The sequence below is a fragment of the Choloepus didactylus genome, chromosome 9 (assembly GCF_015220235.1).
Source record: "Choloepus didactylus isolate mChoDid1 chromosome 9, mChoDid1.pri, whole genome shotgun sequence".
NCBI lineage: Eukaryota > Metazoa > Chordata > Mammalia > Pilosa > Megalonychidae > Choloepus > Choloepus didactylus.
In genome coordinates this window covers 30,996,033-31,284,390 of record NC_051315.1, presented here as the reverse complement: position 1 = coordinate 31,284,390, position 288,358 = coordinate 30,996,033, and the positions used below count along the sequence as shown (strand labels likewise).

At 36.8% G+C, this 288,358-nt stretch overlaps 2 protein-coding genes across 6 annotated transcripts in view; both read right to left on the bottom strand.

Annotated features, from left to right (window-relative positions):
* Positions 1-57,398, bottom strand: part of ARHGAP15 (Rho GTPase activating protein 15) — a 653,013-nt gene extending 595,615 nt beyond the window's left edge. The window contains exons 1-2 of one of the 2 annotated variants that reach the window (XM_037850077.1): positions 57,270-57,398; positions 14,428-14,606 (exon numbers count right to left, since the gene is read on the bottom strand). In XM_037850077.1, coding sequence (XP_037706005.1) covers positions 14,428-14,592 — 165 coding nt within the window. In that variant the 5' untranslated portion in view covers positions 14,593-14,606; positions 57,270-57,398. Of the gene's footprint in view, positions 1-14,427; positions 14,607-57,146; positions 57,165-57,269 lie in introns of those variants that run through there. The other variant, XM_037850078.1, reaches the window with a different exon arrangement.
* Positions 57,399-128,984: 71,586 nt separating this feature from the next.
* KYNU (kynureninase) lies at positions 128,985-265,554 on the bottom strand. Of its 4 annotated transcripts, none has more exons than XM_037849628.1 (14): positions 265,347-265,548; positions 257,944-258,125; positions 239,421-239,541; positions 233,442-233,524; positions 221,547-221,608; positions 219,908-219,979; positions 218,665-218,739; positions 215,618-215,764; positions 189,154-189,252; positions 187,861-187,934; positions 149,319-149,371; positions 146,718-146,803; positions 131,063-131,293; positions 128,985-129,697 (listed from the first exon to the last, which is right to left on the bottom strand). In XM_037849628.1, the coding sequence occupies exons 2-14, from the start codon at positions 258,110-258,112 to the stop codon at positions 129,572-129,574; spliced, it is 1,398 nt and encodes a 465-aa protein (XP_037705556.1). In that variant the 5' UTR covers positions 258,113-258,125; positions 265,347-265,548; the 3' UTR covers positions 128,985-129,571. The 4 variants fall into 4 exon arrangements, with proteins under 4 accessions (XP_037705556.1, XP_037705557.1, XP_037705559.1 ...); XM_037849629.1 differs by lacking the exon at positions 265,347-265,548 and adding an exon at positions 250,607-250,677 and having other exon boundaries at positions 257,944-258,076; XM_037849630.1 differs by lacking the exons at positions 128,985-129,697; positions 131,063-131,293 and adding an exon at positions 138,893-139,635 and having other exon boundaries at positions 265,347-265,554.
* Positions 265,555-288,358: the final 22,804 nt, after the last annotated feature.

Sequence of the window (288,358 nt, the reverse complement as noted above, 5' to 3'; positions counted from 1 at the left end):
GGCAACATGGGAAAGTGGAAGGCATGATATAAAAGAAGGCATGAGTTTCACAGTAAGCTGAATGGTAACTAAGCTTCTTATGGTCCTCATTAGACATGTAAAGTTGGTTGGACTAGATATCCTAAAGCAGGTTTGCCAACTCAAATGTCAGTCAGGCAGGTAACATGAACCGACAAAGTGGAACTGGTGGGGTCTGTTGAGGGCACCTGCCCCATCTACACAGGACAACAGCTACTTAGCTTCAGCTGGTTACTGGGGTAGCCTGCCTGTGTTGCCAGAATTTTTTATTTTTGGAGAAATGTCACAAATACAAATTTTAAATGTAAAAGCTCTGAATTTAAAAATGTCAGCTATCTTTAAAAAGAAGAAAGAAAATACACTCTCCAGGCCAAGTGAAACATACCTGTAGGTCGAATTCAACATGCAAGGAACAAATCTAAAGATCCCTGAGAGCCTTTTACTCTTTGTTTTGAAGGAGGTTTTTCCTCCCCATGTGAATCTATCTTCTGGTTTGGTAAAGAACATATAAAGAAATTTTGGCTATGAGGAGCTGAGATGAGGCTCTACTTACAGGGTTCATTTTCTGTGTGTTTCATTTCTCATGGGTTGTACATGTCAGTGAAAAAGGAAATAAAAATTCTAATGAAGTTTAAAAGTCTTCAAATTAAGTTTAATTAGCAAGAATGTAAAGTAAATGATAAGTAATTAGGTGACTAGTTAAATCTAACTTGATTTAGGTTTTGTATAATATTGTGAATTGTTAGATAGCATCACTTCTTTTTAATAGTCTGGCCTGATTATTTTTCATGAGATTTAGAAACATACTCTGTCACTGAAATAAAAAAGAAGGTCTCATCAAGTTTTCAGAGCTATTTAACAAAACCCACAGAAGTTATATCACAGATACCCTTGAATAAACAGAATAATATTTATAACTTGGCGACAAGAGAATGCCATTTCCATAGACAATTACAGTTATTTTTTAGTGGTGTCTAAAAGGCAGCAAAACATTTGTTAATTTATAATAACGTAAGAATCTAAAATTAAAATTAAACTCAAATGAGAGACTCTGAACAAGAAAATTCATATTTAGCTACATAACAAAATCTGTTTTGACATTATCAGTAAAATGTGGTAGAGACTACATTTCTGAATTTATAACCAACAATTGTCCTCTTCTGACCTGCCACATAATGCCCTCACTTCTGAACAGTGAGTCAAGGGAAAAACTTTAAAAGAGCACAAGCTCAAGTGCCTTCATGGACAAGCAGGTGAAATATTGATGAAAACATTACCCAAAGAAAAACAGGGGGTGTTAGGGCCTGTGGAAAACCCGACATATGCATGCTCCAATAAAAAGCTTTACAATTCGAAATTTTAAAAACAGCATGTCAGCCAAAACATAAAAAATAAAAAAAATAAAATGTCTGGGGCCAAACTGGGTCAGTGGCTCAGCCACTTGTGGGTAGCTCCCGCTTTAGAATCCACTCGCCTCACTCTAAAATGTAAAGAGTATACATGAAGTCAGTGCTGTCCTTAACGGGGAAATGTTTCTAAACAGGCCCATGAAGCATATGTGAACAAAGAATAGCAAAGCTCTGGGTTCATGTTTGTTATCTTGGGAAGCATTGATCTTCCAAGAATGGTTTGAGTCAAGCAGTCAGGCTGTAGAGGGAGAATTCAGAGATGGAAAGGGCAGCATGAGCAGAGAGAAACTCAGATTTTTAGTCAAAAAGCAAAAAACAAGACTCTTTGGTGCATCCTGAATCTGATCCCAGTTTTCTGTCCAATCATCCACACATGAGAGAAATAAAAATAGTGAGGTCTATTGGGAGCTTATTTGTGCAGGATCAAGTAAACAGAGATCTAAGAAGCACCTTGCCTTATGTAAAGCTAAATCTTTAAACCTGTTAGCTAACTAGTTAATGTTAATGCCTGGCTGTTACTGTATTTGGGTCCTAGTAAGTTATGTAATTCCAATAAATTACTGTCTAAAAAGTTTTTTTTTCCCCCAAATGGAATAAATCTCCAGGTAGCTCCTATTGCCAATTAAGACTCTGCTCTCTGATCTTTGCTTCATGGTTAGTACTATCACCTTTGTTTTAGTGAAAGTGCACATGAGTGCCATGAGCCAACAATGCATTTTAAGGCCAGTGCTGGCACGCTCCTCTTGGACAAGGATGGCACTGACGATAGGGACTGCTTTGGCAGGTTTGTAAATTAGGTTATTCCCCCCCACCATTCAATTGTACAAAATTTCACAAATCGTAGGTATTTGGAGGACAATGCCCAGTCAGACACCAGTAGCAAGATTCCAAGTAAATTTTGTTTCAAGAAAAAAGAACAAATTCTGTTTCAAGAACCTGATGAAAATTCAAATGCTCTTTAAAGGCCTAAATTGGGTCTGTATGCAATATTCACATTGAAAGCAAGAACAGTCATAGACCTCAAGTAAGGTTTTATTCATAAAAAAGTGTTTCAATTTCAATTAAAAGTTTACCATAAATTCAATAAAGACTTAGCAAGGGGGCACAAGAATTACTGATGACTAATACAAAAGATTAATGTGGAAAACTCTGTGTATGTGTGTGGGGGGGTATATGAGAACTGTGTACTATCTGCATGATTTTTCTGTAAACTTATAATTTCTCTAATAAAAAAATTGAAAAGAATGTGTGATTAATACAAGATGTATTATTAATTTAAGCAGATAATACCAGCACTTTGTTTTGTTACCAAAAAAGTACCTCAGTCACTTGTAAATGTCAAAGAAGGCAAGGCATAGAAAATAGGTGAATGAGTGCAGAAGAAGGTTCAAAATAGGTTAAAATTGGATGAGATTTGCATATTATTTCAAATTAAAAGCCAATAACTTGTCATTTGAGATTCACAAACCATAGAAGTGCATGCTACAGGAATAGAAGAGAGAGTTAAGCTCCCATTTCTCCTTTGAAAACATAGTGTATAATATTTGTGACAAAGTGAAAGATACACAATGCTAGTACTAGTGGTGATAGTGTGGAGATGGTGGCAGTGGTGATGGCAACGACAACGATGAAAATGATGATGATGATGATGATGATGATGATGATGACGATGATATCTAGCAAGCCATCAGGCAGGGCCTGGGCTATACGAGGCAAAAGAGTCTACCTCACTTGTATGTAACCTCCTCGAGGTATATCCACCTCTCAAAGCAGTCTTTGATATATAGTGTCAATAAATATCTGTTGAGGGAAAGAAAGGAAAGGAAGGAAGGGAGGGAGGGAAGAAGGGAAGGAGGGAGGGAGGGAGGAAGTTAATTAGTTAGTTAGTTGACTTGTATTATGGATTAAATCATGTTCCCCACAAAGATATGTTCAAGCCCTAACCTCTGGTGTGGTGGATGTGAACTCACTTGTAAATAGGATATTGAAGCTCCTAATAAGATAAGGCCAAACTGAACCAGGCTGGACCTTAATGCACTATGACTGGAGCCCCTATAGGCAGAGGAAGTTTGGACACTGTAGGATACAGGAGGAGACAGATGGTCATGTGACGGACGCAGAGACTGAGTTATGGATTGCTGGTAAGCCACCGCCAGAACGCTCCAGACTTCAGAGAAAGCAAGACCCTGCCAACATCTGGATTTTGGGCTTCTAGCCTCCAAAACTCTGAGACAATAAATCCCTGTGGTTTAAGCCAACCAGCCTGCGGTACTTTGTTACAGCAGCCCTGACAAACCAAGACAACCTGCTCCCCCAGTTTCCACTTTGGAACTCTTAGAGGGACACATGCAGAGGCAGGGTTAAGAAGGCTCTAAGTGGTTACTGGGAGAACTGAGGGTCATTAATGCAGGGACTTCAGGGCACGCCGTCAGAGTAATATTTCCTAGATCTATAAACTAATAGGCCTAGAGGACACTAGGGTGAAAGTAACAATAATGATGTCCCCTGAAATATGAGGCCTTATATACCACTTGGTGTTGCAGAATTAGAAGGATGTCGGGTTAATAATCTGAGGGAAAGTGAAAGTGAACTGATTAGCATTTTCAAGATAAGAAAGAAGATATTTTCATTCTTTCTTTTCTTTAACTATGATATTAAAAGCAAGTAGGTTAAGGACTGCACATCCAGGAATGCAAACTTCTTTCCTGCCTATTTTATCATGCATTATTGGCATTAGCTCTGTCAATAATTCACGGTAAAAGAGGAAGTTGCCATGAAAGGTTACCAACTGTCAGGCTGTGATCAATAGGTAAGGCCAGAGTGTGTGATGTATTATCAAGTATCAGCCAGATTTACTTTCTTGTGGATTCTAAAAACAGGGGTAGTTATACTCGGTTTGCCCAAATTGAGTTAAGCGTATTTGTTCATTAAAGTTTTGCTTCTGATTATAGAGTATGCCTTGAATACATATGGTTAAAGTACACAATATCAGCTATTGCTATTTAATTTGCGTGACCCGGTAGTAGGCTCTAAGATTTGCCCCTCTGTTTTGAGGCTGGAATTTATATTAGAGCAAACAAAACTGTCACTTTGTTTTCCTGTCTTCCTATGCTGGGTCACTGTGTGCTACACGATATGATATAAGACAATTCAATGCAAGGAGACACATGTCCCTTCTCATTGGAAATCTGAAGAGTGCAGCTTTCCTTTACCCTGTGGGAAAGAAGGCAGGTCAGGTGCCCAAAAGTAGTGGAGAGAAGTTTAGTGCCATCACTGCTGCTCCTCCTTCATTGAGATAACATAAGAGCACAAGGGAAGAGCAGCACTGCTTTCTTCATAAATGGATAAAAAGAGAAATTACCCCATGTTTCATTTACTTTTATTTATTGTAATGTGGAAGGGTACTTACATAAAGACAAGACTATTCTGAACAATTTCAAACACACTCAATCTAACATCATGGTGAAAGTCCAAAGAAAAATTCATTTATTAAAAGAACATCCTATGTTCTTATTTTAATTTTTATTCTTATTTTTTTTTTTGAGTAATGAAAATGTTGGAAAATTGATTGTGATGAATGCACATCTAAAGGATGATACTGTGAACAATTGATTGTACACTTTGGAGGATTGTATGGCATGTGAATATATCAATAAAATTGCATAGAAAAAGAATTAAAAAAAAAAAAGAACATCCTAAGGGATAAACAAAAATGAACCATTGGTAGCTATTTACCTTCTTTGCATTAGGAAGTAAAAATACTTCATTTACTTCCTTTCGATTTTCAGAGTCCCTTGTCAAATCTCTAAAACATTTTGATATATAAACACTCAAATTTGGTTTTGTTTATTTTTATGTTATTGCCCACACACTGGTATATAAAATAATTTGGACATAAACTGATGAGTGAGTGTAATTTTTGTTATCAAAGGTATTTGTATGCGGAAACATGCACCAAATATAGTGGTGACAATAGTGGCCAATGGAAACAGGCTGGGGTGCCTCCAGAAAAAAAAATATATAATATAATAAAGATCAAGTAAGAAAAAAAAATTGAGGAGAAAGAGGAGGAAGAAAGAAACTCTGAACTTACTCTGGGTTTTTCCATCTTCCTCCCAAAATTCTGTCCTTATTTTTGAGTATATGACGTCTCTTTAAACTTTAGCACATCCTTAAACCTGCTGGACATATGACATCCATACACCCTGCTATAAGACAAATCCCATATCTCTCCCCCAATAAACTTTTGGCCACTGCATTGAAAGAGAATGGGACTCATAAGAATTCATCACCTCAAAGGAGAAGTATATGATATGGCATCTAAGGGGGTGGCATTTATTCTGGGAGAGTGCCACACCTCTGAACATTTGTTAATTACTTGCAACATGCATTAATAGTGAAAAATAATGCCTTTTCTTTACATGTTACTGTTTGGAGATGATTCTGCTTACTGGTTTTTAATACACTCTTTGAACACTGACATGTACTTTACCCACATCTCTTTAGGAACACAGGGATTCAAAGGCTGGGTGAAATACTTTCATGCTTCCCAACATAAATCTGAGAGGGTAATTAAACAGATGGTAACAATAAACCAAATCTGAACACATCAGGAACTGGAGTCCCTTGTTAAAAGCCTTATACACTGAAGGGAGGGAGGGCAAAAAAAATTCTCTGGGGAAGTGTTTTAGCAGCAACACCTTTATGTCTGCCTTGACCTCAGAAACAGAGGCTAATCAACCATTTAGAGATGGGCTTCCTACTCCCTAGCAGAGGGCAAGCTAGAGGTCTTCTGTACGCTTTGAGGAGCAGTAACGCAAAGTAGACTGTGTGACTACAAAGGAATGCAACTGTTCCCCATATTGCCTTCAAGTGCATCATTTTTAGACATACAGTTTTTGTAACTGCAAATCTACCACAGCCCATGCCTCACACACCCCTGCCAAATCCTTCTAAGTTAGAGGACTCATGCTTCAAGCAAGAAGTTGTTTTCTTCTACCTGAAGCCAAAAACTGGGTATCTTAGATTTCTGTGATGATAAAGGTATTCTGAATCTTTTCAGCCATATTCTTGGCAACAGAATGGTTTCAGTCTATCCCATCCTTGGAACATATTGGAATTCTACTTATTTCTCACATCTTAACATTGTCAATTGATCCTGAATTAAATCTACAAGAGTACTGAGGCTATCTTGATAATTTAGGTTGTAAATATATATGTAATTTGAAAATGTCTGTGTGTGTGTATGAGAGAGAAAGAGAGAGAGAGAGAGAGAGAGAGAGAGAGAGAGAGAGAGAGAGAGAGAGAGAGAGAATCCACTACATGCATGCAAGAAAGGAGCTGGTTACTGTGAAAGTTGCAAAAATGATATTAGATGCCATCATACATGCAAAGATGCTGTTGTGCTGTCATACAATAATTAGGCACTTGCAACCTAGGGGATAATTGAGACAGTGTTTCATCTTCTGTTTCTCAACCTGCTTCAGTTCCCTGCTTCACTTGGCAGGTTCCTTGAGTGTGGACAGAGTGCCAGTTAGAAGAAACATTCAGCATCAGGACAACAATGAATTTAGCTTAACTGAGTCCTAGAAAGCAAAGGGCAATGTTCAACATACTGTGTTTCAGAATAATCATGATTATAATGATGATGCATTAAAGGACATGGTTGAAAATTGAGAAGAGTATTAAAATGAGAAAATGTATAAAGTATAGACAAATATGAATCAAAGATCAAATGCTATTTTCTGGCACACATTTTATGTATTTATAAGTGCACATAAATAGATAACATTCTCCAATTGTAATATTTATTTTTTTATATATACTTAATAAGTATAAAAAGAATGCTCTAACCTTCTGATCCCTTCTGATACAATTGTTCATAAAAGGACACATATTACCTTGGGAGTTTGTCTCAAAACTCTCTTAATAATGACCAACTATGTTTCCAAAGTTATTTTAAGAGTGATGAGTAGTATATGAATTAAATAAGAGATACTGCAAATAATTTAGTGGAAAAGCATAGTTGTTGCCACGGAGAGTATTAGGTAACCTTTTTAAATTAGAATGTATACTTTTAGATTACTGATTATGAACATCAGGGGACCTGAGATGTTGATTCATCAGTAATTCTTCTTTATGTCTACAATAAGATGTAAAAATGAGACCTCTGGCTCCGACTCAGTATTTTAGTCTTTACATGCTGGCGTAGAATCTATTTTACCTGTAATCTCTAGTACCGCTCTGCCCCCTTGTGCTGCTATAGTGAACGCAACAGAAGAACAGTTTGCCTTAATCTTTGTACATGAACTACAGAAAAACCCCACTGTTGGCAAGTTCAAGGTCAGTGTCTAGCTATTTTCAGCTCATCTTTTCCTGATCCATGCAGAGAAATGACAAGGTAACGTGATTTGGGGTCAGCTGCATTACAGGAATCGTTACATAAACGGAGAAAGTGAAAATCAATCCTAGCTGACAGTGACTTGGGGATAATCGGCGCCCACTGGATGCTTCTGTCAGCTCGCCTGCACCAAACCCCGTGTGACTTCTGTCAGATCTTTTTAATAAAACTATATTCTCACTTTCAGCAGCCTAAATAAATGTTTCACTTGCAATGAAGTTTTTAGAATGTTTTAGCACTCTACATTTGTCAACTATCCATTATGTGCTTGGAAAAAAAAAATTATGGGAGATACCCATTACCCGGCGGTTTCCTTTTGACTTGAGATGGAAAGTATTCCTGTAAAACATGCCGTTCTCGGTGCGGTCTCTGGGAACTTTCCCTACAGACTCGGATCTTCTGACTTGAACTCAACACCACTCAATACCACAATATTTCCCTAATCTTCCTCATCTCTAACTCTTCTTCTTTTCTTAACAGAACACTCTAATCAATCATTTATTGTTGGAGGATTAGGCTTCTTCCTTCTTTTAGTTGTGTGTCCTTTTCTATTTATCTCTGTAGTTTTATTAAGGCATTTTCCCCTCCCACAGAATTCAAAACAGTGTTTAACAAGACATTCCACGTTAGCGGTGTTCCCACTGCCAGCACCTGATATGTCAGTTTACTGAAAGAGCTATTTTATCCCACCCACCTAGTGCTCCCTCGAAACTGTGAGGCAGGCAGTACTCCATTGAAGTACAATTTACCATAATATTAGTTGTCAGTAAATTCAAAGACGGAACTCCTAACGCTATAAAATGGATTAGAAGCAATTTAAAAAAGAATTAACAAACTAGAGTAAGAGTATACTGTCAACAAACAAATGCTCCATCATAGGACTGTAATTTGGAATTTTAATTACCCCTCTGCTTCTGTAACAAAACAATGTCTGAACTGGCAGCGATTTGAATCTCTCACAGGTCATTGAGCATTCTAGTTAATTACTCTATGAATAGCCTGTTTTTCTCCCCTCTGGAAACACGTTTCTAATGGCAGTCAAGGTCTGACAAATGTGTCATCTACATAATTAGCTAGGAAGCAACACAAAACATTAAACATGCTTTGTGCCGACAACTATCAAAACATTTCATTTGTTGTCAATTATTCATTACTTTGTAGGTTCTGAAGGGGTTGTTATTATGGAAATAAGTCCAGATGCTAACAAGGTTAGAGTTTTGGATTCAAATTAGAAATCAGAGGACTAACTTTAAAAAAAAAATGTACCTCATGTACATTCAGCACCATGTTCAATCAGTAGGAGATTATAAACAAATTTAGCTATGCTCAAGTTAAAATGGAAACTGCACAGCCACTTTCGAGAATTTGAGAGCCCTGGTTCATTATTTGAAGTGCAGAGTCGACAATGACATCGTAAACTTTCTGAACCTTTGGGCAAGTCCAATGTGTGCTTGGTAAACAGAGTTAGAGATTTTCACAGCATGAGATGACAGAAGATGGCAAGAACAATGAAAGAAATCTCTGATGGTTTTTGAACTGTTTTTGCACCACCCCCCCGCCCCGGTACATTTGATGTAAAAGTCAGAATTGCAGCTAATAAACTTTTTTGCCTGCTCTACAGCGTGATTGCAAACTACCTCAGACTAGTTACCTTAGGTAACCCCTGAATTTCACATATATTTTTTTTCTGTTTCTGAAGTCTTGTTTATCATTTTAATATTGTATATAAAGCCAAGTGCTGTCTTGAAAATAGTACTCCTAATGTATATAGAGGATATAAAAAGATTTCTCAACAAAATTGACCTCTCAGTGGCAAAGAAAATTGCAGTGGAAGACGCATTATTGCGTACTCATATCTGAGGCTTGGATCTATGGAGAGTCTCATTCCACTGTCCTCCAGCTTTTCCTTATAAACCAAAATGGCTCACAAATGTCATCCACAATAGTCCAATAAAGATTAGGAACAAAACACTGTCCTTACACTGATGAGATAAGAAAGATATAACGGCAGAAGGCAGTGTATAAGAACAGTTCATAAGTCTTGTTCTCAAATCAGAAAAATAGAATTCAAATTATATTTGTGTGTGTCTAGAATTTAATTGAGATGATCAGTTTATTTTCTACATGATGTTTGATTAGATGCCTGCACTACAGAGCAAATAATAAGGAAAGAAAGAAAACCAATTCTATCAGGGAAATCAAGAAGACCTGTTATCTACAGGGTGTACAAAATATGTCAGGAAATAATTCTACATTGAGCGCTGAGAATGCCCGGTTAATAAAAAAAAAAAAAAAAAAAAGATCAGCAACTCTCTAAAAGAAAATAATTGTCTGTATCTACATTTTTCAAAGCAAAAAGGCAGCCATATCTTACACTAAATAGGACACATTAAAATAAGCTTTAATAATCTTTATGCAGAAGGAAACTAATCCATTTTCAGATCATCCGATCCACAGCAATAAAAGGAAATCATCAAACTAAAAACAATTTTAGAAATGGCTGCAGACTCTCATTTAATTAACATGCAACAGATCATATATTTATGAGGAAGTCAAAATATTTAGGAAGTCTATAATCCTGTAAGCCTTAATGTGGTATAAAAACAACAAATAAATGCAAAGTGTTACTGTTACACATGCCTGCCTGATCAATGGTTTCACATATTGATCTATAAATGGAGTTGACAGTCTGTGTTGGCTGCACATTTTCCAAGCAGTGCTATTTTTGTACAAAACCAATACGGGCAATTACCTTTGTTTGAGATGCCAAGTCTTATCAATTCAATGTGATTTAGTGTCATTTTAATTAAATATCAGGATCCACTTCAGGACAATTTATACAAACAAAGCCTCCAACCTAACTATGAGCTTGATTTGAAGTAAACATGGACAAGCCCTTCAATCTCACAATATTTCTCAAAAACTCTGCTAAACAGAAGGCTTATATTTTTAGTAGCAATTTTTAAGTCTGCCTTTTTGGCTAGCCACAACTTTGGCAAGTATCCTATAATCACAGAAGTAAGAAACAAAAGAAAATTATTTTCTCCTTTTTTCTGATAATGTATTAAAAAGAGAAATGAACCAGCACAGACTGTTAATGCAAGCAAAAAGAGTCTTCTATGTTAATGGTAATGTTTAGGAATGGCTAGAACTAAGTCTTTTTCTGAGTACCACTGTAAAGATATTTCCCTATTCACGATGGCCACTAATGAAGTCAGGCACTTCAGTGGGGTTTACAAGATGAAAATGGTAAATATTCATACATAGTGCTGCTTAAGAAACCAGCACTAAATGCCAAAACGGCTCTCGCCTGCTAAACCCTATGTCTGCTGTTTCCAGATTTAGGCTATTTAAACTCTTCATTAATATCTATTCTAAACTGTCTAGTATGCTGGAGCATCCCTGTTATAAATAACATCAAAGCAAACATTAAACCTTTGTCATTAACTCTTTCATGGATTTTTCATTAGCCCTTAAAGAGGCACACCTCACTTGCCCCATTTACACTCACTGAGCCTTCTGCTTCTCCGCCTAGCACACCCGGATAAAAAAAAAGCAGTCCACCTTTAAGAGGGCCCATTCTAGTGCTCCAGATCTCTCTGACAGAAAGGTGATCTTGCTAACCACATGGCCCCATGTCCAAACGTCCCACCTCTCCAAAATTTCCCATGTAGCAAAGTAGCCTCTTTGAAACTTGAAAAGATATTGATATTATTAACCAAATAAAAATGATTATTTAGTGGCTAAAGAAAATGGTGCATACCACCAATAAAATACTAATGGAGTATCAATACCTGTTTTACTGCATAATATCCCTGCAGCCTCTAGGTAATCAAAATTGTTAATTTAACAAGTAAATTCACCTTTGTTTGTATAGCTAAGGGACAAATAAATGTTTATATTGGTATTTCAACTTGCTTCTTTATTCATGATACCAATAATGTGACATGTATACAGGAACATTTTAAATTATGTTCTGAGTTACAGTCATATCAAAAATATTTTTAATTGAACAAAGTAAAAAAGAGGAGTTAAGAATTAATGGCAAAATTATATAATTGATTTGACCCCAGAACATGTTATCACTTTTGTAATGAATCAATTCATTATTACTGTAATTATCAGATTCTACTGTAAGTCCATATTATATTCACATAATTGTTGAATTAGTGAACAAGTACTATTATATGCAATACATATTAAATAGGATGTATCACATATATATAATCTCTAAGTACTCTTAATTTTTTTCTGCACAGATTAAATATGTGTCTCTATGACAACAAATCATACTACACGTGAACGTATGTAAACATTCTTAACATACATCTCCTCCCACTTCTCATAAATTCAATCTCCCCCCCCCCTGCTTGACCTCACCCCACCCCCCAGCTTCTGAAAAATCAAGTTCTTAGTTTAGCTTGAGCAGATAACTTTAACAGGCTTGTTTGAATAAATATGCCAAAATACTTTACATTCTGTCAGTATCTAGTCAGAAAATTGTGCATGGAAAAAAGAGATGAAAAGAACTGAGACAGAAAGAAAATTAGTGCCATGGCAAGCTTTCAATACAGCATCTCTGAGCCAAGTTTTCTCGGTGAAATGACATATCCTTACTAAAATATCCCTTTTTTATAATTATGCACTGAGCACACATAACCAAAAGTAACTTTTATTTTTGTTCCTTGTCAAGGAATACATATTGCCCAGGCTAAGAATGCGGAAACAAAAGCTGGGATAATTATAGCTAATTTAACTTTGGAAAACTCTTATTCTCTAACAGTCCAGCATACAACCCCCCAAACTAAAGTTATGTAACAAGGTAATATCAACAATGAGAAACTGCATGATAAAATCCTGCCCAAAAGTGAAAAATGCTAATTTTGTCTCATTTAGCAGCTGGATACAGAAATGCTCATTAGTTTTAAGAGGGTTAATCCTTTTAACTTTTGCATATTGATATGCCAATTATGCCTAATTGTACAAGAGGCATCAGTCAAGGTAATAGTGCATAAACACATGAAAGTTATTAAGTACATCCCAACATGTAATAAAGTAGGTGTTAATTGGTAGCTGAGTTCTGCGGGCTATTGAGGTGGATAATTCATTGAGAGATGGATCACTTGTAATTTCTCTCCATAATTCCTTTTGCAGTCTCATGCTGTGATGTTTTCATGCTTGTCAAAAACAACTGCGGCATAGTGCCTTTTGTTAAACACAGCCAATAAAATATGTTAGGCATCATTAAATATACTTAACTTTTAAACTTTTTCAAAGGTACAGTTCTTTCTGTTAATACATTATAGAAATTCCAATAATTTACTCTAACCACTTTCTCAAGTTCAGAGTTGAGGAACATTTTAGCTGTTTTAAAAGCAAAGTGAGGCGAGCACTGTTGTGCCTCCTAACAGACAATACTTTTGAATGAAAAAGTAAATAAAGGAAAATGAATCTCTCATTAGTTACCTTATCTAAGGATGGTTTTCTCCCTCCCAAAATATAATCACTAGCTTCCTAACACTCAATTTGCCTATGACACCTGAAGAAAGAATGATTAAAATAATAAATTTCTCAAGCTCCTGAGATTGCTGTGGGTTAATTTTGCAGTTGAAATTCGAGTGAAAAATGGGGAATAAATATAATCAGTAACATGCTACTCAGCAAGTTTATCTCATTTAATAACTCGGTTAGGGAGCTGAATATTTCATAGGCTCCTACGATATTAACAGAACACTCAATTAATAGCTCACATGTTTCTGCAGGGTGACTGGGACTCACAGCCTGTCCCAGTGAATCTATTACTTGCTCTTGCTCTCACTGCGAGAAACAAAATAGATCTGGGGTCCAAAAGAGTGGCTAACATTGCATAAATAATTTTGTAACATCCTATGGCCTCAGCTGCAAGTTACCACCATTATGGAAGAAAATTAACCAGAGGAGACTCATCGCAATCAGTGCATTTAGTGGCTCAGGATGCGAACAGGGGCAGGGACACAATTGGCAGTAGAGTTCATCTCTAACTATTGTATTTCAAATCTTCCTAATGACACATTATCCTGACAAAATGGCTTCCTCTCCAAACCTTAAATAGCCACACCACTCCCATCGTTTAAGCCCATTCCAAATCAAATCTTAATCTCCAATATCATAAATCATTGGGAGATTTTAAAGAAGAGATTTACTTCTTCTTTTTTTTTTTTTTTTTAAGATTTTTTTCCCCAGTTCATTCTTAGCTAATTTTAGCCTCTGGCTTTTCAAAGTGATGTACTGTATTTGGAAGTACAAACACCACATGGTAGCATAACCTCATTATTTTTATGACACTGAAGCATGATAGTAGAAGCCCTTAAAATGAGTCAAAGGTGCTCTTCAGTCTAGCTCCAAATCCACTTTATCACTCTGGATTAAGCCCAGCTCTTCTCACACAACTGGGGATATTATTATAACTATAAGTAGGCAAGAGAAAATGCATTACAAAAACAGTTTTCTCCTGCACATTAGGAAAACAAATAAAACAAGGCTAATTAGCTCTTTGGTTTGTTGTTGTTTAGCAAAATGCTATATGATAAGGAACTGGGGGTATTTGGGTATTTGACTTACGGGTTCAGTGACCTTCCCAGCATCGGTGAGGATCATGGATTTACTTTGGCTCAGCCTGTCATGGTGGCTGCTGGCATTTTTGATTCTCATTTGCACAGCTCCCGTGCTTTGGCGGGTGGAATTCAGTGTCTCCACAGAGGTACCAGAATTTGTAGGTTTCTGCATATTAAAGTGCTACCCTGATAAAATACAAAAGCACTATATTATTCGAAATATATACTTTTCCATGAAAAACTCTTGGTGGAGTAAACATGCCTATTAATCATTAGGACATAAACATTAAATAAATAAAAGAATGCCCTCCTCTCTGAGCAGTGAAGAATAAGGTAATTACTTGGTAGTTATTTTTATCAGTCAGAGTCCCTATATGTGGACAGTACATACAGGGCAGAGGACTTCAAAAATCGATAGGCAGCACACCCATGGTCTGTGCAGTTCCTAATACCCTTAGGGAACTCCAAATGGCAATAATATGATACAGACTTTCTTGTGTAGAAATGGTGTGGCCAACTGATCATCTTTGGATGTATGTTTATTTTAGTCACAACTCCACTGAACTGTTCCTTGCTCCCCAACCCCTACCAACACTCACACTACCACCAGCCACCTCTTGAGGTGACCAAAACTTATGTGAATAAGGTCAAATTTACTTGAGTAGAATTGTCACCAGAGCAAAAGATACAGGTACCGTTGTTTATCAAACATGACATCTTGGCTTCACTAGCAATGGGCTCAATCCTATGCCCCACTCCCACTCACAATATCCACAGGAGGAAATTTAAAATTCCTTTGTCCACTGCCACATGCCAACAGACCTAGAGTTAACAGCTTGGTTGGACATAATATTTATAAAGAATATGAAGAATGAGAAAACCAACACAGTTTATTTATTTATTTGTTTTACTAGAAGGAGTCGGATTTAAGTAGAAAAGTTCAGGTGTGCAAGATTTTAAAGGAACAGTGGTGAGGAAGAAATAATTTGGGGAAAAATAAAAAACAAAGAGAACTAAACTATGGGAGCATCAGTGGGTGGACTGGGAGGGCTTTAGCTCCTCCCCAAATCCAAAATCATTTCAAATGCCCCTTCTACCACCCCTCAAATGAACATATCATCTCATTAAAGATAGTACATTTGTGATGCATACATGGCTTCTAACCCTCTAGAAGCAGAAAAGCTTTTAGCCCAGTGGTTGTCTCCAAGCCTTGCCATGCAGCCATGCTGTACCTGGCATTGGGCGTGTGTGTATAAAATCGCACAAAATTGAAACCAGTTAGTTATAGGGGCCAATGTAATAAAAAACAAGGATTTTATTTTAAGGAGGAAATTGTATTATTAGCACCATGTTGTTGGTCATAAAATGGGACTGCAATCATTGTAATGGCCAATCCAGGTGGATACTAACATGGTTAGAAGAGAAAAAAAGCATTTTAATATTTAAAAGAAAACATTCCTTATAATTGATGCCAGTAAGGCAAATCAATGACAATTTAGGAAGAAATTTAATTTTTATTGAGTATTTACTATGTGCCAGGCAATGTGTCCAGCAGTTTAATCCTTATGAATCCTAGAAGATTAAGCCCATCTTTTTTATAGAGGAGAAAAATAAGGATCAGAGAGATTAATTAATTTGCTCAAGGACATTGGGCAAAAAAAAAAAGTTGGAGGAGCATATATTTTATTCTAAAAAGGAAACCCAGATATCCATCAATAAGCAAATACATAAACAAATTCTAGTTTATCTACACAGTGAAATACCACTCAACAATATAAAGGAATGGACCATTGGTACATGAAACAACACAGATGTATCTCAAATTTATTATGCTGAGTTAAATAAGCTAAGCAATAAAAGTGCATATTGTATGATTTCACTTACATAAAATTGTAGAAAATCACACTAACTTATAATTCCAGAAAGTTGATCAGTGATGGACTAGGGACAAGGTGGAGGAGAGAAGGAGTACACCAAGCAGAAAGGATGAGGGTGATGGATATGTTTGTTATTTTGATTGCGGTGATGGTTTCACAAATGTATATATATATAAATGCCAAAAATGATCAAACTGTATCCTTTAAATATTTTGAATTTATTTCTACTTCAGCTATCCTTCATAAAATTGTTTAGGAATTCCTTAATCAATTTATTTCACTTATATTTTCCTTTTTATGGAACTACATAAGTGATGTATTATAAAACGCAAGCCTAATTAAGAATTAAAGAGCTCTTTAAGTATGAAATAAGAATTTGAGGAAAAAAAAAAAGATAATGCATTCTCTTTTATCCCACAGAATTAAAACAGATACTCTAATGAGAAGGATTTAAAATGTGTTTCATCTAGTCACTAACATAAGCATGAGGGATCCTATCTCTGTATCTAACTAGAATAAGTTCTAGATTATTATAAAACTGTCCAAAATGCAAAAGCAATCACATGCAGAAAACGGAAGTGGTAATTTTGCCACATATCCCTGGTCCAGTAAAGGATAACATATTCATTTTTGTTTGTATGCTATATACTTACTACTTATTATTGAGCTGACTAATTTTCCTTAGCCTACTGAAAGTTAACTACTTGACAATAGCAAAATGAATCTATGAATCTTTGTCATTTATGAAAACTTCTACTACTAAAGGTATGGGTTTACTCAAGGTATTTCTCAGTGAATGATGTATGGATGAATGAAGGAAGGACAATTTAGGGATTTTCATATCATAATGGAGTACCTGGATTGTAGTACACAATTAGCCTAATGTAGTGAAAAGAGTGCAAGATGGCTTCTATTGCTAGCACTGTTTCTAACAGTCACCTTTGTGAACTCATCCAAGTCAATGGACCTCAGTGTCATCGTTGGAAAAAAAATGACAGTGAGAGGCAGGAGTGAGTGGCCAAGAGAATTCCTATGACCTGCAGGGTCCTTTTCAACTGAAAGTCCAGGAGCCTGAGAAGTACTACAGGATACTTAAGGAAATAAGCAACAATGAAATGTTTTGGTTTGTATGGATGTCCAAGAAATTTGGAGCTGTCTACGATCAAACATTTAAATTTTTTCTAGGAAAATCTGAATTTTTCCTTCAAGTGCTTTCAAGACTTTTCTCTTCCATGTCATTCATTAGATTCAAACTCTAAGGGCGGTGCTGCTTACGATAGTGGTAAGGGAGGTCAGTCTGGCTGAAGCCACTGTCTTTTTACCAAGTGCATCAAGCCACAGTTTTTAAATAGCCCAGTCAGATGGCATTTATAGGACATGTTACTTCCTCAGAGACTGCACAAATTTCAGTGCAAAATCAAAATTTGCATTCGTGTATTGATTTCACAATCAACCCATAATTTGCCTAGGGAAGTGTTACTGTCGAAAGATTGGATTATTAAAAGGATTCTTATCTGCCTTCTCTGTCTCTCTTTTCTCTGGGGCAGGCTGCAGAATGCACTTCAAAATCTTTCTTCTTCATATCTCTCCTTTAGGCTCATCTTTCCCCTACCACAGTGTTAATGTTATTTCCCTTAATTTCCTCTTTCTCTTCTATAGCCATCACTTGCTTTCTTATCTGAACCTGTGCTCACATTTTGTTGATCCCTGCCCCTCCCCTCTGCCTCTTCCATTTCTTCCTTTTGCTTTGTACATTCTTCAACAACGCCATTCACTTGAAACCATTCCATAACTGTTCACATGTTTGCAAGTATTTGGGGAGGTTCTAATTTTGCAGGGCCCTATATTGCTCTTGAGGGAAAAGCACAAAAGAGGTCCCCTTCCCCAAGGAAAAATAAAACCTCTTTAAGATTTCTACTAGCAGAAATAAATTCATGCAGCATTTATTGAGACTCTCCTAAGTTCCAGGGACTATATTAAGGGCTGGAGATTGTCTTTTTTTAACCAAGCATCTTAAAGTGAGGGTGATAGAGAAACAAACCAATAACTACATCAGAGTAGAGGGGTACACAGATGGGGAGAAGGGCCATGGCATCAACCTCAGATGGAACTGATGGATTTCATGAAGGAGGTGGCAGTTGACCTCTGTGTGATGATGAGTCTGATCATCTTGCTTGCCTCATCTGGTGGGATGACTGACTGAGAGCCCATCCCTTTTAACCTACCCAGTGCTGGTAAGGGCTGGCATTTCAGACACTGTCATGGAAAGAATGTGGGAGGCAGGCTTTTCTTGGCACAATGAATAAACCTCCTCTATGCATGAATTGAATGCAAGACGGAAGGTACCAGGACACACCTACAGGACAGAGGGAGGTATAGGAGGAAGCAGGGAGGACAGAGCGGGAAGGAAATCTGACAGGACTGAAATGATAGCTGTAGTTGTAACCGCAGTATTTGTAACTGCTGTACTTGTGGGTCCAGAGATGATTTATGCTTACTGATCCTGATAAGAACTTTTTGTGGTGGATAGAGCAGCTTCTAGGCGAAATTTTACAAGTTATTTTTGAATCCCATCTATAGCTCTTTCTTTATCCACTTCCAACTGCCCATTTTCCCCTTGCCTACATCCTAACACTCTTTTTGCTCTTTGTATCCCCAGGCACCTGTGATCCTTTCCATATTTTGGCTGCCAGGGCTCCCTGCTGGGAACCCTGCTCAGGCGTCATCTCGACAGAGTTAGAAGTTCTGAACATTTGTTCATCCACTCTCCTTATCCTATCTCCTTCAAAACATCCATGCTCTCAGTGGCTTTCTTAGATGTATATGAAAAGGGGGATGGAAGTGATGATTAACCTAATTAACACAATGTTGTAAATGATTAATCAGACTTCTCTTTAACTCTCAGGGAAACATTTACCTGAATCTCAAACTGGAAATGCTTCTTACCGTGTGGGGATATATCTTGAAGCAGAAGGACTCTGATTACCCCACTCCATTTATGTCCTTAAGTAAATCTGTGGAGAGGTAGCATTTGTGACTGGGGATAGGATATCAGCATGCATTCTAGCAACTGGTGCCCCTGGAGCTGTGCAATGTGATGGCCCTGCTATGGTGGTCTTATTTTTGAGTCTTTATGAAACAATATCCTAAAGGAGCAATCTCATCGCAAAGCCTGCCCAACCTAAAGCCAGATGAAACCCTCACACCCCAGTTCCCATCATGACTTGTCTCCCAGCATCTGGTTGTAGCTGTGCTTCCAGGAACATATGTATGAATTTCAGGATGTCCTCAGAAAGGGAATGTAGGCTTCTGATGTTTTGAGTCTTTCTGTATTATTGTTTCAGGAATATTTGGAGGGATTTTAAATCATAATCTGTTGTTTTCATTCTTCAAAGACCCTCACCATTATAGATTTGTAGAGTAGAATGTAAAATTTGTTTATGCTTATTTCTATGCAACTTAGTGCATCAGGCATTTTTGTTAAATACAAGTCATATTAACTTTAAGTTTTATTTTATCTCAGTACTGCATGCCTATCCAGTGTTCCCTTGTTCTTCCTATAGTATATCATCCATTTATTATTATTATTACTATTATTAATTTTATTAGGAAAGAATATTGAAGACTTGTGCATTTAGATGCTTCCAGGAGACTTGCTAATTGACTACTGAAAATATTGAAGACATCAGTTCATTTTGCATGTGTCTAAGAATATCCATTGATTTTACAAAACTCATCCCTGAGTTAGAAATTGGAATGTAAATCACTTAACATTGGCTTTTCAATTTCTCTAGACTTCCTGATTTTATATGTACCAAGAGAAGAGCAAGAATAGTTTGTGATATTGCACTGGTTCCACTTTCAATACTGTTTTAAAAACAGGAAGCAGTGATGAGAATGCACTTCATAAAAATCTCACAGACTTTGGATCTCCTCAGCAGACTTGGTTCAGAGATATTCTGGGCCAAGTTTCCCCACTCATGCTGTACATACCCAAATAGACGTGAACATAATAGTTTATCTAATCACAAACTTCATAGCTGTTCCATCATTTATTTGTTGCATTCTGTTCATTACACGAAGGCTCAGCAGATTGCCTTTTTCAGTTAGAAAGTATTTTTGACTTCTCTTTCCCATCAGCAACCTTAAAAATAAAAGTATTGAGTTTGTGTGCCAGGAAAAACTAAATAGGAATTATGATATAATTGTCATGTTGCAGAGCAGAGAAAATCGAATTGAGATTGAATGTCTTCTCCAAGGTGCCACAGCCTATCCAAGGTAGGGCTGGTCAGAGACCCAAATCCGAGTAGAAACTATGGATGGAAAAAATAGGTATCAAGAAAGCCAAGGAAAGCTGACAGAGATCAGGGAGACAAAATGATAATAGTGTAGCCATATCAGTATAAATACTGTGAGTCTTTCTACTTAGGTGTCTAAAAATGTTCCTGTGCTTCCTGACACAACAAGAGATGCCCAATAAAAGGATAAATGGAAAACAAATATTAATTTAGTTAATGCATTACCAATAGGGAAATGTCTGACCAATTTTATTCCATATTAAAAAAATATTTATAACGCACTCTGGCCACTGTTTCTAAGGGCTGATGAACTATGAATATGTCATAACAAATTAGACACCAAAAGAAGCAATACTTTTAATGCCTTCCCAGGCCAACATTAAAGTATGCTTGGAAATCCATAGTTACATATGAATATTCAAAAATGTGAAGAATACCACATTTCCCTTTCTTAGTAACCCCTATCTTTCTTTTTTATTAAAAAATGACCACCTTCATCACCATCTGAGAATTCAGCAGAATTATTTGCTCTAAGAATAGAGAAAGTCTCCTTCTGGTTACAACTTCCTTTAGGTGCTTGATATTCTTTCTGCCAGCTGAAGGACTCTCTTGCTTGACATGGGTTACCACTCAGACTTTTGTTAGGAAAACCATCTGAGAGGCAAGCATTGAATGCACTCCAGTGAATTTGTATTCTATGGGTACTAGCTTAAGTTCTCACTGCATAGCCAATGAACCCTAATGGTTACCCCAAATGCGAAGGAACACAGTCCCCTCCTCCAAAACATGCAGGAGTAACCTTACAGACAGCATAACGCTGTTCCCTTCTGTGTGTTTGGGAAGAACTGTTTCTCCAGGTCTGCTAGGAGCACATGGCAACTCTGCAGACAAACATTATTTCTTAGAGAAATTCATTTCTATCCCCTGGAAAGATCTTATGTTGATCTGTGGTAGCACAAGTTCTTTTTTTTTTCCCCTGTGGAAATGACTTGTGGCCATCGTAGCTCTAGTAATGTGTGGCACAACCTTTGTGTTACACTTTCATGACAGGTCAGTAATTAACTTGCATTACACTTGTTTGTCGTCTCCACCGCAGCAGCCATTTACCAAAATAACATTTTAATTTCAGTTTCCTTCCAGTTCACTTTCCTTCTCTTTTTCTCCCTGTGGCTTCTACATCTCTATTAAGTCTAATTTCCCCAGACCACTTCCATAAGCTGAGAGAGTGCAATAAAATTCAGTTTCAAAAATGTCAACTATAATGAGAAAGGAAGATCAAAGTAAAGGAATTCGACCATTGCCACTCCATTGGGTACCATTGTCTCAGGCTGGGCAGGTGTTATATATAGGAAATGCAACAATAAGCTTTTGCATTTATTTAATTTATATCAAGGAATCTGGGGGATATGTTGTATTTACTGTTAAAGTCTGACAAATCCGCTGCATGGGTAAATTGTAATACAGTTTATTTCCATTGCATGTGGGCATCCTAAGTGGTGAAAATGAGAAGTCAAATATACTTTCTAAGTAGAATAAGTCTCAGATAAAATTGTGTGGTAGGCAACCTTTATTTTGTAGCTCTCGGTGTCGCATTGTCATCCCTCATCGCCTAAGCTCCCAAGCCTGCTAGACTCTCTCCTGTCGGGAGCAAAGCAGCTGATTTCACATTTCAATTATTTATTGAGCACCTACACTGAGAAATCAACCTGTGAGTTCCCACCAGTTCTACAAAAATTATTTTAAGACCTCTGGGGTCGCCACACTCCTTTGACAAATTAGAAGCACGTTTGCCTACCATGGAAGTATGAAGTCTGATAAGAATGCAATGGAGGACAGAACTGGGGACAATTTCAAAGTGAAGCTCACGTTAGGCCTGGCTGTTTTTAAGTAGAACTCCAGAAGTGATGTCAAAAGCAATATGGGCTAAAAGCACAAGAGAAAGAGGAGTGAAAATCCACAGCAAAAGGTAGAGTGTGGGAGGCTATGCGGTAAAGATAGCAAGAGATGGTTGATTAGGGCTGAATTAGGGAAAGTCTGCAGTTCCCATTAAAGAATTTGGGTTTCATTTTGTAGGTTCTGGGAAACTAATTTGATGCTTTGTTGAAGGCATAATCCTCTCCCACAAGATTTGGTGAAAACAAGCCCTCAGGAAGGGATCCCCAGTCCCAAGACTCTAAAAATGAATTCTTGTGCATTTTCATGGGATACTTCTTAATTACCATTAAATTAGAATTAATATCACAGCATCCATTTGTAAAAACTATTTTTATGATAAGAGCATTCAGTGGTCTGACAAAAAAAAAATACTCCAGAATTTTAGGAATCTTGCTTCTATCACACTTTTAACTCACTTCTAGGTATATACTCAATCCTAGCCACCAATCACATGTAGAGAAACATAAGAAATCTAACAGGAGTGAAAAAATAAAGTACTCAAGGAAAAGAGTAACAAGGGCACAATTACATGTAATTAAGAAGATAGAAGAAAAATAAAGTTAAGATTAGTGGAAGTGCTTCTGCATTTCCCTCTGGTGATCAAGTAGTACTAAAAAAAAAGTTAAAAACCAAATAGGAAAAAAATGCCTGTGCCAATGCAATTAAGTTTAGGGAGCACAAGAAATTTTATGAAATAGCAATCCCCTTAGATACAGAGGAGAACCACATGGGGCATAAGTAATGCAATCTTTTCTCTGTTTCCTCTGTCAGTTTCGACCTAATTTAGCAAGAAATGCTGAGCCATTTTCTTCCTTTTGCATACAGGTATCAACTAAGGGAAAAAGGATGACTATCTTAGGGCACTGATGATGAAAAGTCATTTATGAAGAAAACATCAGCCATGGAACAAGTTGCTCAGTAGCCACAATAATAGAAAACACTGACAAAGCAAGTAGGGTCCCAGATACTCTCTGGGACGGGACTGATTCTCTGATCTTTGCTAAAAGATCACCAAGTGCAAAAAGTACCTTGCAACCTGTGCCTGTTTCAGTATCCCGGGGTTTCTTGTTCTTCTACAATGTTTTTTAACTAAAGGGATTAACTAGGTTGCAAAGCAATTTTATCAAACAGATTAAATCTAATCACCATGCTCCCTCTGTCTCTATCTTGGACTGCCCAGGTTAAAATATGGGGAAGCTGCATATTGCATAATTAGTGCTTAACAGTAATTAACAGGAGTCAATAATTGACAGTAGTCAAATATAGCTGATATTTGTTTTATTTAACAAATTTGTTATCCAATTAGTCTTTCCCTAATTCTCATGTCTCCAAACTGAGTTAATTGGATTGGATATTAATGCCAAAAGGGCATATCTGAGGATGGGACAGTAATGTAGTGCATTGTTGGGAAAAACAATGCCTACACAATTAAAATAAAATGATTCAGAACATCTTCTTTAATGCATATAAAATTCAGTTTCCTCAGGTGAGACCTCATTTATTTACGAGTAAAATACATTAAAATAGTCTCTGCGTGTATATATCTCTGTTGGTGTATAAAGTTCAGCGAAGTGTCAAAACTGAACACACCAGTGTAACCATACCCAGACCAAGAAAAACCACACTATCAACACTTCAGTCTCCTCCTGATATTCTATTCTAGCCACTGTCTTCTCCCCACCCAAAGGTAACCATTATTCTGTCTTCTAAATGTCACCTATTTTTTAAACTTTATTTAAATATAAACCTAGAATATGTATATTTTCTTGCTGGGCTTCTTTCACTCAAACTTCTGTTTGTGTAGCTTTGGATTAGTTATTCTTATTGCTATTTAGTATTCTTTCATGAAGAACCTGTTCAAGGATTGTGCATCATTTTTATTATATTGTCTGATCTTTTCTTACTGATTTGTAGGAGTCATTTATATATTCTTGATAGACTTTCTATGTTCTAGTAATTACCATTTTCCATTTCTTGGTTGCTTTTTTGCAATTTTAATGGTATCTTTCATGAATAGAAGTTCTTAATTTTAATATTGTCCAATTTATCATTTGTTTTCTTTGGCAACTGGTGCTTTTCTTTTGTCTTCTGAAGGAGTCCTGGCCTAGTACATGGCCACAAAAACTACTGACTATTCTTATGTATGTCTCTAACAGCTTTGTTGATTCACTTTTTCATATTTTTAAAACTGTGATTCATTTGGAAATATTTTTTGTATTTGTTGTGAGGTAGGGATAACTTTCTTTCCTATGGATAATTCCAAATTTTTAGTTGGAGGGGCCCATCATCTCCCATCATTTATAGAGGTGAGAAAGGACCAGGATGTGCACTAATCTCTCCACTGCAAGTAGAACAAACACTGGAGAACTCTCCTAGGCACAAGTGTTGAGAAGAAGTGCAATTTGTAAGACAATTGCAGTGTTCAATAATTATATGGACTGCTGGTCACCGTCTGGGTAAACTGGTGACCCATGTTGGAGTAGGAAGATTTATCCAACAGGTAGGAAGAAAACAACCAACAACATATGCAAAAGGCAATACTCGGTTACATTTTGGTGGCTTAGATTTTCCTACCCCAGAAAAACATGTTCTTAATCTTAATCTGTTCCTGGGAACCCAGTGTAAACTGGACCTTTGATGATGTCCAACTGAACCATGACAGGACTTAATCCTATTCCTGGAGGCCTTACAGAGAAGGCCACAGAGACAGAAGTCACAGGGAGGAGCCAGAGGCTGGACATCAATGGAATTTGGAAGACAAGGGAGAAGACACTGCCATTGTGCATTGCCACATGACTGAAAAGCCAAGGACCAAAGATCACGGGCAGCCCCGGAATGTCACAGCTTTCCGGGAAAAAGTATTGCCTGACCGATGTCTCAGTTTTGAAAGTCTCCCAGCTTCAAAACCATGAGCCAATGAATCCCCATTGTTTAAGAAAGCCCACTGCATGCCATTTGTTTTAGCAGCCAGGAAACTAAAACACCTGGTCCCCTCAATAGAGGTGTGTAATTCAGGGGTGAACATGAGGAGGCATGACTGTGAAGAAGAAACTAGGGACTTTTAAACTCGTTTTTATGAAATGTTTATATCCACCAGAATCTTTTCTAAAAAAAAAAAAAAAAAAAATTGCATGAAAAAATAAAGGCAATACTCAGAAATTCAGATGTCCATTTTGATAGGACCTCAATCCTGGCAAGGGAATGAGGAAATGAATGAACAGGTTCACAACAGAGGAGGAAACTGTGGTCACTGACAAAGCAAAAGCCTAGTGGGGGAGAGGTGACCTGATATGTAGTAGGACTTGAAAACATGGTGTGAGTGCACTTGTATGCAGCATCACAAGTGAAGACTAAAGCCCAGGATAACTTGTTATTGTTTACTGTTGGACTCACAGAACCCATTCTACTGGAATGAGTTTAAAAGATCACCTGCATTAAGTTAAGATTTCTCCTGGGAATTGGGAACAGAAATAACTGAAGTTCAGTTGAAAATGAACAAATAGCTCTAGTAGTAAGAAGGAAGGAAGCTATAGAGCAGTGACTCTCAAGGGTTAATGTGAGGAGTTCATTAAATATGCAGATTTCAGTACACTTTCCAAAGATATTCCAATTCAGTACTACTGGGGGAGGCCCGTGCAACTGCATATTTGGCCAATGTCCTTAGTGATTCAGCTGCATACTGAACTTTGAAAAACTGAATCTATAATATTATATATTATTTTTCATTTTATATCTTCTTCATTCTAAAATTGTTAATAATTACTATATTCTATTATTATTTTAAAAGCTCATTTTTCTAGGTTTATAATTTGTCTCTGTTGTTGCTCCAATTAACTTTTCTGGAAATAAAGTTTCACTTTAGAACACATTGGTGGTGTTGGGGGGAAGTGATAAGTTCATAGTTGAGAATAACCAGAAATAAAAAGGAGGTAGCTAAGTGGAGAAGTATACAGATAGATACCTAGACACATGGTACATAAATTAATACTGCAAATATCCCACTTGAATGTAATTAAACTATGACATTTAGCCACACAGAACACACACCTAGCTCCAAATACTGCTACAAAATGAATCACTTCACGTAAAAGAAAATCCCAAAGGGATCATACCGCAAGTGATTTAGGTCTATTGGGCAACTTTCACAGTAAGGTGTTTTTTTTGTTGTTGTTTTTAATTTTATGTATTTATTATGAACTTGGTAATTGTGAGTACAATAACATTTTTGATTTAAACACTTGGAAAACAGTTCTCCTCCTTGTTAAAGACCGGAGGAAATTTGATTTGAGTACAAAACAAATTCCACAAAATATTGTTGTTTTCACTCAAACTTAATCTAAAATTTGGGGGTTCAGAGGCTTTCCTTTATGAATTCAAGAATATCAAAATATTGAAAACATATTTACCACTCCATGTTACTTGAATTGAAAGTTTTTGACAGGGATTTTTTTTTTTTCCTTGTATTTGAAGATCCTTTAATATACTAGGTTTATTTAAATCTTTAAAACATCCTTTTCTTTTTTGAATATAACTGGATGTTCTTTTGATGCCTTGACCTCTTGCGTACCTTCAGATGCATCATTGGAAAACTCCATCCTAGAGCTGTTTTGGGGGGTAGATTTCCTATTTAAACAGGGTTTAGTTTTTTTTTCTTCTCTTTCCTTAAATTATAATTCCTGGGCATCTGTCCAGGAAGTGGTGAGTAGAGGAGGAGAGGAAGAGAGATCTCTGCCTAACTAGATTCCAGGTAATTGCATTTCATTGCAATTTTAACCAGTTTAGCCAAATTTCTATTTTAATTGAGGCACCTCACAAGCAAAATACAGGATTTTGGCCTGGGCACCTTGAAGTTAAAAGAGCATGCATAAACATTTTGGGCCTTAATATGGCTATCAGGATTATCTATTTAATTTAAAAATTATTGAACAGTGTTGTTTTTCTCTCTGTTTGTGCTACCTTTATTCACTTATATCTTTTGTCACTGACTACTTCTGTGACTTAGAGAATCTGATCTATTAATAGATAAATGTGTGTGATGAAATGAGTTATGCAACCACACCCCTCATGTTGTGCATTAGTGGATTTCATGTGTGTGCACACTTTAAACCATTGAAATTATTTTTATCATCACCCAAGGTATAAAACTCTCTCTTTTATTTTTATCTATCCTACAACAGTACATCTATACCAGTGTACCTAGTCTGGTGCGTTTCCTGTATCATGAGAGTTCTAGCCAAGCAAAGCCAGGATACTAGGTTCACTATTACTTATCAAAGTTCAATTTTTGGAGACATCTTTTAATGGTTAAAAAATGTTTTTGAGAAAGTTGGCAACAGAAGAAAGTTTGTTCTTTCAAGTTATGGAAATGAATTCAGTCATGAAAGCTAGACAAACAAAACAAAGACCTAAACTGAAAAGCTATACCTAAATGAATTTTTTAATAGAATAATCTAATGCCACTGTCAGCCTCTAAACACTTATTAGGATTCATTATGTATACAGCAGCTATTTGGAAGACTCCAGTTCTCTCTAATTACTATCCTTTACTTCTGCTTTCTTAGGAACAGCTATAACAAAGAAGAGGTGGAAAACTGGCAGACTGCCAACCGAATTCAACCCACAGACATATGTTGTTGGGCCTGAACAATGTTTTGGAATTTTTTGAATCAGTTTCCAGTTGAAAAATGAGAGTTTTTACTTTTAAAAATGTATATATATATACACACACACACATTATGAAAAATCATAAGATGTGGAAAACTGGACTAGGCTTTGCACAGTGTGATGGATAAGTTTATCTGTCAAATTGGCCAGGTTTTGGTGACAAGTGGTTTGGTCAGGCAAGCACTGGCCTGACTGTTACTGAGAGGACATTTCATGGACTTCAACCACCAGTAAGATGATTGCCTGTATGGTTGATTACATCTACAATAAACAGGAGATTGCCTTCAACAATGAGAGAAGTCTCATCCAATCAACTGAAGGCTTTAAAAGTAAAAGAGATGATTTCAGGAGTCAGAAGAGAGAATTTCCATCTCTATTTCAGGCAGCCAGCTTCTCCTGGGGAATTCATTGCAAATCTTCATCAGAGTTCCTGCTTGCTGCCTGCCCTATGGAATTTAGACTTGTGCATCCCCACAGTTGTGTGAGACATTTTTATAAAAATCTCATCATATTTACATATATCTCCACTGGTTCTGTTTCCCTAGGGAACTGTGACTAATATGCACGCTCACAGTCAGCTGGAGGTGGGCAGCTTCTATATCCTTTAGATAGGGCAAATTTTCTCTGGACCCCTCCTTACCCACTCTATGTGCATGGATGTCCTACCTGGTCTGGAGGCAATTGTGAATGTGACCCCTGTTGTCAATCACCTATAGAGGCATTGCTTCTCTGGTGCATGGGTTGATCATAATTTATGCTGCATACTAAATCAATATCATTTTCAGTATTTTGTTATTTTTTATTCCAAGCTGGTGGTGTTGGAAATGGAGATCGAAACCAAAATACTGTGCTTACACCACTGCTTTAGAAAGTGGTTCATCTGACATTAACATTATTTCATTTATTCTTACAATTTTCTCAACATGATCTTACAAAGAGTAAGATATTGTGCTGTGTTCTTTGCTATTGCTAAGGTCCAAAAATCAATTATTGTCTACAATTTTTTGAACTGGAATATATATTGAATATTAATTCTTCAAAATTAAAAGATATTTTTGTTGAGGACACATCTTGAGCTACTTGGAGGAAAATTTCCATATCAACCAAAACTAGGTAAACAAACAAGAAAAGAGGTTGTTCCCTCTCTCCCACACAGCTCTACGGTAGGGTTGTCTGTAGGAAATGAAACTGATAGCAAGAAAGTGCTTTTGATGAGTTTCATAAACTTATCTTAATACTTAGAACTGAAATAAACCAAAATTTTCCTGGCAGAATTTTCATGTCATAGTAAAGGAAAAAAAAAAAAAAGATTATCTTTTGATTCAAGACAATCTGATATAACAACTACTGCTACTCTTACTACTACATTTAACCTTCATAAAGCAATTATTATGTGCCAGGCAGCTGACAACGTTCTTTATATGCATTATTTTCATTTTCTTTTCTTGTTAGGAAACATCTAATACCTGGCAAGTAGTGGAGACTGGTACTGCACTTAGGTTTTTCTGACTCTTAAGCCTGTGCTCTAATATCTTTACCATCTCTATACGGAACAAAAGAATTCTGGACTAGAATTTTTGATAAATATCTTCTAACCTTGTGCCTAAAATATATTCTAATCCTTTTGTGTTCTCCAACAATTCAATAACAATGTGATTCATTGTCTCCTTCTATTAAATCTATTAAAAGGTGCTGCTTTCTCACTGGGTTGCTGGAGTGACCAAGTGAAATAAAGTATGCAAAACTACTTTTGAAACTCTAAGTTGAATATAAATAGATGACAGGAATTCTTACTTTTACTAATTAACTTGAACCTAACCATCATCCTGAAGACGGAAAATAAATCTGGAATGGGCAAAATAAGGGGTAGGAGAAATAGGAGACACAAATGCAAGTAAAACTCCTTTGCCATAGTCTAGATAAGACTTAATGAGTGATCAGATTATTGACTCTGACAATCAGTGATGGAGAGAACAGAACTAATGCCACTAAATCAGGGCAGTGGATTGATGTATAGAATAAGTGATACAGAGGAGTCCATGGGAATTCCAAGATTTCTTGTTTAGGTAATTTGAGGAATAAGAGTCATTACAACAGAGATGAGAAGGAATCTGTGGGGAGATCATGGGTTCAACTTAGGAAATATTCGGTCTGAGCTACTGATGGGACACCATGGAAATGCTATCAGTGGCAATTAGAAATGAGGAACAATGTTGAGAAAGTTACCAAAGCTTGAGATAGAAATTTATGGACCATATTTGAGAGATTAAATTTAAATCATAAGAATGGATAAGAAAGTCAAAGTAGTCTTGTGAGAAGAGAAGAAGGTCTAGAGCCATGCTGCCTAATAGAAATATAATATGAGCCACAAATGTAATTGAAATTATTTCTGGTACCAAAATTAAATGTGCAAAATAAAACAGATGAAATTAATTGTAATAATATTTAACACAATTTATCAAAATTTTATTATTTAAGAATGTAATCAATGTAAAAATATTGAGATAACTTACATTTTTTTTATTTGTATTAAGTCTTCAAAATCTGGTGTTTATTTTATACTACGTTCAGACTAGTCATGTTTCAAGTGCTCAATAGCCACTTGGGGCTATTGGCTACCATACTGAACAGAATGGGTTTAAGAAAAAATCTTTGGGGATATACAGGCTGAGGTAAGCATGGGGTCCAGGGGAGACAGAAAAAGAAAAGTACAAAGATACATACAGTATGAAAAACTAAGGCAAAAGAGTATTTTCTTCTTCACATATTTTATACCATCTGTATATGTCAATATATGTAGGGAACAAGCAACAGGTTTTCTTTAGCTGACGTTTCAGGACATCAAAAGTAGCAGTATCAGACTGTGGGGAGGAATTGTGGGAAGAAGGCAGAAAAGGGAACCCTAGGACTCAGCCTTTCTGTGAGAACGGCTATTAAACAGGCAGGAACTGTCTGAAATAACTATTTTGAAACTCCAGAGGCCAGAAGAACACCATGCAGCATCCAAGGAAGAGCAGGAGGAAGAGGTCAATAAATTATGGTAAAGACCAGTAAACTGCTCTCTCCATGTGACAGATACTAGTGCCCAACCCCCATTCTTGCAGCAGCCACCATGGGATCCAGCCCATGGCTTACTTGCCAGTAGCAGAAAGAGATGCAAAAATCCTCTTCCACAAGACCGGGGGTGGGGCACAGCCAGTCATTGATCACAGCTTTTGATTAGGGACTTTGAATCACTGGGGGCCCAGCTGTGGGGGCAAGCTATTGTTTCAACCCAGCCCAGACAAAAGCTGTGGTGGAGGGGACTTAAAGATGCTACATTTCCTCAGGGTTGCAGGGGACAGTTAGTTGAAGGGCTGCATTTGTTGGGCAGGCGAAGAAAGCTCAGCTTTTTTGAGTCATGGAAGAAGTTCTTGGCACCCTTCCTGAATCTATCCCCAGGGCACTTTGAAACCAGTCTGTGTCTCCTCCATGGATCTTTGGCCCTGTTTTGGCTCAGAAAGACTAACTTCGGAAAGTCTTCTCTGGCATTCCCATCCTCCCAGAATTTGACCACAAGGCAAAAGCAGCATAAGGTGATGAGAGGAGAGTAAGAAACTACTGAGATGGACAATCTGGGGCAAAGGCTAACCAGCTTCAAACACCAAGGAGAGGGAGTTCTGTCTCCTGGGAAACAGAGAGGACAACCAAACTCCTGTAAGCATGTGAACTCCAAAACAACTAATGAGCAAAAACCTAGGACAAGACAGAAGCACAGAAAGACAGGGAATACTCTGCATGTTCACCTTGGGCAGACCTTCCTCATAAAAGGGCTGAAAGCGCAAGAAAATCTGTCTCATCACCTAGTTACAAAATCAAGAAACAGACATCTTAGGGAGAAATCCCAGGGTTAGCATTTTTAAATATTAAATTGTACAGTGTGAGGGGGGCGGGGCAAGATGGCAGACTGGTGAGCTGTATGTTTTAGTTACTCCTCCAGGAAAGTAGGTAAAAAGCCAGGAACTGCGTGGACTGGACACCACAGAGCAATCTGTCTTTGGGCATACTTCATACAACACTCATGAAAACGTGGAACTGCTGAGATCAGCGAAATCTGTAAGTTTTTGCGGCCAGGGGACCCGCGCCCCTCCCTGCCAGGCTCAGTCCCGGGGGAGGAGGGGCTGTCAGCTCCGGGAAGGAGAAGGGAGAATTGCAGTGGCTGCTCTTATCGGAAACTCATTCTACTGATTCAAACTCCAACCATAGATAGACTGAGACCAGACACCAGAGACTCTGAGAGCAGCCAGCCCAGCAGAGAGGAGACAGACATAGAAAAAAAACAACACGAAAAACTCCAAAATAAAAGCAGAGGATTTTTCGAGTTCTGGTGAACACAGAAAGGGGAAGGGCGGAGATCAGGCCTTGAGGCGCATATGCAAATCCCGAAGCAAGGCTGATCTCTCTGCCCTGTGAACCTTTCCTTAATGGCCCTGGTTGCTTTGTCTATTAGCATTTCAATAACCCATTAGATCTCTGAGGAGGGCCGTTGTTTTTTTTTTTTTTTTTTTTTTTTTTTTTTTAAATCCTTTTTGCTTTTTCTAAAACAATTACTCTAAGAAGCTCAATACAGAAAGCTTCAAAGAATTGAAATTTGGGCACGTCAAGTCAAGAGCAGAACTAAGAGAGCTCTGAGACAAAAGGCAATAATCCAGTGGCTGAGAAAATTCACTAAACAACACAACTTCCCAAGAAAAGGGGGGTGTCCGCTCACAGCCACCATCCTGGTGGACAGGAAACACTCCTGCCCATCGCCAGCCCCATAGCCCAGAGCTGCCCCAGACAACCCAGTGTGACGGAAGTGCTTCAAATAACAGGCACACACCACAAAACTGGGCGTGGACATCAGCCTTCCCTGCAACCTCAGCTGAATGTCCCAGAGCTGGGAAGGGGGAGCAGTGTGAATTAACAGAGCCCCATTCAGCCATCATTTGAGCAGACTGGGAGCCTCCCAACACAGCCCAGCAGCCCAGAACTGCCCTGGGGGGACGGCACTCACCTGTGACATAGCACAGTCATCCCTCAACAGAGGACCCGGGGTGCACAGCCTGGAAGAGGGGCCCACTTGCAAGTCTCAGGAGCCATACGCCAATACCAAAGACTTGTGGGTCAGTGGCAGAGACAAACTGTGGCAGGACTGAACTGAAGGATTAGACTATTGCAGCAGCTTTAAAACTCTAGGATCATCAGGGAGATTTCATTGTTAGGGCCACCCCCCCTCCCCGACTGCCCAGAAACACGCCCCACATACAGGGCAGGCAACACCAACTACACACGCAAGCTTGGTACACCAATTGGGCCCCACAAGACTCACTCCCCCACTCACCAAAAAGGCTAAGCAGGGGAGATCTGGCTTGTGGAGAACAGGTGGCTCGTGGACGCCACCTGCTGGTTAGTTAGAGAAAGTGTACTCCACGAAGCTGTAGATCTGATAAATTAGAGATAAGGACTTCAACTGGTCTACAAACCCTAAAAGAACCCTATCAAGTTCAGCAAATGCCACGAAGCCAAAAACAACAGAAAATTATAAAGCATATGAAAAAACCAGACGATATGGATAACCCAAGCCCAAGCACCCAAATCAAAAGACCAGAAGAGACACACCACCTAGAGCAGCTACTCAAAGAACTAAAGATGAACAATGAGACCCTAGTACGGGATATGAAGGAAATCAAGAAGACCCTAGAAGAGCATAAAGAAGACATTGCAAGACTTAATAAAAAAATGGATGATCTTATGGAAATTAAAGAAACTGTTGACCAAATTAAAAAGATTCTGGACACTCATAGTACAAGACTAGAGGAAGTTGAACAACGAATCAGTGACCTGGAAGATGACAGAATGGAAAATGAAAGCATAAAAGAAAGAATGGGGAAAAAAATTGAAAAACTCGAAATGGACCTCAGGGATATGATAGATAATATGAAACGTCCGAATATAAGACTCATTGGTGTCCCAGAAGGGGAAGAAAAGGGTAAAGGTCTAGGAAGAGTATTCAAGGAAATTGTTGGGGAAAACTTCCCAAATCTTCTAAACAACATAAATACACAAATCATAAATGCTCAGCGAACTCCAAATAGAATAAATCCAAAAAAACCCACTCCGAGACATATACTGATCACACTGTCAAACATAGAAGAGAAGGAGCAAGTTCTGAAAGCAGCAAGAGAAAAGCAATTCACCACATACAAAGGAAACAGCATAAGACTAAGTAGTGACTACTCAGCAGCCACCATGGAGGCAAGAAGGCAGTGGCACGATATATTTAAAATTCTGAGTGAGAGGAATTTCCAGCCAAGAATACTTTATCCAGCAAAGCTCTCCTTCAAATTTGAGGGAGAGCTTAAATTTTTCACAGACAAAGAAATGCTGAGAGAATTTGCTAACAAGAGACCTGCCCTACTGGAGATACTAAAGGGAGCCCTACAGACAGAGAAACAAAGACAGGACAGAGAGACCTGGAGAAAGGTTCAGTACTAAAGAGATTCGGTATGGGTACAATAAAGGATATTAATAGAGAGAGGGAAAAATATGGCAAACATAATCCAAAGGATAAGATGGCCGATTCAAGAAATGCCTTCACGGTTTTAACGTTGAATGTAAATGGATTAAACTCCCCAATTAAAAGATATAGATTCACAGAATGGATCAAAAAAAATGAACCATCAATATGTTGCATACAAGAGACTCATCTTAGACACAGGGACACAAAGAAACTGAAAGTGAAAGGATGGAAAAAAATATTTCATGCAAGCTACAGCCAAAAGAAAGCAGGTGTAGCAATATTAATCTCAGATAAAATAGACTTCAAATGCAGGGATGTTTTGAGAGACAAAGAAGGCCACTACATACTAATAAAAGGGGCAATTCAGCAAGAAGAAATAACAATCGTAAATGTCTATGCACCCAATCAAGGTGCCACAAAATACATGAGAGAAACATTGGCAAAACTAAAGGAAGCAATTGATGTTTCCACAATAATTGTGGGAGACTTCAACACATCACTCTCTCCTATAGATAGATCAACCAGACAGAAGACCAATAAGGAAATTGAAAACCTAAACAATCTGATAAATGAATTAGATTTAACAGACATCTACAGGACATTACATCCCAAATCACCAGGATACACATACTTTTCTAGTGCTCACGGAACTTTCTCCAGAATAGATCATATGCTGGGACATAAAACAAGCCTCAATAAATTTAAAAAGATTGAAATTATTCAAAGCACATTCTCTGACCACAATGGAATACAATTAGAAGTCAATAACCATCAGAGACTTAGAAAATTCACAAATACCTGGAGGTTAAACAACACACTCCTAAACAATCAGTGGGTTAAAGAAGAAATAGCAAGAGAAATTGCTAAATATATAGAGACGAATGAAAATGAGAACACAACATACCAAAACCTATGGGATGCAGCAAAAGCAGTGCTAAGGGGGAAATTTATAGCACTAAACGCATATATTAAAAAGGAAGAAAGAGCCAAAATCAAAGAACTAACGGATCAACTGAAGAAGCTAGAAAATGAACAGCAAACCAATCCTAAACCAAGTACAAGAAAAGAAATAACAAGGATTAAAGCAGAAATAAATGACATAGAGAACAAAAAAACAATAGAAAGGATAAATATCACCAAAAGTTGGTTCTTTGAGAAGATCAACAAGATTGACAAGCCCCTAGCTAGACTGACAAAATCAAAAGGAGAGAAGACCCATATAAACAAAATAATGAATGAAAAAGGTAACATAACTGCAGATCCTGAAGAAATTAAAAAAATTATAAGAGGATATTATGAACAACTGTATGGCAACAAACTGGATAATGTAGAAGAAATGGACAATTTCCTGGAAACATATGAACAACCTAGACTGACCAGAGAAGAAATAGAAGACCTCAACCAACCCATCACAAGCAAAGAGATCCAATCAGTCATCAAAAATCTTCCCACAAATAAATGCCCAGGGCCAGATGGCTTCACAGGGGAATTCTACCAAACTTTCCAGAAAGAACTGACACCAATCTTACTCAAACTCTTTCAAAACATTGAAAAAAATGGAACACTACCTAACTCATTTTATGAAGCTAACATCAATCTAATACCAAAACCAGGCAAAGATGCTACAAAAAAGGAAAACTACCGGCCAATCTCCCTAATGAATATAGATGCAAAAATCCTCAACAAAATACTTGCAAATCGAATCCAAAGACACATTAAAAAAATCATACACCATGACCAAGTGGGGTTCATTCCAGGCATGCAAGGATGGTTCAACATAAGAAAAACAATCAATGTATTACGACACATTAAAAACTCGAAAGGGAAAAATCAATTGATCATCTCAATAGATGCTGAAAAAGCATTTGACAAAATCCAACATCCCTTTTTGATAAAAACACTTCAAAAGGTAGGAATTGAAGGAAACTTCCTCAACATGATAAAGAGCATATATGAAAAACCCACAGCCAGCATAGTACTCAATGGTGAGAGACTGAAAGCCTTCCCTCTAAGATCAGGAACAAGACAAGGATGCCCGCTGTCACCACTGTTATTCAACATTGTTCTGGAAGTGCTAGCCAGGGCAATCCGGCAAGACAAAGAAATAAAAGGCATCCAAATTGGAAAAGAAGAAGTAAAACTGTCATTGTTTGCAGATGATATGATCTTATATCTAGAAAACCCTGAGAAATCGACGATACACCTACTAGAGCTAATAAACAAATTTAGCAAAGTAGCAGGATACAAGATTAATGCACATAAGTCAGTAATGTTTATATATGCTAGAAATGAACAAACTGAAGAGACACTCAAGAAAAAGATACCATTTTCAATAGCAACTAAAAAAATCAAGTACCTAGGAATAAACTTAACCAAAGATGTAAAAGACCTATACAAAGAAAACTACATAACTCTACTAAAAGAAATAGAAGGGGACCTTAAAAGATGGAAAAATATTCCATGTTCATGGATAGGAAGGCTAAATGTCATTAAGATGTCAATTCTACCCAAACTCATCTACAGATTCAATGCAATCCCAATCAAAATTCCAACAACCTACTTTGCAGACTTGGAAAAGCTAGTTATCAAATTTATTTGGAAAGGGAAGATGCCTTGAATTGCTAAAGACACTCTAAAAAAGAAAAACGAAGTGGGAGGACTTACACTCCCTGACTTTGAAGCTTATTATAAAGCCACAGTTGCCAAAACAGCATGGTACTGGCACAAAGATAGACATATAGATCAATGGAATCGAATTGAGAATTCAGAGATAGACCCTCAGATCTATGGCCGACTGATCTTTGATAAGGCCCCCAAAGTCACCGAACTGAGCCATAATGGTCTTTTCAACAAATGGGGCTGGGAGAGTTGGATATCCATATCCAAAAGAATGAAAGAGGACCCCTACCTCACCCCCTACACAAAAATTAACTCAAAATGGACCAAAGATCTCAATATAAAAGAAAGTACCATAAAACTCCTAGAAGATAATGTAGGAAAACATCTTCAAGACCTTGTATTAGGAGGCCACTTCCTAGACTTTACACCCAAAGCACAAGCAACAAAAGAGAAAATAGATAAATGGGAACTCCTCAAGCTTAGAAGTTTCTGCACCTCAAAGGAATTTCTCAAAAAGGTAAAGAGGCAGCCAACTCAATGGGAAAAAATTTTTGGAAACCATGTATCTGACAAAAGACTGATATCTTGCATATACAAAGAAATCCTACAACTCAATGACAATAGTACAGACAGCCCAATTATAAAATGGGCAAAAGATATGAAAAGACAGTTCTCTGAAGAGGAAATACAAATGGCCAAGAAACACATGAAAAAATGTTCAGCTTCACTAGCTGTTAGAGAGATGCAAATTAAGACCACAATGAGATACCATCTAACACCGGTTAGAATGGCTGCCATTAAACAAACAGGAAACTACAAATGCTGGAGGGGATGTGGAGAAATTGGAACTCTTATTCATTGTTGGTGGGACTGTATAATGGTTCAGCCACTCTGGAAGTCAGTCTGGCAGTTCCTTAGAAAACTAGAGATAGAGCTACCATTCGATCCAGCGATTGCACTTCTCGGTATATACCCGGAAGATCGGAAAGCAGTGACACGAACAGATATCTGCACGCCAATGTTCATAGCAGCATTATTCACAATTGCCAAGAGATGGAAACAACCCAAATGTCCTTCAACAGATGAGTGGATAAATAAAATGTGGTATATACACACGATGGAATACTACGCGGCAGTAAGAAGGAACGATCTGGTGAAACATATGACAACATGGATGAACCTTGAAGACATAATGCTGAGCGAAATAAGCCAGGCACAAAAAGAGAAATATTATATGCTACCACTAATGTGAACTTTGAAAAATGTAAAACAAATGGTTTATAATGTAGAATGTAGGGGAACTAGCAGTAGAGAGCAATTAAGGAAGGGGGAACAATAATCCAAGAAGAACAGATAAGCTATTTAATGTTCTGGGGATGCCCAGAAATGACTATGGTCTGTTAATTTCTGATGGATGTAGTAGGAACAAGTTCACTGAAATGTTGCTATATTATGTAACTTTCTTGGGGCAAAGTAGGAACATGTTGGAAGTTAAGCAGTTATCTTAGGTTAGTTGTCTTTTTCTTACTCCCTTGTTATGGTCTCTTTGAAATGTTCTTTTATTGTATGTTTGTTTTCTTTTTAACTTTTTTTTTCATACAGTTGATTTAAAAAAGAAGGGAAAGTTAAAAAAAAAAAAAAAAGAAAAAAGACAAACAAGGAAAAAAAAAAAAGATGTAGTGCCCCCTTGAGGAGCCTGTGGAGAATGCGGGGGTATTCGCCTACCCCACCTCCATGGTTGCTGGCATGACCACAGACATAGGGGACTGGTGGTTTGATGGGTTGAGCCCTCTACCATAAGTTTTACCCTTGGGAAGACGGTTGCTGCAAAGGAGAGGCTAGGCCTCCCTGTATTTGTGCCTAAGAGTCTCCTCCTGAATGCCTCTTTGTTGCTCAGATGTGGCCCTCTCTCTCTGGCTAAGCCAACTTGAAAGGTGAAATCACTGCCCTCCCCCCTACGTGGGATCAGACACCCAGGGAAGTGAATCTCCCTGGCAACGTGGAATATGACTCCCGGGGAGGAATGTAGACCCGGCATCGTGGGACGGAGAACATCTTCTTGACCAAAAGGGGGATGTGAAAGGAAATGAAATAAGCTTCAGTGGCAGAGAGATTCCAAAACGAGCCGAGAGATCACTCTGGTGGGCACTCTTACGCACACTTTAGACAACCTTTTTTAGGTTCTAAAGAATTGGGGTAGCTGGTGGTGGATACCTGAAACTATTAAACTACAACCCAGAACCCATGAATCTCGAAGACAGTTGTATAAAAATGTAGCTTATGAGGGGTGAGAGTGGGATTGGGAATGCCATAAGGACCAAACTCCACTTTGTCTAGTTTATGGATGGATGTGTAGAAAAGTAGGGGAAGCAAACAAACAGACAAAGGTACCCAGTGTTCTTTTTTACTTCAATTGCTCTTTTTCACTCTAATTATTATTCTTGTTATTTTTGTGTGTGTGCTAATGAAGGTGTCAGGGATTGATTTAGGTGATGAATGTACAACTATGTAATGGTACTGTAAACAATCGAAAGTACAATTTGTTTTATATGACTGCGTGGTATGTGAATATATCTCAATAAAATGATGATTAAAAAAAAAAAAATTGTACAGTGTGAAAGAAAAGAGTACAAGACTAACCAAGAAACAGGAAATGATGGTCCAGCCAAAGGAAGAGGATAAAAATCCAGAAAACACCAATGAAGAGGAGAATGTGGACATACCAAACAAAGCCTTTTAAAAAGGATCTTAAAAATGCTCAAGGAGATGAACAAAAATACAGAGAAAGAACTAAGCAATATCAGGAAAACAACAAATGAGTAATATAAGAATCTTAGTAAAGAGACAGAAATTTTAAAAAGGAACCAAACAGAACTATGGAGTAGAAGACCACAATAACTGAAATGAAAAAAAATCTCAGGAGGATTTCAAGAGAAGATTGGAGCTTGCAGAAGAAAATGTCAATGAATTTGGAGACAAGACACTTGAAATGAGTGGAGCAGAAAGAAGAAAGAAAGTAAAAAAAAAAGCTAAAATAGCCTAAGACACCTCTGGGATACCATCAAGCATACCAAAATACATATTATAAGAGTTCTAGAAGAGAAGAGAGAGAGAAAGGGACAGAAGGGACTATTCAAAGAACTAATGACAGAGAACTTACCAAACTTAGCAATAGACATGAATATGCACACCCAACAACCCACAGAGCATAAACAGGATAAACATGAAGAAAAATATACCCTGTCATATATTGATCACACTATCAAATTAAAGGACATGGAGAGAGTTCTGAAATCTGCAAGAGAAAAGTGACGTGTTATGTACAAGGAAGTCCCAACTAGACTGAGTGCTAATTTCTCATTAGAAAACATGAAGGCAAGAAGACAGCGGGTTGAAATATTTGTAGTGCTGACAGAAAACAACTGCCTACTAAATATTTTATATTGAGTGGGATTTTCTTTCAAAGATGAGGGCAATATTAAGACATTCCCAGATAAACAAAAGCTACAATAGCCCATCACCACTAGACATGCCTACAAACAATGCTAAAGGGAGTTCTTCAGACTGAAAGGAAAGGACATTAGAGAGCATAAATAAACGAAAGCTTCTGGTAAAGGTAACTGTGCCGGTTTGAATGTATTATGTCCCCCAGAAAAAGCCATATTCTTTGATGCAATGTTGTGGGGCAGACATAATAGTGGGGATTAAGTTGGAACGTTTGGATTAGGCTTTTTGCATGGAGATGTGCCCCACCCAACTGTAGATGATAACTGACGGGATATTTCCATGGAGGTGTGGCCCCACCCATTCAGGGTGGGACTTGATCAGTGGAGACATATAAATGAGCTGACTCAAAGAGAAGAAACTCAGTGCAGCTGTGAGTGACGTTTTGAAGAGGAGCAAGCTTGCTAGAGAGGAACGTCCTGGGAGAAAGCCATTTTGACATCAGAACTTTGGAGCAGACGCCAGCCATGTGCCTTCCCAACTAACAGAAGTTTTCAGACACCATTGGCCATCCTCCAGTGAAGGTACCCAATTATTGATGTGTTACCTTGGACACTTTATGGCCTTAAGACTGTAACTGTGTAGCCAGATAAACCCCTTTTTTATAAAAGCCAATCCATCTCTGGTGTTTTGCATTCCGCAGCACTAGCAAACTAGAACAGTAACCAATTGGTTAATTATAAATGCCAGTATCACTATAGTGTATTGTTTGGTATGTAATTCTACTTCTTAATTTCTACAGGTGCTAAAACGCAAATGCATAAGAAGTAATAATAAATCAATGGTTTTGAATATACAATGTACAAAGATATAAGTGGTAACAAAAACAAAAAAAGGTAAGAGGACAGAAGGATATAGGAAAAGCATATATGTATGCTATTGAAGTTAAGTTGGTGTCAAATCAAATATGACTATTATATAATTAATATGTTGTAGTTTTACCCAATAGCAACCAAAAAGAAAAGAGATGACATGTATATCCATATAGAAAAGAGAAGGCATTCAGTATGGTACAACACAAAAAGTCAAATAAATATGAAAGTAGTCATTAATGGAAGAAGAGAAGAGCAAAGAAGAAATAAGATGTGCAAAGACTAAATTACAAAATTGCAGAAGAAAGTCCTGTATTATCAGTAGTGACTTTAAATGTAAATGGATTAAATTCTCCAGTAAAAAGGCAGAGATTTTCAGAATGGACAAAAATCATGACCCAACCTATATGCTGTTTACAATTAGTCAACCTAGATAAAATGGACAAACACACGAACACACGAACTTTGTACATCGATTAAAGAAGAAATAGAAGATCCCAACAAACCAATTACTAGTACAGAAATTGAATCAGTCATCAAAAACCTCCCCAAAATGAAAATCCCAGGATAAGATGGTTTCACAGAGGAATTCTACGAAATATTCCAGAAGACTTAACTCCAATTATGCTCAAACTCTTCCAAAAAAAATTGAAGAGGAGGAAACACACCCTAATCATTCTATGAGGCCAACATCACACTCATACCAAAGCCATAAAAGATATCACAAGAAGAAAAAAATAGACCAATATCTCTTATGAATATAAATGCAAAAAAATCTTAAACAATATACTAGCAAACTGAACCCAAAAGTATATTAAAAGAATTACACACCATAATAAAGTGGGATTTATCATGGCATACAAGGTTTGTTCAACATAAGAAAAATGATTAATGTAATAAACCACATTAACAGAAGGAAGGATAAAAACCACATGGTCACCTCAAGGATGCAGAAAAGGTATATGACAAAATACAACACCTTTTCTTGATAGAAATGCTTAGAACACTAGGAATAGAAGGAAACTTCCTGAACATGATAAGGGCAGCTATGAAAAAACCACAGCAAACATCCAACTTAATGATGAAAGAGAGAAAGCTTTCTGTCTAAGATCAGGAATAAGGCAAGGATGCCCATTCTCACCAGTTATTCAACATTGTACTGGAAGTTCTTGCCAGAGCAATTAGGCAAGAAAAAGAAATAAAAGGCACCACAATTGGAATGGGAGAGGTAAAACTTTCCCTATTTGCAGATGGCATGATTCCATATGCAGAAAATCCTGGAAAATCCACAACAAAACTTCTAAAGACAATAAATGAATTCAGCAAAGTAGCAGCATAGACCAACATCCCCAAATCAGTAGGGTTTATATACACAAGCAATGAAAAATCAGAAGAAGAAATCAAGAAAAAATTCCATTCACAATAGCAATTAAAAGAATGAAATATCTAGGAATAAATCTACCAAGGATGTAAACGACTTGTACACAGAAAACTAAAAAACATTGCTAAAAGAAATAACAGAAGATCATTATGATGTCAATACTACCCATAACAATTTATAGAATCAATGCAAGCTGAATCAGAATTCCAACAACCTTCTATGTACCGATGGAAAATCCAATCATCAAATTTATATGGAAGGGTAAGGGGCCCAAATAGCTAAAGCCACCTTGGAAAAGAAGAATGAAATTGGAGGACTCACACTTTCCAATCTTAAAACTTATTACAGAGGACTTCTGGAAGACAGTGGTTTATGAGAAACAGAGCAAATTCTCCTCTGTGAAAAACACTAGATAAAGGACAGAAAGCACTCCAGAACAGCAGTTCCAGGGTGCCACCAGCCGAGCAGGGACTTCTACACCACATAATGAGTACTTAGCTGGAGAACCCAAGAAACTGCAGTTAGGATGGGTGAGTGTTGAGCCCAGAATGCTATCAGGGAATAGGCAGTTGGAGATGGCTAATGAGCATGGAGGGAAGCAGCCTTCCATCCCCCATGCACCCACCTCAGCAGCTGGCTGGGGTGATAACCCTTCACAGCCCCATGGCCAAGAACCCCGGTGCCAGGGACTGGCAGTTGAAGTAGGCAGACAAGTGCAGAAGGGGGCAGCTTTCCACACCCCATGCAGCCATCTCAGCAGTTGGCTGGGGAGATATCCCTTCACAGCCCCACAGCCAAGAGCTGCCAAGCTGGGGACTGGCCACTGAGCATGGAGAGAGCAGCTTTCCAAACCCCATCTGAGCAGCTGGCTGGAGAGATAACCCTTCACAGCCCCACAGCTGAGAGCTCCCATGAAGGAACTCAGGATTCGGTGGACTTGTAACAGCATCCACTATTCCTCCAGGGAGGCCCATGGTGTGCACAGCTGAGAGGCAAGGGCACCACACAGAGGTGACAGGAGGCCCTTCCCGACCACAGAGTCTCATGGGCACATGGCAGACAGGGACTGTGGGGCATTTGAGCTGGAAGGTGAGACACACAGCTCTGCAGCCCCAGAGTACTCCACCCACAGCCCCAGGAACTGCTAGGACCACTGCGTCCTGGGCTGGACTCCCTGCCAAACTGCACAGGGCATGCCCTCCCTCCCACCCACAGGGCTGGCAGTCCCTGGTGCACCTGGAAAATTGGTGCACTGATTGGGTTTCCACCTGGTTTGGACCCCACTCAGTGCATAGACGAAGTTGGGGGAGAATTAGCTTGATGGTAAGAGGTGGCTCAAGAGTGCCATCTGCTAGTAGGACAGGGAAGGTGCACTCCACCAAGCTTTAGCTCTGCAAATTACAGATAAATGTTCAAATAATCCTGCATATCCTAAAAGAACCCCATCAAGATAAGCAAATGCCAAGAGGCCAAAAAAAAAAAAAAAAAAATACAAACTCAGAAAATTATAAAGCATATGAAGAAATGAGACAATATGAACAACCCAAACGTCCAAACTAATAAGCCAGAGGAGACACAGAACTTGGAGCAATTAATCAAAGAAGAGTACACAAATCTCCAGAACAACTTCAATGTGATGACTAAGGATATAAAGGACATGAAGAAGACCCTAGAAGACCATAAAGAAAAATTTGAAAGAGTAAATAAAAAACAAAATAGCAGATCTTAGGGAAACAAAATATACTGTTGATCAAATTAAAAAAGATTCTTGAGACCCACAACAGCAGATTTGAAGAGGCAGAGAAAAGAAGTAGCTAACTAGAGGATAGGATGATGGAATGTGAAAGCACAAAAGAACGAATGATGAAAAAATCAAAAAATTTGAAATGGATCTCAGGGAAATGATGGGAAACATGAAATGCACAAATATAAGAATCTTGGTGTCCCAGAAGATGAAGAGTAAAGGGCTAGGAAGAGTATTTGAAGACATTGTTGGGGAAAACTTCCTGACCATCTAAACAACATAAATACACAAATCAAATATGCCCAACAAACTCCAAATAGAATTAATCCAAATAAACCCACAATGAAACATATTCTGATAAGATTATCAAATGCTGAAGAGAAGGAGAAAGTTCTCGAAGCAGCAAGAGAGAAACGATTCACCACATCAAGGGAAACAACATAAGATGAAGTACTGACTACTCAGCGGCCACCATGGAGGCAAGAAGGCAGTGGTATGACATATTTAAATTTCTGAAAGAGAAAAATTTCCAGCCAAGAATTCTTTATCCAGCAAAGCTCTCCTCCAAAATTGAGGGAGAGCTTAAAATTTTCACAGACAAATAAATGCTGAGAATTCATTAACAAGAAATCTGCCCTGCAAGAAATACTAAAGGGAGCTCTCCTGGCTGAGAAAAGAGACAGGAGAGAGGGACCTGGAGAAGGGCACAGAACTGAAGAGTATTAGTAAGGGTAACTTAAAGGAAAAAGAGAGAGAGAGGGGAAATATAGATCTGACAACTAAAAACCAAAGGATAAGATGGCTGATTCAAGGACTGCCTTCTCAGTAATAACATTGAATGTGAATGGATTAAATTCCTCAATTAAAAGATATAGATTGGCAGAATGGATTAAAAAATATGAACCATCAATATGTTTTTTACAAAAGACTCATCTTAAACCCAGCTACACAAAGAGATTGAAAGTGAAAGGATGGAAAACAATATTCCACACAAGCTACAGCCAAAAGAGAACAGGGGTAGCAATACTAATTTTCAGATAAAATAGACTTTAAATGCAAGGATGTCATAAGAGACAAAGAAGGATACTTTAAACTTATAAAAGGGACAATTCACCAAGAAGAAATAACAATCATAAATGTTTATACACTCTATCAAGGTGCTCCAAAATACATGAGACAAATATTGGCAAAACCGAAGGAAGCAACAGATGTTTCCACAATAATCATGGGAGACTTCAATACACCACTCTCTCCTATAGATAGAACAACCAGACAGAGGACCAATAAGGAAATTGAGAACCTAAACAATGTGGTAAATGAATTAGACTTAATAGACATATATAGAGCATTACATCCCAAATTATCAGGATATACATTCTCCTGCAGTGCTCACAGAATATTCTCCAGGATACATCATATGCTGGCATATAAAACAAGGCTCAATAAATTTAAAAAGATTGAAATTATTCAAAGCACATCCTCTGACCACAATGGAATGCAACTAGAAGTCAATAACCATCAAAGATCCAGAACATTCACAAATATGTGGAGGTTAAACAACACACTCCTGAACAATCAGTGGGTAAAAGAAGAAATTGCAAGAAAAATTGCTGAATATTTAGATATAAATGAAAATGAGAACAAAACATATCAAAATCTATGGGATGCAGTGAAGGCAGTGTTGAAATGCAAATTTATAGCTCTAAAAGCATACATGAAAAAGGAAGAAAGAGATAAAATCAAGCAACTAATGGAACAACTGAAGAAGCTAGAGAATGATCAGCAAACTAACCCTGAAGCAAGTAGAAGAAAAGAAAAACAAGGAGTAAAGCAGAAATACATGATATGGAGAATGAAAAAATAAAATAAATAAAACCAAAAGTTGGTTCTTTGAGAAGATCAACAAGATTGACAAGCCCTTAGCTAGACTAACAAAGTCAAAAAGAGAGAAGTCTCAAATAAAATCATAAATGAGAGGGGGGACATTACTGTGGCTCTTGAAGAAATTAAAAAAAAATCATAAGAGGATACTATGAACAACTGTATACCAACAAACAAGACAATTGAGAGGAAATGGATAATTTCCTAGAAAACACATGAACAACCTAGATTGACTCAAGAAGAAATAGAAGACCTCAACAAACCAATCACAAGAAATCCAATGTCATTAAAAAAGCTTCATACAGATAAAACTTATTTCAAAGCCACAGTAATCAAAACAGCATGGTACTGGCACAAGGACAGACATATAGAACAATTGCATAGAAATGAGAGCTCAGAGATCAACCCTCATATTTACAGCCAACTGATTTTTGACAAGGTGGCAAAGACCACTCAAATGGGAAAGAATAGTCTCTTCAACAAATGGTGCTGGAAAAAAACAGATCTGCATTTGCATATCTCCATAGAAACACATCAATTCAAAATGGATCAAAAACCTTAATGTAAGACCTAGAACTATTAAACTCAGGAAGAAAACATAAGGAAGCATCTTCAGAAATTTGCATTAGGAATGGTTTCTTAGACTTTACACGCAAAGCACAAGCAACAACAAAAAATAGATAAATGGGACCTCATCAAAATTCAAAGGTTTGGGTCCTCAAAGGATTTTATCATGAAAGCAAAATGACAACCTACGCAATTGGAAAAAATATTTGGAAACCACATATCTGATAAGGGTTTAATATCCAGAATATATAAAGGAATCCTTCAACTTAACCACCAAAGACAACAAACCCAATTTAAAAATGGGCAAAAGACTTGAATAGACATCTCTCCACAGATAAAAAAAATGGCTAGAAAGCACATGAAAAGATGCTCAACATCATTAGCCATTAGGGAACTGCAAATCAAAACCACAGTGTAATACAATTTCACACCCTTTAGAAAGGCTACTATTTTAAAAATGGAAAAATAACAAATGCTGGAGAGGATGCAGAGAAATAGGAACACTTATTTATGGTGGCAGTGTGAATTGGTGCAACTGCTGTGGAAGACAGTTTAGCAGTTCCTCAGAAAGCTAAGTACAGAACTACCAATATAACCTGGTAATCCCACTACTAGGTTTATACCCAAAGGAATTGAAAGCAGACTCAAACAGATGCTTTCAGATTTATGTTCATATTGGCATTATCACAACTGCCAAAAGATTGAAGCAACCCAAGTGTCCATCAACCAATGAACAGAAAATACAATGTGGTATATATACACAATGGAGTATTTTTCAGCCATAAAATAGAATGAAGTCCTGATACATGCAGCAACATGGATGAACCTTGAGGACATCATGTTGAGTGAAATAAGCCAGACACAAACGGACCAATATTGTATGGTCTCATTGATTTGAAACAATTAGAATAAGCAAAATCATGGAGTCAGAAACTAGAATATAGGGATTCAGGGGAGAGTGTGAGGAAAGTGAATGGGAAGTTAAAGCTTAAAATGTACAGCTTCCTATTTGGAATGATGGAAATGTTTTGGTAATGGATGGTGGTGATGGTAGCACGTTGTGAAAGTTATTAACAGCACTGAAATGTATATCTGAATATGGTTAAAGGGGGAAATGTTAGATTGTATGTATGGTAACAGGAAAAAAAATCCATGGAACTGCACTACACAATGAACCCTAATTTATACCAGGGACCATAGTTAATAGTACAATTATAAAAATGTGCTTTCTTCAATTGTAGTAAACATAGCATGCCAATCAAGGTGTTTAAAAGAAAAAGCAGTATCTTTTTAGGTCCTTCCAGACTATAGAGTCTCATGAATGAAGTCCAGCATTGCTTAACTGCTGACAATTAACAAGCTTAAAAATGTAGCGTGGCATAGTGAAGGACATGGATTTTGCATTACTCAGATCTGCCTAAAAGTTATAACCCAGCCTACCTAATAGCTCTGTGAATTTGGTCACTTAACCTCTTGACCTTTGCTTCTTTATCTTTAAAATGAGAATACTAATTCCTTAATAATGTATTTCACGGATACCAAATGCTGTTAGGTATGAAAAATACCTAGCTAACAGTAAGCATTGAGGAAATCACATCCATGATGATTATTAACAATCTCACTCTAATAATGTGTTGATGCATGTCCTCTGCTACTGTAAGCATCTTGAGAATGAGGGAATACTGTCTATTTCTGGTAACATCATGATACCTACTTCAGTGTTGGAGATACCACTGGGGTCATCAACTCTCATTTTCTGCTTCCTACATTTCACTTCCTTTGGGAGAGCCATCAAGTTATGAATTGATGATACTATATGATGGCTTCAAATTACTTGGTTTCTATGGTGCATTAAACTGAAAGCTCAGTTTCTGTTTCTAGATATTAACATTCTAATATCAAATTAAGTAAAAGAGTAAAAAAATAACAGAAACACAAGTTTCCCTCTACTCAGCACCCAATTTCCTGTGATTCTACCTTTCATGGCTGTTTCTTGTTTTGACTATAAGTTTGGTATTACAGCAGTAGTGCCTAGAACAAAAAGTGATCTAAGTTATTAGGAAACCACTCTACCACAAACATAGAATTATTCAATCTTAATCCCATGGTTTCAGTAAAATAGCTAAATATTTAAATGCTTAGTGGTAGCTGGTGTTTTCCACCAGTATGTTTTCAGGCAGTGGGTTATTTGTTCTGAGTTTCAGAAAATATACAAAAAGAATATAATGGGTTGAGAATTCTAATCCAACCTCTTACCACTGCCTGGTTACTGCAAATGTAACCATATTGTATCATCTGTTTAGAATATATTTTGTAGCTTATCTTCTCTTAAATTTATCCCCATTATTTTGACCTATGAGAAGTCATGAATCTCCAGTAAGCCTTCCCTGATCCTGCAGTCCTTGTTCTTTCACTAAGAAAATATTTATTGTCTATTAATGCCTATCACTGTTCTAAGTTCAGGGTATTCAGTAGTAAAAAGACAAGCACAGTTCTCCTATGGACCATGTATTCTAAGCTGTGTATGGTCACTAAGCGAGTTAACAAATAATTTAATTCCCACATCAATACAAATGCTAGAAATCTCTAATGAGTTAGAGGTCTTGCAGATCATGAAGGCAGTTTGAGTTTAATTTGAAGTGTGATAAAAAGTCATTTGGAACCTTTTAATAGAGAGTTGTATGGAATAAGTTCTTTATAAGATGACTTTTGCAACTCCATGGAGAGTATCTATCAAGGGAAATGTAGAACAGGGAGATAAGTCAGGAACATTCTGCAATAATAGAAGTGAAGGTGATGAAAAGTGATCAAATTCAGAATATATTGATATACATCTACCCCTGCCTTAATGTCTAATTCATTCCTGATAAATGAACAGCTGTTAAATAAAAATGAAATATTTTCATCTTAAATTTAATGGCACAATTATGGTGCTTCCTCTCCCAACCCCGGATAGCCACTCAACATTTACAAATATAAAAATATATCAATAGAACAATAAAAATGGATCCATATAAAAAATAGCAACAATTTGAAAGAAAATAATTTGCACATAAAATGTAATGTAAAAAAGGTTTCCTTTAGTTTTTAATTTTACATTTTTCTGCATCTTTTTCTTCATCGATGTTTTCAACCTTTGGATAACTTGTGGTTTTCTTGCTCTCAAACTGTACTCAATAATAAATTACAACACATAGAGATAGCTTTAGGACCAAAAAAAAAAGCCTGACTGGAAGGTTGTAGAAGTTGTTACCTCTTCATCTTTCTTAAGTTCATTTAAACACAGTATGCAAATCAACCTTGCTCCATGTGATTTTCTCAAACTAGAAACTAGAAAGTGTACTGTGAATATGATTTGTCCAAAATGGAAGAGTAATCAAAATCCAACATATTGTAATGTATTATAGGAAGTTTTTGTGTAAAAAGTCGTTATACCAACAAATCAAAAAAAATTTGACAAAAAAATAGTGTTATTAGTCTGAAAAAGGATACTTCTCAAGAGCATTTACTGAAAAAGTTAAGTAAGCAGAATAATGGAAAGTAAGTATATTGGGGGGGTATCAATTTATTGCCGATGAGTTGGATTTGGTTTGCGGTGGGGAGGTAATGGAAAGAGAGGAACTGTGTACAATTCTTAAATTATTGTCCTGAACAGATAGATGTATCGTGGTGCCATTAAGTGAGATGGACAAAATTAGGGAAGAAGCAGGCTAGGTTGGGTGTACATGGAGAGTATTTGAGAGTTTTGTTTCAAACATACTCATTATTCTATCTTTATGAGACATTCAAGGGGAATTGATAAGTAGGCAACTGCATTTATGATAAAGGAACTGAGAAGAAAGGTTGAGTCTTGAGTTCTTATGAGCACACTTAGTATTTAAATCGATGGAACTAAATAAGGACTTAGAAGACAAAGGCTGAGACAAGAAAAGTAAAAATTTGAAGACTGAGCTCAGAACATGTCAACATTTAGAGGGCTGGATGACAAGGAAGTAGTTAGCAGAGGAGATAAAGAAGGAGCATCTAGTTAAGTTTGGAGGAAAACCGGGAGAATGAAACATCCCGGAAGTCAAGTGAAAAGAGAATTTCAAGAAGGAAAGAGTGTTTGATTGTATCAAATGTAGCTCAGACCATCAGTAATATGAAGACAAATAAATGGCCATCAGATTGGCAAAACGAAGACTTGAAAAATTCTTACAATTGCAAGTTCTGTAATATTTCTAAGGCATTGGATTTATATTTATATGGGTTTTATATAATTTTTATATATTTATATTTTATATTTATATCTTATGTTGGTTTTATATTTAAACTCTTGCATTTGTGCAATGATTATCTGCCTAATACATTTTTAATTGACTAGAGCTCATTTCTATTTCTTTATACATGGTTCTACCATAACTGGTACTTAGTTAGGGTTCAAAATTATTTATGGAATCAAATGGAATTGAGCTGATATCCACCAAAAGAGAAAAATCAATTTTAAAATCCATGATTGTATTTGTGGGTTACTGACAGGACCAATTTTTAAAATATGATATTCTGCCTAATCTTTGGCATCCAGGAAATGCTCACACTCAACAGTTGAGCTTTTCTACTATTTCAGATGAAAAAGAAGATATGAAACACATATTCCCTCAACAACTTCTCCCCATGTCATCTTATCTACATCCAACTTATCTACCTCTACCCTCATTAAAGTGTTCTACCGCTGTTAAAGTTTAATTTATCCACTTGAGCTAGTAATTACACCCAACTGTTTCAGTCTTCTCTGAAACCTCATTTGATTTCTAAATATATTTTCTTTGTTTTCTATATTTTCATTCCTTTTCTACTCTCCTTTACTTGCACATCATATTTCATCCTCTTTTTGCTACTAATTATTTCAAGCCTTGGAAAAAAAGCATTCTACATATGTTATCCCTAATTCCTAATTTCCTTTGACATCTCAAGCCAAGGCTTGTACTTCACTAATACTTTTGTTCCTTAATTATACAGTTGTGAAAGGATATATTCTCTTTTTGAGAAAAAAAGATCTTTAATATTTTTAAAACATACTCAACCTAAGCCATAATAAAATAATTATAAAACTATAATGAGATAGAATTTCCTACACATTGACAAATCCTGAAAAGTCTGCCTACCCAATCTGTTAGAGAAGCCATGCCCACCAGACTTCTCACTACATGCTAGTGGAAGTGAAAAAGGTACAGCTAACATGAAGAGGAATTTGGCAAATATAAAGAATATTTCATCATCTGTCTCCTAAATAGTAATTCTGGGAATTTATTCTATAGATATATTTTCAAATCCACACAATTACATTAAAATAGTCATTTTATTAGTAAAAACCCATGAGTCTATCAATAGGAAACTGATTAAATTAAATATGATACATCCATATAGTGGGATACCATTCAGTTTTAAAGAAGAGAGCTGGACAATTTCTTATTTTTGTTATAGAAATATCTCCAAGATACATTGCTCAAAGACAAAACAAAGAGGAGAGGTGTTTGTAATAAGCTACTATTAAAATAAAGGAGGACACACGCACGCACACATAAAGAAACTGTGAAGGGTTAAAAAAAGCTACAAAAATTGTGCCTGTTGGGTTACAATGGGGTGAATGAGGTAGATAGAAATAGGAACGTGAGAAAGAGTTTCTCTAAAGATTTTATATTTAGATTTTTGAACCATATCACTGTTTCACCGATTCTCAAATCCTAAATAAACAAATAAAGAAGACTTTCAGAAGACAAAAAAAAAAAAAAAGATCATTATAACATTATAACCACCTCGGTATGAGAAACTCAAGGCACCTGAGTAGATAAGTGAGTGCCTGTCCTTCCAGTAACACCTCCCTGCACTAACAGCAATCATTTCTGAAAATCACTCTGAAAAGTATGTCACTTAACAGTGTGGTAAATGGACAAAGCAAATAAATCCTGACACTGGGAAATCCATTGAGAAGTAAGTGTGGACATTCAATTATGTATTTCCTATGCTCAAAAGCCATGTTCTTGTTTATAAACCCAAGTCAGTTATAATCTGCTCAGCAGATCATTTAAAGTCCACTCTCTTATAATATCAAACTATCTTTCTGGCCTTACCTCCCTCTACTATACTTTTGGCTAACAAATCTAGACGACTCACTCTTAGAAATTCTCTGATAACGCCATGCTTTTGTGCCTTGACACGTTCCCCTCCTGCCTCTTGGAATATTTTACATCTCCTCATTGCTAACTTTCTCTCAACACCAACCTGAAACATTTCCTCCAAAACTATCCTGCTTTCTCTGACAGTATATGATCAAATGATGTATAACGAAACCTCAAAAATGTTCAGCGAACATCTGAAACCTAATAGAACATTCTTTTCATGACAAATTTTGTTTGCATTATAATTAGTAACAGACTAGTCCTTCTAGGTAGTAAATTTTTTGAAGACAAGCACTGTGGCTTTTTCTCTTTTCATTTTAGTATACCTTGCTCCAACATGGAGTAGCTGTTGAAAAATATTTCTTTCATTCAGTTTCGTTGACACCTTTGTTTCTTTCACAGCTAGCCTTAAACTGATAACTATGGTTATGTCTGATTGCAGAGCTTGAAGAACTTGAGTAAGTTATGCTTTTAAATATGGTCATTATGTGGCTGTGTAATGGATTTCTGTGACTTTTGCCTTTGAGAAATCCAGACACCTTTCTTCTGGGGAAAGCATTTTAGTTTCTGCTTGAGGATACTCCCTCTTTCCATTAATCATCCATCTGCTTCAGGAGAAGGTGACTCTTCAACCCAAGCCTTTGCCCTAGGCCTGGTCAGTCAGGGTATCTGTGCCCCAGATTCAATAACTGGTTCATCTATGATCATGTGACCCAATGCAGTCATCAGATTTAAATCCTAGCACTTTGCCTTGGAGACTGGGGAAAAGCACTTTTTTGCCAGGGAGTTTGATGAAAGGATCAGACATAAATAATGAAGCTTTCTTGTGAACTCAGTAGAAGCTTCTGCCAGAGACTACATATAGCCCAGTGAAAAGAGGAGCTTAAGAAACAGAGAAAAATGATACCTGATCCTGATAACTCTGTATGCGTTCCTAGGTCCATCGATGCCTGACTTTGCTACCCCTGAACTTTCCAATGACACAAATGAACAAGTATCTCTCTTTAGCTTGTTTTGTATCATTTGCAAACAAACGAGTTTAGATTACTATAAACTGAAATTTGGAATACTTAGAAATGCATTTTAAAGTCTAGCTATGTAACATTTATTTTAGTATTAAAAAATACGTTTCTGGTATCCAAAGAGTTACATTCACCATATTCAATGAATTTTAAAATACCAATATAAAACAATTGAATATTTTAAATATCTTTCAGGTATATGAAGATATCAAAATAATCTGAAAATACAATTAGGTTTCATACACTAAAAGAAAGATACAGTTCCTCAGGAATATCTTAAGAAATGGCTACATTTCTGATGGGCCCTTTATAGCAGACACACAGAAGTGCTACATTTAGATACCACATGTAGGGCCAGTTTCATAAAGGCTACAGGCCAGCACCAACAGATAAAAAGAAACATTCTTTCTGACCCCCAATATTTCACCAACTGTATGCCATGGCAACAGTCTCCCCTTGGCTCAGACTAAAGTCTACAACATAATGCAATTTTTAGATCCTGTCTGCAGAAGGATCCTATTAAAATTCCACTGGGAAGAGAAAGGGAGTCCTAGGTAAGAGTTAAAAGAAGCAAAATTCTGGAAACTTCTTCTGTGAGCATGGAATATTTTCGTCATATTTTCTAAGTGCTGTGAAATAGGATACAATCTGATGGCAGTGGAAGTGGGATTAAAAGAGCATGCTGGTGTCTATCCCTCTAGGTATCTAGGCTGTGGGACCCTACGCTAGGGACAGAGTCGGTCACTCTAAAAGAGATCACTGAAAGGGAATAGGAGGGGGAAATCAGGGGAAAATTTCTCCTTTCTGAATTTTGCTGAATTCTGACCCCAAGTGGAAAAGCATGATATACTTTTAATAAGTCAGTTTTGAAATGTCCTTCCAAATGAGATTCTCTTCATTATTTTTATTTCACCAAAATTTATCTATGTAAAAAGTCATAAATGTATAGTAACCTAGGAGTCTATCACATTTTACTCATTTCTGACAGGCTCTCTTAAGATCTGATCTGCACATTCAAGAGATAATACATTACTGGTTTTTACAAACAATTCTGAGTATCTTATTGCACATATCCATCCTTTCTGTTTATTGCTCTTTCTAAATCCATACTGTTAAGTTTAATTAATTCTGAATTTTACACTTACTTCACAAAATATTTACACAATAATTTCAATAGCTTCTGCAAGATACATTCATTTACAAAAATGGTTCTGTAAAATATTGAACTCTTGAAAAACTTCAGTGGATTTTTCTTCAATGCCAGATGCTTATCTGGATATTCATTCTTGCTAATGTGTAAGTGCTAGATATGTTTATTCATGTGATGCTCTTTTATAATAAAATGAAATAAAGCAATAACATATCAAGTGAAATTATCTTAATTATACAGCTTCTATAGATGCAGGGGTTCAGAACCACAATATTGAAGACAGATTTAAATAATGCTTTCCATTGTGTGGAAATGTAACAAATTGAAAAGCTAATCAGAATATCAAAGCAAATACATATTACCAGGGTCTTCTTGCACTCTAACAATAAAAATGTATTGAACACCAAGTCCTATCTCTATTTTTTTGTGATCATTTTAATAGTCAACAAGTAGCTAGCTTCATTATTCTCACAATTGAAGAGGTCTTAAAATGGAGTGTGCTGGTATGCCTAATAATTTCCTACTAAATTGATTGTGTAAAAATATTTATATGTGTCTCTCAATAGAGGACAATAAAAGACAAGAATATTGTTGCTACTTACCAACCCTGTAAGCATTTTTTTAATAACTCAAAAAAAATAGGTGCTGTGGGGGCCATCACTTATCCTATCGAACAGCACAATAAAAATAATATTAGGGAAGAATGGGGGTAGGATATCTTCGATTTTTATTAAAATTCTCTTGAAAATCTACAGACAGATGTATTTTATGTATTTGTCTCTGAGGTTAGTGATATTTTTATGTTTTCTGCACAAAGACACACTGCAAAAGCAAGAAAATATAAAAGAAAAGGTCTTGTCAGTTTATGATTAAAACAAATTCCTTTTTGTATCTAAGGTTTTTGATTTTGGAAAATCTCAAAATCAAATTGTTTAATTACATAAATAATAAAAGTATATCTCTAATTTGCCTCATCACCAAAATAACCTTCAGTCAAGCTGCTATGACTTCTCTTGTAAGCATAGAGTTTTGCTTCTGAAATAGAAACTTGCCTTCATTTCATCCTGAACCTTAAATAAAAATTAGGAAAAAGTATTCAAATGTCAAGATAGAAAGCATTCTTCCACATTTTGAAACTTTACAGCTTTTTAATGGCTGTTTAATAAGCCACATATTTGAAAAACTTTTTAAGGGTTTCTAATTCTAACTCTAATACAATGCTTTAAAGTGGGTATGTTTCACACAGCAATTCAGTCAGATGTTATTTCTTATTGCTACAAAACACCTTTTTCTCTGCCATTACTGGATCTTCAATAGTGCATATTTTTATACAGCAACCAGTTAAAGACGCAAAGTCCCACATTTTCTCTATTAGTTATTTTAAAAAGCACTTTAAAACTAAAACTATAGTTTATTCTGTGTTTACTGTTTTAGTATAGGATCTTAGCAAATGATTCTAGCATGATACCTCCATAAAGGATTTTAGAATTTGACAGCTGTGAATATGAAAAGTATATTCTTTTCTACACCAAAGGAAACAAGTTGCTGTTTCAATCATAGGTTAAAGCATCACCTTTTGTAGCAACGTTTATATGTTCACACCAAAATGTAGGGTAATCTGCCAAGCATCTTCAAGCTTGAATGTAGAGAACAAAGGTAAAACCTCATGTATAATACAAAGGTAAAACCTACTTACTTTTTTCTCAGCTATGTCTTGTTACTGAAACTGCCATCAACTTCTGACTGTTAATAACTCTTTCAACAAAAACGGAAAACAGTAAAGTCACATGTCGTAAGAGTAGGCCTATATTGGATACAGCTTAACTTCAGTACTGGACAAAAAAAAAACAGGCAGGGGGCGGGGGTGAGCACACAAACTCTTAGATAAAACCACTTCCTGGGTAAGTACAGTTAACCACACATATCATTATTCGATTTGAGCAAATTGTCTTGAGTAATCAACAATATCATTATTTTTCAATGTGATTATCAATTTTCAAACACTACAAAATTATATAGGTTTCTCCAATTCTGATTTAATGGGGAAAATGTGTGGTTAGAAAATTAGTAGGGGGAGGAGCAGGCTGCTAAGCCCTGAGGAAACTTCCCCTTTCTCAGCCTTTTAGCAAGTGCTTAAGATATACATTAAGTTTTAACTCTCCAGGGTAAGCTGGAGCTTGCCATCAGGTGGTTCTGCATGTTGACATGGGAAGCCGAGAAACCACCTCTGATTGACAGAGTTGGTGCTTCTGTCTCACTCATGGATGGCCCCAGGAGATGCTGCTCCAGCTAATAAGTTCCCAGGGCCTTGGACAGGTTGCATTAAAGGACACTGCCCAGAGTGCTTTGCAGCAGGACCTCTGGGGATAAGAAAAGTGCTCCCCACGCTGGCTCGGCACTTGCTCTGGCTATGGCACTCACCCTGGGTGTGTCCTTTCTTGCAGCTTCCTAAGCATTTCTAAAATCTGCTGTTACTCTAGCTGAATGGTTCTTTGTATGTCCTAACTTAGGAAGAAAAATAAAATTAAAGGTACAAAGGGTATCATTTGGATATTCTGCTGTGTGATGTCCTACGGCAAAAGTCAACCAATCCAAGAAATACTTTTGGGAGGATCTCAGCAATCACTACAGGCTGTGTATCTTTATGGAGCCATAGAATTCAACAAATAAGCATCTGGATTTCCAGGCTTGGCAGGTTTTGTAAGATTTGCAGGATATTCACAAAAGGGAAAGCTCCCCTTCCAAATATGTGAGAAAGCTAAATCACAACTCTTGGCATACAAACCAAAAAGATTAGATATCTGTGTCCTAACTCTCAGCAGTGCGGTGTGTTTGGAACAAATAAAGACATCCTTTAAAAATACATTTGGTATATATGGCCCAAGTTAAGGGTGACATATCCCTGCCAGTTAATCTATGTTCTCTAGTATGTTCTTTTTTTTAAATCATATTTCGACTGGTCCTGGAATTCACTGACATTTGTCATTCTAGAATGGACCTTTCTAGAATGGCCCTGAAGATTTGTATTCAAAGTTTCTCCTTAATACAGAGGAGAAAGTGGAAAAGCATGATATTGAAAATGAGGAAACCAGAATTCAGGCCTCACTTCTGACACTTGCTATTTATTTGGCCTTGGTCAAGTCACTTAAGTCATAATCTCTGAAATTCAGGTTATTTAACTATATAATGAAAACATCTGTCTCAGGGAATAAAATATGTAAATAGATTTAAATATTTTGTAAATCATGATAACTATAGACATATTATACATTAGCATGGCAAAGAAAGAAGGATCAGAAAGCCTCCAAAGAAACATCAGAAAAATATAGTTTATCTATTCGATTTAGGCCTTTGTAAATACAAGTTAATTTCATTAATCTAGGGCAAGAAAAATAAATTAGGCCTTCCCTTTTTATTAGTACTAGCATCAGATATCTGAATAGGAAAACAAATAAAACACCTATATACCATATGGATTATAAATAAATATAAATACCTGCTTGAAAAGCAATGTGAAGCATATTTTTGATCATGAATAACTAGACATTAAATGGAGACAAAAATACATTTTCTCTCTATAAGGTGAGAGGTGGGCAACTTAGGCAGTGACATAACTGGGTTTGGCTTCTAGAGAGAGATGTACTTACTGTGATTGAACTCTAGCTTAGTGCTTTAAGACATGTGGCTTAATATTTTCACTCTTACTAGAAGCTAATATTTATTGGATGCTTACTATAAGCTAAGCACTGTAGCAAACTCTTTCAATTCACTTTTTCTTTTAATCCTCACCCAACCTTATGAGTTAGCTCTTTTTATCTATGAGGAAATGGAGATTAAGTGGTTACCCAAATTAGCAAGGAATAGATCCAAAATTTAAATCCAGGGACTCTGACCTCAGCGCCCTTGTTCTAAATTGCCACACTATCTTTTAACCACTTGTTATGCAGCATGAGTCTAAGTGAATAATGCTGAGGAAAAGTGCCTTCCTGGTATTCCTTTTTGCCTCTTCTTGGTTACAGCACCAAAGTCTTCAAAGGCTGGATTAACAGGTAGGATCATACTATGATCAGATCCCCCAAAAGCTCTCCAGATTTTAAATCCGTAACAAAGAAATTAAAAGAAGGTCAGAATAAGTGGAAATATACTATGTTCATAGACAAGAAAATTAACATTGGTAATGTGCCAATCTGCCCAATTAAATCTACAGGTAGATTCAATGAAATCCCATTACAGATAGGCTGGAACTTTTGAGGAATGCAATAAGCTCTTTCCAAAATTCCCGTGGAAGAGCAAATGTCCAAAAATATCTAGTTCCATTTTGAAACAGAAGAGCAAAGACTTGAAACTTGCCCTTTCAGATACTGACATAGTCTAAAACCAGTCATAAAAACATTTCAATGCTGGCCCACGAGCAGCTCAGAAAAAGAATGTATTTATTTGGGAACTTGATATATGACAAAGATGGCATCACAAGGTAAACAAAAAAAGAACAGATTGTTTAGTAGATGGTGTTGGCAAGACACACTCACTAAATAGAGGAAAATAGAGCTGGGCCCCTATTTTAAACCACATGCAAAAATGAACCCCAGATGGATTTAAAAACCACATTTGAAAGGTAAAATCATAATGCTGATAAAATAAAATGAAGGAAAATATTTTTGCTACATAGAACATTCGTAAACAATACCCCTAAATTCCAAAGTAAAAGACAAAAAAAAAAAAATATGGATTTAACAACACAATAAATAAGGATGTCTGTTAAGCATATAAACTATAGACAAAACTTACGGAAAAATAACTGACTAGTAGAAAATACCTAGTATTTACAAAAGATCTATGCAAATCTATAAGAAAATGATGAGCAGCCCAGTGGGAAAATAAGCCATAGGTTGAGTAACCAATATTTGAAGAAATGCATAAATTCACCAGTAATCACAGTAAAAAGAAGTTAAATTGGCTCCCATTAAAATGGCAAAATTCTGGATGAGAATGTTTGGAGAGACGAACTCTCTTACATTGCTGGTGGGTCTGTAAACTGAAGCCATTCTGACAGACAATCTGGAAATATTTAGCAAAAGAAAATATATGCATGCACTATGTTCTAGCAACCCCACTCTGGTCGAAATATATGGTCCAGAAAATTCCTCACATGGAGTTGTTTTTCCTCTTTTGTCACAAGCAAGGAAGGAGTTAACAACAGGTGAATTTGGTGTCCTGAAAACAGAGTGAAAAATTTTTTTGAGGATAAGAGATTGACAAATCACCAAATGTTGCTGATATCTCAAGTAAAATGAAAGCTGCAAAATGACCATAAGATACAGCAACATTGTGGTCATCGTGACTTTTGAAAAAGCAGTTTCAGTGGAATACGGGTGAGTAAACCTTATTTTAATAAATTGAAGACAGAGGTATAGACAACTCTTTAATAACGGAGTTTTACTCTGCAGGAAAGGATAGAAGTAATAGAAAAACGGTGAGCCCTTGAGGGGAAATGGAGTCATCAAGTTTTGTTTCTGTTTTTGTTTTTGTTTTTGTTTGGATAGGAGTGTAGCATTGTGTGTGTCTGCCTTTGGGGGATGATCCTATGGAGTGATAAATTGAGGATGCTAGAGAGAAAGGGAATAATTGTGGGGGCACTGTCCCCCAGTAGAGTAGGATGCAGGGCACGGGTAAAGGTGCTGGCCTTGATCTTGGTTCAAATCATGATGACAGCTCATTCACTGGAGCAGGAATGAAGCTAGAGTACATGGGCAAGATGTAGGTAAGTAGAAAGATGTGGTATTTGAAATTGGAGGAACTTCTCTTAATGATTGCAACAATGCAACAATTTTGTCAATAAAGTAGGAAGATGGGAATGAGAATTAGGCAAATGTGGTAACTTGTTAGCGATTTTAGGAGAGAGCAGAAAATGTGAAAAGGTCCCTCAATGTGAGGGTTCTGGTGGAGGGCAGACATATCTCCATACCCCACATTTCGCATCTGAACTTGGACTGTTTCAGAGACATGAATAACAGCCGGAGGAATTTTCCTGAGGAGCATGGAAGCCCTTGGGTATCATGTAGGCCTCCAAGTCCTGAAGGTTGTAGATAGAGATTGGAGCAAAGTGTGATGGAAATTTCATTTTTCACCAAGGAAATTAGTTTAGGACAAGACCAAATTTAGATTATTTACAAGAAAAAGATTGACATTTCTGCCAATGAGTATTATATTATTATAGAAAAGAAAACTATATTCATTCAGTCATTCTGTCACTCATTCATTCACACAAATATATACAGAACACTGACTTTGTTGTAGACACAACACCAAGCTCCAAGCGTACAATTTCACAGAAATTACTAATAGCATTGGATGGGATGAGACAGACACTAAAAAGTAAGAAAAAAATTAATAAAGAATATGCCATAGGTTACCAAGAGCTAAGAAGAAAAGTAAGTGAGATCAAGAGATAGCAAGAGTACCCAACTTTTTCAAGAGATCATGGTCTAAAGGGAATTGGATATGGGTCAGATACATAGTGACTTAAGGGGAAGAGGTGTCAGGAGAAGTTTGTTTTGTTTATTTTATATTGAGATTAATATCTTGATTCTATGCTGGATGGCACATCGTGGTAGACAGAGAAGAGTTACTGATGTAACACAGAAAAGGGAAATTTGCCAGAGCGATGACCACGAATAGGTAGAGGAGAGGTATTTATCTTTGAGAATAGACAGATTCATGGTAACAGGAGATAAAGGAGAGTATCCAGACACAGATGAAAGTGGGTGACTATGGGTTTTCAATAGTGATATCTAATCAGAGGATAAGGTGACATTTGATGCACTATCTGAGAAAAGTCATGCAGGGAACATGGTGTATTCTGGAGAAGAGGGTTCCAGGCAGAGGAAACAGCAAATGCAAAGTTAGAGCGTGCTTGACAAATTGAAGAAGAGCAAAGATATGCATGTGGCTGGAAAACAGGGAACGAAGGGGAGAATACATAGGATGTCAAGGTTGGAACCATGTTGTGCAATTTGCTGTGCCAGGTAGTGATAATTTGGAGATAAAAGTCTTCACCTTCCTTCTGCCCCTTCACTTTTACCGAAGCACCATCATTATATCTTGGCTTGTTCATTTCATCTCATAGGGTTGAATTTTGCAATAGGGATAAGGACTATCTTCTTTTCATTGACAAATGTCCACAAGGAGATGTCTCAAGGACTTGTCCCTGGCTCAGGAATGTACTTCTGGGGCCACTGAGGCTCTGGGTATCTGCAACGGCCCAGGTCCCAGGAACACGGGCTCCTGGACTCCAGCCCCATTTTGGCAACCTCTGAGTATATCACTGTTTAATGAGAGAAGGAAACGTTGAAACAAGCTATTTACAGTACAGGCAGTTCATACCATGTTTAATATGTGGAAATTGTAAAGAAAACTTCCTGAACTAGCAACATAGCATAACAAGCTGATGTGGAACTGCCTCTTACCACAAACACATAGAACGGCAAAGAAATATATGAATTAAAAACACTAACAACATAGCTAATGTTCCCAGGAAAGAAAGCAAAATTGTTATTTGTACAAATATAGAGAGAGATAGGATTAAAAATGAAATTTAAAGCCAAAGGGGTACATGTGCATGCTGCTGGCATGGCAGATCAAAGGGCTGTATTCTTTGGGTCATAAAAAGATGCAAAATATTAAAGAATGAATAAGAAACACAGAAGACAGTATGAATATCAAAGCAGGCAGAGCAAAGTTTAAAAAGATAAAGCCTGAGAAATTTCCTAAATTGAAACAAAGATTTAAAGACATTATGGGATTACAGAGAATAGAAGAAGATGGATTGTGATAAAGGTGAGTTCTGGTTTGACTTTCATGAACCGAGATTTTTCATGCTGAGTTTTGCAGAAGCATTCCAATGAGTCATCAGGGTGTGCCCCATACTCTGGCAAATATCATAATTTATGAAGCCACCAGTAAGAGAGGACCACAATTATTCTCTTTTTGGTCACCTGGCTCTCATCATACCTGGGTATAAATTTTGGCACCTACACCCCAAATTAAAGCCTTCCTATTTTTCAGTGAGCCTATATTACAAAAGGAAATCATAAGTAATTGCTAAAGCCACCCAGTAGTGTGTTGAGCAGGCTCAAACCAGCTTGCAAGATTCAAGTTTGCACATATATTACAAAGTCTGTGTTCAGTGATGTCATGCTTAAAATTGACTATGGAGGGAGAATATTCAAACCTCAGAAATTTGAAAATCTTACACTTTGGGGCTTTGGGTTTCAGAGAATCAGCTATAAAACATTTTTCAGATACCACCAAAGCTGTCTTCTATTGGTGGAATGAAGTCACACAATACCTCAAGAAATTAAGAAGTTTATTTCCAACTTATTTTCTTAGTTTAAAAAACTCTATAGGTTACATAGCTTATCAGAAATAGGGTTTAGGTTATTATTTCAAGATTTTAGATTACAATTTATTATTAATTTGACTCATGACTAAAACACAATAGAGGCATTTGTATTTTGCTAGGTTCAAACATAATAGCATGGCCTCTGTGAAACAATACAAAACAAATGCAAAGAATACAGAACGAATGCAAAGCCTCGTTTTTGTTCACCACCAATAATGAGAATGATTAGGACATGGAGAAAATATAAATAACAGCCTAAACCTTCTAGACTTCACAAACACCACATGATTTATTTTCCTCTAAAACAATAAAAATAAACAAAAAATAATGGGAATCCTTTAAATTCCCTTTTAATACATGTATAGTGAAAACCACTGAAAATTTTTCCCCTAAAGCTGTCTTTACACTTTTGTAATGGGCTTCATATACTTGAGTGTCTTATAAACTGGCCAAGATACATCCCTTGCTTTGTTCAGGAATGACTCAAGAATTGAGAGTGGCAAAACCCATAGCTGAGCAGAGTTTTAAAAAGATCATGTGGAAGAATGATTCTTACCAATAATATTTTGGTCTCCTGGAAAGGCCTATTAAGATATAAGTGGCACAATGTTGTAAGAATGTTATTTGCAACAGATGTACTTTCTGCATCCAGTTGGGAGACAAATCTCCATGGACCTCTTTCATTTCTATCCATCTTATGAGCAAGAGGCACTGACAGCTTTGTTCTGGGGTGTACAGCCAACAGTCTTGGAAGATAGAGATAGTATCCTCCTCTGAAGCAAAAGGCAGGTTTGTTTACTGTTCAGGATAATAAAGATGATGCTTTCCTTTAGAGCAAAAGTTGGTTGGGGCCAGTTGCCCTTATAATGATGGATTTTCCTAATCTCAAGATTCCTCAGGTGTAACAAAATGCACCTGAACCCACCTCTACATCACCTCCAGGGGACTTGGGAGGGGAGGGCCAGAAGGGTCAAGAGAAACTGATGTGAGCATGAAGCTCATGCTGCCTGCTGTGCTGTGTGTAAATGTCCTTTGTCTCTGATCCAAGAGTCTAATGTCTTTTGGAAGAATCTAAAAAACTGTGACAGGCTAACTTGATAGCTTATAAATGGAGCAAAACCTTGGACTCTTCACAGTTCATGGCATAGCCAATCTTTTGAAATTGACTTTTCTTCCTTGCATTCATCATTATTTCAATTGCTGGTCATTTCACTCTTTCTTCCTTGTTTCTACTTGTCATCACCTTATTTCTCACTTTTGTTTTTGACTCAACCTAACCTCACCCTCTGTAGATAGACACAGCACCTAGTACAGGGCTTGGCATATAATGTATATTTGTTGAATGAAAAAACACATTTAAAAGTTTCTATCTCTAAAGAGCATTTCTCTCTCAGTTTATCATTGACAACTTGAATTAGATGTGCATAATGTTAGTTAAATCAGTTTGGGGCTTGAATTGTTAGTTAATTTCCTTTCAAATTGTAGGATATAGAATTGATTATAGCAATTTTATGAACTATATTTTTCAAGGGTTTGCTACACCATTTCTTTCTTTCCAGGGGATTTTTTTTTTCCTCTCTTCCTTTTGATGTGCAGGGCTATTTAAGTCCTCCATGCATTTCTGGAAAGCTAAAACCCCAAATCTAAGCCTGTTGAACCTCTTGTCACACAAGTATTGAAAGAATGATACTTAAGGGAAATAGAAAATGACACTTTTTCCCTCATCTTTTGAAGACGAAATGATCCACCCCCCTCAATTCCAGCAAAAGAGATTCCCAGCTCATTTTCCTTAGCAAGAGCTTTAAAGTGTAAAAAACTCATCAGACATCTTTTCCTCTGAGACAATGTCATCTGAGTTCAAAGGATATACACAGCTCTGCAAAACTGCTGTCTTGTTTCAGTGATAAGGCCTTGGCTTTCATTTTATGTTTGATTCTAAGAAAATCAAATCTGTTTTTATGTACACTATGACTATAACTAAATCAGGAAATTAGGAGAAATAATCTATTTTGCAGACAGCTCAGGGGACAAGTTTCCGCTCTAAAAAAAAAATCCTGTAATAACTCCAGCTAGGTTACATTTTCACTCTCTAAGACATGCTTGATTATGAAAACTGAAAACATGTATTTATCCTTCTATACAATGGAGAAAATCTATATTGCTGCACCTGGGAAACAATTCTGCCATCTCCTATGGTTAACCCTTTGAAAGACCTTTATTGGTTACCTGGAAGATCAAGAACTAGGTTTGTTTTCTTATTTTTCCCAAAATGCAGTCAAATCTCCTGCACCATAATGACTAGGACTGTTTTTTTTTTAAAAATAAAGATTTCAATGTCCAGTTGATGACCTACTGTATCAGAATTTCTGTACATGGGACACAGACAATCTGCATTTTTATCTCGGCATGTAATTTTATCTCAGCAGATTTTCATCTCTGGAATATATTAAAACCTATTATAATGCTTGAGCTATAATGTATTAATTTTATTGCACATTCAAAATAATCACACATTTTTATGAAATAAACTATGTCTCAACAACACTCAAAAGATGAAAAGGTAACAACACTTCCTCACTAAAATTTGGTTATAGTCATTCAGCTGTGGAAATTGGGCAGATTATTCTACTTCCTCTACAGTAAATATGTAGTCATAGATATTTTTTTCTTCAAATTCATATCATATTAGGAATACCTTTATTTCATTTTAAATGAAAGATTTGGGTCATTTTTACTGCAAATATCATATTATAAATTAGAAAAATTTACTTTATATATGTCTTGATCAAATACAAATAGATACTTTTAGAATAAAGTAGTCTAACTCTTTGACTTCTCAAGAAAATTCCCCCACTCTCTTCAATAAACTTTACTGGAACTCTTTCAGTATCTGATGGGGCATGTAGCTCAATTCTTTAATCTGTAACTTACGGTTTTCTGACAATACTCTCATTATTAACTAAAATATAATTAACTAGATAACAATAGCAGAGCTCATTGACAACACTGATTTTTTCAGAGTTAAATTCACCTAAATATTTTTAATATTAATTCATTTATTAGAGTGTTCATAAAACTTATCAGAATCTATAAATGAGATTGAAAGATAGCCCTCAAAATTTTTTGAAATCTGAAATCTTGTTTTATATTGCTATCAATTTGAGGAGACTTTTTTCAATAGGTGGTTATTTGGCTTTGAGACTTCAGTAGCTGTAAGGGACTATAAGTAATTTAAGTTACTCAGGATGCTACAAAGAACTTGAACCTAATTTTGTATTCTCCTGAACTGATACACTTTCTACCACAGTAAATGTTTTTTTCTACATACCATATTATTAATGTACCTTAAATAGGTCCTCTTCTTCCTCCTGTCCCCTGAATATACCTTTATTATATATACATCTCCATATATCCCCTGCTGGACAACTTCATTGTCTTCTAACTGGTCTTCTCTCTTCCATCTTTGTCCCCATCCCAATACATCTGTCACAAATATTATTTTAAAATGTCAATTTAGTCACTTCATTTCCATGCTCAAATTCCCTTCATTGCCTCCTATTGCACTTAAATTAATACTGTCCCAGGTTGGGTTTCCCACAAGTGGACCCTGACATGAAGATTTATGTGAAAGTAACTTATTATGAAATGGTTCCAGAAAAAGCTGGTAGAGAAGTAGGATAGGGAAGGGAAGGAAGCCAAGCAAATTTCCAAGAATAACTTTGGCTCAGTCTTGCATGGGGCTCTAGAGTAAGGTCAGGTCTCTCCTCAGAGTTGTCTCATTCCATTGGGGGCCTCCGGTTCATTGGTTAAAGGCCACAGGTCTGAGGGTAACACGCTTTCAAAGAAACGGGTGCTGGCTGTTGGGAGTAAAAGCAATTGACTGGCCGGTGAGCGGAAAATTGATCAAAGGGTTCTGTTACTTAGAAAGGAGGGGAAATTATACATTGGATAAGATATTGTTCTGGTTCCCAAAATCAGTGTTTAGATAGAGTATTTTAAACAATTAATATAGTTGGTTTTATTTTTGTATTCACAGATCACAAATTTTAGCAAGATACATATCTCCATGTATAAGCAATTAAGTAAATCCTGCATAATTCACGGGAGAAAAATAGGTCTGTGTTGCTAGAATCACATGTATGTATACCAAGAAGTAAAAAGGAGGTGAGGTCTTGTGATTAAGCCAGGTTCTTTTGAGATTTCACTATCCTAGGTACTTCTCATTCATTCTTAAACCATAGGTGAGCCATCAAAAATCAGTTAAACAACTTGTATTTAGCTAATATTATTCTGGTGGATTGATTGTTGCTAATTTTATTATTCCACTTAATTCTGGGAAATTATTCTTGAGATATTGATTGACACAAGGCAACATGACATAGGATAAGAAAATGCTGCCAATATAGGAAGTCATAACTGAGGATTCCACTTTGTAGAATTGTCTACTGGAGTCCTTCACAGTTGGTAGACATCTGCTGTCCAAACTCACCCTTACCATGTGTACTATGTCTCTCTCATCTTTTATTATGTAAAGCTTCCCTATTTGGCTCAACAGATTGGTTGGTGTCTTTAGTTCCTCTCCCTTTTACTTGATTTGTTTGGAAAGTTCCTCCAAATGAGATAATGGTATCTGGGGAAAAAAAAATCCTGCAAAACCCAGGGTTGTGTTATTACAGGGTTAATGAACTGACGGGGCTATCGCATCCATCTAGCTAGCTGGGAGTTCCGGGACATCCATTTACCTACAGAATCCAAATTGGTGCCAGTTTCCTTTGTGGTTTGGTGCCACCTGGTGGCACCTATTTACTTCAGTTTAAACATAGATGGGGACCATTCTGGATTTTGTGGCTGCCTGGGACTTCCAATACAGGGGAAGTAAATTCAGACATTTCACAGCTAGTTGGCTCTGTGGTCAGTTGGACCCTTGGTTAGTTCCATCAGACAAATCTGGGGAGACCAGGGCAGGAATAATACTGGGAACGCAGAACACACCCTGTCTCCCAAGTCAGGGCTGCTGTGCTTGCCCCCTGCCCGCCATCCCAACAGACATAAGAAATTTAGCCCACTTTATAATAAGAGGCTGGGTGCTGAAAATTTCAGTATCACTTTTTAAAGTATCTGAATCTGCACTACTGCAAGATTTTACAATATTTAAACCATGTTACTTTCTGGCATAGAGCGTGTTGTAGATTACTTTTCAGGTAATTCAGACTTCTCTTGTTTGCCCCAAGAGCAATGAACATATCCAATAAATAAGGATGATATTCAAAATATTTAAATACCTGTAAGGTTTTAAAATTGGCTAGTCTTTAGAGATATTGTCCATAAATAGCACAGTGCCAACTCTGTCCACAGATTATGCTCCAGGTTCAAACTGACAGAGCAAAACAGGGCAAAAGCTTCATTCTTCAATCTCTGTTTTTCAATTACACAGGTTCTTGATTTAAGGAGACTCTAATCCAAGTGGTTGCTGTGTATTTAGTGATTATGGTCATGATGAAAAGTTAATACTGAGAGATTTCAAATTTTAAGAGTAACAGGAAGCTAAAAGGCTTCTGGGTTTATCTTTCCTTGCCTGATGTATTTATATGTAGTCTAATTAACAAGTGTTGCAAGATTAGTGTCATATTTCATTTTCTTTGCAATTGTATTTCGACTATATTGTAAACCAAGCAGGTTTAGGTTGACCAATCTGACACCATAATTACCACTCTTCACACTCCAAGTTCCAAACAACCTTATTACAAATGGATCTTTAAAATACAATGATGTTGGTCTTATTTATTTCAGAAGTTGGGGGTCTTTTCAACCCTATGAAAGGATTAGTATCTGTTCTGGTTTGTTAATGCCGCCATTATGCAAAATGCCAGAAACGGATTGGCTTTTATAAAGGGAATTTATTTGGTTACAAAATTACTGTCCTAATGCCATAAAACTGGCCAAACTAAGGCATCAACAATAGAGCACCTTCACTGAAGAGCAGCCAATGGTGTCCAGAAAATCTCTGTCAGCTGGGAAGGCACATGGCTGGTGTCTGCTCTGGGGATCCGGTTTCAAAGTGGCTTTCTCCAAGGACATTTCTCTCTAAGCATCTGGGGGTGTTCTCTTAGTTTCTCCCAGGAAAACCTTGAGCTAGCAAAAGTCTGCTTTCCATGGCCATCTCCAAAACGTCTCTCTCAGCTGCGGCAGTCTGGGCCTGGGATGGCTCTTTATAAAGGATTCCAGTAAACTAATCAAGGCTGATGCTGAATGGGTGGGACCACACCTCCATGGAAATAATCTAATCAAAAGTATCACTTACAGTTGGGTGAGTCACATCTCCATGGAACAAAACTAATCCAAATATCCCACAAGATTGGATCAAAAGATCATGGCTTTGTGGAGGACATAAAATATCCACACCAGCACAGTATCATTGGTCATTCACACCTTAATATAAATCACCTTAGCTTGTTTCTCTGACACGTAGCTGAGACAAGAGGAGCTCTGCCTTGTGAGACACATTTTAGAAGTCCTCACTATGGTTCTCTTCCAGCATTTCTCCTCCCCACCAGGTGAGAAGTCCACAGGGCCAGGAGCACATAGCCACTTGGAGTTCATGCCTCTGTCCCCTAAAAATCTCCAGGTACTGAGTTGAGGATTTCGGGATTTGCAGCCTAAAGAGCCCTGAGCCTGCTTCCAGGCCATATTAGATCTCCTTCTCTGCATCCATCTTTCCAAATAAAGGACACACAGATGTGTGTGCCCCTGGTCTCAGAGTTGGCTAAGGGGCAGCTATTTTGTGGGAAGGATTTGGATGAAGCTTCAACATGCATACCAAAAAGGCCCCCAAACTGTGGGACGGAGCCCGGGATGGGAAGAGAGATTGCGGGACAAAATGAGGAGTCCCTTCCCCTGCATTTTCATTTCAAGATGACACCAAAGAGCATAAGAATTCTAAATTTGACTCAAGTTTTCCAGGTCATTATGAAGGAATACTTGTCAAGGTAGGAAAATAGAAATATTTTTTATTTACTATTTTATTAACAATTTGATTTATAATTTCTATATATTTAATAATATGGTATGTAGGTTTCTATTTTTACTTCTGCCCCAAGCCCTGCAAATGTTAGAGGCAGATGTAGGAGGGGAGTGGGCAAAAGTAGCATTGAGATTCAGGAGGTATTTAAAGTGGAGGGCTTTGGGACAAATGCATGCCTATACACCACAATTAAAAGACAAGGAAGAAAAAGTCCAGAATGTAGGGGTTGGGATAAGAGAGTAAGATGTGAGCATGGCATGGGAATAGTATTCTGAATAATATTTTCTGAGGCCTGTGATACCAGATATCATCTTGTTCATTCAAGTATAGAAAGTCAAACCAGCTTTGATATGGATCCATACAGTTCTTCATCTTTCTTCTTGTCTGTCTCTATACTCATCAATTGCTACCAACTCCTAAGTGCCTGATCTTTTTTCAAAAGAAAGATGCTCAAGCGGGACAAGTTAACAATTGTATATTTGCATCACAGTAAATTGAAACAATCTGTAACTAATCAATTACTTTGATGAATCTTGACCAAATTATTTTCAAAGATAAAGCATATCAAACAAAGATCTTCTCAACTTAGATAGGAAACTAAAGCCATTGAAGATGGACAGGATGGGAAAGTATAAAACAAAAACACAAAAATATTTTCTGAAAAGGAGTAGTCAATTAAGTTTATATGCATATTGGTTTTGTCATAGAATGTTATAACTTTTTTTCCTTAAATTATACTCATCCTCAGCATACAAAAGACCTAAATGATTTCTTATACAGTCTGCAATATTTGGAGAAGTTGGCTAGGTATGTAAATTGAACATTCAAATAATCTCACTTATCCACTAGGGTCCAAATGATATAGGACATCTTAAGAGTTAAACAGCATTAAGATGTAAACAAGCAAGGTTTTAGAGTTTGAACAGATTCCACTAGTATAGACAATATGCAATTAAAGAAATGTCAGTTGCTTTGCCTGACTACAGAGTAGTTCAATCATAATCCACTATAATCCATTATAGAAGAAATATATAATGGCATTCTTCCCAGTGGACTGAAAACTGATATTTGCTGGTTTTTCTAATTTCAGAAAATTTTGAATTATTATAAAATATAATTCTTGTAACTCATATAATTAATCTCATTCCATATAATTTCATGCAAAGAAACTTATCTACCCATTTAACATATCAATTTTCCTTGATAAATGACTGGAGAAAATACCCATTAAAAGAGGTTCTTCTTTAATTTCTATAATGGGGGCTATTTTTATGTTCATGTTATTCATTGTGGTCCTTTATAATTATTCCCTTTTATGTATATAATTTTTATGATTCAAATTATGCTAAGTATCTTTCCATGTTTTCATTTTTTCTGTTTACTTGGCATCTCATCTACTATGCATCAAGGTCTTGAAAATCATTTGATGCCACATTGGTAGAAATACCATATCTTAATCAAAAAATGAAACTGTTTTTATAAAACTATATCAGCCATCTTTTCATGAAATTTTAAATGCAGGATCTGTTTTTCACTTTTAGCCTTTGCGTATTGTTTGATTAATTACTTAAAACTGAATACAGAGATAAAGAAAACTTTGAAATGCATACCTTGGAGTATTAACAAACTGAGTAGCTCTTGATGCAAATATCAGGAAAAAAAAAAAGAATCTGATGAACTCTCTATTAATGAAATACTGAATTGTTACTGAATAGAATTATAAGTGCCACTGAAATAATGTTTCAACTAGAAGCAAAATAACCATATTTTCATTTGTTTGCTATATGAGTTTTGACTCAATAGTTACAAAATATTGCTCTAGAGGTAATTTAGGAAGGTGAGACCAAACGTAACTGTCCAGTTCACTCTCATGTAGTAACATCTTAGGCTAGAAATTGTCCAGGAAATAATATGTTTTAACCATTGAAGTCTTTTTTTCCAGCAAATTATAGCATCATAAATTTTCATTTTCCCCAATGTCTTTTTGGCTATAATAATGGCTTGAGGATTTAAATCCTGTGCTGTTATTGTGACTTCAAAGCCTTAAAACTGCAATTGAATGAGGCAGTTCATCTGTCATTATTCAAATATGAAGCAATTATGATGAAATAAAGATAAAATCCCATTGAGAAATACTCCGATCAATTTTCACTTATATTTAACTGGAAACATAAAACGATGCTTAGAAGAGTAAGTTTAGGTCATAAAATTGAAGAATAAAAAAGCATGAATAACTGATCTATAACTGAGTCATTTGTGAAGGTTATAGGGCATATAAATAAAATGTCATCAATACTGAGTAAAAGTTTGGTGCATGATAAAAACAAAACAAAAAATTAAAAAATTAAACCTATTACTTAACTGGTCAAAACTTCATCTTTATTATTCAATAAAGGTCAATAGTGAAGTATACTTTTTTTGTTAATTTTATTTATACACACTATTTTTTTACACTCACATCCCAACCAATCAATATCAAATTCAATGAATTTATGTGATTTTTGGTTCTTTAGAAAAGATAAGTGCAATGACAAGCACGCCACAATATCAAGCAAATGAATTTTTATTCCAACTGAGCATTTTAGCTTTCCTCACTGGCAACAACTGCACTGTTTTATGGCTCTTTCTTTGTTATTTTTAACTTTAATATTCCCCTTGTTTTTAATATAAATGTCAGTATCCCAATTGCTTAAATTAATCAAACTGACCCAAAGAGCCATCCAACAGAATGCTCAGCTGTATTCTAAAAGGAGCTAGAAATAGAAGAAAGGTAAAATATAGAGCATTATGTTGTATAAGAATATTATGCATATGTTTTCCATTAACTAATCCTCCATTCATTAAGCATGATTTTATTAAAAATATCTCTATATTACTCTTATTAAATGATCCTTTGGTTCAAACAGATAAAAATATAGTGTTCTACTTTTAGTTGGCATAATTTATTATTTTCTCTTATTTTACTTAATGTATGGAATTTCTAATTTGGGAAGGACCTATTAAGATTTTACATTTCCACTATCTGAAGTTTCCTACATTAAATGAGTAATAAATACAATTAGTGAGTCAAGTAAACAAACATTCTATGAGACCCTACCACATCTGAGATCTCTGTCCAATATTTAGTATAACTCAGTGGGTGGGGATGGAAACAGAGAAGTCCAAAACTGCAGTGGAAACACAAATAAAGATCTTAATTTTGCCATGAAAATATTTGGAAAGCTCCTGTGGGAGCTAGGGATGGTCCTATCAGCAAGGATTTCTTTAATTTTTGACACTTAGCTAAGCCTTTATGGATGAGTACAATGTAACCGGGGAATGAGGCATGAGAAATGTCTTCTAGGCAGAGCAGGACAAAGGCCGTAAAACAAGAAAAAAGTAAGGTTCATTCTGGCTGGAAACAGTTTCGAGGAGCAGGTGAATGGTGAAAGATGAGGCTGGAAGGGGTATCAGAGTTTTGTATTCTGTTGAAAGTTCTTGGAAAGAGTGAACAGTTTTAAATAGGGACCCAATCAGAAGACATTTGTGTTTTTAAAAGTTTGTTGGCTGTCCTGGGAAGAAATCAAAGAGTAGGACACATCCTGAGAGAGAAATATATGAGGTTCATTTTCATTAATCCAAGGTGAAATAAAGACATTGACTGTACTAGCATCCTGCTATGTGTTGAATTGTGTCCCCCAAAAAGATATGTTCAAGTCCTAATCCCTGGTCCTGTAACTGTGACCTTATTTGAAAGTAGGATCTTTATATACAAGATGGATTCGAGTGAGCCCTAATCCCATATGAGTGGTGTCCTTAAAAGAAGGGGAGAACTGGACACAAACAGACACAGGTGCAAACACCATATGACAGCTGAAGTAGGGAAGGTCACAGATTGCCAGCGAGCCAGTGCGAGAAGCTGGGAAAGTGGCACGAAACACAAAATCTTCCCTACAGACTTAAGAGGAAGCCTAGCCCTGCAACACGTTGATTTAGGACTTTCAGCCTCCAGAACCATGAGACAATAAATTTATGTTGTTTAAAGCTATCTTGTTTGTGGTACTTTGTTTTGGCAGCCCTAGGAAACTAAGACAGATCTAACAATGGGAATGGAGAAAAATGAATGCAATCTGAGGGTTGTAGGAAATAGAATCAATAAAATGTGGTAACTGATATGATTTAGGAGCTGAAAAGGAAGGGGAAAGTTAGTAAATGATTATCTGGCTTGGGCAAATGAATGGATGATAAGGTCATAAAATGAGATAGAGGATGAGAGAAGAAGAGGAGGAACAAGGTTTATTTGGGGGAGTTGGAAAGACTGTGAATTCACCATGTTGAGAATAAGACGTCAGTGAAGCTTCTAGTGAAGATCTGTTTTGGAAGGACTGGAAGGGTTTCACAGGAATGTTGGGAGGACCCCATGGGCAATAGCAAGCCCTTAGGAGGTTGGAGGGTGAAGGATGCATGTCAGAAGTTGGGTGGGAGGACATGGAAATCAATTTGGCATATTTTCTCACTGGCTGGCCCAGTATGAGGGGTATGGCATTTATATCAATTTAGTTGAAGAACACAGGAACTTGTTAAAAGATCTCTAACAAGAATGCTCAGCAGCTTGGTAGGAAGTAATTTCAACAACAAGCAGCTTTTAGCCCAACTTTATGATCAAAATAAATACTCTTTCCTTTTATTGGTAATATCAGACACATTAAGTGTGATGGTTAGTTTTATGTGTCAACTTGACTAGGGTATGGTGTCCAGTTGTTTGGTCAAAAACTAGCCTAGATGTATTTTGTATTTTGTAGATGTGATTAGCATCTACAATCAGTTGACTTTAAGAATATGATCCTCAATAACATGGCTGGGATTTACCCAATCAGCTGGAGGCCTTAAAAGCAAAGAATAAAGATTTTCAGAATAAATAAATAAAGAAGAAATTCTGCCCCAAGGCTGCACCATCAACTCCTCTTGAAATTTCCAGTCTTCCAGTCTTCCCTGTGGATTTCAGACCCATGATTACATCACTCTTAGCAGAATTTCCAGCCTACTGACCTGCTCTATAGCCCTCACCCCCTTCTTGCCAGCAACCACAATCATGTGAGCCAATTCTTCAAAATAAATCTCTTTATACACGAATATGTATATGTATAGGTACACACACACCCACACACACACACACCCACACACACAAACATCCTGTTGGTTCTGTTTTTCTGGAGAACCATAACTGATACACTAGTCTCCAAAGTCTGGTCCAGACATTTACCTTGATCTTTATCTTTTGACAAATTCCTTAACCTCTTTTGAGTCTTAACAGCAATAATAGGGATAGATAATACAGCCCATCTTGGCAGGTGATTGAAAAGCTTGAATAAATAAAGTATGTGTAAATGTATTGCACTAACCGGATTACAAAAAAAAGTTTAAATAAAGTTTTTTAAAGGATTCATTTTCTTCCCCCCATTAAAAACCTCTTCTGCTGTAAGTATTTAGCACCTACCACACTTATGGAGTGATACACCATATCACGGAGGAACCCCTAAAAATGGAAAATACATTCTGTGTCTTGGAACAGCTTAGTGTTGGTAAGGTAAGCCTTGCAAAGATGAAATAGTAAAATAGCAATAAAAGGCCAATTGTGGAGGTAAAAGTAAAAAGATGGTGAAAAAAAATAGTAGAGTGCCTCTGTAACAGATTCTGGACACTCCAGCTCTCACTGATCATCACTTTCCTGATTGCTGAGAGCACTTGGTATATAAGATTCCTTTTTAAAGCCATTGCTCATATAGAAGAGGTGAAGAGTCATCCTGAGAGTTTTTCAGATCTGATTTTGAATTCTTGTTTTACCAGTATTAGCCAATTAACCATGAGCATGTTACTAAAGCTTTCAAAGCCCTGGTTCTGAAGTTAAATTGTTAACATCCATCACATAATGTGGTTTAACATTTAAATGGGAAATATAAAGCCCCTATTGTAGCATCTGATCTATAGCGAAAATTCAATAAAGAATAGATATTTGTGATAAAAAAAAAAGCAATGTTGATTTTATTACAAAGAAATTTTATAAATATTGTCTGATTCAGTGTTCACAACAAACCTGTAAACTGGTTAGCATTATCTTTATTTTGTGGTGTGGAAAATGAGGCTTGATAACATTGTTTTCAATGAAGGGGAGTAAGAAGTTCAAGACTTTATAGAGAAAGAACAGTATTCACAGAATGTCCTTGGAAATTATGACTGAAAATCGCACAGAGCCAAGGTGATATATGGAATCAATTGGACATCATTTTCATATTTGCTACAGTTACAGGATACTAAGATAATGTGAAAGTCTTCAAGCCCAGGGGTCTTTAGAGCTAGATGGGAGAGACCTTTCCATAGAAAGAAATGCAAAATCTAATCAAATGTGATAATCCGTCTGTGGGGACTTCAGACTCTTGTTTTATTTGAAAATATGACAAATCAAAGAACTTGGTTCAAATGCCCACTTGTTTTAAGGTATGAAGGTCCTGTTGGAGCCTATAAATAGACACATGATGTTCCGGTCCAAGTCTCAGGTAAGGGTCCACTACCTCCTGGCCAATATTTTCTAGTCTCTGAGAACTGGAGAAGTGAAATGCAGTCCCAGAAATCTCATGAAAAGGCAACCCCAAAACTGTGTTGAGTGACAGAATTGTTTCATTATGTGTAGCATATTTTTTAACCCCAGGAAAATTTAGAGTTAAGTATTAAAATATCTCAGAAAATCAAATACATATTACTATTGTTATTGTTGTTGTTGTTGTTGTATTTGTTGTTAAGCAAACTAATGCTACTTGGTATTTCAAATATCAGAAATGTTTGGAGAATTTAGCTCATTAGAATAACAGGACAGTCTTGTAACTCCAGTATAAAATGTGCAATTGTGTAATTGATTTAAACTTGATCACTTAATTTGAAATTTCTATAAGTTTATACATAGTATTAGAATATCTATTGGTATATATTTCACCTATTTGTAAATTTAATTTATTAATTTATTAAATTTTTAAGAATTGCTTAAAAGTATTTGGGAAAGTTTTTCTGACAACTTAAATATTTAATAAATGAAATGAAGTATAATAAATTTACAACTGTAGACTAAAATGCTTAAAGAGTGCTATATTTGTAAATGGTACAAAATATTAATGAAATTTTAAAAGGTTTCTTTCTATTTTAAAAGGTTTTTATTTTCCCAGAAAGTTTATTCACAAACATTGGTCAAATTTTACTTCCAAATTGCCCTAAACTGGACAATTTGAATCATTTCTCTCTTGAGATATATATATATATACACACACACACACATATATATATATGAAAAAGGAGATGTCTGGCAAAAGATCATTGAACTCTTCAGCATCATTCTGCTGAGTGGGAGGACAACTGTTTTCCCAGAAGATGTCTTAATCACATTGAAAGAGTATCTGAAAATTGCTTAAGCTGTTTATCAGGAATGCTAATTTCTTCCCAGAAATAGGTTGTAAATTAAAAGTTCTGTCCAAGACCAAGTTATTGACATTTTTTGCCTTTCCACACCTGTTTAATTATTAAATTTCTTAAAATTTGCTAAATTTATACCTGGAAATTAAATATGGAGCTAATCCTGGTATTTACAAAAGAATTTCTGTTTACTTTTTTGTAACAAAAGAAACTTCTGATTAGACATTTAGGCACCCCCCAAACCACCTTCAAGGACAACCCAATCCCCAAAACCCAGACACTTACCTAGCATGATTAACTGACTGTTACACAGACCCCTGTATGTGCATGGTCCATTTATATTTTACACTAAATATGAACTTGTGATGGCTTGTCATAAAATACACATATATGCACATCTAGCTAGGCTCCTTAGTCTACAGGTAAAAGATCAGAAATCAGACATGAAAGGGAAATCAGTGACAGGTGGCAGGAATGAGATCACTACCCCTATTCCTTTTCTGATATTTAAGCCCTGATAACTCACATAGATTCAGTCATTAAAACAATAGCAAGGAGAACCTAAGATGGCGGCTAGGAGACACAGGGCAAAAAAAACACTTCCATGAAAAATACTAGATAAAAGCCAGAAAGTGACCCAGAACACCAGTTCCAGCAATGCACCAGCTGAACAAGGTCTGCTAAATCCACAGGGACCATGCACTTGGTGAAACCAGGAGTCTGTGTTCTGAAATGAGTGAGTAAGCCTGCTGAATATCCAGCAGCCACACTGCAATGTGGGGAAACTGTGGGTTGGCATTTGGAGGCGGACTAGTTTCTTTTTAAAAAACCAAAAAGCGGCTGCAGATATGGCAGCAAGAACTGCACAGTGAACCATAGCAGGAATGGGCTGTGCGAACGCCTCAATATCTGATGTGGACAATAGTCTTTCGCACACCCGTTGCTAATTGTCTCGGAGCAAGGAAGGCAGAGGGGAGCGAAAAGGGGATGATAACCACGCCCCTTGCAGCCATCTTCCTGGTGGGCTGGAAACACTCCTGCCCAGTGCCAGTGCCACAGCCCAGAGCCACGCCAAAAATCCCAGTGTGACAGGAAGTGTTTTCAGCAACATGCACACACGCTACAATATCAGCATGGACAATAGCCTTTCGTGCACCCACAGCTAATTGTCCCAGAGCTGGGAAGACAGAGCTGTGTGAAAAGAGGGAAATTAACACACCCCATACAGCTATCCTTACAGCAGGCTGGGAATGCACCTACACAGCCCAGCAGCCCAGAACTTCCCCTGAGGGACAGCGCGCACTTGCAACGTAGCATAACCTTCCCTCAGCAGAGGCCCTAGAAGGGCATGGTTTGGAAGAGGGGCCCACTCAGAAATCCCAGGGACCCTATGCCAATTCCAAGGACTTGTGGGTCAGCGGCAGAGACAATCTGTGGCGAGACTGAAATGAAGGTTTAGACTCTTGCAATAACTTTAAATCTCCAGGAACACCTGGGAGGTTTGATTATTAAAGCTGCCCTCCCTCCCTAACCGCTCAGACACACGCCCCACATTCACAGCGGACAGTACCAACAACACACCCAAACTTGGTGCACCAATTGGACCCCACAAGAATCAGACCCCCACACACCACAAAGACAGCTGGGGAGAAATGACTTGAGGGGAATAGGTGACTTGTGGATGCCATCTGCTGGTTAGAGAAAGTGTATGCCACCAAGCTGTAGATCTGACAAATCAGAGATTCATCTTTGAATAATCCTACATATCCTAAAAGAACCCTATCAACTAAAGCAAATGCCAAGAGGCCAAAAACAACAGAAAATTTTAGAGCATATGAAAGAAACAGATGATATGGATAACCCAAACCCAAACACCCAAATCAAAAGATCAGAGGAGACACAGTACTTGGAGCAATTAATCAAAGAACTAAAGATGGACAATGAGAGCATGGCACAGGATATAAAGGACATGAAGAAGACCTTAAAAGAGCACAAAGAAGAACTTGCAAGAGTAGATTAAAAAAATAGATGATCTTATGGAAATATAAGACACTGTTGACCAAATTAAAAAGATTCTGGATGCTCATAGTACAAGACTAGAGGAAGCTGAAAAACGAAACAGTGACCTCAAGGGCCACAGAAAGCAAAATAAAAGAACAAAAGAAAGAATGGGGAAAAAAATTGAAATGGACCTCAGGGATATGATAGATAAAATCAAACGTGCAAATATAAGACTCATTGGTGTCCCAGAAGGGGAAGAGAAGGGTAAAGGTCTAGAAAGAGTATTCAAAGAAATTGTTGGGGAAAACTTCCCCAACCTTCTACACAATATGAATACACAAAGCATAAATGCCCAGTGAACTCCAAATAGAATAAATCCAAATAAACCCACTCCAAGATATATTCTGATCAGACTGTCAAATACCAAAGAGAAGGAACAAGTTCTGAAAGCAGCAAGAGGAAAGAAATTCACCACATACAAAGGAAACAACATAAGATTAAGTAGTGACTAGTCAGTGGCCACCATGGAGGTAAGAAGGCAGTGGCATGACATGTTTAAAATTCCGAGAGAGAAAAATTTCCAACCAAGAATACTTTATTCAGCAAAGCTCTCCTTCAAATTTGAGGGAGAGCTTAAATTTTTCACAGACAAACAAATACTGAGAGATTTTGCTAATAAAAGAGCTGCCCTACTTCAGATACTAAAGAGAGCCCTATAGACAGGGAAACAAAGAAAGGAGAGAGAGATAGAAAGGTTCAGTACCAAAGAGATTTATATTGGTTCATTAAAGGACAATAAGAGGGAGAGGGAAAAAAATACATCTGACAAACATAAACCAAAGGATAGGATTGCTGTTTCAAGAGATGCCTTCACAGTAATAACATTGAGTGTAAATGGATTAAACTCCCCAATTAATAGATATAGATTGGCAGAATGGATCAAAAAATATGAACCATCAATATGTTGCATGCAAGAGACTCATCTTAGACACAGGGACACAAAGAAATTGAAAATGAAAGGATGGAGAAAATATTTCATGTAAGCTATAGCCAAAAGAAATCAGGAATAGCAATATTAATCTCAGATAAAATAGACTTTAAATGCAAGGATGTTATGAGAGACAAAGAAGGCCACTACATACTAATAAAAAGGGCAATTCAACAAGAAGAAATAACAATCATAAATGTTTATGCATCCAATCATGGTGCCACAAAATAGATGAGAGAAACACTGGCAAAACTAAAGGAAGCAATGGATGTTTCCACAATAATTGTGGGAGACTTCAACACATCACTCTCTCCTTTAGATAGATCAACCAGAAAGAACAATAAGGAAATTGAAAACCTAAACCATCTGCTAAATGAATTTGATTTAACAGACATATATAGAATATTACATTCCAAATCACCAGGATACACATTCTTCTCTAGTGATCACGGAACTTTCTCCAAAATAGACCATAGGCTGGGACATAAAACAAGCCTCAATTAATTTTTTAAAAATTGAAATTATTCAAAGCACATTCTCTGACCACAACAGAATACAATCAGAAGTCAATAACCATCAGAGACTTACAAAATTCACACACACCTGGAGGTTAAACAACACACTCCTAAAATAAATGGTTTATAATGTAGAATGTAGGGGAATGATGTCGTGAAACATGTAACAACATGGATGAACCTTGAAGACATAATGCTGAGCAAAATAAGCCAGGCACAAAAAGAGAAATATTATATACTACCATTAATGTGAACATTGAAAAATGTAAAACAAATGGCTTATAAAGTAGAATGTAGGAAAACTAGCAATAGAGAGCAATTAATGGAGGGGGAATGATAACCTAATAAGAACAGATATGCTATTGTGGGTAAATTTAATGTTCTGGGAATGCTCAGAAATGACTATTGTTTGTTAATTTCTGATGCATATGGTAGGAACAAGTTCACAGAAATGTTGCTATATTAGGTTATTTTCTTAGGGTAGAGTAGGAACATGTTGGAAGTAAAGTAGTTATTTTAGGTTAGTTGTCTTTTTCTTACTCCCTTGTTATGGTTTGTTTGAAATTTTTTTTATTGTAAATATTTGAAAAAAATTTTTTTTGATATAGTTAATTTAAAAAAAAAGTTCACTAAAAAAAAAAACAATGAAAAAAATATGCAGAGCCCCCTTGAGGAGCTGGTGGAGAATGCAGTGGTGTTGGGCTTCCCCACCTCAATGGTTGCTGATGTGCTCACAGACATAGGGGACTGGTGGTTTGTTGGGTTGAACCCTCTACCATGGGACTTGCCCTTGGCAAGACTGTTGCTGCAAAGGAGAGGCTAGGCCTGCCTATAATTGTGCCTAAGAGCCTCCTCCCGAATGCCTCTCTGTTGCTCAGATGTGGCCCTCTCTCTCTAGCTAAGCCAACTTGGCAGGTGAAATCACTGCCCTCCCTGCTATGTGGAATCTGACACCCAGGAGAGTGAATATCCCTGGCAACGTGGAATATGACTCCCAGGGAGGAACCTAGACCCGGCATTGTGGGATGGAGAACATCTTCTTGACCAAAAACGGGATGTGAAAGGAAATGAAATAAGCTTCAGTGGCAGAGAGATTCCAAAATGAGCCAAGAGGTCACTCTGGTGAGCACTCTTATGCACAATATAGACAACCCTTTTTAGATTCTAATGAATTGGAATAGCTAGCAGTAAATACCTGAAACTGTCAAACTACAACCCAGAACCCATGAATCTTGAAGACAATTGTATAAAAATGTAGTATATGAGGGGTGATAATGTGAATGGGAAAGTCATATGGATCACACTCCCGTTTGTCTAGTTTATGGATGGAGGAGCAGAAAAATGGGGGGAAAAAAAGAAAAAAAAAAAAGGAAAAAAAAGGAAGGCACCCAGTGTTCTTTCTTATTTTGGTTGTTCTTTTCTCACTTTGGTTTTTATTCTTATTGTTTTTGTGTGTGTGGTAATGAAAATGTCAAAAATTAATTTTGGTGATGAATGCACAACTATATAATGGTACTGTAAACAATTGAATGTATGCTTTGTTTTGTATGACTGTATGTTACGTGAATATATCTCAATAAAAATGAATTTAAAAAAGATAGCAAGTAGTAGAGATTCATATAGGGAATACTAGGTCATCCCATGTTCATGTGCTCACAAGTATTTTGATCTTATTTTCTAACCCCAGCCTTTTGTCTTTTTTCCCCAACTTTGAGTCCTATACCTTGCCCTTCAGGACTAAAACACTTGTTCCTCAAAACATCCATTTCTGGGAGTGTTGGGGACTGACCCCTCTCAGCGTGTTGCTGCCCCTAGCTGGAGGTCAAGCCCCCAGTCCAGTCCTGCTTACCACCCCATGTAGGTTGATCTTGAGAGCATTCCCCAGAATATCTTCTGCATACAAATGTCCATCTGAGTCTGCTTCCTGCAAAAAGGAACCTCCAAAAGAACACGGACGAAAGACCTGGAAGCCTGCCTCCTCTTCCATCAAGTTGGGGAGATTAAGGAGCTGAGGTATAAGTAGAGTAAATGTATAGTGACTTTGCATCCAAACAGGGAAACACTTAAGGCTACTGACAAGTGGTAGAGGATGGAGGTAAGAAAATGCTTCAGGATTTTTTAAAAAATGATTTGCTGAAAATAGTGCAAAGCCTCCATAGGCAGTAAACAAGAAACCAAAGGAAACAAGGGGGAATGGTCATAAATAAATGTGGTGGGCAGAATAATGGTCTCAAAGACGTCCATACCCTGATCCCCAGAACCTGTGAATGTGCTACCTTACTTGGCAAAGGACACTTTGCCCATGTGATCAAGGATAGGATCCTTGAGATTGAAAATTATCCTGGGATTATCCAGAGGTACCCAGTATTATCATATAGGTACTTTAAAGTTAAGAAGATGAGAAATTTTCCCAGTATGGTCAATGAGAGATAACACTACTGAGGAATGGTAAGAGAGATGAAATATTGCTGGCTTTGAAGATGTAGGAAGGGGCCATGAGCCAAGGAATGTGGGCAGCATCTAGAAGCTGGAAAAGGTAAGGAAACTGATTCACACCTGGAACCTCCATAAAAGAAACAGCCCTGCTGGCATCTTCATATATTACCACAGTGAGACCTATGTTGGACTTCTAACCTATAGAAATTCAAGATAATACATTTGTGTTGTCTTAAGCCGCTAATATCTAGTAATTTGCTTCAGCAGCAATAGAAAACTAATATACCAACTTAGGGAAGAATTTCAGGAAAATGAAGACTGATTGAAGAAATGTTGAATTACAATAGCAATAGCAGCTGGAAACTTGGAAGACAGAACAGAACTCAGTTCTCATACAAGTGACATCCCAGAGGTCAGTGAACAATAGTGGTTGCCATTAGGTCATCAATTTTTCCTCCTTGGCTGGCTGTTTATGACAGAACTGTGAAGAGTAGTCCATATTCCTGATGCTAGCAAGATGTTAAAATATGTGATAAATACCTGTTTTCCAATTAGTAGAAAGGGTAATGTCAGAACACAACAAGTGAGAATGTAACACAAGGTGCTAAATAATGTGCACAAGCAAAATGAGACCTTGGAACTCAGTGAAGGCAGACTAGCCTTGCTCATCAAGGAGGACAAAGTATTTGAGGGCCAGGAAACAGATGAAGATATTTACATTATTCTCAATTTTGTTAGCCATGTAGTCTAAGTAGCATGTAACTACTGAGGAGGAAACAATATTCCAGGTAAAATAGAAAAGTTACTCTTAGAAAAATGTCAATTAGGGGATGGTTGTGAGAGAAGGCATTCTTTGACTTTCTACAATAATAAATTGGATGAAAGTTTGTGTCTGGAGTGAGATTATTCTACTTCCTCTAATTTCCTGTCTAAACATTCTTTTCAAAAGCTCACTGGGCTAGCAGAAAAAAAAACTGTCCAACATGTCCTGTATTAGTATCCTTGGGCTGCCATAACAAATTGCCACAACGTTCGTTGCTTAAAACAACAAAAAATTTCTTCTCTCACAGCTCCGGAAGACAAAAGTCTGAAATCAAGGTGTGGGTAGGGTCATGCCCCGTTCTCAAGGTTCTAGGGGAGAATGCTTCCTTGCTTCTTCCAGCTTCCAGTGGCTCCAGTCATCCCTTTGCTTCCATCTCTGCTTCCATCTCTACATGGCCTTCTCCTTTGTCTTTGTGTCTTCTCCTTTTATGACTTTATATTATAAAGACAACTGTCATTAGATTTAGGGCCCATCCTAATCCAGGATGATCTCATCTTAAGATCCTTATCTTAATTATATCTACAAAGACTCTTCTTCCAAATAAGGTCACAATTCTGGGTGAACATGAATTTTTCGGAAACACTATCCAACTCCCTATGGCCTCTAAGGACTGAGGGATGTTTAGCTTAGAGAGCTGAGGAACAAGAGATACTGACTCTCAGAATATTCCCCATTCTCCATTGGCAGTTTCCATCGATACTCAGATTGCAACATGATTGAATTAACTTTTCTTCTCATCAAAGTTAGTGGGCAAGTTGGCTCTAGTTAACCAGAGTGAGAGGAGTGGGAAAAAGTATGGAGAGAGAACAAGGCAAATGGATCACCTTTTCCTGGCTGGATGCTGTTAAGCATAAGGTCCGGGTTGCCCATGTGATTCCCAAAAATCACTACATAGATCCTGCTCTCAGTGCTAAATCTCCCATATTTGAGCTAAGTTTGTAGTGATTGAAGCCAGAGAATCTTCCGAGCAACCAGCCTGTTTATTGCCAGGAGAGAAGCAGGTTTAGTAGGAAGTTTAAGTTGCTTGCAGGCTGCCCTACAGAATTTGGACTCATGCACCCCCACAGTTGTGTGAGATACTTTTATAAAATCTCATATTTACAGATTATCTCCTATTGGTTCTGTTTCCCTAGAGAACCCTAATATACAAACTTTGCAAATTTTCAATGGAGGCAACATATAGGAGGCCTATATTTTTTCAATAAATACACTGTAGATAGTATTTCTTCCATTATGGAAAATGGTTGAATTTCAGATAAAGTATTTAGCTTCAATTTTGGAAAAATATTATTAAAAATAAACCTCATCATTAAGCACTGGAATTCCATTCAACATGGGGATTGTATCCTGCAAGGCACTTGGGAAGTAAGGAGAAATTTGTGTCAGCTTGTCACACTCAACCTGTCCTCAGTTCATTGAGTGGAATGGAGGGCAGTATCAATCATCCACATGATTTAGTCTTTTCTTCATTTTAAATCTTTTTGACTGAGCCATATTACTTGAGTTTTTGGAAGTGAAACCCGTACACATAGCAATGCCACTGCACTTAGATGACACCTTGTCCTCCCTAGCTCACTTACTCTTCTCCACAAAGAAAACTCATGAATTTGGACCTTTGGAGGATGTGGGCTGGTAAAAAAGAGGAGAAATTGAGGTAGAGAATACAGTAGATACAGCATCTCACCCCCCTTCACAGGCTAGGAATAGACTGGCAAGAAGCACTCCAGCAAATTCCATCATGAATGAAGTCCTCATTTGTCCCTAGTGTTGGGATTAAAACACTTCCTCCTAGGGATATGGGAGTAAAGAATGTATATGCTATTGAAGCTAAGTTGGTATCTTTTCAAATTAGTAGGTTATAAATGTAGGCTGTGTAATATAAATCCCATAAATAATGTATTTTAAAAATATACAGAAATAGAAATGGAAAAGAGATCAGTCAGATACATCACAAAAGATCAACTTTAAAGAAAAGGAGTCTGCAATAAAGGAAAAGAGAGAGAAAAAAGATATAACATGTAAAAACCCAAGGACAAAATGGCTGAAGTTGGTATTGTCTTTAGAGTAACAACACTGAGTGTTAATGGATTAAACTCCCCAATCAAAAGACAGAGATTTGCAGAATGGATAAAAAAGCACAAACCAATTATATGTTGTTTATGAAAGACTCACATTAGACCCAAAGACACCAAAGGCTAAAAACGAAAGATGGAAAAAGATATTCCATGGAAATAGTAACAAAAAAAGCGCTTGGGTAGCTATACTCCTATTGGACAAATAGACTTTAAATTATTGTTTATTAATAAAAGGGGCAATCCACCAAGAAGAAATAACAATAATAAATATTATTCACCTAACCAGGGTGCCCCAAAATACATGAGGCAAACACCATCAAAACTGATGGGAGAAATAGATACCCCTACAATAATAGTTGGAGACTTCAATAAACCATTGCCTCTCAATAGATAGAGCATTTAGAGAGAACATCAATAAAGAAACAGAGAACTTGAATAATACAATGAATGAACTAGACACAACAGACATATACAGAATACTACCCCCCAAAAGAAAAGGATATATATTCTTCTCAAGTGCACATAGATTGTTCTCAGAAGACTATATGTTGGGTCAGAAAACAAGTCTCAATAAATTTTAAAAGATTGAAATTATACAAAGCATCTTCTCTGACCATAATGGAATGACGCTGGAAACCAATAACAGGCAGAGAACTGGAAAATCAACAAATACTGGAAAGTTAAATAACACACTCTTAAATAATCAATGGATCAAAAAAGAAATTAAAAGTAAATCAGTAAATATCTTGAGACAAACAAAAAAGAGAAAAACTTTAGGGAAATTTATAGCCCTAAATGCCTACATTAAACATTAAACAGAAGAAAGAGATAAAGACCTAACTGCACACCTGGAGGAACTAGAAAAAGAACTAATCCCAAAGCAAGCAAAAGGAAAGAAATAACAAACATTACAGCAGAAATAAATGAAATAGATAACAAACAAATGATAGAGAGCATTAACAAAACCAAAAGTTGGTTCTTTCAAAAGATCAATAAAATTGACAAACTTTTAGCTAGACTGACAAAGAAAAAAAGAGGGAAGATGTAAATCAATAAAATCAGAAATCAGAGTGTGGACATTACCACAGAAATAAAAGGATCATAAGAGGATACTATGAACAAACAACCTACACTGACTCTAAAAGAAACAGAAGGTCTCAACACACCAATTACAAGTAAAGATTGAATCAATCATGAAATACCTCCCAAAAAAGAAAAGCCGAGGATCAGATGGCTTCACAAGTGAATTCTACCAAACGGTCAAAGAAAAAGTAATACCAACCCAGCTCAAACTCTTCCTAAAACTTGAACAGGAAGGAACACTCATTCTATGAGGCCAACATACCAAAGCCAGATAAACATACTACAAGAAAAGAAAATTACAGACAACTTTCTCTTATGAATATAGGTGGGAAAATCCTCAATAAAATATTAGTAAACCAAATCCAACAGCACATTAAAGAATTACATGCCATGATCAAGTGGGATTTATCCCAGGTATTCAAGGGTGATTAAACACACACAAAAAATCAATTAATGTAATACACCACATTAAAAAAGAAAACAAAGGGAAAAAAACACACCTGATCATTTCAATTGATGCAGAAAAGGGTTTTGACAAATTCCAGCATCCTTTCTTAACAAAAACACTTAGAAGAACAGAAATGATAAAGGGCATATACAAAACCCACAGCTAACATCATACTCAATGGTTAAATACTGAAAACTTTCTCCCTAAGACGTGGAACAAGACAAGAATGCCTACTCTCACTTCTGTTATTCAACAGTGCACTGGAAGTTCTAGACAGAGCGATTAAGCTAGAAAAAGAAATAAAAGGCATCTGAATTGAAAAGGAAGAAGGAAAACTTTCACTATTTGCAGATGACATGATCCTATATATACATAGAAAGCTCTGAAAAATTTATAACAAAGCTACTAGAGCTAATAAACAAAATCAGCAAAGTGGCAGGATACAACACCAACATGGACTGCTATCTCATACCATATACAAAAATTATCTCAAAATGGAACAAAGACTAAATATAAGAAATGGGACTATAAAAATTCTAGAAGAAAACATAGGGATGAATTTTCAGGATGTTATGTTAGGCAATAGTTTCTTAGACTTTGTACCCAAAGTACAAGCAAAAAAAGAAAAAAAATAGATAAATAGGACCTCATCAAATTAAAAATTTTTTTTCATCAAAGGACTTTACCATAAAAGTGAAAAAGAAAACCTACTCAGTGGGAGAAAATATTTGGAGACCACATATCTGATAAGGATTTAATATCCAGAATATATAAAGAAATCCTACAACTTAACAATAAGAAGACAAACAATCCAATTTAAAAATGAGCAAAAGTCTTGAGTAGACATTTCTCCAAAGAAGAAATTAAAATGGCTAAAAAGTACATGAAAAAATGCTCAACATCACTAGCTATTAGGAAAATGCTAATCAAAACAATGAGGCACCATTTCACATCCACTAGAATGGCTACTACTGAAAAAAACAACAAAATTTCAGGTGTTAGAGAGGATGTGGGGAAAGAGGTATGCTCATTCATTGCTGGTGGGAATGTACAACAATGCAGTTGCTGTGGAGGATAGTTTGGCAGTTCCTAAGAAAGCTACGAATAGCCAGATGACCCAGCAATCCCACTACTAGGTATATACCCAAAGGTAGTGAAAGCAGAGACCCCAACAGACATTTGCACACCAATATTTATAGTGGCCTTATTCACAGTTGTCAAAAGACAGAAGCAACCCACATGTCCCTCAACCATTGAATGGGTAAACAAAATGTGGTAAATACATACAATGAAATATTATTCAGCTGTGAAAAGGAATGAAGGGGGGAGAACCTAAGATGGTGGCTAGGTGAGACAGGGCAAAAAAACATCTCCATGAAAAATATTAGATAAAAACCAGAAGGTGACCCAGAATACTGGTTTCAGTGATGCACCAGCTGGACAAGGTCTGCTAGAACCACAGGGGCTGTGTACTTGGTAAAACCGGGAGTCTGCATTCTGAAACAAGTGAGTAAGCTGGCTGAAAGACCTGCAGCCATGCTGTGTTGTGGGGAAGCCAGGGATTGGTATTTGGAGATGGACTGGTTCTTTTAAAAAAGGGAAAAAAAGGGGAAAACCCAGGAGCGGCTGCAGTTGCAATGGTGGGAACCATGTAGTGAAGCATAGCTGGCGCGGGCTGAGCCAACCTCTCGGTGTCTGTCATGGAGGATAGACCACTGCAGATTCCCTCAGGGCCAGGGGAGTGGAGGGGAGAGCCAACAGGAGAAAGAAACCCTGCTGCTTGCAGCTGGCTCCCTGGTGGGCTGGAGACACTCCTGCCCGGGGCCGTGCCCACAGCCCAGAGCCATGCCAGTTGTCCCGGAGCTGGGAAAGAGGAACTGTGTGAGGGGGGGGGTTGAGACTCCCCCATTCAGCCATCTTGGCATCAGGCTGGGAGCATCCCTGCACAGCCCGGCGGCCTGGGGCTTCCCTTGAGGGATGGCGCGCACTTGTGATGTAGCACAGCCTTCCCTCAGCAGAGGTCCTGGAAGATCACAGCTGAGAAGGGGGGCCTGCTCGGAAAACCCAGGGATGCTACATCAATGCCGGTGGTTTGTGGGTCAGTGACAGAGAAAATCTAGGGCAAAACTGAAATGAAGGCTTAGACTGTTGCAACAGCCTTGAATCTCTGGGAACACCTGGGAGATTTGATTATTAAAGCTGCCCTGCCTCCCTAACCACCCAGACACATGCCCCATATTCAGGCAGACAGCTCCAACAACATACCCAAACTGAGTTCACCAACTGAAGCCCACAAAAATCATTTCCCCACACACCACAAAGAAAAAGTTGAGGAGAACTGACTTGAGGTGTATAGGTGACTTGCAGACGCCATCTGCTGGTTAGTTAGAGAAAGTGTAAGCCACCAGCTTGTATTTCTGAGAAATTAGATTGCTATATTTTTTTACAATTTGAAAGAACCCTATCAAGCAAAACAAATGCCAAGAGGCCAAAAACAACAGAAAATCTTAATGCATATGACAAAACCAGACGACATGGAGAACCCAATCCCAAAAACTCAAATCAAAATTTCAGAAGAGACACAGTACTTTGCACAATTAATCAAAGAACTACAATCAAGGAACAAAAACATGGCAAAGGATATAAAGGACATGAAGAAGACCATGGTACAGGATATAAGGGACATAAAGAAGACCCTAGAAGAGCATAAAGAAGAAATTGCAAGAGTAAATAAAAAAATAGAAGTTCTTATGGAAATAAAAGAAACTGTTGGCCAAATTAAAAAGACTCTGGATACTCATAATACAAGATTAGAGGATGTTGAACGACGACTCAGTGTCCTAGAAGTCCACAGAACAGAAAATGAAAAAACAAAAGAAAGAATGGAGGAAAAAAATGGAAAAAATCGAAATGGATCTCAGGGATATGATAGATAAAATAAAATGTCCAAACTTAAGACTCATTGGTGTCCCAGAGGGGGAAGAGAAGGGTAAAGGTCTAGAAAGAGTATTCAAAGAAATTGTTGGGAAAAACTTCCCCAGCCTTCTATACAATATCAATACACAAAGCATAAATGCCCAGCGAACTCCAAATAGAATAAATCCAAATAAACCCACTCTGAGACATATTCTAATCAGACTCTCAAATACTGAAGAGAAGGAACAAGTTCTGAAGGCAGCAAGAGAAAAGCAATTCACCACATACAAAGGAAACAACATAAGACTAAGTTGTGACTACTCAGCAGCCACCATGGAGGTGAGAAGGCAGTGGCATGACATATTTAAAATTCTGAGTGAGAAAAATTTCCAACCAAGAATACTTTATCCATCAAAACTCTCCTTCAAATTTGAGGGAGAGCTTAAATTTTTCACAGACAAACAAATGCTGAGAGAGTTTGCTAATAAAAGACCAGCCCTACTTCAGATACTAAAGGAAGCCCTACCGACAGAGAAACAAAGAAAGGAGAAAGAGATATAGAGAATTTTAACAGACATATGTAGAACCTTACATCCCAAATCACCAGGACACTCATTTTTCTCTAGTGATCACAGATCTTTCTCCAGAATGGACCATATGCTGGGACATAAAACAAGCCTCAATAAATTAAAAAAATAATTGAATATATTCAAAGCACATTTTCTGACCACAATGGAATACAAATAGAAGTCAATAATTTTTGAATTGTTACTCACTATTTACTTCCTACATGATATAAAATACACAAACTCTAATGACAAATCAGTGGTTTTGAACTCAATGTAAAATATGTAATTTTTGACAAGAACTATATAAAGGTGGGGAATGGAGAAGTATAGGGACATAGTTTATGTGTCCTATTGAAGTTAAGTTGGTATCAAAGAAAAGCAAGATAGTTATGGATTTAAGAGGTTAATTTTAAGCCCTACAGTAAACACAAAGAAATTATCAGAGAATATGACCATAGAGATGAAAAGTAGAGTATGGGTTAAGAGAAATGGGGGAAGGGGCAATGGGGAGTTAAGAAATGAGTGTAGGGTTGCTGTTTGAAGTGAAGAGAAATTTCTAGTAATGGGTGGTGGGAAGGAGATAGCATTACATTCTAAATGTGATTGATCCCACTAATGGAATACTAGGGAGGGGTTGGAATGGGAAGATTTGGGCTGTATATATGTTTCCACAATTGAGGGGAAAAAAAAAAAAAAAGACAGTCTAAATAGATGACAACTGAATGCCAAGAATGACCCTGGATGGGATCTGAGGATGGAGGACAGGAGGCTCAAAGGGACACAGTTGAGACATAAGGAAAAGAAAAAAAAAAGGAAATATAGAATGCAAGCTTTGTATCAATGTTGAATCTCTTGTACTTCTTAGCTGCGTTTAATGGGATTGCAAAAAAGAATGTTCTTGTTCATGAGAATTTTATATATGAATTATAGTGTTTGTTCAAGGATGTGTGCAGCTAGCTCTCATATGTTCAGAAGACAGAGCAATAGATGATGGATGATAGATAGGGAAGGAGGGAGGGAGGGAGGGAAAGAAAGAGTGGTGTGACAGCATGTTAAAGTTGGTGGATTGGGGTATTGGGGGTTGGGGGTCAGGGTATGCTGGAGTTCCGTGTATGGAGTTTGTATTGTTTTTGCAACTGTTCCTATAACTTTGCATTTATTTCAAAATAAAATTAAAGAAAAAAAGAAAAGGAATGAAGTTCTGATTCATGTAACAACCTAGACGAACCTGGAAGACATGTTGAGTGAAATAAGCCAGACACAAAAGGACAAAGATTGTATGATCTCACTGATATGAAATATTAAAATAAACAAATTCATACAGTCAGAATCTAGAATATAGGTTACCAGGGCTGGGTTGGGAGCAAGGATTGGGGAGTTAATGTTTAAATTGTGTAGAATTTCTATTTTGGTTGATTGTAAAGTTTTGGTAATGGAAAGTGGTGATGGTAGCACAAAATGGTGGATGTAACTAACAGCACTGAATTATATATGTAAATGTGGTTAAAAGGGGAAACTTTAGGTCTTATATATGTTACTAGAATGAAAACTTTTTAAAAAACAACTCTCCATCATCTACCCTTTCATAAAACTTGGTAGGTGCACCTCTGTTTAGCACATTCTGCTTTATATTCAATATCGACATGTATTTTGTTTCTTGCTCTTTTTGGTTAGGAATCATGTTTTTTTCTATTTCTATATCTATTTCCTGTTACGGGTGCAGTACATTTATTCTTCTAGAATATTATTTTTAATGATGGCATAAGTAAAGTATTATCTTACAGTTCTAGGTTTAAGTTGATCCCAGTTTTCCACCATTACAAATGTTTGCGTAAGGTTGCTTGAATATACATTCTTGTGAATGTATCTGTAGTAGATTGTATTTCCAAAGCCAGTCACAATCATCTGTCCCATCTCACAAGCTCTTCTACAGTATTACTATGCCACTCTACCTTCAAGGAATGGAGTCCGTTTCCCTTCCCTTCGAACTAGACTTACCCTGTGACTTGTTTTGACCAATAGAATCCAGTGGAAGTGATACTGTGTGAATTCCAAGCCTTGGCCTTCATCACTTAGAATGCTCACTCTTGGGATAAAGCCAGCATGAAAAGATGCCTGAGTACCCATTTGGAGAGAGACAAAGAGAGAAGGGGGCAGAGAAAGATTATTTATAGAACTGGATCGGCCTCAGGCTTCAGTCTCCCAGCAATACCTGTCCAAGGTGCCAGATATGCAAGCGAAGCCATCTTGGATTTTGCAAGAGATCTCATAAGAGATCCAGATGATGAAACAAGGCCTGCTGAATTTCTAACCCATAGAATTATGGGCAAATAAATTTATATTTGAGACACTTAGTTTTGGGATGGTATATTATCTGTTGCTAGCAATAAGTAACTAAGACTCTTAACTGTTTTGGAAATATTCCCAGAAGTACAATGATAGTACTAGTTTTAATGAGATTATATATTTGCAAAATATTAAACAGATATTTTTGGTTCCCCAAAATATAATCCCTGTGAGCCCTCAAGAAGGATTTTAGTGATTTGTGGAAAGGGACAGATACAGTCTAACAAATTTATGTTTCAGCTCTGTGAAATTAGTCTTTCTTTGAGTTCTCACTGAGGCAATAGTCTAAAAAATTAGACTATTCAAGAGAGAAAAGAGTTTTTGTATTCTCCCAAACCATTTTTATGTATTAAGAAGCAAGCCTGGGGCACTAGGACCATGAGTTATTCTCAAAGCCACTGGTTTGGAAATTTTAGCATACATTAGAATAACCTGGAGTATTTATTAAAACAGAGATTGCTGGGCCTCAACACTAGTTTCTGAATCAGTGGGTCTGTGGTAGAGCTCAAGAGTTTGAATTTCAGCAAGGACCCAGGTGTTGTTGTCACTGTTGGTTTGGGGACCACACTTTGAGAGCTACTGGTCTAAGCATAGTGATAAGACAATGAGAATTCAGAGGACATGCTGTAAGTAAGCTTCCACCTGAATGGAGCCTAGGAAGATTTAACAAAAAAAAAATATCAGGAAGTCAATCAAAGGTCAAGGTGAAGAGGGAGGGAAGCAGGAGAAAATCCACACAGAGTTTAGAGTGTGAATTAAAAGAAGAGAGAATTTTTATTTTGATTTCCTTTTGGAAATCCCAGTAGCAAACTGCCTGGCCAATTCACCAAAGCTAAATCTCTATGAGAGGGGGATATAAGGGAGAGGTATGGTATTCTTGGTAGTGGCCTTGTCTGACCTTATTATATGGTATGGTATTTTAACTTTTTTATCTTTTTTATTATTCTTTTCTAAATTTTTTTTGGAGTAATGAATATGTTCAAGTGCTGATTGTGGTGATGAATGCACAGCTATATGATGATACTGTGAACAATTGATTGTCCACTGTGGATGACTGTATGGTATGTGAATATATCTCTATAAAATTGCAGAGAAAAATATAAACAGAGGGATATGGGTGCTGGAGAGAACATGGAGAGAGGGATGTACCTAATTACTGTTGGTGGTGAAGTGGAATGTTGTAGCCTATCTGGAGGACAATATGGTGGTTTCACGAGAAGCTAAGTAAGTGGGTGCAATAAGGTCCTACAAGTTCATATGGGGTATATACTTGGAGGATCTGAGTGCAGGGACAAAAATGGACATTTGCACACTGATGTTTATGGTTGCAGTATTCATGATTTGAGATGGATGGAGGTGGCCTAAGGGTACATTGACTGATGGACAGAATGGTGAACTGTGGTGTATGCATACAATGGAATATTGAGAGCAGCTGCAAGAAGGAATGAAGCTGTGAGACACACAACTAGGTGAATGGATCTTAAGGACAGCATTTTGAGTGAAGTACGCCAGAAATGAACAGACAAACATTATAATGCCTCATAATATGGTCTAACTATAATGAGTAAACTCTGAGAATTCAATCTTAGAGCACAGCTTATCAGGGGAATGTTTATTGTAAAGGTCCCTAGATGGTGAGCTCTTAGAGCAGTCACATCTATTCTTAAATTGTAATGGTTATCTCCAGTTTCCGAGATGCTGAGTTCTTTGTGTATAATCTGGTTAGTCTCTGGAACTCTGGGGATCTGTGTGATGTATGAAACCCAGAACTAGAGCACAGCAGCTATGAATGTCGGTATTATCTCATACAGCAATTGATAGAAAAGTTGAAAAAGAGTTCAGACTTCAATTAAAGATATGAATGAAGAGGATTTGGTTAGGACTAAGGCAGATCAGGCCAAAGAGTAAAGGACAATATTGGCTGTGTTTTAAAACTTCAATTTGTGTCAGAGACCAAGGAAAGAGATATTTATTTGATGTAGGATCTATATTTCTGCAACACACTAAATAATTTAACTTGTGCAGTCAGTTTATTCAAACACCATAATTATATGGAACTGTGAATAGGAAATGAGATCTGGTAGGTTTGTACAAGTTAGTGTGAAATCCCAATACATCCAAAAGTAATTTGGGCAGAGAATAAAAATATATTTGAAGGCCTCCCCTGAGGAACTAGAGAAAAATGTGGAAATGTTGGACTTCCCCACCTGGGTTATTACTGATATTCTTGTGAGCATTGAGGACTAACAATTTAGTGGGACAAGCCCTCAGTCTTGGGGCATGCCCTTACAAAGCTTGTTACTGCAAAGAAGAAGCTAAGCCCACTTATAATTGTACCTAAGAGTCTCCCATAGAGAACCTTTGTTGCTCAGATGTGGCCCCTTTCTCTCTCTCTTAGCCCACTCGGCAGGTGAACTCAGTCCTCCCCACTACATGGGACATGACTCCCAGGGGTGTAAATCTCCCTGGCAATGGGGGACATGACTCCTGGAGATGAGCCCAGACCTGGCATTGTGGGATTGAGAAAACCTCCTTGACCAAAAGGGGGAAGTAAAATGAAACAAAATAAAATTTCCGTGGCTGAGAGATTTCAAATGAAGTCAAGAAGTCACTCGGGAGGGCATGCACTATAAAGACATCCCTTTTTAGTCTTCAGTGTATTGGAATAGCTAGAAGGAGATACCTGAAACTGTCAAACTGCAATCCAGTAGCCTTGATTCTTGAAGATGATTGCATAACCATGTAGCTTACATGGTATGACTGTGTGATTGTGAAAACCTTGTGGCTCATACTCCCTTTACCAGTGTATGGACAGATGAGTAGAAAAATGGGGACAAAAACTAAATGAAAAATAGGGTGGGATGGGGGGGTGGACTGCTTTGGGTGTTCTTTTTTACTTTTATTTTCATTCTTATTTTTATTCTTTTTGTTGTAAGGAAAATGTTCAAAAATTGGGGTGATAAATGCACAGCTGTATGAAGGTACTATGAACAGTTGATTGTAGATCATGGATGACTGTGTGGTATGTGAATATATCTCAATAAAACTGAATTTAAAAAAAAGAAGAAAGAAACCCACCTGGCACAATGACCCACACCAACCTGGGGTTGCTATAGCAGAGAAGAAATGGTGTTGTGGCATGTTTATGTGGAGGAGGGGGTGCCTGAGGTAACTGCCTGTTCCCACCTCCAACCCAGTTCTGGTTTCCCCATGGATTGTTGTTGGAACAGCAATGATTTGAATATTAACACCTGTCTCTGGGTGTAAAGCAGAGGTAGGTGACAGTGAAAATTCTGCAGGCTGCTCTTAGAGCCACCAATGAGTGGCAGAAGCTGATCGGTAGACAACCTCAACCAGGCCTGGAGGCTTATCTGAGACTCAAGAGGATCTACAGCAGCATTCAATGCTAGAGGGAGAAAGGGGGGTGAGACTAGATCCTGATTTTCACAAACAGATCATGACTTTCCTCAGAAATGCACCTAACCAGTGAAATCCAGCAAGAAAGAGTCCAGGTAGAAAAATAACATCTCTGCAAAGTACAGCAAGATCCAATACATTGAAAGGAAATACTTCTCCCTCTATCACCATAAATACCTTTTAAGTTCTCTCCTCCTACCCCCATCTCCATACTCCCAGCTATGGATATGCTGGAGGAAAACAATAAGGAAGGAGACTGAGAAGGAGAAGGCAAGGAAGAAGAGAAGGAGGAAGGATGAGGAGGAGGGAAGGAGACATTAAGCATTTACTCTGTGCTAAGAGCTTTCCAATTGCTGTACATGTATACATTCATTTAATCCTCACAATAGTCCTAGAAAGATAACCAACTGTTATCTCTGTTTTACAGATAGGGAAATCAAGGTTCTGAGAGGCTAAGTGACTTGCCCAAGGTCATATATCAGTAAGTGGCAGAGTAGGAAATTAAATCCAGCAGTCTGGTTCCTAGGACAACATGCTTAAGTGCTATATAAACAGGCTCTCAACCCTTTATTTGAAACCTTTGGGTTACTTGTAATTTAGAATTTGTTATTTTTAGAGCTTGCAAAGTAATATAGTACAAATGCCATACAATATGTAATACTCCCAGTGGGATCCAGGGCAGAACTGCTTCATCAAACACATTAATATACCTGTAGCAAAATATATTAATATTCACACTAAGTGTAGTAAATAAAAACAATAAATGGCCTCATGTCAATTCCAGTTAGGGTTGGCCACCAAATTAGTTCATGACACGTCAGATTTTGCCATCAAAAGACTTAAGAATAAGGTTTAGGTTTCAGAGCTTTCAACATTTCAGAAATGGAGATGGGCCTAAGTTAAGCCTAAAGAAGCTTTATTAACAAATGAGGCAGTTACTTTCAATTAGCAAGTTCGAGTCCCTTCTCAACCCCACTCCCAAGTGTTTCATAGGACTTCAGAGCAACAGAAAATTGGGGGTGGCGCGTACAGAGTGGGGGTTGGAGTTTATATTCTTTTGCATAACTAAGATTTAATGTTTAAATTTTTACTCTGAGTCATAGGTTATATGGCAATTTAAGGCTTTTATCCTCACCACAGGGTCCACCAACATAGGGAGTTCTCTTTGTTCTGATTATCTATTGCTATTTACAAGTTACTTCAAGATTTAGAGGCTAAAATCAGTACACCCCATGATTTTTTGGTCCAGAATCTGGGCAGGGCTTAACTTAGTCATTCTTCTTTATGTAATATGAACTCAGTTATATTCAGCTGGCAACTGGACCGGTCTAGAGGGGCCAAGATTTTTTTATTCATGCATCTGGCACCTTAGCGGGGATGGCTAGATACCCAGGTTCATCTGAGGGTTTTGACAGGAGTGGCTACAAATGCCTTCTCCAGCATGGCAGTCTTAGGGTAGTGGGATGATAGCCAGCCACCCCTAGAGAGAGTGTTCTGAGACACCAGAGCATAAGTGCAAGGCCTCTTATGACAGCCTCAAAAGGTCCTCCAAAAAACCTTATGGTTCACACTTCCTTTATCCAGTGTAGACAGATGAGTAGAAAAAGGGGGACAAAAAGTAAATGAATAATGGGGGGGGGGAGGTATGGGATATTTTGGGTGTTCTTTTTTACTTTTGTTTTTATTCTTATTTTCATTTTTATTCTTTGGAATAATGAAGATGTTCAAAATTTAATTGGGGTGATGAATGCACAATTATATGATGGTACTGTGAACAATTGTTGTACACTTTGGATGATTGTATGGTATGTGAATATATTTCAATAAACTTGCATTTTAAAAAAATAAAAAAAAAATGTCCTCCTTCTACTGCTCAGTAAGGCAGTTCATATTCAAGAGAAAGAAAGATACAGTTCTCAATGGAAAGAGCAACAAAGAATTCTTGGTCACCTTTAATCTACTACATTCATTTAAAAATAGGAAAAATAGCTGATCATTTTTAGCAGTTAATTTTCCAATCACAGTGTTTTCGTTTTTACTTTACTGTTTAATGGTGGAGTTGAACATTATATAAACATTTATCGATCATTAGTAGTTTGTATGTGTGTATTTATTCCCTATGTTCTTTATTTTATTGGGTGTTCATTTTCACCTTATTTATAAGCACTGCATAGAGTTTTTATATCTTTATAAATCATTTTTGCTTACAGATATGCTTATGTATTGTATACAGATATAGAAGCTGCTAAAATGAACACAGAATGAATCACTTGCAGTGTGATACAGAGTTATGGAACAGATTCAATCTTGTTTAATCTCTGTTTCGTTGCGAAAGTTCAATGATACGAACACAAATAAAAGGTCTTCGAGGCGTACACAAGATACACACACACAGGAATTACATATTTTGCATGATGAAATGATTAAATATATGAAAACTTTCAGTTCTTGCAGGCCATGTGCCAGGGTTCTTCAGATATGTTATATTAACACTTTTGTTTAATATAATTTAATGAAAAAAGAAACATAGGAGACTGGGTAGAGAAGTGCTAACATTTGTGGTTAATCCACTGAGCCAGCCACTTTGCTACATGGTTTATGAGAAAGTGTTAGGAAATTAAATCTTCACAGCCACCCTGTAGAGTTGAAACTAGATTATTCCTCACCCTCGACTACAATATTACAAATTAGAAAATTAAAGCAACAGTAAGATAAAGGAAATTTTCCTAAAAATCACAAAGATAGTAAGTCTTGAAGTAGGAACTCAAACTCAGTAGACTTTCCACTTCTCTATAATGGCTCCTTGGTTTTCTCCCCCCAAAAACACCCTGCTCTCTTTTATGAAGCTTCATATCATTATTGAAGATGTTTAAAAGACACTTATAGTACTATATTTATATCAATTCCTACTCACAGACATATGACAAAAATGTAGCAGCAAACACCTAGAAAATGGTGAGGATTTTAAAAAATCTGTTTTGGAAGTATAAAGAATATTTCAATAACAGGAACCAATAAATGGTAGAGCTAATATTGTAACAAGAGTTGAAATGTTCCAGTGAAAATGCTGTCTGTAATAATTCAACACATTTTTCCATTGACACACACTTACTAAATAATATGTAAAATACTGACACCTAATGTTAACTTTTTGTATTATAATTTCAGAGGATTTTTTAATATCTCAAAATAAAATTTAGGAAGTTACTACAGAATTAAGGTTTAAAAAAAGTATACTTTTAAAAATAAAAGATGGTACTGTATATGATTCCCTAGTGTGCTAATGGAAAGTATTCCCAAAAACTACAGGTAGAAAAAGTAGCATTTAAAGGCGGCAAAGTCATGGACACAGAAATTATGTAGGAACACAATGGCGAGGAAGACAGTTTCACAGATGGCTCCCTCCACTGTAAAAATGAATTAGCTAGGAAAAGAGATTGGAATTAAATAGGCGGTAACCTTGGAACCACATTGGACACCTAGAACAACTACGGGAATGACAGAGGAAGCTAGAGAATGCCGGAGTTCTGCTTTTGTAAATGAAACCAGGAACCAGCTCCCACCCCCCTCCCAATAGCAGGCTGCGGAAATAGCGGCAGCTGGGGAAACGCGGCGCGGATTTTGGGAGTAGCCGGCGGGGCCAGGTGGGCCAGAGGAAACTTTGTCCTCGAAAAGTTGGGGTTGAGAACTGAGGTTGTGATAGCAGCGCTAACACTGACCTGGGTTTGGCCCTCTCAGCAGCAGGGCTTCCGGCCTCCCACCAGCATCCATCAGGAGGTAAGGATCCCACGCACCTTTCATTCTTTGGTTTTGGTTCTTTTGTGTACAGGTGTTTCTTGGTCTGGTGATGCCTGAGGGCCAAGCGAGAATGCTAGCCTTGGTTTGGGCTCTGTTTGCAGCAGTGACTTCTGGCCTCACATCAGTATCCATCAGGGAGTGGAGAGCTGGTCAATTTCTTTTGTTGTTGGTTTTCTTTCTTTGGGGAGTGGGAAAGCGGGAGTTTCTTGGTCTGGCAGATCCCTGAGGGATGAGCCAGAGGATCGCCTAAATTTTAGCCTTCCAGGCAGCAGCAGCTTCTGGCCTCACACCAGCATCTACCAGGATTTAAAGAGCAAGTGCACTTTTTTTGGGGGGGGTGGGGGTTGGGGGAAAGTTCTTCTTTCTCTGTCTTGTGTGGTGGTCTGGTGCAGCATGGACCCTGGCCTCCCTGGGTTTAGGCCCGTTCAGTCCTAGTGTCTTCGGTGTCACATCCACATCTACCAGGACCTAAAGGGCCAGTGCATCCCTTTATGTATGTATTATGTTGGTAGGATTTTTCTTTCTTTTTTTTGTGTTTCTTGGTCTGGAGGAGGCCTAGGTTTTGTCCTCAACAGCGGTGTCTTCCAGTTTCCCACAGGCCTAAAACGACAGACCTGGAGAGGCAATCCACTTGCTTTTTTTGCTTTTCTTTTTGTGTTTGTAGGAGTGGGGTTTGTCTGTTAGTAATTTTTCTTTTCTTTCTTTTTCTCTTTCTTTTTTTTAAAATCTTTTTTTTTTTCCCTTGTTCTTGATCTGGTAGACTGAGGAGTGGAAGAATGGGATTTTCAGCCTGACCACAACATAATTCTCGGGATGGCCAGTTATCAACAAACAAACAAACAAAATAATGAAAAAAGGACTTCTGATTGAGCAACATGGCAGTGTAAAATGCTCCAGGATGCTGCCCCCACACACAGAATCTTAGAACAACTAACAAAAACTTGTGAGCCATCTTCTCCAAAATTCCAGGAAACAGTTAAAGGGTTGCAGTAACAGGGAAGTGCCAAATCCAGAAAACATAGCTTGAAAAATTGTAGGTGCAGTTCATGGTGCCCTTGCTAGCTTCTCACCTGGCATTGTGTCTCATGTTCTCCCATTGTAAGCCCTGGCCCTGTTCCAGAAGAGCAGAGTAACCCTGATTTTCATAGTAGAGTATCTATAGGTCAGTGCCAATGTATCAGATGGAAGCCTGAAAGGTTAAACCAGGTGTTTTAGTTGACTGTCTGTCAAAATAAATATCATGCAGTAGGTTAGTTTATACAATGGGAATTTATTGACTCATGGTTTTGGGACTGAAAGTCCAAAATCAAGGTGTCATCAAAGCAATGATTTTTTTTCAAAAGACTGTGGCATTCTTTGACTAGCTTCTGGTGGTCCTTGGTGCTTGGCTTTTCTGTCACATGACAATGTGCATGGCAGCCTCTCATGGCTTCTTGATTCCATTGTCTTCCAGTTTCTGGCTACTCCCTGTTTCTCTCTGTGTGTCTGCATTTCATTCTGCTTATAAAGGATGCCATTAATAGGATTAAGATGCATCTTCATTCAGTTGGGCCACACTTTAACTCAAGTAACCTCATCAAATATCTTGTTTACAAGAGTTCACACAAACATGTGTGGACCAAGTTTAAGAACATATTTTTCTGGGGTACATAGCTCCAAACCACTACACAAGGAAACTTGTCTCAGACAAACCCTCCCAGAACTTGTCCTATAGACAGAGAATTAGCTTGCAGACAGCTAAAGCAGTATAAGTATAATTAAGTCAAAGCAAACTGGGGCAAAGGACTACCTGCATTGGGTCATACAGTAGAGCATCCAGGAGGGGATAAAAAGTCTATTTCATAGGAAGTAGAGGAGCATTTGAATTCCTGTAAATGGAGGATTCCTAAGGCTACAAGCAAGCACAAGCCCAGGACAAGAAGCAGGATCCACGTAGGTTCAAATAAGGCAGAGAGGACCCTGGACTTCAAGTTCACCTAGGTTTTAGCTTTTTGACAGGAGGGCTAAACTCTGAAGGAGACAACCAGCCAAAGCAGAGCCAATTTGCAAAGATTATGAAAGACACTTTTTTGCTTTGGTTTGTTTGTTTTTGTTAGCACCTGGCACTCAAGAAAATCTGTTGTATCACAATCTGTATACAAACTTAAGGAACAGACAGCTCCAGGACTAAATCCAAGAGTTAGCATGTTAAAATATTAAATGATACAATGTGCAACAATAGATTACAAAACAAATAAACAGGATATGATGTTCCATTCAAAAGAGCAAGATAAAAACCGCAAACCATCAATGAAGAAGTCCAGAATTTAGACATACTGGACAAAGACTTTAAAAAAAAAATGATCCTCAGTATGTTAAAGGAGATAAAGGAAAACACAGAGAAAAAACTTAAGGTATTGGGAAAACAACAAGTTACCAATGTGAGAATCTAAATAAAAAGACAGAAATTCTTTTAAAGAATGAAACAGAGTTATTGGAATTGAAGACCACAGTGAGTGAAGTGAAAAATACCCAAGAGGGTTACAGCAGCAGATTGGAGCTGGCAGAAGAATCAGTGATCTTGAAGACAAGGCAATGGAAATGATTCACACAGAGGAGCAGAAAGAAAAAAAAGGGGGGGGAAACAAAAGGGGGAAAAAAAAGCCTGAGCCCTACAGGACATCAACAAGTATACCAATAGAAGCATTATGGGAGCTCCAGGGGAGAAGAAAGAGAGAAAAGGACAGAAGGAACATTCAAAGAAATATTGCCAGAAAATTTCTCAAATTTAACCAAAGACATGACTATGCACATTCAAGAATCACAACAAATCCCAAAGAGGAAAAACTCAGAGAAACTAGCACAGTCACATGGTAATCATATTGTCAAATGTCAAGGACAAGGAGAGAGTTCTGAAAGTTGCAAGAGAAAATCAGTGACTTATGTGCAAGGGAGTCTCAATAAGATTAATAACCAATTTCTCACTACTAACTATAGAGGCAAGAAGGCAGTGGGATGAAATATTTAAAGTGCTGAAAGAAAAAATTGCTAACCAAAAATTTTGTATTTGGTGAGACTTACTTTAAAAAAAAAAATGAGGAAGGCAGTAAGACGTTTCCAGATAATCAAAAACTGAGGGAGTTCATTACCACTAGACCTGTTTAACAAGCAATGTTAAAGGAAGTTCTTCAAACTAAAAGGAAAGAACACTAGACAATGGACTGAAGTGGCATAAAGAAATAAAGATCTCTGGTTAAAGTGATCAAATGGGTAATTATAAATGCCCATACTATGCTATTATATCTTTTGGCATGTAACTCCACTTTTTAGTCTCACAGTTTCAAAAATGCAAATACATAGAAAGTAATGATAAATCTATGGTTTTGTACATACAATGTATAAAGATATAATTTGTAATAGTAATAAAACAGTGTGGGGGATAAAGGGGTATAGGAGCAGTTTATGCATATGCTTTGAAGTTAAGTTGGTATCAAATCAATTATGATTATTATAGATTTAGGACATTTTAACTCTGTAATAGTCACAAATAAAATATATGAAAAATGTATTCAGAAAGAATGAGAAGGGGCTCAAAATGGTACAATACAAAAAAATCAAATAAATATGGAAAGTGTTAACAGAAGAATTACAAAAAAGTGATAACAATTACAAAGAAAAAATAGTAAAATGGCACAAGAAAATTCTGCATTATCAGTAGTTACTTAAATGTAAATGAATTAAACTCTCCAGTCAAAAGGCAGAGATTGGCAGAATGGATTAAAAAAGCATGACCAAACCATATGCTTTTTACAAGAGACTTACCTTAAATTCAAAGACACAAGTAGGTTGAAAGTGAAAGGATGCAAAAAATGTACCAGGCAAATAGTAACTGAAAGAGAGCTGAGGTACCTCTTCTAATATCAGATAAAATAGAGTTTAAGTCAAAAACTGTTGTGCAGACAAGGAAGGTCACTATATACTGATAAAGGGGTCAATTCAAGAAGACATAACAATTATAAATATATATGCACCTAATGGCAGAGCCCCCAAAATATATGAAGAAAATATTGACAGATTTGAAAAGAGAAAATGATGGCTCTACATTAACAATCGAATTCTGTACACTACTTCAAATAATGGATAGAACATATAGACAGAAGATCAAAAAGGAAATAGAATTCTTGAAAAATACAACCAACTAGACCTAACAGACATACATAACACTTCACTCAAACACCAGCAGAATACACACTCTTCTCTGGTGAGCAGAAGGAAAGAAATGACAAAGATTAGAGGGGAGATAAATGACATAGAGAATTGAAAAAAAAAATGGAATCAACGAAACCAAAAGTTTGTTCTTTGAAAAGATCAATAAACTTGAAGACTAGCAAAGAAAAAAGAGAAAGGACACAAAATAAATCAGAAATGAAAGGGGATGGATACAACCATACAACCCAAATAAAAAGAATTATAAGAGGATGCTTACAGGCCAACAATTATAGGCCAACAAATTAAGTAACCTAGATGAAGATCACAAATTAATAACCTAGCATCACATCTTGAGAAATTAGATCATCATCCCGATTGTTGCAGAAAAGGCATTTAACAAAATCCAGCATCCTGTCTTGATAGAAACCCTTAAAAACATAGTAATAGAAGGGAACTTCCTTGACAATTTAAAAGGGAAATATGAAAAACCCACAGTAAACCTCATACTCAAGGGGGAAAGACTGAAAGCTTTCCCTCTAAGATCTGGAACAAGACAAATGTGCTCACTGTCACCACTGTTATTCCATAATGTTGTAGAAGTTCTAGCTAGAGCAGTTAGGTATGAAAAAGAAATAAAAGTCATCCAAATGGGAACAGAAGAAGTGCAACTTTCACTATTTGCAGAAGACATGATCATAGAAAGTCCTGAAAAATCTACAACATAGCTACTAGAGCTAGTAAATGAGTTCAGCGAAGTGGTAGGAAACAAGATCAACCTGAAAAATCGGTAGTGTTTCTATACACTAGTAATGAGCAATCTGAGGAGGAAATCAAGAAAAAATTCCATTTACAATACCAACTAGAAGAAACAAATACCCAGGAATAAATTGAACCCAGGATATAAAGGACTTGTCCACAGAAAACTACAAAATATTGCTAAAAGAAATAAAAGAAGACTGAAATAAATGGAAGAACATACCATGTTCATGGTTTGGAAGACTAAATATCATTAAGATGTCATTTCTATCCAAATTGATTTATAGATTCAATGCAATCCCAATCAAAATTCCAACAATCTATTTTGCAGAATGGAAAAGCCAATCATCAAGTTTATTTGAAAGAGCGGGGGGCCCTGAATAGACACAAACATCTTGAAAAAGAACAAAGTTGGAGGATTCACATGTCCTGACTTTTAAGCATATTGCAAAGCTACAGTAGTTAAAACAGCATGGTGCTGGCATAAATATGGATATATTGACCAATGGAATTAAATTGAGAGTTCGGAAATAGACCCTCAGATCTATGGTCAATTGATATCTGCCAACGCTGTCAAGTTCACTCAACTGGGAAAGAATAGTCTCTTCAACAAATGATGCTGGAAGAACTGGATATCCAAATGTAAATGAATTAAAGAGGATCCCTATCTTACACCATATACAAAAATTATTTTAAAATGGATCAAAGACCTAAACGTAAGGAAAAGGACCATAAAATCCTAGAAGAAAATGGAGGCACAAATCTTCAAGATCTTGTGTTAGGCAATGGTTTCTTAAACTTTGCATCCAAAGCACAAACAACAAAATAAGAATAGGACCCCATCAAAATTTAAAACTTTTGTTTGTCAAAGGACTTTGTCAAGAAAGTGAAAAGGCAATCTATTGTTTTTTAATATATAGGTAAATAGGTACATATATTATATTCCTCTAGTTTTTTAGATATAATGACCTATTCAGTGGGAAAATATATTTGGGAACCACATATTTGATAAGCATTTAATATCTAGAGAATATAAATAAATCCTACAACTCAACAGTGAAAAGACAAACAACCCAATTTAAAAATGGACAAAATACTTGAATAGACATTTCTTCAAAGAGGAAATACCAGTGGCTAAAATGACCAACAATACTATTAGGGAAATCCAAATCAAAACCACAATGAAATATCATTTCACACCTACTAGAATGGCCAATTAAAAAAAAAAAAAACCAGAAAACTACAAGAGTTGAAGAGGATGTAGAGAAATAGTAATACTCATTCATTGCTGGAGATACAAATGGCTAAAAAGGTTAACATCACTAGCTATTAGGGAAATGCAAACCAAAACCACAATGAGATATTTCACACCTACTAAAATGGCCACTATTGAAAAAACAGAAAAGTACAAGTGTTGGAGAAGATGTACAGAAATAGAAGCATTCATTCACTGCTGGTGGGAATGTAAAATTGTGCAGCCACTGTGTATGACAGTTGGGTGGTTTCCTCAGGAAGCTAAGTATAGAATTACCATATGATCCAGTAATCCTGCCACTAAGTTTATACCCAGAAGAACTGAAAGCAGAGACTCAGACATTTCACAGCAATGTTCGTAGTGGCATTATTCACAATTGCCAAAAGATGGAACCAACCCAGTGTCCATCAACTGATAAATGGATAAACAAAATGTGGTATATACATTCAATGAAATATTATTCAGCAGTAAAATGAATAAAGTCCCGATGCATGCAAAAACCATGGATCTATCTTTAGGACATTATGTGGCGTGAAATAAGCAAGACAGAAAAGGACAAATATTGTATGTTCTCACTCCTATGATCTAATTATAATAAGCATGCTCATAGAGTTAGAATCTTGGATGTAGATTAGCAGGTGATAAACTGGGATTAGAGAATGGGGAGTTGATGCTTAACCTGTACAGAAATTCTATTTAGGCTAATGGTAAAGGTTTACAAATGGATGGTGGTGATGGTAGCACATTATTGTGAGTATATACAACAGTTCTGAACTATTCAGTGTGCTTAAAAGAGGAAACTTTAGGATGTATGTATTACTAGAATAAAAATGAAATGATAAAACTTAGGACTGTACAGCACAGTGAACCTTATTGTAGATGATGGCCTATAGTTAATAGTACAAGTATAACAAAGTTCTTTCATGGGTTACAACATATGTATGGCAGAGTGGTCATATTAAAGTGGCATGTGGTGAAAAATATACCTAACGTAAATAATGGATGATAGAACTATTTAAATAATCTTTTATCAATTGTAACAAAGGTAACTACTGTTAAAAATGCTATTATTTGAAAAAGCATTCTCATCAATAGTAACAAAGGTTCTATACCAAAGCAAGGTGTTGGTGGTGGGGTGGTGTACAGGAATCCTGTATTTTATGCATAATTGTTCTGTAAACTCACAACTTCTTTAATAACAAAAAAATGTGTATCTTGAGAGAAAGAGAGAGAAAGATAGATAGATAGGGGGCTGAATTTGGCCCACAGGCCACAGTTTGCTGATCCCATTGAGATTACTTCTAGCTAAATCATCAATGCAGTGCAAAATAGAGTAAAATTTCTCTCCTTTGGGGTTAGAAGAGATTCAATACAAGGAAGTTCAAAGGTCAAATAAATGTTTTGTTCATAATGATTACTACACATCTCAGACCAATGAATGTTTCCCAGTAACCTGTTTTATATTAACTGGATTAGCTACGAAGGACTAAAACTAACTTTTAAAACTACATTCACATATTAATGTTTTTGTTTTATCAAATTATGTAATGTTCAATTTTGGAAATGACCTAAGGAAACTTAGAAAAAGACTTTGATCTTTTAAATAAGAATCTTATGTATTAAATGTGCTTCTCAAAATCCAGAAACTTTTCCATGTGAAGCCCTTTTGCAGCCCACATGCTGTTCCTTTTCTTTATGATGCCTTTCCCCTAACCCTTGGTTCCCTGATTCTCCTTCCCCACATCTCATTTAAACTGAGGACTCTGACCAACCTATTAGTAAAAGTTTCCCTTTTTTAGTCTCTCTTCATGTAGACCGTTCTTTTCCTTTGGAACGCTTACTGAAATTTGTAATCCCTTCCGATCTGCAATGTGTTTACATTATGCCATCTCGCCGCTAGGCTCTGAGCTCTAGTAGCTGGGATGGTGGTGCCTGTCCCCTCACTCAGTGGCCTGCACCCAGCACACTGCAGTGTCTGTAGCAAGGGCTCAGTACATATTTCTGCAGGGTGAGTATGCATGTCAGATGAAATCAATCTGCTTTAATTGAAGTGTGGCAATAAGAGGCTGAGCCTTTCACTATAATTCCTGGTCCTCCTTCAGTGATTCTAAGGAAACTGCAGAACTTCATTTTAACATGAGATAAGCAAAGTTCAATAGTTCAATGTCTGTTATTTAATTACCCGAATATGCTTTAAAAAAAAGTATGTTTGCTTTTTCTTTCAGGAAAAAAATATTATATTTCATTATACTGGAAAACTCAGTATAATGAAGACCATACTAAGTAATTATAATGATAATACTTGAAAAGGCATAAGGCAGAAAAGTAGCAAGATGACATTAAGATAGGGAAGAGAGCAAGGAGTATCACTGACCTCTGCAAAAGGCCTTGTGATAGACATTGAGAGTTGACAAATGCTTCCCTGTATATTTTTTCTGAGAAGTGAATGGAGTAAGCAATATTTATCTTATTTTATACTTGAGGAAATGCATATACAGGGTTTAGTGTTTAGTGTGTTTATAATCTTGTAAAAGGTGGAGGAAGCTGTAAACAATGAAAATGAACCAAATTTTCAGTATGCTCCAAAAAAACGCAATCTTTGAGAGAGTAAATATTATACATTGGCCAAGTATATGTGTTCTAGAGACAGACTGACAAGCTTGGATCACAACTCTACCACCTTCCAGCTGTTTGGTCTTGGACACACTATTTAACCTCTCCTGCTTTGTCTATGATATGGATGTAATAATAACATTTATCTCATAGGTTGTAATAAGGAGTAAATACAAAGTGTTTAGACATATATATCTGGCACACATTAAGCCCACAATTAACTTTAGCCATTATTTTGCTAATATTTATCATAAAAAATAATGATACCTTTTAAAGAAACACTTGAAGTTTTTAACTTCTAAGAACTCAGTTGAGATGAATCAAAAGGCATATAAATAGTTTTTAGTTGGACAAGGGTTTATTTACACTCGTCTAATTCTAATTGTTTCAAATATCCCCCATGTCTCAGAGTTTGATCATGAGTCATAAAGAATTTCATTCATTTGTTCCATGTGTTAAGCATTGTGTTAAGCTTTGGGAATATGAAAATGAGTCAGCCATAATTTGATAGTTAAATGAATCATAATTACGAAAGAGTATAGTAAATGCCTCAAAACAGATATTTCCAGGTACAAGAATACATTGTGGAGACCCAACTTGGCTAGGAGATCAGGGAGTCCTCTAGGCTAAGAGAAGTTTCTATTGATTCTTGAAAGTTAATTGAATTAACTAAAGAGACAAAAGTGAAAGAACACTTCAAGTAGAAGAACAACATGGAGACAGTACACTAAAGGAAGGATAGGGTCGGTACATGTATGGTAGAATGTTGGTCAAAGCCAGTCTTGGGACCAGACCAAATTCAATGTGGAGGGGACGACACAAGGCCCTGAAAACTAGGGGACATGATTCATTAGGGGGCACCTTGTAGTCTGGCTACCATAGAAATGTACTAACAGTAGTGTAAAGTATGGACAAAGAACAGGATTCTCTTTACCTAACTTAAGCCAAGAAATGTTTACAGCCTAAAATAAAGCACTTCTAAGTGGATGGAGAGAAGAACACAGACAAAGAAGACATTATGAAGGTCACCAGTTGATTGAGAAATTGGAGAGAGAGGATCCTAGGATAATTTACAAGTTTTTACTGGGGTGGTTTTAACTACAGTGGCCTCGTTCAACAAATAAGATGTGAAATAACTTAATCTTGGATGCTTAAACCAACCTAGACCTCTCTCTTGCTGCTGTGAATGTTCTCACTTTTAATTCTGCAGTGTCCTTCTTCTCTGAATCACTGTTTCCCACCAGCACCAGTGAAACAGGATGGTGGAAGCATATTGAGCTACTACTTATTCCCCAATCTAGAAAAATGTCTTAGTTTGCCAGGGCTGCTATGACAGATACCACACACTGGTTGGCTCAACAACAGGAATATATATTGTCTCATGATTCCAGGGGCTAGAAGTCCAAAATCAAGATGTCAGCAAGGCTATGCTTTCTCCCCAAAGTTGGTAGCATTCTGATGATGGCTTGCTGCAATCTTTGGGGATCCTTGGCTTGCATCTCTGTCTCCCATCACGTGGAGATATCTTTCTCCTAGTGTCTGCTCTTCCAGTTTCCACTCACTTCTGGTTTTCTCTGACCGACTGTGTCCAGATTTCCTCTCCTAATAAGACCTTCAGTGATATGGATTAAGGCCCACCATAATTCAGTTTGGCCACATTTTAATTAACAATAAAATCTTCAAAAAGTCCTATTTGCAAATTGTGTGATAAGAACATGTCTTTCATGGGGTGCATGATCCAATCTCTAACCAGTGTGGATGTATTCTCCTTTGCAGTGAGCTCCTATTCTCTCAGAAACTCTTAACAACTAGAATCTACTGCTCCTAACAAAACAGACCCTGTCTCTTTAGTTCCTCAGAGTTCTCAGAAATCCTCAGAAGTCCAAGTGATCTTCTGTCATTGCTAAAAGCAACTTTAATTGAGGAGGCAGAGAAACTTGCTTCAACAGAACTACCTCACAAACACACCTTGTACAAGGTTTATTTCTGGTTATCTGCATCCCAGACAAGGGAAACCCAAGCTCCAAGACTGACAAGCCTGAAAAAGACAATGTGGCTGCCTGATTCAATTGCAAGTAGGAGCCCCTCAGGAAGCAGGCCAAGAATTCTCTTTCCTGACACAGTAATAACAAGATCATTTTTGGTCAGTACCTCAGCAGAAATTTGTGCCCTGAAGAACTGTATCTATAATCTGACCAATTACAGTCACTGTTAGACCCACCACAGAATTTTAAGTAGCCCCCAATACCACTTAATATGTGGTGTTTTGGTTTGTACATTTATGTCCCCCAGAAAAAGCCATATTCTTTAATGCATTCTTGTGGGGGCAGACGTATTAGTGTGGATTGGGTTGGAACCTATTGGTTCAGTGTCCGTGGAGATGTGACCCACTCAACTGTAGGTGATAACTCTGATTGGATAATTTCCATGGAGGCATGGCCCCGCCCATTCAGTGTGGGCCTTGATTAGTTTACTGGAGCACTATATAAGCTCAGACAGAAGGAGCTCATAGCTAGCTGGAGCTGAGACAGACATTTTGAAGACGGCCATTGGCAGCTGATGCAGACATTTTGGTGAACACCATTTTGAAACGCAACCTAGGAGCAAGCAGACACCAGCCATATGCCTTCCCAGCTAACAGAGGTTTTCCAGATGCCAATGGCCTTTCTCCAGTGAAGCTACCCTTTGTTGATGGATGCTTTATGGCCTTAAAACTGTAACTGTGTAACCAAATAAACCCCCTTTCATAAAAGCCAATCCATTTCTGGTGTTTTGCATTCCAGCACCATTAGCAAACTAGAACATGTGGGGGCTATGACAGATCATCGAGATTTGGATGGGCAATTGCATGTGCAGAACACTTACATGAAACACACACAGAGTTTGCCTAATTCATGTGAGTGGCCTACAATTCCATACCTGGCTCCATCTACTGCCTTCCTGCTATCTATTGAACGCCCAGCATGCTCTACAGATGAATTAGTTTAATTCTGACAGTGAGATCAGGATCCTCAGCTTCATTACCCATGCCTTTCCAATAGTGGGTTCTTCCAGAGAACCAGGACCACATTCTAAGGAATGGTATTCTGGTAGATGTTTAACAACCAGTAATCTGAATATATGTTAGATATCAGTGTTGGGTGATGATTTATTTACACTAATGTGCAAGCTGGAAATGAAAAAAAGTAAATGTAACTTCATTTGTTCCTCAACAATGTGATAACACTATGTTGAATCAGATAATAATTTTTGAATGTTGGAAGAATTTCTTTTTTTTTACTCTTTACAACGTAACAACTACAGACATGATGCACTTCTAAGTTTTATCTGCGTTATTTTGCCATCACTTTCTTAAGTTTATATAATCAATAAAATAATAAATCAAGAATTGATTTGTAGTGTTTACTAATTTCCACAGTATTAAATATTCCTATAATGGCTGATTTCAAGCTATCAAAGTAATGCTAAGGGATACAGAATTGTAAAGAGATGTACCCTCCATTATATAATTTTTCTACTATCCAGAAAAAGACATAAATAAACTCAGGAGTATAGATAATAATCAAATAAGTAGGAAGTGAAGAGTTTTGAATGTTTATTACCATCTTTTCAAAATCCTCTTTATTTTGAAGTAATTATAGATGTACAGGAAGTTGCCAATAGCTGTACAGGGAGGTTCAGTGCACCTTTACCCACTTCCTCCGATGTTGATTTCTTGCAAAACTATAGTGCAATAACAAAAGCAGGAAGTTGACATCGGTACAATCCACAGAGCTTATTCATATTTTCCCAGTTATGCATGCACTCATTTGTGTGTGTGTTAACCACACTGTCTAGTTTCTGTAAATTGTTGCTTTAACACATACAGGTGCCTCCAGGTTGCCAAACCCCACCTATACATCCGTTACTCCTAAATAATTCTGATCCCGACCTACTTACAACCTCAAACTGGGTTGCCATTTTTACATATCGCAAGTAATCCCACCATAGTGACCCGCTGCCTCACCCTTACATGCTTCCAGCAAAAACGACAACAAAGGCAGGGACTCAGTTCCATTCTTGCTCTCTCTGCAAGAGAGAGACCCTGGTTTCCCCAGTGCTGCCCTGTGTGATGCCGGGCACTCCCCAAGGAGCTGTGAGTATAATAAATCTTTCAAACTCCTCCCACCTCTCTCTGTGTCTGGCCGTATCACTTTGATACAAAGTAATATGAACAAAACAGTGTAATTTCATCACATATGTAGCTTCAGATAATAACCACAACGACCAAGGCAGAACTATTCCATCCCACAAGGCCCCCTCATGTTACCCTTTTCTAGCCTTCTCCCCTTCCACTCCCAGATCTCTAGCCCTGAAAAAGACAATCTTTTCTCTCCCTGTAAATTCATTACTTCAAGAATGTTATACAACTTGAACCATACAGTATGTAACAATTTGAGATAAGCTTTTTACATTCAACATAATTCCTGTGAGGTCCATTCAAGTTCCCAAAAGTATCATTATTTTCTTCCTTTACAATTATGAGTTGTATCCCATGGTATGTTTAGCCATTCATTGAAGGACATTTCTAACTAAATATTTGTTAAATTTTCAGCTTTGTTGATATTTTCAAAGAAACATTTTTTGACTTAGTTTATTTGAACTGCCATTTTTCTATTATTTATATTATTTCTTTTCATGCTAGAGTTTATCATTTTTGTCCTGTTTACTTTGGATTTAGTTTGCACTTCTTTTTCTAGTTTCTTAAGACAGAATGTTAGAGTGCTGATTTGAGATCTTTCTTCTTTTTTTAAAATAGGCATTTTCAGCTATAAATTTCCTTCTAGGCAGTGCGTTAGTATGTTCTTTTCATTTTCATTCATTTCAAGGAATTTACTAGTTTGCCTTGCTATTTCTTCTTTGACCCATTGCTTATTGAGGATTGTGGTTTAGTTTCCACATTTTTATGAATTTCCTAAATTTTCTTCTGTTACTGATTTCTATTTCATTCCATTGCAATTGCCAAACATATTTTATATTATGTCAATCCATTTAAATTTATTGAGGCTCAATTTTATGACCTGAAATATGGTCTAGCCTCAAGAATGCTCTATGTATACTTTGAGAAGAATGTGTATTCTACTGTTGTGTGATGTACTGTTCTACACATGTCTCTTAGGTCTAGTTGGTCTCTAGTGTTGTTCTAGTCTTATATATCCTTGTTGATTTTCTGTCTAGTTTTTCCATCCATTATTGAAAGTGTAATATTGAAGTCTCCAACTACTGTTACTGAATTTTCTAGTCCTCTCTTCAATTCTGTTCATTTGTGGTTCATGTACTTTTGGGTCCTGTTGTTAGCTGCATATGTGTTTACAGTTGATGTCTTCCTGATTGATTGGCCCTTTTACTATAATAAAATGTCCTTTACCTCTAGTAACAATTTTTTTCTTAAAATCTATTTTATCTGTCATTGGTAGAGCCATCCAGCTCTCTTTGGGTTACTGTTTGCACAGTATATGTTTTTTCCCATTCTTTTACTTTCCATCTATTAATGTCTTTGAATTTAAAATGTGTATCTTATAGACAATATATAGTGGATCTTTTTTATCTATTCTGCCAACATTTGCCTAGTGATTGGAGTGTTTAGTCTATTTACATTTAATGCCAATACTGGTAAGCTGATAAGGTGGGATTTATATCTGCCATATACTTTTTCTTTCTTATGTCTTTTTTGGTTCTATTCCCCATTAATGCCTTCTATCATGTTAAATAGATATTTTCTAGTGTACCATTAATTCCCTTGTTGTTTCTTTTCTGTTTTTTTTTTTTTTTTAGTGGTTGCCCTAGGGATTACAAGTAATAACTTAAAACAATTTAGTCTGGATAAATATCAACTTGATTTCAATAGTATACAAAAACTTTGCCCCCATATAGCTAATAGCTATGCTCTCTTCCCCCCCCTTTTGTATTCTATTTTATTACACAAATTACATCTTTATGTATTATAAACCCATCGACAGAGTTTCATAATTATTGATTTATGCTGTTTCTTTTAACTTAGAATGGAAGCGTTACTAGCAAAAATACTTTCATGCTCTCTTTTATATTTAACTATGTAATTACCTTATATTTCCCATCCCATGCCCTCTGTTCATAAAGTCATTCATTGGAATATAAATACTTTACAAATCCACAGTATAACTTGAATTGGACACCAGTGCTCTATAGTTTTCTATTGTAAGGCAGTGCCTAAGACTTACCTTGTATGTTAAAAAATTATATTGTAAGAAATAAAATTCCTTGTATTTTAAGGGATTGACTAAATGAAGTTATGTTCTCAAAGTCTGTCAGAAGTATAACCTGCACCCTTTATAATTGTCCATGCAGCTAAAATATTATATTACATAACTTAAGCACTCAATATGAGTTAAATTATTTCAGGAAATACAAATATCATGGATAATTTTCTGAAAGGTTAGTTTTGATTTAGTTATAAAATTGGCTTGAATGTTACATCCAATTTTTTAAATGACCCAGTTTGTGTTACTGTTTTTTATTCAACTAGTGAACATTTTAAAACAACCTAGTATATGCAGTTTCAACATTAAGAAGTTATTTTCTATTTAATTCCTAAAAATTGCAAATAAAATTAATCTAACTTTCTCTATTACAAATCTTTTGAAGGAAGGCAGAAATTTACCACCTCAGTCCTACTATTCCATTTTTCCTTCTTTCTTTCTGTCCCTAGTCTTTTCTACTTTTACATTTGCTCTCTTGGAAGGAAACTCTGAATATGATTTTAAAATATTTTAAAGCTGTGTATAACTTATAAATTATTAAACAAAATATGACTCAGAAAACAGAGAACCATGAAAATAATTGTATTCTTTATCATATAGTTTCCTGGCAAACTTTACTCACTAAAGCAGTCTTTAAATGTTGTCATAAGTCTGGTAGTAATGATTGATTAGTCTTTGTACTTTGGATAATTTCTTCTCTCCTTCAGTCATCATACATGTATATGCACAAACTCATTAGCTTTATCTATTTTATAAAGGTAAATTAATCAAAATGTCCAGGATTCACCTAGTCTTCTAAAGATATACATGTCACATTGTGATTCTTTCTTGAGCTTCTGATGTTCAGAATAAAAACACTTCTAGGTCTGTGTTAGAAATATGACATGGTAGATTGTCTTCAGATCTCGCTCCTCTTTTTCAGAATCTGTATCTTAAAAGTAATATAGTATTTGATTATTTATTTCAGCCTCCATTTCCTCTTACATAAAACTGAGAATAGTGATAATGTTTATCTCTGAGTACTGCTGTGAGGATTATATGTGATAATGTATGTCAAGAATTTAGCATAGCATTTCATATATGATAAAAGTTCTCAATAAACGCTATTTCTAATTATATCTTAATGTCTAAGAGCAATTGAATGGTAAACCAACATAATAATGATAATTACAAAACATTTCATTCTTCACTATGTGGAAATACAGAAAATGGTGATCTAATGTGTTTGGTTCTATAAGATTCTAAATTTCACTAAACATCCATTAAAATATGAATTACCATGAAAGATATAAATCAGGCAAGTGGAATTTTTGTTTATTTGTACAAGGGCCTGGTCCATGTGGTAAACTTTCTTTAGATATTAGTCTGAGAAAATCAATCAGCTATAGGGTATAGACCTATTTCTTGGAATTGCATCAGTATAATTAGATAAAATTGGCCAGATTCTTATTGGTTTTGTATTTCTGACCTACTTGAAGGTCAACTGTGTAGTAATCAATCTGACAATACAATATGGTGGTAAGGCCCTTAGAATAACTGAAAGGAATGTATTGTCATTATTTTGTATGTTTGGAAACCTGGCTAAAGTTTTAGGCATATTATATCAATTACCAATTAAATTGGCTAATGTTTTGTGCTTGTCATACTGATTACCAATTAAAGTGAATATAATATAGGTGTCCCCAATAATGCTCTGTACAACTGTATGTGCCGTACAGATATACTTATTTCTCCAGTATATTGCACATAGAGTATATTGCACATGAGGGCTTGAGGCAAAAATTTGGCCCATGTGTGAAAGAGTAGTTTCTATTTATACAGCACCATTCCTCCTCAACTCAATCAAGCCTGGATTACAGTATGTTGTCTAGCTTTTCCAGACATCTTCCTTTTCCATTTACAATAATAAAAATTCAATTTTCTGTCCACATGTTTAAAATGTCTAAAGCTGCCATTCACTAACAGCCTTAGTTTAGTTACACACAAACTGTTTGAATGCCATCAGAACTTCTTAAATTTCAGCTTTCTCACTAATTATGAGCCATACATTATTGTCTATATCATCTGTCGAATAAACAGCTTTTGTGCCTGCCAAAAGGAATATCTGGAGGTGTTCATATTTATATCATATGTTGAAAATATAAATAAAGCCAGAAACATGGTTTATTGAATGTTACAATTAATAAAATGGCCACAATAAAAAAATTACCTGAATTTTTTCCCACCTAACAATTCTCTTTAAACACATTTGGCATTTAGAAAACTTTGTGTCTTTTACCTCTACTGAGAAAAAAACCTTTGGTATCAGTTTTGCTAAAACTTTGAGATTCAATACATATGAATGAGTAGAGATGTATTTTAAAATATATTGAGAATTTAGGAATTTTTAATAAATTGAGAAATGAAGGGCGTATCTTTACAATGTGAGCAGATATGGGATTAATGTTCAGCAGTACAGTAGAAATATTACCATCATATTAATTAGCCTTCTGGTAAACATTAATCATCAGTTTGAAATTAATTTTACTACCTTCATTCTTTTCAGTGAATGAGATTATGATTTTCTAGAAGTCTATTTTAATTCACCTCTTAGGCAATGTGTTCATATACTGATAGTCACAATGGAAGCAAATTAGTCTTTGACGATTAAACATAATTAATGAAATGCACTTGTATAATTTTAGATATTAAGATATATACTTTGCTAGTTTAAGATGCATTGTTTCATTATCAGATATTCATCAATTTTTAATTTTAAATATTTAAAATTCTTCCATTAAAAAATTAAACATATTTAAAATTATATTTAAAATTAAATATTTACTGATCAGTTTCTATGTAGCAAGAATTCTATGTGCCAAGTTTTTTTTTCAATTTTACTTTTGTCACATAAATAGTTAAGTTGTACAGCTAATACTAGTAATGTGTGCCAGTTATTTTAAAAATGATTTTGTGTATTAGCTCAATCTGTAAGACAACCTATAATATTATTATTATTTAATTTTGTAAATGGGGGAAATAAAGGTATAGAGTGTTTAAATCACATTAACAAATGTAGTAAGTGGTGGAGCCAGGATTTGAACCCTGGTATTTTAGCTGCATAATCTGTGAACTTACTCCCTACACTGTATTTCTTTGCATGTTATAAGTCATATACCACCACAGCAGTTTACACCAACCTCTAATTTATAACAACCTCTAATTCCTGCTAACCTAGAGGCAACTGCTTTCAATTATTATAGCTGTTTCTACTTATGTTTAGCTCTATATTTTAAAATAGTATGAGTTCTTTTTTTTTAAATTCCTTTATTTTCAAATTTGCAACATTATTTTTCCTACTATGGATTTTGAAGATTTAACTATTATGGATCTCCCTGTCCCCATGGCCCACAAACACACACAGATACTTTCTCTTCCCTAATCCTCCAAATATAGTGAAACCATGACATTTGATTGCATCAATATTCATTGCATGTTTATGACTACCTAACAATATATTGTTTACAGCTGGTGCTGTATATATATGAGAGAAGAGGGACATATGTTAAAAGATGTTGAGAATTTAGGATTTGTTAAATATTTAATCGAGAGATAGAGGGCATATATCTGTTATGCCACATGGTGTATTCTGATAGCAACTCTTTTTTTTTTTTTTTTGTACAATTTCTTTTTTCCAACGTTAATGATTGTCTTCCTTTACAATGGATCAATTTTGCTATCCCTGTACTAATCTGAATCCTCAAATTAGTGGTGACAGACTTAAAACTCTTTTCAGAATGGTCAAATATATCAGACTTTGGATATTTTCACTGTGTGTGTGTGTGTGACAGAGAGAAAGAGAGGGAGAGAGCGTGAGTGAATGAGTGAGAGAGAGAGAGGTGTATGTGCAGCTGTCTCTCTCCAAGACATCTGAGCATTTGTCCCATTCTGGTGTGGTTCCTTCCAGGGCTGATAGGCTGTTTATGGACTTCCCTTCAAGCTCATTTTGGGAATTGTCTTTACCTCTTTCCTGTTTTGGATCTTTGTTCTTAGCTCAAATATATTCCAGTTTTATGAATTAGTTTATTTTGTGTGGATATATTTTGTGTTTTGTTTTGTTTTGGGTGGATCTGTATTCCAGTAACTTCCTTAGAAGGAGTATATGGGAAGAAAAATTTCTGAGACTTTGCTCACCTGAAAATATTTTTTATTCTTCAAATTTAATTTTTCGTTTGGTTTGGCATAGACTTCTAAATTGAAAGACTTTTCCATCTGAATTTTAAAAACATTCCTCTGTTGTTCTCTCTCTTTCAGATTTGTTTGTGGGAATTTCTATGTCATGATTGCTGATCTTTTTAATGTAACTTTTTCCTTTCTAAAAATTTTTAGGATTTTCCTTTTATCCCTAGTGTCTTATATTTTTCCCATGATATGATTTAAAAAAAAAAATCGCTTTAGCACTCATTGAGCCTTTTTAATCTGGAATCATCTTTAGTCTTTGGAAAAGTTCTTGTTTCATTTTTTTAAATATAATTTTCTTCTTTCTATTTTGTCTACTCTCTAATTCTATAACTACTTTTAGGCAGGTGTTGTCCTCCCTTATTGATCTTCTAATTGTCTAATCATTGTGTATTCTAATTTTGAGATAGTTACATAATTTTATATTTCAGTAATTCCCTTTAAACTTTTTATTCCTCTGCGCCCTTTTTAGAACATCATTTTCTTGTTTTGTGGTTTTGCTTGTCTCTCTGAAGAGAATTATTATAGCTTTTTTTTCTTTTTTTCCGCTTTCTTTTCTCTCTACTTCAATTGAAGCTTTTGTTTCCTGTTTGTTCTGTTGGACTCTGTCCTATAGGTAAATGTTGTTGTCAAGTGTCTGCTGATACGTTGTATCCATTCACTTTAAAACAGAAACTTTAAGATCCAGGTGGAAGAATTCTGTGCAAGGGCAGAACTTTTTGATTGGTGGACATCACTGTACAACAGTGAGACCCACACAGGATTTTAGCCCTTAATGACTGGACTGGACAGAAATCTGTGATCATGTTCCTGAGGTGGGATGGAGGGGAGGTGGTTATGAGCAGGACTGTGTGTTCTTGGAAGCCTGGTTGGGGGAGCGAATTGGGGCTGTCAGCATTCAGAATGCAAATTTTAGCTGAATTTCCTGTCAAATGCTACATACCCAGCAGGACTCATGTCCCTAAGCCCAGACTACACTGTTCATCTTCTCCAGGGAATAAATTCTTGCTGGGGCACTGTGGGGAAGATGCAGTATTATGGTGGCTCAGCCTGGAGGAAGGGATCTGCGAGTCCATTTGCTATGTTTATAGACATTCTACCACTTGTTTCCCATCCCACCCTGCATTCTGGCCTTCACAGATAACTGGTACCTCTGCTCTCTAAACATTTTGATGGTTCTTTGCCTTAAACAGATTACTGATCTTTAATCTCCTCTTCCCCTCACACAGGCAATTATGTTTCAACCTTCTCCAACCTGCTAAGTCAGTTTTCTATGCTTTCCAGCTTTCAAAGTATGTTGACATCTCTCACATTCTCTTGTCCCTCATCAGTTTTTTTGTGCTTTTTATGTTTGTGCCAGTTTTACTCCTTTACTATCATTTTTGTGTGTGTGTGTGAGAGAAATGACTAATATTACCTGGAAATACAGATTAGCATGCAATAGTTTTGTTCACCTAAAATGCTTGTAAGTTATGCAACTTTCCCAGAGACAGTATTTTACAATGTGTTTTCTTACTTTTTGCCCTATTTTATTTTTATTTTCTCTGATATAAGTATACATTTAGATCTCTAAAGGATTTGAGATTTTCTAATGGTTTGGTAATCATGCTGGCACTGGGACATTAAATTGCACAGAAGTATATGCATTAATTGCAGTGAATGTGTCATTTGGGCTGGACTGAAAACCATTGAAAGGAAGCATTTCCCTAACCTTTAACATGCTTTTCTTTGACCCAAAGTATTGTTGAGAAAAAGAAACACAAGACAGAAATATCATATATAATGTATAAAAATGTGTAACACATTTGTTATGAAATAAGTTAATATGGCCACCAATACAACCAAATAACAGTTACAAAATAGCAATATTATTTAGAATTCAGTGAAAAATGCAACATTTGGAGCCAGTTACCAGTTTCAAGCAGTCTGGTTCTGTTGCTGTCACCTAAAAAAAGACTGTCTGTGATTCTCTTTCTGTTCTTTTTTTTCCCTCTTAATTGCCATTTTTTCCCAGACCAGCTGTAGCATCTATGTCCTGACTTTGATCCAACTACTTACTTTAACCCATAGAGAAAATGTGTCCCATAGACTCTACATATCTCACTGCAATGCCTCCATTCTTGAAAAGCTTGCTGTTTCAATGCAATAGAAGGCAAGGAGAGCTGCATGAAGTGAAGCTCCCACATACTGGGAAAGAGAAAATTAAGACCTCTGTTTGGTAAATATTGGCACCAAAATGTGGTTCTTTTCACCTAAAATAATATTATGAGCTTATGATATCTCAACTGAGGCCAAGGAATCCAATGTTAGCTTGTTTGTCTTTCATGAGAACGTAGAAGGGACTTGGTGGCAAGTGCTTTAAAGCATTGCTCTCATTTAATTTAGGATAAGTAAGTTCTTCTGAACTTTTGTCCTGGGCAGGGCACTGGAAGCGGGTCTTTGGGGCCTCTTCGGGTTTGCTACTGCTGCCATTACAAAAAATACCAGAAATGGATTGGCTTTTATAAAGGGGATTTATTAGATGACAAATTTACAGTTCTAAGGCCATAAAAGTGTGCAAACTAAAGGCATCAACAAGAGGATACCTTCACTGAAGAATGGCTGATGGTGTCTGGAACACCTCTGTCAGCTGGGAAGGCACGTGGCTGGTGTCTGCTGGTCCTTCGCTCCTGGGTTGCATTTCAAAATGGCTTTCTCCAAAGTGTCTTTGGGATTCTGTTTCTCTTAGCTTCATTCAGCTCTCTGCTTCGTTCTCCTGGAGCATTTCTCTATAAGTGTCTGGGAGTCCTCTCTTAGTTTCTCTGGGGTGAACTCTGGTCTTCATCTCTTAGCTTAGCATCTCCAAACATCTCCAAGTATCTCAGTCTGTGTCGGCTCTTAGCTTCTCCCAGGGGCAAACTCTGGATTCCATATTTTAGCTTCTCTCCAAGATGTCTTCCTCAGCTCTCTGAGCTCCTTCTCTCTGTGCGCTCCCTTAAAGGACTCCTGCGAACTAACCACTGGATGGTTGGGGTCACACCTCCAAGGAAATAATCTAATCCAGGGGTCTCACCTACAGTTGGGTGGGTCACATCTCCATGGAAACAACCTAATCAAACATCCCACCCTAATCAAAAGACTAATTAAAGTCTTCCCCCACAAGATTGCACTAAAGAACATGGCTTTTGTGGGGGACATAATAAATTGAAACTAACATGAGGCCCTTCTTGGACAAAGGAGGCTGTGTGATAGTGAACACAACTGAGCTGGTACAATATATGCCTTTGATTCTGAAAATTGTAGAATAGTCTCCAAACTGTATAACAGAATAAAATTGAATCCCTACATGTGGAAAACTGCTATCTACATGAGCTAGGTATTTTAAATATCTCATATATTTCTGACATATTGTAGTGGGCTCAGATCAGAATCAGATTCAATCAGAAGGGATTTTCTAGTCTATGCTCTTCTGAAGCAAAGGTTGGACTATTAGCCTTGAGGTATATATGTACAATAGACATGACTTGGTTACCTGCTTATTAAGGGCTGACTATATATGTTCAGCACAGTGGTAAGTGTTGAGGGTGCACTAAGGAAACTAAAATATTAACCATGTCTTTGAATAAATTGCATTAAGGTAGAGAGAAAATAATAACACAAATAAAATAAATGTAGGTTATGACATTCCTCTCAAATACATCACAAGAAATTTACAAATAAACTTTTTGACACTTGAAGGTAGAAGGAATTGTTTCCGTTATAATATGGGATGGAAAAGATGATCTACAAGATTTTATTGCTATTATGAACTTTGAGCCAGGTGTCCTGAATTCTCATAAGTCTTATCACTATTTATTGTTTTTTTCTTATTTTCAAACATGTACAGAAATAAAGAGAATGCACAATACCATGACCCAGTTGCAAAGTTATTAAGATTTTGTCATTCTTTTTCCTTCCTCTTTTCCCTCCTTCCTTCTTCCTTTGCTCTGCAAGGATGTCCATGTCCTAATCCCTGAATCTCTGAATATGTTATGTTACGTGGCAAAGGGGAATTAACATTGCTGATGGAATTAAGTTGCTAATCAGCTGAATTTAAAATAGGGAGGCTGTTCTGGATTATCTGGGCTGGGCCCAATGTATTCACAAGGAACCTTAAAAGTGGAACAAGGCACAAGGGTAAACTTGGAGGGAGATGTGCTATTGAAGAATGGTCAGAGAGATGTAACATTTTTTGCTTAGAAGATGGATGAAGGGGCCAGGAGCCAAGGAATGTGAGCAGCATCTAGAAGCTGGAAAAGGCAAGGAAGTGGATTCTCCCCTACAGCCTCCAGAAGGCAATGTAGTTCTGCCAACACCTTCATTTTAGCCTTATCATTTTTTAATGTTGCTTTTGCACAGAAATTTTAAAGCAAATTCCAGTCTTCATGTCATTTCTTTCCTAAGTATTTCATATGTATATATACTATTTTCTTAAATTCACAGTACTACCTTCACAAATTACCCCAGGTTTCTCAGCAATATTTTTTAGATTTATTCTTTGACTCAAGATACAAATAAACTGACTCCCTTGCATTTGCCCATTATGTCTCTTAAGTCTCAAAATCCCTAATAGTGCCTTCTCCCCACCCCCCATCTCCCATTTTATTCTTGCCATTGACTTGATGAAGAAATCAAATCAGCTGCCACATTTGCTTCTCTGTGATGTCATTTAACTTGTCTGTCTAGTCCTTATAGTTTTTGGAAACAAAGATATTCCTGAAAGTTTCATTGCATAAGGTTTAATATTTCCTGAGTATACTGTGAAGTGTACCCATGTTGCTGTGGTGTACTTCATATTGCATCACATCATGCACATAATTACAACTTGATCTACTTTCAGTGGTGCAAGCTGTCATTGGTGAATTCAGGTGGTAATAAACTTATGCCCCCACTGAAAACTCTCATTAACTTTCCCTGTAATGTTCGATCTTTGACTGAATCAATTATTCTATGAAAAGTTGAAAAAATGATTATTTTCTAATTCCATTATTTCTTCCCTGTATATTAATGGTAATTATCCATAAAAAAGTACCTCCCAAAGTGGAGGAAAGTATTTATACTATATTATAATACTACATTATATCTAAGAAATTAGAGGAATATAAAATACATACCTATATATTTAAAGAAACAATATAAGGATAAACCAATGCATGAAAAAAATACCTACAAATGATGGGAGAAAATAGGTGAAGGGAATAACGATAGAATCTAGACTTCTGAGTAAATCTTGCTTGGCAGATTTGAACTTGAAATTATTTATGCATTTAAACAGTTCTAAAATAAATTTAAAAAATTAAAAGATAATCTATAAAGATTGAAAGAAAAACTTCAAAGTATTGAACATAACTATGTATCCAATTGGTGGCATAACCACATAGAGAAGAGTTATTATAATTGCCTTTAAAGCACAGTAATTTAAATCAGTGATCCTAGTGGGATATAGTCTAAGGCCAAAAGAGTAGCTTAGAAAAGTCTTAAACTGTTTTCATTAATCATATTGTTAGCAATAACTTTTGGATTATTAATTCTGAGAATACAGCTAATAATTTTAATGATGTATGTGATGAAATCATAAATTAATATTGTTAACAACCAAAATTTTCAGCATGAGTTAAAAATATGAAATTAAATAAGTTAAATTAAAAATCCTGTTATCCTAAATCAAATTTAAAATATTAATAGCAAGTAGTGATATATTTCCTCATTTTAAAAAAATGTATTTCCTAACTTCTCCAGGGTGAAAAGCCCTGGAAACAATGACCTACCCAATTACAATGTACCCTTTCATTGTACATTGTTAAGATTATGGTTCCTAAATACCATTTTCCTTCAAAAGGAACTAGATATCCTTAGAGAAATGGATGATGCCAAGTGCCAAGTTTGAGGTAGGTAAGCCCACATCTTGTTGTACCAAACAGCAATGAAGTTGTCAAAACATCAGGGGTTGTGTCAAAATAACTCATGAACCACCTTAAACAGGCTTCACTAGTCAAAAACTGTAAAACTTAATATTAAAACAATAATTGTAATAAAAAAACACATCAAAATGTTTAAATTCATTAGTTCATAATGATTCTCTTTATCATTTTGTTCTTTGAGACTACACCTTGCTGAGATTAGAAATAATACTGTGGACAGTGAACATGTCTGTATTTCTCAAGCATATAATGCAGATGCTAATGGCCCACACAAGCATCAAATGCATAATTCCAGTAACAGGGTACCCAAATCCTGTGATCCCCATGCTGTCTGTGCTTCATTTATGAGAGGCTACCAGGCTGTCTTCAGGCTTCTTTCTTTAATTTGTACAAAAATCCATCTACTTAAAAAATAAATGCTCTAAGAATTTCAGCTTGTGGAACAAAGACATGACACAATTTTCATGGAAACTTGTGTAGTTTTGAACTCAACAGTAAATCAAAGTTGTTGAACAGAAAATAGATGTAGAAAAAGTCTATTTCTTTAATTTGAAAATAAGTTATCAACCATATCTTGAGACTCTTCTCCAGTTTTGTATAAATTAGAGCAGCATAAAATAAGTATAATTTAATGCTAAACAAACAGCCTTATATATTGCAGTTGTTCCCAAGAGCATCATTATAAAGGAGTTGGTGTTTATATAGATGTGCATGAGTTATTAAGAAAGCATAATTTATTGTTCACATTCTATTTCTAAGGAAATGAATATTTTTGTTTCCAGTCCTTAAACATTTCTTGATTGGTAGGTGGTAGGTACTTGATAAATGTCAGTTTCTGGTGTTGGTTTTAGAGTTCTGTATCTTTCTGGTTTAAGTCTATCTTCTACTTTGGTTGTCTAAGTTTGTTTCATTCAAATTAGTTTAATCAGAAGAACTCAGTATGTCACATTCACTCTCTCTTACTGCTTACATCTACATATATACATTTTGTGTGCATATCCACATCATATGCATGCATATTTTGCCAATCATAAATACTGGTGTGTCATCAACAACTGAAAACTCAGGAAGTCCAACAGGGATAAGTTTAACTTTGGTTTTCATAATGGATCTGAAAGGTCTGTAGATTTGGGATAAAGAAATTTGAGAGATGTGGCACTCAATTCTTAATTCTTACATCCTCAGTAACAAGTACCTTGGGGTGACTTATTTCACTATTTAGGGGACAGAGTAATATTTAAACCTTACATCAGGGAAAATTCTCATTAAACACACACACACACACACACACACACACACACACACACACACACACACGAGGTTATGTTAATATTAAAAAAAAAACAGCTTTGAAAAGTATGAAGTAGGACCCAAATGTGGGTGGGAAAATCAGTTTAATAGTTTCAACCAACATTTGTTCTAATGAAATAGAGTAATACATATCAGAACATAGGTAAATAATTTGTTAAATGTTTTTTGCTTTATAAACCATTGTTATGGGTCTTTGATGTTATGTATTCTTTGTGAGATGCATGCCAATTTTAAAGATTTTAACACATGAAAGAATGGCATTGGCCATTGAAAGCAGCTATTGATTGAAAATTAAAAGATGTGCCATTTAACGATGTAAAAACTGTCTATTAGAATCAATGAAATATGGCCTAAACACACATCAATATTGATCTACTATATTAAATGTGTTTCTTACTGGGTGGTTGTGGCCAAAAATATTTGAAAACTTTTGTTCTCAAAAATGTATTTCTCAATGGGGACAAAAATTAATTCAAAACTAGGGTGGGATGGGGAAGATGGGATGTTTTAGGTGTTGTTTTATACTTTTATTTTTATTCTTTTTTTTTTTTTTTTGGAGTAATGAAAATGTCCAAAAAATTGATTGGGGTGATGAATGCACAACTATAAGATGGTACTGTGAACAACTGCTTGTAAACTGTGGATGATTGTATGGTATGTGAATATATCTCAATAAAACTGAGTTTTTAAAAAATGTATTTCTCATTCCCTAGATTGGAGTTGAATGGATCATTGCAAAAGTATACATATGTCAGACTATTCAACTAAAATGCCTAAAAGGAGCTCTTCAGTAAATGAAAGCTAAAGCTTCTAAACTTCTAAAATTGACACAAAAATTGCATGTACATTATGAAGTTGTCAGTCAAATTATAAATAAAATCAACATAAAAATTTCATTAATCATGACATGGTGACAGTTAACAGAGACTGTGCATACACTTAGACCAATATAGTCTTTGATTCCCAAACATGAAGAAAGTAGACAGCTATGTGGATTCCTCATGGTCACAGATTCAAAAAAATTATAATATCTTTCTGTAACCTATGCAGTAAATCCTTAGTTATGTAAAATAAATTTTGAAATATTGAATTTTATTAGAAATTGAATAACAATAGACTACAGCAGCTTTCAGTGCAATTTGATTAAATTATCCTAGAAAAGGCTGCTAATTTTTTTTTTCTGCAGAGTCAAGTGCAGAAGCAAGCAGACTGATAAATTTATAAACATCATGGAAAGAATTGTAGAGAGGAACGGGAGCCACTCGAATGCCATTTGGTTCTCGTTTATCACACTGTCGGGAAAAATTAAAGCCACGATAGGGTTAGCATGATTCACATAATGAAAATCGCCATTCAAGATAAACCTGCAGAAAAGCATTCATGTTGATTTCCCTAAAAGTTAACATAAACAAAAACCTTCACTTTAAGTAAAACAATGATTCTATATTTTTGAAACTTTCCTCTTAATAGTAATTGAAATATTAATGGTTGGTATATGCATATCTAAAGTACTTTCCTGAATTCTGCTCAGTAATCATCATCTTTAAAATCAAATAGATCATATATAGAATTTGTCTGTGGGGGGCCCTAGCAGGACTGGAACCCCTGGGAAAATTTAAATGTGCAATAACACTGAGATGGGGAATTGTAGCCAAATATCTTTAAATTTAATTCTCATCCCTAATCTCACAGATGAAGAGTTGGATATATACCCCTAGGAACGCTAAAAGGTCCTGAAGTAGGACAAGAGAGTTTGGTCTAGCCCGAAGATGACTTATGCTGACTTGAAAAACAGCCATTACAGGCTAGGCAATATGGTATATGGTTTAGAGATGCTGTCCCATTTAATTCCCATAACAATTCTGTAAGGCAAGTATTTTTTACATCCAAAATGCAGCTGAAAAACCTCAAGTCGACAGAGGTTAAGTAACTTTCCCAAGAGTTCACAGTTTGGAAGCAGCAGATCTTGATTTGAATCCTGCCATTTCAACTTCTACGGAATCTAGGGGGCCTCTCCTAAAGGGAGATGGGCCATGAGAGTGGGGCAGTTGCTAAGTTACTAGGTTATCATTGTAAACAGTTATGTTATCCCTTTTTCCATTAAATTATGATCTAATTGATCATTTATATTAGTAAGTTTCCTTGAAGAGACTAAGAAGGCCAGCAAGGCCCACGGGTTAAAAAATTATTCCATGCAATGTTACCACTCCTTAAATGGGTCTAAATATCTTTTTTGCCTGAAGTGACAAGGCTCACTTCCATCAAGCAACTACATGAGATCGATTCATTATTTTGCCCTTCACTAAATTGATACATTGTTTAATTTCTTTATTCAGTAAATATATTGGAATTTTCTCTAGAGAAAATCATGTATTGATTGATTGAGGTGATTTAATTTTTTTCTGCCCAAATTGTTATAAAAAATGAGTATTACCTAAAACTATTTCCTATAACCAATATTCCTCTTTTATCAGAATTGATAGACATGTGCCTTTCAATTACACAGTGCTGGATGCTTAGTTGAACAAAGAATGAATTCATATTCATTGACTAATTGATTTGAAATAAGATGAAGCAGAATCAGTCAAAGAATACAAATTTATCCACAAAACACAGCCCATAAAGAAAATCTTGTAGCAAAGAAAAAATATACTTACCACCACTCCTCTTTTTTCTAGTTCTTGGAAAACATCTTTCATTGGAGAAGAAAATGTTAGTGTTAGCTGGCAGCCCCGATCTTCTATACAGGATGGAGTTATTATGTTCACAAGTGGTTTCTTAGTTTCTGCTTTATCTTTGCTATGGTAATGCTTGATCAAATATTCCAGATAACCAGTTAGCAAAATAGATTTTCTCCTCAATGCCTTCATAGTTGCTTGCCTAAAGATCTGCAGAATGAGAAACAATCAGATTAACAGTGTCCTATTGATTCACAAAGAAAAAATTAACTGTAAATCATGCATAAAAAGGGAAATGTCTATTTTGACCTTTCCAATAAACATTTTGCTTAGATAATTAAAAAACAAAACAAAACATATGCCCTCTTTTTTCATGCTTGGCCATTACAAATGGAATTTTTACAACAGAAAAACTTCACAAATGTCATTTAAACAGTACTTGCAAGAGAAGAATAAATAAAATGACATAAGTTTCCCTCAAGAGTCATTTTAAATACATCTTGACCAAAAGGGGGATGTGAAAGGAAATGAAATAAGCTTCAGTGGCAGAGAGATTCCAAAACGAGCCGAGAGATCACTCTGGTGGGCACTCTTACGTACACTTTAGACAACCCTTTTTAGGTTCTAAAGAATTGGGGTAGCTGGTGGTGGATACCTGAAACTATCAAACTACAACCCAGAACCCATGAATCTCGAAGACAGTTGTATAAAAATGTAGCTTATGAGGGGTGACAGTGGGATTGGGAATGCCATAAGGACCAAACTCCACTTTGTCTAGTTTATGGATGGATGTGTAGAAAAGTAGGGGAAGCAAACAAACAGACAAAGGTACCCAGTGTTCTTTTTTACTTCAATTGCTCTTTTTCACTTACCTTAATAAATGTATTTGAATATCATAAAAATTAAAAATTTCCCCCATTCTTATAAAATCATAATAAAAAACTTTTTTCTCTTCTTACCTAAATTATTTTTAGTGCGAAAAAGTGCAATACTAGCTAAACACGTGTACATATGTGGGAAACAGTGTTAACAGTATTATTTATAATGTTTTTATCAATTCCTAAATTCCCTCCAGTTTAACAGTAAGAAAATAAACAGTTTAATGTTAAATCCAAGTCTCAGGCCCTATCATTAGCTGTTAAATAATAACAGAAACAAATAACTATTAGATAATACATTATTACTGAACCATTTGGATCCTGCTCCCCTTCCCTCGCCTCCCCTCTCCTCTCCTTCTCTCCCATCCCCTCCACTTCCCTACCCTCTTTTCCTTTCTTTCCTCCAGGTAAACTCTAAACTCAAGCTTTGGTTTAAAAATGCTGCCGCTTGCTGCCTATGGTGTCGTATATAAAGATGAGTGGTAAGGACACACAATAACTGTGGCTGGAACTTAGGGGTCAGAACAAACATGCTTCCCTAGCTTATCTCTTCAGGTCAAGTAGAGTTTAAAAATATATCCTCAGTATAAGAACTAAACGAACTGCAAACAGAGCATGATGCACTGACAGTTCATTTAATGTCCCATTTCTGTATCATGTTATGCCACAGAATAAATATAGGGTCATTTGGTGATAACTGCAATTTATAAAGACTATGAAAATAGTTATTTCCTTATGTATGTGTGGTATGAGTGGTCTTTAACAGGAACTCAAAATCCAGTTGTATCTTATGTTATAGCAATGTACTTATGAAGGAATGAGCTCATAGAATTCAGACATAGATTTTCCTGAACTATCTTGCATGGAGGCTAAGGATTTGGCTGATGGAGTGGGTGGGAGTTGTATTTAAGGTAATGGTATCTAAGGAAGAGAGGAGAAATGAAGAGGGCAAGGCAGTATCTGCCTGTCTTTTTTCAGCCAGACCTCACAGACATGTCTGAAGCCTGTGAAGAGATCGGTTGCAAGTAGAGCTGAAGTTCTTGTTTGGGGAGGCTTATCTGTTTCAGGGCTCAAGTGACCCAGGTAACAAGGGTTTGGAAGGAGGCATCTCTTCCCTTCCTTGAATAAAACAAAATGTACGTATCTGAAACAATGAGGACTCAAGGCAACACTGGCCAGTTTTGGATTAAGAGTAACTGGACAAAGAATCAGCATTCTCACACAGCTTAGAGCAGGGACAAGCAAAGCACAACCCACAGGTTTTTTGGGTGTCAGGGGGCCATCGACAGAATGATAGGAGTTAAATAATAAAAAAGGAATCTTCTTCTCAAGATTCTCTTTGGAGACTGCCAGAAATAGTTTTAGAAATTTTCTGATTCCACAATGGAACCCAAAAGGTACAGGCAGGGGCAATGGATGAAGTATTACTTTTAACGTGATTTCATTTGGGTTCATAAATTAGTAACTTTGGGGAATACTACTTAAAGATTACCAATTTTTAAAGGCTGTTTTGCTCTTGCAAATGTCTTATGATAACTAGAAACCAATTTTTAATGACAAATGACCTAAATGTGGATATGCTCTGAAAAGTTGTTTCCCTTTTATAATAAAATCACTTTCAAATATAAAATGCTTCTCCACATTATAACCACAAGGACAGTAGTGTTCTGAGGCTCTCAAATTCTCACAGGGTATAATAGTCTGTTCTGAGGCTTCATATAAAGATATTAAGAGGGGTTAACAAAGGTTATAAAGGAAAATAAATCTCTTCTCTTTTTTGTTTCTCCTTATTTCCATGCTTTAATTTAGCATTGAGAAAGATTTATTTTAAAAATTGAAAAAAAAAAAGTGAAGAATGTAGCTTGAAAAAATATTTGGCTCATAACAGAATTCTTGCCAGAGTTTCAAATACTTGGCTTTTTTTTTTTTCTTTTGTTTTTTTCTTTTTTTTTACCTATGAAATAAACACAAAGCTAGAAAATTTAGACAAATCAAAATAAGTAGATTCTGTCATTTTCAATAGTCATATTTTCATATAAATTCTTAAAATTGGCTCCCTAATAAATTTCTGAGAAAAAAAATGCATTTCTTTGTTTTTAATCAGCTGACTTGCTGTATTTTAATTGAATGCACTAATTTTGGGCTTTGAAACTATTTCATTGTAAATTCACTTACTTAAGGAGTCTAGAAATTGTCTAACTATAGGTAAATGAAATATGAAGCTCTGAAATACATTGCATGTACTGTTTAATATCAAATAGGTAAATGGAAGATTGAGGGACCTCAGAAGTAATCTGGTCCATACATCTTCATTTTAAAAACAAAACAAGAGAATTTAAGACTGGCTGTCGCTCGGGCACGGTCACACTTAGTGTCCCAGTGAGGGCTAGAGTGCTTGCCTCCCACTTTCTGCCCCAGTGCTCTTTTTTGTTTGCTCCACAATGTTGTTTAAGTTATTATATAAATGTTTAAGGTCCAACAACATAAAGGAAAATATCATTTGAAACTAATTACAAGGTGCTAGTTTACTGATCTTACAATTTAAAGAAAGCCATATAAATATGGTTTTCCTGTCTCTTTTTTTTTAATTAGAGAATTTGTGGGTTTACAGAACAATCATGCATAAAGTATAGGATTCCCATATATCACCTCATCACCAACACTTTGAATTGGCATGGAACATTTGTTACAATAGATGATAGCACATTTTTATAATTGTACTATTAACTACTTTATGGGTCACTGTTTCTGTAGTGTAGATCCACGGATTTTTAAAAACATTTTAATCTGTTACCATATATACAATCTAACATTTCCCCCTTTACTCACATTCACATATATATTTCAGTGATGTTAATTGTGTTCAAAATGTGTTACCATCAACGCCATGTATTACCAAAACATTTCCGTCATTCCAAATAGGAATGCTGTACATTTAAGCCTTAACTTCCCATTCCCTATACCCACCCCATCCCCTGGTAACCTGTATTATAGATTGTGACTCTATGAGTTTGCTTATTTTAATTGTTTCAAATCAGTGAGATCTTACAATATTTTTCCCTTTGTGTCTGGCTTATTTCACTCAACATGATGTCTTCCAGATTCATCCATTTTGTAGCATGTATCTGGACTTCATTCTGTTTTATGGCTGAGTATTTTCCGTTGTAAGTATATACCACATTTTATTCATCCATTCATTGCTTGATGGACAGACACTTGGGTTGGTTCCATCTTTTGGTAATTGTGAATAAAGCTGCTATGAACAGTGGTATACAAATATCTTTCCAAGTCCCTGGTTTCAATTCCTTTGGATATATACCTAGTATATAAAATTTCTGGGTCACATGGTAATTCTATGCTTAGCTTTATGAGGAACCACCAAACTGTCTTTCACAGCAGTTGCCCCATTTTACATTGCTACTAGCAAAGAAAGAGTGCTTCCGTTTCTCTGTATCCTCTCCAACAAGTGTTCTGTTTTTGTTTTTGTTTTTTTTTAAGAGCAGACATACTAATGGGTGTGAAATGGTTTATCTCATTGTGATTTGATTTGCATTTACCTAATGACCTATGATGGTGAGCATTTTTCATGTGCTTTCTGGCCATTTGTATATCTTCTTTGGAGAGATGTCTATTCATGTCTTCTGTTCATTTTTTAATTGCATTGTTTGTCCTTCCTTTGTTAAGTTGGAGGATTCCTTTATATATTCTGGATATTAAACCTTTATCGGATATGTAGTTTCTAAAAATTTTCTCCCTTTGTGTAGGTTGTCATTTTACTTTCATGATAGATTCCTTTGAGGAATAAAAGTTTCTAATTCTAATGAGGTCTCATTTATCTATTTTTTCTTGTGTTTTTTGTGCATTGGGTGTGAAGTCTAAGAAACCATTGCTTAACAAAAGGTCCTGAAGATGCTTCCCTACATTTTCTTCTATGAGTTTGATAGTTCTAGTTCTTATATTAAGGTCTTTGATACATTTTGAGTTGATTTTTGTATACGGTTTGAGGTAAGGGTCCCCCCCCTTTTTTTTTCTCTTTTGCAACTGGAGATCCAGTTTTCCCAGCACCATTTGTTGAAGAGATTATTTTTCCCAATTGAGTAGTCTTTGCCACCCTGTAAAATATCAATTGACGATAAATGTGAGGGTTGATTTCTGAGTTCTCAATTCTATTCCATTGGTCTGTCTGTCTGTCCTCATGCCAGTGCCATGCAGTTTTTATTTCTGTGGTTTTGTAATAACTTTTAAGATTGAGCCCTCCAACTTAATTCTTCTTTTTCAAAGTGGCTTTAGCTATTCAAGGCCTTTACCCTTCCATATAAATTTGATGATTGGGTTTTCGATTTCTGCCAAGAAAGTTTTTGGAATTTTAACTGGGATTGCATTGAATATATAAATTGTTTGGGTGGGATTGACATCTTAATGACACTTAGTCCTCTAATCCATGAACACAGTATGTACTTTCATTTATTTAGGTCCTCTTCAATTTCTTTTAGCAACGTTTTGTAGTTTTCTGTGTACAAGTCCTTTACATCCTTGGTTAGACATATTCCTAGATATTTGATTCTTTTAGTTCCTATTCTAAATGAAATTTTTTTTCTTGATTTCATCTTCTGATTGCTCCTTGCTTGTGTGTAGAAACACTACTAAGTTTTGGCTGTTGATCTTGTACCCTGCCACTTTGCTGAATTAATTTATTAGCTCTAGGAGCTTTGTTGCGGATTTTTCAGGATTTTCTGTATATAGGATCATACCCTCTGCAAACAGGGAAAATTTTACTTCTTCCTTTCCAATTTGGATGCTTTTTATTTCTTTTCTTAACTAATTGCTCTGGCAATTACTTCCAGTACAATATTGAATAACTGTGGTGGGAGTGCTCATCCTTCTCTTGTTCCTGATCTTACATAGAAAGCTTTCATAGTTTTTATGTATTTGCATTTTAGCACTTGTTGGAAATAAGAAGTGGACTTACATACCAAAGAACACAATGCAATAATACAGGCATTTATAATTACCTAATTGGTTACCTTTAACCACAGGTCTTTATTTCTTTATGCTGTTTCAAACCACAGTCTAGTGTCTTTTTTTCAGTCTGAAGAACACCCATTAGCATTGCTTTTAGAGCAGGTCTAGTGGTGATGAACTCCCTCAGCTTTTGTTAAGCTGAGAATGTTGTACTCTCTCCCTCATTTTTGAAAAGGACTATGGACAGATAGAAAATTCTTGGCTGGCAGTTGTTTTCTTGCAATACATTAAGTATTTCAACACTTCTTGCCTCCATAGTTTCTGATGAGAAATCAGAACTCAATCTAATTGGGACTCCCTTGTATGTAACATGTTGCTTTTCTTTTGCAGCTGTCAGAACTCTCTCCTTGTCCTTTGAATTCAATAGTGTAATCAATATGTGAAAGGGTGTATTTTTCTTTGTGTTATCTTGTTAATTCTCTGAGTTTCTTGGATATGTGTTTTCACATCTTTTGCTAAGTTTGGAATTTTCTCTGTCATTTCTGTCACATATTTCTTGTGTCCCTTTCTATCTTACTTCTTCTGGGACTCCCATAATGTGTATATTGGTGCACTTGATGATGTCCCGTAGCAGTCTTAGGCCATTTTCAATTTTAATATTTCTTTTTCTTTCTGCTTCTCATCCTGACTCATTTCAAGTGTCTTGTCTTCAAGTTCACTTATTCTTTCTTCTGACAGCTCCAATCTGCTCTTGAAACTCTCCTAGGCATTTTTTCATTTAAGTTAATGTGATTTTCAATTCCAGTAATACTATTTGGTTCCTTTTTAAAATTTCTATTTCTTTAGTCTTTCATATTGCTCATTCATTGTTTTCCTGATATCCTTTAGCTCTTTCTCTGTACTTTCCTTCATCTTCTTGAGCATTTTTGAGCTTATTTTTTAAAGGTTCTGTATGATATGCTCACATTTTCTTCTTGTTGGTGTTTTTTGTATTTCTAACCTCTTTCTTTGGATGGGCCATCATTTCCTGTGTCTTTGCCTTATACTCTTTTGTTGTACATTGTACATTTTAATATTTTAAAATGTTAACCCTGAGATTTATTCCCTAAAATGTCTATTTCTTGGTTTTGTAACCAGCTGGTGATAAGAAGAGATTTTCTTTGAGCTTAAGCCTTCCTATCAGGAAGGTCTGCCCAAGGCAAATGCAGTGTGCAGGGTTTTCTTGTCTTTTGGGGCCTGTCTTATCCTGGGCTTTTGCTTGTTAGTTGTTTTAGAGTTCCCTATTTACAGGAGTTGGGTTGACCCTCCATTTCCTAGATGGCAGATGTCCCTCTCATGGGTGTCTGAAGCTGGCAGGCCTATGTCCCAGACTGTTAGCCTCTATTGTTATTAACACTCCATTCATTGTCCCAAGCTGCTTTTGCTTGGAGGGCAAATTATGGGAGACAGGTCACCCCAGAGAGGACTTTCTCATGTCAGTCTTTCCCAGCCAAACCAGGACCATGGACCCAGGAATGGGCATAGACTAGCTCCAAAGTGTCCTGGAATGAGGATCAGGGAGAGTACCACAAGCTTCTCTGATGGCTCCCCAGAGCTGAGCTTTCCTGGTCTGCCCAGCAAATGCACCCTTCAGGTAACTGTCCCCTGCAGCCTTAAGGAAGCACTGGATCTTTAAATCTCCTCTGCCTATTCCCCTCTCAAGTGTGGGGTTGAAACAATGGCTGCTGCTCAGCTATGCTCAGAGCTGGGACCCTGGTGATCTGGTGATCTGGTGATCTGTATTTGCTAATCAAAAGTCATGATCAGTGATTGGCCATGCTCACTCCTCTTCTTGGGGAAGAGGTTTTTTATGCCCCTTTCTGTCACCAGCAAACTAGCCAGGGACTGGACCTCCAGGTGGCCTTCCGTGAGAGTGAGGGATGGGTACCTGTGGCCACCACGCAGAGAGAGCAATTTACTGTCCTTTTTGTACTTTATCTGCCTTTTCCTCCTGCTCATCTCTGGATGCTGTATGTTGTTCTTTTGGTCTCTGGGGTTTCAAAATACTTGTTTCACACTTCCTGCCTATTTAATAGTCATTTATGTGGAAGGACTGATTCCTGGAGCTCCCTATCCCTCTCTTCCCCAGAACTCTATTTAATATCTTCTTAAAACATCGCTGTATTGCAGATCTGAGATACAGATCTTGGTATTTGACTCCAGGTTCAAAGTGTACAAATATTTCCAAAAAGGAAGCAAAGAGAGGCAGTTCAATTCATGCATTTATTTCTTTTAGTAAATGATGCTTCAAGCACCTATACCCTACAATGTGATAACTTTTAAACAGATAAGGCAATTACAAAAACGGTTAATTCATTTATGCTTACTCACAAACAAGCTCAAAAATATCTAGAAAGTAGGAAGTTTTAACAGTCAGATAGAGAATGGGAATCAATTAAATGCAAATCATTTTGTAATTTTAGAATTTGGCAATTTATATTGGGGGGAAGAAGTTAGAAAAAACACTCTTCTAACATAAGACTTAATTTACTAAAGATAATTTTGTTTAGAACATAGTCTCAGCAGTGAGTGACCTCAGTAAGGTATTTATTAAAGTGGTTCTCAAGAAATAAAAGCAATAAGCTCCAGAGAAGCCTCTTCTTGTGGATTTCAGAGTCCTTTTGCTAGATGTAATTTTAAATATTAAGGGGAAAAACATCAATCTCCATGTCCCTGTTTAGAATAAAAAAATTGTTAAGTTTACTGTAATATAGTGTTATGGGAAACTGGTGGTAGGAACAAAAAAAAATTTCCACCTTTCCTATAGCAGAAGACTGGAAGAAAAATGAGTTCACTGCAGGGAACACGCCAACAGTGGAAGCGTCTAGAAGAGAATTTCTGGATAAAGAAAGGTTGGGAACTCATTTGCAGAGACAAAGAAGGCCAGAGGAAATAACCTTTAAATACTAGTTCTTCCTAGTATTACTAGGAATACTCTGCATACTTTAACTCATCTTCTCCCTAATATAAATTTTCAAAGTAAAAAGAAATTTTGTTTCAAAATGTGTAAATGAACTGTTACTCTGATTGGATATTATAAATAAAATTAAAATATCATTAATGATTTATTAAGCAGATGTCTCCTCCAAACTTTCACAAAATGTATAATTGTTTGAAAAATCTTGTTACTGGTTCTATTTTCAACTAACAACAAACAAGCCTGCCAAGAAAGTGAAAACAGCACAAGCACCATCTCGTGGTCAAACTGAGTAAGTGCTCTTTAAATTGGGATGAAACGAAATGAGTTCATTACCACGATCTGGTGGTGAAGCTGCATCAAAACAGGAGCTTGACACTGCCATCAAGTGGCCAAAATGAGAAATTACTATGAGTGTTCCCAGAATTCTAAAAGTTTTGCTTTGGAAGGGATTTTGAAAGTCTTTATTCAGTCACTCGTTTTAATATTAGAATCCTGCACAAGTTTTCCTAAAATGTGATATACTAGATGACTTGGGGAGGTATTAAAAAAAAAAATTTCTTTTGCTTATTTGAATAGTTACGTATATAAAATCTCTATTAGACATATGTATATTTAATTACTATATATATTTCAATATATGTGGTATATATATATATTCACTTAACTAAATTTAGTCTCACCCTTGAAATAATACTCAATCATAATTTGGTTTTAGATATACATTTTGGAGAAATAGGTAGACAGATAAGAGATATGGAGGGATAGGAAGCTTTAGATAGATAGATGATATAGATAGATAGATAGATAGATAGATAGATAGATAGAGATAGGTAGATACTACCAAACCTTACTCAAAATTTGGTTTACTCTGATCATTCATAAGTTATTTTTTTTAAGTAAGTCTTCCTATAGCATCATCACATGGCTCTTTGTCAGTTCATTGACTACAGACCTGACAGTAACAAAGTCCTCCATAATCAAAACAGTGCCTGGTACACAAAAGGTTCTCAATAAATGTATGCTGAAAGAACAATTAAGTAATACCTACTGTGAGCAGCCACCTTCCGGATTTGGCCTAGTAGACAAGCTGCAGCCTGCCCTTGAGTTCCCCCCGCCCATCGAGTGGTGCCAAGATGGCGCCCACATCCTGCTTCCGGCTTCTGATGTATGTAACCACCCGCTGTATTCACCAATCATGCTTGTGTGCGTGGCGTTAGCCCATTGGATACACGCAAGGTTTATAAGAAAGTTCCCGGGCAAAGCTCGGAGAGACAGCCCACAAGGAGCCGTACCTGACGGCCGCATCGAGGTTGTTCTCCCCCGAGGTGTCTCGCCCCGGGTGGAACCTGTAAAGATGATGATTGCCTAGTCCCATTAAAAGTTTATCTGCTTTACCACCGCGAGTCCTGAGTGATCACAAGTGCTCCGGGTAAGACGTTGTCCGCACCCTCTCTCCCCTTATCTCTCTGGTCCCCATCGCCGGCCGACCGAGGACTCGAGGCGGGGCGGAGAAGCGCCGGACAAGTGGTGGCCCGTACGGGGAACTTCGAACCCGCAACCTCATTTGCGTTCCCCTCGCCCCGACGGAGACGTGCTCCCGGGATCCGTGGTTTGACCTCCGCGACTGATCACCGCGAGAAGGTAAGCACCCCCCTTTCCATACGAGGACTAGGGCCCGTGGGCGTTCAGGTAGCCCCGGGGACTCGGAAGAGCTCTCCGAGTGATTACAAGACAGTGCCGGCTGCAAGCATGGGGCAGTCCGGGAGTTCACCCCTACTAACCCCCTTAAAGACCCTTTTGAAACAGTGGGGTATCTCAGTTAAGAGAAGCTCTCTCCAGCGATTTTTTGATGATGTGGCCACTTTTGCCCCCTGGTTTCCTTGTTCTGGCAGCCTTAATCTGCCCTCTTGGATGAAACTTGGTCGTGATATAGACCGAGCGCGCCAAACGGGTGTCTGTTTGGACCCGATTCTAGTCCTTATATGGGAGACTGTTCGTGCAGTACTTGAGTTAGAATCAGCCACAGGCCTAACTACGCCTACCGCCTTGTTGCAGGCGCGACATGCACTCCAAGAGGCTCAGTCTGTTTCATCTGCGGAGGGCTCCCATAAGGGCAAGCCGCCGGAGTCGAGTGCTAGTTCTGATAATTCTGACTCAGAATCTGAAAGTGAGGCAGATGAAGGGCCGGAAGCGCCTCCGCTGATTGACCTAGAGGGGCCTCCTGTCTCACCCACGCGGCCCTCCGCCCCACCAGCAACGGCTGCTGCGCCTCAGAGGATGCACCTGCATCCGGTGGATGGTTTCAGCGGTTCCGTAAAGGGCCCTTATAGAGGGCTCCCTCTGGCGGACATGCCGAGTACATACCCTAACCTTCCCGCGCAATGCCCAGAATCCCCACCCGACTACGCGGACCCTCCGCACCCTTCACCCAATAGGAGGCATTTTTGGAGGTGGAGCCCTTTTACCACATTCAGACCTTTTGGCGTTCTTGGCGGCTACCGACCGCTGCTCAATGAACCCGAACCAGCCTCCGAGATGTTCCCAGTCATTATCAATCAGCAAGCTCGTAATCATGAACCCTATGATTACAAGCTCTTGAAGGAGCTGAGGCAAGCCGTCCATCAGTACGGCCCTAACGCCCCTTACACCCTGAATATGGTTGAAAACCTCTCCGCCCTAAATCATACACCTGCAGATATCCTTCAGCTGGCTCGCTCTTGCTTGCCTCCTGGCAGGTTTATCGATTGGAAGGCGTGGTTTGAGGAGTTAGCTGAGGAACAAGCCGCAAGAAACGCTGTGGCAAGGCACGGCGGGTGGAATGCGGATATGCTTTTAGGGAAAGGTGCTCACGCCCAGAATCAGACAGGATACCCCCAGGAGGTTTATGCCCAAATTTTTCGCTGTTTCATAGGGGCTTGGAAAAAATTGACAGGGGAAGGAGAGGCGCAGGCTTCGCTTAGCGGCATACACCAGGGTCCCACAGAACCTTTTGTAGATTTTGTAGCGAAAATGCAGACTGCGGCTGAGAGGATTTTCTCAGATCCAATGGTTGCAGAAACTGTGGTTAAGCAGATGATTTTTGAGCAATGCAATAAGGAGTGCAAGGTTATCCTGGCACAGAATAAGGGAAAGAGCTTGACAGAGTGGGTTCGGCTTTGCAGGGACGCTGGCAGCCCGTTAACTAATGCGGGGCTGGCTGCTATGTTAGCCAGCTCCTTACAAGTAAACACAAAGGACCCCAGAGCTTTAGAGGTAAAGCCAAAAAGATGCTATGGCTGTGGCCAGTCTGGGCATTTTAAGAGAGACTGCCCCAATAAAGATCAACCGCCTGCCGTTCAGCACCTCCGCGGGCCACGTGCAGTCACTAGGCTGTGTGGCCGCTGCCACAAGGGGCCTCACCGCGCCGAGGACTGTAAGTCAGTCTTCAATGCGCAAGGAGTACGCCTTTCTGGTCGTCCTGAGCAAGATTCAAAAAACGGGCAGGGGGGGTCCACCCTTGCGGTGGACCCCCAAACACACCAACGGACGATGCGGCCCCCATCCAGACCCGCGCATCTCCCGGATCAGCAGGATTGGACCTCCGTGCCACCTCCGGGCTCGTGCTAACCCCAGCTATGGGAGTCCAATTGGTGGGGACCTCTTTCAGGGGGCCCCTTCCAGTAGGAACCGTGGGGCTTATATTAGGGAGAGCATCCATAGCGTTAAGAGGATTAACAATTGTGCCAGGTGTTGTAGACTCAGATTTCACGGGTAATGTCCAGGTTATGGTGCAGTCTCTGCAGGGCACTCTGGTCATTGCAGAGGGCGATAGGTTGGCACAGCTTCTGCTCTTGCCCAGCCTGCATTCAGTCTTTCCAAGCAAGCCAGGACAGAGGGGGAATAAAAGATTTGGGTCCTCCGGAGAAGTTTTTGAGGGTCTTCAGATGTCCCTAGAGTCTCGACCCATGCTGACTCTTAAAGTACAAGGCCGAGCCTTCCTAGGTCTGTTAGATACTGGAGCCGATAGGTTGATTATAAGACAGCAAGATTGGCCCCCCGCTTGGCCAACGAACCAAGCGGAAGACACCATCAGAGGGATCGGCCAAATCTCAGCGCCCATGGTGAGCGCCATTACTCTCCATTGGGAGGATGAGGAAGGGCATCAAGGCAGTTTTCAGCCTTATGTGCTGGCCCTGCCTGTTTCGTTATGGGGAAGAGATATTCTAGCTCAAATGGACGTGACTTTAACCACTGGTTACTCTCCAACTTCTAAACAGTTGCTGAATAGAATGGGATATGTCCTGGGCAGGGGGCTGGGAGCCTCCTTGCAAGGGCGCGTGAAGCCCATTCAGGCTGACTCTAACCCCGGTAGACAAGGCCTGGGTTTTTCCTAGGGGCCACTGAGGGTGCATACCCGCCTACACCTATAAAGTTAACATGGAAAGTTAAGGCTCCAGTCTGGGTACCTCAGTGGCCCTTACCTCAGGAAAAACTTTCAGCATTGCATGCTTTGGTGTCAGATCAGTTGGAGAGGGGGCACATCGTCCCTTCCACGTCACCCTGGAACACCCCTATCTTCGTCATCAAAAAGAAATCAGGTGCGTGGAGGCTTTTACATGATTTGAGGGCCATAAATAGTTGCATGGAGCCTCTAGGACCTGTCCAGATGGGGTTGCCCCTTCTCTCAACTCTGCCGGAGCGGTGGCCTGTTGTTGTCATAGACATTAGAGATTGCTTCTTTTCTATCCCACTTCACCCTGAGGATGCCTCAAAATTTGCTTTAAGACAGACAACGGCCCGGCTTACGTTAGCAAAGCTTTTCAAAAGTTTTGTGATGTTATGGAAGTTAACCTAAAACACGGCATCCCATACAACCCTCAGGGGCAGGGTGTCATCGAGAGAGCGCATAGGACCATTAAAGAACTATTGCAAAAGCAAAAGGAGGGAATAGGTCATGGTCTGTCCCCCAGGGCCCAATTGTCTGCCGCCCTATTTACATACAATTATTTAAATGAAAACGCATCAACCATGACGCCTGCCCTACAACATACCACCCCAGGTCCTCCGCATAGAGGCCTGGTCCGTTGGAGGGATGTTCTGTCGGGGCAATGGAAAGGTCCTGACCCAGTGCTCAGCTGGGCCAGAGGCTCTGTTTGTGTCTTTCCCCAGGAACCAGGACGCCAACCAGTGTGGGTACCGGAGAGATTGGTGAGAACCGTGCAGTCGCCTGAGAACACCAAAGAACTGCAGCCTGACGGGTCGTTAAACCCCCAACGTGACCTGTTGGATCCAGTCCTCAACTCGCGTGATGAGCGGTCAAATGATGTCGACGGTGTCGACCACTCCCCAGCAGACCGGGAAGAGGGCCAGGAATATTGACCTTTTTTCCCTCCTGGTTCTCTTGGCCTAATCTGACCAACTGGGTTCTTCTTGCTGTGGGGTTATTAGTAGGTTTGATCATTGTTAAGAGTTTGCTGGAGCGTTTGTTTCAAAGACAACAGCAATTACGTGTTACCGCCATGATGGCCATGTCCTCTGCCTGTAACCCTCCTGATAACTATAGTCCCTCTGCCCAGCACCCATCCCAACCACTCGAAGCTGGGCATTCGGGGGTAAGGTTCGCAGCTAAGTATATGAAAAAATCTCGTATATAAACATTCGGTACCAGTGGCCCTAATTTTTGTCTCAGGTGGACCTCTTACGCAGAGTCCTAGTTGTGGCCAGACGGGACCCTTGGCGTTTGCACAGAGGCTCCTAGTGACGCCCTCGGCACTGGCTACCTTCTCCTAATCCTCCTGTCCCCCAGTTGCGAGACTGAGTACTGCAAGGAGGGCCACGTGGTTTCCGGCTCACGGGTTCTCCGGTCTCTATGAAGTGAGCATTCTGGTCGGTGCCAGAGGTCCCACCTTGGTATGGCCGGGACCTAGTCCAGACTCCCCAAAGCACCAAAAAATACGTTGTGGGCCATCTTGGTCCACGGGAGCACATTCATCACTGGAGACACTGGGGCATAAAAAACAAAAAAGGGGGAGATGTGAGCAGCCACCTTCCGGATTTGGCCTAGTAGACAAGCTGCAGCCTGCCCTTGAGTTCCCCCCGCCCATCGAGTGGTGCCAAGATGGCACCCACATCCTGCTTCCGGCTTCTGATGTATGTAACCACCCGCTGTATTCACCAATCATGCTTGTGTGCGTGGCGTTAGCCCATTGGATACACGCAAGGTTTATAAGAAAGTTCCCGGGCAAAGCTCGGGGAGACAGCCCACAAGGAGCCGTACCTGACGGCCGCATCGAGGTTGTTCTCCCCCGAGGTGTCTCGCCCCGGGTGGAACCTGTAAAGATGATGATTGCCTAGTCCCATTAAAAGTTTATCTGCTTTACCACCGCGAGTCCTGAGTGATCACAAGTGCTCCAGGTAAGACGTTGTCCGCACCCTCTCTCCCCTTATCTCTCTGGTCCCCATCGCCGGCCGACCGAGGACTCGAGGCGGGGCGGAGAAGCGCCGGACAACCTACTTATTTAATACATAGAGACATCTAAAGAAATTTAAATAACTTATTCAAGTTCATGCAGATTCAAAGTGGAATTAAAAATATGTCTCCCCAAATCAAGTCCATTTTACATTTACTGAGTGCCAACAATGTGCCAAGCATTGTGCTAGGAGCTGGAGATATTTTAAAAAAAGGGAATGATCAGGACAAGGTCATTGTCCTAAAGGAGGACAGTTTCCTCTGTTTGTTGCTCATACACAGTACACATTTAAAATCTTGCTGATTAGCAGGGAAACTACAGTAACTGCCACAATCAGTTAAAGAACAAGGTAAAGCTGTGAGGAGTTTGAAGCATAGATCACTTACCTCTAAACTAGCATGTAAGGAACAGACCAATAAAATGGGAGGATTTGAAAGTCGGAATCCATTTACCCCAGGGATTAACTGTAGTTCTGAAAAATTAATAATGTATTACTTTTCAAAGAATGTACTCAAACAGTGTCCATAAAGATAGAACAGCAGTAAAGTGGAGAGTACAATACTAAGACTTATAAGCATTTATTCCTAGAATTTCTGAGGTATTTAAGAGAACCTCCATGGAGCTAAAATGCTGATCTGTTTCCCCTTTACCTGCAATGCCCATTTCCCTATCCCTGTCTGCTCAGAAGCCCACCGAACGCTAGAGCCCTTTGATGCAAGATAAAAAAAAAAATCTCTTCTAGAAGCTTTTCTGTGCACCATCCTCTGCCCTCCCTTTCCCAAGCCAGCATCCTTCTGCCCCATGTTTTGCTTTGCTATTATAAACACGCTGGTCAGAGAATCATTATGAAATGAATGGCTTGGAGGTTGGAAGGATAATTGTAATGTCACCCAAAGGCAGAAGGATGAATGAAATGACCTTTGAAGGTGATTTTTAGCTCTAGGATTATTAGGTCAAGAGGCTTCTCCTAGGGAAGAAACTGCTTTTTAAAAAATGATCTGCCTAAGCATGATATATTTAAAAACATAAACTGTTAGTATATATTATACTAATTAGAAGTAGATTGAATAGTAGCAAATTAAATCCAATAAGGTTAAGATAGCTAGTCAGAGATTGTGCCAGTTTGAATGTATTATGTCCCCCAAAATGCCATTATCTTTGATGTAGTCTTGTTTGGGCAGATGTATCAATGTTGACTAGATTGTAATTCTTTGAATGTTTCCATGGAGATGCGACCCACCCAACTGTCGGTGATGACTCTGATTGGATAGTTTCCATGGAGGTGTGGCCCCGCCCATTCAGCGTGGGCCTTGATTAGTTTACTAGAGCACTATATAAGCTCAGACAGAAGGAGCAAGCTTGCTACAGCCACGAGGGACACTTTGAAGAATGCAGATTGCTGACAGCAACTAAGAGTGACATTTTGGAGGAGTGCAGCTAAGAGAGGACAAAATGCCTCAAGAGCAATGTTTTGGAGAACACCATTTTGAAACATAACCTAGGAGCAAGCAGACCCCAGCCACGAGCCTTCCCAGCTAACAAATGTTTTCCAGACACCAATGGCCATCCTTCAGTGAAGGCACCCCATTACCTTGGACACTTTATGGCCTTAAGACAGTAACTTTGTAACCATATAAACCCCCTTCATAAAATCCAATCCATTTCTGGTGTTTTGCATTCAGGCAGCATTAGCAAACCAGAATAGAGATCAAGATAACAGTAAGATTGACTGAAAAAATGTAAAACCTCTGGTTATTCAGAGTTTCATCTATAGCCTGCGGACCAAATCTGGCCTATCACCTATTTTTGTAAATGAAGTTTTATTGAAACACAGGCACATTCATTCATTCATATTTTCTATTGCTACTTTAGCACCACAACTTCAAAGTTGAGTGTTTGCAACAAAGACCGTAGAGCCCCCCAAAAAACCAAAAATATTTCCTATATGACCTTTAACAGAAAAGGTCCAGTCTAATCCAATTCCTTCATTTCAGATGGAAAACCATGTCAAAGAAATTTAGTACCTTGCATAACAGAACTGATTATCTCAGCAGCCAAGATTAAAATGCAGGTTTTCTGAACTGCCTGGAGTAGCCCATCTTGATACTTGGCATCCTGGTTGTTGCATATTTAAATATGTTTAAAATAGTATCTCGGGGTTGGAAGCAATCTGAAGGAGCAAGTTTAAGTTGCATTCAGAAAACATTTATGATGCTTTCTTTATCCCATGTGATTGAGAATTAGATTCGGGAACTAGATGAAGGATAATTTGCAGCCCCTACACATGGTGATGACCCACTGTGGTTTAACTGCTTATAGGGATCATTACACTCTGGTATGTGCCATTTTTTTTTTTCCCTAGGAGAAGCCTCCTGACCTAATAATCCTGGAGCTAAAAGTCACACAGAGGGAGGAACTTTGGGGAAAGGAGAAGGGAATAAATTAACATTTATTGAGCACTGCTGTATGTTATGTGGTTTACATACGTGATCTTGTCTTGCCCTGTAAACAAACCCTGAAATAGTTACTATCACTCACATTTGATATGTGGGAGAAAAAAACAAAAAGCAAAAAACAAACAAAAAGAATGATCAAAGATAGATATAACTTGTACAAGATCACAAAACCATTAGCAGCAAAGTGGGAATTACGCTCAAGTTTCTCTTGGTCTGATTCCAAGCCCAGAGCCTCGGTCCCTGTAGCCCAGCATTTCCAGTCCTCTGTATTGACAAGAGCTGTGCAGTCTGCATGTCCATTAGATTCCATTCCCCTGTCTCCCTACCAAGGGATACACTCAAAACCATGTTAAAATCTATGAACACTTAGTTTTACACTCTTAAAATGTCACTTTTTATTTTAAGAATTCTCAGTGACATTTTCAAAGTGTACTTTCCATGGGGTATGTATGATACATATATTACAAAGACATGAAAGTTGAAATAAAGTTCAAATGAAGTGACTTATAAAGCAAACTTGAATGCACCTACTGTTATCCATTTTAAATCTGGTGCTGAGCTCATGGCCAAACCATCCCACCAACCTAAAATACGAATAGCAGCATTAGATATTTTGGTCTACAAAAATAACTTCAATTAATATAGGAATCTGGGGCCTATATATTAAAATCATCTGTGACATAAGTCAGGAAATAGTGGCTCAGATACATGCTACATGCTATCATAAGACAATATTTATAACCTTATCAAGAATGAGGATAAGGTTTTTAAATCAATTTATCCATATACTTATTTTGTGAAATAAAATCTCTGAAGAGCTATAAAATGACTTTTTCTTATTTAAATTAAAATAAAATAGGAGGAAAATGTTGGATTTAAAAAAAATTAAAATAAAGCTAAAAGTTCAAAAGGGTAAAGTAATTAACACAATATTATTTTCACTGTAGAATCCCCAAACAAAAATGGTCCAAAAAAAGAGAATATACCATTGTTGAAAGTTTTTAATAGATTTCCTAAAAATAATTGGTTACTTTCATACTGTTGAGAATATTGTTAACTGGACAGACACAAACTGTAATGTATACAGGAAAAATCATATACATATTAGTGTGTACACACATACAGGGTGATGAAAACTTAAGATGGTTTAGAGAAAAAATATAAAAATTTTATAAAGAGAAATAGAATGCTCCAAATATTCAATTCTTCCTAAATGAATTTTTAGTTCTAATGCTGTCAAAATGAAAATTCCGAGGCACTTTTTTAGAACCTGGCAAAAAGGTTTTAGCTTTATCAAGAATGCATGGATGAAAATAATAAATTTGAAATAGAAGACTATAAAGGGAAGTTTACTTTGCAAGATAACCTAGTGTATTATCAAATGCTCCAACTGAAATGAGTGTAGTGCCAGTAAAAGAAGCATCAATGAGACAATGGAACATAATGGAAAATATAGAAACAGTCCTCAGATCATGTAAGAATTTAATAAGTAATAATTGTGTCATTTCCAAAAAATGTGAAAATGAAGATAACATATTCACGTATGGTTTTTTAAAGGGTGAATTTCTTCCTATCTGAAAAAAAGAAAACATAAATGAACATACTGATAGGTTCACAAACTTTTACATTTTGTATTAAAAAAACAAAACTTAAAGACAAACCAAAAATGGGGGGGAGGAGGAAGAGTCAGATACTTGCCATATTTCAAAGGGTTTTCATCAAGCATCAGAAAAAGTGCAATGCCCCAAGAACTACTTGGGCATAGAGCATGGACAGGTAATTTATAAAAGGAGAAAAGCAAATGATCTATGAAAAAAATGTTCAATTTCACTAGTAATTTAAAATATGAAATAACACAAAAATGGGGCTATATTTAACTACAAAATTGACAAAGTGATTTAGAAGTTATGATGTCTAGTTTAGTCAAGCATTCCAAGGAAAGAAAATTAGCCCATTTTAAAGTGCAATTATGAGAATAGTAAATAGTAATACCTCTCTGGAGGAAAATTTGACACTATCTATGAAAAATGTGAAAAATATGCAGTTTTCTGTCCCAGTAATTTCACTCTTTCCAATTTATTAAAAAAAACTTTTAAAGATGTACACTAAGATTTATGTAACAGGATTATAGTACAATACTATTTATATTGTCAAAGCAACCTAAATATTTTATAGCAGAGGATTAATAAGTTCCACTATATTCATATAATGGAATACTATGCAGCCTTTACTGAATCCTCTTTAAAAGAATATATAATCAAAAATTATCTTTAAGAATAAAATGCACAAAAAGTTTGGCAATACCTCAAAAAGTTAAACAGAGTTACCATAGACCAGCAATTCCACTCCTAAGCATAAATCCCAAAGAATTGAAAATAGGTGGTCAAATTCATGTGCATGCATGTTCACAACAGCACTATCCACAATAGCGAAAAGGCGAAAACAGTCTAAATGTCCATCCATGAACCTGGAGAACCAAATTTTGATACATGCATACAATGGAATATTAAGCCATAAAAAGGAATGAAGTTCTGATACATGCTACAACACAGACGATCTTTGAAAGCATGCTAAGTGAAAGAAGCCAGACAAAAAAGGACACATATTATACAATTCTATTTATATGAAATATCCATAATAGGTAAATCCACAGAGACAGAACACAGATTGGTAAATGCCAGGGGTTGGTGGGAAGGGGTCATGAGAGGCAATGGCTTAATGGGTAAGAAGTTCTCTTTTGGGGGTGATGAAATGTTATGGAATGAGATAGAGGCTGAGGATGCACAATATTGTGAACGTACTAAATGCCACTGAACTGTTCACTTTAAAATGTTTAATTTTATGTTATGTGAATTTCACCTGAATAAAGGAAAAAGAAAATGGGAAAAAAAAATACAGGATACCCAGTTGGATTTGAATTATGGAGAAGCAACAGATTTTTAAAATTTTTTATTTTAGTATAGTATGTCCCAAGCAATATTTAGGATGTGTTAATACTGGGGGAATTATTTTTTGTTTCTCTGAGATTCAAATTTAGCTAGGCATGCTGTAAGATATTTTTATGTGCTAAATCTGAAAACCTAATTATGACCTGGTAACCAGCAGTACAAAAGAACCAATACTTTCTTCCTTGCATGTAAAATATATATTAAGCAATATCCCTTCCCATTTCTTCCCTCTTGTTTCTTATAAAGTATGTTATTAATAATTTTTAAAGAATAAAATGCAAGTCACATTGAGTATCATTCCAATTTTAGAACAATAAAATATAAGTATTTACATGTTTACCAATACTAGAATATTAAGTCCAAAATGTTAAAATTTTTAATTCTGCTTTATTCATATCTTTATTTTCCAAAGAGCTTATGTTTGTTGCTCTTACATCAGAGTAAAGTTCTAATTATAATTTTAACCCATATTCATTAGTCCAGATTTCTTTATATTTTATGAAACAACTTATTTTATACATTTTGTGCAAATAATTTTGTATAGAATTAGTTGGAAAGTCTAATTAATTCTGTAAAATGATTAATCTTTTTACTTTACCACTTAAACAAATCATGGCTCCCCTTACTTTAAGGAAAAAATGTTTTGCATATTAGCCGAAGTCTACCTTCAAGCTTTATTCTTAATATTTCCTTTCTCATTTCAAATCATCCCTTCTCAACAGCTACACAATATCTCTCTCCTCTGCCCCCTGCTGGTTCTTCTTCCAGAAACACGGGGACCAGATAGAAGGTGCATAGGAGGAAGTAAAGAAAAGAATCAGTAAAGAAAAGAAAAGAATCAGAGTGGTGAAAAGCCCAAGAGATGAAATATCTAAGGACTGCCAGGAAAATGTACTTTCTGATGAGAAGGCAAGATGCTCAATTTGAATTTCAAAAGCTATACCCTGGATGCAAACATGGGAATAGAACAGGGGTGAGCAGGGCCATATTTTAGAAGTGCTTCTATATTAGGTCTGGTGCAGGAAATCACAGGAGACACCGCCATACAAAGAATCGACAGGAGCCCTAACTGTGGAGGTAGCCAGAGCAGGGGAGACCTGAAAGTCTACCTGGACTCCTTTCCTGATCTTCTGCATAAGCACCTCCTCCAAATTGCTGACTCAGGAAACTTCAACTCACTCTGGGTTGAGCACTGAAAACAGAACTGGTATAGCACTAATACGAAAATTCTACATGAAAAATGTGAAGAGAATAGCAAAATCTACCAGCAGATGAAAAACACGCACTGGAAAAATGTGGCCATAAAGCTGATGAAAAATGTAAAGCAATTAGATGAATAAATGAAACAAAAGAAACAATGAGTAATCCATATGCAAGAAAAATGCAAAGTAGAAATTCAAGACTAAGATTGATATAGCTTGACAAAAAGAAGGGATGAAAATGACCTTGCAGAAATCAGAAAAGAAATAGAAAAGAAAAACAAAACACATGAAAGAAATAAGGATTTGGAAGGAACACAATAAAGGCAGGAGACTATGGAGAAGACTGTGTGTGAGAAAATACAATGGCTGTGAGAAAATATAAACAAAAGGATAAGTAAAAACAGAAAGATAAAAATGTTTACAGGGAAAATGATAGAGTAAGCAGATTGGAATTCCCAAAGAGGAAAATTAAACAAAAAAGGAGGATCATTTTTTTAAAAAATTATAATTCAAAACAACATTTATTAAAAAAAAAGATTTGAATATACATAAGTATAATTCACTTAGGAAAAAATGAAGTTATCAGATTTTGTCACAAAGCAAAGAAACTCTGCTGAAATACAGTAATTTAGAAAGAAATAGAACAAAAGGATAAGCAAAGGTATATATGGAAAATGTAAAATAAGGCAAACGTGGATTGCAATCTTTGTATCAGGCAGGGTGGAATGCAGACCTAAAAGGATTAAATGATAGGAAGAACACTTTGTAATGCTAATGAGAAAAGATAATTTACAATTAAGACAAAACAGTTATGAAATTTCTAGGTTGCAATATAGCATCAACAGTCACAAAGCAGACATTACAGGAGATAGGAGGAGAAATAGAAGCACCCTGCTTCTAGAAGACATTTATTAATCTTTCAGTCCATGACAGATAAAGAGGAAAAATTATCCATTAAATAGAAACACAATTAAGAAGTCAAATCTAATTGATATATATTTAATGCTGTACCCAGAAAATAAATATTGTAGCTTTGTAAGAAGTGCTTTTGAAGTAGTAACAAATACTACCCAGAAAAATAGTGGATATATAACAGACTGTATTTTCTCAGTGCAATCCAGTAAAACTAGCAACTAATAAAAACTCAAAAACAAAAGTTCATCATTACCTGAACAAGAAAACGAAAATGTATCTCAAATTACTTTTAGGTTAAAGAGAAAACTGAATTTTTTAAATTTCTTTAAAAGAATGATAATGAAAACACTGTGTATCAACATCTTTCAGATATTGTTAGAACAGCGGATAGAGGGAAATTCATAACATCAATAAAAAAATGAAAACAAATAAATCAATAATGAGACTCAAGAGTTTTAAAAGAATAAGAAAATAGAAATAAGCAACAGTATGCAATTAATAAAGATAAACCCTGAAATTAATGGTTAGAAAACAAAAAAAGTAACATGGATTCATAAATAAAAATTAACAGACAGTAACATTGATATATAAAATTAAAAATCAATTTTGGTGAGAGAATTAATGAACTAATTAATCAAGAAAACACAAGACAGTGTAACTATAAAAATAAAACACTATGGGAGGGATAATCACCCAAAAAAGGAAAAGAGCATCATAAGAGACAGATTGCTTAAATTAATTTAAAACTACATGAAATGGGTAATTTTCTAAGATAATCTTATTTAACTAAACTTGCCTGAAGGGAAAGAAAATATGAATTAACTGATTTTAATATAAAAAACAGAGAATGAAAGAGGATGTGGGAAGACAGTGAGTAGGAAACTCTAGGAATCAGTCCCTCCACCAGAACAACTATTGAATAGGCAGAAACTGTATGAATCAACTGTTTTGAAAGTCTGGAGTCTAGTAAAACACTGTGCAGCATCCAGGGAAGAGCTGATAAATTGCTGTAGAATCACTCTCCAGTGTAGCTGCTACCCTCGCACAGCCCCCAGCCTTGCTGCAGGCAGTGGTGGGTCATCACACTCAGCTCCTGGTGCAGCTTGCTGGTGCCAGGGTGGGATATAAAGAACTACTTCCCTGAGATCTGGGGAGTGTATAGTCCGATCACTGATCATTGCTTTACATCATGGGGGTGGGGGGAGTGGGCTCAGCTTTAAAGGCAGCCATTGTTCCAACCCACCTTGGGTAAAAGCGGCAGAGGAATCTTAAAGACAGTACCTTCCTCAAAACTACGGAAAAGAGCCGCATTTACTGGGCAAGTACCCAATCAAGAAAACAATTCCGAAGAGCCATTGGAGAAGCTCCTGGCAGCCTTGCTTGCTCCTCCCCACCCCTTCCTAGGGCAGTGTGGAGCCAGCCAGAGCTCTCCAGGTTGCTGAGTCTCCTTATCTGGGAAAGACTGATCTAGGCAACTCCTCTCCAGCTCCTGCCTCCTCCCAGAACTTGCCCTCCAGGCAAAATCAGCTTGGGACAGCTAAAGTGGTTTAAGAAACAATGGAGTTGGGCAGTCTGGAGCAAAGGCTTACTTGCTTTAAGTCCTGTGCTGGAGGATGAGAAGGTCTGTTTCCCAGGGAATAGAGGGGACATTCAAATTCCTTAAAACAGGGCACCTCCCAAGGCCACTAGCAAGCACAAGCCCGGGAAAAGACACAGGCTCAGAAAAGACAGGAGGCCCTGCACTTTGCATTTTCCTTGGGCTGACCTTGATAGGAGAGCTGAATTCCAAAGGACAGCACCTGCCAACACAAAGCCAATTTGCAAAGATTGTGAAGGTGTTTTTCGCATTGGTTTGTTTGGTTTTGTTAGCCATTTTTGTGCATAATAACTAGTTCCTTGTCTATTTTTGTTTTTTTTTTCCCCTAACTAGCATATAGGCTCATGAGATCAGGGACTTGCCTCAGTGTTTATAGAAGAGTGTTTAAATGTGGCTGTTGTAATGTGTGGTAAATGGTTGGCAGGTGAAGTCTGAGTTAGGGCAACTAAGCAAGGCAAAGAACGGACATTGGAGGCTTCCTTGAGGAAGTTGAGCAGAAGAATGAGTATATTTTAGCCAAATAGAGAAAGAATGTTCACAATAGTGGGAGTAGCATGTGCAAAGGCCCAGAGGTGGGCAAAGCTGTTTGGGAGTTGTGACTTTCCCAAGGTGAACTAGCCCTTCCTGTGTAATCAGCAATTATATCATCCATTTGAGATGTATTCAGTATGTGGTGAAGAGATGTTCTGTGAAATTTATTCAAAATTTTAAAAACTGCTTTTAAAAATTCCTAATTTAAACTGGGCACAAATTGTAAAGGTATAATTATCAAGAGTTCTAAAAATTGTTTATTATTATTGTTTAGAATCCAAGTCAGAACCAAGTTCAAGTCTAAAGTAAATAGAAACTCTGTAACTGTTTGAAGTGTATCAATGGGATAAATGAGAGAAAAATTATATTTTTATGAGATGGTGAACATAATCATAATTGCTTATTTTGAGAAATATTAAGAATTCATTTAACGAACAAACGTAAAGCCTATCTGAGAGTTTTCTCATCATAATTAATAAAAACCTTGTCCACTAATAATATTTTCAACTTACACTATATACCAGAAAGGCTACATTTGATAATCCTATTAGAAATAACCAAATCATTTTCTAAATTATGCATCAACATATTGAAAGACATATCTTTAAAAAAAACAGTTTGAAATATGGAAGCTATGCCATCTCATTCTGACTAAAATAATTACTAACTGTAAAATTTTTACAAGATTGTCATTAATCAGATATTTTATCTGTATAGATGTCCATTTTTACATTTAAAAGTCTCAGGGCTTGCTTTAATTTAAACTTTAGCTCACCAAAATACTTCAACAGGGTAAACTTTTAGAGCAAAGTGTATTATAGAATTGCTTGCTCTTTGGACTGATAGTGAAATGATGAATTTTGAATGGCCTGTAGGGAAAAAGTAAAAAAGATAGGATATATTTTATATTGGAGGAAATAGAAAGGGCAATTCCTCTGTTCAGGCAAAAACATTTATTTGGTATCACTCTAAACACAATTCAAGCCACTTGTGTTTAATTCAGAGATCCCATCAATGAATTTCTCAATGTTTGAAGCTTAGTTCTATCTAAGCTATACTACTCATTTCTAGTGAAATCTGAATTTTCAGTTCTACATGATTTATTCCTGTCCCTTCATAAATATAGAAGTCTTGACTGGAGGGGAAATGTTTTCAATGGTCTCTTATATATACACAAACATCTATGAGTATATTTCACTTATTCTAAATATTAATATAAACAAAACAAAATTAAAAATAACAAAAATAAAGGAGAAAAAAAAAACTATCTGGGAGATAAGAAGGAATGTCTTTCATATAAGAAAATAAACCAATACTCAAACATGCATCTAGCATATCTTTGTGCCTCCAGGCAACATGAGAAAGTCTAAGGCATTAAGAGGTTACTGCTTGTTTTATATCCAGTTATGAAATATCTAGCATTTGAAAACTGATCAGCTTTTCTGTTGTATACATTGACACTGATTTATTCTGTTTGGCTCACTGATTTTTTTGTAGGATGTCCCTGATCTTGCCAGTCCACCTTCAACAACCATACAGAGCATGTGGGCTGACCTTTTCCCCACATTTTGCACTCTTAAAAAAAAAAAAAGAAATTTTTTTAATGTTTTATTAATTGACCTTAAATTAGTTCTGTTAATAGTTTCTGTTCATATTTATTACATTTCCAGGACCTACTTAATATTGAATTTCATGATTTTTGTCCAGTTATTTTTCCAGAATAAAGTAGAAAATCTAATAGAAAACCTGATGATCCATTTTGGTTCTATTCCTCCTACCTATGCTATTTTCAATAACACATTAATTGCCAGTTTCCCCAGATTTGAACAAATCTATGGATTCAGGGAAAACTGCTACTACAGTATTGTTTGCAGAAATGTTTGGGGTGATTAAGTAAGGATTTTCTCATCATTACAAATGGTTTCCTATGACTTTCTTCTCTACAGTGAGTCAATAAATTTTATTGCTTCGAGGTCATTTATTAAGCTGGGGAGAACAAAGGCCCTCATGATCAAAAATCTGATTTTTAGCTTTAAGTTCCAAAATAAGTTTTGAAACTTACAGCAGAGAAAATAATCTTTAAAAGCCAAGGTTTTTGATTTGTAATAGTTGGATGTTTTGAAACTCAAACGATCATACTCCATATGCAGCCCCAGCTTGTTTATGCCATAAACATCACTTAAAAAGGAGAATAAGAGAAACAATGACCTGATTCCATGAATTATATAAAGTTTGTTCATGCTGGAGAAAGAGAAGCTTCAGAAAAGGAAGAGAAAGATTGGATTAGAATTCCTAATATCAAGCCAGATTTCTGCCCCACTCCCAGTTAAATGCTAGGGGCAAGAGGATGGGATGGTTGAGAGCTCAGTGGGAACTCTCAATAAGTTAGAGTGGATTTGATGATAGAAGTGCCCTGAACCATGTTCCCTAACCCCTGGGGGCCAGTCCAAAGGGTTCATAGAGAATTCTTCCATGCCAGCTTGGTGCAAGAGTCTTTGTGTAAAAATTTAGCAGAAAAAAAAAAAAACATGTTAGCAAGAATGAACCTTAGGTAACACCTACATTCACAACCTAGGTTCATACTACCCTACAGCAGCCCTGGAGAATGCCCTGTTTACTTATGTTCTCAGCAAAGGCTGTGGAAGTGACTGGGATAAATCTAATGGACCCAAAAGGAGCTTGGCCATTGGATGAAGAGCAGTGGAGTGACCTCTATGGGGCCATGACAATTCTACAGACATCTTGAAGGATGCAGGATTAATGAAAGCAGATGACCAAAAGGGCAGAGGCGCATCTCAATGGATTCCAGGGTTTGACTCTAAACCAGTCATCTCTCCCTTACCTATGCCTGGGTGTTCTATATACCACCCACCTCTGCAACCTTAGAATTTCATCCTAAGAGGAAAAGGATAAGGATGGAACTCTGGACTGACAGAGCTTAAAGGCTGAATTTACCAAGAAAAATCACGAAAGTCACTAAGCTTACTTAGAAGTTATAAGACTGAGTTTCCTGCATCAAACAAATGTGGACTCAAGTTAGAAATTAATTTCAGATATATAAAAATAAAAGACATTACATTATTTGCCAACCTGGGTTTATGACTGATGATATTTACATATATAACTTTTCTTTAAACATATCAAATTTCTGATGAAAACTGGAATATATCAAATTTCTGATGAAAACGAATATATAATTTAAAAGCATTATTATCAAAGTTCTGAAATGCTTTGTATTAAATATCAGAGTTAAAATCGGAGTATATCTTAAATTTAATTTGAACACATAACTGACCTATATCAATGAGTCAAATTGAGTGGAAAAGTGAAAGTATCTCACAAAGTAATTACATTGTTGAGGTGCTGAGGTTTACAGTAATGTATACTTATTTACTTATAGTTATACTGAAAATTGATTTAGAAAAAGGACTTGAAGTACCAGAGGGTTAAAAAAAAAAATCCAGAAACTAATTATGTTATTTAAAAACCATTCTTGAAGCAAACATTTACATGCCCACAGCATTGGGAACTAAGGGAAACAGTATTACCCCTTCCATTGCGGCTAAAGAGCCTAGAGTTTTAGGACTATATTTACATAAAAAGGAAGAATTAAAGTAGGGGAGTTAGCCTGAATGAATTAGAGCCATACACTACCATTATACTTTTATCTTTTGTAAAAGAAGAAAATATTACAATTTGTTACAAGAATATTTCTTCTGTACTTGTATTTCAAATAAATATATATGATCTCTTATGCTCATAAGGCTGTCCACTGGAAAATTCCAAATTACCTACTAGCATTTTCTTTTTTAAAACTCTGAGGCAAAAACAGAGATTGTGAGAGACGGGAATGAAGAAAAAAATAGCAACATATTTTCTCCATTTATTTCCAGTGGGATCAAAACCAAAAATTGGGAGCAATATTTCAATACTTTTTTCTTAGGTAGCAAACTTTTATTTCAGTAAAGGAGTGAGCATTTGTCATTTCTGTTTGTGGAGTGATACTACAGAGTCAAGAGTATGAGTTATGATAATTGCCGGGCATATCTGACAGAACATCAAAGACCTAGTGTGAGAACATAATGTCACAGGAGAAAATAATAACTTGTGCTTGAGAGTACTGATGTCATGTTCATAACCAAAATATGAAAGAAACAAGGGATTACAGTATAAGAGGAGAAAAAAATGTGTTATTCCTTTAGAGAAGAAAAATTGGAACTGATTCCATAACTGAGGTGAAGGCATCATTTTTATGCTTTATTTACTGAAGATAAAAAAGTTCTTTACTGGAAGAGTACAAGTAATATATTTTAAAAAGGGAGAACTTCCAAGTTATCAATCTTATTATTTCAGGATAGTAGGATTCTTTTACATTTATCCACTAAACAAATTATCGTTTGCTGAAAAGTTAACAAAAACTTTAGGAATAAAGAGAAAGAAAATTTGGATTTTGTCTATTACTTCAGGAGGATAACAGTTTAGATGAGGTAGAAGAAGCACTGATAATCAGTAGGAACACAATGGCACAGCCATGCTGGATGTTAACATATTGATATTCTTACAAAACTGATTAAAATATTGATATTCCTACCCCCAAGCACCTCTTGGCTCACCGGGATCTCCACCTAAGACTCACCACCTCCCCATGTTTCAGCAACCAATGGATTAATCCAAAGGACACTAGAAAGCTGCCTGGCCCCTGAACCAGCACCATGGAAGATTCCAACTTCTTGTCATTCATAGCCCTCCTCCACCCCCACAAAAAGTGAAAGTGGTCGAGCTAATCAGATTATTGGCGTTCATGCCAATAAGAACTTGAGTTCAAAGGCTTTATTGAGCAAACCTTTTGCATAGTTAACTGCCAAGGAAAAAAGGACAGAAGCTAAGACATACTTCTGGGAAATGGGCATGATAGTAAGTCTCATATCATCTCACTTAATTTTTGCAATGCTTTGAGGTAGATATGATTTCCACCATTTTAGATTTCAGAAAAGTAAGACTTACAGAGGCTGAGTGATTTATCCAAAGGGGCACACCTAGTTAAGCTGTGGAGACTAGTGTGAAACCCATGTGCTCCTCAATAAGAAAGTCCAGCTGGCATCATCAGAAAAAGGTTGAAACAGGGGGTCAGAGTATATACTGTAAAAGGCCCAACAGCAAGTATAAGTTGAGATGCTCAATTTCTGGAAACTGAGTAGAAGAGCAGAAGTTAAAAGTAGATGCGAAAGGTAAAATAGTTTAGTAACAGTGAATGAGTTGATACATGTTACTAGAGGCTCTGTCTTTATCCTTTATGCTCCTAATTCTTTTTTGATGCTTAGTAGAGTGTTTCTGTACTGCAGTCATTAATCCTTCATTAATGAGATACTTTGCTAGAAGCTAGAGATAGAGATAGTATAGTGAGCTAAATCAACAGAGTTTCACCTCACACAGAGTTTAAAGTCTTTGGGTGGTGGGGTGAGTGGTAAGTAAACAAAAAATTAATTCAAACAAAACTGTGATGAACAAACTCTTAAAGTGCTCCCCTCCCCATGCCTTTGTGTAATTTCTTCTCTCAAGTGTGTAAGGGATGTGTAACTCCATATAAAGAAGTAAGAATTCAGAGGAATTAGTGAGAAGGGAAGAATTTACAGATATTCAGGAAAATGGACTCAAAGCTAGATGATTGATACTAAATGGTACCTTAGGAAGATGAGGTGCTGAAAGAGCCCATCAGGCATAAGAAATTAAATGAGTGGATTGAAACATTAAAACAAATGAAGCCAGAGACTCAGGAGGAGGAAATGTCTCAGAAGATGGAGGAGAAGGAATCATTTCCAGGAATCATTTCCTCCACTAGATCAACTAATAAACAGGCAGGAACTGTCTAAATCAACTATTGTGAAACCCTAGGATCCAACAGAACACTGTACAAGATCCAGTGAAGAGGGAGGATAAGACCCGCAAATTACCATGAATATCAATAAATTGCTCTCTCTGTGCACCAGATTCATGGCAGAGCAGCAGTGGGGTCTGGACTCTAGTGTAGCTTGCTGATGCCAGAGAAGGACATAAAAATTCACTTCCCCAAGATCTGGGGAGGGGAGTGTACAGGCTGATCACTGCTTTTGATTGGCTCCTTCAGATCACTGGGGATCTGGCTCTAAGAGTGAAGACTCATAAAGACTTGGCTCTAAAAGGTAGCCAAGGAGACTTAAAGGTGGTACATTTCCTCAGAGCTGCAGAAGACAGTTGAAGGGCTGCATTGGCTAGGTAGGGGACAAGTCAAGAAAGGGCAGCTTTGGGGAGCCATAGACAAAGCTCTTGGTGCCCATCTTGATCCTCCGTCACCCCCTCCCAGGGCAGACGGGGCTAGTCAGCCTTCCCTTTGTGGGTCCCTGCTTATGTTCTGGCTGGGAAAGACTAACTTGGGTAACTCCTCTGGAGTGTGCCCCCCTCCCAGAATATGTCCTTCAGGTAAAAGCAGCTTGAGACAATGAAAACAATTGTACAAGTGTAAGAAACAATTGAGGCAGGTGGCCTGGGGCAAAGACTCATCTGCTTTAAGCCCTGTAGGGGAACACACAGGAGAGGGAGAAGATCTGTTTCTGGGAAGTAGCAGGGGCATTCGAGCTCCTGTAAACAGGGTAACTCCCAAGGACCCGAGCAAGAATAAGCCCAGGACAAGACACAGGCCTGGAAAAGACAGGAGGACCCAGCCTTTTGTATTTGCCTTGGGCTGACCATCCTGATAGGAGGGCTGAACTCCGAAGAAGAGCACCAGCCAACAAAAGCCAATTTGCAAAGATGGTGAAAGTATTTTTTACTTTGATCTGCTTGGTTTTGTTTGTTCCTGACATTCAAGAAAACTGCTGTCATATCACAAACTGGCTACAAACTCAAGAAACAGACATCTCAGGGAATAAATCCCAGACTTAACATTTTAAAATATGGGTGCAATAAAAGATTACAAGACCAACAAACAGAAAATGATGGCCTGTGCAAAGCAAGAGGATAAAAATCCAGGAAATAATGAAAAACACTAGACTGTGGACAAAATGGTTAAAGACTTTCAAAAACTGATCTTTAATATGTTCAACATGATGAAGGAAAAAAACAGAAAAAACACTAAAGGACATCAGGAAATCAGTCAGTATGCCCACGGAGAGGAAGGAAAACACAGAGAAAAAACTAAAGGATATTAGGAAAACAATGAATGGACAATATGAGAATCTCAACAAAGAGGTAGAAATTTGTAAAAGGAAACAAATGGAACTACTGGAGTTGAAGATGACAATAACTGAAATGAAAAATTCTCAGAGGGGTTTCAACAGCAGATTGGACATGGGAGAAAAAAAATATTTAGTGAACTCAAAAATAATACAATCGAAATGAGTCAGGCTAAAAAGCAGGAAGACAAAAGAATTAGGAAAAGAAAAAAACAGTCTAAGTGACTGCTGGGGCACCATCAAGTGTATCAAAACATGCATTATGGGACTCCCAGAGGCAGAAGAAAGAGAGAAAGGGGAAAAGGAATAATCAAATAAATGACAGAGAACTTCCCAAACTTAGCAAAAGATGTGACTACACACATGCAACAAGCCCAGAAAACACCAAACAGGATAAACTAGAAAAATTTGGACCATCACATACTGATCTAACTGTCAAGGGAAAAGGGCAAGGAGAGAAGTCTAAAAGCTGTAAGAGAAAAACAATGTGTTATGTAGAAGGGATCCCAAGTATATTATTCTGATTTCTCATTAGAAACCATGGAGGTAAGAAGGCAGTGGATTGAAATACTTAATGTACTGAAGGAAAAGAGTTGCTAACTAAGAATTTTATATCCTGAGTCATTCTTTCAAAAATGAGGATGAGATTAAGACATTACCAGATAAACAAAAACTAAGGAAGTTCATCACCACTAGACTTGCCCTACAAGCAATGCTAAAGGGAGGTCTTCAGATTGAAAGGAAAGGACATTAGGCAGTGGTTCAAAGTGGCCTAAGGAAATAAAGATTGCTGGTAAAGGTAAACATTTGGAACTACTGTACTGCATTTATTGGTATGTAACTCTACCTCTTATTCCCTACAGGTGCTAAAATGCAAATACATAGAAAATAATATTACACTATGATTTTATAAGTTGCCAAAATAATATTACATATGATTTTATATATGTGTGTGCATATATATATATGTGTGTATGTGTGTGTGTGTGTGTGTATATATATATATATATATACTATCAGTGGAAGTTGAGTGAAGGGTGTGCATGAATTCTGTGTATTTTCACAAATTTTGTAAGTCTAAAATTTTTATAATAAATTTTTTTTTACCCTCTTAAAAATGATAAATCTACAACAAAGAAAAGTATGGGGATGGAGGGGTATAGGAACAGTGTATGTATAGGCTATTGAGGTTAAATTGGTATCAAACCAAATATGAATTTTTTTACATATTTAGGATGTTAAATTTTAACCCCATGGTAACCATAAAGAATATATATGAAAAATATAGCAAGATAAAAATGAGACTCTACCCAATATATTACAATTCAAAAACATCAAATAAATATGAAAGTAGACATTAACAAAATAATTGAAGAGCAAAAAATGTGTAAGACAACAAAGAATAATAGCAAAGTGGCACAAGAAGTCCTGTGTTATAAGTAGTGACTTTAAACATAAATGGATTAAACTCTCAGTCAAAAGTCAGATTGGCAGAATGGACAGCTTAGGTTACAAAACAAGTCTCAATAAATTAAAAAAAAATTGTAATCTATCCCATGTATATTCTCTGATCGCAATGAAATTAAGGCCAAAAACCAATAACAAGAGGTAGAAAGCCAGGAACTGTGTGGACTGGACACCACAGAGCAATCTGACTTTGGGCATACTTCATACAACACTCATGAAAACATGAACTGCTGAGATCAGCGAAATCTGTAAGTTTTTGTGGCCAGGGGACCCGCTCCCCTCCCTGCCAGACTCAGTCCTGTGGGAGGAGGGGCTGTCAGCTCCGGGAAGGAGAAGGGAGAACTGCAGTGGCAGCCCTTATCGGAAACTCATTCTACTGATCCAAACTCCAACCATAGATAGACTGAGACCAGACACCAGAGAATCTGCCAGCCCAGCAGAGAGGAGACAGGCATAGAAAAAAACAACACAAAAAACTCCAAAATAAAAGCGGAGGATTTTTGGAGTTCTGGTGAACATAGAAAGGGGAAGGGCAGAGCTCAGGCCCTGAGGCTCATATGCAAATCCTGAAGAAAACCTGATCTCTCTGCCCTGTGGACCTTTCCTTAATGGCCCTAATTGCTTTGTCTCTTAGCATTTCAATAACCCATTAGATCTCTGAGGAGGGCCCGTTTTTTTTTTTTTTTAATCCTTTTTTATTTTCTAAAACAATTACTCTAAGAAGCCCAATACAGAAAGCTTCAAAGACTTGCAATTTGGGCAGGTGAAGACAAGAGCAGAACTAAGAGAGCTCTGAGACAAAAGGCAATAATCCAGTGGCTGAGAAAATTCACTAAACACCACAACTTCCCAAGAAAAGGGGGGTGTCCACTCACAGCCATCATCCTGGTGGACAGGAAACACTCCTGCCCATCGCCAGCCCCATAGCCCAGAGCTGCCCCAGACAACCCAGTGTGACGGAAGTGCTTCAAATAACAGGCACACACCACAAAACTGGGCATGGACATTAGCCTTCCCTGCAACCTCAGCTGATTGTCCCAGAGTTGGGAAGGTGGAGCAGTGTGAATTAACAAAGCCCCATTCAGCCATCATTTCAGCAGACTGGGAGCCTCCCTACACAGCCCAGCAGCCCAGAACTGCCCTGGGGGGACGGCACTCACCTGTGATATAGCACAGTCGCCCCTCAACAGAGGACCAGGGGGTGCACGGCCTGGAAGAGGGACCCACTTGCAAGTCTCAGGAGCCATACACCAATACCAAGGACTTGTGGGTCAGTGGCAGAGACAAACTGTTGCAGGACTGAACTGAAGGATTAGACTATTGCAGCAGCTTTAAAACTCTAGGATCACCAGGGAGATTTGATTGTTAGAGCCACCCCCCCTCCCTGACTGCCCAGAAACACGCCCCATATACAGGGCAGGCAACACCAACTACACACGCAAGCTTGGTACACCAATTGGACCCCACAAGACTCACTCCCCCACTCACCAAAAATGCTAAGCAGGGGAGAACTGGCTTGTGGAGAACAGGTGGCTCGTGGACGCCACCTGCTGGTTAGTTAGAGAAAGTGTACTCCGCGAAGCTGTAGATCTGATAAATTAGAGATAAGGACTTCAATTGGTCTACAAATCCTAAAAGAACCCTATGAAGTTCAGCAAATGCCACGAGGCCAAAAACAACAGAAAATTATAAAGCATATGAAAAAAACAGACAATATGGATAACCCAAGCCCAAGCACCCAAATCAAAAGATCAGAAGAGACACAGCACCTAGAGCAGCTACTCAAAGAACTAAAGATGAACAATGAGACCATAGTATGGGATACAAAGTATATCAAGAAGACCCTAGAAGAGCATAAAGAAGATATTGCAAGACTAAATAAAAAAATAGATGATCTTATGGAAATTAAAGAAACTGTTGACCAAATTAAAAAGATTCTGGACACTCATAGTATAAGACTAGAGGAAGTTAAACAATGAATCAGTGACCTGGAAGATGACAGAATGGAAAATGAAAGCATAAAAGAAAGAATGGGGAAAAAAATTGAAAAAATCGAAACGGATCTCAGGGATATGATAGATAATATAAAACATCCGAATATAAGACTCGTTGGTGTTCCAGAAGGGGAAGAAGAGGGTAAAGGTCTAGGAAGAGTATTCAAAGAAATTGTTGGGGAAAACTTCCCAAATCTTCTAAACAACATAAATACACAAATCATAAATGCTCAGCGAACTCCAAATAGAATAAATCCAAATAAACCCACTCCGAGACATATTCTGATCACACTGTCAAACACGGAAGAGAAGGAGCAAGTTCTGAAAGCAGCAAGACAAAAGCAATTCACCACATACAAAGGAAACAGCATAAGACTAAGTAGTGACTACTCAGCAGCCACCATGGAGGCGAGAAGGCAGTGGCACGATATATTTAAAATTCTGAGTGAGAAAAATTTCCAACCAAGAATACTTTATCCAGCAAAGCTCTCCTTCAAATTTGAGGGAGAGCTTAAATTTTTCACAGACAAACAAATACTGAGAGACTTTGCTAACAAGAGACCTGCCCTACTGGAGATACTAAAGGGAGCCCTACAGACAGAGAAAAAAAGAAAGGACAGAGAGACTTGGAGAAAGGTTCAGTACTAAAGAGATTTGGTATGGGTACAATAAAGGATATTAATAGAGAGAGGGGAAAAATATGACAAACATAAACCAAAGGATAAGATGGCTGATTCAAGAAATGCCTTCACGGTTATAACGTTGAATGTAAATGGATTAAACTCCCCAATTAAAAGATATAGATTCGCAGAATGGATCAAAAAAAATGAACCATCAATATGTTGCATACAAGAGACTCATCTTAGACACAGGGTCACAAAGAAATTGAAAGTGAAAGGATGGAAAAAAATATTTCATGCAAGCTACAGCCAAAAGAAAGCAGGTGTAGCAATATTAATCTCAGACAAAATAGACTTTAAATGCAGGGATGTTTTGAGAGACAAAGAAGGCCACTACGTACTAATAAAAGGGGCAATTCAACAAGAAGAAATAACAATAGTAAATGTCTATGCACCCAATCAAGGTGCCACAAAATACATGAGAGAAACACTGGCAAAACTAAAGGAAGCAATTGATGTTTCCACAATAATTGTGGGAGACTTCAACACATCACTCTCTCCTATAGATAGATCAACCAGACAGAAGGCCAATAAGGAAATTGAAAACCTAAACAATCTGATAAATGAATTAGATTTAACAGACATCTACAGGACATTACATCCCAAATCACCAGGATACACATACTTTTCTAGTGCTCACGGAACTTTCTCCAGAATAGATCATATGCTGGGACATAAAACAAGCCTCAATAAATTTAAAAAGATTGAAATTATTCAAAGCACATTCTCTGAACACAATGGAATACAATTAGAAGTCAATAACCATCAGAGACTTAGAAAATTCACAAATACCTGGAGGTTAAACAACACACTCCTAAACAATCAGTGGGTTAAGGAAGAAATAGCAAGAGAAATTGCTAAATATACAGAGATGAATGAAAATAAGAACACAACATACCAAAACCTATGGGATGCAGCAAAAGCAGTGCTAAGGGGGAAATTTATAGCACTAAACGCATATATTAAACAGGAAGAAAGAGCCAAAATCAAAGAACTAATGGATCAACTGAAGAAGCTAGAAAATGAACAGCAAACTAATCCTAAACCAAGTAGAAGAAAAGAAATAACAAGGATTAAAGCAGAAATAAATGACATAGAGAACAAAAAAAAACAATAGAGAGGATAAATATCACCAAAAGTTGGTTCTTTGAGAAGATCAACAAGATTGACAAGCCCCTAGCTACACTGACAAAATCAAAAAGAGAGAAGACCCATATAAACAAAATAATGAATGAAAAAGGTGACATAACTGCAGATCCTGAAGAAATTAAAAAAATTATAAGAGGATACTATGAACAACTGTATGGCAACAAACTGGATAATGTAGAGGAAATGGACAATTTCCTGGAAACATATGAACAACCTGGACTGACCAGAGAAGAAATAGAAGACCTCAACCAACCCATCACAAGCAAAGAGATCCAATCAGTCATCAAAAATCTTCCCACAAATAAATGCCCAGGGCCAGAAGGCTTCACAGGGGAATTCTATCAAACTTTCCAGAAAGAACTGACACCAATCTTACTCAAACTCTTTCAAAACATTGAAGAAAATGGAACACTACCTAACTCATTTTATGAAGCTAACATCAATCTAGTACCAAAACCAGGCAAAGATGCTACAAAAAAGGAAAACTACCGGCCAATCTCCCTAATGATATAGATGCAAAAATCCTCAACAAAATCTTTGCAAATCGAATCCAAAGACACATTAAAAAATCATACACCATGACCAAGTGGGGTTCATTCCAGGCATGCAAGGATGGTTCAACATAAGAAAATCAATCAACGTATTACAATACATTAACAATTCGAAAGGGAAAAATCAAATGATCATCACAATAGATGCTGAAAAAGCATTTGACAAAATCCAACATCCGTTCTTGATAAAAACACTTCAAAAGGTAGGAATTGAAGGAAACTTCCTCAACATGATAAAGAGCATATATGAAAAACCCACAGCCAGCACAGTACTCAATGGTGAGAGACTGAAAGCCTTCCCTCTAAGATCAGGAACAAGACAAGGATGCCCGCTGTCACCACTGTTATTCAACATTGTGCTGGAAGTGCTAGCCAGGGCAATCCGGCAAGACAAAGAAATAAAAGGCATCCAAATTGGAAAGGAAGAAGTAAAACTGTCATTGTTTGCAGATGATATGATGTTATATCTAGAAAACCCTGAGAAATCGACGATACAGCTACTAGAGCTAATAAACAAATTTAGCAAAGTAGCGGGATACAAGATTAATGCACATAAGTCAGTAATGTTTCTATATGCTAGCAATGAACAAACTGAAGAGACACTCAAGAAAAAGATACCATTTTCAATAGCAACTAAAAAAATCAAGTACCTCGGAATAAACTTCACCAAAGATGTAAAAGACCTGTACAAAGAAAACTACATAACTCTACTAAAAGAAATAGAAGGGGACCTTAAAAAATGGAAAAATATTCCATGTTCATGGATAGGAAGGCTAAATGTCAGTAAGATGTCAATTCTACCCAAACTCATCTACAGATTCAATGCAATCCCAATCAAAATTCCAACAACCTACTTTGCAGACTTGGAAAAATTAGTTATCAAATTTATTTGGAAAGGGAAGATGCCTCAAATTGCTAAAGACACTCTAAAAAAGAAAAACGAAGTGGGAGGACTTACACTGCCTGACTTTGAAGCTTATTATAAAGCCACAGTTGTTAAAACAGCATGGTACTGGCACAAAGATAGACATATAGATCAATGGAATCGAATTGAGAATTCAGAGATAGACCCTCAGATCTATGGCCAACTGATCTTTGATAAGGCCCCCAAAGTCACTGAACTGAGTCATAATGGTCTTTTCAACAAATGGGGCTGGGAGAGTTGTATATCCATCTCCAAAAGAATGAAAGAGGACACCTACCTCACCCCCTACACAAAAATTAACTCAAAATGGACCAAAGATCTCAATATAAAAGAAAATTCCATAAAACTCCTAGAAGATAATGTAGGAAAACATCTTCAAGACCTTGTATTAGGCGGCCACTTCCTAGACTTTACACCCAAAGCACAAGCAACAAAAGAGAAAATAGAGAAATGGGAACTCCTCAAGCTTAGAAGTTTCTGCACCTCAAAGGAATTTCTCAAAAAGGTAAAGAGGCAGCCAACTCAATGGGAAAAAATTTTTGGAAACCATGTATCTGACAAAAGACTGATATCTTGCATATATAAAGAAATCCTACAACTCAATGACAATAGTATAGACAGCCCAATTATAAAATGGGCAAAAGATATGAAAAGACAGTTCTCTGAAGAGGAAATACAAACGGCCAAGAAACACATAAAAAATGTTCAGCTTCACTAGCTATTAGAGAGATGCAAATTAAGACCACAATGAGATACCATCTAACACCGGTTAGAATGGCTGCCATTAAACAAACAGGAAACTACAAATGCTGGAGGGGATGTGGAGAAATTGGAACTCTTATTCATTGTTGGTGGGACTGTATAATGGTTCAGCCACTCTGGAAGTCAGTCTGGCAGTTCCTTAGAAAACTAGATATAGAGTTACCATTCGATCCAGCGATTGCACTTCTCGGTATATACCCGGAAGATCGGAAAGCAGTGACACGAAGAGATATCTGTATGCCAATGTTCATAGCAGCATTATTCACAATTGCCAAGAGATGGCATCAACCCAAATGTCCTTCAACAGATGAGTGGATAAATAAAATGTGGTATATACACACGATGGAATACTACACAGCAGTAAGAAGAAACGATCTCGTGAAACATATGACAACATGGATGAACCTTGAAGACATAATGCTGAGCGAATTAAGCCAGGCACAAACAGGGAAATATTATATGCTACCACTCTTGTGAACTTTGAAAAATGTAAAACAAATGGTTTATAATGTAGAATGTAGGGGAAGTAGCAATAGAGAGCAATTAAGGAAGGGGGAACAATAATCCAAGAAGAACAGATAAGCTATTTAATGTTCTGGGGATTCCCAGGAATGACTATGGTGTGTTAATTTCTGATGGATATAGTAGGAACAAGTTCACAGAAATGCTGCTATATTAGGTAACTTTCTTGGGGTAAAGTAGGAACAGGTTGAAAGTTAAGCAGTTATCTTAGGTTAGTTGTCTTTTTTTTATTCCCTTGTTATGGTCTCTTTAAAATAAATATGGTCTCTTTGAAATAAAAGTATGTGTTTTTTTTTTTTAATTTTTTTTCATACAGTTCATTTAAAAAAGAAAGGAAAGTTAAAAAAAAAAAAAAAGAAAAACAAGGAAAAAAATATGTAGTGCCCCCTTGAGGAGCCTGTGGAGAATGCAGGGGTATTGGCCTACCTCAAACTTGATGGTTGCTAACATGACCACAGACATAGGGGACTGGTGGTTTGATGGGTTGAGCCCTCTACCATAGGTTTTACCCTTGGGAAGATGGTTGCTGCAAAGGAGAGGCTAGGCCTCCCTATAATTGTGCCTAAGAGCCTCCTCCCGAATGCCTCTTTGTTGCTCAGTTGTGGCCCTCTCTCTCTAGCTAAGCCAACTTGAAAGGTGAAATCACTGCCCTCCCCCCTACGTGGGATCAGACACCCAGGGGAGTGAATCTCCCTGGCAACGTGGAATATGACTCCCGGGGAGGAATGTAGACCTGGCATCGTGGGACGGAGAACATCTTCTTGTTCTCCAAGGGGGATGTGAAAGGAAATGAAATAAGCTTCAGTGGCAGAGAGATTCCAAAAGGAGCCGAGAGGTCACTCTGGTGGGCACTCTTATGCACACTTTAGACAACCCTTTTTAGGTTCTAAAGAATTGGGGTAGCTGGTGGTGGATATCTGAAACTATCAAACTATAACCCAGAACCCATGAATCTCGAAGACAATTGTATAAAAATGTAGCTTATGAGGGGTGACAATGGGATTGGGAAAGCCATAAGGACCACACTCCACTTTGTCTAGTTTATGGATGGATGAGTAGAAAAAATAGGGGAAGGAAACAAACAAACAAACAGACAAAGGTACCCAGTGTTCTTTTTTACTTCAATTGCTCTTTTTCACTTTAATTATTATTCTTGTTATTTTTGTGTGTGTGCTAATGAAGGTGTCAGGGATTGATTTAGGTGATGAATGTACAACTATGTAATGGTACTGTGAACAATCGAATGTACGATTTGTTTTGTATGACTGTGTGGTATGTGAATATATCTCAATAAAATGAAAATAATAAAAAAAAAACCAATAACAAAGGGAGAAATGGAAAATTCACACGTATGTGTAAATTAAACAATGCACTCCTAAACACCCAATGGATCAAAGAAGAAATAAAAGAAATTTAGGAAATATCTTGAGGTGAAGGAAAATGAAAACACACTATAAGCTGGGAGGGAAATTTATAGCTCTAAATGCTTGCAATAAAAAACAAGAAATATCTAAAATCAGAGACTCATCCTTAAAAATAGAGTATCTACAAAAAAAGAAACTAAATCCAAAGTGAACAGAAGAAAGAAAATAATAAAGATTTGAGTGGGGGTAAATGAAATAGAGAATAAAACAGCAATAGAGAATCAACACAACCCAAGCTGGGTCTTTGAAAAGCTCAATAAAATTGACAAATCTTTAGCTAGACTTTTGAAGAAAAAAGAGAGAGGACACAGGTAACTTAAATTGGAAATAAAAAGTGGGACATTACAAGAATTTACACCCAAAGAACAAGTAACAAAAGAAAAACAGGTAAATGGGAACTCATCAAAATTATAAATTTTTGAACATCAAAGGACTTTATCATAAAAGCAAAATGACAACTGATACAATGGGATAAAGTATTTGGAAACCATATAACCATTAAGGTTTTAATATCCAGAATATGTAAAGAAATCCTTCAACTCAACAACAAAAAGACATCCCAATTAAATAATGGGCAAAGGACTTGAATAGATATTTCTCCTAAGAGGATATACAAAGGGCTAAAAAGCACATAAAAAGATGCTCAACATTATTAGCCATTAGGAAAATGCATATTAAAACCACAATGAGATACCATTTCACACCTACTAGAATGGCTGCTATTTAAAAAAAAAGGAATATTACAATTGTTGAAGAGGATGTGGAGAAATAGAAACACTCATTCACTGCTGGTGGAAATGTAAAATGGTGCAGCTGGTTTGGAAGATAGTTTGGCAGTTCCACAGATAGTTAAGTATAGAATTACCATATGACTCAGCAATCTCACTTCCAGGTATATCCCCAGTAAAACTGAAAGCAGGGACTTGAACAGAAATTTCCACACCAATGCTCATGGTCGCTTTATTCATAATTGCTAAAAGATGAAAGCAACCCAATTTTCCATCAACCAATGAATGGATAAAAAAAAATGTGGTATAAACACACAATGGAACATTATTCAGCTGTAAAAAGGAATGAAGTTCTAATTAATGTGACAACATGGATGAAACCTGAAGACACCATATTGAGTGAAATAAACCAGACACAAAAGGACAAATACCATATAGTCTCACTGATATGAAATAATTATAATAAGCATTCTCATAAGAGTCAGAATCTAGGATATAGGTTACTAGGGGATGGTGTGGGAGTAGTGAATAGGTATGTAAGGCTTAAAATGAACAATTTCTATTTGGGATGATGGAAAAGTTTTGGCAATGGATGGTGGTGATGGTAACACATATTGTAAATGTAATTAACAGCATTGAATATGGATAAAAGGGGAAATTTTAGGTTGTATATATGTTACTAGAATAAAAATTACTTTCTTTAAAGTGGCTTTGATCTGATTTCACTATATGTTGGATTTTGTTCCAAAGATGAACTGCATAAAAATTCCATGTAACTGTACAACGCAGTGAACCCTAAGTTAAACTATGGACAATAGTTGATAGTACAATTATAAAAGTGTGCTCTCGGTGGTAACAAATATACAACATTAATACAAGGTGTTAATAATAGGGTGCTATCTGGGAACTCTGCATTTTATGCTTGATTTTTCTGTAAACCCACAATTTCTCTAACAAAGAAAAGAGGTAATGTTTCAGTTTCACTCACATGAATACTGAAGTTATTAAAGGAAGGAGAGTGGTGTTAAGTGAAACAGAAGGAAATGACCAACAAAACAAGTGCCAACTGAGCTTTCATTATAAGTCAGATACTCTTTTATGCTATCACTTAATCTTCAAAACAGTCCTAGGAGGCAGATCCTATTATTATCCTAGTTACTCAGATAATGAGTTTGAGGCTCCAAGATGTTCAATAAATAGTCTAAAATGGCACAATTACTAAATGTTGGAAGCCCCAAAAGAGCTATGGACCATTATGGCCAAGGATATTCACAAACATATGCAAAAATCACTTGAGGCAGATGTCTTTAATAAATCAATGATCCTATAAAAGAAATGTCCCCAAGCCTACTTAAGTATTCTACTTAGGTTTCTGAGCTGGTAAAATTGTAGGCTAGATGACAGAATGGAAAGGCAAACCCGTCACATTCTTTTCAGTATGCATAATTTTTTTTCTTTTTGTTTTTTTCTTCTTTTGCAAACTGCTCTTTTGACCTTTTCTGTTCTTTTACAATTTCTGTAGTCAGTCACCCTTCTTCAGAACAGGTAGACCTACTCATCAAATCTGGTAAATTTGTGTAGCACACCAGTCATATATTATACCTCTACATCTTTACAAATGGAAATGGATCTGTTTAAAGTCTTTTACAAGGCAACTAAAGACATGATTATTACAGAAAATATACAATCAAATTCAAAATAATTCACACAGAACTTAAGGAAAGTTAGGTTCACTTCAAGAGCCCATCACTGAATTTTCAGAATTTAGGAAAGGTACAATCAAAACACAAAAGAAATGTAATCTAAAGGGAATTGGCATGACTTCTAAAAACCAAATATTCTAAGGCTAATGAAGTAAAATTGGTTTATAAGTAGCTGTTATCACAACAAGCTCATAAATCATTCCTATACACTGAATAAGAACAGTAACAATTAAGATGCAATCTCATTGTTCTTGGGCTATAAATTTGAATTTCTTGCCATCAAAATTAAAATCAAGTAGGGAGTTAATTTATTTAGAATAGAGATGTTAACAGAATTTAAATAAAATAAGGTGTTGGAAAAGATCCAATAAGTAATAAGAAATAAATATTTAAATTTGCTTTGAGTTCTTAGGCCATGATAAATATCCTAAAAGGATTTGCAAATAAGTGACATCAAATGGGAAGCATCACTTATTATAAAGATATATTTGAGGCATGATTTTCAGATTTAGTGAGAGAAAATCACCAGGGATCCACTGAATATGCCTTTGGATGCTGGTAGTTATGAAACGAAATATCCAAACTCTTCTTGATCTCTTTAGTAAGTCTTTTACGGCAGAATCTTCAGGATGAATTCCTAAATATTTCATGCACTGAATTAATTTAACTTATCCTTCAAAACCACTTACCTCCCCTTGCTCCAAGCCTCCTCAAAAGTAAACAAAGCAACTGTCCCAGTTTTCTTAGCCTATGTTAAATATGCAGTTGATCTTTGGAGCAAAATCCAACATACAGTGAAATCAGATCGAAGACATTTTAAAGAAAGTACATTTTCATAAAACACTGCTTTCACAATGTCCTTTATTTGACAATGTGTGGCCATACATTTAATAATTTAAATCTGTGTTTAGGAATGTGAACATGACTGGGAGTAAGTTTCTTTTTCTTTCCTCTTTTCTTCCTCTCTCTCTCTCTCTTGCTTTCTCACTCTCTTGCTCTCTGTCACAGCTCAGAACTAAACACAATTTTTTTCTACTCTTTTCATGGTTTGTAAAAAATGCTTAATCAGAAAAATTATTATAGTATTGCAAAAATATGGAACATTGGGTTGCAACATAACTGTTTATTCTTTAAATAAACATGATCTGTAAAGCAATTGGAATGTTCCAATGTCTGTCATCTTGCATCCTAAGGTCCTTTAAAACCCAACCCCACAAAAATGTTTATTACTTATTTTCCTCATAAAATAATCATTCTTCATGGAATCAAAGGTTACACAAAGATTATCTTATTAGGAAAGTTTTCAGAAATTTCTTCATTCAAATTATGTTTATATATCCCTAACTTTCTTGATAAAAATATTGGCAGCTGAACTTTAAGAAATGGGTACATAGGTTAACTCTTCTGTACCAGAAAAGAAGAAAGAAAAATAAAAAGATGAGAAGTTTATAGTAAAGTTTGTTACAAATTTGTCTGAGTTTACTGTGCTTCATTGCATTCACCTGTTACAACATAACATAACCAGTGGACGTAAAAAGAGCAGCAATGAGAACACACCATTTGCCACCAAGTTGGTTTTAGTTTCAGAGTTATCACTACCAGCAGTTCACTTATTCTGATGCTTCATTTTTATCATTTGAGAATGACAGTGTTTAAAAGCTGGAAGGAACCTTAGAGTACCCCCAGGCCTAACTATTTCACCTGTGAACAAACCAAGATGTGAAGAGGTGAAGGGATCAGACTTTGTAATCTTGTTCTGCATGAAGTCTGTGGCTCCCCTTTGCCTTTAAGACAAAATCAAAATTCCTTACTCAGAACTTGAGAACTTGAGAACCTCAATGCTCTGACTCCTGACTGGTACATGCATAAAGCCCCCCTACCTGGAACACCCCACCCTGCCACCATTTTCCCATCAGTCTGACTAAGGGTCAGAAGTGTTTCTCCAGTAAGATCAAACGTCACCTCCTCAGTAAAGGCTTCCCCAACCTCTCTCTTTCCTTTCTTTGCTTAGTCTAAAATAGATGCTCAAACATGTATTTCTTTTTAGTTGATAAATGAATTAACTACAAGTTAGCATCCCTGTGTCCAAATATCTTGCCCCTCTATCCAAACTTTTCTCTAATTCAATTTCTTAATAACTTTGTTGGTTTTCTTCATTCCATTTGTCATTACCAAATTTTAGATAGTGAGCATCTCTCGTCTGTATGATTGCAAAAATCTTTTCACTGGCATTAGCATTTCTACTCTTCCCTTGCTTTAGAGTACTGCCACTCATTTCTTAGAACCCTACTACTTCTCACCACCTCCTCTGCTCTGAATCATCATCACCTCTTGCTCATTCACTGTAATGATTCTCCAGCAGGTCTTCCAGCATCCACTCTTACCCTCTTATAGCTTAAGATCAACAGAAAAGCCAGACTGACCATTCTAAAACTTTGACACCCTGCTCCTCCTAAAATGTGCAATGGCTCCCAAGTACTTCTATTAGTAGAGCAAAAAGGGTCTAGACCTGCTTGGCCGACTCCCCACCTCCTTCAAGTCTTCAGCCAAATCTCATTTTCTCAGTGTGGGCTTCTTTGAATGCCTTCCAATACTGAAAGCTGCCAAGGATCCCATCTAAGATGTCCCTATACCCCCTTTTCTTGTCCTACTTTTTCAATTGTTTGTAAGACTTACCAACTTCTAACACATGACATAGTTTGCTCTGTAATATGTGTATAGTCTGTTTTCCCTTGCCAAATTGTAAGTTCTATGAGGAGAGCGGATCTTCATTTTGTTTCTCAAAATATTTCAAATGTCTTAAAAATTGCCTGGAATGTAGTAGATTCTCAGTAAATATTTAAAATTTCATTCAAAAATATCACACAGGAACATTATGATGCTGTGGCTTTAAGTATTATAAGTCAAAATTCTACAATTTTCAATGAAAATAGCTCTTTTCATGAGAAATTATAGATTTTTCTGCTCTTCCCTTTTGGTTGCTCCAAGCTCTCGTCATCCATTAACTCCCAGAGTATTTCTTCTAACCTCCTATGTGGATGACCAAATGCAAACAAGCATGGTTTGAGCACACTCTGCCAGTAAGAAAGAATGTTCAATTTTAGAAGGATTTGGGTATGATGGTGTGGGTATTTAAGTCCTCTGCCAGATTCTTAGGCCCTGCCCTCACAGCAGGGCACTGAAGTTGGCAAATTGCCAAAAGCAGTGAGAGGAAAGGCTTGGGAAACAGAGACATACTTGCTATAGTTTAAGTAGATACTGGAGTTCAGAGATGACTCTGACACACGTAGGGAAGATGGAGCTAGTGCGTAAGAGTAAGAATCAGAGAAGGCAGTGAAGATAAGCTATACCAAGTGACCAAAAAAAAAAGTAATTAAAAATGAGAGAGCAAGGAGTCTAAATCCAGGTAGTTGGAAGCAGCACTTTGGTAGGAAAAGCAAAGGCATGGCTAAATATGGAAATAGATTCATAGGTACTTTAAAGACAAAGAAAAATCCTTTTCACAAAATAAGTTGCTTTAGCTCATGACGCTAAGGACCAGTGCCCGAGCATGGCTGTTAGAAGTCTCGGTGTGGCTATGATATTAAACAGGTAAAATATTCCCAACTGTTTTTAGCAAGGAAATTCATATATTCACAATTGCTCTGTTTGGTTCTAAGTCTCCTGATTTAATGCTACTCTAGAACCTAGTCTGAAGAGGTATCAAAAAATTTTACTTCTTTTTCTCCTCTCATTTGATCCATCCATCTATAACTATTGAAAGATACGGTGCTTCAATGAGTTTTGTTATATATTCAATTTTATCTTCAAAATCTTACTTTACAGAGAGGGCTTGTTCATGTATGTCTAGTGTGTTATATCCAGTATGGGAACCAAAGTCATAAAAACCCCACATCCTGAAATCATGAATTTTAATTAATGACAATTATTTCCTGATGTTCCTGCATATGTTTTTCTTACCAGAGTTCAGTGAATATTTTCTTTGTTTGAAAGCATTATTAGCAAATAAAGTCCTTGAGAACTACCTCCACAGACTTTCCTGAAATGTATTTTATTTTGAAATACTGGCTTAAAATCCCTTCACATATAATTGCTATTACAAACATAAGGACAGAGAGAAGGTATCTGGACCCGGGACTTAAGAAAGAAAGTCATCATTTTGTTCATTAAAATGCTCATGAAGGATTTTAAAGTTGTCTGCAACCAGTTTTCATGGATATATATTTGGTCTTCATTGAAGCATATGGGAATGCATATTTAATTTGACAGTATTTTATAAAGCATACCCCCTTCATAATAATTTGCAAAGAAGAAATGTTTCCATATGCTAGAAGTTGGTTGTCTTTTAGGTTGAGAGTAAAGCAAGAACCATATATTCAACAACAAAACTTAATATTTTATCGGACATTATAGATTTTTAAAGAAAATGAAGATTAATGGGCCAATGTCCCTGTACTCAGAAATTAAGTACATTTCAATTTATAATCAAGTTTTCAAGCAATTATATTGGACAGGCTAACATGAAGTCTCATAAGGATCACAGCTCTCTTAAGTAAAAAAACAAGAAGGTAAGCTTCATGCTTGTCTCCTGCCTCCGCTGCTATGCCTCACAAAAAATCTGTCACCCTGACCAAAGCTGACAGGAAGTAGTTTAATATGGGAGCCAAGACAAGCTCTCCAATTATGAGCTGGGCTTGAGGGAGACAGACCTCAACTCTAGACAAAAGGGTAATTCCCACCCAATCACATAACTTCCTCTGGAAGGGTAAACACTAAGTGAACAAAGAGAAGATGCGCCACCTAAGTTTAGGTCTTTGCTTTGAGTAATGTATTCCAAGAATTCTTGTGGTAGAGGAAGTCAACCTGCTCAGTCTTGGAGGCATCAGGACTCTCTGAGGCTGTGTGTGATGAGGCGATGTCCCATGATGCCCCATCCTTCTGTGTATCATTGCAGTGATCCCCCACAAGGACTCTTTTGACAATCACAAAGAACCAGATTGATAACACATATTTTCTAAGCAAGAACATTAAAAAAAAAAAAAAAGATAGAAATAGCTGCTCAGAGTTAAAACAAAAGAACTTGCAGATTTCAAAGGTCACTTTAGGGGTTGAACTTGAAGTAATTAAAAGAAGAGCTAAAGCTTTTTGACAAGTTTTAACTTTTTTTTGTCTGAAGGTTCATTGACCCCCTTTATATCTTTGTAGACACTAAACTGCAATTTTTAGAATAGAAAATAAATGTTGAGCTTTCAGAGGACTTCACTTCTTGCAAATTAATGATGATGCCATCATTATCTAAGAGCAGTGATTTATAAGCAAGAATGGCTTTTATGTATCTTTTTTATACTGATAATTTCTATTATGGCTTTCTTTTAAGAGCTGGTATTACTTTATCTTATCTCCTGAGTTGAAAAAAAAAAAAAAAGAAAAACCAAAAAAACAAGAACAGATTATTTACTGAATTTATTTTAACCTTGATCATACCTCAATGCATTGGAGTTACTTTTATGATGATGGCTCTAATTTTCCATGTGGGGAAATTATCTGGAGGATTTTGCATAGCAAAAACTGGGAAGCCTGGGAAACGAGGGATCCTTTTGAAGTCGTTGATCTAAAATGTTTTCCAGATGAAGAGAGGTTTAGGTTACAGGTTATGAGTCTATAGATATGTATCGTTAAAAGATCTGTTTTCTTTTGGCTCCCTTACAGTGACAATCTGAAGACCAGAACTTTCAATAGGTACAACCACTCCATGAAAGTGGTTCTGGAACTAAGTGAAAGCTTGAAACAATCATGATTTTACCATTGTTTATAATTTCTAAAATATTGTAGAATGGGAACAAGAGGAATTTTATGATAACAGGGAGAGCTTTAAAATGTTAAGTCAATAACTCAGATTCCATAAAAATTCTAGTGAAGAGTGTAAAAAGGAAAAGATCACTTGACATATACCTTTAATAAATGCCACTTAAGTAATTCTTTTTTCTTTATAGCTCCTTAAACTTATGAAACTAATAAAGTGAAATCTCTCTCATAGTAATAATTTCAGCTTTCAAAGTAACAGAAAACAAATTTATTCATTTAGTTAACATAGCATTCCATTTCACAGAGGACTTTTTATCTGTAAGTTTCCCTATATCCTCACTCCAGGTTTTCCTAAGCAGATCTGAGTTCAAGTCATCTCCCCCCCATCACTCCTAGGTATCTTTCTGAAATTCATGTAGCAATTAATCAGAGGCTGTCTTGCAGCACATATTCCAGCCATGTGTGTCTGACATTTAAATCAGTTATTTGACTATTTGGATGATCTGTCCCAAACAAATTGTAAGATTTTAAGACCGTGTAGAAATTCTTGTATTTATTTGCATCTATGAAAGTTTTCTTTTTTTGCCCCAAAATATGGGTTGGTTATATTTCTTCATGTCTCCTTGATAGACTCAGGGTCATTCTCTTTACATTAGAAAATACTTTCTCATAATTTTGCACCAGTTTGGATAAAATTCAAGTTTCCCCAAATTTAACTCCTGAGATTAGAAAGATATATGGCTATATTGGAAATCCTCACTTGCTAAAGAAAAGAGGGATACATGGGAAAAGACCACTGAAAATAAATCTATTTTAAACCAATAGCCATAATTTCATAGTATCTATTGGAGAAAAGTATGGTTTGATTGAATCGCTATATTGAAATATAAAGTTGAAATTTATATTAGAAGATTAACTTAAAATTGAGAAAGCAAATTAAAATTGCAATATGCTATTTCTTAGAATACAACACTTGAATTATTTAATCTAGTTTTTGACAAAAATGTGATCACGAAATATATCCCCTTTCAATATTATGTTTACTTTCTCAGCATGACCATAAAGATGATCATTTTTAAAGAAACATTTTGAGCCATTCATCATTTCTCCTTATTCTTTGATATGCAAGTCAGTTGCTTTGTTTGAAGTACCTTGTCAATCTTTCCTCTACTTCAGATGTTAATGGCTCTAACTCTGACAGATTCTCATTGTCCATGATTTTGTGATTTAGCAGTTCTTCAACACCACTTAGGTCATGAAGTCTTGAATTGCTTGCAAAATTTCACTTTAGAACCCATTTTCATTATGTTTGCATTGTATTCTCTGATATTCATAACATCCTATAATCAGCAAGAGAATAAGACTCTTTCAAGTAATTCATTGAGATAGTTGCTAATACTAATGGGGAAGGGGTGTTCAATAAGGACTAATTTTCTAAGTGGACAGTTCATTAGTGAATATGTTCCTGGTATAACAATCTGCTTTCTTACACTACCATATAACTTTGGGGACTGGGATAATGCTTGGATAATGAGGAACTTTGTTATCTGCAATCAGATAGAAGTGAGCAAATGGCAAAGCTGGAAATGCAAACTGAAATTGTCTACAAATGGGTAGTAGTTGAAATCATGAATGTAGATGGGATACTCTTGAGCAAGAAGAATGAAGACTGAGGCTTACAGAGTAAAAGTGAAAAAGTGAAGCTTGTAACAGACAAAGAAGAGTAATACACACACAAAAAGTAACTGGAGCAGAAGCAAAACAAAATGTTATCCTTGAACCTCTGGGGAGTAGGAGAGATATATTAAAGACAAAGGGGGTGTCCAATTATATCTAATGTGGCTGAAGGGTCAAGAATCGTGGCTGAGAAATCATCCATACTAATCCGGAGCACCCAACTTTAGAAAAGGACTAAATAGATAGGGCAGGTGCTCCAGGAGGTCTAGGTTGTAGTTCAACTGGGGATTCTCCGAAAACTGCCGCCAAGAAATTATTGCTATTGACCTATCCCATTTGGAAGCATGTGGACTGTTGTGAATTCAAACACCTTTCTACTGGCACCTGTATCTCCTCATTCTCTAAACCTCCAAACAAGAAGACCTTATCCAGGTATAAGACAAGGATTCAATAAGTAGTAAGTTGGAAAAATAACTAAGAAACTGAAATCAAACTTTAAATTATAGATGTTTGGGTTTATGGAATTCTCGACCATTGTCTGGAGAAGTGTGTAGAATCCAGCTATATTGTATCAGCATTCCCCAGAACAAATGTGAATAAGATTATCTGCCTCATACAGCATTAATTTTACAATTGGGCCAAATATGACATAAGTTTATAAGTTTTTTAAAGCCTTCTGTGGAACTTTCTTGGTTCTTATGTTTATCTTTTTTTTTGGACTTTCCTGAAAATTGTTTGATGTGTCTTTTTTTCAGTTGCCAAATAACAATAATAATGATAATCCACATTTCTGAGTTCTGAAATTTTTTTTAACCAGGCATTGAAGTCAGCAGGTCTCATTGGCTGGTTCTTTTTAACCTACAAATTACTTGTTACAATAATGGGGATGACTCAAGTCCTTAATAAAACCTTTAAAAATGTCATTTCTATTTAAAGCCTTGACTCAAACACCTCTAACTGTTCATGGAAATGTATTGGCAGGATCTAAAATTCTAACATTTTCATCAAAATTATCATTAGGCCCTGCTCTTAGCCATTCAGAAAAGCTCAAAAAATATCCCAAGGGAAACAAGCATTTCAAGAAATGTAATTCAAGGGGAGCATTTGGATGTTTGTAAGGCTAGAGTGGAAAGCAAGGAATAGTGGTTTTCCAATGTGTGTGATTTCACAGGACAGGGTATAAAAGTAAATTACAGAAGAAATCTTAATAGCTCATCTGATCCACTTCTGATTTATATTAGAATTCCTCTGACAAAGGAATCTTGAATTGTATTCTTAGGCTCTTACAGAAGAAGCAGTGCTTGAGTTTCAGATATCCTTGAACACCTTAAAATCAAGAGGTTAACTATTGTTCTAAAGTGGAAAGGTCAACATTTGTAAAGTTAAAAAGAAAAATCCAAGGTTAAACACTTGTTTTTAGTAATACATTTCTGACGGTCAAATTCTCACAATTAAATGTATTTTCCTTCCTGTCTCAGAGCAATAATTATTAACTTTGCAGATAGAATTGATGTCTGTTTCTAAGGAAAAGCAAAAACAAAAACAAAAACAAAACAAGTCATTTAATCACAACCAGTCCTAATTTGCTATCATTCTTAACTAAAGACAAGGTTTAGAATTTGACACTGGAATAGGCAAATGTGATGATGAACTAGTTGAGAATTACAGCCTGAGTTAAGTTGCTTAATGGAGCAGTTGACTCCAGCTCCTAATTTCCTCATTCTCTTTATTGGCAAAGGGTTCTTGGAAATTGTGCTAGGTCATCCATTTTGAGCAATGGTCAAAATGTCTATTTAAATGAAAAAGGAAGTGAAATTTCTTGGTACATCTATAATTTACCAGTAGCTAGTGGCAGTATTGTATAAAAGACCATTTCAAAACTATATACTGAATATTAAACTTGTAGAATGTGGTGGTACGTCTCCTGGGATCCATCCTCTCTACCAGGTGAGCCAGCCACTCCCGTAATGCCTTTCTTACCCCAGGCCTGGTGATCATTTAAGCCTTCTATTTACCACAGCTAGAATGTCCTCTCCCCCACCAAATCCACCTTCATCCTGTTCCACGTCTTTACTGAAGCCTTTGATTAGACATTATTGCCCTATAAATATATATTCAAATTATATAAAAGGAAAGATATATTTGAACATATACATATACTTTAAAAATACTTGTTAAAGGCTGAATGACTGGACCAGGAAAAGAAATGCTATTTGAATATTAATTATTTGAAATAACATGTTTGGCCACTAGATGTCACCCTCTTTTAAGCAACAAAGACTTCTTCCCAAAGTTTGCAACTTCAAAAGCAGTTACATTCCACTCTTTGATATTCTCCATTTAATCAGCTATAATATTGACTACTTCAATAGGGAAAGACTCTTTTTACTATCTTTGCAGACCTAAGAGAACATAAAAGTATAGGTGAGAGAAAGTTTATTACACAGTTTACCAGTTGATCTTGAAAACCTAACAGCTGAAATATAATGATTGAATCGGCAGTAGAATCAAGACTCGGTAATGGAACTTTTGAGATTCGGGTTGCTTTTGACCTTTCTATTGTAAATCTGATTTACAAAGAAACTTCCTATTGCCCCCAATATTTAAAATATTTTATTTATTGAACATGAATTTAGTATCTATGCAATTAGGCTTTTTCAGACAGTGTGGTCTTTAGCCTTTTATGTCTTCTCCTCCTTGCTCACTCTACCACTCTTCCTGCAGGTGGTATTTGATTTGTAGATGCATTGAAGAAATATGGATACAGTGTTAAGTTTAAGCAAAGCGATTATTTTCCTATCAGGGACAATGAACAGATTATCTGAAAATAGTTTGCCCTTGGCTTGTAGGAATCTGCTACATCCATTCCTATTTAAAGAGTTCCAATTCCCTAATGCAAATTAAATATATAGCACATAAGACCTGGTACAGAAGGTAGTTAAGGATAGAAGTTGGCAACACTAGAATGAGTCAGTCTGACATCAGATAAAAAGAGCTTTAACAGTGCAAAAACAAAAACAAAAACAAAAAACAACTAGCGTTCCCTGTAATGAAGCCTTATGAGTCAAGCCTTTTACCAGCTCTATCAATCTCCAAAACTAGTTATACTGTAGCAATAGTTAATGATGTGAAGTTTTCAAAAAAGCTAAAAGCATGACTCATTCAAATTGAAAATGAATACACATAAAATATTATATTCATCTCACTCATTGATAAGGCAACCAGTAAGATGGTAAAGCCTGTTCAAGAGAGGATGTGAAGAATAGAGATTTATAAAGTCTGTCTGTCAAAGGCCTGCTGAAATGAACTCAGTAATAGATGCAAAACTAGTTAATGCCCTACAAGATCACAAACTATAACTTTTGAGGCTATCTTTCCTACTTCAGAGAAATTATCTCTACTGGGAAAAAGTTGACAAGTGAGCATGCAAACTTGCAATGAGTCAACAAATTACATTGCTAAAATAATTCTTGGGTAAACCTGCTAAAGAATGTCCACCTGACCTAAAAGGATATGGCACCAACCTTTTTTGCCTTATTCCCAAATTTTGGATATTTTTCTTCATATAGCTCACATGTATTGATTGTATATAATGCTTAAGTGGCTGTGATCAGTGCTTTACAGGCATCATGCTGTTTTATTTTCACTGTAATTACCTATATGGTAGATGCTACTTTTATTTCCATTTAGGACATGACCCTGAGAGGTCAGGTAACACGCTTCAGTGTGAACCTTGTCTGCCTAGATGGTCTTTCTCCTCGGAGCAATGATTCAATAATTATTTAAACAGTTTCTACAGGGTTTTGGGATTTCACAAAATGAGGCAAATGTGACCACTACAATCCCTTCACCTCCTCCTGCTTCTTATCCATGCAGGGAAAATAATGGTGAGAGAAATCACAAGGGCAGGAGACCCATGGTGGAAGACAGACTTTAATCCCTAACTCTTTCATTCTCTAGAATTTGTGTAGATTGTGGTCCCCACCACCACATCAGACCCTCTACTAGAATGTAAATAAATGGAGAATTGGAAATGGCTGGGGTGGTGAGTCATCATGCAAAAGTATGCAATAACTTGTATACTCTTCATGTGGACAACAATTATGCTAGGTAAAATTTTATCAGTGGGGTTAGTTAAAAATGAAAGAGTCCTTTAAAATATGCATAACATTCTTATACTAATATATATGCTTTATAATCTTCTCAGAGAGTTAGGATATGGGAAGAAATCGAATGTTCTGGCAACACATTCTGGGAAGGTGCCTGCCTGAAAACCAGTCTGTCTAAAGAAAATGGTCTATTTAATTGTAAAAGTTTCAAATGTTGAAGAAATTTTAGACATGATTACATGAACTGTAGAAAATTATCTTAAATTCCTAGGATTTACATGCGTAGAATCTTAGAAATGTAGGTGCTCCAATCTCTATTACTACTGCAGCTCCAACACTTCTAAAGATTATACCATTTAGCCAGTGGTTAAGAAGATTCAGAAAACAAATCAAATATTATTATATTGCCTGTTATGAGTCTAGACAGTCTCCTCATCACACATACTCCAACACAACTATGAAAAGTGTTTTTCTCCAGAATATTATTTCTTTATCTCAATACCAGATAAAAATGAAAGTAACACTTATGAGTTCCCCAGTCAAATAAAAATATGTAAATGTATTGGTGAATTACATTTGCATTTATACTTGCTCCAAAAAAATGAAGAGAATTATATAAAATAGAAAAGTATTGCTTTTTATGTAGTCAGTCTATTGTTCAGTGTTCAGCTTCTTCAGTTTTCATGGATTATGAAGTCTTTGAGGACAGAAGACATTCCCTACAAGACAATCATGCAGCATTTCTAGCTTTAAAGGTGGATGTAATTTTAATAATAACATGCAACATTTCAGGCTGTATTAGGCATAGGTCTGGTTGCCTTTGATTTATTCACTAATGTGAAGAATCTGAAATTTTCTAAAGTCTAATTTTTGGGGAAAAAAATTGAAGCAATCTCTTTGCGTTAAACCATCTGGCTTCACATGATTGCAGTGACTCATTTTTAGCATTGCAACTTCTTTATTTATGTTTTTTTATTAAATTTCCTGTTCAACCAATTGAATTCTTTGGAAAGCTTTTATTTCTGATAAAGCACATCATTGTTCATAGAATAGTAAATTAATTGTAATCAATACAGATTCTAAATGGATAGCATCTTAAGGAATGCATGTAAACTCAACATATGCATGCAGATTAATTTATTCATCACCAAAGAATAATTTGAAGTTGGTACTCACGCAGGTTTTATTGTATCAGCATGCTTTTCATGGACAAAGGCACCAGCCAGACCTCCTGCTCCTGAATTTAAATACTGAATTCAAAATAAATTAAGTTGTATGGGCTTACTGAATATATTACCAGAAAAATAATATAATCATTTGTCTTTTTTTTTAATGAAACTAACTTTTGGCCGGTTGAAAATGTATGATTTTTTGAGCTTTTGTAGGAAAACAATCTTGGCCAACTTTGTGAAAAGAAAAACAATGTAAATTATTATTAGGTTGAAAATGAATAGCCTTTACTTTTTTGGCCAAAAAATAAAAAATGAAAAGAAATCAGGTACTGGAAAACAAATATGAAGGCTATGAGGAGAGTAATTCTTTTACACTTATTTAATTTCTCAATATGACAATATACTGAGCCTTGAAAGGGTGGAAAAACTGATTGATATAATTGATTTTGACCTTAGCAATTCAATTTTATGCAATATATTACATGAATCAATAAAATGAATATTCATTTTAGGTATAGAGGAAAATTTAGAAGCTTTGAAATTTTTTTGCAGGAGCACTAGTATACAAAAAGTAGATAAATCATTACAAAAAAGTAAATCATTACAAAATTAGAGGTGTCTTTTCAGCTAAGAAAATGTCAACAAACAAATGGCAGTACCTCAAAGCACCATGCAGGGTGTACAATTCTCATTATAGAAATCAAATAACTGGTTTAGACTAATTTGTCCCATTTAGTAAATTAAAGTGCCACTGAGGTCTACCTTATTTCAAAGCTCATTTATTTAAATTTTGTCATTAAAAATACTTAAATCACTATAAAAGCATCATATTTTAAAAAGACCTAAATTAAAATAAAATTGTTTTTATTTTCATGCTCCCACTCAATTAAATTGTCTTCAAATGCTAATACCAAAATGATTATTTAAGATATATCTTTAATTAAGTAGAAATTTCATAACTTATCTATTAACAAATTAGAATCTAATCAATTTGAATTAAGTTCTACATGTGTGGGTCTTTTTCTCCAGAAACTCCTGAGTTTTTCTTAGCAGCCTAAGAATCAAAGGAGTGAGTTCTGTATAGGTAGATAGAAATACCAGAATAAAATAATTTATTATACTATTCTACTATTCTATCATATGACTGTACTATTAACTAAAACCAGAAAATACAGTAAAAAAAAAATGTAGGAGAAAGCGACTCAAATCTTTAAAATTGGTCCTCTGATACAGACTTTTCATTCAGATTAGTGTCAATGTAAAATTAAAAGTTGCAAATATATTAACTACTTTGTACCTTGTAGGAACACCAGCAGGCGAAATCAACTCCCCAGTCATGTAAGTGGAGCTCAACATTTCCAGCTGCATGTGCTAGATCAAAGCCAACAAAACAACCCTGAGGAAGAACACAGTGGCACATTTTGCATTTGCTTAATAATTAGAAATAGTAAGTATAAATATCTTTTAAGACATCTTTGACAGTCAGCCATATCATAAATAAGGCTCATCCTTTAGTGCAGTGAAAACTGCATAATACTAGTCATTCCCAAAACCTTTTCAGGGTGTCTGTAGTATAATTTCCATAGTATTAAGACGTTCTTTGCCTTTTCCACCATAGGATACAGTGCCTGGTTAGTTGCTGCTGTCAGAAAGGGACATAAATATCCTCTTCTCCAAGAACAGGGGTGGTGGTGGTGGGATTGGGGGTGTTATGGCTAAGTACTGATCACAGCTTTTTATTAAAGAATTTGGATTGCTCGGTCCCCCTCTGAGCTACTGTTTCAACCCACCCTGGACAACAGTGATGGCAGCCATTTTTCTCTTGGAGTACTGCTCCAGTCAGGGACAGAGGCCATGGAGGATTAAAGACACAGTGCCTCCATAGAGCGGAGGGAACAGGCTGCTGAAGGGTGCCATCTGCTGGGCAGCCTAGGAAAGTACAGCTTCAGGGAACTATCAGATGGCTTTTGGTGTCTTTCATAACCCCCAACTCAGGGCACTTTTGAGCTGGTCTGTGCCCCCTTCATAAATCTTTGTCTCCATTTTAGCTGGTGTTCTAGTTTGCTAATGATGCTGGAATGCAAAACACCAGAGATGGATTGGCTTTTATAAAAGGGGATTTATTTGAAACACAGTTACAGTCTTAAGGCCATAAAGTGTCCAAGGTAACACATCAGCAATCGGATACCTTCACTGGCAGATGGCCAATGGTGTCCAGAAAACCTCTGTTAGCTGGGAAGGTATGTGGCTGGTGTCTGCTCCAAAGTTCTGGTTTCAAAATGGCTTTCTTCCAGGACGTTCCTCTCTAGGCTGCAGTTCCTGAAAACTGTCACTCTTAGTTGTACTTGGGATATCTGTCCTCTCTCAGCTTCTCCGGAGCATGAGTCTGCTTTCAACAGCTGTCTTCAAACTGTCTCTCATCTGCAGCTCCTGTACTTTCTTCAAAGTGTTCCTCTTGGCTGTAGCTCCTCTTCAAAACATCATTCACTGCTGCACTGAGTTCCCTCTGCCCATCAGCTCCTTTATATAGCCCCACTGATCAAGGCCCACCCTGAATGGGTGGGGCCATGCCTCCATGGAAATAGCTAATCAGAGTCATCACCCTCAGCTGGGTGGGGCGCATCTTCAAAGAAACACTCAAAGAAATCTAATCAACACTGATAATGTCTGCCCACACAAGATTACATCAAAGATAATGGTGTTTGGGGGACATAATACATTCAAACTGGCACAGCCGGGAAATACCAACATGGAAAAGTCCTCTCCAGAATGTCCCTCATCCCAGAATTTGCCCTCCAGGCAATAGCACCTAGAGACAATGAAAGGAGTGTAAAGAAACTATATAGGTAAAACAAAAACAAATAGAACAGATCAGGACTCCCAGAGAAAGAATAGAGGAAAGGAAACTTTCTCCTGGGAGTGAAACAATTGTACAAATAGTGCAATCTTAAAAATTTTACCACATATCTAGGGCAAGAATCCAATGAAGAAGAACTGAAAAATTTGGACTGTTCAAACTTGGGCTATTGTAAAGGTTTAAAATATGGTGAACCAAACATCAAAGAAAAGCCTTAACACAAAGAAAATCAATAATAAAACCCTAGGGAAAAGAGAGAAACTGACCTTCAGAGTAAATTCATCAAGACAATCAGATACCTACACATCAGCAAAATACTACAAAACATACTAAGAAAGAAGAAGATATTGTCCAGTCAAAAGAACAAATTAAAACTTTGGAGGAGACAAAGCATTTGGAAAAAAATAATCAAAGATGTTTAAACAAATATCCTAAATCAATTCAAGGAGATGAAGGAAAATATGGCTAAAAAGATGAGGGGTATTAGGAAGACACAATGTGAGCATGAAGAAGGATTTGAAAATGTAAAAAGAAACATAACAAATTATAGGAATGCAAGGCACAAACAAAGAGATTAAAAATGCAGTAGAGGCATACAACAACAGAGTTGAAGAGGCAGAATAAAACTCAGTGAACTAGAAGACAGGAAAGTTGAAATTTTCCAGTAAGAACAACAGATAGAGAAAAGAATGCAAAAAAATGACCAGGGTTTCAGGGATTTGAATGACAACAAGAAGCACAAAAATATACATGCTCTGGATGTCCCAGAAGGATAAGAGAAGAGAAAAGGGGCAGAAAGAATATTTGAGGAAATAATGGCTGAAATTTCACGCCTCTTACGAAAGACATAATTATACATGTCCAAAAAGTGCAACATACTCCAAACAGAATAAATTCCAGTAGACCTATTCTGAGATACATATTAATCATAATGTCAAATGCGAAATATAAAGAGAGAATTCTGAAAGGTGCAAGAGAAAACCATTGGTCACATACAAAGGAACTGCAGTAAGACTACATGCAGATTTTAACCTAGAAACCAGGGAGGTGAGAAAGCAGTGGTATAATATATTTAAGGTACTGAAAGAGAAAAACTGCCAGCTAAGAATTTTTTTCCTGGCAAAACAGTCCTTCAAAAATGAGGGAGAGTTTAAAATATTCACAAACAGAAATTGAGAGATATTGTCAACAAGAGACCTACATTACAAGGAATAAAGGGTTTCTGCAGACTGAAAGAAGAAGACAGGAGAGGGAGGCTTGGAGTAGAGTGTAGAAATGAAATTTTATCAATAAGTATAATTAAAAGGGTGAAGAGAGACAAAAAATAGATGTGAAATATAAAAACAAAAGGATAAAATGGTTGAAGTAAGTACTGCCTTTATAGTTATAACATTGAATGTTAATGGATTAAATTCTCCAAACAAAAGACACAGGTTGGCAGAAAAATTAAAAATGCATGATCCAATTAAATGCTGTCTATAAGAGACTCACCTTAGACCCAAAGACACAAATAGGCTGAAAATGAAAGATTGGAAAAAGATATTCCATGTAATCAAAAAAGACCTCAGGTGGCTATCCCAATATTGGACAAAATAAACCTAAAAGGCAAAACTGTTATAAGAGACAAAGAAGGACAGTATTCATTAATAAAAGGGGCAATCTAATAAGAAAAAATAATAAAAAAATATTTATGCACCTGACTATGGTGCCCCAAAAAATGAGGCAAACACAGGCAAAACTGAAGGGGGAAATAGACACCACTACAATAAAGCTGGAGACTTCAATACACCACTCTCATCATTAGACAGAACATTAAGGCAGAGGATCAATAAGGAAACAGAGAACTTGAATAATATGATAAGTGAATTAGACTGAACAGACATGCATAGAACAGCATGACACACATTCTTCTCAAGGGCACATGGATCATTCTCCAGGATAGACCACATGTTGGATCACAAAAAGATTGTCAATAAATTTTAAAAGATCAAAGTTATACAGAGCACTTTCTCTGACCAAAATGGAATGAAGCTGGAAATCAATAACTGGATGAGAACTGAAAAATTCACAAATATATGGAAGTTAAATGCCACATTCTTAAATGATCAGTGGGTCAAAGAAGAAATTGCAAGATAAATTGGTAAATATTTGAGATGAATGAAAACAAGAACACAACACATCAAGACTTATGGATGCAGCTAAGGCAGTTCTGAGAGGGTAATTAATAGCCCTAAATGCCTACATCAAAAAAGAGAAAGCGCTAAAATCAAAGACCCAACTGTACACCTGGAGGAACTAGGAAAAGAACAGAAAACTAATCCCAAAGCAAACAGAAGGAAAGAATTAAAGATTAGAGCACAAATACATAAAATTGAGAATAAAAAAAAACAAGGGAAAATTTAAAAATCCAAAAATTGGATCTATGAGAAGATCTATAAAATCAGCAAACTCTTAGCTAGACTGACAAAGATAAAAGAGAGAAGATGCAAATAAATAAAATCATAAATAATGGGGTGGGAGGGGCATTACTACTGACCCCACACAGAAATAGAAAGGATTAAAAGGACACTATGAACAACTATGTACCTACAAATTAGACAACTCAGATGAAATGGAAAATTTCTATAAACACATGAAGAACCTATACTGACTATAGAAATAGAGAAGACCTCGAATGGAACATTCCAAGTAAAGAGATTGAATCAGTCATTAAAAAAAAACTACAAAGAAAGAAAGCCCAGGAAAAGATGGCTTTACAGGTGAAGTCTGCCAATAATTCCAGAAAGAATTAATACCAATCCTGCTAGAACTATTCCAAAAAGTTGAAGAGGGGGGAAAACTACCTGTGCCAGTTTGAATGTATTATATCCCCCCAAATGCCATTATCTTTGATGTAATCTTGTGTTGGCAGATGTTATCAGTGTTGATTAGATTGTAATTCTTTGAGTGTTTCTTTGGAATGGGCCCCACCCAACTGTAGGTGACAACTCTGATTAGATAATTTCCATGGAGGCATGGCCCCACCCATTCAGGGTGGGCCTTGATCAGTGGAGCCATATAAATGAGCTGACAGACAGAGGGAACTCAGTGCAGCTGTGAATGATGTTTTGAAGAGGAGCTACAGCCAAGAGGGACACTTTGAAGAAAGTACAGGAGCTGCAGATGAGAGACAGTCTGAAGACGGCCATTGAAAGCAGACTCTTGCTCCAGAGAAGCTAAGAGACGACAAATACCCCAAGTGCAAGTAAGTGACATTTTTCAGGAACTGCAGCCTAGAGAGGAACATCCTGGAAGAAAGCCATTTTGAAATCAGAACTTTGGAGCAGACGCCAGCCACGTGCCTTCCCAGCTAACAGAGGTTTTCCAGACACCATTGACCATCCTCCAGTGAAGGTACCTGATTGCTGATGTGTTACCTTGGACACTTTATGGCCTTAAGACTGTAACTGTGTTTCAAATAAACCCCCTTTTATAAAAGCCAATCCATTTCTGGTGTTTTGCGTTCTGGCAGCATTAGCAAACTAGAACATTACCTAACTCATTCTATGAGGCTAACATCACCAAAATACCAATGCCAGATAAAGATACTACAAGAATAGAAAGAGACCAATTTCTCTAATGAAATACTTGCAAATCAAACCAACAGCACATTAAAATACTCAACAAAATACTTACAAATCAAACCAACAGCACATTAAAAGAATTATAATGCATGATCAAATGGGCTTTAACCCAGGTATGCACGGGTGGTTCAACATAAGAAAATCAATTAACATGATACACCACATTAACAATACAAAAAGGGAAAACCACGTGATCATCTTGATTGGCACAGAAAAGGCATTTGACAAAACCCAGCATTCTTTCTTGATAAAAACACTTCAAAAAATAGGAATATAAGGAACTTCCTGAACATGATAAAGAGCATATATGAAAAACCCATAGCTAACATACTCAATGGTAAAAGCCTGAAAGCTCTTACTCTAAGATCTGGTACAAGACAATAATGCCCACTATCACCACTATTATTCAACATTGTGCTATAAGTTCTAGCCAGAGCAGTTAGGCAAGAAAAAGAAATAAAAGGCATTTACATTGGAAAGGAAGAAATAAAACTTTCACTATTTGTAGATGACTTGATCCTAAATATATAGAGTCTCCAAAAATCTACAACAAAGCTACTAGAGCAAATAAGTGAGTTCAGCAAACTGGTAGCACACAAGATCAACATGCAAAAATCAGTACTGTTTCCATACACTCATAATGGGCAATCTGAGATGGAAATCAATAAAAAAAATTCCATTTACAATAACAACTGAAATATCTAGGGGTAAATTGAACCAAGCATGTAAACAAGTTGTACACAGAAAACTCAAAGCATTGCAAAAAGAAATCAAAAGACCAAAATAAATGAAAGGACATTCTGTGTTCATGCATTAGAAGACTAAATATTGTTAAAATATCAATTCTACTTGAATTGATTTGCAGATTCAATACAACATCAAAATTCCAACAATCAATTTTGCAGAAATGGAAAAGCCAATTATCAAATTTATTTGGGGCCCTGAATTACCAAAAACATATTGAAAAAGAATGAAGTTGGAGTACTCACACTTCCTAACTTTAAATCACATTACAATGCTACAGTGGTTAAAATAGCATGGTACTGGCATAAAGATAGATATATTGACCAATGGATATTAATTGAGAGTTCAGAAATAGAACTTCACAGCTATGGTCAGTTGATTAATTTGTTTGACAAAGCTGCCAATCCCACTCAACTGGGAAATAATAGTCTCTTCAACAAATGGTGCCGGAAGAACTGGATATCTATATACAGAAAAGATTAAAAAGTGAAAGAGGAACCCTATCTCAACAACACATAGGAAAGTTAACTTAAAATGGATCAAAGACCTAAATATAAGAAACAAGATCATAAAACTCCTAGATGAAAATGTAGGTAGGCATCTTGTGATAGGTTTCTTAGACTTAACACCCAAAGCACAAGCAACAAAAGGAAAAATAGATAAATGGGACCTCCTCAAAATTAAAAACTTTTGCACATCAAAGGACTTAGTTAAGAAAGTGAAAAGATAGTCTATTCAATGGGAGAAAATATTTGGGAACCACATATCTGAAAAGGATTTCATGTCCAGAATATATAAAGAAATTGTACATCTGAATAGAAAGACAAACAACCCAATATAAAAATGGGCAACAGACTTGAATAGAGATTTCTCCAGAGAGGAAATACAGATGGCTTAAAAGCACATGAACAGATGCTCAATATCAATAGCTGTTAGGGAAATGCAAACCAAAACTACAATGAAATATTTCACACCTTGTAGAATGGCCACTATTAAAAAACCAGAAAACTCCAAGTGTTGGAGAAGATGTGAAGAAATAGGGACACCCATTCACAGCTGGTAGGTATGTAATATAGTGCAGATGCTGTGGAAGACAGTTTGGCATTTCCTTAGGAAGCTAAGTACAGAACTGCCATATGATCTGGCTATCTTGCTACTAGGTATATACTCTGAAGAACTGAAAGCAGTGACTCGAACAGATATTAGCAGACTGGTGTTCATACCAGAATTATTTGCAGTTTATAAAAGATGGAAGCAACCCAAGTGCCCATCTACTGATGAATGGATAAACAAAATGTGGTATATACATATGACGGAATATTATTCAGCTGTAAAAAGGAACGAAATTCTGATGCATGCGACAACATGATGAACCTTGAGGACATTTTGGGGAGTGAAATAAGCCAGACACAGGAGGACAAATATTGTATGATCTTGCTGTTATGAACTAATTTTAGTAAGCAAGCTCATAGAGTTAGAATATAGAATGTAGGTTACCAGGCGATAGATTGTGCTTAAAGAATGGGGAGTTGATACTTAATTTGTCCAGAATTTCTATTTCAGCCAACAGTAAAGGTTTGGAAATGGATGGTGTTGATGATAGCACATTATTGTGAATGTAATCAACAGCACTGAACTATGTAGGTGAATGTGGTTAAAAGAGGAAACTTTAGGATGTATATTGTAGTATAATGAAAATTAAAAGATAAAACATGGGACTGTACAGCATGGTGAACCCTGTGGTAGACAATGGATTTTAGTTAATAATTCATATATAAGAATGTTCTTTCATGGGTTATAACAAATACATGACAAGGTGGTGATAATAGGGTGGTTTACTGGAAAAAATACACCTAATATAAATAATGGATGATAGATAGAACTATTTTCATAACCTTCCATCAGTTGTAACAAAGGTAGCTACTGTTAAAAAATAATACATTTATTTTAAAAGTGCTATCCCCAAAGTAACAAGTGTTCCACACCAAGTGTAGGTGTTGGTGGTAGGGTGGTGTATGGGAATCCTGTATTTTATGCATGATTGTTTTGTAAACTCAGAACTTCTCTAATAGAAATAAATGAATTAAAGAGTGGATAGAACAGTGGGCACCCTAGCACAAATCAAGGCAGTGACATCAGACTGCACTAGAGTTTATACATTGAGTCATCTTATTCATCCCAGCCATTCACTTACTGGAGGGAAAAGTTTCATTTAAGAATCTCTTTGATAAAACTGTAAAAAATGATCAATTTTTATTAAATCTCAAAATTTTAATTCTCATATTTTTAACGTTCAGTGTGGGAATTATGCATAAAACCATTGGTTGCATTCTTAAGTAGGATGGTTGTGTCAGGGTATTGCAATTGTAAATTTATTTGAGTTGCAAATTAAATGAGACCCTTTTTCATGGAATAACATTATTACATGAAAGCACAACTGATAGACCAACATTGGTAATTCTGACTTGGGTATTTGACAGATATTCTTTCAAAAATGAATGAAATGAGTCTACTACTTCAAGAAAAGCAACAGTATTTACTGTCAGTGTTAAAGTTAGAGTTTCCAAGAAAAAAATAGAATGTGTAAAACTTGTATATGAGTATGATCACTTTCCAATATTTAAAGATATTTCTGATGAGTTTGGCAGTGATATTAACAGATATGATTTTTAAGTATTATATAATGAAATGTCAATATTTGGAATATATTCATTAATTAGTAAACTGATATTTTCTAAGTGACCACCAATAGTTGATGCACTTATAACAGACCCATTAAAAGTGTGATTGAACAATGGATTTTAATGTAACAAAGTACAGAAAGTTCACTGATTTGGTTTCACCCTCCACATCACAAGTAACCCCAAGAAGTGGTTACTTGCCAAATTCTTGTGTAGTATGAAAAAATATTCACAATTAACTGAGAAGGCCATTAAGCTACTCCTGCCTTTTCTAACTAAATATCCATGGAGACAGATTTTCTTCATATGCTTCATCATGAAAAAAAAATTAAAGAGATTGAATGCAGAAGCAGGTATGAAAATCCAGCTGTCTTCTATTAACAGAGACATTAAAGAAATTTGCCAAATGTAGAATAATGCTGCTCTTTTTTTGTTTGTTTTGGAGATGTAGTTATTTTCAAATACAGTTAGAGAATATTTATATTAACATGTAATTGGTTTGTTACTGTTATTTAAATTAAATTAATATAACATGAAATTCTGTTTTAATTTTAAATTCTGTTTTAATTTCAAATACAGTATAGATAGATATAAACCCAAAATTAAAACCTCTTCTAGGTCTCCATTGATTTTTAGGAGTGTAAAAAGATTCAGTTACCAAAAATTTGAAAACTGCTTTAGTGTATTCTAGTAACCTGAAGGAGTTAATAGAATTTGTCAGCCTAGCACATGATTTCTCATCATGTCCATGTTAATTCAATCAACCCAACTATACACACTATGGTAAATTGCATTAACGGTTCTCATTCTTTGTCTCTTCTTGCATCCATGTCATGTAACTGTGGGCAGGGTGCAGTTCTCTGCCACTGTGCTCAGCCATGTGACCAAGTAGATGCAATGCGAGCAGAGTCTCTGAGTGATCAGGCTTGCCCCTTCTCACCCTCTGCCATCTCTGTGAGAATGACCTGCTCAGGCTAGCCCACTTGCCCAGCTGGAAGATGAGAGAAGTGCGGAGCTCAGCCTGGAAAAGCTGCTTCTACCTCCTCCACCAGCCTCTCTCTCCCAAGGTGGCCACAGATGCATGAAGGGGCTCATCCGAGATCAGCAGGACCCCTCTGCCAAGTCCTACCTAGGTCCGCTGGCATCAAGATGATCAATAATTGTTTTAAGCTACCAAATTTTGCGATGGTTTGTCACACAGTGTTTTTTGGCCAGAGATAGCTGACACGTAAACTCAGCCCCAAAAGAGCAAGGCATCATTTCCACAGTTGTAGGAATTACAGCTGTCATTTCACTCTGAGTTCAAAGCTCCAGAAGGAGCACAGGCTGGGAGGTGAGGATCAGTTATTACTTCAGTCCTTTGGGTTCTCATGTCCTCAGAATAAGACCATCTCTACGCTCAGTGTAATTCTGTATTTAAAGATGCATACATTTCATACAACAGAGGCCCTTAATGTCAGTCCCCTTAGTATGTTTTATCAGGTGCTCAATTAAAAAAAACATGTTTTTGGATCTAATGATACAGAAAAAAATAAGATGTTGCCTGAAAGAGATTTTCAAAGGTAATTTTGGCTTTACACAGTGTTCCTGTACACATTGATTAAGAGTCTAACAGCCTCTTAAGATGTGACTCTATTCTATACTTACTAAATAACAAGAAGTTATTTTCTTGTTCTGTGGTTTCAAGTGTTTTGCATGTCTGCCTAGTAGAATTCACACTGTTTTAGAGTGGAAACCAAGATGCTGTTTTTATTAAGTTCCCAGAAGAACAACCTGGAACGATGAATGCATATTATGTCCCAATTATATCCAACTAGAACTTTCAAGTTTAGGGATAAACATCAAAACAGTTTAAGTTTCTGCATGTCAAAATGTTAAAAATTTTATTTAGAAAACTGTGAGTACTTTGTTCCACTTTAAGACAACTTAGCACATGAGCATAAATTAAAAAATAAACACCTGACCTTCAAATGGGGGTGACAGTTCACTTTGCAAAAAGTTTCACGTCTGAAGCTTTCTATTTTTAGCTTACTAAATGCACATATATTAATTATATTCCAAAACCTATATTTTCTGCAACCTGGAAGGAATATGCCTATTGTTTGAAGTAAACCTTTGAAGTAACTATTTGCAGTGGGACCAATTTTAGAATTGTTCTAGCATCTCTTAAAATAACCTTTATAGATAAATTACCCAAAACTGCTACTACAGGTACTTTCTCTAGAGCAGCGGGATCCAACTATGGCCTGTTTTTATAAATGCGGTTTTGTTGGAACACAACAAGGCTCGCTTTAAAAAATATTGCCCATAGCTGCTGTCGTTCTATGGTGACACAATTTAGGAGTACCAACAGAGGATGGATGGCCTGCAAAGCCTAATATATTTACTATTTGGTCTGGAATAGAATGGCTCTGCCAATCCCTACTCTAGAGCATTATATCACATAAAGAAAACTCAATATATAAGAGTCAATTAATTAGGAACCTTATTTATTATGATGAGACTCTAACCAGCATCTCACAAAAGTAAAGTTCTTACCAGTACTATACAACTGATTTTATTTTTTGGGGAGGGGAGGGGCTGCGGGAAGAGTAGGGGAGGTGGATTTGTACTTTGTTTCTCACAAAATACTGAGCAATAAATGTCACAAGATTAAGACAGATGCTCCATGGTTATATAAATTTTAAAAGTGATCTGTCAAAGTTTTAGAGATTATAAAAAACTGGGTTTGCAGACTGGTGTTTAGGTTTAATAGATAACACATGCACACACATACTTATTTGTGTTTTTTTCCTATTTGTTTTTTAAGATAACACTTTTAATACCAAAGTTCCAGTTTGGAAAATTAAAGTTACTTATTCTAAATTTTAAATTCTTTCCTGTCACCAACATTTCTAATTAAAGCAATGATTTTTATGAAACAGCCTTTGCAATTCAACTTTTCATTTTTTTTTTTTATAACTCAACTTTTCTTGGAAAACTCAATGAATAGAAAAGGCAGTACTTTTATTTCATTATAAATTATTTATAAAGAATGGCACATTGAAGAAACCACAAAACTTCACATACTGTATCCTTTTATTAAAAGCCCTGTGGTCAGATCTGTGGCACCAAATCAAAAAATTACTTGCAGCTTCTACAGTATGTTTTAATGCATGTACAATTTTTTCCCCATTGGTAGAAGGAAACATAAATTATTAAAATGTGACTGTTTCGAGGAGAGGACCAGAAAATACAAACTTAAATGGAATTGGCACAAAGTGAATTTTAAGAAGTGTCACTAGATGGCAGCATCTTAAAAATAAAGGAAAAAACCCAATTCTCAAAAACATCTTTATGGCCATCTAGTTAAGAGGCTTTCATTATTTTATCTGAGTAGGTAACATGACATGAATAAGTGAAAACATAAACTACATATGTGGTTTATGTAATTTTATGCATTTTTTATCAGATATTTTTCAAAAGATTTTTATTCAAAATTACCCACACGAACTCACACTCATATTGGCACAACCATAAATGACCGGAGCAGTATTCAGCCATCACCTCGCCTTGTTTTATGGTCACAGCCCCCAAACTATTGCAGTAGGCTTCTCACTATTCCGAACACCTCCAACCTGCCTCTCTCCAGTGAATTCCCCGTGCTATCACTAGAGTTAACTTTTTAAATCACATGTCTCATTAAAGACTCCCTGTTTCCTTTCAAAGAATCTCCAGAATTTAAGTCAGATTCCTTGGTATGGCTTTTAATGTACCTTCTAGCTCCCTAGCTTCAGATGTTCCATACCTACCTCGCTCTATGGGCATAAACTCTTCGCTTTCTCTGGTATTTTCTTTCCCTGCTCACTTGCATGGCTAACTCAGATTCTGATCACAAATGACTTCTATGGAAGATTCCCTTGTCGGAACCCGCTTCTCTCTCTCTCCTCCTAGAGCCCTGTTTGCATATAATTCTTGTAGCAATTATCTAATATTATTGTCTTCTTCTCCCATAAAATATAAACTCAGATAGTTGTTGAATAAGTGAACAAATGAATGAACACACAATAAACTCATGGAATTGTTAAGAATAGTCTCTAAATTGACTTTAAATGTTAAAAGAATATTATTTGATGTCCTTTGTTTATGTTGCTGTTTCAGTGCATATGATATTTACTCAGACTTGACATCTTTTAAAATGATGTATCTTGAACAATTAATAGTATTTTAAATTATGCACAAAATCTCTCTTAATAAAACAAGGAATGTCATGTGCTTTGTCCTTGCCATCATCACTGCCCAGTAAGGAGGATTTTTCTAATCAAGGGAGTGATATGATCGCACATGGCCTGTGATGAAATTTCCTGGTTAAGAGCTGCTCATTGTGTCAACTTTGGGTGTCAACTTTGGGTCATTATTTGTCTATTTATTAAAATGAAACATGAAATTATATAATTAAAGTTTTTTCCCAGTAACATTAAAGTCCTGGTCTACAGCAGATTGACTTTGATTAGTATCATTATTTATTTGTTCCTTCTTCACCAAAACAATTCTATGAGTTATGAAGATCATCAATAAATAGCAGATTTGGTGTGAAAATGGTAATTATACAAGAAAAGATTTTGTGCCTATACCCAGGGATGACATTCCCCTGGTATGCATTTGCATGTTCTATGCATTACTATGCTCGCGTGGGTTGTTAAAATAATCAAATACTTAATGTAGGTAAATAAATAGCTGTTGCCCTGAGCCACCTTAGTAACATTCATGGCTCCAGCCCCTGTTGTGCCTTGGAGGTACCTGCCAGTGAGCCTGTGGCCATTCATACATAGCAGTCTGCATGCTCCTTGGCCCAGACTGCAGTAGATGGGTGACGCTGGTGGCAATGTCACTAGCATCATCTGTGGTAATTCCAGGTGCCCATCTGTCCCCTCAAGGCTAGTAGGGATGGGTGCTAGCTGGCACTCTCATGGAATGACCTTGTGGTTATTTGTGGGAACTGCAGTTTTCACAACACGCCAATCAGGTCTTTATCATGCCTGGCTTGAGTAAAAGTAATGAGACAATGCAAGAACTACAGTGCTATAAAGTTTTATAGGAGTCATCTGGGCAATATTATCTTAAAAAGCAAAAGCATGATGGGAAATTTAAGAAAGTGAACATAAAAAGGAAAAGTTATTGGTGTGTGTGCATATTTGCCAACCTTCCATAGATGGCTGATGGATTAAGAGAAACAAATTGGCTAGTTAACTCTGATATTGGGATTCCTCAAAGAACCTTATACTTGGGAGTGGCTGCCTAGTTCTAGCTAGGGTAGGAATGGAGTAGAGGAGGATGAAAGCTTGTGGCGTTTCTTACTATAGTCCTGGAGCATTTGACTTTCCAAAATGCATTCATATGCTGTAATTCAAAAGCATGCATACATGTTAAGTTTTTTGTGTGTTTTTAAATCTCTCTATAAAAGTGGCCTCTACCACCTCTGTAAATATCTAATTTTAGAGTTAATTTTTACTCTGAAAGTCCTTCCTTTCATCCAAACTGAATTGACCCTGGTTTTCATAAATCTCTTTCACTTTTCTTTTTCTTTTCTATCTTGTTTTCTGTGTTATGTGCAGGAGCTAAGCATTATTTCTTGTATTGTATGTATAAGTTGCATGCATCACTATTTCCTTTCCAAAACTTATTTAATACAACTGTTACTAATTTTTTTTGGTGTAGTATGTTAAGCTTTCATTCATTTACACAAATAATTTGATGAGAATAGCTGCTCTTACCACTAAGTCATCAAACAAAACAAAACGCAAAGAAGCAAACAAATAAAATAGACACAGCATAGTCACAACATGGACACAGCAGAGTCTTCCAAGTGGAGTGGCAGACGTGTTAGAAATGAAGTAGCACGGCAACCAGAATCAAAGCTTTAAGTTTTCTTAGGGAGAACTGAACCTGATTGCTACTTAAGGCGTGATAGGCCTAAGGTTCTTATAGATAATATATGGGACCAAAAAATAAATAATCCACATATATACCACACACACACACACACACACAAAACAATTCACACCACATTCCATTCAGGAAGCTAGCCACCTGATAGTCAATTCTAAACGCTCATATTGAAATTCAATAGCGAATAGGCATAGAAACAAGGAAAACTAGGAAGGTGGACAGATTTCCCCTTCAACCATATGCCAAATTACCCTGAGATTAAGGCTAAAAATTTCAAATGCATCTCTGCTCAAAATACTATTTTAAAATCCAAGTGGTTAAAGAAGGGTGATAATCACAAATGCCTCTTACCCAACAGGATAAGTTGATCAAGAAGCACCCCTATTGTCAGAGAGTGACTGATGGCATTTATGCTAAGATGCATATTCTGAGGAGACAATATGACCTGATAACAGGCACACTGCCCTGTGTCCCTCATGTGGGCTGATGCTAGAGAGTTGGGAGCCGTAAATATATGTGTGAGTTTCCAGAGTTTATTTTCTTAAAAAGATAAGAAACTCAATAAGGGAGTGTTTTGAATGAAGAAAGAATATTCATGAGAAGAGATGTGCATGGAAATCAAGGGACTCATTGAATTAAAAATGAATACCTATAATCTGGAAATTAGCATGAACATTTTTCTTTGGTGATTTAAAAACTCTGGTTTGGATTTGAGGGTAAGCTAAAAAGTTGATATGAAAATGATTCTGAAAGTTTCATTTATTTGTCAATGTGTACATCACATTGACAAATCAGAGTAATAAGGTACTAGAATTGTATTCCCCACTTAATGTCAAATCATACTCTGCTATTTTTAGAAACTGTAGTGGTTATGGCTATAGTTAGAAAAGTATAGTTGGATAGGTAAAGAGACACAGGATGGGAGGTTGGAGAGGTGGGATTGAACGCAAGCAAGCCTAACAATTTGTCTTTAGATGAAAACCTTGGATCCCTGAATGGTGATGGCAAAACTCTATCCAGGTGTTGAAGTTAGACAAATTATTGCACTTCGGAGGTCTTTCTGAGCTCCAATTATATCACAAGAAAGGGAGTCCTTTTTTAAAACAAACAAACAAACAAACAAAGAACAGAAAAAAAAGCTTGATATGTAAGCCCAGTCACTTGTTTAAGTTCCAGGGCTATGATTTACATAGCTAACCAAGAAGAATCTGGGACCATACTTGTGTTCCCTGGTTATATGACTAGATGCCAGGTACAAATGATGTCTTCTGAACTTCAGTGGAAATGTAACTCCTAAACCAGCTGAATGCTTCCCTGAGCATATTTATAATATGTGGTTTTGGCCCAACCTTAAGGTAAAAGGGAATGAATAATGCATCTAGATGCCTTTTTGTGGTATTAGACTAGATTGTTTTCCTATGTGTTAGTGGATCTGTACTTATCTCTGTCAAGCACTTAACAAAGACTAAAACAATTGTCTATTCATATGTCTTTTTGCCCCATCTGACTCTGAGCTCTTGAAGGACAGCACTGATGGTTTTCTTTTCTTTTCTTTTCTTTTAATGCAATTTTATTGAGATATATTCATATACCACACAATCACTCAAAGTGAACAATCAATTGTTCACAGTATCATCTTACAGTTGTGCATTCATCACCACAATCATCTTTTTGAACATTTTCATTACTCCAAGAAATAAAGATGAAAATAAGAATAAAAATAAAAGTATGAAAGAACACCCAAAACATCTCATACTCCTTTCCCCCTGCTATCATTCATTTACTTTATGTCCCTCTTTTTTCTATTCATCTATCCATACACTGGAGAAGGGGAGTGTGAGCCACAATGTTTTCACAATCACACTGTCACACCATATAAGCTATATAGTTATACAATAGTCTTCAAGAATCAAGGCTACTGGGTTGCAGTTCGAGTTTCAGGTATTTCCTTCTAACTGTTCTCTACTGTCTCTATTTTAATCCCAGAACCTGACATAAAGTGAGAAGTCAATAAGCATATGAAGCAATGAAGTTTCTTGAGAGTACTGTGTAACTCTGCTACCAGTGGAAAGTTCAAGGGACTCCCTGCTGGAATTCCCTCCAGTGGCACACAGATTAGTTCTCCAGTCATGCAGGGGTTTGTAAGCTCTTCCAGAAATACCCAGGAAAGTCCCAAAGAGCTGCTGACACCAGTGTCTCTTATGGATGGAGCCACTGCCCGAGAGACCCCCCAGGAAGAATGGAGGGCAGTGTCTTGGGTCTCCTGTAAGTGAAAGCAGTTGGGGAGGAGTGGGTAAGAGCTTCTGAGATGGGCACTGCTGAAAGCTCACCCTGAGCAGACTCATACAAGAACTTATGCTTCCCAGCCTTGACATCTAGGGACAAAAAAAACCTTGTAGGGTTTCAAGTTTTCAGTATTACCTGCACAGAAGAGACAAATACATCAACTATGGAGACAGTCACCTCAGATTCCCCAGAAAAGAAATGACCAAGAAAGCAGGGTTATATATATTTTCTTAGACTTTTCTAAATTTTTGGAAAATTCTTCTCACAATTACATGATTAGTTTACATATAAACATTATATATATATACACACACACACATATACACACACACATACATAGAGACCATATAATATATAGATATACACAGAGAGAGACAAAGACAGCATAATAGAGTAAAAAGAGCATGTTGGTTTCAGCCATAGCTAGATGCAATTCGAGCCTTCACTGGTTGGCTATATCCCCTTGGACAAGTGCTTAACCTCTCTCAAACCCAGTTTCCTTGACTGAATCATGGTGAAAGCTTCCTGGCAGTACTGTTGGGAGGACTGGAGACAGTACATTTTGAGTGCCTGAAGCACAGTAGGCCAATAGCAGTAGCTATTATAATACACATTTCTCCAAAGCACTATTTCAGGAACCAGGGTCATTGTTTTTCCCTGCTTTCTTAAAGCAGACATTGACCAGACTGCAAATATAGAGATGAGAAATGAGAGGTCGGGGTACATGGGAACATTTTGCTAATGAAATTTAGGGGAAATGCGTCAATCAAGAAGGTATGAAACAGAGCCAACAGCTATAAGGGGAAAAAGAGTAAAAGATTTGGGAGAAAAGAAAAGCAAAATGATCTTGAGACCTTACATCACTGTGTAATTTTCGGGGGAAAATATTTTACTGCGCAACAAAGAGTGTCCTTGGACGGGCAAGTTTCAGCTATTTCTTGTACCTGAAAGAACAGTGATCATCTTTTTCTATTTATTTTCAGAAGTATAAAACCAGAGAGGAAAAAGAAAACAAATTCAGTAGCACTGTTCTCTTCCATACCCTTTCTCTGGCTGGCAAGACCTCACATGTAGTACAGTTTGTTTGACTTATTTCAGAGACCCAAGATAGGAAAAATTTGCAAGCTTAGTTTAGTTCATTTAATATTTAGCGACTTAATAGAGCTGTCTTCATGCCCTGAGTTTGTCAAGAAATACAAATGGAACTCGAAAAAGAACTCAAAATCTTCAAAACAACCAAAACAAAGTCTGGATTTTTAGAACAATTAATCATTATAAGTAATGCGTTTGGAATTTTCAAACTCTACTGAAAGGAAAACAAAGTTGTGCTTTTTATGTAATACTGTCCTGCATTGAATAAGCCTGATCCTCTTTATTGCTGAGGTATACATCCTTCTCTGTTCACTGGCCAAACAAGTAGATATTTAAAGATAACTGACTATGTGCAAGGCATTAATTCAGGTCTGTGAGGTTTTCAAGGTCCACCCTCACTTAGTCATTCAACCCTCTACTGATATCAGCTTCCCAAACTTGAGAGTTAGAGTAAGCACAAAAATAATTACATTATAGTGAAAATGTGGCCAATGGTACATTTCCCATCATGCTATGGAAGAAGGATTTATTCTGATACAGAGGAGCATGACAATTTTGATGACAATGGTCAAGGATTGCACACTCTTGTTTCTACTGAGGCCAGGCATGTAAAATAGAAGTTTGGCCTGTAAGATACACTTCACTTTGTCCTTTATTTTAATAATACCACAATGTAAGAATAAATTGCATTGTGTCCTTCTGCCTCAGTGCTGAAGACAAGAGGGAGAGGTGGTGAAGAGCTTATTTTCCACCCATGGGGTAAAGTCAGTGTTACCAAACCTCTAACTTTTCCAGGAAATATTTCAAACTAGGAATTTTTATATGGAATCTCTTGATTTTTAATTGTTGGCAACTGATTAAAAAATTGAAATGAAATATGTGTGATAACTCAAGGAGGGCTAGACAAAGCAAAGCTCTAAGATGGGTGTGAGGCAGGTAGGGTTGAACTGGGGTGGAGGAACAGGGAATCTTCAGAGATGAGAGTTCTACCTGGAGGGGAAGCTAAGAACAAAGGGAAAAGTACGATGTCTGGAGAGGGAATATAGAAAAAGGTTGGTTTTGCTGAAATACAGCTTATGCTAGAGAGCCGTGGGAAATATGACACTGATCATTTAGATACAGGCAAAATCATGAAGGGCCTAAAATGATAATGATGCTTTTCCACAAATGATAGAAGAGTGTCATGGTTATCACATGGGAGAAATGTGAGGCAGGGTATTCAGGTAGGAGATGTTTATAACCTTCCCGACGAAGTGCTATTGTCTATTCAGATGCTTGCTACTTTTAACCTTTACTGATCTACTTATATCTGCCTTGTTATAAAATGGATTTAAAATGGTTTTAAAGCAGCTATTTAACTCATGCATCCCATGGTAAAGTAATTATATCTGGAGAGAGACCCACTTAGATGTGAGACAGAAGAACACTCAAGATATACATTTTTTCTAGTGATTACTGTGCAATTTTAAATGGGAAAGTTCTCAAATTTACTAATTTTTTATTTATTTACATAAAGAACTTGATAATATTGCATAGAGGTCTATGGGACAATTCTTGAAGAAATCTGACAAATATCTTCCCTTGAAGTTGTTATAGGTAACATGATAGTCATCTTCTTTGCTCACCATCATACTTAGGATGGATTATTTACAGGGAAAATGACCATTATCTCTTCAACTCAACTAACCTTTGATATCGGCATCCCTATCCAGTTCGTTGAAATAAGGGGATAGTGAAGAACGACATGGGAGAAATCTCTCAAATTTCTTTGGAGATTTTGTTTTTCTACCCAAGGATCTTTTGTAATTCCACTTTGATTTCCATAAGACACAGCCTTCTCTTTCCATTCTTGGGATGGTTAGTGAGTAGACTAAAATTGGTGCATACATTACATGTTGGAAAACTTTCATTTTTCAGCTTAACAATGACTTATATCAGCCTTCCATGGTTACCCAAGTGCCATGGAAAATGAAATATTGAATAAAATATTCTGGGTCTTAGACAACTTACATATTTTATAATATGCTTACCACCTTCAAAAGAAAAACCCCAAACAAATGTAACATTTCCTTTGAAGGTCCCTAGGTTTGGCTGTTAGGTCAGTTAGTGATGTTAGATAATGAGAAATAGTTATCTATCATGGCTTTGATGAGAGAGGTTGCAGAAGCACAGATCCTGTTTGGCACCTGGGAGGCTTGCTTTTCCAGGATCCGTAATCCTGGAACATCTGTGGTCCTCTTCCACTGAAGACCATCATTCTTTCCCAAATAGTCCATTTAATCCAAAACTTTAAAGAAATAAGGCAGCTGGTGAAGACTTCTTAGGAACAGCTCAAAGATTTTTAGATTCTTGGGTACTAATGCTCACTAACACATTTTGGCTTATTGACTTCTTTTTTCTGCACTAATTAAATTGAATTCAAAGCTACAGATATTTTACTGTATATCACATCAAATGAAGGCCATTGACTTAATTGACATTCCATCTACACTTTGTTATTTTTACTTTTATCAAAGCATAGGTCCAAGTCTCTCAAAATTTTTGATCAGTTTATGAAGTACATCTTTTATCACTCTGAGGGTATTTGTGTCAAATATTTTATACACAAATATACATGTATATGTCTACAGACACACACACAAACACGCTCATATATTTTTAATTGGTCATCTCTCTGGATTCTCTGGATACAACCAAATCTGGGTTAAACTACTTGTGCTCAATTAGACTGCTGGTTTCTGATGCCTCTATAAAACCTGTTTTTAATTTCACTAAAGGAATGAGGACAAGTAATAATCTTTTGAGAAATCAAGAAAATACCTAGGAAATATAAAATAGATCTGTTCTCTGGTACCCAGTTCTTTTAAACTGTATCATAATGATAGAGAGTTTTTTTAATTCTTATGTGGAAACTGCAATTGCCTCCTTACTTTTTCCTGGTCTTATCCCATTACCACTGATTCTCTTGACTGTGACTGGGAAATTTCTTGCTAAAATTAATATAAAGTCTTGTCCCTTTATTGTCTAAAAGCTTTCAGTGATTTTCCATTATCTTCAGGGGACAGCCCAAGATCCACAATATGGATTGGTGGGTCTTTCTTTACCTGACCTTTGCCTGTCTTATAGACACATTTCTCATCATTCTTTTTCTAACATTCTACAATCCAATTTTACAGAATTATTTTCTTCCTTGCAATCCTATCAATACTTTTAACTTTCTAGAATGGTCCCCAGGTTCCTGCCACCACCACCACCACCACCACCATCACCACCCCCACCCCCCTCTCCCCTAGACATCACTTGAGCAACGTCAACTCATACTTCTAGAATCAGCTCAGGCCTCATCTCCTTTAAGAAAGCCACCCTGACACTCCATGCTAAATTAGATGTCCCTATTTGGAGCTCCATTATTAAAACTGTGCTGCTCAAATATTTATTGATAAAAAGAATGAATGAAAGATTCAAAGGCATGCTGCTCTACCACAGAGAATACAGAGATAGGATTCTTGTTATACACACACAATAAGGTCCTATTGGTTGAACTGGCAGTGACTTTAATAGAAAACTGGTTATTCTCTCTAGGCCTTCATTTAGACCTTCCCTGAAGATAAATGGATGACTTGTTGACATGGCCTTTCATTGATATGTGAGTGTTGTTTAGGTATCTCTGATTTTACTAGCAGATGCTGGCTACAATGTCTTTTTTTAATATGTTGACAATTGCTAACATTTATTGCATACTTACCATGCACTGTACTAAATTTTTTTAGAAATGGTATCTCATTTAATTCTCCTTAGAACCAACCTACAAAATGCGCACTATCATCCCCATTGAATAAGTGAAGAAACTAAGACACAAAGAAATAAATGATTGAGAACAGTAAAATTAGGAAGGAAAGTAAAGGAGAGACTTGTATTTAAGTCCAGGCCTGACCTTGTCTCTACAATTTATACATTTCATTAATGCCAGTGCGGCACTGCATCTCAGAATAAGTATCCTCTTCCACCAGCAACACATAATATCTGAGTTCTAGGTGTGGTTGAGACATGTAACTGCTCTTTCTGAGCTCATCGCTATACTTCATTTCCCAAGTAAAGCCATAGACAAGACAGAATCACCGGAAGCCTGAATCACTGCGTGGAAGAAAGCTGATTCCTGACTGGTTACATGAGCAAGAAATAAATGTCTAGCATAGCAAAGACATTTATAGCTATATTTATTTATTATCAAGACCTAGGCTACCTGGCTAAGGAATCAAGAGTTTTCAATTGGATATAATTTCTAATGATTTATAACCTAATGATTGTCATAATCCAAGATGAGAGATCATAATTTGTGGGAGGTTTATTCATTCTTCAAGATGATCCAGGGATATTCTCTTTATTTCTCTCTCTTTATATTTCACTGTGTTACCTAATCAATTTTCTATGAATTGTTTTCAGATGTTTTGTGAAATGCAGTGATAAACAAAAAACAAAACCAAGAGAAAGAGTGAGAAAAGAAAGGAAAAAAAAATAAGGAGGCATGGAAAAGGAAAGAAGGGACCAGGTTAGAAACACTGAGAACTTATGGAGGTATAACTGGGAAATCTAAAAATACCATGGAGCCTCTTCTCCTTAGTCTTTTTCTGCTGTAGGACCATGAATGCTAAATATTTCCTTACTCATGCTCTTTTGCAGCTGCCACTTTAGAAGGCAATGAGTCATTAGCAGGAATCTGCTGGGTTTTTCTGGGAAAGATTTTGCACTTTGGATGGAAGTTATAGATGAAGCTGCACTGCTATTTCTCCTTTCTTCCTGCCTGAGATAAAAATGGATTTGGGACAACTATCTTGTGAAAATGATGTGAAAAGCCCGAGAATAGTGAAAGGAACACTGGAGATGCAACCCAGATCTCATCCCAGCAGCCTCCTGCTTCAAGTCTTCTTTGGTGATAAAAAGAACAACCTACTTATAGGCTACTTTTAACTGGAATTCTGTTTCTTGCAGATGAAAACCTTAGTAATTGATTCACAAATGTTAAAAGAAAGACAGACCCTGAGAGGGTGGAATTACCAAGTGATTGATAAAAAAGGAAAAGAACAGAAAGGGTCAGAGCTGTGTCAAAAGAACTAGGATGGTGGCATAAAACAGGAGGGTCATCTTTGTGGGGGGGCAGCAAATCTGCTTGGAGCATAAGGATCTCAAGGTACAAATAGGACTTCCAGGTGTAGTAGACAGATGGGCATAATAATGATTTTCTAGTGTAGGTATAGGCTGGAACTGTTACCTGGCAGTGATAGCTGAGTCATGGTAGTGGTTAAAATAATTAAGGAAAGGAATGCAAAGGACAATGGGAAATATCTACATTTAGTGGCTGTGGGAAGGAAGAAATTCTTAGTAATAGACTATAAAAAATATAGAGATATGAAAAGCAAGGCAGAGCACTAAAAAGTGGGCTGGCCAATATGCAACACTGAGTAACACAAAAACAAAACTCTATCTTTAATGGATGGATGGATAGATGGATGGATAGATAGAGAGATGGATAGGATGGAAGGAAGGAAGGAAGAAAGGAAGGAAGGAAGGAAGGAAGGAAGGAAGGAAGGAAGGAGGGGAGGAAGAGAAAAAAGATTGCAAATATAGCAAAATGTTAAAAGTTGGTGAGTTGACGGATCTATGTAACTGGGTGGGGGATAAGTGGGAGTTCTCTGTATGGGTTTTGAATTATTTTTGCAACTGTCCTATAAGTTTGAACTTATTTCAAAATAAAAGTTAAGACAAAAATCTATTTTTAAATGATGTGTCTCACCACATGCTGGCCTTCCCTTATAAAATGGTTCTCTGCTCTGACCCTTTGGGTTAGTTTCCTGAGCTTTGCCCACTTGCCACCATCTCATGCCCTCTCCTCATATAAAGTTCAAAAATAGGCAAAGCTAAAATATTTTGTTAGGAATGAGGAAAGTGGTATCTTTAGAGGGAAGAAACAGATAGTATTTAGGAGACAGCACAGTTAAGGATTCTGAAATGTTGGAAATGTTCTATTTCTTGAAATGAGTGATGCTATAAGGATTCAGAATAACCCTTCAACCCATTTACTTATGATTTGTGCACTTTTGTTATGCATGCAATTATTTAAATAATAACATACTTTTAAAAATTTCTTTCCTAATTTCCCTATCATATGATTTCAAAATTTCTAGAATGGGTCATCCACTCTTGTTGACTCTCATTTCTCCATCCCAATAATTACTTTTGGTTCCTACAATATTTCCTTTCTGGGAACTTTCCTCTCTTTTGTCTCACTTAGCCAGTCACTTTGTGACTCTCTATACCCTTTTATTTTCCTAGAATTTCGTAACACTTTCTTGATTGACATCTTTAATTTTCTCTCAGCCCCTCTCTTCAGCCTTATTTCTTCAAAAAGCTTTTCTCAAACTCGGTTGAAAATGGGAGGATTTGTCTAACAAAAATGTAACCATTTGTGAGAATAATTTTGCTAAGGGTAAATCTAAGTCTGCTACATATCCATTTTAGCTGGAGAAGTCACTGGACACAGCTCAGCGGCCATCTTCCAGCCCCCCACCCTCACCCCGCCCTTCTATTGTGTGATGATGTTTCAGTCTGTTTCCATTCCACAACCCAGGGGAGATGTTGAGTCTAATGAAAAGGCCCAAACAGATCTTAAATTCAAAATCAAGGATCAAGCAGCCCCAGATGCTAATCAAGGCAGGGATTCTCACCCTTCCCCCTCAGGGTGAATAAAGACCACACTAAAACAGCATAGATTTGTCATTCTTCTCCTATGTGAAGTGGGGCATGAGGAGCTGCCCAAGCCTGACCCAAGTAGTTTTGGTCCCCCTGGGAAACCAACCACATGGGATTTCTTCCCCTGCACTTTTAGACCCTTTCTGCTGTGTAAGTAATAAAGCAGTCTTTTGCTGCAAGTTTCTGTTGTGCCTTGAGTCTGACCACAACAGACCATGTAGCAACTCTCCATAGTTTTACTCCCAAAACCCAACACTTCTTTGTGGTTGCATTTAGATTGGAACTGCTCATTCCTACTGTAGCTGACTGAGCACATCAGGAGAATTGCACTCAGTAGACAGACTGTATTTTTTGAGTGAATGAAAGCCTCGTAAACACTGAGACAAGGTTTTAGCAATCAAAATAGTCAAGATAGAGAATGAGTCACTTCCCATATCTTCATATTCTTTGAAGACAGTAAGTGGGGAGGGAACCACTGCTTAAGGTTAAAATGTGTGCCAATCCAATAGGGGTTTTGCACTCTTTATTCTCACACTGAATTTCTGAGGTGGGTACTGTTACTCCAAATTTAACAGTTGGGGAAACAGAGACTCAGAAAGATCAAGTAACTTGCCCAAGATCATATAACAATTAAATAACCTAGACAAGATTTGAACCTCAGATTGTGTGGTTCCAAAACTCATAGCCTTTTTCTATATCTTCCTGCCTCATTTCTATAAAGGTTAACGAGACATGCATGTATAGTAAGGACAACCGTGATTACTTGCATAATGTTTTAAAATATGATTTTATAGGTATCCCTTTATTTTGGAGCTTAAAATTTAATATCCAAATTAAGAAGACATTATCTTTATATCTTTTCTAATGCACCACTTTCACAGCTATCCATCAAACCAGTCAGAAGTCGTGGTTGGAAATTCCTAGAAAATGCTGAGAACAGTGCTAAATTTCTTTTCATTAGTTCCATTCATTAGCTTCAATAACTGAATATATTAACTAGACTTCACACATATATTAATGCCATAAATTATTAATGTTCATAGTAAAATTTGATTGTCACCTTTTTAAATACATTACTTGATTGCCAAATCAAATAGAATTCTTATGTAAAGATTTTGAACACAAATTGTAACTGTTAAATGTTGTTCCTCAATTTTTTTAGGCAAATAAGTATTAAAAACACTTTTTACAAACACTTACTTATGTACAAGAAAATACAATTTCAAAATGGTAAATAATTCAAGTGTGATTTAGTTGTGTGTAGGGGAAATAATTTCTCAAGGTTCTTAGGATAGGTAAGATAGGCCCAAAGAACAAAATGGCTTCCTTAAAGTAACCGGTAAGACAAGATCTAGTGATAACATTTAATTCAGAGTATCTCCTTCTTTAGGTACCCAGGGTTAAATGAATTATATTTAAAGTGAGTAGCAGAGTTTGAGCCTCTGACAGTCCGAACATGTAGTTAATGTCTCAGAATTCTGCCAGCTTCCTGCTTAATGATAAGCTGGGTATCAATGGTTTTACCTGCAAGAAGCTCACCTGTCTTGCTGACTGGAGGCAAAGCACTAGGATAGCAGCTGCTAATAAGGAGATGAGAACACAGAAGAAGCAAAAAGTAGTTTAACTAGAGATGCCTAAATAAAGAAGAGCATATATGTTTTTTAATGTAAAGACTTACTCTTTAACTCCTAAAATAGTTGCACATAGATACAAACAAAGGTATTTAACCAAAATTGAGGTTTGAACAATCCTTGGGCCAGTGATGTTTGGGGCTGGGTGGAAAGGAGGAAATGGCGTGCCTACCTTAGCTTGTCCAGCTTTCGTAATGGCAGGTATATTAAAGAGCTGCCCTGTGTAAAAATGCAGCCCACTGAAGAGGATCACTGCAATGGAGTCTCCTTCCTTCTCAATTATTTCAAGGATGTCCTCTAGTCTCCAAGTTTCTTCACCCTGAAGTAGAGAGTTAGGCACAAGTTGCAACCTACTCACAATAACAAATTTGCCACTCATATTTCCCAGTCTAAATGGAAACTTTCCTACCAGGAGGAAAAAAAAAAATCAAAGGTAAATTTTTTTTCAGACTATTTATTTTAAAAAATCTGGCAAAAGAGTAGCACTTGAACCTGCTTTTTTTTTGGTTATTATTAAAAAATTATTTAAAAGTTGACAAAAGAGGTTTTCAAAGTACAAATCATCACACAAGCCTACTTATTTGGTACGGTCTCCAAGTTGTCAGTTAATCTTTACTGTCTGCACACCTATAAATTCTTTCCTCCTTATTCCCATCCAATAAACCATCAGAGAGTGCAAGAAGTTGACGAAATATTATATAACAAAAGAAATATTTTTCCAAATTAGTATTTCACTTATCAGTTCAATGTCATTTTACTTTTATAGTTAAAATAGTTATTATGCATCTTTTATATGAATATTACCCAAACAACAAATCCTATTAAGTTAAGGGTGAAACCTCTTTCCAAATATAAAGGTAAGTGTCAACAAAACTCTGTAGAATCAAGATTTTCTTCCCCTACATCTCCCCATCTAAGACAAGTGATTGATTAGTTAGTGAAAACTGTGAATAAATTTAGATTTGGTCTTGCAAACAACCTGAGCTGAAAGAAATTTGTTGAATCAAAAGTATCTGCTTTAATGTCAACAATTGTGGTCTGCTTATGAAGTCTTCATGAATTTTCTTCACAGCTAAAATTAACCTAATTCTGAGGTCAAAACATCATTAATTGCATTAATATTTGGAGGAAACATCATTAATATATTCATAAATTTTCCTTCATTTTTTTAAAATTGTTCTGTATTTCCTGCTATTTGCTAAGTACTCTGTCCCATGTTAGTTGTTAAAACAACAGCAACAACAAATATAATACACCCTAGTTTCTACTGGAAGCCTGGAACTTATTTACAAAATGCCTTGTGGGTTCCCCTTCACCTGGGTATATATTGAAATAGGATTAGATATTGAGATCTCTGTATTATAAAGTGTACTTTATATATAAAATGAAGGACTGGTGATTGTTCTCTATCTCTTTCTATCTCTTTGTGTGTGTGTGTATACATACTTCATATGTATTTTCAGTAATTCTAAGGAAGAAAGTAACATTAATTGCATGGCAATCCAAAACTTGTTTTTCTTAGAATATAATAAGCTTTGTCCACTATAATGATAAACAAAACCTAAGGAAAATATCAAATATACTGTGTTGGCTTGGAGCTATGTACACCAGAAAAATGAGTTCTTCATCTTATTCCGTTCCTGTGGGTGTGAAACTATTGTAAATAAGGCCTTTACGTGAGTTTACTTTAGTGTAGGTGTGGCCCATCTGTATCAGGAAGCGTCTTCATCCTACTCCTGAAAGCATTATAGAGAAGGTCACAGAGAGAGAAGCCAGAAGGAGCAGTCAGAAGCTGGAAGTCAACAGAACCCAGAAGAGCCAGGAGATGCCACCATGCACATTGCCATGTGACCGAAAACCCAAGAACAAAGGATCAGCAGCAGCCAGACCCTGAATGTCCAAGTCTCCTGGGAGAAAGCATCTCCTTGATGACACCTTGATTGTGGGTTCCTCTTAGCCTCAAAACTGTGAGCCAATAAATTCCCATTGTTTAAGCCAACTCATTGTATGGTATTTGTTTTAATAGCCAGGAAACTAAAGCCTATGCCAATTTATTCCTCAAAAGAATCAGTATTAAGCAAATAAGAAATATATTTCTCAATGGTGGGATATGACCCTCTCTTGTGCTGACTTACTCTAAACTAGTAATACTAAAAAGTGGTCCCAAGATTATGATTAGTTCATGTGGTCCTATAACAAGTGGTCACTGGTAATATTAGCAGTTATAATCATTTATTCTAGAAGTAGTAATTTTTGTATGACATGAAACAGATGTTCTCTCACAGGTGGGAGAACTTTTTCTTCCATTAATTTATTGTATGTTGGCAAATAGAAGTGAATAGTGAAGGTCTTTAATTTCTTCACAGTAATTCTGGGTTGAAAGTAATAATTGTTCAAACACTGGCTTAATAGCCTGGGAGCATTGTATTTGAAATCTAAAATGTATTCTGTCTGATTCTCTTGGTGACAAACTACACAAGCTGCAGGGTTTATATGTCAAAGTCTGTTCAACTCGGCCTTATATCTCTATTAATGTGAAGTGCACAGTATTTTAGATCTCGTATATATTGTCAAGCCTGATTAGATATGTTCTTTGTTACCTATTTAAATAAAAGGGAGTATCAGAGAGAAAAGTAACTTTCCCAAAGTCACATACCCGGAACATGCTGGGTCTCAGACGGCACTAGAGTACATCAGCCAGGTTGCAAAGACCAAGTTCTTTCCACTACACCACGTCCCTCTACTTTTCTTAGCCAAAAAAAGACTTGCCCCAGTCTAAGCACAAAGAAAAGGTCTGACACATAGGTTATGAAGGAAAATAAAATACAGTCATCACTTATAGCAACTGGAATGTTCAATAAAAGTCACTGATATTTAGCATGATTTCACTGGCACCCACAGGCAATGATATTTGAAATTGAAAATGCTATACTGAATTTGCCACTCCCAATCATCCCACTGAAAACCATGAAAGACTCCAGTGGTATTATTAGGAGAATACTTGCCATATGGCTATCCCTTGGAAAATGAATGTAAAAGTACTTCTGAGTTAATTTTCTATTTTATTTTAAGCATAATGACCTAGAAGTAACCAAAGTATAGTTCTTTTGTACTTTCTTGAAATTCCATTAAAGTAATCAAGTGAATACACTTTTGAAGAAAAATGAAGAAAAAATCAATACGCAATAGAAGAATGATGAATATTTCTCTCTTATATACCTCTCTTGGCTTTATAATCCGCATACTTTTCTCAACATTAAGTCCATGCAGTTGAAGCTGTGACTCAATAGCATACTGGAAAAGAAGCATAATTTATTAAATCAAGCCCAGCACACAAAAGTACATTGAAATCACAACTCTGAAAACAATAACATAACGATATAAGTATATTGTCATATTAAATCCAAGGTCAAGGTTAAAAGTGACTAAACATAACACAGAAGAATTGCTTCATATAGTTTACATGTGGAAATCTAAACACTCTTTGAAACACTAAATGTTGGAAATGGATGGAAATTTAGGGGCCTCTAGACTTTAAGAGTTATTAGAGACTTTAAAATAAGATATTAAAATACTCCTTAAGTCAAAACCAGAGTTTATAAAATGACCAAAGTGTGTAGTATAGATTTGCTATACCTGAACATAGAGTGGATATAGAAATGGCTTAACTCTAGGAAGAATAAGGCAAGCTCATCAAAAAGAGTTCATTTCACTGAGAGTACAAGATACACATGGGGAACAAGCAATTATAGGAACCCTGAACGTTTTCTAGATAACAGGGTTTTGCTCCTTTTTAGCAAAAAAAGTCTATTGATTTGGATATAATTAAGTACCCTAAAATTACTCAAGACGTGGATTAGCATAGTTAGCAGTGATAATATAAATGCAAAAATCAAGTTTTAGCACTAAAACTGAAATTGGCAACATACTTTTATCTGTGCCTGTCTGAAAAAAATTAAATTTCTTTTATAAACTGAATTGCTGATAAAATAGTATGATTTTTTAGTAGCAAAAAACATTTTTAAGGTTTAATAGTTATTATACTAGAATGCTATGAAAACAAAGGGACAAATAAAATTTATTCTCCTATTGTATGTAGATAAAGAGTTGAACACTGGGGTTTGTATTGATTTGATTTCATAAAACAAAACAGCAACTAGAATTAATCAAATGTTTTTAACTGAACTTGATTTAGACCAGTGGTTTGCTTAATGTCTTTACAAAGACTAATAAATCAATTTTCCTATTCAATTTTATCCTCCCTTAGTACATGTTTTACTTGAACAAAAGAAATAAGCTACAATCCATAAAAAATGCCTAAATCAAAGGCATTTGACAGATTTTTTTTTTATTGTAAGTTTACTTTAGAAAAGACTATTGAGTAAACATGCAAGTCAGGCAAATGCTATGCTCCTCTAGGAAGAGTAGAAAAAATATAAATACAATTCAAAGAAATCCTTACATGATCTGATGGGAAGGCTTTAGCTTCTAGAAGGATTTTATACCGTTTTGGTGTAGGCTTAAAAAATGATAACTGCAATGAAATGGATTTATTGAAAAAAGCATTAATGCATAATTTATACATTTGTTCATTTTATACCAAACTTTCATTTTGTAATCTCCAGTACTTATAGGCATTAATTACTTAATACCTAAGATGTCTGACAGGAGTGCCTTTCTGATTAGCCATGTTTCCTGTGAATTATAAAGAGGGAGAAAATATTGACTCATTAATGAAAAAGCAAACCTGAGGGAAAATATATGTATCAGATAAACACAAATTCTCAAATCTTACTTAAATTTTAATTGCAATATTATCTTCCCAAAGTATATTGGTAATTTCAGACTGAAATATCATGTTCTATGTATGTCATTTTTATATTGATGTGCCTTGCACTGACCATTGGGTTTCCATTACATAAGGTTTCCACTTTTCTTAAAAATGTTATCTGATTTCTTTTTAGGTTCAATTGAAAATACTTTATCCCTAACATGAAACAATTGTCATTTCCAGAGCCACGATGGACAAGTAGCTTATTGTTCGGTGGGGCCTGTTAATTTCTCCAGGTAGTTTCCAGAGAATGAGAAGGACATTATCAATCCAAATTATAGTTGTTGTTAAATGGGGGCTGATGATGGCCCAGGGTGCTAAAGGAGTTTTCACATATGATCACATTAAATCTTTATGCAGACCTATGAGTTAGGTATTATTGCCCTCAATTTTTACAGAGGAGAAAATTCAGACTTAGAGAAGCCAAATAGTTTGCCGAACATCCAACAGGCATTAAGTAACTTAGCTGGGAGTCAAACCCAGGTGTGGATGAATTTAAAAACTATGCTGTTTTCCACCATAGTTGCAAATAGTCTGCAAGCATTTTCTTCTGGAATATTTAATAATCATTTCTCCCTTTTATTCAAATAAAATGTCAATATCTTCAATGTGTCACTTACTCTTGTAGACATGTTTCTAAAACATACTTAGAAATGACTTCAAAATTTTTCAAAGCATCAAGCATTTACCATAGATACTATATTCCAAATCAAGAATATATTTGATATTTTAAGATATACATTTTACTGAGTATTTAGAATATAATACACACCTGAAGCACAATACCATATTTAAGGGACTCAATCTGTTTTCTCCATATTAGTTTCTCCATATTAGTTTTATTTTCCAATTCTTTTTTAACCCATCTCCAAAAAATTAATCCACAAAATCATACTGATCCATGATCTCACTCCAGTAAGGTCAGCATTTTAGAAAGTTTCTTTCTGAAAAGCTTAATGCTTTGCTAGCATTTGTACATCATTGTTTTTTTCTATATTCATGAGCAGTTCCCTTTCACCAACTAAGACTCTTGTTCCTTATGTTTTGAGATAAGAACTGTTCATTATTCTAAACCTCTTTGTGAGAGTCAGTTCTCCCATGATTATGAAGAAGCCATTATATCATGATCCAGCATTTACTGGTAAGAATGAAAATAACCTCACCACTCATTTTTAAATAAGCAAATCACCAAATACTCATGAATTAAAGATAGAAAAACATCAGAGTCTGTAAATGAGTGTACTAAACATTGGTGGGAAGGGTAGCTTACCAGTAGAAGATGTAGATTAACAGTCAACCCATTCATTAGGGCTATTTCTTTCTCATTGGCTCCTGCAAAGTAATCATATGATAATTCAGATTTTTCTATTAGTTCTGAAACAGTGTTATAAAAGATACTTGGGAAAACAAGTTAGAGAGACTTCACTCAGTCATACATAATACATTTAGAGATAAGGGAATATTTGATGTGTCATCACAAATAAATGGAAGTTTTCCCATTTGACTCATTTTATCAAATAGTATCTGGATTCAAATGTGCACAGCTAGCTCAATGTTACATTTCCTTTCTGGTGTAGTAAAAAGAACAAAAATAATGAAGCATTTGCTTTTTCCTATAACCTAAAAGTGATTTATCCTATTATCAGCTGGTTTGCCAAATTCCCCAGCAGAACATATTTGTGGTAACTATCTCCACAAGAAATCTAAAATGATATTAAGGTCAATCACATTTTTAAAGCCAGTTTTTTATAATGTCAAATTAAAATGCACCTTTAGTAAAAAGAGGGCTACTTTGCCAAACATAATTCACTAATACTACAGTGAAATAATAGTTTACAAGACAAAGGTCTAGAAACCCAAATACAAAGAACTAAATAGCTTTGGGGTTTATGCCTACAAGCTGAGATATAAGAAACTTAGCATAGATATGTATTGTAGCTACAACATAATCACAATCAGATCTTATTTCTATTAATGAGGATTTAGGTACTAGAAACAAACACAGGGACTGAGAATACACTGGATACTTAAAACAAGGAAGGCTTTATTGTTGTCATTATGCTCTGAGTTCTTGAGTTCTGACGATGACTCTTAAAGGCAATTAGACCTGTGTATAGAATGATGCCTCTTTACCATCACTGCGGAAAAGCACATTATGTGTCTTAATGCTTCTAAGGCTGTGCTTAGGTTTTGGAGAAAAGCTATAGTACAACTCCAATGTTGTGTATCCAAAGAAATTTTTCTGATATAACCATTTTAAAGAATAGACAGCAGGTGGAATAATAAAATGAATAGATTTGGGCATAAGTTCACTTGAAGGGAGGACGTTGGAAACAGGTATATAATTTAGGAATATATATCTCAGCATAGCAATTTAAGGGAGGTCTATATCTTCATGTAGTCAAGGAAAACTTGTTGCATTTGCCTTCTCCATTTTATGGGAGACATTGATGTTACAAATTAAATCATGTCCCCCACAAAGACATGTTCAAGTCCTAACCTCCAGTACTGTGGGTGTGAACTCATTTGTAAACAGGATCTTCAAAGATCCTATTAAGATAAGGCAAAACTGAATCAGGGTGGGTCTTTATCTATTACGACTAGAGTCCTTGTAAGCAGAGGAGATTTGGATACAGGATGGGAGTGAGTGGGAGATGGAAGGACACAGATGGCCATGTAATGGAGGCGGAGACTGAGTTATGGATTGCCAGCAAGCCACTGGAAAACCGCAGACTGCAAAAAAAGCATAATCTTTTGACATCCTGACTTTGGACTTCTGGCCACCAAAATTGTGAAACAATAAATTTTTGTTGTTTAAGCCAATATGTCGGTGTTACTTGCTACAGCAGCCTGGCAAACTTATACAGTCGGTGAACAAGTGGTGCATATTAAGAAATTATTCCTGGTCATTGTAACATGAATTCCTAAAGTCAAGGAGCAATGAGAACAATCTCATTCTACATTTCTAGTACTAAATAAACTTTCTTCTAGACAGTCTAGAGAGTTATGAATGCAATAAGCTTGTGTTGTATACAGTGGCATATACCTATTCCTACAGTATGGAAATACTTCTGAAATATGGTTAACCAAACATTCCACTAGCTTTAGTATAAATGTTTCTCCACATTATGGTGTGAGGTTTTACTATTATTTCAAGAACAAGACTTTTATCTAAGATATATAATATGATAGATCCTTAACTCAATGTTTGCTTTTGACATACACCTTTTCTGGAACTGAACATTATTCCCCTCAAAAAGCAGAGAGTGGAAGGAGGAAAGAAAGTACAAGGAGCATAGAAAGGGGAGTTAATAGAAAGAGAAGGAATTGAGTGAGGAGAACAAAATAGTAGAAGAAAAGAAGAAAACATGAGTTACCACAAAAGAAAACAAAAAATAGGAGATAGGGATAAGTGAGCCTTTTTTATACAGACTCAGACATTCCAGTTTTGCTTAAACATTACATTTTGATTAAAATAATTATAGATTGCTGGGAAATGTTATATCTCCAAACAGTACAAAGTGCTCATTTTGGATCATCTAAAATTACCCTTGCATGGGAGATGATGAACCTACATAGATGGCATAGACCCCACTCATCTCCAGCCCCACTCCCCATCCAGATCTGCTGGGCTGAATTAATCTGGTCACACAGTTGACAATGTGCTATCCTCACCTCAATTTCAATGGCATTCTCACACTTGGATCAATTCTTAGTAAATAACCCCTCAATGACTTGAATAATTTGTCTACCCACACACACTATCTCAACTTCAACCACTTTAAATTAAATTCAACAAAGCACTTTACAAAATGTACCCTCACCTGCTGTTGAATTCTGTCCAAAAACAAGGTCATTGTATTTAACATGTGCTCATGTATACAAGTATATCTGAGATGGTGCTAATATTAAAGTTTCAGTCCATTAACAGAAATGTGAAGTCTATATATAATCTCTAAAGGCACTAAAGAATTAAGCATTCTTAACATGTCAAAAAGCTACAAATCAGACTGATTTCATGTATTTCAAAAGAAATTTTCCCTAATTGACCCATCTCCTTTGGTTCAAATTATATTTCTGAAAACAATACTGTTTTTCTAACATAGTTCAATATCATCAGCGTTCCACAATAACTTCTTAAAAAAAAAAATTGAAATTCTTTCAAATTTGCATTTCTTTGTTCCTTTTTTTGTTTCTTAACAGCTTTCTTTGAATTAATATGGAAACATCAAGAACTAAAAGTATTTGGGGGGGGGGGGAGATTTTTTAAAAGCTTCCAGAAAACTTATCAGAATTTGAAAGAATCTTTACTTTAGAAGACCATCTACAACTGACTGAAATAAATGCCAAGATTCAAATTGGGACCTCATCTACAGAATCACTTCACTTGAGATGAACATAAGCCAGTGCTCTCATTTGAAGAGTGTTTTCTTGTTTATTATTTACTTACTTGATTTATTTAATTATTGGACATCATATTTGCTTTACCAGAAATTGAAGCTTAGTTAAATACAAGCACTGGCTTCTTGCCTCAATACCAGGCAAACTAACACTTTTTGAGCCTTTATTGCATTCCCTTATTATGGGACTAAGTATGTGACTTGTGTCTTCACAGCAATCCAATGAGTCATTTATTCTGATTTTCCCCTTTTTATCAATGAGGAAACCAAGGCCCAAAGAGATCAACTAACTTGTGCAAAGTCTTACAGACAGGAAGTAGAAGACAAAATCTTACCCTCTTTTAGAAAAGAGGAAAATCTTTGTTCATGATTGTAACTGAGAAGTTAGGATTTAAGGACTGATTACAATTACTGAATCATTATATACATATTCCTTTTTACTTTCTGGTATATTAGCAGAGTGAAATACCTGAAACCTGAACTGTAATCCAGCTGCCTTGATCTCTGATAATGATTTATAGCCTTTATCTTGTGCCCTTGTGATTGTAAAAACCTTGTGACTAACTTTCACTTGTACCCATTTATCCAGTTTTTGGATTTTAAGGTCTTACGATCGCTAATGTTTATTAATGAAGGGTCTTGGGTCAGCCCAGAACTAGCTCACCCCAAGTCCAAAGTCATCTTGATAATCAAAGCTGGATCTAACCAAAATGGGCCCGCCTGACTGTGCAGTAGTTTAGCCTTTAACCTAAAGTCACCTATACCTCACTAGAATACTAAAAATCAGGCCCATCATCATACTAAAGCCACCATTTTCTTACATACATTCTGTAACTAAGCATGTAATCAATCTGCACATGCTCAATAATTGGATCACTTCTAATTACATCATCTGGAGCCATTGTACTCATTGTCCTAAAACCTGCCCTTTTTTTTTTTTTTCTTTTTTGATTTTTTTTAATTGAATAAATTTTATTTTGAAATAAATTCAATCTTACAGGAACAGTTGCAAAAACAGTACAAACCCCATACATAGAACTCCATCATACCCCAACCCCCTCCCCCAACACCCTGATCCATCACTTTTAAGATCCTGTCACACCACCGTCTCTTTCTTTCCCTCCCTTTCTTCATCCCTCCCTCCCTCCTTATCATCCATCATCTATTGCTCTGTCCTCTGAACATATGAGAGCAAGCTGCACATATCTTTGAACAAATAATATAATTCACATATACATTTCCCATGGACAAGAACATTCTTTTATGCAATCTCATTAAGCACAGCTAAGAAGTTCAAGGAATTCAACATTGATATAAAGCTTACATTCTATATTTCCTTTGTTTTTTCCTGTATCCCATCTGTGTCCCTTTAAGCCTCCTCTCCTCCATCCTCAGATCCCATCCAGGATCATCCTTGGCATTTAATTGTCATCTATTTAGACTGTCTTTTTTTTTTTTCAATTGTGGAAACATATATATAGCCTAAATCTTCCCATTCCACCCCCTCCCTAGCATTCCATTAGTGGGATTAATCATATTTAGAATGTTGCAATGCTATCACCTTCCCACCATCCATTTCTAGATGTTTCCTTCACCCCAAACAGAAACCCTACTCTCATTTCTTAACTCCTCATTGCCCCTTCCCCCACTTCTCAGAACCCCTACTCTACTTTTCATCTCTATGGTCATATTCTCTGATACTTTCTTTGTGTTTACTGTGGGGCTTAAATTTAACAACTTAAATCTATAACAATCTTGTCTTTCTTTGATACCAACTTAACTTCCATATGACACATAAACTATGTTCCTGTACTCCTCCATTCCCCCACCTTTATGTAGTTCTTGTCAAAAATTACATATTTTACATTGAGTCCAAAACCACTGATTTATCATTACAGTTCATGTATTTTAGATCTTGTAGGAAGTAAATAGTGGAGTCACAAATAAAAAATACAGTAGTATTGGTATTCATATTTACCATGTGATTTTTACCAGAAATCTTTATTTCTTCATGTAGTTTCAGTCAATTGTTTCGTGTCCCTTCCTTTCAGCCTGCACAACTTCCTTTAGCATTTCTTATAGGACTGATTACTGGTGATGAAGTCCCTCAGCTTTTGATTATCCGGGAATGTTTTCATCTCTCCCTCATTTTTATCCTCCAGGTGTTTGTGACTTCTCCAAGTCTCTGATAGTTATTGACTTCTATTTGTATTCCATTATGGTCAGAGAATATGCTTTGAATAAATTCATTTTTATTTTATTTTATTTTATTGAGGCTTGTTTTTATGTCCCAGCATATGGTCCATTCTGGAGAAAGATCCGTGATCACTAGAGAAGAATGTGTGTCCCGGTAACCTGGGATGTTATATTCTATATATGTTGGTTAAAATTCTCTCTCTCTCTCTCTCTCTCTCTCTCTCTCTCTCTCTCTCTCTCTCTCTCTTTTCTTTGTTTCTCTGTAGGTAGGGCTCCCTTTAGTATCTGAAGTAGGGCAGGTTTTTTATTAGCAAAATCTTTCAGCATTCGTTTGTGAAAAATTTAAGCTCTCCCTCAAATTTGAAGGAGAGTTTTGCTGGATAAAGTATTCTTGGTTGCAAATTTGTCTCTCTCAGAATTTTAGATATGTCATGCCACTGCCTTCTCGCGTCCATGGTGGCCGCTGAGTAGTCACTACTTAGTCTTATGTTGTTTCCTTTGTATGTGGTGAATTGCTTTTCTCTTGCTGCTTTCAGAACTTGCTCCTTCTCTTCAGTATTTGACAGTCTGATCAGAATATGTCTTGGAGTGGGTTTGTTTGGTTTTATTCTATTTGGAGTTCGCTGGGCATTCATGTTTTGTGTATTTATATTGTGTAGAAGGTTGGGAAGTTTTCCTCAACAATTTCTTTGAATACTCTGTCTAGACCTTTACCCTTCTCTTCCCCTTCTGGGACACCAATGAGTCTTAAATTTGGAAGTTTCATTTTTTCTATCATATCCCTGAGATCCATTTCAATTTTTTCAATTTTTTTCCCTATTCTTTCTTTTGTTCTTTCGTTTTCTGTTCTGTCGTCCTCAGGGAGGCTGAGTTGTTGTTCAACTTCCTCTAATCTTGTATTATGAGTATTCAGAGTCTTTTTAATTTGGCCTACAGTTTCTTTAAATTCAATAAGATTTTCTATTTTTTTTATTTACTCTTGCAATATCTTCTTTATGCTCTTCTATGGTCTTCTTTATGTCTTTATATCCTGTGCCATGTTCTTCTGCATGTCCTTTATATCCCATGCCATGCTCTTGTTGCCTGTCTGTAGTTCTTTGATTAATTGCGCCAAGTACTGTGTGTCTTCTGATCTTCTGATTTGGGTGTTTGGGTTCAGGTTCTCCATATTGTCTGGTTTTATCATATGGTTTAAGATTTTCTGTTGTTTTTGGCCTCTTGGCATTTGCTTTACTTGATCTTTAATTTGTCATAATTGCAGCTTGGTGGCATACACTTTAACTAACCAGCAGATGGCATCTGTGAATCACCTATTCCCCTCAAGTCAGTTCTCCTGAACTTTGTGGTGTGTGGGCATCTGCTTCTTGTGGGGTCCAATTGGTGCACTTAATTTGGGTGTGTTGTAGGTGCTGTCCACCCCGAATGAGGGGCCTGCGTCTGAGAGGTTAGAGAGGAAGGGCAGCTTCAATAATCAAACCTCCCAGGTGTTCCTGGAGATTTAAGGCTGTTCTCTGCCGCTGACCCAAAAGTCCTTGGTATTGGCGTAGATTCCCTGAGATTTCTGAGTGGTTTCCCCTTCCCTGCTGTGCTCTTCCAGGACCTCTGCTGAGGGAAGGAGGGCCGTGCCACATCACAAGTGCACGCTGGCCTCCAGGGAAGCCCTGGGTCGCTGGGCCATGCAGGGGTGCTCTCAGCCCGCTTCAAAGATGGTTGAATGGGACGCGTTAACTTCCCCCTTTCCACACAGCTCCACCCTCCCAGCTCCGGGACAATCAGCCGTGAGTGTATTAAAGGCCACTGTCCACAGCTGATATTGTGGCATGTGTGTGGTACCACAGGAAAGACTCCCTGTCACTCTGGGTTTCTTGGCATGGCTCTGTGCTGTGGGTTTGGCCCCGGGCAGGAGTGCCCCCGCCTGCCAGGGAGATGGCTGAAAGTCGTGCATTTTTTTTTTCTCCTTTTGGCTCCCCTTTGCTCCCCTGGGCCCAAGACAGTAAGCAGTGCATGTGGGAAGGGTATCCTCCACGCCAGATACTGAGGCATTAGCCCAGCCCGCTACCCTCGTATCTGCAGCTGCTCCCGGGCTTCTTTTTTTTTTAAAGAACTAGTCTGTCTCCAAATGCCAGCCCACTGTTTCCCCACACTGCAGCGTGGCTGAGGGACTCAGCCAACTCACTCACTCGTTTCAGAATGCAGACTCTTGGTTTCACCAAATGCACGTTCCCTATGGATTTAGCAGACCTTGTCTGGCTGGTGCTACTCTGGAAGTGGTGTTCTGGGTCACTTTCTGGTTTTTATCTAGTATTTTTCATGGAGGTGTTTTTTTTTGCCCTGTCTCACCTAGTTGCCATCTTAGGTTCTCCCCTGCCCATCTTTTGATACTATAAAAGTATCAGAATTACTACAAGGGAGACAGATTTTGGACCAATAGGCCAACTGTTCTGCTTCACACCTAGCAATAAAACTTTTTCTCTTTGAAACCCCAGTATCTCAGGAATTGGTCTTCTGAGTGCACTGGGAAAAATAATCCACAACCTTGGTGGTAACAGGATTACATTTGGAAGCATTATTTACATGGTCCACATCTTTTAACTCATTACCAACTTCCCTCTGCATCTTCCTAATCCTGATGTATTACAAATATTTTGCCAAGTGAGGATGAGAGGACTCCAATTTGCTCAGAGTTTAATAGGAGGGTTAATGATAGGTTTCGTAACTGCCTTACCGAGTTCAACGTACCGAGTGTGTTTGATTAAGCCGATGCAAATATTATCAGGGTTTTGGTTGTATGGTTTGTATTTAGGCTAAGTCTGAGAACTTCACACTCTATTTTTCAGCTAGCAAGTTTCTGTGGCCTTTAGAGGTAGCTGGTGCATGACTGAGGGTTGGTAACTGTTTGGAGAGAGCTTCCAGGGATTAGTGCTTCTATAAGGGTCAACAACGTTTCATAAAGCAAATTTATCCTCAATTACAACATTTTTATAAGCTCAATGCATGTATCTAGCCCTTTGTGAATTTTATATACCCAGGGAGAAGTAGGCCTAATAATAATACTAACAATACTCTTCAGCAATTCTATTTCTAGCATCTTGATGATATGACATTAATTATAAGGGAAAGTTATTCCAAATTTTGTAGGGTTGTTGGCTCTATATGAAATGTTTTATTAATAGTCTTTCTACTCATTTGACATTGAAATTCTTTTCTATGTCTATGAATGAATATGGCTGTTCATTGTCTCTTTCTTTTTGTATCCCCGCTGACTATCAATTTGTACACATAATTTTTATTATCCTTCTGTGACTTCTTTTTTGAGAAATTTTATGATGAAATAAAGGCTGTGGTTTCAAGATTCTGGAAGATTAAATCATAGCCCAAACTACAAAATTTGTTTGTTTGCTCATGAAACATTTAGATAGCCTAGCTAGTAGCAGAAATCAATTTGACTTTTGGTGCTCTTTCCTGTAAATATCATACAATTATTTTAATGTTTTATGAGGTATATCACGTTTACTTCCAAAAAGCATATGAGGTTCGTCATAATACAATGTGAGGTAGAATGATAAAAATAGCATAATGTGCAATCTATGCAGATGAGAAACAAATTAGAAGCTATTAACATTTTTTTTTGTGGTTCAAAATCCATCAAATATTTCTCAGAACTTCCTAGCAACCCAAGCAAAAAGGGAACTTGCACAGGTTTGAAACAAACAAAATGTAAAAATAAATACATACACTCAAAAAAATACCTTTAAAAAGAATCTGTTTCCAATAAAACAAACCAGAATGAACTCATTCATTTTTCAGCTAACATATACAATTGTAGAAGTAAAGAAATTTGGTGGATAATTGTAACTGAAATTTTTTAAAAATCCGTATGAATTTTTAAAAAATATTACTCATAATTCACTTTTGCAGACACTGTCAGTTCATATTCTGTCAATTAACAAAAAAATTGATACAAATACATTCCCTAATAAAACATGAATCATAGAGAACAAAACATATATTTAACAAAATAACCAACCTTCATTTTCTGACAATATTTCAAATGAAATATGACACTGCATTTGTCATATAAAGCTTCAGACTTTTGGAAGTTGTAGTTTGTGTTCATGCCTCCAAAGCTGAATGTGCCCATTACAAGAAATAATTGTTTTATATTCCATTTTATATCTTATGAACAAACATCTCTGATTTAATTAATACAATATTTAATAACAAGAACAGAGAAAACTAAAGGAAGTTTGCCCCATCTGTGTTGTTACTTTGTGGTATATTTCCCAGACAGACCAAAATCCCTAAAGCTAGAGTTGATACATTTTCTTTTTTAAAAAGAATTTTTAAAGGAGTTTCATTCTTTCAATTTTCTAAACAAGTCTGAACATTTATCGTCCTTTTTTTTTTTCCATTTTTCCTAGTAATGATAATGAGAGGTGCTAGTTTGAAATTTCAGTGATTTTTATGTCACATGTGTATGTTTACCGAGCAAACAAAATATTTGAACATTTAATAAAGTTGCAATAGAGCTATATAAACTTCTAAATGGTCAAAGGAAATCTTTTTGCAGGGTTTATTGGCTTCATAAATAAATCTCACTAAATAATATCACCTTAGCACTTTTCTGGTCTGTATATAAACATGCTAATTCCCCTTTAGAGAATGATAAATCTTAATCACAGAATAACAGGATTAGAATGCAGTTTATGTCTCGAAAGTAAAACTAAAGAGGAAAAAAATACCCACAGCTAAAGAAAATGAATATTCTCAGGTCAGATTAATGAAGGGATTTATTTCAGGTTTTTTTTGTTGTCATTGGATACTTGAATGCCTAAAAATGAATATTGATGAAGGCATTATTAAACAACTATTTAACACACCTTTAAATGTAATCCAGGGTTAGTCAAGGAGTAAGTTCCTCCACTGGAATATATACTCCTTATTGGGCAGTGAATCATGACCCCCACAAAAGCCAAGGTGAAATCTTAACCTCTGGCCCTGGAGTGTGAGCCCATTTGTAAAACAGCATCTTTGAATATGTTAAGGTGAGTCAGGGTGTGAATGTGAGCCCATTTGCAAATAGGACCTTTGAAGTTGTTGTTAAGCTGTGGACTGTTTTATGAATAGCATCTTTCAAGATCCTATTTTCATGGGGCCAAATTGAATAAGGGTAGGCCTTAATCCATAGGAACAGAATCCTTACAAGCAAAGGAAATGCACTGCCATCCAGTCGGGAAGAGGCTGAAAGCAGAAGAAGCAGAGGAGATGGCCATGTGATGGGGGACGGCCATCCCCAGAGCACTACAGACTTTGGAGAAAGCATGGCCTTGCTGACACTTTGATTTTGGACTTCCAGTTCCAAAACCATGAGATAATGAATTGCAGTTGTGAAAACCAAAGACATTCCTCTAGATAATTCTGAAGGCCTGATCAAGGAGCAACCTATGGTCCTTAGAACCTGACTGCCATGGCAGGTGATGCTCAGTTTTGGACTTTATCAGAACTGGCAGGCAAAGATCCCAGTCCTGGTATGTGCATAGCTGGGTTTAAGGCCTTGGGCATCCAGGCATCCCAGATTCACCCTAGAGCTTCTGGGAAAGTCCTGGTCAGACCCTGTACATTGAGCCTGGCTCCATGTGCTGCCCAGAACCTATACCTTCCAGGCGCCTGTTTTCTTCAGTGATGGCTGTATTTCTGGTCTATGGAGATTTCCATTTAAAGTTAGTTTTTTGTTTGTTTTAGTGTTGCTCTGTAAGTTTATCAATTGAATTTTTTCCCTATCATTTCTCTGTTTGGAGTAGAAGGTAACGTTTTCAGTATGTGCTCAATCTCTTAAACTAGAAGTCCATATTCTGAGTTTCTAACCACATAAATAGAAATTGCTATAATGTAATGAAATAGTAGGAAATAGAGCTTATTTTTGCTTGTAACCCTTACATTGAATTAAAAAATTTTTTTGAATAAGTAATACTGGTTCATAAACTATAAACAACAAAGTCTGATGATTCAGGCTGTATTAAATATGAATGGATTCTTCTTGTGAATGTGGGAAGGTTTTATTGTAGGATGATTCTATGGGTCATTATGCTGGTACCCCCTCCCCCCACCCCCATGCAAGGATCTTTAGGTTTTCTCTCTTAGGTTGCTCAGATATCTCAGATAACTTTTCCAGTCTGCTGAATGGATGCTAGTTTTCTGGGAGCTAAGAGGAAGGAGAAGGCTGGGATTCTTAAAGTTAAACGACTTAACACTTAAGCCTTTTGTTTTCACTATGGCATACATGTTCTCCCCTGACACCTTCCCTTCTATCTTCTTCAGAGATGAAACCTTCAGTCTCCTGGAGTTGAGAGTGTGGGAAGATCTACCTGGTAGCATGGAGCATGCATTTTAAACAGACTTTCAACATATCTTTCCTTTTTACTCCCCAATTTCTAGAAATGCTTATTGTGAGTAATTGGGAGTTACTTTCTGAAGTGTAAAGCAGGTGGATTTAATTTTTAACTCCTGTTAACTAAACAAGAATTTCTTGACATTTCTTTTGGAAAAGATTCAGAGTGTTTTGTACTTACCTACAATATCACTCATAAGGCCTAAAATGCTCTCATCTCCTGTAATCCAAGGACGTTTCCCTACTTCATGACCATAGGCTCCCCTGAAATTGAAAAGGGACACAAACTTTCCTTAGCTGTTTTTTGTTTATTTATTTGTTTTTGTCAATTTTCAAGTATCAGCATGAGCAACTGACACATTTCCAAGAGGACCTTTGTAATGTTTTAATAATTATATAAGAGCATGTTATTTTAAGACTAAAATGTCACATGTGGGAACTTTTTGTTTTTAAATTACCATGTCTTTGATTTTCTTTTTGTTGAAAGAAAGATGAAAGTCATTGCCTATACTATTTCCTTATTTTTAAAATATATTTTAGGGTCTAACATGGTATTTTTCCCTTTTATTTGGACTAATTCTAGACCATTTGAATACTTCACTTGTACATGGGTAGCATATAGCAATGTCAATACTAAAACATGACTATTAATTTTTGAGGTTAGAGACTGAAATGATTATAAACTGAATTTTAAATTATACCTACAACTTGTAATTAAATAAAAATATATAAAATGCAACTATACTCAGGATGGCATTTAAGGCAGATAATAGAACTTGGCACTAATCAAACTCAACCAGGTATGATTACCACGTTTATTAGAAGCTTATTGAGTCTCATTTTCCACATTTATAGAAGTAAATGGGTGACAATATGTAGCTTTTAAGGGTTGGTTTGAGAAATAAATGAGACAATGCAAGTAAAAGAGATTAATGTATTGCAAAGGTTCAAGAAATAGAATTCTTTCCCCTTTTTCTGAGGCTTCTTCCTAATGTATATTTATAAAACTCCCTTCATCAGCATGTGGTGTATAACACAATTTAAAAACTAATATTTCAATTGCCATATAAAGTGACATAAAGGAAGAAGAGGACTTTTTTTGAGGATAAACATAGACTCTTAAGAATTAAGGAGGAAGAGAAGGGCGATTGTTAGTTATTCTTATTCATATTATTAATAGATAGCCTGGAGCTTGCCTCTTTCTTGACTTCCAATATAAATGCTAAAGACAAAAATCATTACCATTAAATGGTAGTTAAAGGCAGATACTTGGAGCCTTTTTTATTTTAATCACATAGAGTTCCATGGCCTTTGCAGATAGCACAATATATCTTATTACATTTACATAGTAAAATTCTATGCTCTGCCTTAGAGAATTTTTATCTCAGTATATTATGCCATCAACTCCTCACTCTGGTAGACATCGGTAATAATCTTTAGGGACAGGTGTCTTCCTACAATGCTTTTGGCATCTCCCTCCTTTTCAAATATCACACCGAGTCCACTTCCTCATTTTGTCAGCCTACTAGCCTGGGGTAGTTAAATGTATTCAGAAAGTGTTACCCAAATAAACCCAAAGTAAAGTGGGCTGTCACTGGAAAGAGTTAACGTAGGTTAAAGTGCAGTTAGAAACATATGTATCAGAGTTTAGAGAACTATTACATTGCTGTCACTCAAAACTGCTTAAAACAGTGGCAGCATAGCTACAATCTTCTTTACAAATGCTGGAAAGGAAAAAAGAGCATGGGAGACAGTTAACTCATTCCCATGGGGTAAATTGATGTTATCAGTAGGGTGTTTTTTCAGTTGACTAAGGAGCAGTATTTGTTTACAAAGTTAGATTTCAAGATATAAAATCTAACTAGGAAGTTAACTGAAACTTGGATCCTCCTTGAATTAGACCTCTACTTCAACCACAACAAAATGAAAAGTTGCCCTTTTTTAAAAAGCTTCCCTCCCAAAATAGGTAAATAAATAAGATTTCACAGTGTCCCTGAATAATATCACAACTTTTTTCTGTGACCTAATTGATAATTAGCTAACATATAAGTCAGAAGAATCATTGTAACACTTCTTACCATGTACTTTCTTATCTATGTACTTTTAAGAGAAAGAAATGTCCAAATTGAATGAAGCTGCAAAGTTCTACAAGATTGTAACCAAGAAGTTAGGATTTAAGTGCTGATTGTGATTACTGAACTATTATACAGATATTCCTTTTGACTTTCTGGTGTATTGGAGTAGACAGAGGGAAATACCTGAAATCTTTGAACTTAGCTGCCCTGATCTCTGATAATGATTGTATAACCTTTATCTTGTGCCCTTGTGATTATAACCTCTACTTCTACCCATTTTATTTAGTTTCTCAACTTTAGAGTCTTATGATCACTAAAGAGAGCCCCTAATGTTTACTCATGAAGGGTCTTGGGTCAGTCCAAAACTAACCCACCCCAAATCAAAAGTTATCTTGATAACAGAAGCTGTATCTAGCCAAAATGGGCCAGCCTGACATGCACAGTAGCTTAGACTTTAACCCATGAGTGACCTATGCCTCATCATAATACTAAAAATCAAGCCCATCATGAGATTAAGTCTGCCATTTTCTTATATACATTCTGTGAGTAAGCATGTAATCAATCTGCGCATGTGCACTAACTGGGTTACCTTTAATTACATCATCTGAAGCCATTGTGCTCATTATCTTATAACCTGCTCATCTTCTAATACTATAAAACTATCAGAATTACTGCAGTTCGGGGAGAAAGATTTTTAGGTCATCTGATCTCCTGCTTCACATCTAGAAATAAACTCTTTCCCTCTTTGAAATCCTGGTACCTAGGGAATTGGTCATTTGAGCATGGAGAACCCACTACCGTTGTCTGGTATCGGGATTAAATCTCTCCAAGGGCTTCCTGCACACACACTGACACTGAGAACTACACAATCTGTTCCCAATGTGTAATTCAGGGAGCTATTTTCCTCTTTAAATAATCCTTTCTAAAATATCACAGCTCTTAGAGGAATCCTTAAGAAGTCACAACTGTAGCAGGTTTTTGCTCTTATAAAAAAGAAAGAACATCATTTCTCCAGCAGATTTGGTGATGTAGATGATCTAAAACTTTCTGGTTCTATCCTAGAGACATATTATCCATTTCTCAACTTATATTTTGTTCTATAGGGTGACATATTTTTCCCTTCTAGTTGGATTTTACCCACTATTGGTTATTTCCCTGTGTTGTTCTCCTTTAAATAGTCTAGATATTTAGTAAATATTTAACATAAAATGTTTCCAAAAAATTCTTTAAGCTTATTGCCTACTCATTCTAGCATACTCACAGGTTTAAGCATTGTTGCTTCTCACTGTTGCAACATTTCCCTGACAAGTAACTAATACGTATCAAATTGGTCAAATCACTCTAAAAGTTTTCTATTTCACAATATTGAAAGTATTTAAATATTGTCACTTATTTCACAAAACAAATACATTTTTCAAAGCAAAGTGTTATTAACCTGCGTTGGAAATCTCAGGCAGTTGAAAATGAAATTGCAGAAAAACAGTAATAAGCTTTTTAAAGCAAACATTTCTAAGGAAACTATTTTCATAGTTTTGCCTTGAATAGCTGAAAGTTTTGGAGAGAATCATTTAGGTTCTAAAATATTCCCAAGTGTACCTCTATTCTTGAATTGTCTTTAGTATAAGTAATCAAAGGTGGTAGCCCTATGAATTACAAGATCAGTCTTCATTGTGACCAGAAATTATTTATTCTGTAGATAAGCAAGGTGAACAGTTTGCCTTCAATAGGTCCAAAAACAAGGGAGATTCAACCATGTGCCAAATGGCATTTCCTGCTTTACAGACATGGATGGCCACTCAGATCCCCGAGCAACATTTCACTTTGTCAAAGCACCCTAATTTTTATATTACTGCTAAGATTATTATTTTTTTTTCAAATTAAACCACTAATTTCAATGTGTCTTAGAGTATTTAGTGATTATAACCCTTTTTGTCTATGTCCTTCCCAAAATCTTCCACTGTTCAAAAAAGAGGGAGGCACTGGCCTAAGTCATCAGCTGAGAAGTAGGGCAGACGTGGGTTGGAAGAGGTGAAGAGGAAGAGGTAGTAAGGTAAAACACGACACAAATGGGTGCCCTGGATCTAGAGGGGGAAGTAAATGTGTGAAGAGATAAAGTCTAGAAACAAAAAAAATAGTCAGAGAGGGGAGCCTAGAAAAGGCCAGAGGTGGAATTTGAAGCTAAACATTTTGGAGCAAAATAATAATAATGAGCGAATGCTTTTGAGATCAAAGATGGAGGGGGTAGGAGGGAACTAGAATATGGTTGGGCACCTCCAACAGCACTGGCATCTACGGGCAGGCAGGAGCATGGGGTTGGGCATGGAGCTCACTGAGACACCACAACTGAAAAGCACAAAGACTAAATAAAACAAAGCAATAATGTGATGGATATTCGCTACCCATTTTTCTCAGAAGTCTGTTTTTATTGTTTACATTTCTTGAAGCATTAATATGCATCTCCCCTTAATCATTATCTATCTGATGAAGAATAGGTAGGAGAGTTTAAGATTATGAAATTTTTTATTGTCACACAGCAATTTCTAAAAGTGAAAGGCAGCATCAATAGAAAAGTGAATGTTATGACAGAAAGGCACTTTCCTGGAACTTTAGTCTTGAAAATAATCAACCAGTACCTTAATAAATTAGGATAACCTTAAGGAGATGAATGATAAAGAAGGGTAGTATCCTCTTTAAAGGCCTAGATGAAAGAAAAAATGCACAGTCTTGCTAAATGAATATCCAAGAGGCAAGGACACTGTCTAAAGTTCAAATTCATTCAATCTAATTCTCTGCTTTCTTTTACAGTAAGCCCAACAATGAATATTAACCATTTTTATTAACTATGACCCTCATTTTTTAAATACTAAAACCTGCTAGTGCAAATGCTTCCAAATGTGGTGACATTTATTTTGCAATTTATGCATAAAAGTTAGGCAGATAAAGTTATAACAGGCTTAATAAATTATATAAACCCCTAATATTCTTGCATTAAGTTTTGAACTTATATTCTTAACCACTAAAACTAAGAACTTTTCAGTGTTATTTAATAGTCACTCTAGTGATGGTTAGTAGTCAGTGAAAGCAAACTTTAAGCATAAAGAATGAAAAAAGATGATGACAAATGTCTTCCCTCCAAAATTCTATTCTGATTTGGTTTTATACTGCTGAAAAAAGAGCTAGGATTGGCTCTTTTCTTATATCTATTTCTTAGGTTCAAATAGTCAGAAAATTGTAAAAAATTATTTATAGTTTCAACTTTATCAGGAATTATTGGGAAAGGATATAAAAGTGTGTATGATTAGGGCATTTTCCTTGAGGGGTTTATAAGGTAGCTAAGAATATAAAGCTAATAGAAATAAACAACTTTAAACTACCTTCCCTGGACCAGTGACTATGAATTCAATGGACATTCATGGAGATATAATCAATGTGTCAAAGATTGGGCATCATGTTGATAAGTGCTCAGCAGGCAGAGTAGGAATAGTTTCACAGGCAGAAGAACAGAACAGAAGAGATGGAGGAAAAAAGTGGGTCCTGATTTGATGATAACTTCCAGATGTTTCAAGCCAACCTCCTTAGCAAAGACCAAATGGAGCATCTTTCTCAACAAATCATTTTCAGTTTGGAGACAGAAAAACCTTCTGCAGCATACAATCTTTGTCATCTTCAGCAATTTTTGTTTTCCTACTTAAAAACAATTGTTGATATAGCTTGGCCAAGTTACAATCTTGAAAAATAAATTAAATCTAAAATGTTAACTCTTTTATTAATCATTAAAGAAATAAAATAAAATGATCACGTATGATTTAGATTTGTCAATGAAGAGTAGGGATTTAAATTTTTTAATATTTTATAAGTTTTACACTTAATGAACACTAGCTTGCCAAGTGACCTCATAACCATTTCTGATTCTCAGGTTCTTCATCAATAAAATGAGGATATAGAATGACGTGATTCCTAAGGTTCTTCTCTGCTCTAAAATACTAAGATTCTGTTACATACATTTCCATATATTGGACAACCTAGTATGAGTTTTTAAATTCTTGCATGAGAGGTTGAATAAAAGCTTTTAATATAATACTTACATTTTGGCCCACTTTTCTAGCTCTTCTTCCAGATATGTTTTAACCATTTTTGGTTGAAGTCCAAGAGAATTTCCTAAGAAATAGATGGCATTTTCATCCTTTTTCACTAAAGATAAATCAACTGAAACAGAAGAAAATGTAAAAAATGCTTATTCAATTAATTAACATTCTTCCATTTGGCATTGTTAATCCAAACAATTAATATAATTAACTCCAAAAAGGATAACAAATGACTTGAAATTCCTCCCAAAGGTAACATCAGTTTCTCTTAAAAATAATTAACCTTTTACATTTAAATTTTTAAAATTAAACCTATAGAGGCTATTTTTGCAATATCTCATATTTATTATACCCTACAAAAACCTAAATTAGCAACCAGTCAGAAATAGTCAAAGGCAATAGGAAAAAAAGAGTTAAAAACAGAAATTTAAAAGGAAGTATCAGCCTATCTATTCATATTAAAAGATTACCAGAATATAGGCAAGTACTAGCCATCTGCATTAATTGGTGGTTTTGTAGATACAGCAAATTAAAAACAAACAGACAAACAAAAACCTAATACTGGAAAGTGGTTAAATAGGAAATGTTATGTTGTATTTATGTTACCATGCGGGACACTGATTACGTGCTTCAACTTGGCGGGCCTGGGCTGGGGGACCGGATCCACCCCTGGGGAGGGTAGTGGGTACGGGTGACAGCGCCCTCCACAGCCCCCCGGGCCTGGGAAAGTGAGGCCGGAGGCAGGCCCCATTTCCTCTCCCAAAATACCAGTGTTAGGGGAGGCTTGCCAGAGGGAACCGCCTTTTCCCCACCCCCTTATCTTGCCCAGACACTCCCCGTTGCCAGCGCAACTCCCATCACCACCGGTGCGCATACATTGTTGCCGGACACCGTTACGGGAGCAACTCTCACCCCTTTTCAATCAACCTCCGCGCCCTCTCAGAACCAATCCAAGCCTTTAACCTCTACAGCTACCCCGCCCTCTAAACCGCCCGATATAAGCTTATACTCTCCCCTAATAAACTCTCTTGGTTTTCTTCATCCTAAAAGAAACATGTCCCGCCTGTTCCTTTCTCGCCGCCCTCCATACTTTGCACGCCTCCCGCCGGGGACCTGGCCAAGTCCCCCGCCTCGCCCTCGCCTCCGGGAAAGAGCCCCCGCCACCGGTACCCTCGGAGCAATCCTGGGAGCCTAGGATTTAGCAACCGGCTGCCACCCTCCCCCAGACGAGTCAACTGCGACCGCATTACCACAATAAAAATTTTATCTAAAAATTTATAAATCTGAAGTAGATATCTTAGATTTATATATTTTTTATTTTACCTCTGTATAAACATGTCTGTATAATATTAACGTATATAAGCAAAGATTGTTCTCTATACCTACAGATTATTCAGATAAATCAGAGCTTTATTGATTTGTCTATTTTACAACTTTCCCCTAATTGCAAACAAATGCAATTTCATTAGCAAACCAATCCATGTGTTTAAAATATAGTCAAGAAATGCACAAATTTATAATTTTGCTCTACTTTCTTTTAGTTCTGTGGAGAAAAGATTTTATTGGAATCATTTGTTAGTATTCTTGCCTTTACCTCAGACTTCTTTAATTAAACCTTTAGACTTTTTAAGAGTATACCATCTCTTTCAACCCAATCAGTTTTATAGATAGTCTGCCTTCTTTTCATCCTCATCTTTTAAGCCTAATCCATTAAAAAAGTTGCAAAAATTTAAATTGGATTCATTTAACAGTTTTTTGTTGACCTAGAGAACACAAACAGTCTCACTGAAGGAATTATTTAAAATTTTAGAGCTTTTAATCATTGTATTGTGGCTCAAATTTCAACTAAGCATTCAAATAAGTACAGGTAGAAGGCTAAACATGCCTTTCATGTATCAGTGTCATCAGTGACATGTGATGAAGAGGGAACTGCCCTAATCACTGCTCCCAGTGTCCTGTCCTGTTCTTTCATTGCTGGTGTTTTGACTGACAAATAAGTCATTTTTAAAGTGTTGTTCAATGTGGTAGAGAATCAGAACTGTAAACACAATTATCTTGTCCAATGCCAGCCAAAACTGTAGTTCCACATTTCCTTTTAGCATTCTTTTTTTCATGGTTGAGTTGTTTGTTTAATAAGTCTCAAATCACACCATCTGGAATTAGATGAACACTCAATCAGCATTATATAACGTGGAAGGATAGAGTATCAAGAAAGTGCATTTTGTCAAAGTTCCTCCAAAATGAAAAGATAACCCATCACACCCCACCTCATTTCCCTCTGATATTCACACCATGAAAAACAAGCAGAAATTTAAGCCTTGGAGGCCTAGGCTTCTTTTGCACCAGCAGAATGATGAACAAGTATTGTCATTACAAGCTGATGAGGACATTATTACTGACCCCGCAGAAATAAGAAGGGCTGAAAGAGAATACTATGAACAGTTGTACACCAACAAATTAGGTACGTAAATGAAATGGACAAATTCTTAGAAACCCTAAAATTATCTAAACTGACTCAAGAAGAAATAGAAGATCTCAAAAGACTAATAACAAGCAAGAGATTTAATCAGTAATCAAAAACTTCCCAAGAAAAAAAGTCCAGGACCAATTGACTTCACTGTTAAATTTTACTAAACATTCCAAAAAGAATTAAAGTCAATCCTGTGCAAATTTTCCAAAAAATTGAGGAGGGAACAGTTCCTAACTCAGTCTATGAGGCTAACATCATTCTAAAAACAAAATGAGATAAAGATATCAGAAGAAAAATAAATTATGAATATCTCTTCTTAATATAGATGCAAAAATCCTCAACAAAATACTAGCAAACAGAATTCAACAGCACATTAGAAGGATTATACATGATGGCCAAGTGGGATTTATCACAGGAATATAGGTGGTTCAACGTAGGAATACACACGATAATCAATACAACTGATAATAGACTAAAGGAAAAAAACAAAACAAACAAACAAACAACAAAAAAGCATGATCATTTCACTTGAAGCAGAAAAGGCATTTGATAAAACCTAGCATCGCAACAGTGAATTCGACTAAGAGTCTACCCGCTAATATCAGGAACAAGACAAGGATGTCCACTTTCACCACTGCTATTCAACACTGTACTGTTGGAGGACTAGCACTCCATGATTTCAAAATTTATTACAAAGCTACAGTAATCAAGAGATTGTCATATTAGCACAAGGACAGATGTATAAACCAATGGAACAGAAATGGGAGCACAGAAATAAACCCACACATCTATGGCTAATTGATTTTTAACAAGGGTGGTACATCTACTCAATGAGATGAAAATTGTCTCTTCAACAAAAGGTGCTGGGAAAATTGGATATCCACATGCAAAAGAAAGAAACTCTACACTTCAGGTGATATGCAAAAATGAACTAAAAATGGATCAGTGACCTGAACATTAGAGTTAAAACTATAAAACTTTTAGAAGAAAGCAGAGGGCAATATCTTCAGGACCTTGTATTATGCCATGGATTCTAAGACTTTTTACCCAAAGCATGAGCAATGAGAGAAACAATAGCTAAATTCAATGTTTTCAAAAATAAAAACATTTGTTCATCAGAGGACATTATCAGGAAAGTGAAAAGACAACCTACAGAATGGGAGAAAATATTTGGAAATCATATATGTGATAAGGATTTACTATCCAGAATATATAAAGAAGCCCTACAACTCAACAACAGAAAGGACAAACAACCCAATTAAAAACAGGCAAAGGACTTGAATAGACGTATCTTCCAAAGAAGATAAACAAATGGCCAATAAACACATGAAAAGATGCTCAGCATAACTGGCCATTAGGGTATTGCAAAAGAAAACCACAATGAGATACCACCTCAAACCCACTGGAATGACTATTATTTAAAAATAAAACAAAACAAAACAGGAAATCACAAGTGATGGGGATGATGCTGACAAATAGAAACCTTTGTACATTATTGATGAGAATGTAAAATGATGCAGCCACCTGGAAAACAGCTTGGCAGCTCCTCAAAAAGTTAAATATAGAACTACCTTATGACCTGGCAATCCCATTTCTAGGTATATAACTAAAAGAATTGAAAGCAGGGAACAGACAGATATTTGTACACCATTGTTCATAGCATTATTCACAGTAGCCAGAAGGTGGAAGCCTATATATATTGACTATCCTTGTTCTTAGGAAATATTCATGGAAGTATTAAGTGTAGAAGGAGCATGATGTATACAACCTGTTCTCAAATGTTTAAAAATAGATTAGATGGATAGATTGACAGGTAGACAGATAGATAGATAGACACAGACAGGTAGCAGATAGATATATAGAAAGATGCACAGAGAGAGAACGATAGGCAAATATGGCAAAATGTTAAAAGTTGCTGCATCAGGGTATCTGGGGTTGGGGTGGTATGTTGGAGTTTTCTGTACAGGTTTTGTGGTATTTCTCCAATTGTTGAGTTTGAAATTATTTCAAAGTAAAAAGTTAGAAAAAGAAGCTGATGTTCTTGGCAGTATAGAGCTCTAAAGAAGAGCAGTTAAGAGGTCTCCAAGGGATGAAGAAGAGCAAGCAAACCAACTTGATGAAAAGGTGCCTTCCATAAGACTGAATGAACGGAAGATAAACCTTCTGCAAGTGGCTGGGCCCTGAATCCTGCTTCATGTAGTGACCCAGGCATGGTAGAAGCAGCTTCCCGTGTGTATGTCTGAGTCCCAGGAAGGAGATTAGGCGGATAGGTGAGAGGAAGAGGTTGCTGCTGGTGATGTCATCTGCCCTCAAATGGCCACATAGGCTGTGGCAAGGGGAAACAGGAGCGCTCCTTACGGCCTAACAGACCCATCTCTAGACCCCAAGAGGCTCCTAACAGCTTGTGGAACACTAGGAAGAGGGAGGAAACTTCAGAATGAAGGAGCCAAGTTTTTCCAACAAATCTGGTAAGTGTCCAGTTTGATTCCATTTTTAAAAAATAAAGAACTGTAACATTTTTTCACCTCCAAGTTGAGACAGAAAATTATACTCATTACTGTTAACATAACCATTATGAAGATATTAATGAGAATGGCTTTTTAACTGCACTAAAGGAAAGATTTTCTTCCCCATAGTGACCTCTCCCTCCTCTGAACTCTCAAAAACACCTGGTGCTGGTTTACTAGTTTTAGTTGGGCTCCATAGAATAAATCAGGAATGAGTTATATTTTTTCTCACACCACTGCTCTTAAAATGTTTTACTTAAACCCATTTGCAGTGTTTTGAAGCTGTGTGTGCCTCAGAAAAACATGTTCTTAGACTTAATCCATTTCTGTGGGTGTGAACCCAGTGTAACCAGGACATTTTGATGAAGTTACTGTTGCGGTGCCCACGAGTTAAATTCGAGACAGCCAAATAGAATTTGAAAGAGCCTTTATTAGCTGGCTGGCGACTGCTTACTGTCCCTCCACACAGGGAATCCAGCAAGCAGCCCTGACCTGTGTGTGCTGGTGCCTTATATAGGCAGAAACCACATCCTGGAAACGCAAGCAAGCTATTTTAACAGAAGCAGAGTTGGCAGTTAGCTATTGGTTACAAAAGACAATTTAGCAAGGTTGGCATTTAGAAATCTGACAAAAAGTTTCACTTGGTTACAAAAGGTTTCACTTGGAAACAGTGCAATTGTTGATTGTTTTAATGGTTATGCTTGGCTAATGCGTACAGTGGCAAGTTTCACTCCCTAAAATGGTACAGTTTCACTCCCTCCTCCTCATGGCTTAATGGTGCTTACACAACATTTTTCCTTTGCAGAAGTTACAGACTGGGGGAGGGGACCCACAGGTGACAGATTACAGGGAGGGGGTCCACTTCAGTTACTTCAGTTAAGGTGAGGCCCACTTCAATCAGGATGGGTCTTATTACTATTACTAGAGTCCTTTGTAAGTGGAGAGAAAGCCACAGGAGGAAGCCAGAAGCTGAGGTGAGCAACACACCTCAGAAGAGAAGGGAGAGACCAGGAGACACTGCCATGTGCTTTGCCATGTGACAAGTCAATGACCAAGGATTGTTGGCAGCCAGCCCCAGAATGCCACAGTCTTCGGGAAGAAAGCATTGCCTTGATTCTTCCTTCCTTTGGACATTTTTCCTAACCTCAAAACCAAAAGCCATTAAATTCTCATTGTTTAACCCAACCCATTTCATGGTATTTGCTTGAGTGCCCAAGAAAACTAAAACACCATTCATCTTCCTGGATGATATCTCCCACACATGTGGGCATTACAAATTCATTTTCTTTTCTCTCTCTCTCCCCTAGCATTGCAAGAATGGCTTATTTTTTTGGAGAAAAGGGGACACAGAGTTAGTAATGTGAGAGCCACCATTGGGACCTGAGTTTGAGAAGTAAAAAGTCCCATTTTCATACATGCCCAAACACGCTCTCCACTCCCACAGACAGCTAAGAGGAACAGTAGCTGTGATGGCTTTGGGTAGCTATACAACTAGCATCTCAAGGTATTAAAAAGTTTAACATCACTCTGGGCCACTTTACCTATTTTTTTTTTTAGGTCATTCATCGGTCCCAGGCCTAGCCTGGGATCCAGTTGTCATTTTCAACATCTCTTCAACGGTTCTCTCCATCCTCATCCCAGGCCTGCCTATATTCAGAAAGCTGCAGTTTCAAACAGAGAAATATGCACATTATTGTTTGTTTTCTCCTTTCTCATTATTGCCACCTTTAATTCTCACGATAGATTGGGGGAAGAAAGGCAAGAAAACCTTAACAGACTGGGACTGGAGCAAACTGGCTTTGATGCCTTCATGTTAGCCATTTCCCTTATGGACCTTTCTATGGCCCCTGTAGAAACTCTTTCCTACTGAAGACTTCTAACTTCCAGTTCCCTGAGTTAGTGCACACATCAGCTGATGTCTTAGGATCCCACCCACTAACACCATCTCCCAACTTTTGCAGTCTGCTTCCAGATTCTTTCTGGTATAGCTACCATAACCTAACCCACAGACTCCTCAGACAAAGTCTTTTCGAAATGATTTAAGCTCTGCTACTTTTAATTGGGTTCACTGAACCCAAAGGAAACATACCTCCTTAATGTAGTCATTGCTGGCATATTAATGGGGCTACTTTTTAGCTTTGAGTTGCAACTATTTTAAAGTTTTCAAGTAAAGTTTTATGCCTTCTTCATATATGGATACCCCATTCTAGTGTCCTACACCAAGTGAGGACTTTATATATGTTATGATCACCTATTAATAAATTGGTAGTTTTAAAAAATATTGTAAATAAAAAATTTCTATATATCAGTTGGATATACCTACTGCGTTATCACATCAGGAACTTGAAAATAATACTAGTGCCTGAGCCTGCCTCAAAGATTCTAATTTAATTGGTCTGGTGGGGACCTGGACACAAGCATTAAAAAAAAAAAAAAAAATTCCCAACTAATTTCTTACATGCCACACATCAGAAGTTCTAGTAGTTAAACGCTCATTAACAAGACAAAACAAGTAAAAAAACAAACAAAATCCTAAGAGTCCTCAAGTTTAATTGAATTAATCAAGAACACAGAAAAATACCTTACCTTAAACTTAATATACCATGTGGTTACTATAATTTATAATTTAAGAAGCCCAATCTAAATACTTTAAGATTCAGTAATAAAAATATGTGAAATCATTCTAGAGCAAAGCTTTCCAACCTTTCTCACATTATGAAACACATAGAAAATTAAATTATTCAGCATTCTATGATAAATGAAAAAGGTTGCTTTAGGACCGAGTTAAAGGGCCCAATCCGTTGCCCCAAAAGCTAAAAGAATAAAAATGTCAGCAAATTTCTAACTCCCCAACAAACACACACACAACTAACACACTCAACAAACAAACTCCTATTAAAAATCAAGTTTAAGGTAAAAAACAGGAACTATGAAGTAACTTTTTTTTCTTTTTAAAATTAAAGAGAAAATCTTTAAAAAAAATACAATGACTTTACCAAAGGCATAAGTAATTTCCAAAAAAAAAATTAGTGGCCTGTGTGTATAAAGAATATTTTCTAAAATAAAATTGTTATTAATAAAAAGAACTCAAATTTAATAATTGTTTATCAGATGCCAGAGCATACCTTTGATATACATTCAGTGTGAGAATTAAGTCTAAATATTTCGTTTCAGCATCTGAAACTTCTTTAAAAAATTCTTTCCATTTTATTAAAATTATTGTTGGAATATTATGAGTCAGGAGTTTGTTCATAGAGTGAAAGACTAAGTTTGCTAATATATTCTGCTTGAATGTTTCTTTTAAAAGAATGAATGTTCCTTCTTTTTAATGTAATTAGCTTTAACTGATATTATTTTTCCTGAATTATGGAAAACCATTTCCTGCCTTTTATACTCCAGGAGAAACCTACGACAAAACTTGATGGAGAAGCAAAGCTGAATCAAAGCTATGGTTTATGATTTAAGGAAGAATTTGAATGCTCAAAAGCTGCTTTGGCAAGCAACATTCTGGGATTGGTTGCTGTGATTGCTGGGTTTTTCATAACAATTTCTTGGCCTGCAGTGTGGGAAAAAAGAAAGAAAATTACACCTCTGGGGAAGTTAACCTCTACAAGAAATTTATTGGTTTGTTTATATTGAAAGAATATTTAAGAGTTATTTTCCTCCAGATATGTATGAAAGGATGGACCCCCTCTAAGAGGCCCTGAATAGAGGGATATGGGGGGATTTTAAAGAACTGTTGTTCTGATATGGAATTCTAGGTTTAAATTTCAAAAAGTATGATTATTCATTTCAGAAACCTGAGCTAAGTTTTCTTTTTTGTAAAACCAGGAATGCTGTTATATAATTTAAACAAAAAAAAAAAAAGGAAAAGTAAATAAGTTTCCCACATGTTTGCAATGTTTTTGAGGATTGGTGAACATTGAATTGTTGCTGATTGTGGTATAATTAGTTATTGAAATGATAGAGATTCCAGCTGTGTTCATTTTATTTGAGTTTTGATTATTTGGAGCCCTGATAATATCAAGACAATTACAAGCATCTAACATGAATTTGTTGGGTAAGAATTGTCTAATTGCAAAATTGTCCAAATCTTATTACTTAGAGTAATAATGTAGTTGGGGTTTTGTCGTTGTGATTGTTGTTTGTTTGTTTATTTGTTGTTGTTGTTGTTGGCATTATGGAACTGGATTTTGGCAATTTGGAAGAGAGCTTAGCTGGGATTTGTGTTTATGTCCATAAATCTCTGAGACCACAGTCTTCAGAGAATTAGGCCAATGTATTATTTGTAGACAATAATCTCCAGAAGCAAACCAATGGGACAAGGACTTATTTACTTTTATTATATGACACACATAGCACTGCATCTCAAAATCCCCAAGGAGAAGTTCTGGTTCTGGTCAGCATGGAATAAGCACACTCCATTTTGTCAATCCCCCTAAATGCAACTAAAAATCCCTGGACAAAATGCAATGAGCACCTATCTGAGAATTCTGAAAAATAAATGCTAACAGATTATTAAGGAAGAAAATCTTGAAGTAGCATAGAATCAGGGTTCAGTTTCCCATTTTGATTCCCCTTATGGTATCTCCTGGCCTGATTCAAAGACAGCTGGAAATCCCAAAATGTGTACTAAGAGGGTAAGAGGGGTACTGAAATAGCTCCAAGAGAAGCCCAATCTCCCATTTTTGATCAGAGAAGTGGGAGACAGGACACCCAAGGCTGGGGCAAGGAATGGGTGGGAGGGGGATCCTATTTTATTTATTTTTTTCACTTTTTTGTTTTGTTTTGCTTTATGTCAATAGCAGTGGTAGCAGCAGATGCAGCTGCATATGCACTCAAAACTTTAAAGGAAGAGAACCCTTCTTTCCAACCAGAGGAATGGTGGTTCCAAAAATGTGGGATCACCCTGTTTGCTTTTGATCTCTATCGTCTTGTGCTTCAGCTCCAGAAGCAGGCCAAGTCACAGGAAGTGCAAAGCAGACTGGGCAAGTTAAAGTCTCAGGTTTCTCATCATAGGAAAATGAAGGTGGACCTCTAGGGGCAGGAAAGTATTAGGGAGATGGCATAGAGGAGGGAACTCAAGAAAATGATCTTAAACAGTTGTATGTGAATTCCTGGGCTCACTCCAGAACCATTCCTGCATGGATCTGACCCTGAGTGGTATAACAAAGATTTTGAGAACTGAACCTAGTTCCCAAATTGACCCTTGAGTAGTATATGCACTGGACAGATCCAAATAGCACTGCAAAGTCATTAAATCTAAATTGATACTGAAACCACCACCCACAAAAGGTCTGTAGGAATTGCAGCCTTAGCATAACTGATTTAATTGCTATCAAACCAACAAAACAAAACAAAACAAAAATATCAAGCTTCTCCACAGGATTTATATAAGACCCAGAGTCTCATAAGATAAAATGTAAAATGTCTAAGATACAAACCAAACTTATTCAAGAAGAACCAGAACAAGGTCAACATATCTCAATGGAAAAGAGAATCAACATACTCCAAGGTGACAGAGAGATTGGAATTATCAAACAAAGACATTAAAGCAGACATAACCAATACCTAAGAAGTCAGGTAAAATACTCTTGAAATGAATGAAAAATAGAAGCCATGGAGGCCAGAAGGCAGTTGGGCAAAATTTTTAAATGCTGCAAGAAAAGAATTGTCTACAGAATTTTATATCTAGAGAAAATGAACATCAGAAATGAAGACACAATAAGGACAATTTTAGATGAAGGCAAAATAAATAAGAAGATTCAAGGCCAGCAGATCTGTCTAAAAGAAAACTACAGGAAGTTGTTCAGGAGAAAATTTTACTTTAGGAATGAAGAGAGAGGAAGAGAAATAGCAAATATCTGGATAAATATAATAGATTATTTTTCTCTTAATTATTTAAAAATATGTATGAAAGAATATTTTGAATGTTGAAAGCAAATTTATAGCATTGTATGATTGTATTTTCAACATAGTAGATGTAATACATATGACAACTACAACAGTGAGGGGAAGCTAAGGTTTCTACCTGCCAGGTGAAGTGGAAAAATATTACTTCTAAAAGGACTTTGAAAATTTATATACATATATGCATACATATGACAATGTAATTTATAATATAATAATGGAATATATATGATAATCCCTAGAAAGTCACTAAAAATGATAGACCTAAATCTAAGTATATCAATAATTAAATTACTTACTTCTTTCAACAACAGCAGCATACACACTCTTTTAAAATGCTCATGGAGGCTTTGCCCAGACAGACCATATACTGGGTCAAAAAAAGAAAAACATAGCAAATTTATAAGAACTGATAACATACAATGAATAATCTGACCATAAGAGAATTCAGTTAATAATAGAAGAACAACTGAACATTTTTCAAATATTTGGAAATTCAGAAACATATCTAAATAAGTTTGGGGTCAAAGAAGTCTTTGGAACCTACAGCTGGGCAGAGTTCTCAGGCATGACATCAAAAGTACAATCCATAAAGGAAAAAAAAAAAAAAAAAAAATATATATATATATATATATATATATATATATGAAATCCTTAAAATTAAATACTTCTTCTCTGTGAAATATTTGCTAAGAGCAAAAAAAGACAAGTTACAGACTAGAAAAAATATTTTACATCATTTATTTTACAAAGGACTTGTATACCAAATATGTAAAGAACTCTTAAAACTTGACAATAGGAAAACAAACAACCCAATCTTCAAAAAAGATCAAAAGATTTGAACAGCACTTCTCCAAAGATATAAGGATGGCATACAAGTTAGTGAACTGATGTTTAAGTTTATTAGCTCTGATGGTTCAGTTCATGTGTCAGCTTGGCCAGGTGATGGTGCTCAGTTGGTTTGGTCAAGTAGGCACTGGCCTGACTGTTTCTGTAAGGACATTCATGGACTTAAATTATCAGTAAGTTGACTGCATCCATTACTGATTACATCTACAATCAACTGAGGAGAGTGCCTTCAACAATGAGAGACATCTCACCCAGTCAACAGAAGGCCTTAAAAGGAGAAGTGATGGCTTCCGCAGTCAGAAGATAGAATTTCCATCTTCTACTTAAGCCAGACAGCTCCTCCTGGGGAATTCATTGAACACTTTCATCAGAGTTCCCATCTTACAGCTCACCTTCCAGAATTTGGACTTTCCCATCTCCACAGTCAAACGAGACAATTCTTATTAAGATCTCATAATACAAATATCTCCTGTTGGTTCTGTTTCCCTAGAGAACCCTGACTAATAAAGATTTGTTCTGGGAGTGGGGTAGTAAAGAGTAGTGCCACTCTCATTTCCACCCTTGATTCCTGGACCTGTGAATCCTAGCTATGGGAGAAGCAGCACCAGGAAGTGGACAGCTGCAGCACTAAACCCCTTTTCTGGGACATCCCTAAAGGACAGTAGTGAGGGGAAGTCCTCTCAGTGGGTAGAACTTTGAGCAGTGCACCTGGTTGTTCATTTTTCTTAGAAGAAGAAAACGCCAGAGGTGTGTTTGTATACTGATTCATGGGCTGTCATCAATGGTTTATTTGAATGGTCAGAGACATGGAAGGAACACGATTGGAAAATTGCTGACCAAGAAGTCTGGGAAGAGGTATGTAGACAGACCTTTCTGAGTGGGCAAGAAACATGAAAATATTTGTGTCCCATGTGAATGCTCACCAGAGGGTGACTTCAGAAAGGGAAGAGTTTAATAATCAAGAGGATAAGATGACCTATTCTGTGCATACCACTTAACCCCTTTTCCCTAGACACTCCTGTCATTGCCTAATGGGCTCATGAACAAAGTCGCAATGGTGATAGGGATGAAAGTTATGCTAAGGCTCAGCAACATGGACTCCCACTCACCAAGGCTGAGCTGGCTATGGTCACTTTTGAGTGCCCAATCTGCCAGTACCAGAGACCAACATTTAATCCCTAATATGGCACTATTTTCCAAGATGATCAGCTTGCTACCTGGTGGCAGATTGATTACATTGGTCCATTTTCATCATGGAAGTAGAGGCAATTTGTTCTAATTGGAATAGACATATACTCTGGATATAGGTTTGCCTTTCCTACATGCAATGCTTCTGGAAAAACTACCATCTGTGGACTCACTGAGCATTAAAGGAATGCAAATTAATACTAACAAAATAAGATACTACTACACATATAGTAGTAGAATGGCTAAAAAACAAAATAAAACAACAAATAAGCCTGGCAATACCAACTCCTGGTGACGATGTGGAACAACAGATATGCTCATACATTGCTGGTAAGAATGCAAAATACAAAATGGTATAGCAACTCTGGAAAACAATTGGCAGGTTCTTTTAAAGTTAGAAATACACTTGTGATATGATTCAGCAATCCAACTCATAGGTATTTATTCTAGAGCAGGAGTTATAGGACATATGGCTTATATGACAAATCCAGCCCACAGACGATTTTTGTAAGGCCTACAAGCCTAACATTTTTTTTCAGTTTTAAAAGGTAGAAGAAGGAGGGGAGGGGGAGGGGAGGTGGAGGAAGAGAGAGGGAAAGAGAAGGTATGTGGTCTGTAGCACTAAAATATTTACTATCTGACATTTTACAGAATATGTCTGATGATCCCTTAACTTGAGATATAACAATTTATGTTCACACAAAAAACTCTAAATGAATGTTTCTTGCAGCCATTCATAATCACCAAAACTGGACACAACTCAAATGTCCTTTAATGGGTGAATGGATAAACAACCGTAGTAAACCATACAATAAAATAGTATTCAGCGATAAAAAGGAACAAACTATTGATATACACAACTTGGATGAATATAAGGGCATTACCCTAGGTAAAGGAAGCCAGCCTCAAAAGGTTGCATACAGCATATGACACCATTTATATGATATTCTTGGAAAAGCAAAACAGTAGGAATGGAGAATAGATTGGTGGTTGCCAGGGGCAAGGGTTTGTAGTGAATTAAAATACTTTCCATACTGTCATAATGGCTCAGCATCTCTGACCCCATCGTTAGCAATACAGGGGCTTCTGCACTGTCTCAGCATCTTGGACCCTGTTGTTAGATCCCTCAGTGACTATCCCGACCCCAAGATGAACAGTTTCTCCTCCTCTCCTTACCCTACCAAGGTTCATGTGAAAATCAAATACAAACCTCCAATCCCCACTCCTCTTTACCAACTACTACAGTGTCACCAAATAACATCAAGTTACCCTTCAATCCAGCAGTTTCACTTCTTGGTGTATACCCAAAAATCTGAAAGCAGTGACATGAACAGATATCTGCACACCGATGTTCATAGCAGCATTATTCACAAATGCCAAGAAAAGGAAACAACCCAAAAGCCCTACAACAGACAAGCAGATAAACAAAATGTGGTATATACACACAATGGAATACTACGCAGCAGTAAGAATGAACAAGGTCATGAAATATATGATAAGACAACATGGATGAACCTTGAAGACATAATGCTGGGTGAAATAAGCGAGACACAAAAAGAGAGATATTGTATGTTACCACTCATGTGAACTCTGTGAAAAATGTAAAATGAGTATTTTATATTGCAGAATGCAGGGGACCTAGAGATAGACAGCAATTAGTGAAGGGGGAACGATAATCTAATAAGAACAGATAAACTACTGAAGGTAATCTCAAAAAAAAAAAAAGGCATAGTCCCCAGGTCCCCAGGTCCACTGCAACCTTCGCTCCCCACCTGCTTGGTTGAGCCCATGCTCATGGAATGTTTCCCCGTGTGAGCCTGCGAGATGTGCCACTCCTCTCTGTTCCAGGACCTAATAAACTTTTCTTTCATGTATCTCTGATCCCACTCTTCCTCGCTGCACCTGACTATCCCTATAACAAGAGGAGTGCAGGGGAGGGAATGCTTCCAAAGGCCTAGCTTGAGGGAGATTTGGGGGAGTGATGAAATTGTTCTATTTCTGGATGGGAGTTGTGTTTATATGACTCTATACATGTCATAGAAGGCACAGAAAATGTGCATCGGTTGTGACATTCAAATGGTTTAGCCCTGATCCATACGTTGAGTCCTTCAATAAGAGCTTGGCATGGATTTTAGATAAAACTTGAGAAGCTGATATTCAAATACAAGCTACAGAAATCAGGATAGTGGTTATCCTTTAGGCGGTAATAGCTGTAAGGCGAGCAAGGCAGTCTTGCGGGTGGCTGGTAATGTTCTATTTCTGATGTAGGATCTAGTTACACAAGAGTCTTCACATTGTGAAATTTATAGAGCTGTGTGATGTATGCACCTTACTAAATAAAGTCTCTATTTTCTCATTATTATTAAACAGAACGTAACAAGTGATACTATTTTGTGTTGCTGTGTGCCTTAGATGATTAAATTTCCTGGTGCTGTACTGAGAAAATGTGGTGCCTTTTTCTTTATGGGAATATAAGGCTATGCTCCCAAGAAGCTCGCTGGAAGCATCTACAGAGGAAGATCTCAAAAAATGTATGATCACTGCAGCCCATTTTCAAATACTTACTTATGTTTTACTTTCTAATTGTGGACCCATTAGTTCTCTCTCAAGTCTGGAATGGTGGGTGGAATGTTGTAGGGTGGAAGAATTCTCAGTATTTTGAGGATTTGATAAAGAATATTCCACGCTCTTGGGGACAGAATTCCCTTAGGAAACGGAGTTCAAAATGCTAAGATAAGAACAGAGATTTCCCAGGCATTGGTGAAAGCCAAAATTCTCTCAATAAAAGACTTTCTATTCTCAGTCCTTTGTCATATGTCGATGGTGGCTATGGCAACAAGTAGCCAGAAGGATGGAATGCTTGGGTATGGATTTGCAAAAATGTGGCGCTTATTACATCTTCAAGAAACCTCAATCAAAATCATGTTGACTTTGGACACTGGGGCCAATAAATCTTCTGAGAGTAGACAAAGACTGTCTTCAGCAATGTGTATTATCTTAGGGCCTTGGTTTCTGAGATCTGAAAAGGATCGAGGGCATTAGGTCTGGGTTGGCTAAAACCATATTCTCTTCTCTCTCTCTCAACTTCTTTTTTACAATGTGCAAGCATTATTAAGTTCCTGCTTTCCATACATACACACACACACACATATACTCATTTCCTTTTCCCCATATGCAGTTTTCAATATTTCAGTCCCTTGGTTACCTGGAAAAATATAGTTTCCCTCCCTGTCATTCCAAAGCAGAAGTTAAAATTAAGTCTATTTAATAATAGTCTCCTAACTTTTAAAATTAAAAGTTCATCACACAGCCTCTGTGATAGTTAATGCTGGCGAATGTCCCCATTTTCTCAAATGCCTCTCTCCTCACTGGGTTTTACGGTACTACATTTCCCTATTCTTCTTTGCCTCTGATTTTCTATAGTCCTTCTCACTTTGCTAGTGCTTTTAATTTTCTTACCACCAAACTTTTCTAAATCTACCTATGATGCCTGGATAATATCCACATCCATGGTGTCACCGAAATGCTGATGACTCTCAAATCTGTATCTTCAAACTAAATCCAGCTGCTAGCTATCACCTAAATCCCATTCTATTCTTCCTCTATAGTAATAGAAGTTTTAGCTTTGCATGTGGCCACCAAGCACCAAAATTACACTTTATACTAGGTCTTCCAAGCAGGTAGGGGGCCATGAACAACTTCTGCCCGTGGGTTGCAGGTGGACATGGAATGGGGCAACTTCTGTGAACCTTCCTCAAGGGATAGAAAGGATGTATTTGTCGTCTTTTCTATTTTGTCCCTACCTGCTTCCTACTCCAAGAAACATAGCTGCCACCTTCTTGGTCTGTGAGGTCAAGGGCACAAATGGCAGAAGCCAGCATTCACCTAAACCAGAAAGTTTTGATTCATATTTCTCCTGTTATTACATATCAGGTTTACTTAATGAGTATTTCAAATATCTCTTGAATTTCTTTCCTTTTCTCCATCTCCACTGCTTCCACTTCATAATTCCTCCTGGATTTCTGCAAAAATATTCAAATCATTTCTCTAACTCTATTCTTTACCTGATCAATATGTCTTTCCACTGCCAATCACATGATATTCATATTAGCGGAATTTTTTGGTTTACTTTTTTGTGTGTTCTTATCTGTTTTCCTTGTCACTTACTAAAAGGAATAAAACAAATAAAAACAAAACAAAACAAAATTCCTGAGGAAATTACAACTTTCCCTCATGTCATAAAGTTCCAGAGCCTGAACCTGATTTAGAGATCTTCTTGCTGTGCTGAGAACCCTGGAACTAGGAGCTCATCGAGCTGCCCCTGCACCCTGCAGCCGATGGACCTTAGAGCACTTCAGAGTAGGGGCAATCATCCTGAGCTGACTTTTCCCAAGTGGGTCCAGGATATTTCAATAGCCCTTTAGAGATTTAATTTCCTCATACTCCACATACTTGCTTTTCTTTTATTCTTTTTTTAATCCTTTAAGATTCAAAGCAAAATGTCCTTTCATTCTAGATTCTAGAAAGACCTAGAAGATTTCTCTTCTATGATATCAGATCATTTCATTTAAAGCCCTATTTCATTTGGCCTCATGCGGCTATCCTTTTATTACTGTCTCTCTCAAATGATATCAAGCAGCTTTAAACTGGGTATATATGATTTTCCCTCCTTTCATCTTTCCAGAATTCTACTGGGTGCCGGGTTCATGGCAGGAGGTCAATTTATGTTTTAGGTGAATATCAAAGGAGAGTATGTGACATAGAAGTCAAGTACAAACATTCCCAAATCATGTTATCTGATATTTTTAGATTCTGAGTACCCAAAACTCCCCATGCCTCATTTAATCTAAAGAAAAATGGAGATCATCCTCTGTTATGAAGCGCACATAAGAAAATCATTTTGGTGGATTATTCTATTCAACCAGAACACCTTTATTGTTAATAAAAAAATGGAGTAAAACCAAATATGAAATATTTTTTATCCTGTTTTCACTTTTTTTTTTTTTAAGGGGGTCTTCCCTAAAACCAAGAACAGAGCCAGGTTGCAGTATTCTTTAAAAAACTGCAGCATACATTTCTTAGGCATTGTTTCTTCATCTTTTAAAAATTCTGTATATTCCTTCTTTATTCACAGCATGCAAAGATGGCTATTCATATAACATCCCTCCTAATACAACAGGTCCCCAAATAATATTCCCTCTAAGATAAATATCATGCTATCATAAACTGGGTGTCACCAAATAGGAGACACTGTAATACCGTATTGAAAAGCAATTGCTTTGAGCTCTAAGTGCTCAGAGAACAAGTAAATGCACCCGCCTATAATTTTCAATCAGTCACTCTATTGTTCAGAGAAGTAGATGACAGCACAAGCAGCTTGTAAGCATTTTATTCAGAGAGGAAGAGGGAACATAATCTTAGGCAAAGGTAGACTGACAGGTTGCTTTAGTAGCACAAGGAACCTGCTGTTTTTCAGACACAATCGCAATGGCTCTATTATGCAATGGAACAATAATTTTCCAAGATTCATGAAAAACACATATAATAGCAAAACTAAATAAATTAATTGATTAAAAAAAGTCTTTCCCAGTATTCTTACTTGGAGGCAGGTCCTGCATTTTGGGGATGTAGAAATGCTCTCTGAAGTGCCTCAGTGTATCTTCCTTATCAAGGTGAAGTGCAACCTTCTCATCTGTTGGGTGACATCCAAGTTGAGCTGCAATGCGTTGCACTGTGTCAGCAGGTAACTCAAGAGGTGAGGGCTCCATTGCAAGTTGTTCTCTAAAAATGAAACGTTAAAAAAATTAAAACTAGCAGCTATTATTTTCCTGCTGGAAATTAGCCATTTAAGCAAACACCTTTTAATTAAGATTGCCATCTTCTCAACCTCAGAAATGATATAATTAACCAAACAACACTAAACTCTTTGCCTGAGGTTTTCACATTTATAAAATGAAAAAAATCATAGTAACTTAGTGTTGTTGAAAGGAATCAGATAATATGTGTAAAGCTCTTAAAATTGAGCTCAGGACAGAGTAAGTCCTTACTAAATGTTAGTGCTTCTTGTTTATCTTATTCTGGAAAAGTGGACCACATTAGTGGCTTTCAAACATATTTAACATTATCATCATCTTTTCCTCCAAATATCTTTCTAGGACTAAAAATAAAGATGATTTTGTGAAAGCATAGAAAATCAGTGCCCCGCTTAGCTTTTACTTTTCCCTATCCCACATCCATTTTTCCAGCCCCAGTGATTCTTGGATCACAGGTTTTAAACTATTGACAAATATAAACTAGGACCTTAACAAATTTGTTATTGTGCAAGAAAATTATATTGATGAAAATGACCACTTTGTTTTAAATAATGTTAATATTTTTGCCATATTAAGACCAAATAGATCCACCTGCTGCTGTTACTGATTAGAAATTTCTACTCTTTCCATATCACAAGTACAGTCGCAGAACAAAGCAGGGCTCTGAGGTGTTCCTGGAAGCCATATTCTGTTCTGTTTAATCATCATTTAACTTTTGTCATTTTTTGGGGAAAAGAAAAACAGATAAATGATAATGGAGATTTAATCACACATTTTAATAATTCACCCAAGGTTTATTTGTATTTACTTCTTTATTTTTAGTTCCCCTAATTTTTATTTTTTTTTAATTTGAGCAAGAATATTCTTAGAGACAAATTTTTTTCTCAGGCTAGCTTGACTTGTATGTTTAAACTTCTTTGACTCTATTTATACATTCCTCCATTTATTTACTTTTTCAAAAAATGTTTTTTGAGCACCTACCGTTTGGCAGGCACTGTTGCCTACACTGGTGAAACACTCATGTATACCAGAGATAAAGTGGCTACTCTTGTGTTCACTTTTTAGTTGAAGAAGGGAGAAAATAACAAGCAGGTAATTATTAAATTATGTAATTTCAGATAGTTTCGAAGAGCTTTGTGTTAAAAAGAAGGATAATAGGATAGAGCCACTGGGGGCTGAATAGTTACATTAGGGTGGTCTAGGACATCTCTCTGAGGAGAGTGTATCGGTGCATTTCTGAATTATGTTTTGAAGCCAAACATGTGGAGACCTGGACTTGGAGAATATGACAGCAAGTGCAAAGGCCATGAGGCAGAGGTAGACTTGGCCCGTGCAGCTAATGCACTAAGGATGCGTCTGTGAAGGGGAGTGACAATGTGAGAGAGGCAGACACAGAAGCTGCTCATAAGAACTCTGAAGGCCAGAAATGAGCTTGGATATTTTTCTACAAGGGAAGCTTTTGGAGAGTTTTGAGCAGGCAAGTGATGTGATATAATTTTACACTTTAAAAATCACTTTGCTCTTTGATGAGTTGTAAAAGTTGAAATGGTGGGACAAATCAGAGACCACTGCAGTAGTTCAGGGGAGAAATGAAGATGGATAAAATGTGGTGGTGACAGGTGAAGGGACAGGTAGAGGTGTTTAGGTTGATGATACATTCAGGATTAAAAGTAGATGGGCTGGCCAAAGGATTATCTCTGGTGAGGGAAGGAAAAGGGGTGACTTCCATTTCTGGGAACTGAGCAAATACGTGACAAGTGTTGAATTAATATCTGGGGAAGAAACATTTTGAGGGAAGAAATCAGATTTATGTTTGAAATAAATATTGAACATAAAGGCTGAGGTATCAAGCTGGGAGTTGGATATTTGAGTCTTTAGTTCAGGGTAAAATTGGATGGCAGGACATAATTTTGATATTTTTCAACCTGTACTTAAAGCCTAGAAATATGGGGACCAATTAAAACCAACACAAAAAAAGAGGCTCCAGAATCTCACTCCAATCACCCTTCCTCTATCCACCTTCTTTCCCTTCATCCACCCTGTTGCAGTTTGCTAATGCTGCAGAATGCAAAACACCAGAGATGGATTGGCTTTTATAAAAAAGGGGGTTTATTTGGCTACACAGTTACAGTCTTAAGGCCATAAAGTGTCCAAGGTAACACATCAGTAATCGGGTAGCTTCACTGGAGGATGGCCAATGGCGTCCGGAAAACTTCTGGAAAACCTCTGTTAGCTGGAAAGGCACATGGCTGGCGTCTGCTCCAAAGGTCTGGTTTCAAAATGGCTTTCTCCCAGGACGTTCCTCTCTAGCAAGCTTGCTCCTCTTCAAAACGTCACTCACAGCTGCACTGAATTCCTTCTCTTTGAGTCAGCTCATTTATATGGCTCCACTGATCAAGGCCTACCCTGAATGGGTGGGGCCATGCCTCCACGGGAATATCTCATCAAAGTCATCACCCACAGCTGGGTGGGGCACATTCCAAGCAAATCTAATCAGCACAAAAACATCTGCCCCACAAGACTACATCAAAGATAATGGCATTTGGGGGACACAATACATTCAAACTGGCACACACCCCAACTCACAATGCTAGGCAGCAAACAGTTGCTTGTTTGGGTGTTAAAGAATGCCAGTAAAAGCCATTCTTCCTGTCCTCTAAGTTTAAATTCCTCTGCTTACTTGATCTTTTCCTTCCTCAGTTGACAATGATCTCTTCTGAGGAGCCATCCATTATATTCCTAGATGAGGATGCTGAGCTGAGCTTCATCTGAGCATGAGTTCTTTTTCGTTTGTTTGTTTTGTTTGCTTTGATACCAGTCATGGTTGCAATTGCTCCAATTCTATACACTTATGCAGAAAAGAAAATATCTTCAACATTGGAGTTGCTGGTACTTTCATACTAAATTATTTGTCCTCATGAAATTTTCTATCTAGCTCTGATTTTTCTCGTGCGGTTCCTATCTTTATTTTCAGATCCTAGCCACCCTTCAAAGCCCTAGCTCAAAGGCCACCAGGAGACCTAACAGTGTCTCAGCTAAAAGTAGTCTTTCCTCCTCCTGTAACACTTACAAGCACATCTCATGTTATATGTCATACATTCTGTCAAGTTCTTCATTTATTTAGGTATATATTAGATGGGAATGATCATATAGGCTGGCCATACCTAAAACTTTCTTCTAAAGGAGTCCTCGTGTATAGTCTTCTGAGGAAGGCACCTGCTTTTTGAGTAGAGCTGACTGTGTCTTTACTTCTCTACTGCTGGACATTATGAATTATGTGGTCATCATTGATTAGATCTCCACTGGATGCCTGACCCACCAAAGACAATGCACTGTTTTGTCAGTGTCTGAGAGTGACTTGGTATGAAAACTCGAACCAAACAGTGATGATGGAGTTTAGCTTAGCATGAAATCAGATTCTCTCAGGAATCTGATCAGTTAGATATATTTATCCATTCAGTTAGAAAAAGGAACAGAAGTTTAAAAGAATCACAGAGAGAAACCATGAAATGGTTCTAAGACAGGTTTTGTCATATGTGACTCATTTTTTGGAATAAAACAGATCATCTGATAATTCAGAAAGTGACTCTAGCAGCAAAAAAGAATCGTCTAGTTACACAATGGCAGGGGATTGAATATTGGCTCCTGAAAAGTTGAACAACCCAGTCCTTACAAGAGTCACTGAATCCTTCCAGGCAAAAATTATGAGCAAAGCTCTGGGAGGCCCATATGCTTGGCTATTCCTGAAACTCCATGAGATGTTTTTCTGCTTCACTATCATGTGTATCCTCACCATAAACACATTTCTTTTGGTAGCTTGATCAACTTGCTGCTGTAACCTACTGAAATGTATTATTTTATCTTTGTAGTCACCTATTTCTAATAGCTTTTAGATACAGGCTTTTTTGTTTTTTGTTTTTTTTGATGGCAGTTGAATAAGAGAATAAACAAAATTGCTCAGTGAATTAGCTGGCATGATTAATGACATATTACTAGAAGGATGCCCTCTCTCATTCTGGACATATGGAAAATAATTTGAGGAATATTTCCAGCAACACTTAGAATCCAGAAAGCATGCCTTATATTTGGTACTTTCTTTGGGGAATCAGTACTTGAGGGTTCATTACTCCCTCTGAATAGGGTTATAAAAATAAATATGCAGAAGAGTTGGCTACCATCATGTTCTCAGTAAAACTCAACTGTATACATACATACATACATTTACAGTTATCCTTTCCATATCATGGGGGTTAGGGGTGTGGTGCCCCTGTGATCTGGAAAATCCCCATAAAATTTTTTTTTTCAGGTTTCAGGAGACTCTCTAGCTGCCTCTTGATTGGCAGATGCTGCCTCTCCTGTCATTTTACATCGCACAGGCTAAACCTTTTTTAAAAATTTTCAAACCAGCCTTTGCTGGCCTAAATATCTGTAGGGTAGACCCTTCACCTTCATTTTCCTTTAGGGAATCATACAAGGACTTAGCCTTTTCTCATATGATGCCAGAGTATAACAGAATGCCTTTTTTTTTAATAACAATCTTGCACCCAAAAAGAATGTTGCACTTTCTACATGAGAAAGCTGCTGATCTCGTGGTTTATGCAAATGTTTTGCAGTTGTGTATAGCTGCAGCAACGGCTTCCTGGATTTCCTTCTCTTTTTTCTTGATATGCCTTACAGTCAACTCATTAATGCCGTTAATGGCAGCCAACCACAGCAGCTGTTTTGCCTGAACAAAGCTTATCTAACAATTCTGCTTTTTCCTTCAAGTTCATCACTTTCCTCTGTCTCTTGGGAACACTTTCTGAACTACTAGGAACACTGTGCTTGGGACCCATGATTGTAATAGTTTATGCCGTTTAAAAGATACAAGATAGGAGAAACTTGAGATGCAAAGATCACTGCAAGATCACAGTGAGATGTCACGTGAGAGATTGCTGTAAACGCACTTGGCATCCCCAAACCGGTGTGCAGAACTGGAGTTCTTTTACTACAAATTTAATTTAAAGAAAAAAATTGTGTAGATATTCACTTATGTTAAACAATAAAATACATACAGTGCAGGCAATATTATACATAACAGTACATAGATTTTATGCATTTGAGTTACTAAACTTTTTAAGTTATCTCTACTTTTCTAGCCTTTGTGTGTCATCTGCTGGTTTCACATGTCATCTGTGGCTTCTGCAAAACTTCCCCGAATTTCCCATTTAATTTCTTATGCTGACCTGTGATATATCGAAACTGCCTCTTTATATTTGTATCTCATTTAATCCTTCTAAGATTTTCTAAATCATTTTCTCCCATTTCCAGACCAAACTGTGGACAGCGCAGGGTAGAAACAAAAATTGAATAAAGGGGTAATGGCGCTCACTATTTGGTACTCAACTCTGCCTGAGGAGCTGAGTCAACTGTCACGCCTTTGGCAAGGCCTGTGGGTAGAACGTGCAGAGCAGAATTCCTGGTGAGAGACTTGAACCTCTTGCTTCATTTTTCCTTGCAACCTGCTTCCTGATTCTGCCCAACTTGCCCCAGCCCAGCAAAGGCTAATGTGGCTGGTTCCTCTGCTGGGCCTGTCTCAGCTCAGGTGAAGGTGACTCAGTCTCTGCAGAGCTGATGGTGAGGAGACTTTCTGGAAAGAGGTTGCCTCAGCCCCACCCCACTCCACCCCAACAGATGCACACACATTCATTACATCATTACTTCCTACTACAACTCAGACAAGTGCCTTCACTCCTAGTGGAAGTAATATTAATAACTCATAATAATTGCTGTTTGATTCTGCATTCTCCCCATGCACTAAGACAATTAGTGCTTCACAAGCCAGGATTTCATGCTGTTTAGGTTTACCAGTACCACCATGTTGATATTTTATTTTGAAATAAAGAAATTCAATCCAAGTTTTTTTTTTTTTTTTAAACCTCCAAATTTTCTATTTCACATTTATAGCATTACTCTATTTTTTAAGAAGGTGGGCATACATGCCCCATGAACTTACAAAGGTCACAACTTCTTTGTGCTTTAACATTCTATAAAATTAAGATAAACTAATTTCTTTAAAGGACACAGTTAGGATCAAATCAGATTAGTGAAGTAAAGTCATCTATAAGAGATAAAAGATATATATATATTTGACTATCCTTTACATCAATGTGTTTTGATGGAAATTGCCATTTGTTGATTATTTTTATGGAATCATGGAATTCAGGATCTCCTATCCTTATTCCCCTAGGGTTCTAAAGTCAAATAGTCAGTTAAATAAATGACTGTGATGAAACAATGGTTAATCTTTACACAGTTTCAGTTTTCAAGCCTGAAAAGAGCAAATTTTACGTACAAGAGTTCAAAGTTTAGAACCTGGTAGAACAAATTATGAAGAAATGGTGGCTGTCCACTGATAAAGGACAGACTATATTACAATCTTATTCGATCTCTGTGTTCCGAACAACCTATTGTATCATTGTGGAGATAGTGTGACATCATTCTATTACAACTGCATATTTCATATGTAGTTTCACATTCATAACACATTTGCTCCAATTTTATTACCTACATGATGTCTTATACTCTTCAAAAGAAAGAATGAAAGAATGAAAGAACGAAAGAAAGAAAGAAAGAAAGAAAGAAAAAGAAATTATTAAAGAAAGAGAGAAAGAGAAAGCAACTTCCCTTTGCTATGTAGGAAAAAAAGTCTATCAACTTTCCATTCTTAGGCAAATGTTTCATAAAATGAAAGAGGAAGAAACTCTGCTCAAGAATAGACTCTTTCACTTCTTTAAATAAACATTTGATATTTAAGAAGAAACGACTTAAAGCTTATTGAAAGATAACTTTTTCTCAGTTGCTACTCTGGACTTTGATCTCATCTTCCCGTTAAAACTCAAGGAACAACAGGATTAAGTTTAGTCAAATGTGACATCATTTAGTAAATGAATTGCAATGAACTACTGGCATCAATTTTTGTTTTTCACTACATTGGTAAAGATCTCCTTTTTTAAATCTACATTTTACAGGTGGGACCCACAAGGAGGTTTGTGCCAGTCTTGATTATGAAGCTAATATAGAAAAAAAAGAAGAAACTTGCAGAAGAAACCTGTAAAGCATAGTGACAAGGATTCTACCAGAGAATTTTCATTTGGAAAATCACTATCTACTTATGTACTTGAGTGTCCAGCAGGGCTGTGGTACTTACCACCTAGGATCACAATGGAGTCCCCAGCTGGCAGGATCCTTGCTGATTTATCTAACAGACCTCGGGGTGAAAAATCCAAATCACTTCTGCACAGACTCCACCCTGTGGGGAAGTTGGAGAGTGACTTTAGTCCCTCCCACTCTAGCTAATGTGATTGTAAGGTCTGGTCGCTGATGGAAAGCTTATCAAAATGTTGTTCTTCCTCTGTTTCAAAAGCTTGTGGCTCTTCTCCTAAATCTCTCTGTCCATTAGATTCCTATAAGCACTGCCTAGATTTTCAACTCATTAGCTCCTTGGGTAGGTGACGAGGTAAGTTTGAGCTGGAGCTAAATTCCAAAACTTGCATACCTTCCTCTGCTTTGGGCTCTAAGATAAGATAAGCACAGGAGAAAAGTTCTTCCCAAATCAACCCTGGATGTTGAGATAGAGACTCACTGTCCAATGGTGCGTTATTTAACACTTGAACATTTTCATCAAAACTTTAAAACAGCCTCTTAATTCCAGGATGTATTTTGCTGCCTAATTTGTGGGCTTTTAATACTCCTAGGTTATAAATCTAAGCCGTTAATAAGGCAATCAAGGGAAGAAAGAGTTAGGGTCTTAGGATCCAAGTGAAACTAGTCTGGGGAACTTGACAAGTGCAAATTGTTCCTTTAAACCTATGGGATATCTATCGTTCTACTTTGATAATCTCCTCAGACTGAGTCCTAAACTTGTGCATTTGGCACACTGTCTACCTGTGGGTCAACAAGACAGGGTCATCTGACAAATACCCTTTTAGGTATAAAAGCCAAGAGCAAAATTTTCTGAATTATGACTAAAGACTAAAGACTGGACCTGAAATATTGATTTACTTATGAACATACACTTTGTTAAGCACCCTCAGTGCAACAGCTATGGTTTAATCATCCCTGCCATGTGTTTGCTGTATGACCCTGGATCAGTCACTTACCCTTGCTGGGGTTCAGTGTCCTGCCTAGTAAATGAGGATAAAATAACTTTCTCACAAGATTACTGAGATAATAAAATAATGCATGTAGAAAGCCTATCCTAGAACGACACATAAGTCAATATGCCATATTGTTTTATTATTTTTTTTATATACCAGATAAAATTTACTATCCCTCCAGGATTCAAGAGATGGGGTAAAAAGCCTTCGAAATTACTGTAATACAAATAATTGCCTAGTGAAAAGAAAATATACTTCTGCCCATCGATCCTAACAATAATCCTATAATCCTATAGAAGTAAGTAGAGTATCATCATTTTATTAAGCTGGAACAGTCAAGATTTAAATCCAGTTAAGGGGCTCTCAAAATTTGTATTTTTTTTCTATTTTGCTTATGTTTTGGGCTGTAAGAACTTGGGAAGATTTGATATCTTGGGAGTTAGCCTAAGGGCAGAATCTGTCTCATTTTTGGTAGGAGAGTCATATTCTTTTAACTAATGTCTATAGATATATAGAAATAGAGATTGAGATTTTTTATATATAAACATATACACACATGCATCTCAAGTTCCTGCTTTCACATTGCTTCTAAAATCTTTTAATATTAGTATTAAAAACCATTGCATCAAAATATCATCTTAAAAACTATTGTTTAACAGAGCCAATTTTAGAAACCTTGCTCAGGGGTCTAAGCTACACTTCTATTTCTAATGTTTTGTACATTTCTCATGGTGTTTTTATTTACCTTCATTTATACCCTTATTCATTCAAAAATAAAGTATTAAGCATTTACTTTGCATGAGGCACAGAGCTAAATGCCAGGGATATAATGACGAACAAAGTCTTTATAATATTAAATTAAACTTCCAAAAATTTGAAAGAACTCTGTTTAGCAAGTTTTGGAGGAAGTAGCAAAACCAAGTCCCACTTCAGAGCCAGATGTGGAGGTCAAAGAAAATCACAGAGTGAGCTTTGATTCCTTCATTTATGGAAACAGAAAGAAAAAAATGTGTTGCCAGGATAAGTTAGCAGTACCAATTCAGAGTTGTCTATTAATTTCCTTGTATTTACCATGCGTACAAACAAGATGTATCCCTGAGAGGCAGAGACTTTGATTTTATCCTCTTCAGAGGCTTACATATGAATGAAGCCAAATAAATATCAGCTGAATTAATTATTGTTATTTTTTTTAGGATTCAGTTTCTTTTGTCAATTAGAGATGCAAGAGAAGTTCTATTCTCAAGAGTAATTTCTGAACTGTGATTTGCATCCTTATTCTTCTTGGGTATTGTAAGACCAGAAACTAAGATGCAATATTAAAGTGCTGCCTTGACATCTTTGAAACTCACAGGGCCCCAAAGGCCTACCTCTGAGTGGCCTGCTTTAGTTAGATAGGCCTCCCACCAGCAGGAAAGGCTCCCTACTTAGGTAGTCCCCCATCAAGGGCACTAGCTGCACCCCAACAACCTAAGGGGCTTTCCCTACCTGCCAGCCTGTGCAATTATTCAAACAAGCCCATCACATCCTCCTGAGGGAAGCAAGGGCCCCTGCCTCCCAGCCCCTGCTGGTTCACTTTGCTCTTGAGTGCAACCCACTGGGGCCCTGCCTTGTGTACAGTACCTTCCTCCCTCGGCTGTCAGTCTATAGGACTAATGACCTACTGGGGCTCCTGTCTGTCCAGTGTCTGGGTTGTGTGTTCAGTTATCTCATGCTGTTTAGGGTGGGGGATCCTTCCTTCACCACCTGGGTTAGGAATACATACCATGGCTAGCCCAGTGCCTGCACATAGTAGACTTCAGTGGGCATTTGCTGTATAATTAATCAAATTAAATTGAGTGCAGCAAACTTTCTGTAAGAATCCAAGACTGGACTTCAGAGTCCACTAGAATGCTCTAATGCTGGATGTTTAACCACTAGCAAAGGGTGGTGCGATTGAAGACAGTGATGGGGCTTGGTGGTCAGTTTAGGTCAGAGCACTTAGAGTGGTCTCCAGAAGCAAAAGAAAACCTCAACCTTGAGGCAAGATGGGGAGGAACTGGTAGAAGGCTGCAGTCTCAAACTTGGGTATATAGGACATTTCACATAACTTTTTGTTCTTGTTACATAAAAACTTTTTAGGAGTTCACTTCTCACTTCTCTGGAGGAGAATTTACTCTGATTCATTGTCTGGACTCCTCTTCCTTCTTCTTCTAACAGGGTGGTGGGAAGTTCCCAGATGTTTGGCATAGTCTCAGTTTTTCAGAGGAAAATATAAGGGAGAATTACAAGCAAATTACATTCTGCCAGTTGGTAATTAAAATTCATTTAGAAACTAAAATTCCTGTATCCCATTCACTTTTCCCTAGATCAGAACTTCTCCCTTAACCATAAAATTCACAGAGGCATTTAAGGGAGTCTGTATGTTGGGCTCTACTGGGGGATCTTCATTTCTTTATTCATGTGATTGTATGTCGATTGTATGTCTGGTTGCTTACATGAGGGATTAGAATTAATAAAACAATCTACTTTTTTCTGTTTATTCAAATAGTAATCTGATAAGAGATTTGGAGCTTTTAAATGTGCATATGCTTTTAACCTTGCTGTCCCATTTCATCTGAATACATGAACTTTAGTTAGTAAATGACCTTAAAGGATTAGAAAACTCCTACTGTAAAGCAAGCTTTGCTTTCAAATCAACCATTTGTAGTAGTTCTGTTTGTTTGTTTGATAACACAGCTTTTCTCAAAAAAATACTGTTAGTGCTATTACCATCCCCTTGATAATTGGAAATTCCTGAGGTCCTGTAAAACACAGGGTAATGAATCAGACTGACATCAGAGATTTCATGACAACATCGTTACAGACCTGGAAATGACTCTGCAAAATGGGAACAGGTAATGCAAAAATCTCCATTTGAGGGCAGAACTTTAATACATGAAATTTTTTCCCACAGTACAAAGTATATTGAAAGCTTCCCCAATTCAAACACCTCCTTTCACCAACAACTGACACCTCATAACAAAAGGAAATTTTAAAAATCAATAACTATCAAGAGAAGCAATGTAGAATGGAGGTCTGGAGGTGTCTCTTCAGGTGTCTCTTATTTTTCCTTTTTTTCCAGGTTCCTCTTGACATTTGACTTTTCTTCCTGTGGTTGTCTGGCAAACTGGTTTCCAGCATCCTAAGAAATGCTGTAAAAATTTCTATTGTGGGGAGGAACAGAAGATGGTGACTAAGTGAGACAGAGAAAAAAACACCTCTGTGCAAAACACTAGATAAAAAACCAGAAAGGACCCAGAACACCACTTCTAGAGTAGCACCAGCTGGACAAGTTCTGCTAAAGCCACAGGGAACGTGTGTTTGGTGAAACCAGGAGTCTGCATTCTGAGACGAGTGAGTGAGTAGGCTGAATCCCTCAGCCATGCTGCGGTGTGGGGAAACGGTGGGTTGGTGTTTTTTTTAAAAAAAATAAAGAAGCCCAGGAACAGCTGTAGATAAGATGGGGGCGGTCTGGACTAACGCCTCGGTGTCTGGGGTGGAGGATAACCCTTCCCACACCCACTGCTGATTGTCTCGGGTCCAGGGAAGCAAAGGGGAGACACACGACTTGCAGCCGTCTCCCCAGTGGGCGGGGCTACTCCTGCCCGGGGTTGAACACACAGCACAGAGCCGAGCCAAGAAACCCAGCCTGACAGGGAGTATTTCCCGCAGCACCGCTCACATGACACAATATCAGCCATGGACAGTGGCCTTGAATACACCCACGGCTGATTGTCCCGGAGCTGGGAGAGCGGAGCTGTGCGGAAAGGGGGAAGTTAACACGTCCCATTCAACCATCTTTGAAGCGGGCTGGGTATGCCCTTACACAGCCCGGTGGCCCAGGGCTTCCCTGGAGGCCAGCGCTCACTTGTGACGTGGCACGGCCCTCCCCGCCTCAGCAGAGGTCCTGGAAAAGCACAGCAGGGAGGGGGGAACCGCTTGGAAATCCCAGGGAACCTACACCAATACCAAGGACTTTTGTGTCAGCAGCAGAGAACAGCCTTAAATCTCCGGGAACACCTGGGAGGTTTGATTGTTAAACCTGCCCTTCCTCCATAACCGCTCAGGCACATGCCCCTCATTGAGGGCAGACAGCACCAACAACACACCCAAATTAAGTGTATCAATTGGAACCCAAAAGAATCAGATCCCCACATACCACAAAGTTGGGGAGAACTGACTTGAGGGGAATAAGTGACTCATGGACGCCATCTGCTGGTTAGTTAGAGAAAGTGTATGTCACCAAGCTGCAATTCTAACAAATTAAAGACCAAGTAAAGCAAATGCCAAGAGGCCAAAAACAACAGAAAATCTTAACGCATATGATAAAACCAGATGACATGGAGAACCTGAACCCAAACACTCAAATCAAAAGATCCGAAGACACACAGTTCCTGGCAGAATTAATCAAAGAACTACAGACAGGCAATGAGAGCATGGCACGGGATATAAAAGACTTGAAGAAGAGCATGGCACAGAATATAAAAGACATAAAAAAGACCCTAGAAGAGCATAAAGAAGATATTGCAAGAGTAAATAAAAAAATAGAAGATCTTATGGAAATTAAAGAAACTGTAGGCCAAATTAAAAAGACTCTGGATACTCATAATACAAGATTAGAGGAAGCTGAACAACAGCTCAGCCTGCTCAAGGAGCACAGAACAGAAAATGAAAGAACAGAAGAAAGAATGGGGAAAAAAGTTGGAAAAATCAAAATGGATCTCAGGGACATGATAGATAAAATAAAACATCCAAATTTAAGACTCACTGGTGTCCCAGAAGGGGAAGAGAAGGGTAAAGGTCTAGAAAGAGTATTCAAAGAAATTGTTGAGGAGAACTTCCCAAACTTTCTACACAATATAAATACACAAAGCATAAATGCCCAGTGAACCCCAAGTAGAATAAATTCAAACAAACCCACTCCAAGACATATTCTGATCAGACTGTCAAATACTGAAGAGAAGGAGCAAGTTCTGAAAGCAGCAAGAGAAAAACAATTCACTGCATACAAAGGAAACAGCATAAGACTAAGTAATGACTACTCAGTGGCCACCATGGAGGTGAGAAGGCAGTGGCATGACATATTTAAAATTCTGAGAGAGACAAATTTGCAACCAAGAATACTTTATCCAGCAAAACTGTCCTTCAAATTTAAGGGAGAGCTTAAATTTTTCACAGACAAACAAATGCTGAGAGAGTTTGCTAATAAAAGACATGCCCTACTTCAGATACTAAAGCGAGCCCTACAGACAGAGAAACAAAGAAATGAAAGAGAGATATAGAGACTTTTAACAGACATATATAGAATATTACATCCCAGGTCACTGGGGCACACGTTCTCTAGTGATCACGGATCTTTCTCCAGAATGGACTGTATGCGGGGACATAAAAACAAGCCTCAATAAAATAAAAAATAAAAAAATGAATTTGTTCAAAGCACATTTTCTGACCACAGTGGAATACAAATAGAAGTCAATAACCATCAGAGACTTGGAGAATTCACAAACACCTGAAGGATAAAAATGAGGGGAAGAAGAAAACATTCTCGGATAATCAAAAGCTGAGGAACTTCATCACCAGTAGATCAGTCCTAAGCAGGCTGAAAGGAAGGGACACTAAACAATTGACTGAAACCGCATGAAGAAATAAAGATTTCCAGTAAAGATCACATGGTAAATATAAAGACCAATACTACTGTGTTGTTGATTTATAACCCCACTATTTACTTCCTACAGGATCTAAAATACATAAACTGTAATGATAAATTGGTGGTTTTGGACTCAATGTAAAATATGTAATTCTTGACAAGAACTACATAAAGGTGGGGGAATGGAGGAGTATAGGAACACAGTTTACGTGTCCTATTGAAGTTAAGTTGGTATCAAAGAAAAAGAAGATTGTTATAGATTTAAGAGGTTAAATTTAAGCCCCATGGTAAACACAAAGAAAGTATCAGAGAATATGACCAAAGAGATGAAAAGTAGAGTAGGGGTTCCAAGAAGTGGGGGAGGGGGCAATGGGGAGTTAAGAAATGAGAGTAGGGGTTTTGGTTTGGGGTGAAGGGAAACTTCTAGAAATGGATGGTTGGAAGGTGATAGCATTGCAACATTCTAAATGTGATTAATCCCACTAAGGGAATGCTAGGGAGGGGTGGAATAGGAAAATTTAGGCTGTATATATCGTTCCACAATTGGAAAAAAAAAAAAAAAAGGCTGTCTAAATAGATGACAATTAAATGCCAAGGATGATCCTGGATGGGATCTGAGGTCAGAGTAGAGGAGGCTTAAAGGGACACAGATGGGACACAAGGAAAGAAAAAAAAAAAAAGGAAATATAGAATGTAAGCTTTATATCAATGTTGAATTTCTTGAACTTCTTAGCTGCGTTTAATGAGATTGCATAAAAGAATGTTCTTGTCCATGGGAAAGGTATATGTGAATTATATTGTTTGTTCAAAGATATGTGCAGCTTGCTCTCATATGTTCAGAAGACAGAGCAATAGATGATGGGTGTGAGGGAGGGAGGGAGGGAGAGGGGGAGGGAAAGAAAGAGACAGTGGTGTGACAGAATCTTAAAGGTGATGGATCGGGGTATCGGGGGAGGGGGGTCGGGGTATGATGGAGTTCTATGTATGGGGTTTGTACTGTTTTTACAACTGTTCTTGTAAGACTGAACTTATTTCAAAATAAAATTCATTGTTAAAAAAAAAATTCCTATTGTATGTAAATGCTCCAAGTTATCTGGGAACCAATTTTTCCCATTTCAAATTCATTTGTGACTTACCACAGCTTATAATACACAATCACCAAAACATGGCAATTTTCAAATTTTCTTAATCTCCCTTTGCAGAGAGGGGGGAAAGATTTCTCTAGGCTAGAATCCAAAGAGTCCTACAGCAAGTACCCAGGAGCCAGAAGGAAATGCTTCTAATGGACTCTTCCTTTAGATAAGGAAAATACAGAGTGTTAGAGAAGAGTAAGAGCTAGCAAGACTTGAAATTTTACCTTATATAAGAGAATAGTCACTTGCTCTATAGAAAAGTTTTATATTCTTTAGGAAAGATATTATTTCTTAGCAAAATACAAAATTTCAAAGTAGATTGAAGAATAGGAGGAACATTTGCATAGGACAACACCCTTAGAAGAGACTGGAAATATGTTTAAATAGTTAACTTACAGAAGGCAACGTCACTTGAATAGTTTTGCACATAAGCAGCTCATCTTTAAGGGACAGGAAATTCCCATATTATTCAAACTATCCCAGACCATTAAAAAAAATAAGTTTTCCTATTCATTTTCTGAAGTTATCTTAACTTACATTCTAAAACTTGATAAGGAAAGAAGCATAAGCTGCAAAAAGCTGTTTCAAGTTAAAAAAATAAGTGATAGAGAATCATGTCACATCTATTTTCAGCAGTCATTTATTTTTATTCAGGATATATTAATTCTGTTTAATATAAAGTATAGCTTTACCTCACTGCATTGTTTTAGAATATTTTGTCCTGTTTTACATGGCTTTGATTTTAGCTCTTTCAACTCCTAGTTTATTTCAAAACTCATTTTTATGTTTTTGATTTTTATTTTATTGGTTTTAGTAATGTTATTTTAAATTGCCTTCTTTTACAGTTTTTTCTTTTTTTTTCTTTTTTTTATTAAATTCAATTTTATTGAAATACATTCATACACCATACAATCATCCATGATATACAATCCACTGTCCACAGTATGATAACATAGTTATGCGTTCATCACCACAATCTATCTCTGAACATTTTCCTTACATCAGAAAGAACCAGAACAAGAATAAAAAATAAAAGTGAAAAAAGAACACCCAAATCATCCCCCCATCCTACCCCATTTGTCCTTTAGTTTTTATCCCCATTCCTCCACTCATCCATACACTAGATAAAGGGGATGTGATCCACAAGGTCTTCACAATCACACTGTCACCCCTTGTAATCTACATTATTATATAATTGTCTTCAGAAGTCCAGACTGCTGGGTTGGAGTTTGGTCGTTCCAGGTATTTACTTCCAGCTATTCCAATACATTAAAGCCTAAGAGGTGTTATCTATATAGTGCATAAGAATGTCCACCAGAGTGACCTCTCGACTCCATTTGGAATCTCTCAGCCACTGAAACTATTTCTTCTCATTTTGCATCCCCCTTTTGGTCAAGAAGATACTCTCAGTCCCACGATGCCAGGTCCACATTCATCCCTGGGAGTCATACTCTGCGTTGCCAGGGAGATTTACACCCCTGGGAGTCGGGTCCCATGTAGGGGGGAGGGCAGCAAGTTCACCTGTCGAGATGGCTCAGTTAGAGAGAGAGAGGGCTACATCTGAGCAACAAAGAGGTACTCAGGGGGAGACTCTTAGGCACCATTACATACAAGTTTAGACTCTCCTTTGTGGTAATGAGCTTCATAAGGGCAAGTTCCATGCTTGAGGGCTCAGCACATCAAAACGCCAGTCCCAATATTTGTGACAACATCACCACCAGTCCAGGTGAGGATGTCCAACACATCCGCACCTTCCCCCAGATGCTCCGGGCTGGGGAGGGGGAGGCTGTAAATATATTTTTTATTATCTGCCCAAATTACTCTAGGATGTGTCACTATTTCACTTCAGCCTATACTAACCTACCGTATCTCACTTCCTATTCAAAGTTCCATGCAATTGTGGTGTTTGAACAAATCGACTGTAGAGTTGTACCGTTTAGAAAATTTAGATCCTGTACCAAATAGATATCTATTCCCTTGGTCTCATATGAAAGTTGAAGTTTTAAAACACAATCAGTTTCAACCTTTACCCTTTGGCCTGGCTTGCCCTGGTCTTAACCTGACCTGCTTCATTCATATCACTAATTGAAGTCTGGGCTCTTTTTCAGCTTTTTTTTTTTTTTTTTGACAGTGGCTGTATGCACTAATACTGACATTCATATCTGCCGAGCTCTAGCTCTGAGTTTCAGGTGTCTCAGAGATATGCATTGTTCCAGAGACCAATCAGGTTATACGCTAGGGGATCAGCATCTCAAAGTTTAGAGATAGGCCTTACAATTCAGGGATAGAGTTAACTGCTGTAAGAGCTTACAATCTAGGGACTATTACAATTATTGTGTCCACGTTAGGCTATGTTCTAAGATTCAATTCTGAGTTTACACATTGTAGTTAGTCCATATTTGTGAGGTATCATCTGTCTCACCATGTTTTCTCCAACACTTACTCTTATATATATATTTTCCTACAATTTTATAGAGTTATATTCACATACCATACATTTATCCACAGTGTACAATCAGTTGTTCATGGTATCATCATAGAGTTGTACATTTATCACCACAATCAGCACTTGAACATACTGATTACTACAAGAAAAGTTGTTTTGTTTTTTTTTACCAATAAGAAAAAATGATAAAAAGAAAAATAACATGTCATACAATACAATATACTACTAAGGACAGCAAATAACACCACTACCAAGAATCCCATATTACTCCCCTATATCCCCCTCTCATATACATTTAGCATTGGCATATTGCCTTTGTTACATTTAATGGAGGTATATTACAATGTTACTGTTGACCAGACTCCAGTTTGCTTTGATTATGTTTTTTCCTGTATACCATCCCTTTTTCAAATTTCTACATGGTTGACATTCATTTGCTTTTCCACATGCAAAAACATTTTTATATTTGTATATTTAGTAACAGTCATTGGCCACTCCAGTTTTTGCCACATTATACAGTCCCAGTCTTTATCATCTATCTTTACCTCTGGTGTCATACATTCTCCTATCCCACCTCTTTCAGCTTTACTCACAGACATCTTTGTTCAGTGTACTTACAATACCGTGCTACCATCACACAGTATTATACTATCTATTTCTGGATCTATGCAATCAATCCTAAACATTCTGTAGTCCTTCAGCATCAAATGGCTGATCTCTGCCCTCTTTCTATCTCCTGGTCACCTGTGTTGTCAGCTTTTAACTCCCAAAGTTTGTTCATTAATGTCTGTTCATATTAGTGAGACCATACAGAATCTGTCTTTTTCTTTCTGGCTAACTTCACTCAACATAATGTCCTCAAGGTTCATCTACATTATTACATGATCCATGTCTTTGTTCTGTCTTACAGCTGCATAATATTCCATCATGTGTATATACCACAGTTTGTTTATCCACTCGTCCTTTGATGGACATTTGGGCTGTTTCCATCTCTTGGCAATTGAGAATAATGCTGCAATAAACATTGGTTTACAAATGTCTGTTTGTGTCTTAAGTTTCAGTTCCTGTGAGTATATACCCAGCAATGGAATAGCTGGGTCATACGGCAAATCTATGTTTAGCTTCCTGAGGAACCTCCATACTGTCTTCCAGAGTGGTTGCACCATTCTACATTCCCACCAACAATGAATAAGTGTGCCTCTTTCTCCACATCCTCTCCAGCACTTGTCATTTTCTGTTTTTTGGATAATGGCCATTCTGGTAGGTGTGAGATGATATCTCATTGTGGTTTTGATTTGCATTTCCTTAATAGCCAGTGAAGTTGAGCATTTTTTCATATGCTTTTGGGCCATTTGTATTTCCTCTTCAGAAAAATGTCTGTTCATGTCTTTTGCCCATTTTTTAATTGGATTGTTTGTCTTTCTGTTATTGAGATGCAGGATTCCTTTATATATTCGGGATATTAAACCCTTATCTGATATGTGGTTTCCAAATATCATCTCCCATTGTGTAGGCTGCCTTTTTACTTTTCTGACAAAGTCCTTTGATGTACAAAAGTGTTTAATTTTGAGGAGATCCCATTTGTCTATTTGTTCTTTGGTTGCTCGTGCCTTGGGTGTGAGGTCTAAGAAACCACCTCCTTTCACAAGATCTTTAAGATATTGCCCTACATTTTCTTCTAAGAGTTTTATGGTCTTGGTGCTAATGTTTAGGTCTTTGATCCACTTTGAGTTAATTATTATATAAGGTGTGAGATGGACATCCTCTTTCATTCTTTTGGAAATGGATATCCAGTTCTCCAAACACCATTTATTGAACAGCCTGCTCTTTCACAGTTGCTTCAGCTTCACTGCCTTATCAAAGATCAGTTGTCCATAGATGTGAGGGTCTACTTCTGAACACTCAATTCGATTCCATTGATCAGTATATCTGTCCTTATGCCAGTACCATGCTGTTTTGAGCACTGTCGCTTTGTAATATGCTTCAAAGTCAGGTAGTGTGAGACCTCCCACTTCATTCCTCTTTCTCAAGACATTTTTGGCTATTCGGGGCACCTTACCCTTCCAAATAAATTTAGTTATTGGTTTTTCTATTTCTGTAAAGTAAGTTGTTGGGATTTGAATTGGTATTGCATTGAATCTGTAGATCAGTTTAGGTAAAATTGCCGTCTTAACTATATTTAGTCTTCCAATCCATGAACATGGTATGTTCTTCCATTTTTTCAGGTCTTGTTCAATTTCTTTTAGCAGTTTCTTATAGTTTTCTATGTAAAGGTCTTTTGTGTCCTTGGTTAAGTTTATTCCTAAATACTTGATTCTTTTGGTTGCTATTGTAAATGGGATTTTTTTCTTGATTTCCTCCTCTTGTTGCACATTACTTGTGTATAGGAGCACTACAGATTTTTGCGTGTTGATCTTGTAGCCTGCCACTTTGCTGTATTCATTGACTAGTTCTAGTAGCTTTGCTGTAGATTTTTCTGGGTTTCCTACATATAGAATCATGTCATCTGCAAATAGTGAAAGTTTTACTTCTTCCTCTCCAATTTGGATGCCTTTTATTTCTTTTTCTTGCCTAATTGCTCTAGCAAGAACTTCCAGCACAATGTTGAATAACAAAGGTGATAGTGGGCATCCCTGTCTTGTTCCTGATCTTAGAGGAAAAGCTTTCAGTCTCTCCCCACTGAGTGTGATGTTAGCTGTGGGTTTTTCATATATTGCCTTTATCATAGTGAAAAAGTTCCCTTCTATTCCTATCCTTTGAAGTGTTTTCATCAGGAAAGGATGTTGAATTTTGTCAAATGCCTTTTCTGCATCAATCGAGATGATCATGTGGTTCTTCTGCTTTGATTTATTAATGTGGTGTATTACATTAATTGATTTTCTTGTGTTGAACCAGCCTTGCATACCTGGAATAAATCCCACCTGGTCGTGGTGTATAATTCTTTTAATGTGCTGCTGGATTCGATTTGAGAGTATTTTATTGAGGATTTTTGCGTCTATATTCATTAAAGAAATTGGTCTATAATTTTCTTTTTTTGTAGTATCTTTGCCTGGTTTTGGTATTAGGGTGATGGTGCCTTCATAGAAAGAGTTAGGTAATTTTCCCTCTTCTTCAATTTTTTTGAAGAGATTGAGCAGGATTGGTACTAATTCGTTCTTGAATGCTTGGTAGAATTCACATGTGAAACCATCTGGTCCTGGGCTTTTCCTTTTTGGGAGCTTTTTGATGACTGACTCAATCTCTTTACTTGTGATTGGTTTGTTGAGGTCATCTATTTCTTCTTGAGTTAATGTTGTTTGTTTATGCTTTTCTAGGAAGTTGTCCATTTCATCTAAGTTGTCTAGTTTATTAGCATATAGTTGCTCATAGTATCTTCTCATTATCTCCTTAATTTCTGTAGGGTCGGTAGTTATATTTCCTTTCCCACTTCTGATTGCATTTATTTGCATCTGCTCTCTCTTTTTTTTTTGTTAGCCTAGCCAGTGGTCCATCAATTTTATTGATTTTCTCAAAGAACCAACTTCTGGTTTTGTTGATTCTCTCTATTGTTTTCCTGTTCTCAATTGCATTTATTTCTGCTCTAATCTTTGTTATTTCTTCCCTTCTGCTTGCTTTGGGGTTAGTTTGCTGTTCTTTCTCTAATTCCTCCAGGTGAGCAGTTAACTCTTCAATTTTTGCTCTCTCTTCTCTTTTAATATAGGCATTTGGGGCAATAAATTTCCCTCTCATCACTGTCTTTGCTGCATCCCATAAGTTTTGATAAGTTGTGTTTTCATTGTCATTTGCCTCGAGGTATTTACTAATTTCTCTTGTAATTTCTTCCTTTACCCACTGGTTTTCTAAGAGGGTGTTGTTTAGCCTCCATATGTTTGTGAATGTTATGACCTTCTGACTTTTATTTATTTCCAACTTCATTCCATTGTGGTCTGAGAAAGTGTTTTGTATAATATCAATATTTTTAAATTTGTTGAGACTTGCTTTGTGACCCAACATGTGGTCTATCCTAGAGAATGTTCCATGAGCACTTGAGAAAAAAGTGTATCCTGCTGTTGTTGGATGTAGTGTTCTATAAATGTCTGCCAAGTCTAGTTCATTTATCATACAATTCAACATCTCTGTTTCTTTAGTGATCCTCTGTCTAGATGTTCTATCCATTGATGAGAGTGGTGTATTGAAGTCTCCCACTATTATTGTAGAGGTATCTATTTCTTCTTTCAGTGATCACAGTGTTTGCCTCATGAATTTTGGGGCATTCTGGCTTGATGCATAAATATTTATCACTGTTATGTTTTCTTGATGAAGTGACCCTTTTATTAATATATAGTGTCCTTCTTTGTGTCTTTTAATTGTTTCGCTTTTGAAGTCTAACTTGTCTGATATTCATATAGCTACTCCCGCTTTTTTCTCGTTGTTGTTTGCATGAAATATCTTTTTCCAACCTTCCACTTTCAGTCTATGTTTGTCCTTGTGTCTAAAGTGAGTTTCTTGTAGACAGCATATAGATGGGTCCTGTTTTTTAATCCATTCTGCCAGTCTGTCTTTTTATTGGGGAGTTTAATCCATTTACATTTAGTGTTATTACTGTAAGGGCAGTACTTTCTACTACCATTTTGTTTTTTGGAATTTATATGTCATATCTTATTTTTTCCTCTCCTTTTACCTTTCCTGATAATCTTCATTTCTGCACTCTTCTCCAACTCTCTCTCTCCTGTCTTTTCCTATCAGCCTGTAGCACTCCCTTTAGTATTTCTTGTAGTGACGGTCTCTTATTCACAAACTCTCTCAGTGTCTGTTTTTCTGAAAATGTTTTAATCTCTCCCTCATTTTTGAAGGAAAATTTTGCTGGATATAGAATTCTTGGTTGGCAGTTTTTCTCTTTCAGTATCTTAAATATATCATGCCACTGTCTTCTTGCCTCCATGGTGTCTGCAGAGAAATCTGTACATAGTCTTATTGACCTTCCCTTGTATGTGATGGATTGCTTTTCTCTTGTTGCTTTCAGAATCCTCTCTTTGTCTTTGACATTGGACAATCTGACCAGTAAGTGTCTTGGAGTAGGTCTATTGGGATCTATTCTATTTAGGGTACGTTGTACTTCTTGAATCTCTAATTTTCTGTCTTTTATAAGAGTTGGGAAATTTTCAGTGAATATGTTTTCTATTACTCTTTCTGCCCCTTTTCCCCTCTCTTCTTCTTCTGGGATACCCATAACATGTATATTTGTACGTTTCATGTTGTCACTCAGCTCCCTAAGACCCTGCTCATATTTTTCCATTTTTTTCACCATCTGTTCTTTTGTGTGTATGAATTCGAATGACCTGTCTTCCAGTTCACTGATCCTTTCTTCTGCCTGTTCAAATCTACTGTTGTGTCCCTCAATTGTGTTTTTCATCTCCTCCATTGTGGCCTTCATTCCCATGAGTTCTGCCATTTGTTTTTTTAAGTTTATGAATTCTTCTTTATGGTCAGCCAGTGTCTTCTTTATATCCTTCAGCTCTTTTGCTATATCTTCCTTCATTTCATCGAATTTATTTAGCATTAGTTGCCTCCACTCCTGTGTCTCAGCTGAGCTATTAGTTTGTTCCTTGGCTGGTCCATGGTTTCATGTTTCCTGGTATTGCTTGTTATCTTCAGTTGTCTAGACATCTGATTTTCTTGATTAGTTTATTTTGAAGCTTGTTTTCTGTCTTTTACCTAGTGGTTTTCTTGTTGGTTGGCTTTGTTCTCTGGCCTGTTATTCAGTTCAACTTATTCTAGACCTCTAACTTAGGTTCTATTTAGTTGATCAGAATCTTTCCCCTCTTGTTTTTTCTGTTTCTTGCTCTGCCTCTATGTAACCTTTTTGTGAGTGGGTCTCTTCAGATATGGTCAACCCTAGTCAGATTTTCCCAGTCTAGTAAGGCCCAGTCTCATTGGGAGGGTATGGAGTTTTCCAGAGAATGAGACCCTCCTATGAGGCCTTTAGAATTGGTGCTTTTCCTCTCTTGTCCAGCAGGTGGCGCTGGCCAACCCGCAGCTCCCCCACCAGTGTAAGGAGGTGTGGAGCCTTTAGTTCTCCTGGTGACTCTGATCCTGTCAGGGGCGTGGCTGACTGAAGCCAGAATCTGAATTCCAGCCCCTGGGGTCTGAATTCCCAGGAGGGGGACTGCCAGTTGAGCTGGACCTCCCTCCACTCTCCCAATCCTCAGAACTCCAGTTGTCTCTCAGGGGCACTATTCCCTTCTCCCCTCTCCTCTTTGGGGCCTCTCCAGGTAGATTCCTTGGTCTGCCTGAGTTGCTAATTAAAGACGGGGGTGGAGGCCTTCAGTAATGAATATGGAATTCAAAGACACTGTGGGTACTCTGTCTCCCCCAAGCCCAGCCTAGTCCCTCAACCTGGGCTTTCCGATAGAAAATAACCACATATATTACTTTCAGATTAAAAAAAAAAAAAATAGAAAAGAAATCAAGAAAAAGGAAAAAGGAAGAAAAAAAAAAAAAAAGAGTCTCTTTTAAAAGTCTTTCCCCAGCCTGGAAGTTTTGTTAGTGTCAGAATAGAGCATTTAAAAATATGCTTTGGGCTATTGTCTGATAATTACTCTCCAACCCCTTCAGTTCCACCCCTGCTGGGTGCTATTGAAATGCAAAAAGATAAGGGATCAGTGAGAAGCCAGAAGGGACAAAATGTAGGGGAAAAAAATGGCTTTTTTGGAGTCTCGGAATGGGTGCCAGCTTTTACGTGCCCCCACTTCACGGAGCCCGGCCCTTCTTTAGCACCCCAGCTCCCAAAGTTAGTTAATTAATTTGTTAATTAATTCTGCATTTGAGGCTGGGTTGAGCCTCCCTTCTTGCCCTTAGCAGATTGCTGTTTTTGGGTTTTTTGTTTCCCCCCTTTCAGGGAGCCGGCAGCAAGACAGTCTGTGAGATCTGGGTGGGGAGGAGCGCCAGACCCCTGGTTCGGGGAACTTACAATGTTTGCTGCAATCTCAGCTTTTCCTCCAATTCCAAACTTGTGTCCAATGTGTGACTGGTTACTGGAGACCCCGAAAACACTGTTTCATATAGTTCTTGGGTAATTGCCAGCTGCTCTAGGGGAGAGACAAAATTCTGCTCCTCACCACTCCGCCATCTTGCCCCGCCTCCTTCTTGATGTTTTACTAACATTAAGGTTTAAGACCAAGATACAATCAGTGCCTTTTTACATCTGTGATTACATTCTTTTCCCTTCAGGGAGGTTGTTTACTTTCTTGACCTTTGTCCGGGTTAAGCAGACTGTTAATGTGCCAGGGTTTCATTTCCCTTTAGGAGGGGGCCCAGGCTTTGGGTCAACACAGTCTCTTTCTTGATTCATTGTTATGTGAGGGTCCTTTCTCAATTATGTAATGAATAACATATTCTCTGAGTTTTACATTTTTTAAAATATTTTTTTTTGGTCACCCTAATTGCTGAATTATATCTTGGCTAAGTATGTTAGGGTATTCTATACTCTCAGCAATCTGTTGATATTTTCCTATGTTCTTTTAGGTCCATGTTACAAATGAGAAATCAGATGTTAACCTATTCCTTCTGTCTGTAAGTTTATAATACTTTTAAAAAACTTATCCTTAGAGTTTAGCAATTTTCCAAGGATATGCCCACATACATATCTTTAATAATTAATCCAGTTTTGAAATAATTGAGTGCTTTCAATCTAAAGATTTGGTCTTCTTATCAGGAAAACTATTTAATATAATTCTGTCATGACTTCCATTGCCCTTTTTTTTCATTACTGTTCTAAGCACAAATCATACACACAAACATATACACTTACACATTCTTGGCAATTGGGTTATTCAAATCCTCTATGTAGCTAAGTAGTAACTAACAGACTTTTGACATCAATGTCTTATATTTTTATTAGTTTTCTTTTTAATTTTATATTTAAAAATTTTGTTTTGAAATAATTTCATTCCTGTAGAAAAATTACAAGAATAATACAAAGAATTTTATATACCCTTCACCTGGCTTCACCAATTTTTAACATTTTGACATATCTATTCTTGCATTCTCTCTCACACATGTGTACGTATGTATGTATGTGTGTGTATATATATACATACACACATACACATATTGAACTGTTTAAGACTATATGGAAATAAGTATTTTGAGGTATCATATATCTTTACCCCTAAAACATCAGTGTTACTTTCAAAGAAAAAGGACATTCACTTAAATGACTTATACCTACATATTAACAGTATCAGGTAGTTCAACTATAATGGAAAACTGTGCCTTAGGGTTCCAGTTCCAGCCCACCCACAGTAGCTGCTAGGTGTACTTCTGGCATGCCTCTTCAGGACCCAGAGGCTGACACCCATTAACCACGCTGGTCACTGTAAGCACCAGGGCTGTCTTGACTTCTGCATCTCTGTGATAAGTCACCCATGTCAAGTGAGGCTTTGTCATAAGTGCTTCCATACATGCTTATATCCTCTTAAAAATCAGGTATTCTAAAAACAAAACAAAGAAAATCACATCTTCTTTGACACTGAAGTTTATAAAAATAGATACAGATACAAATATAGAGTGGTATCTATATACGCATTAATCTAAATGCACTTTAAAAGTCAAAAAAATGGCAAAAAAAAGGTTGAAAATGAGGAATGAAAAGAAAATATACAAGGAAAATGTAACAAAAACAGTTTGCCTTTATTAATATAAAAAATCAAATTCATGGTAAAAAATACATGATAAAAAGGGAATATGTTTAATATAAACATGGACATTCAACATCGAATGTTTATTTGTATCTAGAATAGTTCTTCAGTTGTTCTTTATCCTTTGTGACACTAATATTTTTGAAGAGGACAGGCCTGTCATGTTGTTGGACAGCACCTAGTTATATCTCCTATGTGGTTTACATAAGACCTACTTCTGGTAAGTCTATTTACATATCCCCCAACCCCTAAATTTTCAAATTTTCAATTGTCTTTGTTCTTTTTCATTTTTGCCTAAGAAATTCCTTCCAATCTAATCATCTCATATGGACCTTTGGACTCACTGCCTTGAGACAGGATAACTGCAACTGTAGGTTAATATTTCACTAATACCAATAAGTACCTAAGTAGTACACTTTAAAATTTAATTTAATTAAAGGGCATTAATACAGAACAAAGAACTATTCAGGAATATTTGTTCCCTAATTTCTTTTTATCCATAACTCTTCACTATCTTTAAGATTACAGAATCATCAACCAATTATTGCTTTACAGAAAACATGGAGTCCTCACTATTCATTTTGACCCAATATTGTTCATTCCTTTCTTCCATTGGATTTCCACGGCCACTGCCTGTCCCAGGCTAACCTGTTGCCATCTTATGGCTTCCACTGGACAGCCTCCTAACTTGATTCCCTGTCTATGTTCTCTCTTTCTATAATCTAAACTTCAAGTCATCCGTGGACCAATCTTTCTAAACGCAAATCTTATTATCTCTTAGAATGTTGCTTAAAGCCCATTAGTGGTATGAAAAATGATGAATTTCTTGGCAGAACATGCAAGACTATGATCTGGCCTGCACCTCCCTCTGGAGTCTCGATTGGGAACCGTCCTCCCACTGAGTGCTAAATTCCAGCTATGTTAAACTCACTATGAGAATTTGAGTGCCCCAAACTCTCACCTGCTTCTGTGTTTCCCTTATGTAGTTATTTCCTCTGGAGGAAATATTCTTTTACCTCTTGATTGCTCTCTTCCAAAAAGCAACTTAAGTTTTAATTTTAATTCCTAGGTCTCACTTTATATGCCAGTCAGAATTTGTTGTCTGTTTTATAATTCCTCCAATGATATTTTTTATAGTTGAGTGTTTATGTTCTGTGAGAGTAAAATTCTTCTATAACTCAAAATAATGACTGAGATATCCAAGACATGTGAGAGGATTTATCTCCCCAGAACGGTCCAATTGTTTCTCTTTATTGAAGCATGAAATCAGCATTGCTCGGAGTAAAGCTCGGGTGATACAGGGTTTTGTGCTGGGAGACAACTTAGCTAACTCCACTCATCACGTGTCAAGTGAATTGCTGATGCTCTTTCCTCTGCTACCACATTAACTGCAGTATCTGTGATTAGGCATGATTTATGTTCTTTCTCCTCCATCTACTCAGAGTGGAATGGAATTTAAGGATTGCTCCAAGCCAATCCAGTTCTCCTGATTTACTACATTGGGTAAGAGATTCTTCATTGTATCCCCTCAGATCATGTCATCTACCTTGGGAGAACTTCATGGTGCAACCAAGGTATGTGTACACTGTCAGCACCCAGCATTGTTTGGTCTGAAAATTTATTGTTTTCTGCAGCTATCTTTCAAATTTGTGGTTTGGGATTATAGTTGTTATCTATTTTATTAAAAATAGAATTTTGTCCTTCAATTTCATCTTTTTAGTTTTCTCTTGGCTTCAGTGAGACCAGGGAAGGAATACCTTTAATGTGCCTCTTCAGTTGTAAATTTCCCTTAATAATTTACACATTACTTCCACTTCAACTATATAACTGACCCTTGTCTCCAGAAAATCTCTAATGACTTCCTGTGATGGCTAATTTCATATGTCAACTTGGCTGGGTTGTGGTGTCCAGTTCTTTGGTCAAGCAAGCACAGGCCTGATTGTTACTGCAAGAGTATTCATAGATGAATTTAAATCATTAGTCAGCTGATTGCTTCTGTGGTTGATTGCATCTGCAATCAATAAAGGAGATAACCTTCCACAATGAGAGGAGTCTCCTCATCCAATTAGTTAGAGGCCTCAAAGTGAGAACTAAGGATTTCAACAGTCAGAAAAAAGAATTTCTCCCTCTACTTCAGCCAGCCAGCTTCTCCTGAGGAATTCAACCTCACCTTCATTGAATTTCCATCTTGAAGACTGCCCTATGGAATTTGGATTTGCCAATCTCCATGGCTGTATGAGTCAATTCCTACAATAAATCTCTTAATCTTTACATACATACATATACATATATATCTATACATACACATATATATATATTTTGCCAACATATATATGTGGATCCTGTCGGTTCTGTTTCTCTGGAAAACTCTTTGGCTTTGCTGATAGCCTCTACATAGAAGACTCATGTTTGTATACTTTTTAAAAGTGCAAATCTCAGCTTAGTCTCTGTTCTCATTCTCCTTTGTCCCCTCTTCTCCTCCAAATATATATATCCAGTCTTGTTCCACACTCCTTCTGTTGGGGCCACTAATGAGAAATGTATCTCTTCTTATCTGTACATGTGCTACTTTTTGTACTTTCCTTAATAGCCCTGCTCACAGGCTGAGTTGTTAATATAACTGTATATATGATTCCCTTCCTTTCTAGAGTATTTGCTACTTGAACATGAGATTTTATCTTTCTTTACTGTATTTTGCATAGTGGGTATTCAAATGTTTCCTGAATTCAAGTTTTTAAATTATCTAATTCAAAAAATTGCCTTTACATTATCTCTATTCACAAGGATCTATTATTAACTATTTAAACTTATAAGTTTAATACTTTTGAAATGTGATTAATTGAAATCAACATCAAAAAAGTTATGATATGGTGATGGAATAAACAATTTTTTAAAAATCAATTCTTAACCATGAGACAGGGCATCTATTTATTGTCTAGACTCAGCATCACCAGAAATGGACATGGGATCATACGATGAGGAAGCACAAATGAAATGGACAAAAGAGAAAGTTATTCCACAACAAGAATATATCTGTTTTTAAAATGTTAATTCTTAAACCCCCTAATATTTAATAATTTATCTTTGGTCTTCAAACAGGAAAAGTATATTGAAATACTACCATGTTTTTAATCTTGGTCTGAAAAGTCTATTAATTTTAGTCTATATTTTCAATAACACAAAATTGCAAATGTAAAACATGGCAGAGGTTTGCATTATAATTAAAAGAAGGGAAAATCCCATCAATAAAACAAGCACAATCTTTTGGAGGCCATCAGATTAATAAAAATATCCACCAGCTATGAAGCTTTACTTGTAGAAGCACTAAGAAGAGAGATACGCTTTATCAGAACTTCTTTCGTGACCACACCTGTGACAATTAACAGTTTCAAAAAATGTAGCTGCATCCATGTATGAACAATCTTAGGGATGATGGGGAAAACATACATTCACATACCCATACAAAGTTAGAACTCAGTCTTTCCACTGTGTGCCAACAAAAAGAATCTGTTCACATTTTCAGCTAAAGAGGTTTTATGAAAAGCTTATTCTTTGCAATACTGCTTCTTAGCCTAATAGATGACCCAAAGTCTTTGCTTGTTAAATGAGTCCCACTTGTGAATTATGAGATATGACTAGTGTGTCTATCACTATTGCTTCTCGTGCACTACAACTTGGATTACAGCACAATTCCAGTACAAAGCAATAGAAGGAACACTTCCCTTTAAGTTCATAAGACTTGAGCCCACTGACACATGGTTTATAGAACAGTATGCTATCTAATAAGCGCTTTTTTAATAATTTAAACACCAAATTTGGAATGAAACTGGGATACCTACATTACTCATTAAATTACAAAAATGTGGTAGGTCAGTTTGGAAACCCATAGCATAAGTATAATCCCCACAATCTACTTGACTAATTAACTGAATTTATTGATTAATGTAACAGAGTTCCGTAGGTGATCTGAAAGCTCTCAAGAAGAATAGTTATTTCATATTTGCACTTGTTCTATTAGATCTCAAGAGAACATGATTAGAATTGAATTATCCAAAGTTTTTCATAAAATTGGCAATTGGTTATGATTGTTCTGCTCAGAATAGTCAGATAGGATTACAGAAAAGAGTCTATTACCTTCTCC

Coding starts and splice junctions, on each gene's coding strand:
- KYNU (XM_037849628.1), bottom strand. CDS start 258,112: ATGGAGCCCTCACCTCTTGAGTTACCTGCTGACACAGTGCAACGCATT. Junction 149,372..187,860: donor GCTGATACAATAAAACCTGC/GTGAGTACCAAC, acceptor TTCGTATTTTAG/GTTGGTGGGATGGTTTGGCC. Junction 129,698..131,062: donor TAGAAAAAAGAGGAGTGGTG/GTAAGTATATTT, acceptor TTTTCCCGACAG/TGTGATAAACGAGAACCAAA.